The sequence below is a fragment of the Megalops cyprinoides genome, chromosome 12, assembly GCF_013368585.1.
Source record: "Megalops cyprinoides isolate fMegCyp1 chromosome 12, fMegCyp1.pri, whole genome shotgun sequence".
Classification (NCBI taxonomy): Eukaryota; Metazoa; Chordata; class Actinopteri; order Elopiformes; family Megalopidae; genus Megalops; species Megalops cyprinoides.
In genome coordinates this window covers 36,374,257-36,662,614 of record NC_050594.1, presented here as the reverse complement: position 1 = coordinate 36,662,614, position 288,358 = coordinate 36,374,257, and the positions used below count along the sequence as shown (strand labels likewise).

At 42.8% G+C, this 288,358-nt stretch overlaps 11 protein-coding genes and 1 long non-coding RNA gene across 30 annotated transcripts; 8 read left to right on the top strand and 4 right to left on the bottom strand.

Moving 5' to 3' along the window:
- The first annotated feature begins 50,423 nt into the window (after positions 1 to 50,423).
- haus2 (HAUS augmin like complex subunit 2) lies at positions 50,424 to 56,434 on the top strand. 3 transcript variants are annotated; one of them, XM_036541560.1, is made up of 7 exons: positions 50,424 to 50,495; positions 50,788 to 50,895; positions 51,023 to 51,118; positions 51,291 to 51,360; positions 51,657 to 51,789; positions 54,261 to 54,369; positions 54,620 to 56,434. In XM_036541560.1, exons 2-7 carry the CDS (start codon positions 50,809 to 50,811, stop codon positions 54,740 to 54,742), a joined length of 618 nt encoding a protein of 205 aa, XP_036397453.1. In that variant the 5' UTR covers positions 50,424 to 50,495; positions 50,788 to 50,808; the 3' UTR covers positions 54,743 to 56,434. The 3 variants fall into 3 exon arrangements, with proteins under 3 accessions (XP_036397453.1, XP_036397451.1, XP_036397450.1); XM_036541558.1 differs by having other exon boundaries at positions 50,446 to 50,486; XM_036541557.1 differs by lacking the exon at positions 50,424 to 50,495 and adding an exon at positions 50,502 to 50,636.
- Positions 56,435 to 58,931: 2,497 nt separating this feature from the next.
- On the bottom strand, positions 58,932 to 63,960 carry LOC118787505. The gene is made up of 4 exons (XR_005005373.1): positions 63,632 to 63,960; positions 59,863 to 60,099; positions 59,581 to 59,762; positions 58,932 to 59,421 (listed from the first exon to the last, which is right to left on the bottom strand). It is a non-coding gene; the product is annotated as an uncharacterized LOC118787505 (long non-coding RNA).
- Positions 63,961 to 66,815: 2,855 nt separating this feature from the next.
- Positions 66,816 to 77,142, top strand: lrrc57 (leucine rich repeat containing 57). 3 transcript variants are annotated; one of them, XM_036542763.1, is made up of 6 exons: positions 66,816 to 66,941; positions 67,731 to 67,910; positions 68,253 to 68,388; positions 69,777 to 70,045; positions 72,774 to 72,959; positions 75,536 to 77,142. In XM_036542763.1, exons 2-6 carry the CDS (start codon positions 67,827 to 67,829, stop codon positions 75,575 to 75,577), a joined length of 717 nt encoding a protein of 238 aa, XP_036398656.1. In that variant the 5' UTR covers positions 66,816 to 66,941; positions 67,731 to 67,826; the 3' UTR covers positions 75,578 to 77,142. The 3 variants fall into 3 exon arrangements, with proteins under 3 accessions (XP_036398656.1, XP_036398657.1, XP_036398655.1); XM_036542764.1 differs by having other exon boundaries at positions 66,816 to 66,968; positions 72,774 to 72,923; XM_036542762.1 differs by having other exon boundaries at positions 66,816 to 66,968.
- Positions 77,143 to 77,252: 110 nt separating this feature from the next.
- Positions 77,253 to 113,387, top strand: tyro3 (TYRO3 protein tyrosine kinase). 2 transcript variants are annotated; one of them, XM_036542978.1, is made up of 19 exons: positions 77,253 to 77,563; positions 80,574 to 80,757; positions 83,462 to 83,562; positions 84,143 to 84,313; positions 88,942 to 89,028; positions 89,160 to 89,275; positions 91,675 to 91,855; positions 92,869 to 93,011; positions 100,181 to 100,319; positions 101,709 to 101,835; positions 102,400 to 102,494; positions 103,924 to 104,019; positions 104,259 to 104,339; positions 104,609 to 104,701; positions 104,849 to 104,970; positions 107,070 to 107,179; positions 107,483 to 107,642; positions 107,855 to 107,991; positions 112,385 to 113,387. In XM_036542978.1, exons 2-19 carry the CDS (start codon positions 80,624 to 80,626, stop codon positions 112,797 to 112,799), a joined length of 2,508 nt encoding a protein of 835 aa, XP_036398871.1. In that variant the 5' UTR covers positions 77,253 to 77,563; positions 80,574 to 80,623; the 3' UTR covers positions 112,800 to 113,387. The 2 variants fall into 2 exon arrangements, with proteins under 2 accessions (XP_036398871.1, XP_036398870.1); XM_036542977.1 differs by lacking the exon at positions 77,253 to 77,563 and adding an exon at positions 77,570 to 77,853.
- Positions 113,388 to 117,445: 4,058 nt separating this feature from the next.
- mgaa (MAX dimerization protein MGA a) lies at positions 117,446 to 158,962 on the top strand. Of its 6 annotated transcripts, none has more exons than XM_036541675.1 (24): positions 117,446 to 117,521; positions 123,393 to 124,559; positions 135,113 to 136,061; positions 136,693 to 136,789; positions 137,438 to 137,542; positions 137,718 to 137,852; positions 138,664 to 138,777; positions 139,149 to 139,807; positions 141,281 to 141,584; positions 146,249 to 146,433; positions 147,105 to 147,239; positions 147,349 to 147,846; positions 148,124 to 148,403; positions 148,953 to 149,357; positions 149,923 to 150,243; positions 150,632 to 151,701; positions 152,264 to 152,382; positions 152,612 to 152,654; positions 153,104 to 153,274; positions 154,020 to 154,131; positions 154,222 to 154,437; positions 154,708 to 154,881; positions 154,993 to 155,121; positions 155,304 to 158,962. In XM_036541675.1, exons 2-24 carry the CDS (start codon positions 123,466 to 123,468, stop codon positions 156,176 to 156,178), a joined length of 8,190 nt encoding a protein of 2,729 aa, XP_036397568.1. In that variant the 5' UTR covers positions 117,446 to 117,521; positions 123,393 to 123,465; the 3' UTR covers positions 156,179 to 158,962. The 6 variants fall into 6 exon arrangements, with proteins under 6 accessions (XP_036397568.1, XP_036397569.1, XP_036397571.1 ...); XM_036541676.1 differs by lacking the exon at positions 117,446 to 117,521 and adding an exon at positions 119,824 to 119,957; XM_036541678.1 differs by lacking the exon at positions 117,446 to 117,521 and adding an exon at positions 119,824 to 119,993 and having other exon boundaries at positions 149,262 to 149,357.
- A 1,350-nt stretch (positions 158,963 to 160,312) lies between these two features.
- Positions 160,313 to 161,465, top strand: LOC118786458 (type-1B angiotensin II receptor). Its single transcript, XM_036541516.1, has one exon. It carries the CDS (start codon positions 160,335 to 160,337, stop codon positions 161,463 to 161,465), a length of 1,131 nt encoding a protein of 376 aa, XP_036397409.1. The 5' UTR covers positions 160,313 to 160,334.
- A 1,726-nt stretch (positions 161,466 to 163,191) lies between these two features.
- Positions 163,192 to 229,299, top strand: mapkbp1 (mitogen-activated protein kinase binding protein 1). Of its 2 annotated transcripts, XM_036541732.1 has the most exons (31): positions 163,192 to 163,701; positions 173,431 to 173,522; positions 189,413 to 189,475; positions 190,771 to 190,828; positions 193,291 to 193,461; positions 193,784 to 193,921; positions 194,154 to 194,336; positions 195,006 to 195,023; positions 196,465 to 196,625; positions 201,079 to 201,268; positions 201,592 to 201,729; positions 204,006 to 204,190; positions 204,395 to 204,486; positions 207,309 to 207,434; positions 208,331 to 208,401; positions 214,968 to 215,089; positions 216,069 to 216,144; positions 216,649 to 216,760; positions 217,100 to 217,163; positions 217,639 to 217,761; positions 218,360 to 218,472; positions 218,738 to 218,781; positions 219,045 to 219,293; positions 219,989 to 220,125; positions 220,416 to 220,561; positions 221,796 to 221,984; positions 222,581 to 222,659; positions 223,026 to 223,330; positions 224,054 to 224,950; positions 225,624 to 225,709; positions 226,215 to 229,299. In XM_036541732.1, the coding sequence occupies exons 1-31, from the start codon at positions 163,588 to 163,590 to the stop codon at positions 226,467 to 226,469; spliced, it is 4,797 nt and encodes a 1,598-aa protein (XP_036397625.1). In that variant the 5' UTR covers positions 163,192 to 163,587; the 3' UTR covers positions 226,470 to 229,299. The 2 variants fall into 2 exon arrangements, with proteins under 2 accessions (XP_036397625.1, XP_036397626.1); XM_036541733.1 differs by lacking the exon at positions 195,006 to 195,023.
- A 95-nt stretch (positions 229,300 to 229,394) lies between these two features.
- Positions 229,395 to 238,236, bottom strand: jmjd7 (jumonji domain containing 7). Of its 4 annotated transcripts, none has more exons than XM_036542954.1 (8): positions 238,096 to 238,236; positions 237,523 to 237,676; positions 236,930 to 237,183; positions 236,278 to 236,334; positions 233,738 to 233,833; positions 233,508 to 233,584; positions 231,826 to 231,985; positions 229,395 to 229,746 (listed from the first exon to the last, which is right to left on the bottom strand). In XM_036542954.1, the coding sequence occupies exons 1-8, from the start codon at positions 238,154 to 238,156 to the stop codon at positions 229,658 to 229,660; spliced, it is 948 nt and encodes a 315-aa protein (XP_036398847.1). In that variant the 5' UTR covers positions 238,157 to 238,236; the 3' UTR covers positions 229,395 to 229,657. The 4 variants fall into 4 exon arrangements, with proteins under 4 accessions (XP_036398847.1, XP_036398849.1, XP_036398850.1 ...); XM_036542956.1 differs by having other exon boundaries at positions 236,972 to 237,183; XM_036542957.1 differs by having other exon boundaries at positions 237,032 to 237,183.
- Positions 238,237 to 238,576: 340 nt separating this feature from the next.
- Positions 238,577 to 243,727, top strand: tbpl2 (TATA box binding protein like 2). The gene is made up of 7 exons (XM_036542880.1): positions 238,577 to 238,627; positions 239,151 to 239,506; positions 239,654 to 239,741; positions 241,352 to 241,443; positions 242,453 to 242,620; positions 243,154 to 243,248; positions 243,651 to 243,727. Exons 1-7 carry the CDS (start codon positions 238,577 to 238,579, stop codon positions 243,725 to 243,727), a joined length of 927 nt encoding a protein of 308 aa, XP_036398773.1.
- Positions 243,728 to 244,230: 503 nt separating this feature from the next.
- atg14 (autophagy related 14) lies at positions 244,231 to 256,459 on the top strand. 4 transcript variants are annotated; one of them, XM_036542939.1, is made up of 11 exons: positions 244,231 to 244,698; positions 245,467 to 245,529; positions 245,763 to 245,805; positions 246,500 to 246,581; positions 247,560 to 247,797; positions 248,751 to 248,980; positions 249,222 to 249,339; positions 249,904 to 249,994; positions 251,291 to 251,376; positions 252,136 to 252,264; positions 254,719 to 254,763. In XM_036542939.1, the coding sequence occupies exons 1-10, from the start codon at positions 244,403 to 244,405 to the stop codon at positions 252,218 to 252,220; spliced, it is 1,332 nt and encodes a 443-aa protein (XP_036398832.1). In that variant the 5' UTR covers positions 244,231 to 244,402; the 3' UTR covers positions 252,221 to 252,264; positions 254,719 to 254,763. The 4 variants fall into 4 exon arrangements, with proteins under 4 accessions (XP_036398832.1, XP_036398830.1, XP_036398829.1 ...); XM_036542937.1 differs by lacking the exon at positions 254,719 to 254,763 and adding an exon at positions 252,506 to 252,573; XM_036542936.1 differs by lacking the exon at positions 252,136 to 252,264 and having other exon boundaries at positions 254,719 to 256,459.
- A 1,443-nt stretch (positions 256,460 to 257,902) lies between these two features.
- fbxo34 (F-box protein 34) lies at positions 257,903 to 278,582 on the bottom strand. The gene is made up of 4 exons (XM_036541515.1): positions 278,317 to 278,582; positions 269,358 to 269,523; positions 259,817 to 261,362; positions 257,903 to 259,746 (listed from the first exon to the last, which is right to left on the bottom strand). The coding sequence occupies exons 2-4, from the start codon at positions 269,450 to 269,452 to the stop codon at positions 259,213 to 259,215; spliced, it is 2,175 nt and encodes a 724-aa protein (XP_036397408.1). The 5' UTR covers positions 269,453 to 269,523; positions 278,317 to 278,582; the 3' UTR covers positions 257,903 to 259,212.
- Positions 278,583 to 280,925: 2,343 nt separating this feature from the next.
- Positions 280,926 to 286,124, bottom strand: lgals3b (lectin, galactoside binding soluble 3b). Of its 2 annotated transcripts, none has more exons than XM_036542635.1 (6): positions 286,002 to 286,124; positions 285,228 to 285,238; positions 284,633 to 284,890; positions 283,867 to 283,955; positions 283,487 to 283,655; positions 280,926 to 282,882 (listed from the first exon to the last, which is right to left on the bottom strand). In XM_036542635.1, the coding sequence occupies exons 2-6, from the start codon at positions 285,231 to 285,233 to the stop codon at positions 282,724 to 282,726; spliced, it is 681 nt and encodes a 226-aa protein (XP_036398528.1). In that variant the 5' UTR covers positions 285,234 to 285,238; positions 286,002 to 286,124; the 3' UTR covers positions 280,926 to 282,723. The 2 variants fall into 2 exon arrangements, with proteins under 2 accessions (XP_036398528.1, XP_036398527.1); XM_036542634.1 differs by having other exon boundaries at positions 282,182 to 282,882; positions 284,633 to 284,932; positions 286,002 to 286,120.
- Between the last annotated feature and the right edge of the window lie 2,234 nt (positions 286,125 to 288,358).

The following is a 288,358-nucleotide window of genomic DNA, read 5'->3' as shown; positions in this document are numbered from 1 at the left end:
AACCACTTAGCAACACCTTAGCAACCACCTTGCAACAACTTAGCAACACCCTGGCAACCACCCAACAACGCCCTAGCAACCGCATAGCAACTGCCTAGCAACAACCTAGCAAACACCTAGCAACCACTTAGCAACACTTTGGCAACCACCCAGCAATGCCCTAGCAACACCCAGCAACAATTTTGTTTACCCTGGCAACCACCCAGCAACGCCCTAGCAATGAGCCAACGACCATATTGCTTACCCTAGCAACCACCTAGCAAAACCCTAGCAACAACTTAGTAACACCCTAGCAAGCAGCTAGCAACCACTTAGCAAAACCCTGGCAACCACCCAACAATGACCTAGCAACCACCTACCAACCACCTAGCAACACCCCAGCAACTACCTTATATACCTTAGCAACCACCTAGCAACCACTTAGCAACACTTTGGCAACCACCCAGCAAAGCCCTAGCAATGCCCAGCAACCATATTGTTTACCCTAGCAACCACTTACCAACACCCTAGCAACCACTTAGCAACACCCTGGCAACCAGCCAACAACGCCCTAGCAACCAACTCATATACCTTAGTAACCATCTAGCAATGCCCTAGCAACCACTTAACACTTTAGCAGCCACCTAGAAACACCGTAGCAACCACCTATCAACACCCTAGCAACTACTTAGCCACATCCTAGCAGTGGCGGCGGGTGCGCTGGAAACAAGGGAAAGCCCGAACATTACCTTTAGATCTATCATTACTTCCAGCCTGTTCCCCTCTATCCTCCTTAATTAACAATAAAACAAATAATTCACAGAATAATTAACACTAATCGCGTGAAAAGAATAAATGATTATGCTCGCGAAACAGTGTAGATTGTCTGTAGTTTGTGTGCTTGCGAAAGCTACAACATGAGATTGTTTAGTTAACAAGGATGGCATTTATTGATTTAAATTATGTTAAATGCTCATGACACATCACAGCTTTTTAAATTTAGCTCCGTTTTGTCATTTGAATTTTGTAACACAAGAAAGGTATAATGTGAAACATTTAAGAGAAAGCTTTGGGATTACTTGCCACTTAATTTAAATTGCCATCCTTGTTAATTAAACAATCTCATGCTGTAGCTTTCGCAATAGCACACAAATTTCAGACAATCTGCGGTGTTTCGCGAGCATAACAATGCATTCTAATTACGTGATTGGTGATTATTCTGTGAATTATTTGTTTTATTGTTAATCAAGGAGGATAAAGGGTAACAGGTTGAAAGTAATGATAGATTTAAAGGTAATGTTCAGGCATCCCCTGTTTCCAGCTCACCCGCCACTGCATCCTAGCGATTGTCTCATATACGTTAGCGCGTTTTTGCTGCCGGGTTGTAATCACACTGCAATTTCTTCAGGAAATGCACTTATTATTAGTAGTAGTAGTAGTAGTGGTGGTAGTATTAGTAGTGGTGGGAATAGTAGTAGTCATACCTTGGTCAAGGACACACCAGAGTTGCCCCACCTGAGAGTCACGTTACATGCTCAGTCATTGGTGATGGTAGAGAGGCTTTGTGAGCCATGAAATGGGTGGGGGAGCCATGTGCTGTTAATAATCAATCAATCACATAGTATTCATTATGAAGCCCACAGATGGGTCACAGTTAAATTATTTACTTATCCATTTATTCTCATTACTTACCATTCTTGTATTTTTCCTCACACACTATTTTACACAGTATATTAACTTCTAAAATGTTTTCATTTTATACAATAAACTATATGTAAATAGCTTTGGCTGTCCAAACTATTCATTGTTTTTAATGGATACATCCTGCATGCACTTGGGGGAGCTACCCCAGGGAATTGTGACATTAGAGTGTGGATGATCTTGTCAGTACTCCAGCCTGCAGCCCACCACCTTTCCGTCTGACAGAGCCAAGATAGTCTACGTCATCACACAATTGTCCGGTTGGGCAAGAGAATAGGGCTCCACTATCTGGGACACCGACTCGCCGTGAATGGTCAGAGACTCGCCAGGATCACCTGCATCACTTCTTCACAGTCTTCTTCTGTCCAGCAACCACCGTGAGGAGATTGCTTTTTACGTCACAGACTCGCCACGTGGACCAAATGTTCTGGGTCATCTCTGACTCGTAAAACACAATCCTCATGTTAATTGGGCAGAGAACACTGTGTTAGACTGGAGTCCTTACTGTTGTTCCCACTGCCTCCTCATTGACCATGTTCCTACACCTCCTGCCTCAGATGCTCCTGATGAGTTCCCTGACCTGTCGTCAGTACCTGCGGAATATCTGGACCTAGTAAATCCCGAGCCACTTCCCTGCTGCCACATTGTCCCTACGTGTTACGCCAGCGATCGGGACACAAACGCGGACCACAGGATACTCCGGTTCCAGGCATTTTATTAAAATGGACAGGCAGTTCGTAATACCAGAGACAGGCAGGGGGCAAATCCGGGGGCAAATCCAGAATCGGGAGTCGGGGCGGACAGGGTCAGGAACCAGGCAGGTGAGTGGTGGCGATCAGATCCAAACAGCAGGCAGAAATCGTGGTTGGAAAACAGGCAGGATCAGCAATGCAGCAAATAATCAGGCAAACTAAACACAGGGACGAGACAGGTGGAAAAACACTGAAACGAACTAGCAACAAGACAGAGACACGCAGGGAAGATATAGGGCTGGGGTGACGAGGAGATGGGATGCAGGTGAGCAGGCAGGCAGGTGCAGGCAATGAGGAAATCAGGTGGGCGGGGACCAGGTGAGGAGTGGGGCGGGGCTGGAACACAAGGAAAACAAAAGCACAAGGACAGGGAAAAACAAAAACACCGCGGCTTAAGGGAGTGGAGCCCTGACACTACGATTGTGTAATCAATCTGCTGCCAGGAACCTCACCCCCTCGAGGGCCGCCGGAGAGGGAGGCCATGGAGAGATACATCAGTGAGTCCCTGACTGCCAGGATCGACTGTCGTGGCCTCAATGACATAACTGTAAAGAAACGTTACCCCTTACACCTCATGTCTTCGGGTTTCGAGTTTCTGCAGGGAGCAACAATATTTACCAAGCTGGATCTCTGCAATGCGTATCATTTGGTACGCATTCAAGAGGGAGGCGAATGGCTTTTAATACCCCTACAGGACAGTATGAATAGCCATTAGACTTAATAAACACACCTGCAGTGTTCCAGACCCTGGTTAATGATGTGCTGCCGGACATTGTCAATCAGTTTTTATTTGTTTACCTTGACAACATTCTTATATTCTCCAGATCAGCCTCTGACCACATTCAACATGTCAGACAAGTCCTGCGGTGCCTGCTGGAGAACCAGCTCTTCATCAAGGCAGAGAAGTGCACCTTGCATCAGAGGTCGGTCTCTGTAGTCTGTGATGAAGTTAGTTGGGCCCTCCTTCATCACCTCCTCACCCCATTTTGTCTGCCTCTCTGGATGTTGGACATTTTAAGGAGAATACTCACGCAGGCTTATTTTCTACTTCTAACATTCCATACAGTTTGCAATAATATCATGCACATTTGTCCATTCACCATCATCTGTTTTACCGTGTTAATTAATTCGCGAGGAAAATGGCTTGCAGTAAAAAGCAGAGCAGAGTTTTGATATACATCCAAACAGTGGTATGTAAATGTGAAAGTTGTTTATTTAGTTGTGTGTATTGTATTCGAAAATGTATTATGGTTGTGTGTGTGAGTGTTTCTGTGCAGAGTTAAAATATGCTTAGTGTGTGCGCTGTGTAATTGTTTGTTAGTTTAAATTTTACCATCAGTCTGCATCTCTGATCTCCTGGGGAATGGCACGCGCAAAGGGCGCACGGCTGCTGCTTAGTGCTTCATAAAGCGCACCGGAGTGCTGGTATTCATGATAAAGGGGAGATGCAGAGTTAATAAAGTTTTGTGTATGGCTTAAATTTGACAGACTGGTTTGCTTATATTTTGAATTCCGTTGTTACTTACTTATGTACTGTTTCAATTTGTTTATTTGTGTATTTGAATAATTGATTATTGTTTTGTTCCCTCTTTTTCTGTGCCCTTTGGTTTAGGCTATGAGGAGGAGGTAGCCCTTACCTGTGTATATAAAGGGAGGATAGTTTCATTTCAGTGGGGGTCTCTCACAGGGGCTAGGTTTGTCTCCGGTGACTGTGAGAGGAAGAAAAGTTTTGGTCTGGTCATCTTGCAATAGCAGTATTTGGGCCAGTAGGGTCATAGGCTTGAGTTTGCCTTAGTTTGTTTTTGCTCTTGCAAGTGTTTTGTTTTTTGTCGCGTATGCTAATAAATTTCAGCACTTGCTTTTGAAATATCTTCTGTGGCTGGTTTACCGCCCCCCTACCACCGCGACACCACATTACCCTGGTGAAAAATAAATATACTAAATATGTTGAATCTTGGCATACTTCAGTATACTTGCAGCTCCACTAATGGTCAGTATACTTCAAGTATGTTATTTTCGCTATACTTAAATTGTACTAAGTCCACTTAAATTGAACTTAAGTTGTAATACGGCACAATTTTAGGAAAATTTGATGCTAAAAATGTGTTAAAGTGGAACAACTTCAAGTATATTTTCAACACACACAAATATATTTGATTTCATGGTATTGCATCCATGCTTGATGTGACATTACAGTACACTTTAAATATGTTACCAGTAGATATAAAATGTATTATCAGTGCCACAAAAAATATACAAGAAATATACCAAAGTTATATTCCAATACTATTATATGCTAATTTATATAGTATACTAGATATATACTTTACATTACTTATTTCATAACATTCACACAGTGTAATACTGCAAATATGTTACAAGTATGCTGAAGGTTGAAGGTCTACTTCAATTCTTCCCAATTTTGAGTGCACTTCTTTAAAGCCACAATGTAACTTCAATTTACTTTTGACATTCTGTCATACTGTTGAAGCACTACATTAAATAATAATACCACAGCTAAGGCATTCAAACCAAGTGTTATTTTATTTCAACAAAATGCCATTGAACAATATACTGTCTCTGTTTGCATAAACCCATGAAGTATTCTATGTTAACATTACACTTCAGTACACAACATTACACTGCAGCTGCAACACCCCCCCCCCCCCCCCAACAAAATGGTCAAACCACCAAAAGCAAGTTCAAGTGCTAAAGACACACATTAAACGGTCATTTTTGTTTTGTTGAATTGTTCGTTATTGCATTTTCTTCTTATTGCAACACACACATCTGATACACTGGAATTGGGAAATTCCAGGAGGACTGTATCTGTCAACAGATTAGCCAAAGGATAAGTTTATTCACAGATTTACAGCACACAGTTCCAGTAAATATATAACATGCATTATAATACAATAGCAATTACTGGTGGTTTGTTTCTCATCATATGGCCATACAGTCACCAGCCACTTGACTAGGGACACTTGTTTGACTGAATGGTAACACAAATATCTAGTCAGGCATGACAGCAGCTAAATGCATTTAGGTATGTGGACACAGTCAGGACGATCTGTTGGAGCAGAATCAAACTGAATCAGAGTGGGCAGAAAGGTGACTTAAGCCACTTTGAAAAGGTTGTGGTTGTTGGTGCCAGGTGGGCTCGTCTGATTATTTCCAGAACCTGCTGATTTACTAGGGTTTTCACACACAACCACCTCTAGGGTCTACAGAAAATGGCCCAAAAAAGAAAAATATATCCAGTGGGGTGAAAATGCATTGTTGATGCCAGAGGTCAGAGGAGAATGGCCTGACTGGTTCAGGCACGCAGACAGACAAAAGTAACTGACATAACCAATCGTTAAAACTGAGGTATGCACAAGGGCATCTCTGAACGCACCACTCATCAAACCTTCAGGCAAATGGGCTACAGCGCAGAAGACACCACTGGGTGCCACTTCAATCAGCTAAGAACAGGAGACTGAGGCTAAAATTCCATGGGCTCACCAAAAACAAACAATAGAAGATTGCAAAAGTGTTGCCAGGTCTGATTAGTGTCAATTTGTGCTGTGACATTCTTATGATGATTCTTATGAGTCAGAATCATAAAACTGATTTCTTGAAAATGACAAGTTCACTCTACTCAAATGACCTCTACAGTGACCAGATCTCAACACAATATTAGAGCACCTTTAGGATGTGATGGAATGAAAGATTTGCATTATCGATGTGCAGGCAACAAAAATGCAGCAACTGGGTGATACTATCAAGTTAATATGCACCAAAATGCTTCCAGTCCCCAATCTATTCTATGAAGATTTAAAGCAGTTCTGATGGCCAAAGGGTGTCTCAGTACTAGCAAGGTATTCCTAAGAAAGTGCCCAGTGAGTGTAAGTCTCACCAAAGCTTTGTAGAGGAATATAACTCAGCACAATTGCTTACCAATTATGGCCTGGACCTTTGACTCGTCCAGCTGGCTTTTGGGGGGCCCTCCTTTTCCAGACTTGCCAGTCAGGGTTGACGTTGCTAGAACCTCCTTGCTAAAAACTAGCACACAGAGCTCCTGGGTAAAAATGGCCATTCGTGTTCGGTTGAGTTGTTTAAATGCCCTCTTGGCATTGTTGACTGAACTACCAGCCAAGGCATGCTGTATACAAAGACAAGGCAGACAGAGAGAATCAGCACTCTTTAAAACATCATATTAATTAAATGCATACATTTAAGTATTAAATAAAGTCCATTCATGCATGGATTGTAACATACCATTTCAATTGCTGAGTCCCTGGAAAAAGAAGAGGAGGGGGTTGCAGATGGGTTCCCCCTCATAGGGGGCAACAGAGTCTGTATTGTCTCCACACATTTATTTACTGAATCTATCAGTTCCGGGAGGTCTGAGTAAATGCAAAAAAATGAGAAAAACAAAGTTGTATTTGTTTGGTTAGTCTGGCCTACACAACAGTGGAAAAGAACAAATAGATGTGTTTGTGGTAATTGTGATTAAAATATGAACATTAAATGTGACGGCTTTAATATTACAGTAATATTAAAATAATATTAAAAATGTGAAAGCATTCTTTTAGTGGAGGGATAATGGTAATTATATGTGGTAGTGATAGTGCCTGATGTGGAAACACTCCAAATGAGAGTTTACGAAACCTACTGTGTTCTGAAATATCAAACCCTCGAATCTGAATACTTACAACGAAGAGAATTCAAAATATCTGCCATTGGGGGCGCCATACATTCATCGTTGCTGGCCATCAGCTGCCAAAACAAACAACAGAAAAATCACATTAAACATCAGTTAGTTGTCTGTTATTACCGGAGCCTGACAATAACACCTGTACCAGATATAGGTACTGAATGACTAGTGACTTGGAACCATGACTACATGAACACAGATCTCACCCATCCTGTTTTTTTAAGGAAATTTTAATATTTTGCTTTTATTTATTTTACTTTTTTAAAAAAATATTTAGACTTAGTACATACTTATGGTTCTTACTATAACTTGTCCCTCCTATTGTCCCTTACCCTTATATTTCCTAATTATTTATTGGCTGTCTGCTGTACATATGCATGTATGGGAGCCATAAATTAATTGCCCCCAGGGGAAAAAATAAAGCTGTCTGAGTCTAGTCCAAATGAATGGGTTTCCAACAGTCATGAAGGAGCTGCTGTTACGTCAACATGCAACATGTAATAAGGTTTTCCACAAAGTTGGGTGTATTATGGAACCAGAGCAAAGCTCTATTAGAAGTGTACTTACGATTGGCTGGCTAGGGGCATCTTCATGCCTGTCAGTATCCTGATTAAAAAAAAAAATAGAAAAAAGAGAACAGAGCCATGTAAAGCAATAAATCAAGAAAAACATGTTAGGGAAGACTGGGCATCTGTTAGGCAAGAACGGGTAAAAAAAGAGTTACGCTTTCAGAAGGACGTGGACTCCCTATGTTGGTCTCATCTGAGGACTCAGCAGCTTGCTCTGGTGTGGATGTGAGAGGGAACACGACTTGGTTAGCTCTCCTCTTCAAGGGAGGGAATCCTCATCAGAGCTGTCCTGTGCTGGCCCCGTCTTTTGTGAAAGGAGGATTGTCTTCAAATTGGTCAAAACTTGTTCCTTGGCAGCTGATGTTGCTTTGTGCTTTACCTAGAAATGTGTGTGAAGTCAAAAACATAATAGATTTATGTCCCGCCTTCCTATGTTACTGTTGCTGGGTGAGACAAGCAATTGCTGCTGCGGATCCATTCTCATAGAAAAGCATTGGAAACCTGTAAACTTTGTGTTCAAAATCCCAGTCATATTCCCTCTGCAACACAGCAAGACACGCCACTTCTACTTCACCTGCAGTCAATTAGCCAATCAATGAGTCTCTAGTCTTAGTAGCACTCATAGTTTGTGGTGGATGGTTGCCTCTTTGTCTAACAGAGTGTAATTGTTGCGTTTGTGACCTTTGTAAGTTTATGTATGCTTATTTATTCGATGTTTAAATGTATTTCTTCAGTATTACAGCAACTTTGTGGATGTTGCCTATGGTACAAGCTGAATGTTTATAGCCTAACATTAAAATGATTGCAGTGTCTACTGTTTGATACTCACATAGTTCTCTTGTAGTTTTACTGCTCACATCTATACTCACAGGAGCTTTATCTCTGTATTTAATTTTGTCTTGATGTGATTGAGAGATGGTTTATGTGCCAGCTTTCATTCGTATTTGTTTAAGAATTTGTATTGTGAATATTGAACATAAATGTGTTTCTCATGTATTGATCACTAAAACTGGTTTATTCATTATTGTTGATTTCATTCATTATTGTAGATACCAACAATTACAGTAATGTCAGGCAATAAAGAAGCTTAGCTGGGAAACTGGATTCGAGTGTTTTAATGGACACAGGTGTATGTGGGGTAGCCTACATGTAACAGTGATTCACGAGATCCACAACGCAATCCTGGAGTAGCCTAGATTTTATTCCTTTCCCCAAACCTAAAATAAACTTGGTGGCTTGATGTGCAAATATCAGAACTTACCAGCTTTTTCTTAGACTCAGTTGTATTGCTGTCAAGTTTTTGCTTCATCATCGCTGCCTTGCTCTCCTCCTCCACCCAGATATCCTTGCCCAGAAAGAACATGTTTTTTTTTTTTTTTTGTAACAAGTTCCTTAAAAGAATCTGACATAACAAGGATAGTAAAAATATTGCACATAGCTGAATATAAAACAACAGAATGAAACGACAGTTTCAAATATGGACACTATTAACATTTGAGCTAACCTCCGAAAAGCAAGACTTCCGCTGCGACAGTCTTATCCTTTTTCTTTGAAAAGGGGCATGTTATTTCTATCCAGCTCTCCTCATCATCTAAATCCGGTGGAGTTATTTGGCACATTTCTAGGGTAGGGTCGACAATCAGTGACGTGCTGTCGACTCTCACACGTTTATCAGGAAAATAATAAATAGCGAACAAAAAACTGGACATGGTCGTTATAGCAGGAACACGGAATTAAAGTAAGTTTCAAGATAAGCTAACGAACAATCTACAGCAGCTCTGATTAGTTTGAAGGAAACAATTCTGCTACACATGATTGGTCAGAGATTTGGGCGCCGATCCATTCAAATTTAAAGATCACAATAAAAGTAGCCACTAAGCCCAGCAATGTAAAGAATCTTCTCATCATGGACACATCAAAGCGTAAATTAAAACGACATTTACAATACAATGAAATGCAATTGGAGACCCCAAGAACAACGAAATATAGAAGACTTCAACAAAAACAGGTAAGGCATATGCTATATGGTTAGGCTAGCCATTCATATATTCATTTATTTAGGCCTATCTAAAACCTTTTTTTCTTCATGCTCTCTGGCGTTTATGTGAGGAAATACTGAACATGCAGAATTAACTTTACATGCCTGATTTTATAGGCTACAAATCACACCGTATAGCAACTATTATCATTATCATTTTAAGACATAATTTAACCTTAATTATGGTTGCAACATGATTTATTTCTGTTGTAAAATTAAACAGATTTTAGATCATAATAGTTTGCCCAGCATATTTAAGCTGCTGGCTTTACATATGCGCTGTGCTTGCTGGTGGGTCCAGGGCAAAATAGTAGGCCTATGCCACCGTTAACCAAAGTCAAAGTTCAACAATGTTTAGCACCAAAGGTCAACATATCGTGACCAGTATGTGCAAGGACTCACTGAGAGTGCACTGCTACTTGTATTATGCTTTGCACAGGGTGCCAGGGGGCGACTAGGCCTGTTGTTTTTTCACTAAATCAAGCAGCCAGAGTAGCTTGTACAAGACAGTCTGTAATTAATTACACACTACTAGTAGTATTACATAGAGTAAAGCATTGGCTGTTCCTTTTTCATCTACTTCTATATGTTTATTTTACCTTACATTTTCATTTTATTTTCATGTATAAAATCTATATTTAAAGTGTACTCATTTTAGTATGTGCTGTATCCACAGAAACAGAGAGTGTGCTACAAAAGATTTCTGTACACATCTCCGGTTTGTAGAATTTATAGAAGAATCATCTCTAAAAAGGTATGTACATAGAAACTGTCACATATCACTCTATCACTGTATAGTGTTTACTTAGAATTAGAAATGGCTATTTCAAAGACTCATACCATAGGCATATTACTTGTCTGTAGCTGTGTAACTGTGCAGGACTTGTATGGGTTAAAGCCCTGCATGCAGTTGTACAGTAGCCTTAATTAGGCGTATATGTTCACACAGCTCAGCACTCCTGTTTGGGTTTGTAGCCTGTCCTGCCAATGATTTTATTCTTATTTTCTAATGATTTTTATTTTTTCAAGTGCTTTTATATTATACTACATTTTGAATGCATCCCCCTGCTGCTTTCTATTGTATTTGTCTGTAATTGCTGTTTATATCTCAGATACCTGTGGCATGTCATAAAACAGATATTCGCCAAGATGATGGGCATGGATTACAGGACAAAGAGGGAGATGACAGACAGGACAGGGAGGAAGATGATGGAGAGGACAGGGAGGAAGAAGATGGAGAGGAAGATGATGGAGAGGGCAGGGAGGAAGAAGATGGAGAGAACAGGGAGGAAGAAGATGGAGAGGAAGATCATGGAGAGGACAAGGAGGAAAATTGTGGACGTGGACCAGAGGAGAGACAACAAAGAGAGGAAGAGGAGAGCCAAGATGGAAATCAGCATTCAAACCTGGTAAAGGTAGAATATTGTAATACATTACTTGTGCAAACTGTTTATTGTAAGCCTTGTTGTTTAGATCGACATCATTGAGGTTAAGTATGGTTGTTTCATAATGTTGCAGGTGTAAATCTAAATCTTAATTTTGTCTTTTGTTATAGAAACAAACTGATCATGATCCTTTATACCCTGGTGCTCCGCTCACAAAAAGACAAAGTCTTCTTCTACTTATGTCATATGTGCTGAGACACAATTTGACAGGAGTAGCCCTTCAGAACCCCCTTACCTTGTTCAATGAATATTTCCCTGGTCTGGTCCCAGCAACCTCTTATCTTTTTCACAAAGCTTATGGACAGTTCGGTGAATATGTGCCCCATTTCTACTGTACTGAATGTGAAAGCTACATGGGACCCAGTGAGACAGCACCCAAAAGTTGTTCTTTTTGCCATGCTGAATTCAATGTTGAGTGTAACCTGAGGGTTGGCTCTTACTTCCTTGTACTTAGTCTGTCCAATCAATTAATGGACATATTGGAAAAAACAGAGATACATTTCAAAAAGAGCGTTCCAGGCATTGTTTCAGACATACAGTGTTGGGCTGAATATCAGAAACGCAAGCAGAGTGGACAATTACGGGATGATAACCTGTCACTTATATGGAATTGTGATGGGATTCCAGTTTTCAAGAGCAATAACTTTCAGATATGGCCAATTCAGTGTCAAATCATAGAGCTGCCACCGAAAGACCGTCACAGAAACATAGGCATACCATGCTTATGCTTTCGTAACAGCAAGCCAAATATGACTACTTTTTAAACCGCCTTTGTGGCGCAGCTCAAAGAACTGGAACAGGTTGGAATTAAATGGACGGACTCTGAAAATATAGAGCACACAAGGAAAATGCATTCACTTCTTTGCCCAGCAGATTCAGTCGCCCGCCCTCTACTGAGAAATACAAAACAGTTCAATGGCAAATACGGATGTGACTTATGCCTCCACCCTGGTGGTTGCCCATATGCCTGGAAAGCACCAGAACCACATTTAAGGACAGAGATGGACCACTTTTGTCATGCTATGATGGCAACACCAGATGAACCTGTAATGGGCGTGAAAGGCCCATCCCCTTTGATGGAACTTAAAAGCTTTAAAATGATCACTGGATTTGTTCCTGAGTATCAGCATAGTGTCTGTCTAGGTGTGACAAAACAGATTACATTCCTGTGGCTAGACAGCAAGCACCATAATGAAGATTGGTACCTGGGCTCTAAGGTCAGTGACATTGATCAGGAATTGTTGGCCATCAACCCACCTGTGGAGGTAACAAGGGTACCAAGATCACTGAAGGACAGAAAATTCTGGAAAGCATCTGAATGGAGATCATTTTTGTTGTTTTATGCATTACCAGTTTTGAGTGGTGTTTTGAAAGTACTGGAATCATCTTTTTCTATTAGTTTTTGCAATGCATACTCTTCTCCAGGATGCCATCAACGTGAGCCATGTGGACATGGCAGAAAAAGCACTTCGGAAGTTTGTGCTCCGCTTCGAGAAACTGTATGGTGCTCCTAATGTTTCTTTCAATGTACATTTGTTAATGCACTTGGCAGCAAGTGTCCGCAGTTGGGGACCACTGTGGGCAACATCCACATTCCCATTTGAATCATTCAATGGGGCCTTGCTGAAATTTTTCAATGGAACAACACATGTGCCAGCCCAAACACTGAAGACCTCAGGTGGAGAGGTCTCACTACAAAAGCAGAGACTACAATGACAAATGCTAATGAAAACATAAGAAATTTATTTGACAAACTCCAAAGTAACTCACAATTAACAAAAAAGGCAAAGGAGTTTCAAAATAATGTCAGACCGTTTCATTTCTAGCAATGTAGTGTATCATTCATATAAAAGCTCAACTCTTAAGAAGAGAAATAATTCAGTTGCACTGTTGAGTGATGGAACAATCTGTGAGATTATGTCCCTGGTGGCCTTTACATTTGAGGATGGGGCCTCCTCTGCTTCCACAACAAACAGCCTTTGTGTTTTAGTAAAAGAGCTGGCAAAGTGTGGTCAAAAGGTTTGTAGAGATGTTCAGAATGAGGTGTATCAGACAAACAATGTGTTTGCCCTGCATCCTCAATCACTCGAGCGTAAATGTGTAATGGTTAGGTCAAAGGGCAAAATGTATGTCATACCACTTCCAAACACTGTTGAGAGAGACTAAATGCTCTCAAAGAGGCTCTCAAATTCAGTTTCAGTCTCAAACTAATTGTACAACTTGTTAATGAAGCGTGACAGATCTTCACAATTTTTCATGCAGTGTTGCCAATATTTACTTTTGTTGTGTAGGTGACTATTAGCAAAATTACAACCTGTTGCCAGTGAAGGCTTACAGTTTAGAACACTCATATTCGCTTTGTACCAAGGAATTTTTGAGGTGTGTTTTCACTGTATATCTGAAGTGTGTTTTTGCTGACTTGTTTTTTTATCTGCTGGTTTGGATTTGTATAATATGAAATAAATACTGCAAGATACAGTATTAAACACTTTTTATTTCAAAACTGAGCTCCAGCACATTATAGGAATAATACACTCTAAATGGGCCCAAAGAAATGAAGAAGAAATGCATAACATGAATGCTACTATTTGCATTTAAATAAAGCCAATAGATTAAACTCCATTGAAATAGGCTACTTAAAACATGAACTTTAAGTGCAGTTTGAGAGTAGCCTATTGATGACTCGACTAATTGTACTAAAGGCTATAAAGGACTTGAAAATGAATGACCTTGATAAGCCCACCTCAGCAAACTAAATTATCAAAATCAGTATTGACAACTGTCCTATTTTTGAAAAAAGTATGCTCAAATGCTACTGATTAAGTGGACTTTTAGTAAGTACACTTGCAGACAATTCTATTTAAGTAACATAAAACACACTTTAATAAAGTACACTTACAGTGTATTTAAAAAGGCATTGAACATAAATATACTATTATCAAGTAAACTAAATTACTATTGTAAGTACGTGTGAGTAAATACACATAAAATTACACTCGTGTACTATTAAAAATGCACTTCCAAAAAAATACATTTTTTTTCAAATACACTTAAAATCAACTTTAAGTTTTAAAGAGTTAGTATATTTATTTTAAGCATATTTAAGTTATACTTAATAGCATTTCTGTAGAAATATACTTTTCAAAAGTATATGTTAAACATACTTTAAATTGATCATACTTAAGGAGAAGTATACTTTCAATTAATTTTTTGTTATTAAAATGTACTTGTAATATACTTAAATATATATTTTTTTCACCTGGGTACCTCTTGACAATTTTCTTGGCAGCAACATGGGAACCAGTGGCCACAGGGGGTGCTAGAAACGTGCCACCTATGCATCCATGCATCACCAGTTCAACCAGCTTCAGCTGGAAGTACAGCAGGAGAGGGCGGAGTGGACACAGGCAGTGGCAGCCGCATCACCAGCAGAGCTCGGCAGAGACTCGCTGACAAGGCCGTTGTCGTCAGCCTCTACGGAGCCCTTCTACAGCCAATGGAAAGGCCCAAAGATGCAGCCTTTTGTACAAGGTGAGGACATTGAACATTTTTTGACAACCTTTGAACGCATTGCTGTTGCATGCGCGTGGCCTGACAGAGAGTGGGCGCTCTTAGCAAGGCGTGGGCGCAAAACTCCCCACTTTGGAAGGGAAAGGGAACCAACTCCACCAGCTGTCATGGGTAAGCCAATTCGGGGTGGTCTTGGGCGTGGACAACCTCAGTCATTTTCCAAGCAGTCTAAACAGCCTGATAGGCCTAAACAGTGTTTCTGTTATGAATGTGGCCAAGCTGGACATGTTAAGCCAGACTGTCCTTTGCTGAAACACAGAATTCCAAGTTTGACACCTTCAAGGGGGAAAAGCATGGGAGATGTAGTGACTGTAACAGTGGGTTTAGCGGGGCAGAAAGTAGAGGCCTTAGTTGACACAGGTTACACTCAGACTTTACCTAATGACAGCAGGGGTGGTGCAGACATTACCTTACCCAGTTGTACTAGGCCTAGATTTTCCTGTGCTTACAATGTCGCCACCTGCAGCCAGGCTAAAAGATCTGAGGAAATCAGTGATCAAAGTTGGAATGAGTTGCCTTTTTCTGAACCTCTAGCCACTAAGGCGCGCATTTCTAAAAGGGAGAGGCACAGAGCAAAAGTTAAGGTTATTCCTTCATCGGATCCCCTTCCAGCTCCAGTGATAGACTCTGATTACCAACTTCCTGACAATTTTAGTGAATTACAGAGTAAGGATTTTTCCTTACAGCCATATTTTGAAAAGGCTAGGTCCAATGGACCAGGGGGCGGACTGGGTGTGGGCAAAACCGAAGGTTTCAAATTGGTAGAAGGGTTGCTGTATAGGTTTGATGAAGGGGGTGAGCAGTTGGTTGTCCCTAAAAGTCAGTGTCAGATGGTGATGGAGATAGGGCATTCGGTGCCATGGGCAGGGCATTTAGGGCAACAAAAGACGTATGGACGTATTGCTCGATGTTTTTATTGGCCAGGGATGTATCGGGATGTCATTCAATTCTGTAAGTCCTGTAATGAATGTCAACGGTCTGGTAGAAAGGTTCAACCAGACATTGAAAACAATTGCTGCGGAAGTTTGTCTCCGCATCAGGGGCAGACTGGGACCAGTGGCTGCCATACCTCATGTTTGCTTACAGGGAAGTCCTGCAAGCATCCACAGGGTATTCACCTTTTGAACTGCTCTATGGGCGTCAAATTCAGGGCCCTTTGGATGTCCTGAGAGACAGCTGGGAGTGCAGACAAGGAGGCCAGCAGGCTAACATAGTCTCCTATGTCCTGAAAATGTGGGATAAACTGGAAGAACTGTCTGAGCTGGTGCATGTTAACATGCAGGAAGCCCAGCAAAAGCAATCGAATCCTGTGGTGGCAGCCCTGTGGTTTAGGCTATGGGGAGGAGGTAGCCCTTATCTGTGTATATAAAGGGAGGATAGTTTCGTTTCAGGGGGGGTCTCTCACAGGGGCTAGGTTTGGCTCGGGTGACTGTGAGAGGAAGAAATGTTTTGGTCTGGTCATCTTGCAATGCCAGTATTTGGGCCAGTCTGGCCATATGCTTGAGCCAAATGTTAAGTGACATGCAAGCATAGCTACTAATTTCTCACATCAATGTTACATTCAATATTCATATCATTGATGTGAGAAATTAGTAGCTATGCTTGCTTGGCTAATGTTAGCTGACCAACAGCTAGCTAGCCAGCTACCGTAACCTTGGTAACAGTAGCTAACGTTAGCATGCTACTTTCTAATATTGCCATTGACTCACCTACCAATGTCACTTAACATTTGGCTTCACAAAAGGCTAACATTGTATAAAGTGTGGTGGACAAGTTTGTTTTTAAAGCACTGTTCTCTTGTTTTTATTGTTGTTGTTTGTTCCTGCTAGCTTGCAGTGGCAGCTGCAAGCTAGCAAAACACTGCAGATTGTCTGAAATTTGTGTGCTATTGCAAAAGCTACAGCGTGAGATTGTTTAATTAACAAGGATGGCAATTTGAATAATTAAGTGGCAACTAATCCCAAAGCTTTCTCTTAAATGTGTCACATTATACCTTTCTTGTGTTACAAAATTCAAATTACAGAATGGAGCAGAAATTTAGTTAAATCAATTTAAATTACTGAGAATAAACTTTTAGGTTAGGTTGAGTGTAATGAACAATAACGTTTAGAACACAGACCTCACAAAAGGTGTGATGTGTCATAAGCATTTAACATAATTTAAATCGATAAATGCCATCCTTGTTAATTAATTTAACGTTGTAGCTTTCGCAAGCACACAAACTACAGACAATCAGCGCTGTATCACGAGCATAATCATTTACTCTATTCACGCGATTGGTGTCAATTATTCTGTGAATTATTTGTTTTGTTGTTAATCAAGGAGGATAAAGTGGAACAGTTTGAAAGCAATGATAGATTTAAAGGTGATGTTTGGGTTTCCCCTGTTTCCAGCTCACCAGCCACCACTGCTAGCTTGGCGCTAATGGGAAAGCAGAGAACTATACAGATGTATACAGTGACGTAATGACGTGGCTCTATGGTGGCTCTCTAGCCCGGGGAAAAGCAAACCTGTCCTTAAAAGGTTTGCAAGTTGAAGCAACTCCGAACTGGCACTAGCACCAGCCCAGAACTAGCACGTAGTTTGCATTAGTGGAAAAGGGGTATGAGTGACCTCCTCCCAGTTCCTGGAGGGACCTGAAGAGGTTGCTAGGCTTTCCAATTTCTATCAGCGGTTCATTCGGGATTACAGCAGGGTCGCAGTTCCCCTCACTGCTCTCACCTTCTCTACCAATGAGCTCTGCTGTTCTGTTGATGCTGAGGCGGCCTTTAAGGCACTCAAGGAGCGTTTTACCATGGCCCCTATCCTGATTGTCCCTGATCCCTCACTCCACTTTGTGGTGGAGGTTGATGCCTCAGACATAGGGGTTGGGGCAGTATTATCCCAGTGGTGCTTGGCCAAGGACAATAAATTGCATCCTTGTGCATTCTTCTCATGTCGCTTAACCCCGTTGAGCGCAATTACAACATTGGTAACCGCAAGTTGCTGGCAGTTAAACTTGCCATAGAAGAGTGGCATCACTGGCTGGAAGGCACAAGGATCCTGTTTCTTGTGCATGCGTATGTGACTTGCCGCGGAGATTCTCCTCGAAGAATTGGTGAAAAGTCTGCTGTTTATCTATTTATTCTATCATATTATTTATTTATTTATCTATTGATTGCTTGATTGCAAGTTTTGCTAAGGACATCATCTACTGTGTTCGGATGCTCTACGATTGCAAATGGGATTGTTTGATGTCTGATCAGCGAAAGTGTAGCTAGCAAGAAAACGCTGAATCCCAAACAGTACCCGCTATCGAAAAGCAATCTACAGTCGCTTTCTAGCTGGTTACCAATGCCGCAATTACTGGAGTCTGAGGAGAATACGCCTTTATTAAAAGGCAATGTTGGCAGGGCAAATCACCAAGTTTCACCAAGATTTCAGGAAAAATCACCAAGATGCAAGGAAAAATCACCAAGAGACATAGAGAGCAGCGGTGAGGTGGACACTGAAACTGAACTCAAGAACATCAAAGCAGAGCTGAGGACTATGGAGGGGGAGATCCACAAGTTACTGGAGCGACAGATGCAGCTAAACACAAGAATGGCCATACTGGAGGCGGCAGGGGCCGGTGATGCTACCCGCATGGCTAGGGTGGCCGTCCACTCCAGTCCCAACGCTGGGTCCGATGAGGATGAGCTGCAAGGCAGTGGTGGCACAGGTGCCCGTACAGCTGAGGCGGCCATCCAGTCCGGTCCCAAAGCTGGGGCCGATGAGGATGAGCTGCAAGGCTGCAGCAGTGCAGGTGCCCTGGCTACATCTACACTGCAAAATTCAAATTTTTTTCCCGCCAGTCCCTCGGCCCCTCAGGCCGGGCGCAGTGTTTTTCACCCCTGCACCCATGGACGGAGTTTGGGTACACCAGAGCTGCAGAGGCAGAAAAGGCCGCCCGAGATCCCCTCCACCACCAGCTCCGGATTCTACCACCACAAACCGGTTTGAAGTTCTCAGCTCCCCTGCATCTGTGTCATACCCACCACTGTCAACATCGGACAAGATGGATAATGTCGTCGTCATCGGAGACTCCATTTTGCACAATCTGGACACCATGATTGACCACAAACTCTTTATTGATTTTAAAGTACAGTTTCCCCGGGGTGAGAGTTTCTGATCTTGCGCATTTAGTCCCGACAGTCAACACAAACCACTCTTCTATTGTTATTATTCACGCTGGCACAAACGACATCAAGCTACCGAGATCAGAAAGCCTTAAGAAAGATTTTATTTCACTGCACAGCAAGATAAAATCCTCTGCTCGCAAAATTATAATATCTGGCCCACTTCCTGTCTACAACCATGGCATTGAAGCTTTCAGTCGTCTATTTTCGCGAAATGACTGGCTTAAAACCTGGTGTTACGCGAACAATTTGGATTTTATTGACAACTGGGATTGTTTCTGGGGTAGGCCTACATTATTCAGAAGGGATGGTCTTCACCCGAGTCGCAACGGAACGTCAGTGCTGGCCGACAACTTCATGGACCATCTATTGTTATGACAAGAGGACTTTTCAATGAAAAAACAAGGTACTCCTATACATAGACATGAAAGAAATTCATTGCCTGAAAATCTTGTATATAGTCATACACATTGTGATGTCTACACTATTGAAACTGTTATTTCTAATAGAAAAATCAAAGCACAGAAACAGTCGAAGAGAAGGTCTAGTCTGATTACTGTACCCCTGAAAGGTCGTAGCCCAGTAAAAAAGTTTGGCCATGAACAAAAGGTGAACATGGCTTTGTTAAACATCCGGTCACTTACTAATAAGACATTTGTTGTAAATGATCTTATCAGTGAACGGAAGCTAGATTTTATTTTTCTGACTGAAACAGGACTCGGTTCAGATGGAGCCTCTCTCTTAACTGAAGCCTCCCCTCCAAATTAGTTTTATCCACTCGATACGTGAAGGTAAGAGTGGAGGAGGACTGGCAGCTATTTTTTCCAGACACTTTTAAATGCAAGCGTTTGCATTTTGGTAGTTTTTCATCTTTCGAATATCAGGCTATTTTATTGGAAAGTCAAATATCAGTGCTGTTGATTACTGTTTATCGACCACCAAAGCATACAGCTTCATTTTTACCTGAAATGTCTGACCTACTGTCAATCTGTTTTACTAACCATGATAGGATTCTTATAACTGGTGATTTTAATTTGCATGTTGATAACGTCTCGGACTGCAGGGCTATGGAATTTATGCAACTCTTACATTCTTTTGATTTTACTCAACATATTGCTGGGTCAACCCACAACTGTGGCCATATTAAAAGACACTTTTTAAGTCCGTCTTCAGCCGCCAAGTTCTCGTATCACATGCATAGTCTACCTCTCTCAGATGAAATCTCATCGATACATGAAAAAGTAAATCACTTCAATTCTAAATTAAGATCTGCTCTCGACATAGTGGCACCTCTGAAAATTAAAAAGAAATCACAGACTAAAGTAATGCCTTGGAAAAATGAGCGAATACGTCTGCTCAAGAGGGAGTGCCGTAGAGCCGAGCGAATGTAGAGAAAAAACAAACTAACAATCTACCGTGAGATCTTTACAAAATCCCTATATGTTTATAACAAAGCCTTACACTGTGAGAGGCAGGCATACTTCTCTAAGATTATCAACGAAAGCGGGAACAACCCTAGAAACCTATTCTCTACCATCGATCGCCTTTTAAATCCCTCCCAGCTTTGTGAGCAAATATTATGTCGTGCCTCACAGCCAAAATGAGAGAAGTTTGCATCATATTTTGATAATAAGATCATAAATGTCCGAGCTAGTATTGCGAAAAATGTTGACAATCAAAACAATCTGACCGTTAGTGGCTCTTGGGGAAATCTGAATTCTTTTTGTAAAATTAGTATAGAGTAAAATTATTTTGCAGTTGAACTCATCCACTTGCTCCCTGGATGCAATTCCTTCTACTTTCTTTAAGGAGGTCTTAGATAGTCTGATTGGTGAGGTACTGGATATTGTAAATTGCTCTCTAGAAACAGGCATCTTTCCAGATGCATTCAAAGCAGCCCTAGTCAAGCCCTTACTCAAGAAGCATAATCTTGATTCTTCTGTTTTGAGCAATTTTAGGCCTATTTCCAACCTGCCTTGGAAAAATTATTTGCGATCATGGAGTGAATTTTCATTGTTATGCCGATGACACTCAGTTATATTTTTCTGTCTATCTTTCTATGTTTTTATATTTATCTGTAGCACCAGATGATACTGATGTCCTAAATCCCTTGATAAATTGCCTGTCCAGCATTGTACAGTGGATGACTAAAAATTTCCTCAAACTAAATGAAGATAAAACAGAAATTCTTATAATTGGTACAATTGCACAGAGAGAAAAGATATTAAGCAAACTTGGAAATCTGGCTCTACAGAATAGGCTTGAAGTAAAAAACCTGGGTGTTATTCTTGACTCTGAGCTGGACTTTAAATCACATGTCAGCATTGTTACAAAGATTGCTTTGTATTGCTTTGTACAAATTGCATTGACCCATGCCTTTGTATTCTCTCACCTAGATTATTGCAGTGCACTCTTTACTGGATTACCTAAAAAAACAATTGATAGGCTGCAACTTGTACAAAATGCAGCAGCCAGAATTTTAACAAAAACCAGGAAAAGACAACATATTACACCAGTCCTAGCCTCATTGCACTGGCTCCCTGTAACGTTGAGGATAGATTTTAAAATTCTTTTACTTGTTTATAAGGCCCTAAGTGGTTTAGCACCTTGATACCTCTGCGATTGCTTATCTAAGTATGTTCCAAACCGTTCCCTTAGGTCGTCTAGTGCTGGCTTGCTCAATGTCCCAAAATGAATTATAAAAAGTATGGTGAAGCAGCTTTCTGTTTTTATGCACCAAAGGTTTGGAACAATCTCCCATTACAAATAAGACAAGCAACATCTGTTGATAGTTTTAAGAAACAGCTCAAAACCCATTTTTATGATCTTGCTTTCAATTAATTCCACTTCTATTATTTTACACCAATATCATTATTTCATGTTTCTTTTATATTTCTTGTACTTGTTTTATGCTCTTTATATCTTAGGATTGTTTTTATTATTATCAATTTGTTTTATTACTATTATTGTCTTATTTTAAATATTTTTAGGATTTTATTGTTTTAGTGTTTGTTTTATTTTATTTTTTTCTTTGTACATTGTGATTTTTATTGTTTCTCTTGTAAAGCACTTTGAGCTGAATTCCATGATATGAAAGGTGCTATATAAATAGTTTATTATTATTATTATTATTATTATCATTATTATTATTATTATTGTATTGACGCACCATAGGAATCTTGAATATATTAGGTCCGCTAAACGCCTCAACTCCCACCTAGCCCACTGGACTTTATTCTTTTCTTGGTTTAACTTTGTTCTATCCTATCACCCTGGTTCTAAAAATGCCAAGCCTGATGCCCTATCTCATCTGTTTGGCATGTCAGGAGACTCCCCTGAACTTGCTGCCATCCTGCTGGACCAGCTCTGTGCGTTCACAGCTTCTGCAGTGGGGTCACGCCTCCCGGTTGACCTGTCATCCTGGCTCCCAAAGAACCCTGGCCTTCCTCTGTCAATGCTTAGGGTTTGCAGGGAAAGGACCCAGGTGCAGACAAAACAGGCAGTACAAGGAGATACTTTAATTACGGGTCCAAATGCACAGGCAAAAATCGTACTAAAAAGAACAGTCCAAGATCGGTAACCAGAAAATCCACAGGAAAAAACAGCTTCAAAACAGCAGGTGAAAGAGTAAATCAGGGACAGGCAGAGTCAAAAAACCAAACAGACCAGAACAAGTACTTATCAAAAGGCGACAACACAGGAACAAAACTGAGACAATCTGGCAAAGAACAAAGGAAACAGCAGAGTATATATACATGGGCTAGTGATGAGTAAACAGGGAACAGGTGTGCAGGATGGGCTTCAGGTGGTGGGCATGGCAGCAGGGCAGATAGGCAGGACAGGAGGGGGGGAGAAACAAGCAGCTCAGGCTGGAGTGCTGACACATCCACGGTTGACGATGTCAACCACTTTGTCTTTGCCTTTCTGGTCTGCTCCTAGTTTTCCCCCCTCGAACGGCAACACCTGCATACTCACTGTGGTAGATCACTTCTCCAAGTCAGTATATTTCATTCCACCAGTGAAATTGCCCTTTGCCAAAGAGACTGCCCTTGTAGTGATAAACCATGTTTTCAGGATACACGGTCTTCCTGAGGACGTTTTGTCCAACAGGGGGCCTCAGTTTATTTGTAAGTTGTCTGTAAGTTGCTTGGTTCTTCTGTCAGCCTCTCCTCAGGGTTCCATGCCCAGTCAAAGGGACAGACGGAACAGGCAAACTAGGACCTGGAGAGGATGTTGAGGTGCCTGGCTTCCCAGAATCCTTTCTCGTGGAGCCAGCACCTGGTGTGGGCCGAGTACGCCCACAAATGTCCCCCTATTTCATCCATGGGTCTGTCTCCCTTCCAACATTGTCTGGGCTACCAGCCCCCCCCCTCCATTTCCTGCACAGAAAAAGGACGTAAGTGTCCCCTCAGTCCAGGCTTTCATTCGCCATTGTGGCGTATCTAGAAACGTGCATGGGCTGCCCTCCTTCACTCCAATGATCAACAGAGTCTGGCTGCAGGCTCCACTGGTTGGACATGTCCTACTAGTGGAGGTGGCAGTCAGTAGAGGTGTAAATGACATAACGTGACGTCTTTTTTTTTTCATGTTTTTCCATTGGTCAGTCGTGTTCTGAGGCTTGAGACTCTCAGTTTGCCTCGTAATAGCCAATATTTTCAATGTTTTTAATCAGAGATGAAGAGTAATTGTGCTTAATTTCTATTGATAGCCTGACTAGCCATGTCATGTCTCATGTAGTTGCTGGCTAGACATGGAGGATAGCATTGGCGATTTTAGATTCTTTTTAGGGGTGCTCAAGCACACCTAAATTTCAGCTCAGCACCCCTAAATAATAATAATAATTAATTATTTTCTGAAACAATTTTTAGCCCTCTAACGTTAGATTTTGCTAACTTGTCTGTTAGAGACAGGACACACAATTACAGGTTCAAATGGCTTTATTTAAATAGGTTTATACCACGGCTTGGTTAAATATTCGTTTCTGATTGGCTGGAGGGGTGTGCAATTATTTCCCAGTAAATGCACGGCAATAATGCACGGCTATGAAGTAGTTCCAGTGAGTGTGGCATTATTACCGTTCGAAATTAATACGCAAGCTCGTTCAACTTTACTGAGGATTCCATTTACAACCGAACATAACGGAAATATTGGGATAACATTAGATAACGTTACAGTTAACAGCAACAGCATAGCTAGAGCATCAACAAAGTGACATCGCCAACACGCCGTGACATTTGCCACTTAAAATGGAGAATTTCTCAGAAATAACATTTAAACTTTTTGGCAAGAATGGAGACTTTGAGACTTTTACAATGAATGTAAACTTTAATTTCAATAAATGTGTACGATGTAGCTTGTCACTGTTTCCACATACGTACGTTTAAGTAGACGGACACGAATGTAACATTATCCACTTCACCAGCTAAGCGGCCACTCTGTAGCTGGCTAAAGAGAATGCGAAGTTGACGTCATGCCGTGTTGAATTTTGTTTATGCGCCATCTTGTGAGGATTGATCAAACCCACTGTCTATGACTAGGGCTGTGACGATAACCGCATCACCGCAATACCGCAGTCATGAGACGCTTACCGCGGGGTTGAGCTCATTACCGCATCACCGCAATTATTTATTTATTTTAGGGCTGTCAACGTTAACGCGTTAGCGCTCGTTCGCGATTAATCTGGAAACTCTAACGCGTTAATGTTTGAACATTAATGTTTGAACATATTATCAAGTCTGACCGCAACTTCCTTCCGTAATTCCAGCACGGATATTTACCTGGCTGAATTACTGAAAGGCGTGGCAAACGCAGAAGTGCTGAACGGCGAATTTCGTTTTAACCCTTCCGCATGCAACTTATTTGTTATGGTATGTAGCGCGCGTGTTACCTTATATGGTTCGTTATGTTTTCATTTGCGTTATTAAGTTTTATATATTTCAGTTAGCATTTGCTATATTTTAGAGTTAAATCGCTGTTTCCTCAAAGCTAAAATTAGGCAGAATTTCTCCAATCTAGTGTTCTAATCGTTAATCACACCGGTGTGACCTTATGCGCGAAAGGGTTAAAACGAAATCTGCCGTTCAGCACATTTGCGTTTGCCACGTAAAATAAAAAGACCGTTCGATTTTTTTGCAGCACTTTATACAAGCAGTGACTGTAGTAGATAGCCTACGGACATCATGAATGTTCAATTATGTTGCATGTTTAAAAACCATTAGCCTAATGTTCCCTTACCATCTCCTTATTTGTCATTTGATTTGAAAAATTATTAAAACTGTATTAATGTGGCTACATATAGCCTACCTGCTCATGCTGCTTCAGACACCATTATTGTATAGCTTACAGAATTATGTGAATTAAAATATAAAATATTAAAATGTTAAATGTAAAAATGTTACAATGTAAAATATTTGTAAGTTTGCAATCACTTTCTAAGTTGTAATCAGCCTTCCCGAGAATTTTGCATCTTTTTAGCCAGTCCCAAACTGGTCCCAGTCCCAAACCCACTGCACAGTTAAAAAGAAAAGAGAGCAAAAAACAAATGAAAAATATAGGCCCCAAGCCCCAACCAGATACACAGTTGGTTTGTCAATCGGGAAGCATATACAATGTCATGGCGAGCACGCCCGTTATCAAGTAAGTGCAGTTCCGTACAGAGATACAACCGAATTAGCCGGTGCTAGCTACCGGCAAACTATGTGGAAACGGCACTACTTGAGCGAGTTTGTATGCGTTTCGCGGTCAGCGTTAAAAGAACTAGTGTGGTAATACAATTGTAATCAGGCAAAACAGCAGCCAGTACTATCCTGTAAGAAAAATAGGAAACAGTTAAAACAATAGCACTGTAATGCCATACTCCCTTTGAACATTATCACATGATACACTTTCTTTCATAACGCGATCAAGAGCAGAATTACCTTTACAATATATACAAAGCCAAAACAATCCAAATGTCCTTGTTGTAATATATTAGATACATTCTAAATTCTAACATTTGAATTGTTGCTTTACCTCAGCGCTCTGGATGACAGGAGGTTCAAGCGCCACTAGTCCGTCTATGGAACCCTGGCATAGACAACGCTCATCAGTTTTGCCGGAATCAATTCAAGACAGCATGAACCCAAATGGAAACACCAGCCTACCTTCGCACGACAGGAACTCAGAATGCCCAGGGGAAAACCGGAACCACAACAGGTAAGGCGTTTTCTCTACCTGGTTACTGCCGCCTATTTATAGGTCACCATGCTAATCACGTTTCTTGCCCGCCAACCGGGTAGCCCCATCACACAGGTAACCACCGTAGCAGGCACAGTTAAACACAGCGCGTTCCTCACAAGGTGGCGCCCCCGTCCCAACATGCGACACGGCGTGACGTATCTTCACATTATCTCTTCAGAAATGTGTAGTTAGTGGGCTACCGTAGTTTCAGTAGTCAAAACCTAGATGTGTATAGTATTTTTAATGTAGGCTAATATAGTAGTTACATTTTAAAATATTTTTTTTAAGTTTGGATGTGTCGAGCTAGCTATATTAATGGACTACATTCTGCGGATGTGCACATATTGTAATATATATTTTGTTCAAAAATAATAAAATAGTAGTCTAATTTAATATCAGCGCTGAATTATTTCTTTGGTAAGTAGGCTAGCCGTGGTATAAGGGTATATATTGGCTTCGCCGTGGGGCCGCATCACACCACCCTGTCCTGGTTTAGAACTGCACCGCCAGTGGTGGTTTATTCCTTACTTAAAAAGTGTCTGGTTATAGCTCCATGGTGTGAATACTATCAAGGAACGTTAGCTGACGTAGGTCGCTAGGGGTTATCGGCTAATGTTAGCTTTCTGAGCTAGTCTGATCACACAGTTGCCAGCTAAGGAGCTAACTGATGCACTTTATTATTTTAGTTAAAGTAGTCACAATGTTTCTTATTCTGATAGAATTGTGCTATATGGTATATTTATAGTACATCTGAATCATTATTAGCTATTATACACTACAATAGACCACCCAACTAATTAGGCTGCTTCTGAAGGTAACATTGTGTACCTAATTGAATTGAGGTTTGCCAAAGTGAAAGGGGTTGAATACTTTTCTAAACATCTTATTTATTCTGTCCTCGCTTGATGTTTTGATGTCAAACTAGACAGATAGCTAACATGTGAGGCGGTCCAATGAAAACTGAAGCTTGGAAATTTAAGGCGTTAACTGATTTCCTTGTATTTCCATCTTGAACAGTGTGATTGAAACCATTCTCAAACTTTTTTGTAAAACTGTAATAAAACATACAAACGAAATATAATCACTATCAGCTGTTTACAGTATTTCCATATAATTCAAATGTCAATTAAACATACTGTAGCCATCATTCAAACACTCAAAAAACACAGCTAGGCTATATCAGTTCAACTAGAAGCACTTTTGTAGTTAGCTAACCAGTGTACAAAATCCCACATGACAGTTAGCAAGCTAGCTACTTAGCAAATTATGACAAGCACTGTAAAAGCAATCGAATCTTTACAAAACATGAACATATGCACTCTGTTATCATTCTGACATTCTTAGACAACAAACAAGCGTGTCAGTATATACTCACAGACATACAGTCTCCAAACATTGCCATAAACAAGATGCTGAACTGCACACACGATCTCCAGTCTGTCGCAACTAATACGATGTAGAGTCCAACAGGGCAGATAACACAAATGACCACAAGGTGGCGCCAAAGGCCAGGATAATATCTACACATGAATACTCATCAGGGAGTGCTAAAAATGAAATGAAATTAGACTATTTAAATAAAACAAAGTATAGTTCCAGCACAATATTCCATTTTCCATTTTCTTAAAAAATATTTTGTGGTGTAAAACTCATGTTACTTCGGCTACTAGTAATTCATTAAAAGTATTATTGTTGTAAATTAAAATTTCATATATAGAAAAATATTAATGTATTGCTATCCAGTGAAATGAGTGATTTAGCAGGGGGGTTGAACACTTTTGCAAGGCACTGTATGCATGTCACATTCTCATTGGGGGCTGAGCCCCCCTAAAGGTCTAATCCTAGAATTGGCCCTGGAGGATAGTCTCCAATATTTTTATCGGTTAGCTTAGGGAAAAGGAGCATAGTCACTAGCCTAGCAATGGCTGTCGGTAGCCTAGCAATGTTGCTTGCCTTATGCATTTGTAAGGTCGTGTTGTTGCATTATTAGTGTGAAGCACAACTATTGTTATCCGATAGTTTTATTCTTCTTCTTATTCCACCACATTTTGTCCCGCTTCTCCTCCCACAGTTTTTGAGATTTCGACCCCAGACCAACTGTAACCCATCGGGTCTGACCCTGATCGGTGTGCTTGTATACAGCTAAGCCGTACCCGCATTTGTGAAATCCATACTGACTTGCACTCGTCTTATACTCTTTTATTCATCCCTCCATCCTCCCATTCACCTAAGTTCATTTTTCACATTCTTACCTCTCAGTTACCATTTGACCAATAACCACAACACCTGAAATGGTGCTTTGGGTCATGTGACTCAACACTCACCAAAGGTGGGTGTGTCCGTAGAAAGCATATTGTTTTCCCTAGCAACCGCCTAGCAACCACTTACCAATACCCTAGCAGCCACCCAACAATGCCCTAGCAACCACCTAGCAACACCCTAGCAACCACCTAGCAACAACTTAGCAACACTTTGGCAACCACCCAGCAACGCCCTAGCAACCACCCATGGCTAGCCTACTTAGCCCTAGCAACCACCCAGCAACAATTTTGTTTACCCTGGCACCAACCCAGCAACACCGTGGCAACCACCCAGCAACGCCCTAGCAATGAGCCGACAACCATATTGCTTGCCGTAGCAACCACCTAGCAACACCCTAGCAACAACTTAGTAGCACCCTAGCAACCAGCTAGCAACCACTTAGCAACACAATGGCAACCACCCAACAACGCCCTAGCAACCACCTAGCAACACCCCAGCAACTACCTTATATACCTTAGCAACCACCTAGCAACCGCCTGCAACCACTTAGCAACACCATGGCAACCGCCGACCAACACCCTAGCAACCACTTAGCCACACCTTAGCATCCACCTAGCAACCACTTAGCAACACCCTGGCAACCACCCACCAACTGTTACGACCATGGTCGTTTGTGTTTGTGCAGTCATTCGTTTTCCTGATGTATGTGTTTTTGCTCCAGCTGTGTGTGTTGCGTCGTTTTATGTTTTCCCCAGGTCCGTGTCATCCCTTCCCTGAGGTGTGTCCTTCGTTGGGTCTCTCCTCCCCTCGCCCGTGATTGGAGCCTTTCATTATTTCCTGGCCGGCCCGCTCCCTTCAAAGAGGCTCAGTCCGCGCAAGGGAAGAGACCACTTGTCGCTCCCCGACGTTTGCTGTCCGATTCGTTTATGTATTTGTGATTGCTAGTTGTACATCATCGTGCGTATGTAGCGGAGCTGAAGTTCTTAGCTCGTGTGAGTCCTGCGTAAAGCCTTAGGTAGCGGGTAGCAGGTAGCCGAGTGGTTGCAGCGGCTACGTCACTCCCCCTGAGACCTGGTTAAGTAGCGTTGTCGCCGACAGGCTAACGGCAATTTGCCTTTAGCTCAACTGGCAACGACGCTGGCTTTAAGGGGTTGGCAGCGAGCAGTAAGAACCTCGGTTCGAAACTCGCTCGCTCGCCGACCCACGTAACATCATATTAAAGAACAACGCAAGAGACCACCCGTTACACGTATGCTTAGGTCCTCGTCCATGTGTATTTGTGAGTATTGCTTTTGGTTTTCGTGACACTAAGATTGGGTGTGGGAAGTAGGGAATCGATGCCATTTTTCTTTTCCATCTCTTTTTTCACATTTGTTTCGTTAGGAAGGGAGAAAGGGAAGTTTTACTGTATCTTTTTGTTTTGAGATTTATTTTGTGTTAGGTCAGTTAGTTTCCGTCTCTCGTTAGTTTAGAGTGTGTTTTGTTTGTAATTTGGGCTTTGTCTACTCCTGAGTTTGTGTTCCCTGTCACCCACTTTATTTATGTTATATGTTTTTTTGTCTTTAATGTTTATGTAATAAATTTTGTTACACTTTTCCCAATGTTCGCGACTTTGGTCTTCCCTTTTATCCCTGTTACGGTCTGACCATAGACAGGGCCATAACACAACACCCTAGCAACCACCTAGCAACACCCCAGCAAATACCTTATATACCTTAGCAACCACCTAGCAACTGCCTAAGCAACCACTTAGCAACACCATAACAACTGCCAACCAACACCCTAGCAACCACTTAGCAACACTTTGGCAACCACTCAGCAAAGTCCTAGCAACACCCAGCGACCATATTGTTTACCCTAACAACCACTTACCAACACCCAAGCAACCACCTAGCAACCACTTAGCAACACCCTGGCAACCACCCAACAACGCCTTAGCAACCAACTCATATACCTTAGTAACCTTCTAGCAACACCCTGGCAACCACTTAGCAACACTTTAGCAACCACCTAGCAACACTGTAGCAACCACTTATCAACACCCTAGCAACCACTTAGCCACATCCTTGCAATCGTCTCATATACGTCAGCACGTTTTCGCTGCCGGGTTGCAATCACACTCTGCATTTTCTTCAGGAAATGCACTTTTCTAATTATTGTCATCACTATTGTGCTTACAACCCCTTTCATTTTAAAACATCATCAGCTAACAGGGGAACTGCATGCTTTTGTTAAAGTGACGCTTTGTATATGGTGCCCCCCCCCCAAACCCTCCCCACCAACATTGTTGATGCTATTGAAATGTTGGTCTGTACTGGAATTGTAGTCACATAAACCAGCGTTTTCAAAAACCATGAGCAGAAATCGGTTTTATTAAATTGCAGCGGCACTGTCTGGGAAATGCAACTTTGCAATGTCATTGCTATTGCTGTGTTTTCCCAAATGTTTCACTAACAAGCTAATTATCTGCATGCTTGTGTTCAAGTGACAGATTACTGACATGTTTTCCCCAGTTGTCCATGCTAATAAAATATCAGTCATTAGTAAAAATAATCTTGATTGATTAAAATTAGGTTTTAAAGATTTAAATGTTACCCCCTTTTCTGTGTAAACACTACTCTGTTCTGTGACGTTTACATTGTGAAATGTGTTACATTTACATTTACATTTATTTATTTAGCAGACACTTTTATCCAAAGCGACTTACAAAAGTGCATACAGCAAGTATAGCAACAGTACGGGGACAGGATGTGTACAGTTCCACAATGAGACAGTTCTCAGCTGAGAGCGAGGTCTGTTTGAGGACACAGTACTATTAGATTTGTACAATTACAGCCTATAGGGCAACTAATACGATACACTTTCAAACGGCGGACTTCGACAACTTCAAACGGCGCAATGAGCGTCAGGGTAAAGGCGGCAACAAGAAACAATTTAAAAAGCACAATTTAAAAAGCACAGCAATTTACGACAGCACTGATGGGCGGGGGGGCAGCAATTGTGTGCTGGGTCAGTCCAGGTAGAGTCTGAAGAGGTGCGTCTTCAGGCCCCGTCTGAAGGAATGGGGTGAAGAAGCTGTCCGTAGCGAGACAGGGAGTTCGTTCCACTACTGGGGAGCGATGTAGGTGAAACGCCGATGTCTGGCAGAACGAGCACCTCCTGCCTTGACCATGCAGGGAGCGAGGCGTCCAGTTGCTGCTGAGCGCAGGGGTCGGGCTGGTGTGTAGGGCTGGATGAGTTCTTGGAGGTAGGCAGGGGCTGTCCTGTTGATTGCAGAGAAGGCGAGGGTCAGGGTCTTGAATCTGATCCTGGCAGCGACAGGAAGCCAGTGGAGGGATTTCAGCAGGGGAGTAACATGGGAGAATTTGGGGAGGTTGAAGATCAGTCAGGCAGCTGCATTCTGGATGAGCTGAAGAGGCTGGGTGGTGCATGCTGGGAGACCTGCGAGGAGAGCGTTGCAGTAGTCCAGTCAAGGGAGAACTGTGGCCTGGATAAGGAGCTGCGTCGGGTATGTTGTCAGGAACGGACGAATCCTCCTGATGTTGTGGAGGAGGAATCGGCAGGCCCGTGATGTGCGAGCAATGTACTCCTTGAAGTCCAGGTTACTGTCGAGGATGATGCCCAAGCTCTTTGCTGACTGAGAGGATGGTATTGTGGTGCCATCGACGGTGATGGAGAGGTCATGCAGGGGGGAAGGGCCGGCTGGGATGAAGAGCAGTTCCGTTTTACTGAGGTTCAGCTTCAGGTGGTGGGATGTCATCCATTTGGAGATGTCAGCCGGGCATGCAGAGATTCTTTCATTGACCTGGGGGGTAGAGGGAGGGAAAGAGAAAAGAGTTGGATGTCGTCAGCATAGCAGTGATAGGAGAAGCCATGTGATTTGATAACTGAGCCAAGAGAGTTGATATAAATTGAGAAGAGTAGGGGTCCCAGTACTGAACCCTGTGGAACTCCTGTGGTGAGGGGGGTGGGTGCAGAGGTGGAGCCTTTCCAGTAGATCTGGGAGGATCTACCAGTCAGGTAGGACGTGAACCAGGAGAGGGCAGTTCCAGAGATGCCAATCTCAGACAGCTTTGATAATAGTGTCTGGTGGTTGACTGTGTCGAAAGCAGCAGAGAGGTCGAGGAGGATGAGGACAGATGACAAGCCGGAGGCTTTAGCAGTGTGGAGAGCCTCTGTCACGGCCAGGAGTGCGTTTTCTGTTGAGTGTCCAGCTCTGAAACCTAACTTATGGGGGTCCAAGAGGTTGTTCCTGAGAAGAAAAGGGGAGAGTTGGTTAAGTACTGCACGTTCCAAGGTTTTAGATAGAAATGAGAGAAGAGATACCGGTCGGTAGTTTGTAACATCGGATGGGTCGGTGGATGGTTTCTTGAGGAGTGGTGTGACCAGAGCTTTCTTGAAGTCTGTGGGGACAGTGCCAGAGGTTAGTGAGGAGTTGATAAATGAGGAAAGAAATGGGGCGATCTCACCAGATATGGATTGGAGCAGGGTAGAGGGGATGGGGTCCAGAGGGCAGGTTGTGGCATGGTGGTCTGCGATGAGTTGGAGCACTTCCAAGTCTTTGAGCAGCATGAAGGAAGATAACTGGTTGATGCAGTTGCCCGTGGTGGTCAAGAGTGTTGTTGAAGGAGTGAAGGAGTCCCGGATGCTGGTCACCTTTTCGTCAAAGTAAACTCTGAAATCATTGGCAGAGAGGAGAGAGGGGGAGGGAGGAGGAGGGGGGGTGAGGAGGGTGGAGAAGGTGGAGAAAAGTTTTCATGGGTTAGTTATATTGGCATTAATTTTGGATTGGAAGAAAGAGGACTTAGCTGATGTTGTTGCGGTTGTAAATGCTGTTAGCAGAGAGTGATAGGCAGCCAGGTCCACGGAGGATCTGGATTTCCTCCACTTCCTCTCAGCAGCTCGCAGCGCAGTCCTGTCGGAGCGGAGGGAGTCAGTCAGCCATGGGCATGAGGGTGATGGTCGCGATGGCCTGGAGACAGTAGGGCAGAGAGCATCTAAAGATTGAGACAGATATGTGTTGAGGACAGATGTAGCAGATTCAGCAGGCATGATGGAGAAGGAGGGAAGGGGAGGGAGGGAAGAGAGAACAGTAGAGGAGAATGCAGAGTGGGAGAGAGTGTGGAAGTTTCTTCTGAAAGTGAAGGTGGGGGGATCAGTAGGGGGGTTGAGGGTGGAGGGGATAGTGAGGGAGAATGATATGAAGTAGTGGTCTGATACGTGGAGGGGAGTCACCGTGAGGTGGGTTGTGGTGCAGCTCCTGGTGAACACGAGGTCGAGCTGGTTGCCGGCCTTGTGGGTCGCAGGTGATGGTGAGAGGTTGAGGGCGAAGGACTGGAGGAGGGAGATTATGCTGGCCATCGCAGAGGTTGCAGATGGAATATTGAAGTCTCCCAGTAGAGTCAGTGGGGTGTCATCAGGGAGGGAGCTCAGAAGAGTGTCGAGCTCGTGTTGAATGACAAATGTATGATACAGCTTATACAGTGCACAAATGCTGTTACATTATTTGTTGATTTGTAGTAATCAACTCAACAATTAGACTCAAGATTCACATTAATAGAAAGTGTTCCTCCATGCAGTTTCCTCTTCACCGCAGACCAATTACCCTTTCAACGTCTGTCACATGGCGTTTTGTGAAAGTTGTTGTAATGCAGCATTGGTAATACCACTTCTATTAATAACACAAATAACGAGAATAGATGGTATTATGACATTTTGACAACACAAGGCATTTTTGTCATAGTATTTATTAAACACGAAACACTGTTAAACAAATATATTGAAACAAAAAAAAACTTAAAACAAACAAGCAAACAAAATAACTAGTCATCTCCAAGTTGACAAAAAATAAGTTTATGGTTGTCAATAATTTCCTCAATGAAAGTGTTGAGGTCGGTCCTATTTTCTATATCTATGGTAGCTCATGTCACTCTTAGCCCTCTGACCTATCAATGCAAGATGTCCCTTTGATCCTAAACCAATGGGAACAGAGTCAACCTACGATACGATATGATACGATATACTTTATTGTCCCCTTAGGGAAATTTGTCTTGGACTCAATGCTGTGCACATAAAATGCCTTCACAGTTACCATAAAATAAACTACATATAAATAGAACAGCACCAGTTGTGCCAATCACAACAGTAAAATGCACATAACAAAATATTGCACACACCCCATGATAAAATACATTGCATATTATGTGTAACACATGTTGCACACACCCATAATAGAACACCAAGACTGTTGCACAATCCTTACAGCCTCAAGCAGCATTGTTTAAAAATTTGATAGAGACAGGAACAAATGAGTTTTAAAAACGGTTGCGTTTACAATTGGGGACTCTGTATCATCGGCCAGAGGGCAAGAGCTCATATTCTGTGTGGAGGATATGTGATGGGTCGGTCAGGATCCTCTGAGCTTGCATAAGAACAGACTGCTCATATATGGACTGAAGGGGTTGGTATTCACTCCTCCCCATCACCTTCATAGCGGTGTGAACCATACAAGCTAGCTTGGTTTTTAATTGCACAGTGAGGTTGCCATACCATGCTGACATCCCATACCTGACTAAGCTCTCTAATACAGCCTGGTAAAATAAAAACTAGATGATTTGTTATTCTGTTTGTTTGTTTTAAGTTTTTTGACTTCTCTGCCTGTATTTTTGGATTTGTCCTTGCCTCATGATTTTGGTTATTCTTTCTGTTTTTTGTGGATCTTCTGGTGTTGACTCAGACTGTTTTTGACTACTGTTTGTGGCTTGCCATCTAATAAGATAAGATAAGATAAGATAATCCTTTATTTGTCCCACAGCAGGAACATTTGCAGTGTTAACAGCAACATAGGGGATAGCGCAACAGTAGAAAAAAGAACAACAAGTAATAACAATACTACTACTACTAACTAACAATACTAATAACTATAATAATAATATAACAAATAATAAATACCTAAGTTCAGCATTTTGGTCTGCACCTGCGTCCTTCCACCTGTAAGCCTGACAGATCTTCTCTTTTAATTAAACACTGGATGAGGAGAGGGAGCCAACCAGCTCCCAGCCAACCAAGTTTTCTCTCAGTACTTTTCATTCGGTTTATGCAGATTATGCTGGTAGCATTGCAGCATACCACAACATGTTAACTGTCAATAGGTCCTATGATCAGTGGGGCCTGGAACAGGCCTCACTCACCCAGCACTTACAATCATAATATGTGTCAGGATTAGGCATATACATTATCATGCAAAAATGACATTGCTAATACTTTGTGATGTCTGACATAAGTCATTTGTGTTGACTCTTGTTTGTGCAGAAAGGTCTTTTCATTTTTTCAGTTTTAGTTAAAACTTCATCCTCCTTGTGTTCTCAGACTGTGGTGTGCTCCCTGTTGACTGAGCAGCTGAATTGTGCCAATTAGAGACACAGAGTTCTGGCCTGTAATACCATCTCTCAGCTCAAGGGGCCCATCAATAAAGTAACCTTATGTTCTCAAAACTCAATGATTACTTTAGCTGTGCTCCCAGACTTAAAGCCTTTAGTGTAAACCAATGTTAATTAATTTGTTCCATTTCTCCAAGCAAAAGCTCCAATTTAAATGATATGGTTATGGTGTGGGCAGCGCTTTTGGAACATACAGCCCAGAAGAAATCCTCTCCTGCAGGACCTTGTGAACAAGCTGATACACCTGATATAGAAGGACTGGCATAGTGAGCCATGGCAGGCCACTGCCCACTCCCTGGGGAAGCTGGAGAGGGGCAGAGAGGTGTATGACATGCTAAGGTACAGGACTTAAGAAAAGATCTGTGGGGAGATGTATAGAAATGGGGGGGGGGGGGGGGGGGGGGTATTGTGGGACAGCCCTAATGTAGCCAGTGAAGAGACAAGAGAATGTCAGTATAACCAGAGGGATGGAGAAATTCTGTGAAAATGGCTTCAAGCAGAGGCATTTTGACTCAGTGATAGGGAAATCTTAAAGCAGAGACCTGAGAACCCTTGAGAGAATGTGATACTGTTGGCATTCTCAGGGCAAAGATGGAGGAGGGTCCTTCCCCCTGTCAGGTACAGGCTCTGGTCTTCTTGGCACACCTGCAGATCATGACCGCTAAGCTACTGCCCAGCTTCCTGTGCTGTCTCCACAACAGTTGTGCACCTGTGAGGAAACAGGTCTGCATGACCGCTGCTGCTCTGCTCATGAAGGATGAAGCGGTGAGGGGCTGGCCTTCAATGACCAGAGAACCTTCCCTATCCCATTACAGAATAGGCTGCTTTAGCTTTTTATCTTACTTTACCTCCTAAGCTTTGATTTCTGGATATTCTCATTTGTAAACCATCAGGATGAACCTTTGTTGTGGAATTTGTTCTGTTTCAGGTTATGAATCTACTCATTGAGTTAACATAGGATGACCCCGTCCGGGACGTTAAGGTTGCTGCAATTTCTGGTGAGCCATAGTGAATTATATGAAAAACATCTGGGGACATCTCATACAAAAACAATTTAGGCACAGATTCTGTCTAACTACAATGTGCAAAATCAACTAATTTAAGCAGGATTTACAGTACATTGTTATGATACAGTACATACACAGCATTTCACAATGAGGAGGAACCTAGCATCTGCATTGCTGCCTGCAAAGCCCTCAGTATCCCACAAGTGAATGGATTAGAGCTGCAGCAACGCCTTCAGCAGCACCTCCGGCTGGAGACCCACCCACAGGTCTACAGGTGAGACCTGCAGGTTTAGTCCAAGCAGATAGAATGTATGCCCTTGGACCTGCTCAAGCTGCTCTCACCAACACAAACTAAGGCCTGATGCAAGTAGTGAAGACCACAGCAACACAGCTGTCTATCCTGATTAGGGCTGTGACGGTGATGATTTTTTCTTCCCGTGGTAATAAAGCAACAAATTACCGCGTTTTAATGGTTTACCCCCCCCCCCGCCGACCGCCGCCCAACAAAAAATTTTTCTGCAAAATTCTTCAAAATTGCGAATAGAGATTAGAAAGAACTTAGAACTTAGAAAGTGATTGCAAACTTACAAATATTTTACATTGTAACATTTTTACATTTAACATTTTAATATTTTATATTTTAATTCACATAATTCTGTAAGATATACAATAATGGCGTCTGAAGCCGCATGAACAGGTAGGCTATATGTAGCCGCATTAAAACAGTTTTAATTATTTTTCAAATCAAATGACAAATAAGAAGATGGTAAGGGAACATTAGGCTAATGGTTTTTAAACATGCAACATAATTGAACATTCATGACGTCCATAGGCTATCTACTACAGTCACTGCTTGTATAAAGTGCTGCAAAAAAATCGAACGGTCTTTTTATTTTACGTGGCAAACGCAAATGTGCTGAACGGCAAATTTCGTTTTAAAAATGTGGAAGGCACCTATAAAATGTGTTGTAATTCCTACACCGTTCAACTGATTTGGATGTAAATACCCTTAAATTAAAGGCCAAAGTCTGCACTTAAAGCACATCTTGATTGTTTCATTTCAAATCCATTGTGGTATTGTACAGAGCTGGAATGCTGAAAATCGTGTCAATGTCCAAATATTTATGGACCTGACTGTATGTTTCTGTTGTAAATATTGTAAATAGTCAAGAGACCGGTTCGGGTAGTTGTAGGGGTGAGAAGCCTTTTCTTTTTTGAACTCTTTTTTTCCTGTTTTTGCGCTAGGAAGCTAGGTAAGCCACAGGTATTTTCTTTTGTTTTCTTTTCTGATTAGGTTATTTAGTGGTCCATAATAAATCGTTTGGTTTATTGTTTCTGTTATGCTCAGCTTCCCCTAGGCTGGGGTGTAACAATCATACTTTCAGTAATATAGCAAAACAGTTAGGTGGATAAAATTAACATTTGATGGCACGGAATGATGATAGTATAGCGCATTCTGCATTTTGTGCCACATAAGCATAAATGCTGGCCTAGACCATCTATTAGGTGGACAGAATGACTTTTGTCCACAAAATGAAAAGCACAATGGTCAATTCAGTGCACGACAGGAATCATCTGTTTTTTTTTCTGTGCACGAAAATATGCGCTCTCTTCAATATTTTGTGGACACAAGGCTAACGCGTTTGTTTTTCGTGGACAAAACGTGTTACGGTGTTACATGGTTTCGTAATGAATTTATGCATTTCGTAACACAGAAGGCATTCTGTCTACGAAAAAAAGGTCTGTTACACTTGGCGCCCCACAGTTTATTGGCAAAATTAAGTAGGACACTTTAACATCTAAATTTTTGTATTACAGTAGTAATAACCTTATAACTGCAACTGAGCACCCATCCTAATAATCGAATGCTTAATTTCACAATTGAATGCCAATTCAATGAACGAAGCTTCGAATCTTTCAGTACAGCCCTAGATCTCACCATGGTGGTGAAAACCTGCTTGTGGCTTTATTCATGCATCTAGTTCAAAGACATGAACACAGAAGTTTCATAACAGGAGAATCAGTTCACAATCAGAGAATTGAACGTATTTGGCGTGATGTATTTTTGCATGTGTTGCAGCACTTTCACCTTACATTCTACTCCTTAGAGGATTCAGAGGTTCTAAACCCAGATAATGATGTCTATAGCCTTTCACTGCATATTGTTTATCTTCCTATCTTCCTGAGATTCAAAACAGGCTGGAGCACTTTAGACAGGCCTGAAACCACCATGTGTTGTGAACAGAAAATAATTGCACACCAACTCAACTCTGGACAGAGGGCATGCTCACAAATATTGCAACAGACAACAGAGCTGTCAACAATGTGTTTGGGGAAAATCCCTGCAGTGACCAAAACATTCATGCCATCTGTTACGTCCTAGGACGTATGGGCGGGGAGATTTGAAAAGCGGCATCTAGGCAGGACCTGGACCCCTCTCTCTCCCTTTTCCTTCACTACACTTTGGCGAGGAAAAAACGGTCTTGTGTGTCAGAATAAACTCGTCGGGAACCACCAAATTGGCTAGCGACATCACCTTCTGTTCGTTCAAGTATACCACAATACTGTCGGGCAAACACCGTTTAAAGTCCTCCAGCAGGATCAATTCCCGGAGCTGGTCAAAATCAGTGACTTTACTGGCAGCACACCATTTGTCGAAAAGAACCCCCTTTTTGCGAGCAAACTCAACAAATGTTTGGTTGGCAGTTTTCAAATGGGACCTGAACTCTTGCCTATAAGCCTCGGGAACCAGTTTGTACACTTGCAGGACAGTGCTCTTCACAATATCATAATTTAGACTCTGCTCAATGGACAAGGCTGCACACACCTCCTGGGCTTTCCCCACCAATTTGCATTGCAACAACAAGGACCACACATCCTTGGGCCAGCACAGGGTAGCTGCGTTCAAAGGCAGAGAAATAGGAGTCTACCTCCGACTCACGAAACGGAGGTACCAGGTTAACGTGTCTACTAATGTCAAAAACAGGAGATGCAGAAGGCATTTCTTTGGATACTATGGAAGATGGGCAAATGGGAAATGCAGCTGCAGAGCGGACAGGAGACGGGACCGGAGAGGCAGGGGAGCTGGCCACTGGCCCAGCCCTACGAGGTGCGGGCACAGGCGTAACCCCCTTATCAGATTTCAGCTCAAGTCTGCGAGTTGTATGCCCCGGTCCGCCTCTATCTCCAGCGCTCTTATGCGTAGCAGCTGAGTCTGGTACTACTGTCTTTTGAGCTCTAGATCTAATCTCTTCAGCTCAATGGCCAACCGGGGATCAACCAACACCATCAAAGGATCCATGGCCGGTGGTAGCTCTGCCTCGGCATCGGCCTCCGCCTCAGCCACAGCCCCAGGCCCCACCGGACCAACACCAGCAACGTCAGCCACGTCACCCTTAGGCTTATCTGTGCACAATGCAGTCCAACACACTTCTGATCTAAAGATAAAATATCAGGCTTGCTGTACTGCAATTGTCGGTATTTTACAAATTCAGGTATGAGCTCGTCAAATTCAAAGCCCAGGAACTAAATCTGATCCGTTGCATATTATCCAGGACATCACTGCATTAAGTCAGTAATAATAATTAGACATTTTGAGGCAATATGTATATATGTAAGTTGTTTGCATTGTAGTTTGAAAGAGACATGCCTCTGTTTTTGAATTTGAATCCTAAAATGCACCAGCTTAATGTGACTATTATGGTTTATGTTAATCATTTGGTATAATATCAGATTATTACTTTGTGTTAGACTTGATTCTAGATGTATGAATAAAAACAAGACATGGTGGTTTTTCTTGAGCAAGATATCCAAATAACTGTGAAGATCAATAAAAATGCTTGTATTTATTTTTTTTTTATTTTTATTTCTGCATTTATTTATTCTTTTATTTGGCACTTTGAATGTTGCATACATTAACAATGACATACTGGAAGAAATGATAAGACACAAAGTACTGCAGATCTTTTTTTAATTCATGTACTTTTTTTATTCATGTTGTCAGTGTAATACGTATTGCTGACTGGAATCTCTGGAAGACTGATAAAACCTCATGAACTAAAGGTAGGCATGAATATAACAATATATAACATCTTATTTGCTGTTGATGTATCTAACTTGAGTTCAAACAGCAAAAATTTACTTTGAAGTTCTTTGAAAAACTCAATATAAAGTCACTCTGACACTGACCTTCCCTCTAACAGGGTTTGTTCAGAGTCAACTGTGAAGTTACTTGGTGCAGCCTTGAATCTATGAAAAGCGAATCGAACTACTGCATATCTCCAATTGTGGACACAAGATGTAATTTTCAATACTTTGTAAAAACCACATTACTGCATAAGATTCTAGACAAACTGCAGGTATCGGTTACCTATAAATTTTCCATCTGAACCGACTCTGTTAGAAAAATACCATTAACAAAGCACATGAATGTGTGCAAAAATGTTAGTTTTTTACATTACAGTGACATTCATGACAAATTATGCAACTGCAAAGGTTGGAGCTTGCAAAATTCCCTCTGTCATGTATTTCTTGAAGGTTTCATAGGAAGAGTGCATCGGTACAAGAAAACAAGTATTTGCCTCTGGGAAGATTTTGCTGCCCTCATGGAGAAAATTGATTTGTGGCTGGTGGGGAAATCCAAGGCTCCAGAGGCAAACTCCAAGACAGTCTCAAGAGTGATAGGGCCAGCTTCCTCTTGGACACCAGGTTTTCTTCACAGACAAACATCTCATGGAAGAGGGCAGGGTATTTCTGGAGCTGTTCAAGTAATCCAAGAGTCTTGAAGCCCTCTGCAAACCTGCAAGACAGGAATATCCCTATTAGGAGCCATGAATAAATTTAGAAAGTGAAAGTGAGTGAATTTCATAGTAATATTAATAATACGTTTCGTGATGGTTTATATGGATATTGTGCAATCACGGTGATTATTGAGAGTTTGGTCACATCGATATGGGCAGTGATATTCATAGCTAATATTAGCACCTGTTCACCTGCATGCTGTTGGTAGAGAGCGTGAGTGGGTCGGTGTATTTTTTGTTGACCGCCACTTTCTTTTAATTGCTGTGATTATTTTGATTATATTTTTGTTAGGGCTGTGCAAAAAATCGATATTTAGATATATATCGATATTTTTACAAACGGTACAATATCAATATTCCAGCCCCTAATATCGATACTACATCCAGCCGTTAGGGGGCGCTGCTTAGCTTCCCCGGCCATTGCGGTAGATGGGGGCAGTGCTTCTTGTACAGCGCGCGTCTTTTGTCTTTCCAAATCGGAAGCAATGCGAGAGAATTGGAGAGAAAGATGGAAAGATTTGGGGAAATGTCAGAAAAGATTTTACCTGCACCTTCATCGTTAAAAGGAGATGTTTGGATACATTTTGGATTTAAAGCCAACTTGCGCGTTCACCTATAAAGACACCACGCTGAAAAAGTAGCAGCGCCGCTGCCACAGAAACCTGTGGACCCGAGGCAAACTACTCTGGAAAACGCCACCTACAAGCTTCCATCTACCTCAGCTCGTGCACAGAAGATTACATATTCGGTGGTGCATTTTATTTGCCAAGACTTGCGCCCTTATAGTGTCGTCGAAAACCCAGGCTTCAGGCTAATGGTGAATACGATGGAACCGCGTTATGTTATCCCAACTCGCAGATACATAACGGACGTAGCGCCCAGGATGTACGAAGAAGTGAAGATGTTAAAACGTCTCTTAGCTCGGCACAGAGTGGCCCTGACGTGCGACGGATGGACATCGAGAGCCACCGCATCATACGTCACAATTACATCTCACCACATTTGCGAGGACTGGGAGCTGGTATCGCATGTTTTGCAAACACGAGCCCTGCACGAGAGCCATACTGGGAGCAACATCGCGGAATTATTGAAAACGGCGCTGGAGGAGTGGGATATAGCAGCCAAGGACCCAGCCATTGTTACCGACAACGCCTCGAATATGAGCATCGCAGCGGAGCTTGCTGGTATGTTGCATTTCAAGTGCTTTGTGCACACCCTCAATTTAGCTTCACAGCGTGCATTGAAGCTCCCTACAGTCGCACGCTTGTTAGGAAGAGTGAGACGCATAACCAGCTTTTTCAGACGCAGCACTATAGCAAGCCATGTACTGCGACAAAAACAAAAGCTACTACAGCTGCCTGAACACAAACTGTTGACTGATGTTGTAACTAGATGGAATAGCGCGCACGATATGCTCCAGCGCTTTCTTGAGCAGCAACCGGCTATCTCTGCTTCCCTCCTCTCATGTGAGGTGAGGAAGACTGAGAAGGAGGTCTGCACCCTCAGCGAGTCAGACATAACATTTGCTGAGGAAATTGTGGACGCCATGAAGCCCTTGAAGGTAGCTACACTTGTTATGTCACAGGAAAGCAGCCCAGCACATCTGTTGTGGCACCACTCCATGCTCAGCTGATCCATGATCTACAAGAGAGCCCCACTGATTCCACCTTGATGAGAGAAATCAAATCAGCCATATATGAGGATCTTAGCAAGGGGTACATGGATGAGCAGAAGGAGACTATATGTATGCTCAGCCATGGATCCAAGGTTCAAGGCTTTGCCCTTCCTGTCTGATGATGAACGCCAGGACATATATATTAGAGTCATCACAGAGGCATCAAGGATCCAGGGACCATTTCAGGTAAGCTGTTTGACTGCTTTAATACTTATATACAAATTTTAAAAAATATTCATTCACATCTCATGTACAAATATAAAGTGAAGTAACAATACCAGATTTGAGTAAACTTTTAAAATGCATAGAATAATCATGGAGTTTAAAAAGCATAAATAAACATGTAAACAAACAGGAGGACAAAAAAATTAGAACACCACCTCTCAAACACTCAATATAATGTAGTCCAATATTACACCACTGCAAACTAGGCCTACAACCTTAATGATAAACAGATAATTTAGTTCCCATATTCTTGTCAATGTTGAGAAAAAATGAACTTATTTTAAACTTGGTAAAAGGTAGAATTAATGTCAGAGGTGCTACATTGGATGGTATTATATTTTACAGGGGTACCTAATTTTCTGGCTGGTGAGTGTATTAACATAATTCATTATAGTAAAACATAACACAAAATCATAATATTGGGTCATTTTGTCAATTATTGTCACTTACATTTGGCCATATAATACTAACTGATTCACTAATTCATAGAAAATCTATTTCTGCTTTACATCAACAGGAAGAGGCTGGAGAGGAGACAGCAGAGACTGATGTGAACGTGGTGCCAAAGAAGGAGGACAATCAAGGTCAGGTGGAAGTTAGGGAGGAAGAGGACATCTCTGCAGGTCCATCCTCCAAGAGAGCAAGGGACTCATGCACTCTGGCTGACCTACTTGGCCAAACATATGGTGCAAGTACTGCAAAGAAACACAGAACCACACAGGACCAGGCAGAGGAGGAGATGACAAGCTACAAGGAGGCAGCTCCCATGTCACTTGCCAGAGGCAATCCACTGAACTGGTGGAAGGATCACCAGAGCGAGTATACACTCTTGTCACGCTTTGCAAAACGATACCTATGTATCCCAGGGACAAGTGTCTCCTCAGAATGAGTTTTTTCTACCGCGGGAGATGTAATCACTGCACAGAGGAGTGCACTTAGCTCAGACCATGTAGACCAACTTCTGTTCCTTTTGCATTTTGTTGCAACCTGTTATTCATTGTTTTTTAGTTTGCTTTGAATTAATCATTTGAATTATCATGTGATTTGAATTAAGAAGTTACAATTACAATTTAATTCATACATCACTTCTGGAATTTTTTAAAAGAATATTAATGGAATATTTTGGAGTGCTTATAATTCTTTTGGTGATGTGCTCCTCTAATTGAAGGTATTTAATGCAAAATTATCTTCCATTTTTGTCACATGTCTGAGGGAACCTTTAATGCTCAGGCTGTCTGCTGCTTTTCCAATGGCCATATTGTGTGAATACCAAAATTAATACCCCATTAATGTTTATACTCACTTTCATCAGCTGTTCCTGGAGTGCGTGATCACTAACATCTTCAACTCTGACAGGGGTTGTTGGTAGCCCACAAATCTGTAGGTATAGCCTGTCTGAGAAGAAATGTGGGCCCACTCCTCCTTGGACTACACAAGCAGAAATCATTTTGGCCACCCACATATACATCTTTGTGTCCAAGGCTGCAGTAAGCAAAGAGACACAGTAAACAATTACAGTTAGTGAACCCATCCACCACTTACCAAAGTCCACTACTTACCAAAAAAGACATTTGTGGTAGGAGTGTCACCATCATGCAGATTAAACTTAATTTCACATCCACTAAAAATCTGTAGAAAACCTGACATACAAACTGACAAGGCAAACATTAATAACTTTCTAACTCTCTTGTGGGCCCAGCTTCAAATCACCAACCCCTCTGCATTCATGTCTTCGTCAACAGAGACAAAGTCAAGTTTTGCTTCTGGGTTAAAGCTTTGACACTGAAATGCTTGCAGGCTGCATTGTAAAATGTTGCTCCTGGAAACATTTATTTGGTTGCTGGTCTGACACAAACTGAAGTCCACCCCATTGACCAATTTGGTCAAGATGGTCTTTAGATTAACTCTGGAAATAGCAAAAAGATAAAAGTTTAAACTTTTTTATTAAGAGCAATTAGGTTTGAGCTCAAGTTAGAGTTCATGTAATTGTTATTAGTTTTTTTTGTAGTTTTGATGGAAGGATAAGACTGGATGCCGTAATATCTGTCAGCAGTTGTTGATACTCCAAATAGTCTTCATCCACATGTGAGAAATTTGTAAGGTACACCCAACGAGCTACTTTGACACATACTCATTCAGAGCTTCCTCTGGTGGAAGGGGGGACTAAGGAGTCTTGGGAGTCTGGAGGACAGGAGAGACAGGGACTTCACTGTCATCATCATCAACAAATATAATTGGTGTGTGGGCCAATGGAGAAGGTTGAGCTGGGTCTACAGTAAAGTATGGTGATGGGCTGGAAGTACAGTAGGAGGAACATGTGGAATTGAGAGTAGCTCAGCAGAGGGCAGAGTGAGCTGCTGTTGGTCAACATCCATCTGATGGGAAATCCATTCGTAACAGGCCAAAAATATGAACTAAAATGACAAATGAGCAATGTTTGTGAGTTTAGAAATGTTTAAGTTAATTTAACATTAAGTTTAATTAATACAATCAATTATGCCTACCTCAACATCCACACTAGACATCCAAAGGACATAAAGTGTAGAGTTTGTTTGGATCCCCTGGTCTAAAATCAAACCACCTGAAGTGCTCTCGATGGCTATACTACAACCAGCCTCCTGCACCTTAAAATCTTCACTGGCTGCCTCATCTCGACCATCATAGTGAAACAGAACCTGAAAATAACATTAAAATAACAATATAAATGTTCTAAATGTTCTATTTTTTATGTCTTAATTTTTGCATGTTATTAATAACATAAAAAGACATAAGAGTAAGCCATTACCTGGATTGGCTCTGATTCAGTGAATTTGCCAATCTTCACAGAACCATTAGGATACTTGAACTTGAACAGGGCATCCCATCTGACGGTTCCTCACAATCAGCCATTCGCTGACATTGTTTCTTAATTGCCTTACATGTACACAAAGATGTCACTGTTAATAACAGAGTACAAAAAATGAAACAAAACAAGCCGTGTCCAGCCAAGTCATTGGTTAGCTGACTAAAGATCAGTTTATTGTGTGAAGCTTGAAAAATACACTATATGGACAAAAGTATTTGGCCACACCTGTTTTTCAGGGTTTGGGCTAGGCCCCTTATCTCCAGTGAAGGGCAATCTTAATGCTTCAGCATACCAAGACATTTTGGACAGTGCTATGCTTCCAACTTTGTGGCAACAATTTGAGGAAGGCCCTTTTCTATTCCAACATGACTGTGCCCCAGTGCACAAAGCAAGGACTATAAAGACATGGTTTGATGAGTTGGATGTGGAAGAACTTGACTGGCCCGCACAGAGCCCTAACCTCAACCCCATCGAGCACCTTTGGGATGAACTGGAACGGAGATTGTGAGCCAGGCCTTCTCGTCCACCATCAGTGCCTGACCTCATAAATGCTCTACAGAATGAATGGGCACAAATTCCCACAGAAACACTCCAAAATCTTGTGGACAACCTTCCAAGAAGAGTGGAAGCTGTTATAGTTGCAAAAGGGGTCCAACACCATACATACATACATAAAGTATATGTATTTGAATACAATGTTATTACAATGTAATGGTCAGGTGTCTGAATACTTTTGTCCATATAGTGTATAAGCAACTTGTAAAGCTTTCTTTTAGCACACTGTGGCTAACATATTTTACCTTAACTGCATTCTTCTCAACAACTGTCCAAAATTTTCCATGAAGCCCCCCACGCGAAATAGGACATCGCCGTTGGTTTCATGAGTGTCCACTTCATTCACTTGTAAATGTAAGCCAAAGTGGGTAGTCAAGAGTCAAGTCAAGAGTAATTGAGCATACTCTTGAGTCTATGATAAACTAGTGGCATGTAAAACCATTACTCAGTACTGTAATATCGAAGGCAAAAATACATAAATAAATGTAGAAATTAATTTTTTTACAAAATTATTTATTCAAATAGAAAACTTCATTTCCTGAAGAAAATGAGTGTGATTGTGACCTGGCGGCGAAAATGTGCTAACGTATGAGCTGATTGCTAGGATGTGGCTAAGTGGTTGCTAGGATGTTGCTAGATGGTTACTAAGGTATACCATGTGGTTGCTAGGGCATTGTTGGGTAGTTGCCAGGGTGTTGCTAAGTGGTTGCTAGCTGGTTGCTAGGGTGTTGCTAGGTGGTTGCTAGGGTAAACAATATGGTCGCTGGGGCATTGCTAGGGGGTTGCTGGGTGGTTGCTAGGGTGTTGCTAAGTGGTTACTATGGTAAACAATATGGTCACTGGGCATTGCTAGGGCGTTGCTGGGTGGTTGCCAAAGTATTGCTAAGTGGTTGCTAGGTGGTTGCTAGAGTGTTGTTAGGCGGTTGCTAGGGTGTTCAGTATGGTTGCTGGGGACACACCCACCTTTGGTGAGTGTTGGGTCACATGACCCAAAGCAGCATATGAGGTCCCGTGGCTATTGGTCAAATGGTCAAATGGTGACTGAGCGGTAAAACTTTGAAAAATGAATTGAAGTCAATAGGAGGATGGAAGGATGAATAAATGAGTAAAAGACGAGTGCGGGGTCAGTATGGGTATCAGTGAGTGTTGGGTGGCAGGACCTGAGCCAGCATATGAGGTACTATGACCGTAGGCCGAAAGGTGACCGAGTGGTAAGACTTTGAAAAATGAATTGAAGTCAATGAGAGGATGGAGGGATGAGTAAACGACAAAAAGACGAGAGAGGGTCAAGACGGTCTTGGATGAGTGTTGGGTGATTTGTCCGGAGGCAACATGTGTGGTATGGTGGCTATGGGGTATAAAGTGCCCGAGTGGGAAGGCCATGAAGAGTGAGGGGGGTTATTTTGAAAATGAATGGGAGTCTATGGGAAAAAAAGGGATGAAAAAATGACACAAACCGAAGAACAAGTGCGGGTACGGCTTAGCTGTATACAAACAACCCAATCAGGGTCAGACCGGACGGGTTACAGTTGGTTTGGGGTGTGAAGTGTGGAGACCACATTCTGTAGAGTTATGTATGACACAAATGTGTGTACTCTTCCTGGAAAGGTAGCTGCAAATCAAATACAAATACAATGTTTGTATCTTTAATGCAGTTTTCATCATAAAGCATAATGTTTTTCCACATTCCACACAGAACCCCTTTTCCTTGTCTTCCAGGAAACTAGTCATTATTCCTTGAGTATAACTAAATTAATTAATGGTTTATTTTTGTTTTTACTATCACGTTAAAATTTTATTCCCACTATTCAAAACTGTAGCCAGTGTTGTGCATGAACGCGTTAAAAGAGCGCATTCATTGAGGGTGCTCATTTTTTCGGTGAACAGTGAACTTGAATGTATCCATTTGCAACTAAAGAATGTGAACTTGAGCTAGATCAGGTTTGCGCGAGATTGGGAATCCTTGGGTGTGTTAAAATTACTGCTTGATGAATAAATACAGGCTGTGTTATATCAAACTTGAGACATTTTTATTAGTTAAACTCATCAGATAGACAGCCCGACAGGTCGCAACCAACTCCACATATCCCGCGTAACAATCACTGTGTATGTAGACGTATGCATAAAATAGTCCCTGGAGCAGCTCATTTAAAAATGGAAGAAATGAACTGGGACTGTGGACTTGTTCAAAATTCAAAATTGTGAACTATGAACGTGAACTTGTTCATTTTAATCTGTGTGAACTGAACTTTGAGCTAGCGCTTGTGAAATGTGAACTTGCACAACACTGATTGTAGCATACCAGAACTAAATTGCCACATGTGCAATCTGAACTCTTGATCTCAGCCACTGTGTAGTTGATTTTTGATAATTAGTAGGCCTATCATCACAGAATGTAGATCAATTCATCAGTCCTGGTCCTGGGGCCCCCCTGCTCTGCACGTTTTCCATCTTTCCCTGCTCTACCTACCTGACTGAACTCATCAGTGGCACTTTTGATTAGCTGAGCACACCTGATTTAATCAAGAGCATGTTAGTCATTTCAATCGTGTATTTGGAGCAAAGACAGATAGAAGATATGCAGGACAGGGGGGCTCCAGGAGTAGGACTGAGAAACACTGCTTGACTGATGAACGGCTGTAATTCTAAGTAAGAATTAAATTGTTGGTACCAAGTGTACGGAAAATGCAAAACCTGCTTCAGTGTTCTTGGAGGGTCACCTAATACAAATCTCAATTTAAAGGGGGGGTGGGGTGGGGGATTGGGGTTAGAGACAAAGGGAGTTGATTGGCATGTCTTGATGTTGGCAATGACCATTTGGTTGGCTTCCACACCACACCCTTTGTTCAAAGGTGCAATACCCCTGTCCCTTCCCGTGAGCAGGATGAAGGAGAAGACTCTGTGTGGAGCCTTGAAAACCTTACACATGTAAATGTCCATTTGTTTCTCTGCCATCCAATCAGGGACAGGAACCTGCATTTTATTTCAGGTTTTGGGTATAAAACCTTGTACCCATACAACATCATTTTGTAATTGATCTGCCTTGCTTTTATCCGGTATGTTTCATACTGTAATTAAATACTAGTTTTTGCTTTGTTATTAAATTGCTATTAACCTAAACTTTGGAACTACGAGTAGCACTTTACAAGAGGGAAAAACCCCTACACCAAGAATTTCAGATGTGGCTAAAAAGATTACAATTTAAGAATTTATAGATAAGTTATAGAAATCGTGAGTTCTAACAGGTTAATGTTGGCTAAATATCTACTTATTGATTTCAACCAGTGATAATTGCATTTAAGATATAAAGAAGTATTGCTAGCAGTATACGATATAAATGAAATAGCATTTAATTGTTCTGGAAGAAGATTTTTGACTCGCGGTCATGCACGGGGCTACAGGACTTTGTCGTTCCGGATTTTATGGTCCACACTCCAGCACAGTAGGGGGCGGTATGTGGGTTTTGTTTCACCACTGTGACAATTCACCGAAGAAGACTACTGCGCAATATGTTCACGTAGGCGGGCAATTTCTGTTTGCTGCAGATCGGTGTACGTTAGGTAGAGAGGAATATTTACCTAACGACATATCTATCTATCATTTATGGAAACTGTAAAGATAGCTAACTTCTAAAATGCGTTTTCTACCGTGACAAGTTGCGAATTATCTAGCCAGCTACTGATGATGGGAATGAAAATACAGTAAAGTTCATGTTCGTTGTAATACATGAAAATGTATAGATACCAATTTAGCTTGCTAGTTCGATACAAGTATTTATTCTTGCATTAGACTGTGCCCTTCGCACGTTTGCTAACTAGCGACCAAAGTTAATTATATTTTGTTTACTTGAAGGCTAGAGGTGTCTTCTTCAAGATGAATCCTTGGGACCCAGTGCCTTACTCCGCGACACCCGCTGCCCAGGTTCTTGCAAGATGTGTCGCCTCGGGTGTTTTGTCTCAGGTTGAACGCACAAGCCGTGCATATATTCGCTTTCATACGAATGTTATTTATGTCTTTGCACCGGATAGCTAGTGGAACGTAATACTTGGAAAAAACAGAACGTCCTGAATTCCTCCTTGTTTTACAGGCAGATCTTGATGCTGTCCCAAGGGGAACCCAAGTATTCTCTTCGCAGCTCCTTGAAGCTGAACAAGTGGCGGACATGAAATATCAAATTGACCAAGTGAGTACTATCAAATATTGCTTTTAGCCCCAGTATTAATCGACTTTGGGGACGCTATATTCAATCAATTGACTTTACTGAACGAATGAGTGAGCGAATAAATGGGTTACATTTATATAGCTAGCGTTTTTCGTGGATGCCTGACCGCTGAAAGCATTTGTGTTTGTCGTAGAAAAACTTCGAGTTGGAGCTGTTGATGCTGGAAAAGGAGAGCGCAGACGTCACTCACACCTTCTATCTGAGTAAGTTTATGTACTTGAATTGTCCACACGAGTGCATTGGTACTGGAAACAGATCTACTTCTTGACATAATGCCAGCGATCAGTGATGAGATAAAATTGGTTAACCCCAAGCTCAGTATCTCAATACAAGGATTCGTTTTCAACGTATATGAACATTCATATTTTGAATGTTCATGCATTCATACTACTCTTTGTATGAAAATTTCCAGCCATCACGGAAACGACAGACGTTTCCGTTCATTTTCAAATATGAAAGCCAGACAAGTGACCAAGCCCTACTTCCACTGTGTGTGCAGGTAAGAAGTTTGCGGCCCTGCAGCAGTTCACTTTCCACCTGCAGGATGTGCTTCGGGAGCAGGCAAGCCTGCGTCAGAGACTGATGAAGCCACTGTGTCAGCAGAACCTGACTATTGAGGCAGATCTGCAGAGGTAAGAGCACATAAAAAGCACCGGCACAGCTGTGCTTTTTCCAGCTTAGCATTTAAAAACTGGGTTAAGAAGTTTGAAGTAGTTTTCAACATAGCATAGAGGATGGTCGATACATTTAACACAGATTATTTAAATAGCTAATTTACAGCGTGGTGAAAGATGAAAGTATGATAAAATATTAACTTTAAATTAGCAAGTGCAAGTATATAGCAAGTGCATAGCCACTGGTTATTCTTTAATGTTCCAGTGCTTGCTCTGTGTCTGTTTCGGGGGAGGTTTGAAACCTGTGTTGTATGCAGGTCTTTTAATGCTTATCTAAGGCCGGGGCCACACCGGTTGCGTCGCGTGTGTGTAACGGCTACGTCGCTGAACTGCGGCTCGCGTGCGTGTGTTTGTCCCCACCAGCCTTGCTGCTGCGGCGCTACTACTGCCGGCCCTATCTTTCTACATTGAGTTTGCCGTTGATAATGGCCATCAATAACAGAATGTTTGATTTAATTTCATTATAAATTTAATTTGTATTTAGTTTAGACAGACAAAGGTTAAGAAGCGTGTGCTCAATTGTAAAAAAATAAATAAATAAATAAATATACAGTAATCCCTCCTCACTTGGCCAGGCTCAGTTTAAAAGCCATTTCCATGGGGGGTTCGGAGTTCTGTTCTACCGGTTTCCAGGGGTGGGCTTATCGAGAAGTATCGTGGGACCTTAATTTACATTACAGGCGCCAAACCAAATCTAAAACTGTTAAAAACTGTAAGCAATGTTCTGGGTTCAGTCTGTTGAATCAGAAGTGCTGTGTTTGTCTTGATACTATATCTTGCTTTGACATTTTTCCCCTTACAAATGGGAAAGTAGGCTCCTGTTATTTGTTTAACTGAAAAATATTTTGTAAAACAGCATGTTGATCATGAAGAAAATAGACTGCCTAGGACAACTTATTATCTATTTATTTACTACATTTTATATGTAGTGTTTCTTTAGTTTTTTTATTAGACTACCTCTCTATTCGCATTTCCTAAATAATATTAACGTGGTTAATTCATTTTTTCGTTGGTTTTTAGTGCGAGTTATAGACAGAAGGAAAGCCATCGCACTTTATCTTTTGCTCCGAATGCTCCGGAGGAGAAACTGTGGAAAGAATGTGGGTTCACCCTATAAACCAGAGAAGGAGGCAACTTAGAACTTTTCACCATCTTGCTGCTGAACTGCATGATAAGGACAAACACCTGAATTATTTCAGAATGAGTGCTGAGCAAATGGATCATCATTTTTTCCTTGACTATTTTACATTTACATTTATTTATTAAGCAGACGCTTTTATCCAAAGCGACTTACAGAAGTGCATACAGCAAGTATAAGCAGCAAGTATACAGACTATATAGTACACATGTAGCCTCCACTTTCCCCTTTAATAACATGCAGTAGGCGATTTGAGGGGGGATGCTATCCCCCTTGTTAGCAAAATGACCCCCTTGCTAACCTGCCACCCCCCCCCCCCCCTCCATCCCCTATTTAGTAGCAGAGAGAATGATGAGTGTGCATCTGCCTGTTAAAAATTAACAAATGACCTACTCATAACATGCGACTGCTAAAATGGTTACAAAAAATATATATATTTTATTAATCATGTCTGTGACATAGCCTAGACATTGAAACTACAGTGAAAGGTGTCAGTTATATAATATTGCTGGTATAATGTCAATATGACTATCAACAGATCGTTTTCATTGTCTATTTTTGCTCAGAACCGCGCACGTCACGCGGAAAAAATAGGCTCCATGCCAAAAGTCTAGATGACTCGCAGCTGCAGCAAGGCTTGAGCCGCACCTGAGACGCACGTCTCACGCAGGCTGTGTGGCTGCTCTAACCCGTTAACATGGGCGCTGAGATGAAGATCAAGACGTTCCGTGACCTTCACGCATACATGACGAAACTGGTGTGGCCCCGGCCTAAGGAATATACCGTTGTCACATTTTCGTAGCAAAGTCTACAACAACTGTCTCTACCCTAGTCCAAGTAACTGTTACACAAGAAGTTGTTAGTAGAACAGAGTCTGTTCAAAGGCAGTAAGAATGTTCCCCTGTTCATCTTAAATGGATATAAATTGATTTCAGAAAATGGGTAAATTGTAATAATGTATTGTGTACAATGTAAAATAAAGATTTTGTGAGTTCAGGGCCAGTCCTAGCATCTGTCCTTTTGTCATCTAGGCAAGATTTCCGGTGGACCAGAATGGATATGTGATGCCCCTGGTAATTTGTGGTGCTTTAAGCATCTGCCTGTATGGCTTACAGTTAGAGCTGACCCTGTTTAAGATGAATCCACACAAAGACTGAAATGTGATATATGGTGATCTTCATTTAAATCCAGAATGACTTACTTTCTTTGAGCTTGTGATAACAAATTAGTTTATTTGGCTAAGTGGGTGTAATTATTTTAAAGAAATGTACTGTTTTGACACACCCTGTAGATACGTGGTAGAGCTCATGGGTATGGTGTTGGACCTTATTGAAAACTTTGAGGACAAAGTGAAAATCACACAATCATTTCCAACCCTTGGGCAATCCATGGCCAGTCTGGTAAGCATTGAAAAGCCATCTTAATAAAGGGAATGGGTTGTGAGTTGCTTTTTGCTACTATTGGTTGCTTTTGAGTGTACAATAGAAGTATAGTAGAGCATTGTTAAACACACCAGAACATCTGAATTGGGCAAGTGAATGTCAGTGATAGAAATATATATGTTCATCAAACATATAACAGGTACTGTAAACCGCCTTTGCGTCTGTCAAGTAAATCGATCCCTATGGGTTTCCCCTCTGTCTTCCCCAGAACAATGCTTTGGCCCAGCTCCTGACCCAGGTGACAGAGGTGGAGGGGCTCTCCTGGCAGGTCCTGCACTGGAAAGACAGGAAGCACAGCATGATCATCAATAATAATGACACTTCTGCTTGAATCCAAGGGCAGCCTTCAGAATTCACACATATTCTGAGACCACAAGCTTTGCTTAGCAGCCATGACTCATGACTGTGCTATAAATTGAGATAATGTACGCACAAAGGCAGGGCAGGGAATGAGCACCACTGCTTTCTGCTGTTAGGGGAGGTCTTTCAGCTGAGAACAGTGGAGAAGTAAGGCTGTGTGACCAATAGATTCATTCATTCCTGCTGTTAAGGGAAGTTTTTCAGCTAAGCACAGTGGGGAGGTGAGGCCATGTGACCAGTAGACCAATAGTAACCAATAATATGTTAATATATCATGTTGTGTACATTTGGGTGGGAGCTATTGCCCTTTTTCTGAACCCCATTTGTTAGTTTTCTAAAAACGGCACACTAGCTAGTATTTTTATTGTAAAGCAGATTTATATAATTTTGATGCAGTGGGCAACATTGTTGGCCCAGAAATAGCTTTACATTTACTTTGTTGAATGGCAACCTGATTTTCTTTATTTTAATATTTTAAAGATCACATTTGAATTAGGTTAAGTTGTGGAAGCACTTGCTGTTTTGGGAGGGTTCTCATCCTTTTCCTCCAGTATTGTATGAACTTAGTGTTCCTTACCCCTGGGGTGGGGATGACGATCTACCAGAGGACAAAAAGAGAAAGACAAAAGGAAAGCAGCATGCCATGGTTCCCATCCTCACATAGCTGTTATTGTAAATGTCTTCTCTTTATTAAATAAAACTACATTTTCCAATGAGAAATATGACAATACATTTTGGTTTGAGAGTTACATGTTTAAAGTCTGACCAGTGGAAGTCCACATTAGCAACAGGCTTGGTTAGGAACATGGAGCAAAAACACATCCAGGGATGGAACAGTGTTGTACCATGGGATACCCAAATGCCTCTGTTCTGGAAAGGGGAGGAGTTCCCATGAGGATTTTCACAAGGTGAATGGCCCGTTTTAAACCCCACAAAGATATTAAACCCTGTCCTAATGTCATTTGTATGTTTGTAGCATCACTACACTGCTGTAGGTGTGTTTTACAGCTTTTTGCACATACAGGGCAGCAGTCTTGTTAACCTGAGTGGCAGTCTTGTAGCAATTTGGTCATGGCTGGAACAGAGGTATCAGGATGATCTCTGCTACATAGAAAGTGCCTCTGCTGCTGCAATGAGTCATCCAGCAGCAGCACCTTCCTTGTGATGATGTGTTTTGTGTACAGCTTTTGCACCTGTGGAGTACAGGGGTGTTACCTGGACATGCTTATTAAGCCATTTGTGCAGCTGCAGGCACCAAAAACTTGCATAAGTTTTACCTCATCTTTGATTTTGTGTCATGCCCATGTCCACTTCAAAGTTGTACCCATACCTTTTCACAATGTCCTCAATGTGTCTTTGAAGGAAGACTGAAGAATATTAGCAAGGTTAATTTCACTTTATGACTGGTGATGGAATGAAGAGATTGGCAAGTACATTGTCTGCTATAAGATGCAGTCCTGTCGCATACCTTTCACAGGCCTCTTACAGTTTTCTTTCCAGGTCTGTTATTCTAGTACTTCTTCCTTTAAATCGATTATTTAATTACACACCAATACAAGTTGTGTAAATCCTCTGTTACTTCAATGGGGATCATCCCTCATATTTTTAAAATCAAGTGAACATGACTTGCTTTCTGTTGAACTCTAACAATCCAACTGAAGGAAAATAAATATAATACAGCTTAATTGATTTGACTAATTAAATGATTGATAAAATGATTTATGGACTGATTAAATGACTTATTGATTCAAAGTCATCATATGCAATCTCGAGCACACAAGACCACACCTATTGTATCAGGATTAGGGCTGTGACGATAACCGCATCACCGCAATACCGCGGTCATGAGACGCTTACCGCGGGGTTGAGCTCATTACCGCATCACCGCAATTATTTATTTACTTTAGGGCTGTCAACGTTAACGCGTTAACGCTTGTTCGTGATTAATCTGGAAACTCTAACGCGTTAATATGATTAATTTGCGTTCAAACGTTATCAAGTCTGACCGCAACTTCCTTCCGTAATTCCAGCACGGATATTTACCTGGCTGAATTACTGAAAGGCGTGGCAAACGCAGAAGTGCTGAACGGCAAATTTCGTTTTAACCCTTTCGCATGCAACTTATTTGTTATGGTATGTAGCGTGCGTGTTACCTTATATGGTTCGTTATGTTTTCATTTGCGTTATTAAGTTTCTTATATATTTCAGTTAGCATTTGCTATATTTTAGAGTTAAATCGCTGTTTCCTCAAAGCTAAAATTAGGCAGAATTTCTCCAATCTAGTGTTCTAATCGCACCAGTTTAATCACACCGGTGTGACCTTATGCGCGAAAGGGTTAAGGGACCAAAAGTAATTGGACAATTGGCTACTCAGCTGTTCAATGGCCAGGTGTGTGTAATTCCCTCGTTATTTCATTTGCAAGAAGCAGATAAAAGGCCTAGAGTCCATTTCAAGTGTGGTATATTCATTTGGAATCTGGTGAGGTCATTGAGAATATGAAGTCCAAAGAGCTGTCACTATCAGTGAAGCAAGCCATCATTAGGCTGAAAAATCAAAACAAACCCATCAGAGAGATAGCAAAAACATTAGGTGTGGCCAAGTCATCGGTTTGGTACATTCTTAAAAAGAGAGAACACACTGGTGAGCTCAGCAACGCCAAAAGACCTGGAAGACCACGGAAAACAAGTGTGGTGGATGACAGACGAATCCTTTCCCTCGTCAAGAAAAACCCCTTCACAACAGTTGGCCAGATCAAGAAAACTCTCCAGGAGGTAGGTGTATCTGTGTCCAAGTCAACAATTAAGAGAAGACTTCACCAGAGGAATTACAGAGGTTTCACCACAAGGTGTAAACCATTGGCGAGTCTCAAAAACAGGAAGGCCAGATTAGAGTTTGCCAAGAAACATCTAAAAGCCTGTGCAGTTCTGGAACAACATTTTATGAACAGATGAGACAAAGATCAACTTGTAACAGAATGATGGAAAGAGAAGAGTATGGAGAAGGGAAGGAACTGCTCAAGATCCAAAGCATACCACCTCATCGGTGAAGCATGGTGGTGGTAGTGTAATGGCGTGGGCATGTATGGCTGCCAGTGGAACTGGATCTCTTATATTCATTGATGATGTGACTTCTGCCAAGAGCAGCAGAATGAATTCTGAAGTGTTTCGGACAATATTATCTGCTCATATTCAACCAAATGCTTCAAAACTCATTGGACGGCGCTTCACAATGCAGATGGACAATGACCCAAAGCATACTGCGAAAGCAACCAAAGAGTTTTTAAAGGCAAAAAAGTGGAATGTTCTGCAATGGCCAAGTCAATCACCTGACCTGAATCCGATTGAGCATGCATTTCACTTGCTTAAGACAAAACTGAAGGGAAAATTCCCAAAGAACAAGCAGGAACTGAAGACAGCTGCAGCAGAGGCCTGGCAGAGCATCACCAGGGACGAAGCCCAGCGTCTGGTGATGTCCATGGGTTTGAGACTTCAGGCTATCATTGACTGCAAAGGATTTGCAACAAAGTATTAAAAAGTGACAATTTAATTTATGATTATGTTAGTTTGTCCAATTACTTTTGGTCCCCTAAAAAAGTGGAAGGCACATATAAAATGTGTTGTAATTCCTTCACCGTTCAACTGGTTTGGATGTAAATACCCTTAAATTAAAGGTCAAAGTCTGCACTTAAAGCACATCTTGATTGTTTCATTTCAAATCCATTGTGGTATTGTACAGAGCTGGAATACTGAAAATTGTGTCAATGTCCAAATATTTATGGACTTGACTGTACAACAATATATACAACGAAATCACAGAACGATATATGCTAGGACACAGAGAAGTATATCACACCACAACATGCACGGTCGGGTTGGGAGCCAGGGGAAGCAACCGCCGGCATCGGATAAGGGTAGCTTTAAAACGGCGCCAACAATCCCCAGACCAAACTCCAGCCGCCACCTGAAACTCGACAGACAGACAGACAGGACGGACAGCCCCACCCCCAAACTGGGGGGAGAGAAAAACAGAAGCACACAGGAAAAAACACACAACAAAACACTTATGACTTAGGGTCATAACAATGATGTGCACGAAAGGGATTTAGCACAATATATTCCGTGACTCCACAGTTACAGAAGGCATTCCGTCCATGAAAGCAAAGGCTGCTTGAACTTTCATAGACATCAGCGTTTTGCTTAAGTACAAAATTAATTATGTTTATAGGCTATATTACTGAAGGTATGATGCGCACGAAAGGGCTTTGGTCCGTGAGTCAGTTTACGGAATGAATTATGTGTCATGAAATCGCACAGGAATAATTCCATACACTAAAGCAAATGCTGGTTGAACTTTTGTCGACAGAACTGTTTGTTACATTCATTTGGTCACTTACGAAATGCCGAAACGACAGGCCAAAATGATGACATCACGTCACCGACATTCGAAGCTTCGTTCGAAAAAGGTTGGCTAAAATTCAATGGCAAAAAATGGCATTTGATTCAGATCTGACTCTCAAGAGTAGTCCATAGAGGCACGTTTCTTTCAAAAACTGAGAAAGCACCGTTATGGCACGATTGTCTGTGCTGCAGTTGAGGTAAGTAATCAGACGGGAGTGTCCATCAATGGCACCATGAATCGCAAAGCCCCATCTAGAAAGGTTGGATAACAAATAAGAAAATTATTACTTGAAAATGATGAAAATATAGTATGGACAGTAGTCTGGAAACAATATAGCTGTAAACTTCAGTTTTTAACTTGCAGTAGTTCTTTTCAAAATATTCAAAAGTATGACAAGTCTGGTAATTAACCTTATAAGGCGCATGTTCCCATCAATGTGCTACAAACTGTTGGGGTATGGTGCATGATAAACCCATCTTGTAACTGTCTGCCTCCATTTCCTTGCAGCAGTAGGATTTATTCTCGTAAACATCTCACACACCCTGGACCGTGTAACAATCACACCCTGTGCATGCAACAGGGCTCTCATCATCTGAAATAGATTTTTGAAAAGATAAAAATTACCATGATACTCACAAAACAATGACACACAAATCTGAATTACTATACAAGAGATAAAGACCACCAATTACCTCATTCCCAGAATTAGGATATTGGCCCTGAAGTCACCTCACATGCTGTTCCAGTGCGCCATCATCTATTGCAGACAGCCTACTTCTCACAGGTATACCCATCAACTTTGACTTCTTGTACAGAAATGATTAGGAGCATCCCAGTATTTTAGCAATTTTTTTAAATTGTATGACCTTGCTTCAGCAGAAATTCAATATGTTCTCTGGTAACATCAAGGGCTGGTCTGCCTCTTCTTCCTACAAAAAAAGGAAAAGCAGAACAATAACTGTTTGCATGTGATTCTCCAGTTAAGCAGCAATGGACACATTTTTAAGGGACTGTCATTTATTTGTTATTTACAGTATTTATGAGCATACAAATTCTTATTTTTAATTTGCATTTGAATAATGAATAATGTTAGCATGGGCCAATAAGCTAAGGTGACAATTTACAATTTGGCATTTTGTAGACACATTTAAACCAAAGTGACTTACAATTAGTGCATCAATCAGGTTTAGCTGACCTCCTTCATAGGCAAAAGACTGCAGTGGGAATGCAAATTCTAATGCTAATTATTTACAGTACCATGCTCCTGTATATCCTGTAACCTGTCCTGCAACAATGAAACAGAAATCTGCAAAGATGAGTGAGTGTCTATATTCTGCTTTTATGTATATATTAAAAAAATTTAGAACCTTTATGAAAGGGCAAAGTAGACAGATATATATATATATATTTGTGGTGTCTGATATATATATATATATATATATATCGGTATATTGATGGTTTTAGTTGATTACTTACTTTGTGACTGTATGTTTGAAAGACACACTGCTACCACACAGGCTGCACAGATAGCCAGATGGGAAATAAGTCACAGGCGTGATGGAGAGGAATTGCTAAAATATTTATTGCCGTGACCAATGGACAGAACAGCAGTGTAATACCAATACAGTTACAGTTACAGTTGGGGCTGGCCCAAGCCTTTATGGGGCCCTAAGCAGAATTTGATTTGGAGGCCCCCCACCGCCTCACTGACTATTGTCAATGCTTGATCATTCGCACGGACTGTAATCTAATATTAGTCTGACTTACTGTGCTTGCATAATGGGCCGTAGCCAGGGAAAATTTTTAACTGAGGTCCAGAAGCATAAGTAGAGCAGGTTTATTTTATAGTTGTACATTTGTACTAACTCTTTTCCCAGGAAAATGTGTAATTCTATAGGATATTGTGTACCAAAATGTTACCTAAACAAACATCCCTTCTTTTTTACTACCAACTCACTTTTAAGGCATTTTGAACCATTCCTGTAAAATCAGTAGTCTAGTCCCTTTTTGTGAGCAAAGATGTTTCTGTTATGGACATGAATGGGTTAAAAAAGACAGCGGCCCGAGGTGACTGACGTTAGCTAGCCAATCTTAGCTAGCTAACCTTGACTACTGTAAGTTAGTTGATATAGCAACATATAGTAACTCTGTTGGACCACACTGCAGAGGTCATGTTAAAAGCTGTCAAATTATGAGGCTAGCCAGTGCTATAAGATGAAATCACATCGACAAGAAGCAGAGTACCGGCCAACGCTGCACTTGTGATTACTGATGAGGTTGTTATAGTTTGGTTAACGTTACAAGCTAGCTAACTGTTACAAAGACGTGTGACAGTTGCCTCACTGCTGCTTGGCTACAGAGAATTTGCTCAGATTTGTTGACTGTTCTGCCTAGGCATATGCTCTAACATTATCCTAATAGATGTGTCGGCAGGGGGATTTGTAACAATGTCAAAACACTTTTGTTCACGAAATAAAATCATGTTCATTCACACACACACACACACACACACACACAATGCAAAACGTCAGCCTGAGAGGGAAAAAATTACCAAGGTCCAGACCTCGGCGACCTCATAACTGGCTACACGCCACGGGTGCTTGCATCAAAATGCAGTTAATGTCTGGTACAGTGCGCATGCGCATGAACGTGACACCAGCTCTGACAGAGGCAGCGGGAATTGACTAAACCAGTAGTAAACCTAGTATCAGCTAGCCAGCCCCTTATTATAATATTGTGCTTCTGTATGATTACCACTGACATAATATATCACAAAAAATAAATAAATAAAAAACATTTCAAACTCTCTTGTGGGACATTTAAAGCACTCTCGGGGGCCCTAAGCAGGCACTTAGTTCGCTTATGTGTCGGGCTGGCCCAGACTGATTGTTTAAATAAGTGAATGAATACACAAAATTTAAACAAATATTGCTAAGCACAATATAGTTCATTTCTGTCGGGATACTACAATTTTGTTTTACAGCAAAGACCATACGACTTTAACGTTACTGGCAAGATCTAGAAGCATAACAAAAGGCAACTGGGACATAGTACATGGTACATTGTACACAGACTGTACAAGTAAAAGTACTGTTACTATGGTGAAATTGTACTAAAGTAAAAGTAAAATTACTTGTGTAAAAATCCACTCAAATAAAAGTAAAAAGTAACTTATTTAAAATTTACTTTCAGTAAAAGTTACTTAGTTACTTTTTTTTAACTGTGTGGTTGGCGAGGTGCAGATAGATTGTCCTATAGGACCTTTCCCAGGGAATGCAGACAGGGCAAGAGCATGTATATAACATGTTATTTTTAATTTCAGATCACCTTTATAAAATAAAGTGCAGTAACAAATTAAATTAAAACATAAAATAAACATTGCATAAATATTTTTAAATGGAATAAAAAATAAAAATGATATAAAATAAAGTGCATTAATAAAAAGTTAAATGAAACAAACAAACATGAAATAAATACAATTAAAAACTGAAATAAAAAATAAACATGATATAAAATAAAGTATACTAACAAATCAAAATCAATTGCCTCCTCAAGGACATTAATTCTTGTCATTGGATTTAAAACACATGTGGCGACAGACTTAATGAGACCAGTCATTGAAGTTTCTAAAAGCCTGAGCGGGTCTCCTTGCTCAGCTTCGAAAGCCTTCACAGCTGCTTGGACCTCTGATAGAACTGACCTTAAAAATGTTAGGTATAGTATATTCTGAAGGTCACTGTACATTACATAAAGTGTCTCTGCCATGTAGCAATGCTCAGAAGACTTTGTAAGGCCAAAGTGCAGCTTCAACTCATCCCACTGGTTCAGGATGCGGTCAACTGCGGGCTCAATGGACAGCCACCGTGTTGCACACACCTGAGTGATTTGCAGGGGCTTTTCTCCAATGTTTATTGTCTCATAGACTGCCCTGTAAGCATCCCTCCATTTAAAAGACACAGAAAACCAATTATATGTCTCCCTCACAAGGTACTCCACACTTCTTGGTATGGTGTCATGTGATGCATGGCTGACAGCTAGCTGGAGAGAAGGGCATACACATCACTAATGAGCACAAGACTGGACAGGCCTCACTCATCCCGAAGGACTTTGTAAACACCATTATTTATGCTAGTCATTACAGAGGCATTGTCTGTCCCAATGCCAATCAGATGTTCCAATTTTAAACCACATTTGACCAGAAAATCCATTAGTGCGGTCGGAATAGCCCTAGCATCACCACCTGTTAGCTCAACCAAACCAAGATATGTGGAGTTGACCTGATTTTTATTCTCACTTAAGTCACTAAATGCTGCTTTGCAGGCTAAATGATCTACGGTTAGCAACGAGCAGGGGCACCTGCAGGATTTCTTCTTAGGGTACGCACGCACACACACACCGAAAGAGAGAGCTGGGAGAGAGAAACACCATTAACTGATTAATGAATAATGAAATCTGGCCTACCTATTTGAAGTTTACCCTCCTTCTCCCGGTTTGCGCACTTCCTCACTGTCTATTTTCATTTCAGAATGAATGTTCATAAGGGCAAGTCCAGTGAGTCTGCCGTCTGTCATTGTGGTAGCAGTGACAACAAACATTGATCACATAGCCTAATTGAAGAGCGTTTAGCCGGAGGAGAATATATGAAGTGGACTTGCACATGATATGTGAATATCAGTAAACACTCAGAGGTGGTCACCATGTCATGCCCGGTTCTTAATAAAGTCGGTGTATCACAGTTTGTTGTTTTATAGCTACTTTCCTCAGTGTGCCGAGAGCTAGCTGCAGGTGGCTAGCAAGCTAACTTTAGCTTGCAGGCTAGCTTGCTAATTGATACACCTAGTTAGCAAGCTAATTTCTGCTTCGATAGAAATTGAAAAAAGCACAATAAATGCCAAATGTTAATAAATGTTCATGCTATTACGATCACACAATCCAAAAATGGTCTACACTTTAATTCTGTCGGACTGTTACGTCCTGTGATGTTGACGTAGACTACCGTTCGTGTGTCTGCTTTCGCTCTCGCGCTGTTCCGCCCTCCGTTTTCTTTTTTTTTCTGCAGATTGGCGCCCCGCTGCGATTGGGTGAGGAACGAGCGGGAAGATTTAAAAGGAGGAAACCTCGGGATGGAGAGAGGGCTTCCCCTCGGATAGATGATGCGCGTTTGTGTGCGTGCGCTCTGTTTTTGTATATATTTGTAATATAATGTAAATACTCTGTGTTACCGTTTTGTGGTTTAGCCAGCGGGTAGTAGGGGGTGGGTGCCGTTTTCTGTTGTTGATTTTTTTGTTGTTGTTTTTTCCTTTTCTCCTGTTTTCGGATAGTTAGGGAGTCAGGGAAGAGATTGTATTTTGTTTTCTTATTTTCTTTGGTTAGGTCATTTATTCCCTTTCTCCTCAGCAAGTTGTGTTATGTTTGTTATATTTTGGCCTTGCCCACCCCCGAGGTTTTGAGTTAATAAAAGAACCCTGGCTTTATTTGCGGTGTCTGTGTTCTGGACTGGAGACAAGAAAGCGGGTGTCCACACGTTTTATTTTATGTTGCACCTCACCCTAGACGGGGTCGTCACACAGACACAATTGTGTCTTTTACATGTAATATTTAGCGTAAAAGCTGGCGCAATAATGCGCCGATCTCCATCAAAGACATTTATAGGACGTTATTTTCTGTCTTGGTGTAGGAGATCACGTCATTTCCTGGCGCGCAGTTCATGAAGACTTTACTCTGTAACGGAGGCAATTTAAATTGTAGCGAAGTAAAATACCTCAACATAAACATACTTAAGTAAAAGTAAAACTACAGTTTTTAAAAAATACTCAAAAAAAAATATAAATACACAAAAAAAAATCAACTTTGTTACAATTGTAATTCGTTACTTCCATCCCTGATTGTACATAGCCTATCTTCTAGTTTGGTAAATGAGAATTTTATCCGACACTGATAATATGACTTTAGCCAGTAGATTGTATTAATTGGTACTCTTTGAACAGAAAACAGAAAAAATATCCGCAAGTTTAGACGTTTAGGGAAAAAATGTAGGCCTACATGCATGTAAAGTATATGATATGAATGCCGTGATAAACGGACTCACCTGAACTGATGCGACAGAGAAACTTCGATCTTCGTCTGCCTGGAAGTTAGCGGTTATTAGCATTCTCAGTCCAGCCAAACTGCTTCTCAGTTCATTGTTTGTGTCTGGAGATAGTAAATGTTCGATTCTCTCAAGATTTCTACCACAGCTGTCAACGGAACGACGTTATGTCTCCACAAACTCCCTGATTGAGGGCTCGTTCAATTTTGTGGCATTTTCTCGTGATTTTCTCAATTGCCGCCAAAGCCATGACTGCTTTTTTGTTTTGCACTGAGGGAAACGACGTAATTTTGGATATCTGAAATGGCGACGACAGGGAAACGTACTGGAGAAAGAGACGCCTTTTTTACTAGTAAGAATCCAATTCTGGATATCCAAAAAGATAATAAATGCAAAAAGGCTCACTTCAGTTATGACTAGTAACAATTGGATTGTAGATATATGAAATGGAAGTTATTCCTAGTAAGAATTCTATTGCAGATATCCAGAATATTCATTCTGGATAGGAAGAATGACGTTGCGTGGACATCTGAAACTGAAAGCCCAATACACCTGAATGGCAAAAGTGTCCTAGGAATTGTCCTAGGAAGAATGTCATTATGGCTAGCCGAAATGTTCATTTTGACTAGGAAGAATTGAATTACAGATATCTGCAGTACATATCCAGTCTAGCTATTAAATGTTAAAACTCACTCAGGCCTATACTTTTTAAGGATTTTTAGATACCTTAAATTTAGTTTTGACTAGTACAATCAAAGTTGTAGATATCTTGAAATACAATTTCTGCTAGTAAGAATGTTATTATGGATATCTTTAATTACCGACTAATTTAATTAACCGACTTTAATTACTAATGAGAAGACAATTTTGACCAGGAGAAATGCTATTATGGATATCTAAAATGTAATTACAGATAGGAGTGTGGTTTGATTAAATGTTAAAACGGCTTGCCATACTAGCTTAACTTGTGGACCGCAGTGCGAAAAGAAGCAGTGGCTGACATCACGTGTCTTGGAGGAGGGCACGTGCCTATAAACAACTGATGACCTTTCCATTGTGAATAATATTTTTATACTTGACTTTGCTGTCATGTTCGCTTGACAAGAAAATCAATCCATTTCACTATGCTATAGAAAATACATAAAAGCATTATAAGTGTAATACTCAACATCGTAAATTAGATTCACAAAACACTACTCAACTTGTGTTTTAAAATGTTCTCCAAAGTCACCCATTTTCATTTTTAAGGGCTCTTCGTTCTGCTCCATCATTTTCTGACGCGGGACCTCACCGTTACAAGTAGCTAAAGGTTTAGTCTACCAGTCTACTCACGCCCTTTGAAGTCATATGATCATTCAAATCACCTTCGTGAATTCAGTTAGCGGGTTAACTTTATTTGACTAACTCAAGAAAAGATCAATTTAATTCGGCTGATTTTGCTTGGTGAAAGGGTGGCCAGGATCTACTTAATGTTTATGTTAAGCGCCAGACGAGCTTGACCAATGAGGAAATAGTGGCGTCACAATGTTATCTTTGAACTTCCGTCATATGAGTGCATTAGTCAGCGTTAACTTCCGGGAGATTATAACGTTAGCGAAAGTATATTTTTCTGTTGACCTGTCAGCAGAACCCGAATTCCACACTGAAAAAGAGAAACTCTCAAAGGGACTGGCGTACTGACAGGTTTGAGTCGTCGCTGGAACTACGGTGGTTCGCATCGCAATCTTGGTAGTTTAGCTCAGTGTTTCTCAATCCTACTCTTGGAGGCCCACTGTCCTGCATATCTTCTATCTATCCTTGCTCTACCTACCTGACTGTACTAATCAGTGGCACTTTTGATTAGCTGAGCACACCTGATTTAATCAAGCGCATGCACAGTAATTTCAATCAGGTGTGTGTGGAGCAAGGATAGATGGAAGATATGCAGGACAGGGGGCCGCCAGAAGTAGGATTGAGAAACACTGTTTTAGCTAACGTTAGCGTGATAGTTTATGGATAGCTAGATTGCCATGGAGATATCAGCAGCGACCCTGCTATGTAGCTAATGCACCTACTAGTAGCTAAGATGGCTAGTTGAATATGTTTGATGCACTTCTTTGGCTCAGTTATCTTAGATAGCTAAACATCAATGACGCTAGTTAGCTAGTTAATGAAAAACAATTACGAATACAACCATTTACTGTCACATTGCCAAAATCAGTTAATTTATGTTACGTATGCTAGCTCGCTTAGGTGACTTTCAGATGTACCTACCTATCTAGCTAATGCACTGCTATCATCTGAACTTGGAACGAATGAGAAAAAAAACTAAAACGCCGTGAACAACTTGTAATTTTTCAGCTTGTTATCCAAGCCATTAATGCTGCTTTGATTCTGACCCTACTTTGTGTAATTAATTCACGCCGACTCGACATATTAAGCTAACGTAGTAAGCTAGCCAGCTACATTTGATGACGCGAAGTTTGTGTGTAGGATCACCAGCTAACTACCAAGGAGGCGCTGGTTACCGGCTCCCACAGAGGAGGATCTCAGGAGAGTGGAGGTGATTCCTAAACGGCGCAGTTTGCAATGGGAAACAGCGCTCTGAAAGCTCACCTGGAGACCTCGCAGAAGACGGGGGTTTTCCAGTTCACCGGGAAGGGCCTGCCTGAGGTCTTCACGTCTCAGCGTTATATTCATTCTTTCTTTGCATGTTTCTCAACTGTCTATCTGTAGCATCATACGTCTGAAGAATTAATGGCTATGTTATTTTAAAAAATAATAATTTCAGGGTTGTATTGTCCTGTTATTCACAGGAAATATGTTTACGTATTTCGATTTTCTAGGTTTTATGGAATGCTCCGACTTTATTACAGTGCAGCTGCTCTGTGTGTTTGCATGGTGACTATTAGTGTCTCTGAGGGCCATTGTTAGTGTTTTTATTCTAGACCTGCAAAGCTGATAAAAGACGATCCTGGTCAGTAGGCATTCTGACACTGCAGTGATGTATTCCAGTTCCCTGAGGAGCTCCAGAGGCTGACTGGCAATCTTCGGACAGTAGACCTGTCCAACAACAAGATTGAAGTGTTGCCCGCCTTCATCGGCAACTTTCTCCAACTCAAGAGTCTCACCTTAAACTGTAACAAACTTGGTAGGTCTCTTTGTCTTACTTCTGTCCAGTCACTGCAGGGCCCTCTGTGTTGTGGCGTTTATGGATGTGATAAAGGTGTGTGTGTGTGTGTGCTTTTTTTTTTTTTTCTTCTTTCAGTCAGCGGGGTGTGATGGTAGAGACAGTTTGTAGGTCGTGGGGCGGGGGTGCTGCTGCAGGACTAACTGTTAGTGAGATGTGGGGTTTAGGTCCTATGGGGAGGTGATTTGGAGCCCAGAGTGTATAATGGATTATTGTAAGGATTATTTTTTTGCTGGTATTAATGTGTTTCACAGTGGTAATGAGTATAATGTTGGGAGGAAGTGAGGACACTCTGAGATATAATAGTACACTGTTAATAAGTAGTATGAAGCGTAAATAGTGGTAGTCATGTTCTGTGATGCTTGTATTTGTAATTGTTAATTGTATGGAATTGTTAAATGTAGAAGACACAAAGGTAAGAGGGGTACCCGGAAATCAGTCATTTATCACACCATTTGCAAGAGCCAGCTGTTAGCCATACCATTACAGTGGTAAATGGCAGTATCATCCTGTTCTGTTAACCTGTGCCATATCGAGTCATCTGAGTGTGTTTGTGTTTGTCTGTCATTGGTTATCTAATGTCCTTGTCTCTGTGGGAGAAGGTGTTTTTTTGCCCAACAGGGTGTGGCTGAGGCTGCAAGGGCCACCTGTCTGTCTCTTTGTCTCTTCATCTGTACATTTTCATGCATCTGCATCTTCAGTTTTTTTTTTAGTTTTGTGTAAGCACTCTACCAAAGATCATTGATGATGATGTCAATGATCATGTGTGCCTGTGGCCAATTCAGTCACAGACATCCAGGAAAGTTGGCTGGCCTGTAACACAGGGTTTTATCTTATTTCTCTAAATCCTTAATGCCCCCCTCCCCCTTCCAGGATATTATACTATATGATTTGTTGACTTTAAAATGTACTTCAACCAGTGATCATTAACTTTGTATTGCACTGAGTTTGCTTATGTTGATTATTCCTGGGATGCTTTAGTGGTTTATAGCTGTATAGCTGTAGTTGCAAATGGAAATATGCCATTGTGTAGGGAGAATTATATAAGGTAATTGGAAAGCATAATAGGTACTCCTCTGCTGATTGACAATGTCCTGCCAAAACCAGGACAATGATTTTGGCTATTGATTTTTGGCCATGCACTGCTCAGGACCTCCTCCACAACTGATTACAATGCATGGCTGGTGCAGCAGAGAGAGACATTGACAACAGGAATCCTCAGTTTTGATTCGTTGAACAATCCCTCTCCATTTCTGTGAGGACATTAAGTTTATCTTGGAGATCCAGCCAAGGTACTTGCATTACTGTGGCTTGATGGCAGACTTCTGCATCTATGTGTGTTTCTTCAGCAAGTCTCCCAGATGAAATTGGCAAGTTGAAGAAACTTGAAACCCTAAACCTGAATGGGAACCAGTTGCAGAAGCTGCCTGCATCGATAGGACAGCTGAGTGGGTTGCGCACCCTGGGCCTCTCAGGAAACCGCCTGCGGGAGTTTCCGACAGGCCTAGGCACTCTGCGCCACCTGGATGTCCTGGACTTGTCCAAGAATCGCATCCAGGCTGTACCTGCAGAAGTAGCTGCCCTTCAGGCCATCGAGATCAACCTCAACCAGAACCAGGTCAGTCTTTCAGCTTAAGGGAATGATATATGACATGAAACTGATGCAGGAGGGCATTTAATTATCATTCTACATAGTGCAGGGTAAACTTCCCTGACAGGTTGAGGGGAGAGTGTTGTAATGGAATGTCACAAGTTTAGCTAGCACTGATTAATGAGCTTATTGTAACTGCCAAAAAGGTGTGCACATTCATTAAGATCACAGTAGTCAGCAATGTGTACCTTTACAGAGGAAGGTCAAAGTGTAACTATTATTCACTTGTGACTTCAGGGTGGCAGGATAGCTGGTGGAGTCAGCTGCCTAAAGTACAACCAACTGGCGATGTATTAGTGCTGTTACTGGCTTGCTTTGGCAGCTGTTGTTGTTCTGGTTGTGTCACTGGCTTTTCTATCAGCAGTTTTGGTGTCAAGCTTTTGGTATAAGTAAGAGTTATTTTAGAATAACTCTAAGGAAGCTGAGTGTTTATCATGCATTCAAATATCTGCACAGTGGTCTCAGTTGTGTTAAATGTATTTAAACATATTACCCAGCTACAAAAGTAGAAAACTGCTTTGATAGCATCTTGTTAGCTTCATTCATGAAGGAGCCAGTCAAGACTTGAAATTTGTACCGGTAGAGTTGCTTAACTCTACCACTAAGTGAATTCAGACAGGGGCTACTTAGGCTTCTGTGTTGGAGATGTGCATTTGTACAGGCCTACTTGAAAATAGCGTCTCCTTTTATGTGGTTTTTTGTAAGAACAAATCACCACGTGTTTCGCATTCTTATACTCTTGAGGGAAGTGAATCGGTGGTAGGATGTCAGGCTTTCTCTGAAAACTATAACCAGCTGACTATCGAATACAACAGGAAATAATTTTATTGGAATACACTGAAAAGGCAGCTCGGCATGATGATTAAGTTGTCTATTTGACCGTATATTAAAACGTCACTTTGGCTTGCACAGTTACAGTATTAGCTTGGAAGGCAGGATTTAGCCTACTGTGAATACAGCTAATCAGTTCTATCTGAAAATGCATTAGCTTGCTAGCTAGCAAATACAAAATGTATTTATTTTATTATAGTCTATATGCAAACTTCCATGTTGCCTGTTTTTGCTGTATTAATTGTCTACCTAAACTTTGAACCAACTATGCCATGGTTTTTTCCTTTTAAAGTAAAAATGTCAGTATGGACAATTTTTAACTTTTACCCTGCAATGCATAAGAATTCAATAGGTTCAGCTAGGGCTGGGCGATATAGCCATCGCGATTTATCGAATAGCTATTGTTAGCGCAATAACAGCTATCCCCATTATGTGGTGTTAGGTTTCTTCCCATATTTTTTTCCCTTTAGTCATACCTGATGCGGGAGCACACCTCCAAAGTTCAGTGAAATGCTTCCGGCAGAAAAATATCACTTGTTGTATCTATATGTTGGTTGACTTACCTATTAGCTTTGAAAAACACATAGCATATGTTTTCACTCTTTATCTTTGTAGCCATGTGTTTCTGTCAACCACATTGAAGCAGCATAGTGTGATATCAACATTGAATAGATATGAGTGGCGTTTTTTCCCCCGGAAGCATTTCACATGGCCTCAGAAAACTGGAGGTGTGCTCCCGCATCAGGTATGACCAAAGGGAAAAAACATACGGGAAGAAACCTAATGCCACATTCTGGGGATAGCTGTTATTGCACTAAAATAGCTATTCGGTAAATCGTGGTGGCTGTATCGCCCAGCCCTAGGTTCAGCTCGAATTCAGAACTACTGTATTTTTTTGCAAGTATCTACTTAGACACTCATTTTAAGTATGAAAACTGTCAACTGCATTCTGCAGTGAGGCTTAATACCTCAGAAAGAAAATCTATTGGCCAACCAATAAGAGAGATGTGGTGGTGTAAGTTAAGGCTGAATCCTAAAAATTTTAAAGCATGGAACTGAGGGTGTTGTTTGTCGATCATTCAGTCCCCTAGTTCGCTAAATTGCAAAAAGTTGTCAAGTGATGATATTGTGGTTGATCATGTTCATCGGACTTGAGTAAAAAAAAATACCATAATATTAAATAGTAAATGCAGTCTAATACTGTAACAGGAGTACAGTATGGCAATAAAACTGTTGAAAATGTTCTCTTCACTGTAAGACACATAAGCAAGGTTGAAATACCGTTCATTGTTCTGCTGCATGATGATGCCTTTGGATAATACTGGAGTAGTATTAAAATCACACCCATTTAGCACTGATATTAATACTTGTTGTGTATAGCAGAGAAGATATTAGGCAGATTACACTTCACCTGTAAGATATGCTAGCGTGCAGCTATTCTGGAATCTAACGCCTGTGTGATGGTATGATCTAAATTTGTCAAATAGGCAACTCCAACACTGGTGTTTTACTGTATTGGATATTGTAGTTAGGTGTGTTCACTCTTTGTGAATGGCACGACTGTTACTCGGGTACAAATCAAGTCAGTTTTCACACACAAATGCATATTGCTGTGGGAGGATGGTGTTTGGGGTAGTGGGTTGACATCATCATATTGTTCAGCGGTTGTCTAAGTTCACACTCGGGAAGGCGTTTCACATCACCCCAGAACTTCATGTGCTTTCCCAAGCAAGTCACTGAACAGATCCATGCATTCCAGGTACTGGTGTTTGAAAGAGCAGCAACAGTTTTGTGTGTGTGTGTGTGTGTGTGTGTGTGTGTGTGTGTGTGTGTGTGTGTGTGTGTGTGTGTGTGTGTGTGTCAGGTCTCGACCCTGGCTCCGGAGGTGTCGCGCTGCCCCAGGCTTAAGGTGCTGAGGCTGCAGGAGAATTGCCTTGAGCTCTCCTCTATCCCCGTCTCCATCCTCACGGAATCCCAGGTTTCCCTGCTGTCACTGGAGGGCAACCTATTTGAGGTAAAGAAGGCACGTGATTTGGAGGGATACGACAAGGTGAGCTGCCAGCCCAGGGCTCTGCCCAGCCCTCATTAATGAGGTATAATATGTGGTGGTGTGTTGTTCTACCAATGAATATGGAGGGTCATCAAACTGCATTTAAACCCAAGCAAGAAACACCAAGCAGGCTCATTCAGAATGGATGGTCATAATCTCACTGACCACTGGTCATAATGCAGGTACCAGGTATTCAGACATGTAAGAGTCTTAGAAAAAAACTTAGAGTACCATGCCAATAAAATGACATATTGCAAAAGTGAGTTTTTTGCATTTACATAGATAACATAGTTAATGCACAAAAGAGGTTTCGCACTTAAGTTATTACATTGCAAAGGATTACATGGTGATCTCCCCTTGACAGAAGGGGGGAGTTAAACAGTTCCATCACTGCAGAATAGAAAGGATCTCCTGTGATGTTCTGTGGAGCACCACAGAGCGTCACAGGAGATCCTATATGCTTATATTGCTGCTGCGATACGGCCTGTGGGACTGGGATTATAGCCTATTAGTAGCTGTCCTGTATATGGAAGTGCAGCAGTTCTAGTTCTACAGCTAATTGGATTTCACCGTTATGGAATTGTCACAAAAAATAAGAATGATGTGGGCATGGGTGGGAAGGCATTCGCTTTGAGTCAGGTTGAGCTGTATAGCTGGAGTGGCGGTGTTATTTTACAACAATGATTGTCATTGTCATGTTTTTGGTACCACCCAGAGTTGAGGCTTAACTACAACAGGATTTCAAAAATAGGATGAGGGTTAAGATGCGAAGCTTCAGGATCAGTTATTTCTTTTCCAGTTTTAATCCTGACATAGCCATTAAAGCTGTTTTCACCTATGAACTCTGGACAAAGAGCAGAGAATCAGGTCTGCAACTTGGCCGGAATTGCCCTTTCACACATGTAGCACGCGACAGGAGATTGTCCGTGAGAGACGTGTTCTCACCTACAGGAAATACTCCGCTTTGGTTTAGGTGAGGGGCGGCGCCTGGGCAGAGCATGCAGGAGGCAGGACATGACACAAAAAGTACGCTGCAGAAATCGCAGTGGCTGTATTCGAAACCGCCTACTGCATACTGTGTGCTACACAAGTATATACTGTATACTGCATGCTATTTTTCAGTGTAGTACCCAGTATGCGACCATTAATGATTACATTTACAAATGTAATCATTAATGGTCGCATACTGGGTACTACACTGAAAAATACACTGAAAAATAGTATGTTACATTGTCGCTTGAAATCATTGCGAGTTTAGAAACGTCCAGATTTCCTTGTGGTATTTTCCAGTTAGCCGCCACTTGCATTCTGACGAGTGAAAAGTATTGACGAGATCACCTAAAGTATTCGCGAGTTTTAAGTATTTTCCGTTTTTTTCTTTTCAATGTCTTACCTTTCGGTGGTACGGGTACATAATGTGGCACGAACATAGCTATTATACTTTTGGGTAGCCTATAAAAAAAAATCACACATAGCCATCCAAATGGTGCTGCTGGTACACATAATTTATTATTAATTATACAATTATTATAACAATAAGGTAAGTTTTTGTTGTTTGCTATGTAATGTTAGGTCACCAGTTCACCTATCTCACTATACCTATCACTGTTACTTAGCTACAGCTTAGCTAGCTACTAACCAGATAATAAACTACTAACCAGCGTTATTAATCATTGTAAGAGACAAGTTTTGGCAGTATAGCTATAGCTAACTATCTCTTTAATGATCATTGGACTCAAAATAGCATGTATTTGGACATCCGCAATGTGAATGAAACAGTGGAAAGCTATGTACAGGCGTGCGGAAAAGAGTACGAGGCAGATGTTTGTATTCTTCCGGTTTCGCACCAGTCGCATGACAGAAACATCATCAACACGCCCACTCGCTCGCGGTGGGTTCTCCGGAACGTTGCCTGCTCTGTTCACACATGGGCTCACTCCGACATGAGGCGGACTTTTTACTAGGGAGCTGGCAGAACGAAGTCCATCACATGTCCGGTACGACTTATTTGGACATTTGCTTTCACACATGCAGCTGCTCCGGCTAAGGGCCGGATACGTTCCGCATGTGTGAAAGGGGCTTAAGTGACTTACATTGACTTACTCCATTCCACTGCCAGGTATACTATTCAGGACTAGGACTAAATTGCCTTTCTGTTGTGCATGAAATGGGTTGTGAAGGGGGTGAGTCTGGCTTGAAGTCTGTGTAGTCACTTGTAATTACAGGAGAATGGAATGTGGTCACTGTTTAGACAATTAAATACATAATTGACCTACTAAATTAAAATAAGGTGATGTGATTGCCCATTGGATTATCTGTCCTGCATGTTTTGGGCAGCAGATGCTTAAAAAGCAGTGAAGTGTAAGCAAATTGGGTTTGTTTTGATATTTGGATCCATTCAGATTTAAGGACAGCAGACCCCTGGATTTGCACGTAAATATGTCAGCTAAGCTGATCACATTTCCCTTGGGAATGCTCTTTCCCACATTTGAAATATTGTTCGTGGTGCAATCCAGCTTGCCTTTCTTGTGCTTTATTCACATTTCATATTAAAATACTCCTTGTTTGTCCCACAGTATATGGAGCGCTTCACTGCCACCAAAAAGAAGTTTGCCTGAGGTACAGCAGACCCCCGCCCCCCCCCCCCACTCCTCAGCGATGATGCTGCACCCCACTGGGAGAGTGGCTGAAACCCAGGGTTTCAGTATGGCTTCTGAACCTGCGGGCAGTGAGGGAGGACGTGTGAAAGCACACCACTACTACTGGAGCTCAGCGCACTTCTGCTGCAGAGACCTCTAGGATACAGCAGAGCATAGCCTGCCAACACAGTTGTGTTCTAGAAATTGCATCGCCTTCTGCAGCAAACTGCAGTGAACAAAAACATGGTGGTTCAGTGACGCCAACAATAAGGGAGGAAATATGCTAAAGATTTTGTTGGTTGACCTTGCTTGTAAATGCTGATATAAAAAGGGGAGGAGGCATAGTGGCTGGTTCAGTGAAAGGGCAACACTGACTAAGATTTCATTCCACACATGACAGTAAATACATGTGTTGTACCTCATAAAGACGGTAACTGGACTGCATTAGTAGGTGCTACATTTTCAGTATTGATTTGTGAATAGCTACTCATGGAAGGAAGGGGGTGTCAGGTCTAAAGTGGGGAAATGAAAATGTTTGGTAATATCTAAAGATCTATCCAACATAGGGGCAACAGTCAAGGGATTTTAATTGGCGTAATGGCTGTTTTCTGCTGTGATGACGTAAGAGACCAGCAGAGCTGTAGAAATCAGTAATCTCTTTTTCATATGCAGGTGAAATTATTGTTCATGGAAGTTGCCAGTATGCACGGGGAAGAAGAGGAAGTATTGCTATGGAAAAGAGTATGAATGTATTGCACTCCATTGTAGAAATGCTTTTTTCTTCCATGTTTCATTTTTAGGTAATTGCATCTGATTTTCTGTGATAAATTAAAATAGAGTGTTATGTACAATGTATTAAAAACAGTGTGTAAACTGTTTACATAAACTATTAATATGCACAAAAAGATGACCAGTGTGATGCAGTTTCTATGAACAATAACTGATGAATGGACATGTCTGTAGATAAATCCTCTGTCTGCAGCTGTATATGTAATCTAATAGCACTACTGATTACTTGCTGTGTGAAGCCTTTTGACGTTTTAATGGTTCATGTTGAAGCAATTCCTCATTCTGCCACAGCTCCTTGCATTAAGTGTTGTTCTGTATGTAAAGGATGCAAAATCAGTCCTTAAAAGAAAAATACTGTGGGAGGAGATTTAAAAATAGCATTATAATGTGAATTTCAACTCAGTTGTATAACCATGGTTTTGTTTAGAATTGTTGAAGTTCTCAAGGAGTGGGAAGGAAGTGATGCCATTCCATTAAGAATCTCCCATGTGCTGCTCCACGTAGGGAATGTATAGCTTTCTCATGACTTATACAAATGGTGTGTCCAGTGGTCTATGGGACTGTAATAAGGCCTGCTCTGCCGTACCAGATAACGCTGTGGTTCACGTATATTGTGGCACGCTAGAATTTTTCCGTTGTACTATCAGCACCAGTTTGATTTTCTTTTTGCAATATTACTGTATACCTTTGCCATTGTGTATATAGGTAACGTGCACCTGGGAAGCTTTCTTTATGTATCCAAAAATAAAAAGATTAGAAAGGACACTGTAAAGACTCACTTATTAAGTCATTAGAATGCCTTTAGGATCGCTGACGTGATATACGATAAGAAAGCTTTACTGACAAGAGTGAGTCACTGCTTGGAGTTCACCTTTGATCTGTTTCAGCAGTGTTGAAATGTTGACAAGAAAAGTGCCGTAAAATAAGCAAATATGTATAGTATCTCAAGCTCACATGTGCATTATTAGTAGGAAATATACGTAGAGATTGAGCAAGTGTTAAATTTAATAAATTTGAGAAGGGGAGAAAATACTGTATGTTCGCTGCTTGCCACTGAATATCGCTAGGCGGCGTTTTTTGTATTTATCTTGCAAGGAGCACGGAGTTCAGCTTTAAAAACAACACGGGCGTATGAACTGGAGTTATTTTGACAAAAGCATCTCTTTCTCCCGTAGAGTAAGTGGTAAAGTCTGTGTATCACTCACATTCTTCTTCAGCTGGAAGAGAGAGATTTTACGTGGATAATATACTACACAGTTTGAAAAAGTCGTTGTGCTTTGGTGTTGCCATGCTGGTGGAATAGCATGTAGCAGAAGCGTACGCGGCTGCTGAGTTTAGCTGCGCTCCTGCGGTCTCAAGTAGAATTGCAAAGGCAGCCTTAAAAGTTTTAGTTTAGATGGTGAAAATGACGTTTTCTTCACTTTGGATAATAATCCTGTTTGTACTGGACGAAGAAGGAATTCATGGTAAGATGGCAGAGTTTCTCAAACTAATGTGCCCTGTACACGTTCGGGATTTAGACGTGTGAGATGTTAATGTTTTACCGTAACTTTAAAGCAGGCATTGTTTTTTTTCTCCAAAGCTCAATTAATTAACGTACAGCAACGAGTGTTACCACGTTTTATTTGTGTAACTGTCATAGAACCAGTAACGTTACCTATGCTTATTAACGTTTGTTTCGGTCTTGTTTAGTTAGCCACCTATTAGCTCAAATGGTTAGCTGTAAACGAGTCGTGAGAATGCAATGGATATGATCGATATTATCAATGGACAGTGTAACCTGCCTGTCTCACCAACTGGAGAAGCATTTTCATGATGGAGTCATCACGAGATGGCCAGTCCAGCATCTTAGAGTGCTTTGGAAAAAATGCAAAATTACAAGCTTCTTATATGGTCCAGTCTATGTGCTTGGTAATAATCTCAGCATTGATTACTGGTGTTGTACATTATGTTATAGACTTTCTCTGGTTATGATATTAAACCGTTAATAATGTTTCTCTCATAATAAACTTTAGTGTAGGTGATAGAGATTCCGAGTTGGTTGTTGGTTAAAAAACATACACACGCACACGCACACAATATTTATATAATCTATCGTGTGCACACTCGCTCTATGTCTCGGGCAAATAACTGGTGTCATGGTCACGGAGACATTACTTAGCGTGTTCTTCTAGCTTTTGATCTATCAGTGTGTCTGATTTTTTTTTTTAGAACAGTGTAATGGGGAAAGGCAAGTAGTTATTAGGTCACAAAAACATGTACCACAGTATGTGTTAAGTGTTTTACTATCCCACTGCCATTCATGTGTATTTTCCCCCTGATGTCAAATGAATTATTCATTTGTTTTCCAGATCAAAGTAAAAAAAAACAGTTAACTACACTGAAACTGTATTTATTTCTAAATAGAGTATGAAATTTAAGTGATTTACTTTGTACAGGATCAAAAGGCCATGAGTATTCCAGTCTGTATGCAATCTCATCTATGTTGATTCAGTACCTCATAAACAGTTTTTTTTTTAATTTGTGCATGTATCACATTTTACTCATGTGTTGTTGATGGACGCAAACTGGAGACTAACCACTGCATTGTAGTTTGAGTGCAATGGCATGCTTTGCTGTACAGATAGGAATAGCAAATGCCACCACTGCAGATTCCACTTCAGTTCATTCATCTGTGCTGTAGGAAAGTGTGCAGATTGTAAAAGTAAAAGTGGGTTCTCTGAGCGTGGAAATGAATACACGCCCAAGTCTTTGTTTCATTGTTTCTAAATGGAGATTTTAATAGAGTAGAGGCACTAGAGGGTCTTCTCCCAAAGTACTGAGGAAAAAAAGCCACAGACAATTAGAAAACATTGCTTTTTTAAGCACACCCATTCGCACCCACACCCACATTCAGGGTACACCTCTAGGCTATTGTCCTGCTGAGAGCAGACAGTTTGTCTCAACGTCACCCCAGGAAGGAGTTGCTTACATACACAGTTACCCTAGGAAGGATCCATTTACATTTTAAACAGTCAGCTGGAGCAACACTTTTCCTCAGTCTCCCAGGATCAGGTTGACCTTACTAATGGCCAGCTGCAATGTCTTTCCATACAGTATTCCAACACAATTTGCTACACCCGAGAAAGGCAAGCATTCTGTCTTCAGGCAGAATGTAACATGTAACATGTCCGTTCAGTCACAGGTGCCTAGATTTTGTGTGTTTAGTCTTTTAAAAGAGCCACATACTGGAGTGAGTGTGCTAGATTAATGTTTAGGAGTTGGAAAAACAGTCACTCGCCACCTCCCTGTAGAAGAAGGCGGCCATTGATAGAGTTGTGCAGGGCTCTGGTACAGTATGGCCCAGCTGTAGCCAGCTGCCTCAGGACAGAGCCTCCAGTCATTTGCAGCCTGCATTACGTCTGCGGCCCCAAACCAGAACATGCAGATCAGTAGAAATGCATGCTATCCCTGGTGTACAAAGGAACCAAAGCACTCTGCATGAAAGCCTTCCTCACTAAAGGTGCACGCTTTGTCTTTTCTGTAAAGTTTGCAATGTGAGAGATCCCTTGTATTTTGGTAAGACTGAGGCTGTGCACTGAATGATGCATGCAGATTCCTACAAGCTAGACATCTGCTGATCAGATGATTTGTGCTAGTTATACTTTGATGATTTATGGTGTTGGGTCACATAGTCAGGGAGACACACACAGTATATTTTACATAAATGTGGGTAGTCATTAAAAAAAGCTCAGAAAATTTCAGCAATAAAAGCCAAATTAAAGATGGTGACTATATTCAGCAGTTGAAAGAGTAAATCATCTGATTTGTAAAAGCACTGGATACCTCATCTGGCATTTGGTGTCAGTTGTGGCACCTGTAACTGTTATGTTTTGGTAAAAGCACCCCTTCTGTTCATGCTGTAAAAGCATCTCTTGTGTGCAAGTTGTCAGCTCTGCTAATCTTTGCAACTCACAAATGTAACCTAATTCACCGATATATGTGTCTTGGCTTTTGCTCTTTTGCTGTGCAATGTGCCATTGTGGTATATCAATGCATGCTCAAGGCCACATAACACGTAAACCCACTGGCATGGGGTGTGTGTGTGGGGGGTGGGGGTGTGAAACCTCTCGTAAACATTGAAACCATTGAAAACACCAGCAAAGGAGCGCACCTCTGACTGATTGGGATGTTTGATGTCTCCAAGGGTTTCATTTCACCAAAAGCCCAGCCAACCTGACAGTGACCCAGGGCAACATGGCCCGCCTTGGCTGCGCCGTAGAGGGGCTGAACGAGCCAGATATTGTGTGGATGAAGGATGGGGAGAAGCTGTACAGCACTGACCAGATGTACATCACTCTAGAGCAAAACCACTGGGAGACCTTCCACAGGTGAGTGGTGCTGAATATGCACAGACAGAATGCTGTTGGCTGCCTGCTGCTAAACACTATGTAATTAAGAAAGATATGGTTTTTACTGTGGTCTTTGTGTATTTTATCTGGGATTTGGTAAGGAATGTTCCAAGATGTAGTTCAGTACAATGTTTTGGGTCTTGTTAGGATATTTTGCCCTTCTCCGTGGAGCTCAATGCAGGACGATGAAGAACACGCTGACAACTTCTCTTAAAAGAACTGATGTTTATTTCAATGCGCAAAGGAGAGACAAACTTAGGACATTTGGGCTGTCTGTACCGAGAGAGTCTCCAAAGAATGAAGTTGTGTGGTGTGTTGATATACAGTCCATGGTCATACATATCAAAGGATTGAGTTAAGTGGCGGGCCAGAGACAAATGGTCTTGTGCCATGGGAACCCTGGTAGAGCCATTCAGCAAGGATGTGTGACATCCCCGCTGCAGACACCACAGAGGTGCCACACAGAGACACAGTAATAGTAGAAAGGAGACATAACACACCACATACAACACCTATACGTGGTACTGAATAAAACTGGGAACCTATCACACTGAATGAGATACTTTCTTGTCAGATAAAGATAGCAAACATTGTGTCCACATTTGTATCCAGATAACCTTGTGGAAACCTTGTAGTGCCCTTTTCACTGTCTTTGTTCTCTTGACTTGAAGTGCTGACTGACTATATGATACTGGCTTGCCAGGAACTGCAGTTTCGTTCCTGGTAATTTGACCACCCTTCTCAGAGTGACAGCCCACCCCACTGCAAATTGTTGCTCCAGCCTGTACCCCAGACACTCCAGCCGTGGCCAATTGTGTACATGTTTCATGCATCACCATTGGGAAAAGCATGAAACAAGGCCGTAGTCATCATTAAGACTAGAAAACACTAAATATTGCATGTGCCGAGATGTTTGTAGATGCAACTGCAGAGGTTGATACCATGGCAGTCTGTGCTTTGGCGCATGTTCCATGCATGTTATGGAGACACAGAAAGGATAGCACTGTAAATAGGGGCAATGTGTTATTCCTGTCTACTGAAGAGCACTCACTGTGTGCACCTCCTCCTCAGCATGGCGGTTTTACAGGAATTGGTAAAAGGGGGTAGGGGAGTAGATGCTTATCCTCAGTTCTTAATCAGCTTGGTGCGCCTTTGTTGCATTGGCAGTAAATAAGACAGCCTGGAGCAGGGGCCCACCCAGCAGGTACAGCAGGCCCTGAGGAATGGCAGCGGAATGCAGTCAGCTACCTATGAGTCATGGCACTGTTGGTCATGTGACTGCATGTCAGTTGAACCCTGCATCATAGTTAATCCTCAGCACATGGATAGACCTCAGTGCTCTGAGGGCAGTTGTTTACCTCCAGAGCTAAACAACCCCTTTTTATGTATGCCACCAGACTGTTCACAATGTAGCCCTGTATGTAATGACCACAGGCGGTGTTGTGGTATGCGTGCTGCATTTTTCTGCTCTCTAAGGAACAGCCATTTGCCTTTTTTCTTATTGTGCCTCTTTCATCAGATGTAAAGTGAAGATGAAGATGTTTATATTTTTACTTCAGATCATTTTTTTCAAAACATGATTGTATTGATGCAAGAAATCTGCGTTTTTATCAGCTGGCTCCCCAGCAGCTCAGACAGTGATAGGGTTCCCAGTTTCCCAGGTTCAGAGCTGTCATTTCCCAACAATGACCAGGGGGCCACATTGGTAGAGTAAGCTGGCTCTGTTCCGCCATGGATGGGGATAGGTAGGTCGCCCAGAGTTTGAGTGTCACTCCTCTCTTGGCACCTTCGGACTCGCATTGGTGCCTGTGAATTGAGAGAGAATCAGAAGGGTGCACCTATCCACCAACAGCGTGTGACTCCTGGTGCACTATGGGACTTGCAGGCAGTTTACATGTGTACCAAAGGATTGCATGCTCCTTGAACATGCATAATTGCTGTCAACCAGTGTTTGGTGAAAAAGGACTTGAATGCTGTTGCTGCTCATATTGTTCAGCACCCTTGACATGAATACCATAAAATTGAGCTCTGCTGGAAGCTTGTGCACAGAGACACAGTAATCAGTGGCTAATGAAGTGAAAGCTCATGTAGCCGTGCACTGAGACCAGGACAAGGGGAAGCAAGGTGTGAAAGTGTGTGTGTGCTGAGAGAATGTGAAAGGTAAGAAGTGGGGTTAATGTCTGTGTGTTCAGGGTTACTAGGGTGTCATCAGTGGGCATTATGTTATGAGGTGGCTATGAAATCTCTCAGTAACTTCAGTGGGGCTCTGCCTATCCTCCCATTGGTGTAAGCACCCCTGGTGTGTGCTGTGTTGTTTTCAGTATGAAAAATAGCTGCTGAACTTATTAAGAGAATTCCACTCACCTGGCTTTGGTGCTCCTACACAAATGTGAGGGGTGAGAGATTAGCTTCATACAGTACAGCTGGCAGTTCTACACTAGTGAAAAAGGGGGAAAAGCAGAAGAGCAGTGTGTCAGTAGATTTGTTTGGCATGGATAGTCGTGAGAGTGGGATTCATGTACAACACTGGGATTAGAATGGGATGTGTGAGAGGATTTTTGGGGCGTGGATAGTGGTGGGAGTGGGATTCATTTACAATTATGGTGTTAGAATGGGATGTGTGAATTGTGTGGGAGCCACTTCTTCATTTTGGTGATGCTGATGTCTCTGTCTGTGTTGCCAGTGTCAAATCGGTCCAGCAGCAAGATGCAGGGAAGTACTGGTGTGAGGCAGAGTCACGAGGCATCACCATCTCCTCTGACCCTGCATGGATCACAGTGGAAGGTAAAGCATCCCCATGAGCATGGCAGCACCTGCATTACACTAGTGCTTCTTATCCAGCCATTAATCCTATTCTTCTAATTGTGTGTACTGAACCTACCACAGAGAGACCAACTGAATGGATCTGAAAGCTGATAAAAAAGTGTGAAACCAGCATAACTTACCTTTTGAGGTATCTTTTAACACGACAGATTTCCTCAGGAAAACAGTCATTTATTTTTACCTGAAAGTGCTGTTCAAATTAAAACATTATGAGAAACTCATTAAGTCTTTGAGAGTGAACCTTCCAAGCACTCACTACCCTGATGACTTCTGCGAGGTCTGTATACATGTATGGATGGCTGTGCCAGCATGACCTGCTGTTGTCTTTCACATTGTGTTCAGTTGATAACGTGGGTCCCTGGAAGGCAGAAGGTGTCAGCTTTTCTCTCCACCTTCATCCCACAGTACATGACCTTGAATTCCACAGATTGCTGAATAGGATGTGTTGAATGTTTCTATTCGCTTTTTGAGGCACTGGAGATGTAAAGGACCCTATTGACCCTGGGATATGTATGGTCCCATAACTCATCCCACCCTGTAGGTGTCCCTCACTTTGTGGTAGAGCCCCAGGATGTGGCCATCTTCCCTGGGATGCCCTTTAACCTCAGCTGTGCTGCCGTTGGCCCCCCTGAGCCGGTGGAGGTGGTGTGGTGGTTGGGTGGAGTACAGGAAGGAGATGCCGCGCCCTCTCCTTCTGTCATCTCTGTCCCTGGTAAGCCACTGCTTCACTTCCTCCTCCTCCTAGACCTTCCACCCCAGCTGGACACAACTGTTCTTCTTATTGAAAAATTAAATGCTTGATGCTTTAAGTGTACATTAACAGGAATGTACCATGTTGATACAACTACGAGGGATGGAGTATGTGATTTTGCAGGTACTGGGAGGCCAGGGAGTTTGTGTCCTAACAGAAGACTACACCTCTTTTAATAATGGTCTCAGATGAAGCTGTTTCAGGAGTCCTCCCAGTCCTGTGTGAGTCTGTTTGTGAGGAGCTGGAAGCACCACTGGACTTTGGCACCAGTGTTCAGCAATGTTGTAATCAAGGCTCTTCATAAGACATCACTAAATGGTTTTTGTCTTTACAGTTTTACTCGTCAACTTTTGTATTTTGTCTAGAGACTGTGTTTTATTTAAAAACCTCACCAAAGCACTCAGGAATCGCAATCACATTACACATTCTGTTATATCAGACATCTAAATAGCTAGCAGAAAGAGAACTGGTCCTTGTACATATCTCTATGTGCAGCTGGCAGCATTGTGCACTCTGAGCTGAAGGTTTGAGCGTGTGTTGGAACTCATAGGCTTTTAGGTCAAACTTGCGAACAATGCTAGTGGATGGGCTTGGGCAGAGTCTGACCGATCAGGGCAGATTATGACTCAAGGATTATATAGAAAAGGGCCATTATTACCTCCTCCTTGAGATTTGCTCAGTAGTGCAGTAGCTTGGATTACTGAACTGCATCAAAGGTCAGTCTTTTTTTTTCCTTTCATTTATTGGAAGGAGACTGGAGGGCATTCCAGCACTGCCATAAGGGATTACTCTAGTCATGTTTTGTCTATACTGATGTTTACTTATACAATACAGTGACATTTGGGTACAGGGGTAGAGCAAGAACTGTTTGTGTATGTAATTAGTTTGGATGTCTTTGGACTTGCACTTCAGGTTGCAAGGATGATGTCAGGGAGATGAATATGTTCTCCATAAGGTGTTCACTCTGTTGGTGCACTGTGGGGCTTGCGGTGTACCTGTAGTTACTGATGCATGAGCGTTCTGTGCCCCGGCACATATGTGGGAGAGCAAAGAATGTCAACAAGGAGATCAGCCTAAAATTCAAAGTGATTTAAAAGTTGGAATTCATGAGAAAGTTCTTATTAAAATGTATTTTGCTTAATTATTGCATTGGATTATTGGATAAGCATACTCTTATCCAATCAGAGTATTGTTTATGTGTTGCTGAAAGCCCAAGACATTCAGCACAGGAGGAAGACAGCAAGATATTGTAATGATTAAACAAAAGGGTTGTTGAGGTAGTACAACAGCACAACACAATATCAAAAGATCAAATATTCAAAGGCTTAAATTAGTATAAAGGTGCTCTATTTATGACTGTCAGTGTAGTTATGTGTGACAGGTGCTAAGATAACCTGCCTTAGTAGGGGTTCTGTGCAGCATCCTGTAGTTCTGGAAGGTTGTAGAAGCAAAAGGATCTTGGTCCCTGCCCCCCAACTCAATTCACCTCTCTCCCTGTAATAAGGGGTAAAACCTATGCTGTGGTTGGGTGTGTGTGTGTGTGTGTGTATGTGTGTGTGTGTGGTTGTATGCTACTTAGCTTACAACACAAACCTAAAGATAGTGGGCCCCAGAAATAGCAGGCACAGTGGTGACCTGGGGAGTTTACAGTAGGAAACCTAAAATGCTCTGGAACCTCCCCTGTGTTATCCCCACCTCACTAGATTACTAGTGAGACGCCCCTACTCCAGAACTACTGCTCAGACTTGAATAACTCGTAACAAGCAGACGAGTGGATTTATTTACCAAAATAAGAAAAAAAATGTTAAATAAGAAAGGTAACAAAAATCATATTAGCTTCCAGTTCCCTTAAAATACACAAAAGCTCTTGTCTCTGTAACTTTCAGTCATCACATAACACAGTGTTTCATTATCACCCGTAACGTCAATCCTATTTCAATTAACATCACTTCTCAAAGGTCAACCCACCTTTGCACCAGTTTTCAATATAAATCATAAACATATGATCCATGCGCTTCAGTACAGAACATAACAGATAGCATATGCACACAAAAAAACAAATATTTATTCAAACTTAAACAGAGCAATACACAGCTAAAGTCCTGTTGTTAGGTAATAAATTCAGTGTCTCTGGTCAAAATCCAATTTAATAAAAAAATATACCAGCACAGGACCAAGTACCGCGCTGCTTGTGTCCCTGTTATTCCGTAATAAATTCAAGTGTTTATAGCCAAAACTCAATGTAAAATATGTCAGTAGTGTCTCTTATCATAACCAACTCAAAAATACATACATTCCTACTTCACCTCTTGTCCAATGGTCACTTGTCTGATGTCACTGGGTCAGGAACCAGACACTGGAGAATGTTACTGCATGGCAGGGCAGGGCAAAACCTGGCAAAACACCGCTATCGCGAGATGGCTTCCACTCCCCAAACCGCTGGTGCCAACCCCGGCGCCTTTTCCCACCCAGGTAGCTTCCCGTTAGCTAGCCGCTCCCACGATCTCCAATAACAGCGAGGTAAAGCTTCTTCTACCAGAGTGAAGGATCCGTTTCTCCACATAGGGCAAAAACAATATACACATAAGCACAATACGAGCCTTTAGTTTATCGCCAACATCGTCCTGCTTGACTGACGGAAACAAACACATATTCTCTTATCACTTCCAACACGTCGCCATTACTGATTTTCATTCATCTTGTTTCTTTTTTGTCACTCTTATGCCCTGCCCTTCTTCTCCCCGTTACTATCACCTAATTCGCTGATTCACCCACTCTACATTTAATTCTGAAAGTCTACAATCACTCAAAAGTTCTTAAAGTGACAGCTTAATTGCAATACCCTCTGTATCCCTTACATATGTACCAGTTAAAGATAAACGCCTGCACTAAGTATTCATGATCCTGATGTAATAACTGTTTGTTACATTGCTGTCATATGGTGTTCCCTGAGAACACTCTAGTTATTTATCCTTCATGTAAGCTGGGATGTGCCAGCACTTGCATTTTAAGGCCATTTCCAGTGCATTTTCCAGTGAAGGGGTTGCTGTGATTTCACAATCAGAGGATCCGCCTTTGTTCATGTCCAGCAGGTTCATCTGGTTCAATTTCTCCTCCAGACTTGTAACAGGATACTGCCGTACACTGGAGCTGCTTTCCGTAAACCGACTCAGTCAGACCCATCACTGACGGATCAATAATGTGCTGGCTCGGGTGTTGGAGGGCCCGAGGCTAGGGGCCTGCATCTAATTGGGGGAACAGCTGTTGTACCCTGCTGGAACATGCACCTAACTTGACTTGCATTCATAAATATACACCTGTACATGTGGATATTGTGTAAACGGTGAGCTGTATAGGAAACTGACAAGCCCATTGCACTTTGCACACACAAATGGAGATGTTGGCCCAGGTGAGAGAGGAGTCTACCTGAAGGGGTGTAAGAACCTATAGTAGCTGTATACTCAATGAGTTCTTTAAATATAGCCATAGGGGCATGGAAATGCCTCTCAGTGATGGTCTGTGTGGAGGCTGGTATCTTGAAGAATTCAAATCCTGGAGTATTTCAGTGAATGGGCATCAGCACATCTTGGTGCTTAAAGGTTATTATTTAACAAAATGCTTGTATTAGATAGAGGAAATAATTCTATACCTGAGTGATGAATGGGTGTATTTGTCTCAGGAGGGCTCTTGACCAGGTTTTATTTGCAACATGCTGAAATTACGGTTGGTGGACCAGATTTATAAATTGCCTTCAAGCTGTCATGCATAGGAGGCAAACCAGAATGTAAGACTGCTCTCTGAGGAACAGAGCTGTTAGTAGCTGTGTCTGCCTAGATGTCTCTTAGGAAGAATATGGGTGTCGCATAATGGTGTCTGGAGTTGAAGTCTGTCATAGCATTTGTGATGAGGCCTCCAAGTGCAAGCTGGACAGACAGCTAAGGGGAGCTCCTATGGAGCCATTCATTTCTGCCTTATCTCCAATGTGTATCTGTGAAATTCGAGCTTCCTCATTAAAAAAGGTGAAACTGGGACCAGCTCCTCAACTGACTCAACCATTTGAGAGCCTGGGTTCCTTCCTCCTTACTGACAGACAGCCTCATAGTGGCCTACCTGAGTTGCTTATGTGTCAGTGTTTTACACATTCGCTGTACTGGAGTTTTTACTGCAGCAATACTCTGGAAAGCTGAATAATTTAGCAGTCTAACAAAAGTCCTGTAAAATGGCCATACCAGAGTTAAAAGAAAACAAAATAATTCTCTCAATGCATTAGAATGGGTAGTCTGCCTAATTAAACATTAATTACAGTGGTCAATATAATTCAGATATCTTGTGTATTGTAAACATATTACAAAGATTAGAATAAATTAAAATTTATTGGAGGTATTTGACAAAACCATTTTAAGGATTTCATCTACATAAATAAATTGGCCCAAATATAAGACATTTTTTCCCAGAATGCCTAAGCAAAATCAAGAAAAGGCAGAGACTCTTTGGAGAGCAGGAAGCAGCAATGTTCCAGTCCGGCTTCAAATTCAGATTGGTCTGCTTTTGATGAGTGGCCACTCAATGACCGGTTTTTGATCCCGCAGGTGTCACTGGCAGTATGAAGTTCTACTGCGAGGCCAAGAATGCGAGGGGCATCTCTGTGTCTCGCACTGGCACCGTGCACATCAAAGGTGAGACTCACCCTGCAATCCTCGCCAAGGTGTTCCCAGCATTCCCAATGCTGCGCTTCTCCACTATGTGAAACGACACTTAGCGATGGTCAGTGCTGCACAACACCCTTGTGTCTCTGGCTTCTCTGCAGTTCTTCCAGAAGCTCCCAGCACAGTACAGGTGATGCAGGTACGAGAAAACAACGTCACCCTGGCCTGGACCCCTGGATTCACAGGACACTCCACCTTGCAGGCCTGCACCATCCAGGTATCCTCCCAGCAACTTGCTGTTTCACATGTCTGTTCATGGGGTTACACTGTGAAGAAGTGCTTAGTATAAAATAGAATGCTGGTTTAAATGCTGTGTACTCTGCTGTTTTACTATTTAGCAAGGTACTTAATCTGAATTGCTTCAGTAAAGATGTCCAGCAGTATAAATGGGTATTATGTAAATGTAAGATATACTGTAAGATGTAATATAAAATATAATGTAAGATATAATATAAGTTGCCCTGGGGAAGGGTGCCTGCTAAGAGATTCATCTGCTAGTATAACATGGAGCAGCATGGTCCATTCACCTTTGTCTTCCTATTTCTGTCTCTCATCTACTCAATCTTCCGGATTCTTCCTTTCTCTCCTTCTCTCTGCCTTTATCCTTTTCCCCCTTTTCTTCTCCTTTTCTTCAGCTGTCTATTTCCCTTCCCTCTACCCTCTGTTAAGGCTCCACACATACTGAACCATTACACTGCCTTTAACCTTTCATCTTGCTTTTATACTGAGGGCTTAAAAGTTGGATAAAGCCATTATTTTTATTTAACAGGGCAGGATCACATTGTCTGCTTTAAACTGTGCAGCTTGAAAAATAAGTCCTGAGCTTCCAAGCAGAAATATGACAGTGATGGTTAGACAGATCTGAGGCCCTCCTTGGTTATCTAGAGAGTCTATACTTCTCTTGTTTTCTTTGTTTGTATGGGAGGTGATGTGGCCAGCCTTGGACCAGAGCCAGGGAGTGACTTGCTGCCTCCCTTCCCTTTGCTGCATACTGTAATCAGACAGTCAGTCCCACTGTGGCCCCAGGCTTCAACCTCACCCACACACAGCAGACCAGTGCTGACAACAGAGCTTTTAACATGACACACACGCTCATGTATGCTGATTAAACAATTATTTAACTATTAATCTCCCTGGTGTCACACCCCAATGCCCTGCTAACAACAAGATGAGAATATTAGGGATGTAAATGACTCATATTTCTGACCATGAATGAACTGATGGCTGAGAAAGGCGATTATCAATTAATCATTATTAATGCTATTAACTTTTAACGATTAATGCTAAAACAGTGCATCCCTAGTTTTTTTCATTCAGAATGTAGTAGTCGCATGCACAATTCTGTGTAAAACATATGGAAATTGGGTGGATACTAAGGACAGTTTAGTCAGGTAAACATGCAATAAAATGTCTTGAATGTTTTATCCTTTTGGAATTACCTGATTTGCTTCATCAAGTTCATCACAAACAACTGTGATTATGTAGCTGCGTGCAGCCTATTTTACACATAGATAGCTTGTAACATTGAAGGATTAGTGGCAGTAACATTTGTACACAAACAGCTCATTCATGATATTTATTCGGAATTTGCATGTTGGGAGTTCTTACGTGATAGTGGTTGTTGTTACAAAAATACTGAACAAAGAAAAATCTAGGCTGGGCAGATGCACATGTGTCAGCCTGTGGCTTTCATTTCTGATGACTTTGATTGGAGGAATGAGGGTTGTGGCCTTCTGGTCATCCATATGATTGTGTATTGTGGAGTTGGAGAGTACGAAGGTGTGAGCTCAGTTATGCAAGTTCCCTTATGTGATCTGAATGATATAGCAAACACTAGGATCTGCTCCAGGAGCAACACCTCTGTAAACGGCCAAACAGTGTGTCAGTTTTGGCATGTGTGTCATGATGCCAGTGCCATGGTAAATACAGTCCACATTCATTTAGCAGATGCTCTTATCCAGAGCTTATCCAGAAAGAAAATAACATGTTTAAATGGGGTATATCCATGGCTTTTTTAAATGATACCACATTTGCTGAAATGAACCTTTTTGTATTGCAGTGTGTGTTGTTGTGAAAGGGACATTTAGCTGCCACACACATTTAGAGCCCACATTTTGGATAATAGGCACAGATAATTATGTTAGCACACCCATATGATATAAAGATTTGTGGATCTGTGCAGCACTCACTCACACACACTATACGTGAACAAGCAGAGTGATTCGCACTCAGATTATTAAGGTGCTATTGATCAGACGGGTACAGTAAAGGGGAGCTCTTTGGGTCCACTATTTGCTGAATCCGCAAAGAATTGCCGCTTGTGATAACATTGATCCCAGTTGAGCAACTAGATCAATTTGCTGTTGTGTGCAGTTTTACAGCATGATTTAAGATAAGCCATAAATACATGAAAAAATTCAGATATGCATAATCAAGGGAGAAAGAAACTAAACACTTAGGTTCTCCTGGGACAAATTATGATGAACGAGTCACTGAATCTATTGTTCTGTCAATCTCCTGCCAATATGGGTTTCATTTTTGTGGCTTTTTACCAATGTTAATGTAATTAGTAACAGTAGCAGTGACATAACTTTGTAATGATTGTTGTTTTCCCAGATGCTGGAGAATTCCAGGAAAAGGGTTGAGCTTCCTGAGCGCCATGTGATGGTGCCACCATTCCAGCATATCATTGGTGGGCTGAAGTGCTACTCAAACTATAGTGTGCGAATTTGCTGCAACAATGAAGTGGGACCCTCCCCTTTTTCCAGCTGGGTTGACTTCCAGACCCCTGAAGCAGGTGCATTGCTCAGTAGAAGGCTTTCCCCTCCCCTCTAATTTTCACAGCTCATTTAATTATTAATACTTTTTCATTCATTATTGTTGCATAGTTTGTAAATCTGAAAAATAATGCTATGATGGTATTCAGAATGCTAATGAAACTGTAATAATGTTGAGAATGTTGGCGTGATTGCTGTAAAACCTGATCTGACCGAACAAAAGCCTGTATGAGCGTAAGGTGCCTCCGCAGCAGAGTGGGCACCATAATCTGCTCCATATTTCACTTCAGCAACAGAACAGTGGCAGCACATTAGCATTAAGGAATTCATCTATCTGTATCTGTATCTGTGAGATGGTGGAAGTGCTTTGTGTCGGACAGGAGCCATAGCAGTGGCTGGTAAATGAGGGTGGTCTGAGGGACATTTTCTGGCCTAAACAGCTGAGAAACAGGCCAAGAGGGGGGCGAGGCCCCACTCCCCAAGCACGCTGGTTTAGGGGAGGCAGGGAGAGGGAATGGGGTGAGGGGAGCAGTTTGCAGATGGGCAGCAGGAAGGGGAGCTCGGGGGTGTGGTCTTGTTAGCATGTTTGTAAACTGGTAGGTCTGGCCCTGCTCCAGTTGAGGCCATCCTCAGTGCCACAATGAGGCATTGTGTGAGTCTCCAGTCTATTCCAGCACCCTGTCGGCCGTACAGCCCTCCTGCTGCCACCTATTGGTCAGGAAGGGCATCGCAGCTTTCGTGTATTGACTGCATTTGCTTCTGATCCACACCCCCAGTGACTGCTTGAATGGAATTTTACTCGACCTGAATTAGGCCTGCCCTGCTTTTGCTTAATCAAAGATGGCGCCAGTGAGAATTTGTTAGAACAATCTAGTTTGACTGTGGCAAACAAAGCAAACAGGGGCCAAGGCTTGAGTGCAGACCATCAAGTGGGCATGTACGGGAATGCCACAGGGTCATTGTCAATAGCATTGATTCTGGGTGTCACAATCCACGGTCACTGCAGTGACCACTGCTGCGTCACTTCCTGCAGTGCCCTCAGCCGCTCCACGGAACCTCACCTTTGAGCTGACAGAGCAGCAACTGTCCCTGAGCTGGGCCCCCGTGGAGGAGAGCGAGCTGCAAGGAAGGCTGCAGGCCTACAAGGTGCAGTGGAACCTGGGAGGAGAGAGCCAGGTATGCGTTCTGCCAAGAGCTCACTGCTCAGCGAGGGGGGGCTGCTTTGTGTCACTGGGTTCAGTCGCTCATCAGTTTTATTATATGTGAATATCTGAATAAATCCATCTCAAAAATGCCCATGCCATCAGTTGTAAAGAGTCTTCTGATGGTTAGGGATTGTACTGACTTGGCCTACACTTGAGGATGAGCTTGAGTGTGAAGTGATGAGGCTGTGCCTTAGTGGGCTACTGTAGCAAGTTTTAGTTAAACCCCTTCCCGTATAGACCAGTGCTCTAGGTTCGAAGGGAGGTGGTAATGATTGGATTGACACAAGTTGAAGGAAGATTAGCTGGCTTTACTATGAATGTAAAATGATATTATTAAATTGTCACATACAAACACTGAACTACAATATGCATACATTCACATATAACAATATGTTGTTACTATGTACAATGCAACAATGCTTTTTTTCCAATATCTTTTCTTTGGTTTGGGTGTACCTGTAAAATAAAAGAGATAAGTAATGAATTTTAAAAAAGTCCCCACACAAACAAAGTCCCCCCCCCCCCCCCCAAAAAAAGGAAATAAATGAATGAAGGCCTTCTCAGTCCTACCGCGGTTTGCAATAGTATAAAGGAAACAATTTCCCAGCCGTCGTCCGGGCCTTGGCTGTTTTCTTCTGCATGCAATTTATATTCTTCCAGGGTGACTCGCCATCTCATGGCGGAAATATCTTCACAATCAAACCTCCAAATCTCATGCATGAACCAAAAAAAAAAAAGACCTGACCTGTGCATATAAAACAGGCAGTGATTTGTTTGTTACATTAAAACATACTTAACTATCATGTATATTATCCTTAATAAAATTCTATTTATGTAATTTGTTTCAAGTTGTTTCCAATGCAAGATAGGGTTCAAAAGTTATAACATTCTCACATTTATTAAGTTTAACACTCAATAAAATACTATTCTTTTTCTTTTACGGTAATCCAATTCACTGTATGTTACCATTGTTGTCTACTGCAAACGCAGGTAAGTATGAAATACTCTCACAACATTACATTAATTAAATAACTAATAAAATGTCTCTCTCTTTCCATATATTACAGGTCACTGTACTAAACTGCACAGCTTTAGAATGAAATATATATGCGCTGCTTCAGAACTAAATGCGCATGCGCCAGTTTTTAATACGAAACGAATATCACGTGAAATAAACACATTTGATTGAAAATAATTGTAATGTCAATTGATAAAAATTCTAATGACAAATGTATAAACATTCACCACGTTTCATAACTTAACCATCATACTTTACTTTAGCCTGTAGCTGCGTCAGGGCAATGGTCTCTGATTCAGTGCCACTACTACTAGCAACGTAGCTTCCACTCGACGTTTAAACAGTACTGAAAAACTCAGCAAATAAAATAAAACACAGTTTAATTTATTTCAAGTCAGTTTGATGAAATAAAGTGTCTGTCAAATAACTAAACGTAAAGCATTGTCTAATTTTAATTTATATTAGCTAAACCAATGTAGCAGTATCTAATAGCACGTAGCATCCTAGCCTTAATATGCGAATTATACAGTAATGAAAACTTACCGAATAAAATCTTTTTACATTTCAGTTTAACTTAAAGTCAGTCAAATTGGTGAAGTGGGGTGGGTTCCTGAGGTAAACTGAGGCTATTTTTTGTTAACTGGTGGTTAAATTTAATATCAGCTTTCTCTGGGTTCAAAATCATAAGTGTCACTCTCTCTTTACACAAAAGCAGTCTGAGCAGTTCACACCGCGCTCTGACTCAGCTGATAATTGAGGCAGGACATCCTGCCCAAGCTCCGGTTTCATTGGCAAGCAAGAGACTGGTATAACTCCCACTTTTAACCCTTTAGGGGGTTACGCTCTACCCCCTTAAATATGGGCATGTCTCGTTGCACATTTCCTGAAGATTTGCCTAAACTGCCTTAGCAAATTCAGGGGACAGGCTTGGAACCAGTTCTGTACCTTCATATCCAGCCAGGGAATTAGCTGTTGCTGCATTCAGACCTTGAAATAAGGAGTTCACTACTGATATAAGGGGGTTTCCTAACTGAGGGTAATGAAATCGATGGGGTATCTCACAATGTCTGTCAGATCTCCTTACAGGTGGTTCTCTTTCCTCAGTTACTTCATCCTCTGTATCTGGGGTTATCCTTTCAGGCACAGGGTGATCATTGGCAGATATAATTTCTCCTTCTTCAGGGTCAATATTTGGATTGAGAGCAGGTAAGGTACTTGTATCATTGGCTTCATCCGTTGATACTTGTTCTATACTAGAAAGATTTTTGGCTCAGTCATTCAGTGGAACGGGTTCAGGTAAGTTGGTAGCTTCAGCCCTAGTTATTTCGGGTAAGTCTGTGGTTTCAGCATCAACAGGAGCTATTTCAGGTAAGTTTGACCCTTCAGAGTCAGCTTGAGCTACTTCAGGTTCAGGTACTTCAAGTTGTAGCACTCGATAGGTCATGAAGGGGCAGAGTGACAACTATGCCAGTAGACAGAGGTTCTTCAGGGGGGTTCGAGGTAGACTGCAATCCAGAGACATCACACACTTCTCCACTGTGTTTGGTCCAGTGTCACCATCTTCCATGTTATTGACATCATGGACATGAGTGAATCTGGTGGTTCTCTGAAGTGGAGGCCCACAACACCAGTATGAATGGGAATCATCATCTTCAGATTTTGAAAGTGTTGCCCCAACACCAGGGTTTTGACGTGTTCTTGGCTGCCTAGCCTTTTTGTTTGAAGAGGGCTTTTCTTCTGTTGGTGGCAGGAATCCAAAGGGCAGCAGAAGGTCCCTATGCAAGGTACAGGAAGGCCCTTCTCCATGCTCAAGCCTGACAATATAAACTGGGAGATCACCAGCCCGTCCTACTATAATGTGAATGGCAGGTTCCCACTTATCTGCTAGTTTGTGCTTCCCTCATACCCAAACATTCCTGACAAGTACATGATCTCTAATTTCTAAGGCCGACTATGTGACAAACTCGTCAAATCTTTTTTTGTTCCTCAGAGCTGTTTTCTGAGCATTTTCAGCATCTATTCTATAATTTTCCTGAAGACGAGATTTTAAACTTTTCACATATTGTGAATGAGAATGAGTTCTCTGAGTGGTAAGCCAAAGGCAATGTCAATGGGTAGCCTGGGTTTTCTGCCAAACATTAACTTGTAAGGGGTGAATCCAGTGACTTCACTTTTTGTATAATTGTATGCGTGGACTAGTGGTTTGACATAGTTTCGCCAATGTGTTTTCACTTGATCTTGCAGTGTTCCGAGCATGTTAAGAAGCGTCCTATTGAAACATTCCACAGGGTTTCCCCTTGGATGATATGGACTTGTTGATCTTTTGATTCCAGCTAAAGCACACAGTTCTTTTATAGTATGTGACTTGAAATCAGGGTCTTGATCACTGTGTAAGCGTTCAGGGAATCCGTAGTGAACAATGAAATTTTCCCACAAATACTTTGTTACTGTGTGAGCTTTCTGGTTTGGAGTGGGAATGGCAACCGCATACTTGGTGAAGTGATCAGTGATAATGAGAATGTCCTTGGTGTTGCTTCTATCTGGTTCAAGGGAGAGAAAGTCCATACAAACCAGCTTGAGAGGTCTTGTAGCTGTGATGTTGACAAGGGGTGCTGCTTTGTCAGGTAAGGCTTTTCTTTGTACACACCTATTGCAGGTCTTAACTCTCCTCTCTACTTCATCAGCCATTCTTGGCCAATAAAACCTTGATCTGACCAGGTCAAGAGTACTTTCTATACCCATGTCCATATGCCCCATGTTGTCATGTAAACTTTGGAAAATGACTAAACGTAAACTAGGTACTACCAACTGGAAACTAGTTTGATTGTCTTCCTTTCGTTTTCAGTACAGGACTCCATTTTTCAGAACCGGTTCCATTCTCTTAAAAGAAAAGGTATTTCAGGTAATTCTTGCCTCACTGTGGGTGGAGGTTTCTCGCCTGTCTCAAGTTGAAAGATTACTTCTCTGAGGCTGGGGTCAGCTCTTTGCTGCTCTTTAAGATCTGCTTCCGCTAGAGGAGGGACAGTTGGGTAGCCAATATCAGCCAGCTCTTCGTATCTAAAGCTAGATGGTATGGCTTCTGGATAAAGCGCTAGAGACTCCACCAAAGTGATTTTGAATTCTTCCTCAACATCACTTCCAGTGCTATGATTAACAAGGTGCTTCTCACAAACAGCACAAATCACTTCTTGGTTGAGAGTATTAAGATGCTCTGACTGCCTTGAATGACGATGTGTGAACTGTTCAATCAGCTCCTGTTCTTTCTGTGAAAGGAGATTGTTTGTTTGTCCTCTATGTGGTCTCCTGGAGAGGCCATCTGCATCAGAGTTTTGGCTCCCTGCTCTGTACTATAAATTGAAAGAGAAGGTTGAGAGAGCCACTAGCCAACGGTAGCTGGTGGAATCCAGCTTTGCAGATGTTAAGATGTAGGTAAGGGATTGCTGTCAGTTACAACAGTGAAGGAGTTACCATAAAGGTAATCGTGGAATTTTTCAGTTACAGCCCATTTTAGGGCTAAGAATTCCAATTTATGGGCAGGGTACCTAGCTTCACTTCAAGACCATTCTCTACTAGCGTAAGCGATGACCTGCTTTTGTCCTTCCTGTTCCTGGTACAGTGCTGCGCCCAAGCCGGTGGTGCTTGCATCTGTATGCAGTATATATGGAAGCTTGGGGTCAGTTAAACCCAGAACAGGAGCTGTGGTAAGTTTCTCAATGACCGTGTCAAATGCATGTTGACAACTGGGTGTCCATGGACCTGCAAATGGCTCTTTCGGGTTTAGATATGTGGCATCTGTCTCCAGCTTCTTAGATCTTTTTCTTAGCGGAGGGTATCCAGCTGTCAAGTCATTTAAAGGCTTGACAATCTAAGAGTAGTCCTTCACAAACCTACAATAGTACCCGGAGAATCCCAGGAATGACCTAAGTTCCTTAAGGGTCTGGGGCTTTGGCTAGGTCTTTAATGCGCTTATCTTTTCTGGGTCTGTCTCTACTCCTCTCTGGGACACAATGTGACCTAAGTAGCGGATAGATGTTTGGAAGACTCTACATTAGCTTCAACCCATATTCTTTAAGATGATTCAGAACCTGTAATAGGAGGACTTCCTTCAAATTCATACTCCCCATGCATTTTTCCATCAATCGCTGGAAAGTACTTGGTGCATTTGTTATGCCTTGGGGCATTCTGTTGAATTCCCAGAACCCCAATGGACAGACGAATGCAGTCTTGGCCTTATCGCATTCTTCAATGTCAATCCGGTAATATCCAGATTTCAGGTCTAGCACTGAAAACTATTTGGATCCAATCAAGACTGAGAATGCTTCTTCCAGGTTGGGTAATGCATAGGCGTCTTTCACTGTTTGCAGGTTCAACTTACAATAGTCGATGCAGAGTCTTACTTGGCCATTCTTTTTCCGCACGGCCACTATCGGCGAAGGAAAGGGGGACTGTGGGGGACAGATTACTCCTGCATCAACAAGCTCGTTGAGATGTCGGCGAACAGTTTCGAGGTCTGGGGGGTGGATCGGCCTGGAGCTGTGGTTGAAAGGCGTCTCATCATGGAGTTTGATGTGATGTTTCACCTTATCTGTATGACCAAAGTCAAGGTCATGGTGTGCAAAAACTTCTGGGATACCATTCAACTTTTGAGTGACTTGGTTCTTCCATTCTGTGGGTAAGGGGGAATCGCCAAAGTCAAAGACGAGACTGGACTTCTTGTCTGGTTCCTGCTCACTGGATGCATTGTTCTCAGGGTCTTGTGAGCACGCTGAAGGTATTACCCTTTGAATGGTATTCAGTTCTGCAACAACACAGTTGGCTGGGATGGTCACACCATGATCAGTTTCATTCTTCAGCGCCACGGGCAGCCGATATGGAGATTTTGATGGAAAGGTAATGAGGCAATTAGTTAGAAGAATGCCACCTGGCAAAGAGGAGATGGATGGCAGTTCCATAATTGCCCATCTCTCTGTGTTAATGTGGCTAACACTGACGGACCCTTCCAGGAGGGCACTTTGTCCAGCAGGGACAACTTGTCCACAACGGTGTCCGGCGTTGTAGTCTCACCAGCCTCAGGTGACCAGTGGCACTCTGCTTTTCTCTGAGCTCAAGTGTTTTTAACACTGCTCTGTAGCCATACAGAGCAGATCCATGCTCAGCAGTTTTCAACTTACTGCACTCTGCATACAAGACATCAGGGATGTTTGTCCCAATCAGCACCTGAGATTGACTGTTCCGAAAATCAGGAACAACAAGGGATTTCAATGCCTCCTCCGGAAAAATCCTTTGAAAACGTTATGTTAATTTCAATGTATCCTTCATAAGGGACTGACTGTCTGTTTGCACCTTCAACATCAAGGTTACGCAAGGGATGCAATGTAAATGTTGACAGGTAAGTTTGATAAAATGACAAAGGAACTGTGGTCACCTGTGATCCTGTTTCTAATAAGCAACTGCCAGAGTAGACTTCTTGCAGAGCTTTGACATGGTAAGTAACATCTTGAAGAGAAGAAATTGGATGGTCATAAGGCAGTAAAGGTTCAAGGGATTTCAGTGCTGAGCCTGACTGGTACTCAACAAGGATGTGCTGGTCAAACTCAGAGTCAGGGTTCTTAATGGGAACTAACCTGGAAATGGACCCGTATTTCTTCAAGAAATCGAAGACTTCCTCATCTGCTGCAGAATGAGTAAGCCCACTAACGACGAGGGAGTTGGGAACTTTAATGCTCTCTAACTGCACTATCTCCATGTTGACTCAAGTGTAGTGTGTAAGAAGGTAATTTGAAGAAACTAAGACAAGTGAATGAATTTCAATTAGAACTGTATTAAAAATAATACTCAACTTCAACTAATATTTCTCAGGCACAGTCACTTTATCTAAATATTCTAAATAACCACCTCCTGGCTGGCTCACCAATTTTTACTGTAGCAAGTTTTAGTTAAACCCCTCTGAACCTAGAGCACTGGTCTATATGGGTAGGGGTTTGACTAAAACTTGTGACACTACTTGCCAGAGGATGGGTGAGTAATTAGCACAACGGATACAAAAAGGGAATGCTTGTAAGGTATGTGTGTGATGTTTTGAATGCTGCTAGGATCTCAGAGGTTCTCATGTTTGTCTGCAGGAGGCGCTGCTCTTCAAGGAAAACATGGCTCACCTGTCGGGTGGAGGTCGCTTCTTCAACGCCACCTTCCAGGTGTCGGCATGCACAGTGGCAGGCTGCGGGCCCTGGAGCCAGCCCATCCTGGTGATGCCAGCTACAGGTGTGTCCCAGTGTCTCAGAGGAGCCCTACACCTGAGTGAGGGTGGGGGAGGGCTTATCATTTATATGCGGCATGCAGATGGGTCCCATAACAGTTTTTTACCACTGCCATCCAGGTCAAGGGAACCTACACAACAGGCCAGGGATTCAAATGCTAAATGCTCACTGGCAGTAATGCAGTGTCCCAGATTCAGGTCCTAGTGCGGTGATGTGGAATAAGTTTCTGGTGTATATGCAGATGTTTCACTCCACTCCCTCCTTCTTCACTTGGTTTGGCATCCCTTGATAAAATGTTCCAGTTTCAGCTAAGGGATGAATAGGAGCTTGATCCTGGAACAGTACAAGGCAGCACAAAAGTGTCACTATAGTAATATACAGTAATTTACAGCTGAAGACCTAGTTGAGCAACTGAAAGACAGAGAAAAACCTCATACGCGGCAGCCATCCAGCACGGTTTGACAACACCCTCAGTATGAACAGGGCTGTAATGTCTGTGTGTCTCTCCTAGTAGAGGTATGATATGGTATGGGAAAGTTGTAATGTGTGTTTCTCCTAGTAGAGGTGTGATAAAGTATGTGAGGGTTGTAATGTGAGTGTCTCTTAGTAGACACATACAATGGTGTGGGAGGGTTGTAAAGTGTGTGTATGCGAGCATATACACTATATGGACAAAAGTATTCGGATGCCTGACCATTACATTGTAATGACAAGGCTGGAAGGCTGTCCACAAGATTTTGGAGTGTTTCTGTGGGAATTTGTGCCCATTCATTCTGTAGAGCATTTATGAGGTCAGGCACTGATGTTGGACAAGAAGGCCTGGCTCGCAATCTCCAGTTCATCCCAAAGGTGCTCGATGGGGTTGAGGTCAGGGATCTGTGCGGGTCAGTCAAGTTCTTCCACACTGAACTCATCAAACCATGTCTTTATAGTCCTTGCTTTGTGCGCTGGGGCACAGTCATGTTGGAATAGACAAGGGCCTTCCTCAAACTGTTGCCACAAAGTTGGAAGCATAGCATTGTCCAAAATGTCTTGGTATGCTGAAGCATTAAGATTGCCCTTTACTGGAGATAAGGGGCCTAGCCCAAACCCTGAAAAACAGGTGTGGCCAAATACTTTTGTCCATATAGTGTATGTGTGTGTGCGTTTCTCCTAGTAGAGGTATGATATGGTATGGGTGAGTTGTAATGTGTGTGTCTCCTAGTAGAGGTGTGACCTAGTATGGGAGGGTTGTAATGTGTGTGTGTGTGTGTGTGTGTGTGTGTGTTTGTTTCTCCTAGAAGAGGTATGATATGGTATGGGAGGGTTGTAATATGTGTGTGTGTGTTTTTCTCCTTGTAGAGGTATGATATGGTGTGGGAGGGTTGTAATGGGTGTGTGTATCTCCCTACAGCCATGCCACCTCACAGCCAAAGGGGCCATGTGTGGGTGGGGCTATTGTTGGGGCTGCTGGTGGCCACCATGGTGGGCCTCCTCCTGACTGTCCTGGTGCACCGCAGGGGGAAGGAGACCCAGTTCGGGTAGGCTCCTCTTATACTCCACCCTGTGTTCAGCACACTCACATACCTGCTTTAAACTAAAACAAATGCTTTCATATGTGTGCTAACTGGTCCTTGTGCGCAGCAACTGGTATCAGAGTGTGCTATAGCACAGTATACAGCTGTTAGCCTACACATTGCAGTATCAAAACAAGCATGTTTTACCTCCTCAGACCAATTAAACCTCAAAAAGCACCAGACACAGCTACCCTTAAGGGTGGCCCAAGCTCCTTTAGTTTGCCTTGATATTAGGCGCTATCAGTGTTCAGTATAAATTATTACTGAGCCATTTACACTGTGTATATCCATTAATCTAAATATTGATAAGAAATAATAACACATAGCAGATATGTTCATTAGTGACCAAATAAAAGTCAGCAGTGAATATAACTGAAGAAATCACCAGATATCGTCCAAATTGTACCATGAACCGCCAGCTCTCTCCTTAGAATGTTTTGCTGAGGTGTTGCTTGCTTATACAGGAGATGTAAAAATAGTGTTGTTATTACTGCAAACTGTGAATCTGGGTCACCGTTGTTTTTATAGGTCTGCATTTGAGCCATCAGGGGCTGAAACAATGGTCTCCTTCACAGCAGCCAGGTCCTTCAACAGACAGGGCCCAGATCTCCCAGCATCCACTTGTGAGTGTGGTGCATTGGGTGGTCAGGCACCCAAAATAAGCAGGGTTGGGAGGGTTACTTTTAATATGTATTCCACTACAGATTACAGAATTCTTGCCCTAAAATGTAATTTGTAACGTATTCTGTTAGATTACTCAAGGTAAGTAATGTAATCTAAATACTTTGGATTACTTTCTGAAGACTGTGTTTTTAATTTTTAAAAGTATGTAAGTAAAAGTGTGAATGTGGCATACTGGTTGGGTGATTCTCACAAACTATGTCCAAGTGATGTCAAAATCTTAATAGCTAAACTTGAGTGATTTTTTTTACTGCAATACATAAAATACAGTCTTTATTTTTTAATTATGATAACATTTCACATGAAAAAAAAAACATTCAAAGCATTTTATGAAAGTTTTATAAAAACGTGCACCAGTATAATTCATCCGACTAAGGTTCTGAATGGTTATTTTTAGAATGTTCGCTTAGCATTGTTGTGGCTAACATTTTGGCACCCCCATGTTAAGTCTATGGGCACTTCATCGCAGTTTCTTGAGAATTGTAATGTTAATGTTAATTCAAGAACTGTACAGGAAACATGAGTTAGAAAAGGCATGATCCACCCTAAATACATTGTGAGTGAGAAAGGAATAACTTTGCAATTTAATGTATAATATGCGTAGTGTAAAAGTGTTGGAGTAATCGCAGTTTTGAATGTGAAATTTGACTTGTTTTGTCACTGTATCTACTCGTTAGCTAGTTAGCTTTAATACTATATTTACTAGCCTACTAGCTAGCTGAATAACTAATCCAGTGCAGCCAAACTATGTAAGATAGCTAGCTAGCGATCAAATATTAGCTTAAATAATGAAAAAGAGGACTTACTTCAAGATGCTTCGTCAGGTTAGAGGTCGACTCTTTTGAAGCAGATAGCAGTTTGGTTGCTGGCAAACACAGCTTGCATTATACTGTTATGTTGCGACCTTGAAATTTGTAAGTATAGTCCCGGTATTTCCATAACATAAATGCGTTGCACTGGTTGTTTTCTGTCTTACTCTCCATTCTACTGTCTTGTGAGTCAGGCAGGCTGCGTGCTTTCTTCTTCTTCTTTTTTTGTGAGGGGCATATGAAAAATACACCCTGGAGTTGCCTATCATTGAATAGATTTTCCAACTGAATAAACATTAAATGAAAAAAAAAGAAATTAAATGATAAAAATCCAATGTAATCCCTTCAGTAATCTAAATATTTTAAAAACGTAACTAATTTGATTACCATCAATTTAAATGGTAACTGTAACGGAATACAGTTACTCATATTTTGTATTGTAAATAAGTAACGCCATTACATGTATTCTGTTACTCCCCAACCCTGAAAATAAGGGTGGCATGACCATTGCAGCAAGGCTGAGTGGAACTGAGTAATGAGTTTCATCTCTGTCTCTCTCTAGTGGACAGCCTGGGCATCAGTGATGAGTTGAGGACAAAGCTGCAGGATGTCCTGATCTCAGAGAAGCTGCTGACTCTGGGACACATGCTGGGCAAAGGTCAGCACCTCAGCCACTTGTTTAAGCTTTAATGCTTAATATTCACAATATTAACAAAATATTGAGTCAAAACAGATACTCTACTGGATAACTTACTCAGCTCACCTTTTTTCCCCCACATTGCCCATTTAAACATCTGAACATGGTGCTGATGCAATTCAAGCTGTATACCATGCTCAGATGTGCCCCAGGAGTGCTTTACACTGCTAGTCTTGCTAAGTGTCTCTCTGTTTGTCCAGGTGAATTTGGTTCTGTGCGGGAGGCGTTCCTGAAGATGGAGGACAACTCTGTGCAGAAGGTGGCAGTGAAGGTCCTCAAAAGTGAGTCTGTATTTCATTGCAGCATTCATTAGCACCCCCTCCCCATTCTAACCATCCCACCCCCCATACAGCCCCCTTCTTATCCCCCTGACCACCATCCAATCAACCCAGCCCACCAGACAACCACCATTCAACCATCCCAACATCCAGCCACCATCCAACCACCATCCAGTCGCCCTGCCTCACCGTCCAACTGCCATGTAACTACAGTGAAACACCTTTTTCCAGATAACAGCTGTTTAAACTTAAGTGTGGAACTTTCTTCTCAGCTGATATCAACACCTCAGGTGATATTGAGCAGTGTCTGAAGGAGGCAGCCTACATGAAGGACTTCCACCACCCCAATGTCATTCAGCTCATTGGTGAGTGGACAGCTAGAGGAGAAGCAGGAGGGATAGGGACATAGTGGCACTGTGCATGAGCAGGAGGGGCTGATGGGAGAGGGGCACAGCAGCTGTAAAGCAGGGCAGTCTGGGGTGTGATGTGACTGGCTCTCTGTCTCCCTCTAGGGGTGAGCTTGCATCGCCGGCCCCAGCAGCGCCTGCCTGTTCCCATGGTGATTCTGCCCTTCATGAAGCACGGGGATCTGCACACCTTTCTGCTGATGTCACGACTGGGAGAGGAGCCCTTTGTGAGTGTCAACCTCTAGCTCTTATCCCACTGCACGTGTGCACACACACCTGTACGCGCTCTCACAGACATTCACCTGCACATTCTCACACACAACTGCACACTCACACAAAACTGCACACTGACGCATATACCCATGCACTGGCACACACACCTGACCACTCTCACACACACCTGCACACTGACACACACCTGACCACTCTCACACACACCTGCACACTGACACTAGGCCTGCACTAGTGCTGACCGATAAATCTTATTTTCATTGTCATTGCAATATGAACACACGCAATAAACACATCGCAAAAGACTGCCTGAAACACAAGAAAAACAATTTTATTTATACACGCCATGCATTCACACTCAGCATGCAAACATTTGACCTGTCACAGGACCACCCAATTTGGGGCTCGCAGGCCATGTTTGTTTTGGCCCGCCATGAGCTATGCGCTCCCGCCGCCACGTTATTCCAGTAAGATGACGCCCCTTAAAACTGATGTTCCACCAATGAGTGGAAAGGGGCAGGGGTGTAGCGATCACTGGTTGAATAGGAAATAAAATGCACTAAAGAAGCGTGTCTTTGTGATAAACTGCAGTCGGCCTTTTCGACAGGGTTGTCAGTCTGATTGCAAGTGACGTCACATAAAAAGCTGAAATCGTGTTACACGCTATCAAAACCGATTCCCAACAAGGTTTGCTTTGGAAAAAGCACTAAAACACCACTCTGCCAAGTGTTTACTTACAAAAAACTGCTAACCGTGGAAACAAACCATGGCTGTTTCTGCACAGGAACGAGTGTTGAAATTGATGGCTATTTTATTTTGTTAAGTTGAAGCGATCTCAGTAAGGAAACCAAACTATTGACATTTCAGTCACACAAGTCAGTGCGAAATCACTACCAATTAGGCAAAATAATTATGCCAAACCTGGCAGCCCGGGTTAGCGGATTCTGTTGTATTTCCGACCAATAATCTGTTGTTGGTGTTGTTAGTTAGCCAACGTTACTCTAAAACGAAATTACCAAATCGTTCCTAGTGACCCTGTGAATGAGAAGCTAATTTTTGTTTGTACGTTTTGATATTATGGCTCATTAGCTACCATATGGGGGCATTTTGTGATGATGTGTAACTTAAACGTTGCTCAATGTAAACTTAATATCCAATATTGATTTGTTATTCAGTGTTGTCACTATGAAGATTAACTTTATATTCTTGTCAGTTCTTCAAGTTGAAGTCAAATTTCCACTCTTGATTACAAAGGTGGACAATAGAGCTGTTTTCAACTTAATTTTCTAAAGCACCTTGGGTTGCATGCACTTTCTGCCAGAAAGATGTCTTTCCTTTTAAATATGTTTATGCTTCCAAAAAGAAGCATAGGGATGTTTTATGTTTTTGACAATCATCTCTGCAAATTAATAAAATTACTGTTAAACAGATTAAAGAGTAGTGTTTGTATTATTTTGAAATTTTATTTTAGATTTAGAATGTTAATTTTCTATAAAATATAATACATTTTAATGTAATGTAATTTCACATGGCATCAACATTTATTTTTGGCCTGCGGCCCTCCATCCAGATTAATTTTTGACCCTTCATAGGGAAGAATTTGGGCACCTCTGGTTTAGAAGAAAATATTTTAAAGGGAGCAGGGGAAATTAAACTTTAATTTCTTAAATTAATGTTCTGTTTAATTTGTTGGGTATTCATGTGCAATTTGTTCAATAAAAGTATGTTTGAAATAATTTATTTCATTTCTTTATTCAGTGGGCATAGGTTGTTCAATGTTTGGGGTCTATGTTAGCAGTGTACCTATGAAAGCAGAAAGACATAGGAACTGTATAGCTAATATGCACACTTCAATATGTGTATGTATTCAATATTTGTTTATTTGTTGCAAGTCATATCGTCACCACAATATTGAACAAAGTTATTGCATATCGCAGATATTCCTCATGAGGCCACATTCAGCAGAATCCTAGTAATACCCATAGACTGGTCATGTAGGGTATATTTCTGGAGATTCTGGAGTCATTGTTTTTTACTAACTTCCAACCACCATAAATGATGTTATGAATGAAAAAACTGGCTGCTTCCCGAACAGGTGCTGTCCCTGCAGATTTTGGTTCAGTTCATGTTAGACATCGCCAGAGGGATGGAGTATTTGAGCAGCAGGAACATCATCCACCGAGACCTGGCAGCACGTAACTGCATGTGAGTCTGTATACTCACACGTTTGCATGCATGTATGAGTGTGTGTGTGCGTGCATGTGTGCGTGTATGTGTATGTGTGTACACGTTTGTGTGCACAAGTATGTATGGGTGTGTGCGTGTGTGTGGGTGTGTGTAATGGTCCAGTAAAAATAGCCTTTGTGCTGACCATTGCCTCTGAAAATGGGTCAGCATTACATTTTCTGTGTACAAGCTGAATTGTCCCCTTGATTTGGTGGACGTTCTGTACAGTATGGTTCCATGCGCATCTGTTGTGAGCATGTCCCCTCTGGCTGGTGTCCCCAGGCTAAATGAGAATATGACAGTGTGTGTGGCAGACTTTGGCTTATCAAAGAAGATCTACAGTGGGGATTACTACCGCCAGGGCTCCGTCTCCAAGCTACCTGTCAAGTGGATTGCCCTGGAGAGCCTGGCTGACAATGTCTACACCACCCAGAGTGACGTGGTACGTCTCATGCCACCCCACACACACACACACACACACACACACACACACGTGCACACAGTACACACACAAAACACTCCAACCAGAGCAACACAGTGCATCTGAAATACGTACACACCAACCAGAGTGAAGGCGATTTCACCTTCAAACTCACATTGAAGTCTGTTGAGAGACAGGGCCACATTCACTCTAGCCTGCTCCTCCTCTTGCAGTGGGCATTTGGGGTGACCATATGGGAGATCATGACACGTGGGCAGACCCCCTACCCTGGAGTGGAGAACTCTGAGATCTATGAGTACCTCATCAAGGGGGAGCGCCTGAAACAGCCGCTGGACTGCAGGGATGATATGTGAGTACTGCATGCCTCCTCTGCATGCCTAGCCCCAAACTCTAATTTCATGTCCGTGGAAGTCATGATCTGTGCTCTATTACCACCAGCTACCCCTTACTCTAGAAAAAAATGCTGAAAAATGGCTATAAAGAGAATACCTAGCTGAACCTAATTGTGTGTTGTGAGAGTTACATTATTACATTATTGTCATTTAGCAGATGATCTTATCCAGAGCGACTTATGTGGGTTACAGTTTTTACATGCTATGCATTTATACAGCTGAATATTTATTGAGCCAATTCTAGGTTAAGTACCTTGCCCAAAGGTACAGTAGCAGTGCCTGAGGGGGGAATCAAACCAGCAACCTTTAAGCTATGAGCCCTGCTCCTTGTGGACCAACTACTGTGTGGCCCAATGAACAAACAAACAAATGAACAAACCAAAAAGTGGCATGAGGCAGACCTCCCAAACCACCCAGAGTGATGTGGTACATTTCATGCCGATATACACACACACACAAAAGTGGCACGAGACAAACCTCCTAAACTAAGGCAGCCAAGGGTGAATTTACTAACTCACCTGACTCTTGAGATCCCCTCACGGGCCAGCTGTCCCCTGGCCTCCATCCTCAGCGAGGCCACAGAGGTGGAGATTTAGTTTAATATGTATTTAAGATAAGATAAGATAACACCTTATTGATCCCCAAGTGGGGATTTGGGTGTTAACAGCATTAGAAAGACAGGCGAAGAAGTATCAGTAAAAATACAATACAATAAATATAATATACTATAATGTGTAATATAGTAGTAAACAATAAAAAACAACAAATGAGCAAACAACTGTACATGTAGTGCAAAAAGATATGATAGTCAGCAATAAATAAATAAATGATAAAAACAGGTTCAGGTATTTACAGTGACCAAATGTACATGCAGTGCAAAATGGCATGACACAGAGCAGTAAACAAATGACCAATCAGGTTCAGATATTTACAACTAGGGAAAAAGGCATTGGCTGGGGGTCTCAGGCGCTGTTGTATACCTGATGGCTGTCGGCACAAAGGAGCGCCTGAATCATTCCGTCTTGCACTTGAGGAAGATGAGCCTGTGGCTGAAGGTGCTCCCCATCTGCCACAGTTCATTATAGAGGGGATGGGAGGGGTTGCCCAGGATGGTCCTAATTTTATCCCTCATCCTCCTCTCCACCACTGCCTCCAGACTGTCCAGTTTTAGTCCAACAACAGAGCTGGCCTTCCTCACCAGCTTGTTAAGTCTGTTGGTCTCCCCAGCTTTGATCCTGCTTCCCCAGCACACCACAGCAAAGAATTTACCTAAAGTGATGGCAAAAAGGTGATAGCCCGGCTTGGGTTCAGGGAACTGTTGAGTGGGGGGTGGCTCCAAAATGCAGGTTAGTGAGTCCCAATGAAAAAGGATCAGCATAGAACAAAAGTACCCAACGCTAAGGTTGTTGTAGGCCTAAACGAACAATATCTACTGTGAAACACAGAGTATACTCAAAACAACAGGTGCTGGCAGCTGGTCTCACCACCAAAAGAGCTATTTGCATGCTCCTACTCCCATTCCTGCAGCAAAACAGTAGTCACCAAAAACCTCTGTCCAGCTCAGATTCACTGCCACTCTCTACTTCTCTTCGGCAGTTCATCTTTATAAACTTACCTGGAAGGGAGACTGCCTGTAGCTGCATCAGCAGCATGTGTACACAAAAAGTATGTGCGTGTGTGATGTGTTGTGACCTGATCCTAACACATCTGCAGCCCTCAAAAAAAGTTTTTTTTTCTTTTTTCCACCCAAACAAGCACACTGTATAGTTCATGCACCTGTAATGGTGACATACAATTAAGGGGATATGACAAAAAAGATCCGTCATAAAATTAATCCTACCCAGGTACCACAAGCTCAGGACCTAGATAATGAGTCTGCAATGACACTGTCTTCTCCTGCTGAAGGTGGGATACAGGGTGTGAAATATGGGACCCTTGATTGACACTTGAGACCCCCTGAAAGCCTCAACAGCAAAATTTTGGGGGGTCTCTGGAAAAATCTTTAAAAAATTATTTGTCGCTTGTAGTTGTCACTAAAAATGTCTTTTAACCCTTAAAGCCCGACAGATGCAGCCTGCATCCAAATTCACATCCCTTCTTCTCGGTTGAATTGCTTGCGAAGTATTCATCGCTAATGATGCTAGTTGCTTGTCTATGCGACGAAGTGTTGGCAAGAAAAATAATTTTGAATTTACATCAGATTTAATCATAGTTACAATCTGCATACAGCTCTACGTCCATCTCCACACCCATTACTCATGTACTCGTCATTGCATAGATATGGAACACATATCACAAGAAAGAGTGGAACCGGAGCTTTGTAATGATGCTGGTCACATATTTGTACATACCGAAGTAATCACGTTATGAAGACAGATCAAACTTCTGCAAAGTAATATCTTTACTAATTTCTTCACCCATTTTCACACTCCTGCTTCTCGGTTGAATAAGTCACGAAGTCCCTATTGCTTCACAATGTACCGCATATCAAAATAAACAGCAGAACTTACCCTTTCCGATGATACTAGTTGTTTCTCAAAGCGTTGTCGAGTAATCTGGTTTTGAAATCACAGCAAATTTCTGCATTGTCTCCAACATAGGGCTGACATTACAACCCACTTTGTATGAAAAATAAACACAAAATAAGGTATTTGCTTTTCATTGCAATGATTCAAAAGTTGTGGTCAAAAGACATGCACAGGTTTTTATAAAATAAAGCACATTGCATGGCAAACTTTATTATGAATAATCGTCATACACGGATCCATAAGTTTTGTATGTTTGTCTGACATTACCCAAGTTGCCAGATCGTCTACGAAACACAATCTACACACACAATCCACACACTACATACAATTATTTACTTACTTATTTATTTACTATCCACAACCCCCTGAAAAAACCTCCTTTCTTTTGAAACCTAAATGTTGGTGGGATATGCTGTCTTCAGTCTTCTCCTGCTGAAGGTGACAAACTCGCTCAAATTGCTGGTGTTACACGGTATTAGCTAACTAGATCACCAGCTAAAATGCCCACAGAAATGAGCAGTTGGATGCAACATTAATTATAATTAAAAAACAGCAAACCTGGACACATATCCCAGACAAGCCCTCATTTGTTATGGCCTATACCCAGCCTGGCCACCTAACCTGGCCTTACCTATGCTAGATAGAAGTCTAAAGATGCGGGCGGTGGATGTGTCTGTGTGATGAATTCATAAAGGAAATCAATGAAAAGCAAAACAAAATAAAAGTCACTCCACTGAGGTAGATGGCTCACAATCCCCAAGTGACACAACAGGTTAACCAGAGACTCATCTGGGAAGCTGGGCCTGCTCTGTCCCAACACCAACAAAAAAAAAGAAAATCCCCATGCTGAAAAGAAAGAGCAAATACAGATGTATGAAGTTCCTGAAGATATGGCAAAACACACCCAGACAAAACTGAGGATGTATTCCCAACAAAAACTATACCAGTCAATGCTTTGGTTCTCTGAACAATACCAACATTTCGGTCCACAAAGAGTGGCTAGTGCCAGTGTCCAGCACAAACAGGAACTCCAATCTCCTCCTACCCAGGTGAGGTCAGCTTTAACCTGTGCAAAAGAGAAGTGAGACCACTCACTCTAGGTGGGATGGAAAGAAAAAAGGAACCAAAAGGCAATGTAGTGTATGTGTGTGAGGTAAGTTATAACAACTCACTGATCTTTATACAATCTAAATTTGCTCAACAGGTTCTCATTTGTCCTCAAACGCAGAAGAAAACTATTTGTTTTGATGTGGAGACCTACATTTTTACTAGGTTCAGACTCTACAAATCTATAGGTCTATATAAAACCTGTAAAAACAATCTTTGATTAAAAATTGAAATAAAAGTGTCTCGTTCATTCGTAGGTGTTTACATCTAAAACTCAGCTCTTCTTTCTTAGTCTGCTTTGGGTCAGAATTTCAAAGCTGATGTGTACGCTCATGAGCTTTGGAACAAAACAACAAAGGTAACCATGTAAATGCCAGTCTCAACAGCTGTGACACCCAAATACCATGATTACACATGACAATTTGGTATGTAAAAATGGTATTTGTAATAATCTTATTCAAAGCCATTTTCAATGGGTTGGAAGCAAGACCTGACATTGTGTTTTTCCCTGTGCACCTGCAACATTGAATTCCTCTACACAAACACATGAAGTGGGGTTACAATGAAAATGTTTTTGAGTCAGCAGAGAGTGAAATGAAAGATTGCCTGAAGAGTAATGTCAGTTAGCAACTCAGGTCCAGTGTTTTCCTCATGTGCATCATAGAGATGGACCATCGTTCTCAGTCCCACTCTCTACTCTTGGTATCTCCCACAGCTATGAGATCATGCACAGCTGCTGGAGCCCTGTGCCCAAGTGTCGCCCCAGCTTCCAGCAGCTGATAGACCAATTGGAAGGGGTGTGGACGGGGCTGTCCCCAGGGCCTAGTAAGGAGCCACTGCTGTATGTGAATCTGGAGGCGGAGGGCAGTGAGGCAGGGTCCGGGCTGGGCGTGGGCCCGCTGAGCCCAGAGGAGCAGGGTTGGGCAGTGCCATGGCAATGCATGGGCATGGAGGAGGATGAGAAGGACTGGCTTATGGTCTCCTCGGGGGCTGCCATGGCCATCGGTGGGGACTACCGCTACATCATGGACCCCCGGGGAGCTGAGGAGGACAGCGAGCAAATTGGGAGTGGATGGAACCTGAGGGAAGATGCCAGGGAAGACGAGGAGGACGTGGTCATTAATGTGTGATGCCACACCCTCACCACTGGTCAGCTACACAGACAGAGAGACAGACAAAAAGTGGGTGGGTGGGGGTTGGGGCTGAATGCACTGCTACCCCCCACTCCCTCCTCCCACCCCCCAGTTTGCAGGCATAAAGGAGAATACACATTGGACGGAGAGTGGATTCTTTGGGGGACCTGAACCAGTCTGCCTGCAACACCTTCATCTTCAGCAATGTCTGTCTTTGGAGGGGTTCCGGTGATTTCAACAACAGACACAATCAGTTGCACTAATACATTAACAGTGTGGAGTGGGACAGCCTATGCGTGGCCTAGTAGGGCTGCTAGCTGCTCTAGGTTTCATCACAAGGAAAAGTGCTCGAAGTGGGACGGTACTACATTTTACTCTTTGACGTATCGTGACTTTTTTTTTTTGCGTACTGGCACTTCTCACAAGCTGCCGGTACTCTTTTCTGCCCTCTCCATATGAGATTCTGGGCGATTCATAATGATCCTATATAAACTGCATTACCCAGGGGGAACTACGTGACGCTCACCTGTTCTCTCGACAAGTCTAACGTTAATGCTAAGCAGTGGCGGCTGGTGAGCTGGAAACAGGGGAAACCCAAACATTACCTTTAAATCTGTCATTACTTTCAACCTGTTCCCCTTTATCATCCTTGATTAACAATAAAACAGATAATTCACAGAATAATTGACACCAATTGCGTAAACAGAGAAAATGATTATGCCCGCGAAACAGCGCTGAATGTCTGAAATTTGTGTGCTATTGCGAAAGCTACTGCATGAGATTGTTTAATTAACAAAGACGGCCAGCGTTGCCAGATGGGAAATGTTAAAGTATCGTACCAGAGGCTTAAAATGATCGTATTTTGAGGAAAATTATTGTACGCGAGTCATAACTAAGAGAACACAGGCATAAATATGTAATTTCAGAAAACATTGAGACGAACGACTTTTTGACAGCTCATTTAACTTGTAATATTATAACGATAACTGCATTCCACTGGGTAAATATAGTACTGGTCCGTAAGTTACTGCATTCAATATAAAATACCTAAAATTTCTGTTTTGTAAAGAGGATTTGATAAATGGTTAATGACAGCCGTGCTCATGAGTCACGTTCATCATCACAACAAGCATGATTGGCTGGAAAGACATCACGTGAGAAGAGATGCGTAAACACAGACGTAGGATCCATATTTTTTATATTTTAGTATCCTGATCGTGTCGGGAAATTAACTAAAATGAGATAGACTACAACTACTAATACTAAGTGTCACAAAATTATCGTACATTATGGGACTTTTGACATTATCGTACAGTGGGAAAATTTATTGTACAAATACGATAATTATCGTACATCTGGCAACCCTGAGGATGGCATTTATCAATTTAAATTAAGTTAAATGCTCATGACACATCACAGCTTTTGTGAGGTCTGTGTTCTCAACGTTATTGTTCATTGCACTGAATCTAACCTAAAAGTTAATTCTCAGTAGTTTACATCGGTTTAACTAAATTTAGCTCCGTTTTGTAATTTGAATTTTGTAACACAAGAAAGCTATAATGTGAAACATTTAAGAGAAAGCTTTGGGATTACTTGCCACTTAATTATTCAAATTGCCATCCTTGTTAATTAAACAGTCTCATGCTGGAGCTTTCGCAATAGCACACAAATTTCAGACAATCTGCGGTGTTTCTCAAGCATAATCATTTATTCTAATTACGCGATTGGTGTTGATTATTCTGTGAATTATTTGTTTTATTGTTAATCAAGGAAAATAAAGGGGAACAGGTTGACAGTAATGATAGATTTAAAGGTAGTGTTTGGGCTTCCCCTGTTTCCAGCTCACTAGCCACCACTGACACACACACACATACACACACATAACCGTACACACATACATGATGTATATTATCATACAGATATTACATTATTAAATTATTAGATATTATTATTATATATTATAAAATTAATAGTTTGGCAAATGGTTGTCCCTTTGACCAAATAAATTTATGTTGTGAACATCAGCGATATCTCCTAGTATGTTTTATTCACTGTAGAAATTCAGAATGTAATACTTAATGATTTGCTGATACCGGCCAATACACATGCCAACATGTGAATAACATAACATGTGAATTTTCCCCACTTGAAGCACTGACAAGGACTGATTATTTTCATTGTAATAACTCTAAATGGAACAGTCACCAGTAGAGACAGAATTTGAAGTTAAGCATATACTTCATAATGTCCCTCAATGCTTTTAACCAGATCTTCATCTTCATGAGGAGGCCGCACCAAGACGCAGTAGAACGGTTCAGATGGAAGAACAGTGAAAATGCCCTTCCATATCATGGATCCCTAAAGTAATCAGTGTATTTGAAGTTTAAGGAACAGACATGAACAAATGCTTAGACAAATTCGCTAGAAATGGCATGAAACGCACATGAAATCCAGAGCTCAAGGGACATTGTGCCAGATGTTTTGTGTTTTAATGTGTGTTGTTTCTACAATATATCACTGTTTCCCAGTGAGGATTTGAAGTGAAGTGGCCATTTGCAATGTACTTTAACTTGATTGCAGATGCGAGCATTGCTCATTGCTTCAGGTTGTGGTCATCTTTGCCAGCCCAGTTTCAAAAGTGACCAACTGTCCAGTCACCATCAACAGAATTTCAGGTTTTATACTAGCTAAAAGTATGAGCTGAGGTCTTGGCCGTCTCAAAACTGGTTTTATCCTGACCAATTTAACTGTCCCAGTTCTCAAGTTTCCCTTTTAAAGACTACACTTAAGATTAGCTTTGTTTTGTTTAGCAGCTAAACGATTGAGATTTTCTGAACAGAACTATATTGGTTCCTATTTTATCTACCTTTAGTTTGTAGTTTTCGTAGTTTGAATGAATGTAGCATTTTACATAATGTGTTTATGTTAATGTCATGTCTTTTTATTATATTTGCGAATTTGCTGCTCTTTTTGGTGAAGGTTCCCAAGCAGGAGTAAACCAAGGAGGGATAGGTTTATGCACCTTCAGTAACCCCATGACAATGGCACAGTGGCTTGCACACTTTCCAAGCTGTTGGCTACTTGGTGCTTAGTCTCATAGATAGAGAGCCCTTAACTGGATATTCACTTCTGGGATGTACTGAGTAATGAGAGGACGCAGAAGTACCTCACACAAAACTGTCTCCCTGGGTTTGTGATGAAGATCACGGTTGGGAGGTTGAACTTCACCGATTCCTTAATGAAGTGTCTGTAGGTACATGTTTTAATGTGAATGTGGCAGGGATGCATAAGGGCAGATCATGTATCTACAGTTTAGTCAACATTGTAAATAACTTTGACATGGCACAACAGGGTTTTCAAAATATTGGAATTTTAACAGCTATACTTGAATTTTTTTGTCTGTTCTACTTCCAGGAAGAAAAATTATTCAACTACAGTACTGTAGCCTTTAAGCTTGAACCCTAATAATTTCAGATTGCTCCTAACCTTTAAGAATTCTGAGCCATTAGGACAAATTAAGATCGTATAATAATAGTATATAGTATATAATAGTATAATAACTGACCCAAAACTAATGTAACTACTTTTAGAAGTGACTGTGGAACACCAAATTTGATTGGCTTGAGCTGGCTATCTTGAGTTGACCAGAGTTCAGTACTTTGAAGACAACAGTATTTTTCTTTCAAAAGACCAAATTTACTCTGCTGTAGGCCTATAGCATATAACATTGTGACAAGTATGTTCCTCAATGGCTTATGTCAAAGTTAATTCTTTTTTTCACTGTAAATAGTAAATCTAACATTTTGTATGTTGATTTAGTGGAATACTGAGAAATTCAATAAAATGAGTAATTTTCCATTAGAAGAGCATACTGTGATACTTTCTTGTGACAGATAATTTTTTTTTCTATTGACATGAATGGAAAAGCTGTCACTGCATTTTGTTGCACATACAAATTGATGAATATATGAGACATAAATTGACAGTATAAAATACACACACATTATAAAATAAGGTCATCTGGCAGGCACATGTGTGGATGATGGTTAAGGAGCTGACAACCCAAACGATGCTAGTGAAATTCCCAGGTGCGCCACTGCCATTGTGCTCGCAATGTTGCACCTCCTTAGTAAGTATCCAGCTGTATAAATGGGTAACATGTACACATGTAATGTGATAAGCAAGTAAAAAAAAACATATCTAATGGTATTACTGAATGTATAGTTAAATATAATTATCCAACAACCTAATTCAAAACGTAACGCTGATCGGTTTAATTTAATCGTCTTCTTGTTATTAAAATACACCTGAATTCTGGAAAAGCCGTAGTGAAAGTAACTTTATGGGGTTATATTTTCAAAGAATTGTGTTACGTTGTAATGCATAAATTCAAAGTCAAATTTTGTTGTCTAATGGATATAACAACGTTTGTTCGGCTAAAATGCCAAGCAGACGAAGCATATTCATAGACCCAACTCACCGCAGAGCAGATTTTCAGACCAAAATATAGACATGCCTTTCGCTAATAGCCCCTGCGCCTCTCCAGAGTTGCCAATGACCTAACATCTTGGAGTAGCGCCAACAACGCTTAGCATTAGCGCATGCGCAGGGTTGAAGCGTTTCAGTCCCCTTGAGTTTCTTGCCCCGTCTTTAGCCTAGCTATCGGAAGGATTTCGATGAGGGATGACCATATCGTTTTCATAAGGCTTGTTTCCCGAGGTAAACATCTATACATGTTTCAGTTTGCATCCCATTTTGTACACAGCGTTTGTCGCCATCGTGTAATGTAGGACATATGTAATAACTTGAAAGGCGTAAAGCAAGTGGAAGGGACAGGGTATCAACGTGGTCATCTGACGATAGTGGCAGAAAAGGCATGACTTCAACTCTCCTTGACACCATCGACGCGCTGCTGAAAACACAGGAACATTGATTTCGATCGATTTTAAGATGCAATCTGTCGTGGGTTTTGTGGGTACATGGTTTTCAGTGCAAACGTTCTGTTGTATTAAGTATTCACGGAGCTCCTATTTCATCTTCTGTCGTTAGTTCCGAGCTATCCTGGCCTGACCATGGTGGCGCTGCGCTGTTGTGCGAGCACGTGACAGACAAGGGAAAGTTGTAGTCCAGTTTCGCCATATGATGCATACTAAGCCTGTATTTATTAAGTCGTTGTTGAACTGGATGCGCATGGGTGCCACTTCGGCCGGAACCTTTCCTTCACACGAGTTAACAATACAGGACCATCCCCAGCATACGGTTAAACATGAACAAATTTGCTACCAGTGTTATAACAGTTGCCTGAAGAAATGTGTTGAACTGAGTTGATTTGCAGTCATTTTATGCATCTCTCTTAGCAACCACATGCACATTACCCGAGTTTTACTGTGGACAGGTCACTGCAGTTAATTTCTGAGAGCGCTCAAGAAGCGGAATGGGATATTAAAGATTTGAGAGATGCGTTATGGCATTTTAATAGGTAGAAATACCTTGGACATAGGTATGCTGAAACCTGGTAATCTCTGTAGTCATGCGTGAAAAGTCTGTCTCATGCGGCCATAACAACTTTGGAAAGAAGAACCTTGGCGTTCTGTGATTGGTGTGATTGCTGTCCCTATTTTGTTAAATTACATTATACACATTATATTCTACATTAGCCTACATTAAGTTCTGCATGCACCACTGTCAATTCAATGTTCAACATTTTTGTATTAATATAATTATTTTCACTGCAATAGGGTGAAGATTATTACACAACACATTATGTGTTGTAGAAAGTCCGTCATTTAGGCAATCCAACCTCGAATACATGGTTAGCTAAATATGAAGTCAAAGCGCGATTAACATTATTGATTACTGGTCACAAAGCGCAGCTGACCTGGCTTTCCACTCTATTAGCGCTACGAGAAACGTTTATGGGTTTTACCTCTGAATATACAGAATCATTACTATCATTTGAGATGAAGCAGCAAGAATCATGCACTCCGACATGCCACAATCCCCTCACGAATTATTGCGAAAAACTGCCTCTGTATGAACAAAACCAGCGTTTTAATTTGGGACTGACTGGAATCTTTGAAATAAATTTGCTTTAATTCCGAAACGTACTGAACCGTCCTACATCAACAGTAAAAAAAAAAAAAAAATCAAATGTATACACTAAAGTGACTACGAATAAAGACAAGTTTGAGCGCACTTGTGTATTATGTCATCTTGTACCCTAAATAAACTTTGCAATTTTATCTTACGAACTGCAAAGTAAGTTACGCCTACTAAAGGTGTGTCGAGATGTTAAGATTCTCTAGAGTAATTTTCAGTTTTAACCTAGTAATATTTAGAACGAATATAAGTTCACTACGTAGGCTAAGTAGGCTAAATCACATTATAACGTGGTATGATTGGTCTTAACTTGAACAGGTTCATCTAACAAATGTAACATTGCTTTCGGCAGCTGCTGTCTGAACTGTCATTGCACTAGAAACCAGAGTGAAGAAAGTGGAAGGGATTCTTGTTGATAGTTGGTCTCCGTGTGAGAATTGCTTTGTATACTGTCGAAAGTGGCGAGACAGTTATGCTTCGTAAGTTTAGTGACAATTTATTCAGAAATATGGTGATCGTTGTCGATAACAAGGTACGCTACACTGGGGGAAGCCGGGAAAGTCAAAGCGCGCCTCTTGTCTAATCTCTGAAGAGATGAGCACCGCGAGCTGCTGTTAATACGGCGTTGGAACCGCATGTGACAAGCAGTTAAGAGGCTACTCTGTGTCAAACTGGCAGAACCACACAAAACTAATACTTAAGGAAACTGTAACCAGGAACCATCGCTTCTCATATTTTAACTCAATGAACTTCTTAAGTGTACTCGCCGTTGTTTGTCTTAAGTTTATGTCTTGCTGTCCTACCGACTCAAGTCAACGCATCGAACTAGTGGTATGTGTAACCATTGCGATTGCGCATAGTTTTTTAGGTGCCACGTGACATGTCCCGATACAGTGGAGTCTGCGCGGTTGAACTGGACGTGAGCGTGCCATTGGGGACTATGACGTCACTCTCCATCGCACGCAGGTTTTCTCCAGCTGGGTGAGACGCACGGGGTAAATGTTTGGAAGGGGGGAAGGAAGAAAGAGAACAAGGCGAGGAATACGAGAGACGACGGTCAGTTTCATCCCGATCCTTGTAGGACTGTAAAAGGTAATGGCTCCGGTGGGCTACGTATATGATGTTTGTACAAAGAGAAGATGAGAGTTGGCAGTGACCACACGTGAAGTGTCAAGGTGCTAAAAAAAAAACAGACGTTAGTTTCACGCACCCATCGCGTTGAGTTGGGAATCACGCGCCATTGAGGCCGGGTGCGTTGTGCACGCGCTAGGATTGGTAAAGAAGTCTGGCCGAGTTTAGTCGCGGGGCCTGCAGGCACGAGTTGCTCCTATCGTCGAAGAGCACGCGAGGCCTTTGTCCTTCACTTCGAAGGAGAGCAAGAGTTTGTTTTCCACAACTGTCGCAGTCCACGGGAGGTGGAGCTGAGTTGAAAAATTTATCACCATAACAGCGCTTCAACAAACAGGAAAATAGCAACGTCAACAGAACAACTGGTTAATAGCAGGGGAAGTTTTCCTGGTGTTAGCTGGATAGCTAACGTAAGCGTAACAGTGATAGCAACCACTAGTTACCCCAAAAATGGAGTAACGTTCGCTAGCTGGTGGGATTTAGTAGTTTTGACAGTTTTTTGGGCCGTTTTTTATTTCTACCGTCATATGTTCTGTCATAATGGGATAATGGGGCTTAATGGGTGGTTAATTGATGGCAAAGATGGATAGGAACAATATGCTGTTTTGCTGTATTCAGAACTGGCAGACCTATCTGCAGGCGTTGGCTGCTACAAAGCGTTGTTCTTATTGGAGGCTAGAGACATGCCTTTATATTAATTTCACATTAGAATATTATTTAGCTCACATGAAAATATTTGAATATCCTAAGCCTTTTTTTGCTCAAAGATTGTAGGAAATCACTTGTAAAAATGTATAAATTAATGTCCCTATATGTAGCTCTCCATTCATGAGTTTTCAGTTCTGTGTTTGGGCAAGGTGCACTCTTGATAATTGTACATGTTGATATGTTTTTCATCATTCATATTTTACACAGGAATAATATTTCTCACTACTAAATCTCAATTTTATTCTTTAATGCCACACACCTTACAATGCCTGACATACAGCTTTGATTCCCTACCATTTTAATCAGTACCATATAAAATGTAGAACTGCCCATTAGTGATGTAAACCTTCATTAATTGCTTAATTTGAGTAGATCACTAAACTAATCTAGATACAGTGCCTTTTTACATGAAGTTTAAAATACAGTTTGGCGCAACCATAGTACCATTGGAGGTGCTACAGTTGACTAATGATGTCAAATGGTGAGACGAGCACAGTGGAAATGGGTGTAGTTCACATCTAACCTTGTTTGAGTGTTTGCTTCCAAAATTCTATTTGTGGAGAGAACGTACAGTGTGGACATTGGTGAATGTGTACACAATTGCTTGGATGGTACAATGGAAATACAGCCAATGAAATGATTGAATAGACTAATATGTTGAGAAATGTTGAGAAATTCATAATTTCATCCCTTTAAGACCCTTTAAGTTAATTTTCTTGTTCTGATCAATTTATGTTGGCAAATGACACTCTCCAGCATTTGATTGTGACTAAGGTGGTCAGTGAAGTCCAGCTTCAGACTAACAGGTGACACATAAATAGGACACCTCCTGCTGTAGCAAACTTAAAATGGTTAGTGGAAAAACAGATCAATTAAAATCATAGCCTGGTGTACCTGTTGCTGCTCCCGTGTTAGTTTAAGTAATTGTTTTGGATGTTTCAGACTTCAGGAAATGGTGGGCTACTGTTATTCTAGTAGTTTATGAGGTTTGGCTTATTGACTAAATATGATTTGTGTGACTTAAGTGTGACAGATTAATATAGCCTATTTTCTATACTAAAGTATTTTATTGTAGTTAATATCACAAAATATAATTTCTAACAGCTGGGAAAAAACCATAACCCCATACTGTTCCCACTATGTAATGCTGATATTATTGACACAATGATCCCGCTATAATAAAATGGATGCATTGAATAATATTTTGTTTAATTTAAACATTATTAGTAATATGCATTAGTAATATGCATTAGAGGCTGCAGTTTTTAGGTATCAGTTTTTTAGCCTGATATCTATACCAGTGTTTTATACAGTTGCCAGTTCTAAAATAGGGGTGTATAAAGGATGAAACATAGCTAGGTCTTGGAATTCATCTAAATGACTTGACCAAAAGTAGCCTGTCCTTGTTAGTACAGTACACGTACATATAACTTTAAGCACTTAATGACCATGACTGGCATCCCATGTGATTATTGCCTTTGACCTGGCTTTACATTTTCATGAAAACTATATAACATACTTTTAAACCAGACTGTTGGTCAAACTTTAATATGTTTAATGAATAATAGACCTTTTTGAGTAGTGAATTATAAACAGCTAACAAACCATAACTAAAAAGACAACTTATTTTACACAGTAGTATTCTATTTTTATCATTAAATTGTCACCTTACGTGGAATCTTTATGAATTTGAACTGCATGAACTTAGATTTTCTAAACAACCACATTTTGTGCCATGTGCAGAGGAGCTGTAACTGACATGACTTTCACTTAAGTGCTGGCTCTAACCGCACACACACACAAATCTTTTCAACACTTCAGCTATCTAACTAATCTAACATTTCATATTTTTTGAACATTCATGAAGGTTGGCAATTCTAGTGTTGCGTAAAGGTTACAGATGTAATTTATTATCTTGCATGTGTGGAAGGATAATGGTCTATTGCTCTACATAGGTGAAATTCCTCTTCTTTATGGAAAGACAGGATGACAAATCAAAAAATGTTTAACATAGCAGTTAACAAAACTCCAAAACAACATTGGTGAAGTGTTCGGCTCCTGAGTGTATTGTTAGTTGATTCCATGCTTTTCAGATGTATTCAGTTCAGTGGGTTTGTCTGCTGAGGAGCTGAGCAGATTCAGCACCCCCTGGTGTAGAAGCTGTGCACAATGTCACACTTATGAATTCATGAATGCTAAGACAGTGTGTCATGGAAGAATGAGGTTCAACATGAAGGAATTCCATGGGCATCATGAAAGAAAATGATATCAGCCAATATTTGCTACATAATAACTTTAAAATGTTAAAGATTAAATACGCAGGTATTGCACCCACAAGTGGATAAGCATTTCCATAAGTTTCCATCCACACTTATCATAGACAGCCAATCATGTTTCTTCAGCAGTAGTCATAATAAAGTATATTAGTTGATCTATTGACTCTATGACAATTTACTCTGACAGCTTGGTAGGGAATTTACCATGGCACTGTCAAACAAGGTGCCATAGTAAGTATGGTGAGTTGGGTAGAGCACATTTCTGTATCGTTTTAATGTGTAAGTGGTTCTTTTTCATAAATATGGACAGTGTCACCAGCCATGAGCATAACATTCATGAAAACTCCACTTATGTTTCATTTGTTTTTTCTTTTTCAAGAATGTTCACTGAGGAAACAGACGAGTCAAGGTGAGGGAGCCTGAAACCTTCCAAAAAACTCACTTCCACTTTCATGGCCACCACGGAGAAACGGGCCCTAATGGTGCTTCAGGAGGAGGGTGCTGCCGCACCAGCTGCACCCCCAACCAGTGCCACTCCCCCTGCCTTCTTTGTCATCCTGAAGCCTGGCCAGGGTAGCGAGGGTGGGAAGGACCAGGGCATCCTTGTGGCTAATCAAGACGCGAACATGGCGACAACCTCCACTCCGGGGCGACCTCCTACTGCGCCTTGTGTCCCCTCCGTCAAGTTGGCTGCGAAGTCCAGCACCCAGCCAGAGAACCTTCCCCCTGAAAGCACTTGCAAGAGCATAAAGGTTACCCTGGACAACAACAACATGTGGAATGAGTTCTACCGGTGCAAGACGGAGATGATCCTAACCAAGCAGGGCCGCCGAATGTTCCCCTACTGTCGGTTCCGCATCTCTGGCATGGAGCCTTTCCAGCGATACATCCTGGTCATGGACATCACCCCGGTGGACAACCACCGCTACAGATGGACAGGTCAGCAGTGGGAAGTGAACGGCAGGGCGGAGCCCCATGTTCTGGGCCGGGTCTTCATCCACCCAGACTCGCCATCCTCGGGCCACTACTGGATGCAGAACCCTGTGTCGTTCTACAAGCTGAAGCTTACAAACAACACTCTGGACCAGGAGGGTCATGTCATCCTGCACTCCAAGCACCGCTACCTGCCACGGCTGCATGTTGTGCCAGCAGACAAGGCCACTGAGGTCATCCAGCTCAACGGGCCGGACGTCATGACCTTCACGTTCCCCCAGACTGAGTTCATCGCTGTCACAGCCTACCAAAACTTGCGCATCACACAGCTAAAGATCGACTACAACCCCTTTGCTAAAGGCTTCCGGGAGGATGCCCCTGGCCACCAACCCTTCCGACCAAGGCTGGAACCCCCCAATGCTAGTACGGAGCCCCCCAGGTTCATGAGTGACAGTGAGGATGTCGCACCTTTGAAGAAGAGCTTGAAGTCTCTGTTACTGAACAGTGAAGATGTCTTTGTAATGGATCAGGAGCTCTTCAGCGCCACAGACTATGCCATTGGATTCCTGGATAATGGCATATCATCTGCAAAGTCCATTGAGAAGGATCACAGGTAAGCCATAATTAACTTAGCTTTTCTGAACTGGAAATCTAAAATCAGCTCCTACAAGAAAGTGCAAATAGCAGCCATGTGAGCTTACCTTACTCTCTGCTGAATAACTTGGTCATTTCTCCATCTAGTAGTTTCCCCGTTTATTTTAGGGTGTAAAGACAATTGTTGTCTTCAGTGCATTGAATGCATCATTAGTAAATGTAAAATTGGCTATACAATCGTGGTGCAAAATCTGCCTGTATTTTTGCATCATGAGCAGTTATCTTTATTTCAACCAGAACTCCAGTTCATATCCGTTCATTACCTCACTTATTTCAGGACACAGGATTTTCTCTCCTTGCTGTGTACCAGAAGTGTGGCTGTTACAAGGTGTTTAATCAGATGTCGATAAACCACAGGATTGCATACAACAAAGGTGCAGTGTCTGCCTACTGATAGATGCACTATATTGAGATGCATGTCTCTCTCAGTTCATCTGATCACACAAACAAGAGCAAATTTCATGATTATTGAAAGCAGTTTTTCATCGATAATATAACAGAAATGTGAATTAATTTTCATTTTTATTGTAATCATGAAAAATAGCTATTTATATTTCTTGCTGTTTTGTGTTGGTTTTATTCTAATTATGTTCATAGTTATTTTTACCATCTATACTTGAGTTGAATTTGTTACATAACTATTTACAGAAATACTGAAACATTGTTTGCAGTGTGAGTCAATCCATTTCAAAAGACTTAAGTTAGACAGCATATTATTTAATTTGTCTGAATGACAAGTAGTATGGAGCTGCACTCAAATTGTAAAGACTCAACAGATTTTTCTGGGTCCAAAAGTGATGCTACTTTTTCCTGTTGAGAATTGATTTTGTGCACAACATTTACATTTATTCATTTGGCAGGTGCTCTCATCCAAAGTGATTTACAAGTGAGGCAGCGTACAACAGGAGAAAAAACCAAGCAAGGAGTCACAATATTAGAAGTTTGCATGACCATGTTTCAATAGTTGGCCATACAAGGTATAAGCTAGCTAGTAGAAACAGAAGTGCATTAAACCATTATTTTTTAACGGAAAACAGAGTTTAGGACATAAGAAATTGCTTTAGGTGGTAGCAATTCAGGTGAGCACAGAAGAGCCGTGTCTTCAGATGTTTCTTAAAAATATTGAGGGACACGGCAGAACAGATGAAGATTGAAAGGTCATTTCACCATCAAGGGACAATGGCAGAAAAAGTTCTGGATAGTGATTTTGTGCTGCGATGTGATGGGACCACCAAACGCCATTCGGTAGCAGAGCGCAGTGGTCGGGAGGGAACACAGGCTTGCAGTAGAGTGTTCAGGTAGGTAGGTGCAGTTGGTTGGTCTGATCGCAAGCAACAAGGCCTTGAAGTTCATGCAGGCAGCTATTGGGAGCCAGTGGAGTGAGACAAAGAAAAACCAGCCACGCAGCTGCATTGTATATCAACTGCAGAGGCATAATGGTGTATGCAGGTAGGCCAGCCAAGAGAGGATTGCAGTTGTTCAGTCTTGAGATGACAAGGGCCTGGACAAGGAGATGTGTACCATACTCAGATAGGTAGGGCTCATTTTCATGATGTTTTATAGTGCAAATCTGCCTGATCTGGCTGTCATCGTAATGTGGTCCTTAAAGTTTAGCTGGTCATCAGACACTACCCCCAGGTTCCTTGCAGACCTAGATGGAGTCAGTGTTGTTGAGCCAAGCTGTACATTGATGTCGTGCTGAATGGACAGGCTGGCTGAGCTGACGCGAAGCTGTCTTAGACAGATTGAGTTGAGCGTGGTGTTCCTTCGTCTAGGCTGAGAGGCAGGTGGAGATTCGTGCTGAGACCGTGGGGTCATCAGGATGGAATTAGAAGTAGAGCTGGGTGTCATCGGCATAGCAGTGTTAGGAGAAGCTGTGCTCCTGAATGATTAGGCCCAGTGAGGTTGTGTATAGTGAGAAAAGGAGGGGGCCAAACGCCAATCTCTGAGGTACCCCAGTTGTTAGCCAATGTGACTTAGATACCCCACCCCTCCAAGATACCTCGAAGGCTGTGAGGTAGGACTCAAACCAGCAGAGTGCAGTGCTGGTGATACCCAGATCAGTGAGAGTGAACAGGGTTGATTCATCGCGTTGAAGGCGGCAGACATACACTATATGGCCAAAAGTATGTGGACACCTGACCATCACACCTATATGAGCTTATTGGACATCCCATTCCAAACCCATGGGCATTAATATGGAGTTGCCCCCCCCTGCAGCTATAACAGCCTCCACTCTTCTGGGAAGGGTTTCCACAAGATTATGGAGTGTGTCTGTGGGAATTTGTGGCCATTCAGCCAAAAGAGCATTTGTGAGGTCAGGCATTGATGTTGGACGAGACGGTCTGGCTCTCAATCAGTGTTCTAATTCATTCCAAAGGTGTTCAGTGGGGTTGAGGTCAGGGCTCTGTGCAGGCCACTGGAGTTCCTCCACACTAAACTTGTCAAACCATGTCTTTATGGATGTTGCTTTGTGCACAGGGGCACAGTCATGCTGGAACAGGAAAGGGCCTTCCCCTAACTGTTGCCACAAAGTTAGAAACATACAGTTGTCTAAAATGTCTTTGTAAGCTGTAGCATTAATGTTATCCTTCACTGGAACTAAGGGGCCTAGCCCAAACCCTGAAAAACAACCCCAGACCATTATCCCTCCTCCACCAAACTTTACAGTAGGCACTGTGCATTCCGGTAGGTAGCACTCTCCTGGCATCTGCCAAGCCCAGATTCATCCATCAGACTGCCAGATAGTGAAGCGTGATTCATCACTCCAGAGAACGCGTTTTCACTGCTCCAAAGTCCAGTGGCGGCAGGCTTTGCACCACTCCAGTCATTGCTTGGCATTGCGCATAGGGATGTTGGGCTTGTGTGCAGCTGCTCGGCCATGGAAACCCATTTCATGAAGCTCCAATGCACAGTTCTTGTGCTGATGTTGCAGCCAGAGACAGTTTGGAACTCTGTAGTGAATGATTCAACAGAGGATAGGCGGTTTTTATGTGCTATGTGCTTCAGCACTCGGCGGTCCCGCTCTTTAAGTTTGCATGGTGTACTGCTTTGTGGCTGAGCTGTTGTTGCTCCTAGACGCTTCCACTTGACAATAATAGCACTTACAGTTGACTGGGGCAGATCTAGCAGGGCAGAAATTTCGCGAACTGACTTGTGGCAAAGATGGCATCCTATGACAGTGCCACGTTTAAAGTCACTGAGCTCTCCAGTACGACCCATTCTACTTCCAAGGTTTTTCTGTGCAGATTGCATGGCTATGTGCTTGATTTTATGCACCTTTTAACAATCGGTGTGGCTGAAACACCTGAGCTCAATAATTAGGAGGGGTGTCCACATACTTTTGGCCATATAGTGTATCTAGTAGAATGAGGGCCGAGGAGCTGGAGGCAGCTCTTGCCAACCACTAGGTGTCGACAACGGACAGGAGGGCTGTCTCAGTGGAGTGGCCAGTTTTGATGCCAGATTGGTTGGCATCCAAGAGGTCATTCTGGAAGAGGAAAGCAGAAACCTGGGTGAAAACAACTCATTCAGGAGTTTTAGAAAGGGAGAGAGAGACTGGTCTGTAGTTGTCTGCTAGTGTAGGACTGAGTGTAAGGTTTTTGAGCGGTGGGGTTACACTAGCCTGCTTAAATGCAGTGAGGAAAGTACCAGTAGTAAGTGATGTGTTGATGATGTACTTGAGTTCAGGTAAGAGTGTAGGAGATGGGAGGGGATAGGGTCCAGGAAGCAGGTGGTGGGCTGGTTGGAGAGGAGAAGCTTGGAGCCATCAGCATCAGAGAAAGGGGAGAATGTGGACAGTGTTGTGTGTGGGTGGAGACTGGCTGTGAGTGTGTGGAGTAGAGAATTGACTGCTGATTGCTTCCATCTTTTCAGTGAAAAAGGTGGCAAAGTCATCAGCAGTCAGAGAGGTGGTGGGTGAGGCAGTGGAGGGCAGATGAGAGGGGTGGCTGTCATATAAATAGTTACTGGTAATTTGAGTAATTTGACAGTAATTCACACCTAGGTGTGCTACCTCAGAAGGCAGCATAGGTTGCAACTTTGAACAGTATATGAATGTGATCTACCTCTAATGACTTAATTTTCTGTTGCTGAACCTCATTCTTTCTCTGGTATAGCCTGACAGTGGAATGAACTGGCTGACTGCAGTCTTTCCTTTCCTAATGGTTTTAGATTCACCACCTTCCCCTGGTGTCTTAGGGCGTACTGACACTAGGCCCGGTTGCCTTGTACCGTGCCCGAGCACGATTGCCCCCCTCCCCACTCCCCCGCTGGCCTGCGCTCACATTGCGATTAACGTTCCGCGCCCAAGCACGTTTACGTCATCACGATGTGAACTTTGTGTTGAAGAAAAGTGCTCTTGCACAGCACAGTGGAGTTCATGATTGTACTTTGTGGCTTATTTGGAGTCGTTTTGGGCACGGTGACACACGGCCCTTTCACATGCCTTATAGATGGTTATTTATTATGCAACGCAGCGATTTTCAGTTAATCGTGCTGCACGTATAATAAGATTTTTACGGAGACAGCTGACGTTTCAGTCATTATGCTGTGTCAGATTACAGCAGCCTAATCACAATGTTCGCTAATGTTAACCGGTTAGGGCTACTACATTTACATTTACATTTACATTTATTCATTTAGCAGACGCTTTTATCCAAAGCGACTTACATAGGTTACAGTTCTTTACAATGTCATCCATTTATACAGCTGGATATTTACTGAGGCAATTGTGGGTTAAGTACCTTGCCCAAGGGTACAGCTCAGTGTCCCAGCAGGGATCGAACCAGCAACCTTTTGGTTACAAGTCCTGCTCCTTAACCACTATGCTACACTGCCGCCACACTGCCTACTACTTGTGTTTGCGCTACTGTCACCATTACAGCAACAAACATCTTCTATTATGTACTACTTGGATAGTACACTTTTCAATTCATTTGAGAGTATTTGGGTTAATAACAGGTCTGGTTCTCACCTTATTGATGAACGTGAATTGTAGTTGACGAGTAAAGCTCTAAAGTCCTCCCTCAACGTCAGCTGCCTCCGTAAAAATCTTCATATACGTGCAGCACGGTTAACTAAAAATCAATGCGTTGCTTAATCAATGCTAACAGGCTGGGGAGCTAAAGTTAGCTATCTAGCAATAGTTAGCTAACAGGCTACCTATCTGAACCATTGTTGAAAACTAGCTACTTAAACAGGTTGGCTGCTTCATTTGTGATACTCTGACTAATTCCCTGACAACAGCAATGCTTACATTGCCTCGTAAAGTATGGTTAGTTTTATTTCGCTTGCTAGTAATCAAGCTAATGTGGGGATCCACAGAGTTAATATTACGTGTAGATCTACAGAACTAACCAATCAAAGATCATTTTGTAGGTAGCCAGATTGTTATATTTAAGGAGGTCAGCTAGCTAATCAAATGATGATTTAAAGAATTTATTATGATTGAGTGTGTAACTAACAGATATCCAGCTAACTGTTGCTATAACAGATATATTTGTTAAATGGGAGAGTCACGTCATTAACGTCATGTTCGAGTTCCATGCCCGGGCACGGTTAGCGATCACACTGATGCGTACCATGCCCGAATCCAACTGAACCGTGCCCGAGCCCGCCTCTTCAAGCGGGCCTGGGCATGGTTCAGTGTACCGTACTGAATAAGTAATTAGGGTTTCCCCAGTCCTGTGCATTCAAGGATTGCCCCAGAGTTTGTCTGATTGTTGCCCCAGGCTTGAGTTTTTGCTACTGTTTGCTAATTTGTTTTGCACATATACATTGAATTATCTTTCTCACATGCCTCCACAGTTCACATTCATGTTGCTAATGTGTTGTGTGGTTGGCTGTGAGTCAGAATTTCATCATTGTAAAATGCAATTGGTTTGGAAGGGGTTTTTTTAGTATAAAGAAGTCATATAAAGCCAGTGTACAGAATTAAAAGCAGCTGTCCTGTACAATATGTGAGAAGTAGTGCAGGTGTTCCTGTATGTTCTGCATGAGTGTGAACATACTAGAGGATTGCACTCGCCTTGCTTCGGGCACAGGAGTTGAGCACAGGGGCTGCGTAGAGATACAGTAAAATGGGAAATTTGAAATTAGGTGAAACAAAGTAAAAACAAAAAGAAAATACAAGAGTGACACAACACCCCTCCCCACACACGTGCACACACACACACGTACATGCAGACGTGTGCAGACACACACCTTGGTATTTCTTAATGATGGTCTTACAGTTATGATAGTAACAGCTATGTTTTTGGCTAACTGACTTGCAATTTACTATCTTGTAAGGGAGAGCAGTGCCTAGCTGATTCATTCTTTTCTCCACCAGTGTTTGCTGCCTGAGCCTCAGGTGTATTACCTATCTGCCTATCTGGTAGAAAAACTGCCTCAAAGGAAGGTTTTACTACCATGGTTACAACCCCATTAAATGCTGTCATTGTCTGCTGTTTATTCATGTTTCTCAGTCATGTTGATAATCCAAGGATTGCGTTAATTAGGAGCCTTGATATTTAAAAGGTATCCTCAGGTTTAAACATAGAGGAATGGTTATAGACACAAGTGGGAATTTCAAACGCAGAATGCCACCCTGATGATATGAGTGATGTAACTGAACACCTGTTGAAATCCAGATCAAGCTGATTTTCTCCTCTGCCAGCTCATCACTTTTGCTTACACTTGTTACACTTTCAGGTGTGCAAATAGAACATTTGTGCAGTGGTATCCATACAGTAAATTAAGAATACAGATTCAGAATGATGTAACCAGATGTCCACACACAAACATGAACAAAGCAATATACTGACCAGCATTGAAAGCTTTGGAGAATTGTGAGAGAACATTCTCCATTCTGCACAGGTGGTTACAAAACCAGTGATTATTGGAAAGGTGTTTGAGTTGCACTTACACAATGACAGTGAGTTACACAGTGTTGTAATACAAATATCTGTCTACATGTATGGCTGTCCTGTAAGTTAAATTTATATGTGGTTTTCTACAAGTTCTGCAAAATGCCACTTGTAAACTAAACTACACAATTCCATACAAAAAACAGACTAGAATTATGTCTCCAGATTAGATGTCACACCTGTACCAATGTCAAGATTGTACCAAATTGTTGTTATTGAATCAGGCAGCAAGGTTGCTGGCTGACTAGCTTGCTAGCAAGCTGTAACGAACAATTGTTATTAAAATGGCCAAATATCTAGCAAACTATTTTACAGTTGCTGTCACTACAATTGTTAATAGCAGTGATATTTCAATACTGTGCACAGTAGCAGCTAGCAGCTTCCAAGCTCTTCAGAGCACTGTGTTGGTATTTATCTAACATTTACAACAGTTAGCTAGCCAACTAATGTTGCACAAACAACTACTTCTATTAAAATTCATTGTATACATTTTGATTTCTAGTTTATTATTTTATTTGAATATAAAAATGAACTGAAACGTGCCATTGCAAACTAAATGGAACAAACTAGAACAAATTTTGACGAGCAATATTTATAAATCAATATTCAAGTTAGGGCTGGATCCAAAATATTCGACAATTTGGATATTTGTTCATTGGGTAGGTATTCGGTTTTCAATTTTGGGATTCGGATATTCTTTTTTTTTTTTTTGCTAAACGTAAGCTATCAATAAAGGCGAACTGCTAAATACATTTTTTATGCACATTCTTGTACTATATTTATACTTTTTAATTGCACTGCTATATACCATCTCAGCTTGGGCACCTGACATCCCTCTCACTCACAGCAGTGAACGTCACGGTGATGGGAAAAAAAAAAGTAGCCGGCGATCGCCAAGCTCGTGCTGTGGGACTCGAACGGAGAGTCTAATTGTCTTGATCGACCCCTAGCTAGGTTTGTCACCCTGGAAGGATGTTAGCTGCAGCGATGCCATGCTTCTCTTTTCTTCCAGTGGGACGTGAGACCATTTTTAAATACCGCGGCTCTGTAAGTAGTGACGGCAATGAGTGTATAGGATAGGATAAATGCAGAGACAAGTTTCGTTCCAATGTATGCGAGTACTGAGAAATGACAATAAAGAAATTATAATTAAATATAAATCTCAAATCTTAAATTCGTTGGAGCCAGTATGCTTTTTCTGTGCTTCTGTTTCTGTGCTTTGTCAGGCGTTGTCTCTGTTTTGGAGCCTGTTATTATGAGAATTTATGTAGGTCTGTAATGTATCCATGGTAAGAAAAATTGTCACAAGCTGTTATTATGTCACAAAAAGTGCATAGATAGGACCTCCTTCAACCAAACCCCTCAGGATTGCAAACATGCATAAAACATACCAAAGCTTTTGGTAAAATGTTTTTTATTAACTAATAACAATACAGCCATGCATCGCTTAACATCCACGATACATTCTGTGAAACAGGACATTATGTGATTTGGACGTTGTGCGAACACCATACTACGTACAGTATATGGTAGACCTATACTATTTACTGTACCATTATACGCGTGGCAGCGAAATCGCTTCATTTCCATGAGACATGAGATACACATGTTGCATGCGGGAAGCGTTGCCATCACTACATCCGGTTACATCCGCTACTTCCCGTTCTACGATCGGGATTTTTAAACTTTATTATAACCTTATGGGACTACGGACCTATATGCGAATGGGCGTTGTCTGAATGGACGTTAAGCGGCGCATTACTGTACAAACAACAATACTGTAGAATAACAGAATCCTTAAATTAATGCCTTTAATTAAACCGAAAGACACGTGTTGCAGCGTTATTCCGTCCATCTCATAGCGCTGTCTCCAGCGAATGTCTCGCTGGAAATATCAGAACCGCCCCCCCACATTCTTGCATTGTTTTCATTGGTTGAGGAAAATTTTCATTTTTTTTACTTTGCTAGTTATATGATAAATGGCAGCATAGATTTTTAAATGTGTAAGTATATAGTAATGACACGAATCAGTTACATACCTCTTTGAGATTGAGCAAACTACATTTCTCAAACCTCCATGGAGAAATTAATAGGTAAATGTCTTTAGCACCATGTGGCTGTGGCTATTAGTAAAGCACTTTGGTACTCTGTAATTGGTTGAGCTAAGCAACATTGATTAACAAATATTTTCTAGAGTGAGCTACAGGAAATTTTGATGAAGTTAAAAGGTTACAGAAGATTATTGAGATTGCACACTGACACAAGCAGTTGGACTGGGGAGCACTGGTGGTTTTTATTATTATTCTCATCATGTTAATCCAGCCATTGCATGCAAATGGCAAATGACCCTTGCAAAGGTTTTGTATTCAAACTGGTGGGATAACATGTTTATTTAGTGAAACTTCTTTTTTTTTAAAGCCAACAGTATTCTACAACAGTAGAGCGAAGAGCTATGTTTTTTATTTACATCAACAATGTGTCCCCTTCATCAACATACTAATTTTAGCACTGAAAGCTGTTTAGCTGCTTCTGTATGTATGTCTTTATGCTCCACATATATATTTACTTCACAGTGCACCTTTGCTTTGTTGTTCATGCTCTTTGTTCTTGCCTGAGAGCTGCAACCCCATCTTATTTTTGTGTACTTGTCTGAGCATCATTCAGCATTAAAATAAATAGGTAAATAAAATCTGTGATGTTAGGCAAGGGTCATACGTCCTTTTAAGTGGTTTTGGAAAACCCATCTTAGTACTGACTTTCTTCATTCAGTTAGTTGAGACTGATGCATATTTGCCTGTGGTTATTCAGCTTTGTTAGATATTTGAACAACCTCGCCTCCATTGGCTGAAAAAAAATAGGAATTGTGTGAGTTGCTAAAAAAAACCCAAAAACTGTCACAAGGCAGACCCCCTGTTCCAAGGTCGCAAAGGTGAACTCACCTATTTTGGGGATTTCCTCTTTGTCCAGCTGTATCTTCTGGCCTCCAGAGCCATGAGAACCACAGTGGTGGCTTGTTGCATTTAATTTAGGCTCATTAAAAACAATGGCACCAATGTGGCAGTCCAGTATCCAGCTTCATGGAACCAGCAATGAACAGGTGACTCAAAGTGCTGTCTTCAAGTCCCAGTGGACCAAAACAGCATATCAAACAGCCTAGCACTCAGGTCATTCTTAGGCCCCCAACAAACTCTATATATCTGCATTCCAGCAGAAACAAACTGTATTTACAAATGTCTAAAACCGTAAGCCTGCACACAAAAAAAATCTGACCATTAGTCTCCCCAACTAGACTGCAGCAAAACTAATTCTGACGTCTCCGTTAAGTTCAAAGTTTCCACCACACAGAATTTTCCCTTCTCCTCAGCAGTCAGCAGTTCACCTTTTATGTTAACCTGGTAGAGAGGCTGCCTCTAGCTTTGTAGTTACACTGCAGCACATGCTAAATAAAAAAAACTCTAAAGCTTGTTATGTAGCCGTTATCCTAACAATAAACTTTGTTGTTTTTCTTCGTAGGTGCCTCTAGGGAAGTGTCTTCTAAATTATGAAATTTAAATGTATTCTCAAGCCCATATTCTGCTCATTTTTTCCCATCTTTGAATTTCAGCACTAAAAAGCAGCCCCAACCTGCAGCTCCTGTGGAGGTGCTGCCGGAGACCAAGCAAAAAGCATGGAGAGGTATTCCTGAGGGAAGCCACCAAGCAGGTAGCTCTGATCAAACACATGTTGATAGCATTCTCAAAGAGGAGGAGGTGGAGTTAGCTGTGGACAGAGCTGTCTTCCAGGAGCCCTGGCCAGACACTCCAGTTGAGGAGGCCAAAGTGAGAATGCCTGCAAAGCCAGGGGTTGCTATCAAGACTCCCAGTGACCCCACTCCTGTGGCTTCATCTCTGGAGCCCCAGCAGGCAAGCCCAGGGTCTTGGCCTGTCCTCTCTGAGGGTCCAGGGGAGAATGGTCACGACTCTTCCAGGAGCAGACCCCTGGCTCCTCCTGTGGAGACGCCCTTCCAGAAACCTGTCCGGCTAGGGAAGAGGCCGGAGCCTGTGCCTTTACCTCTGCTCGCTCTGTTCCTCAAACAGAGGAGGCTGAAGCCCAGGCCCATTGCACCCAAACCAAGCCCCAGTGCTCCTGAATCACCAATACCTGTCCCTGAGCCTCTGTCACCAGTTCCAGTGTCACTGTCACCGCCACCTGCTGTTGCGCCACTGTCACCTGCCCCTGCACTACAGCTGTCTGCCCCAGCCTTGTCATCTCCCACCCCTATGCTGCTGTCACCGTCCTGTGATAGACCAGAGAACTCAGGATGTCTGGAGGGGGCAGGCCATCAGGTTCCTGTTCCCTGTGGCTCCACCACCTCCAGTACTGCTCCCCCTGCCGCCCTGTCCTCCTCTGCCAAGAGGAAGCGCAAACCTAAGCCCAGATTCAGGAAGCATAGCAGACGTGCGGGGAGGCCGGAGACAGAGAAGGACATGGTGATCGGTGGCCCAAGAGATGTAAACATGCAGCCCAACCTGGAGGATGTAGAAGGCATGCTGTTTGTGTCCTTCACCTCCAAGGTAAGTATGATCTCAGTGCAGCTTACCTACCCCAGAAGGCACCCCAGATGGTGCAACCCTCCTAGAACACAATGGCTAGGATCTGTAAAAGCTGGTTGGGGATACCATGGAAGCTGGATGGGGATGCCATAGAAGCTGGCTGGGGATGCAGTTGAAGCTGGATAGGGATGCCATAGAAGCTGGTTGGGTTGTTAACTGTCTTCTGTAAACATGTATATGATAACAGATTCTACAATGCAGTAAAACATTCCTTTGTATCTACTAGGCTATCCTTTGACTAATAGCTGGTCATATGATGCACATCCTGAACTTTTATTTAGCTACACCATCACAGGTATGGTGTCTAGAGAAAGCGATAGGTTTAGGAGTAGGCACACAGCACTCCAGTTTAATTTGGCTGTGATGTCAGCCAGCTGGCCATGATGCATGGTAACATGAACTACAATATATGCAGTAATATATAAAATATAAAAAAAGTTGTAAAAAAAATAATAATAATATATAAAACAGTTATGCAGTTGTGAATATTGAAGTAGAAGAATGACACAATGGCTGAATTGTCACTGACATTTGTAGTTGAGTATAAACACCTGTACATGACTGAGAGTGTTGTTGTACCTGCTCATCACAGGAGGCACTGGAGTTCCACCTTGGGGACCAGCCACTCAACAGAGAAGTGCTGCCACCACAACCTCAAAAAACGCCAGAACCTCCGCCGAAAGACGATGGTGAATGGAACAACAGATTGGCTGTTTCCTATAAACCATCCTGACTGTGTGTTTGGATCAAACTAACAAAAAATGAAAAAGCTCTAAATACTGTGTGTGTGTGTGTGTGTGTGTGTGTGTGTGTGTTTGAGAAATCATCAAGACTATGAATGGCAAGATGCAAATAAGTCATCAGACCGGTGTTTTCAGAGTGCAGGAGACTGAGCAGTCCCAGAATGGATGAATAAACACTGCCTGTCATTGGTTCAGTAAATGAAAATCCTTCAGTAAATGGGCATGGTGAAAACATCTTTGTCTTTTTTAATTTGGCTGCTTTTGCTGTTTTTTTTTTCTTTATGTTTGTTCTGATTCTTACTGCCCAGCCCTTGCCATCCCCTTCCCATGCTTTCAATGGAGAACAGTCTTAAATGTACAGAGTATAACTGAATATACCATTTTCGTTTATGTGGTAAAAACCCAAATAAAAACATTCTACAGTATGGACACATCAACCTAACCTTACCAACTACTGATCAGAATTTTCTCTCAGTTAAGAAATTGTTAGAATTTTATTGCAGTATATTTCTCTTGTCTAACTATAAACATTGTCATTTTACATCTCTTAATTTGATATTCTGTGTGTCCTTGTTCTTTTTTTCCCAACTGAAGTTCCAGAAACTGAGGAGGAGAAGATTGCTCGGCTGGAGATCGCACTCCTGCAGGATCTAAAGCGCATCAGACACAGACAGGTCATTCACCCAGTCCTCCAGGAAGGTAAGCACGGTGCAGTGTGTTGTTCTTAGGGCTGAACTCCGGCACCATGAAGAGAAGAGAAAGCTGCCATTACTTTATGTCTGTTTCCCCCCAGACCTCATGTAGGTTGGTCCCTGGCAGTTACCCTCATCAACTCATTCCCCTTTTTGTACCCTTTTTTGGCCCCTGTCTACAGTTGGGCTGAAGTTGAACCTGCTGGACCCGACCCTCGCAATTGATCTGAGGTATTTGGGAGTGTGTTTACCTCTGCCCCCGCCTTTTCTCTGTACTGGTGATGAAGGGACCTCTTCTGGCTGGATGTCATCTCCAGGTGAGAGATGGCTGTTATGAAATAACTATGTTTTGTTCACAACAAGCCATTGATGAACAACTGTGAAGGGAAGTAGCTAGCCAAACCTAACTCTGTGTTTATATGAGTAGAAGAAAACAAAACAAGCAAACCCAAAAATGGCACAAGGCAGCTATCCCAATCCAAGACAGCCAAAGTGAACTCACTGACTCTTGGGATGTTCTCTCGGACTTGCCTCTGGGCTCGGGCAGTCGCCGGAGCGACAGCACTGGGTTTGATGTTTAGTTTTGTTTTATTTTTAAAAAGATGATAGCACAGAGCCATTAGTCTAGCTCCCATCTTCAGGGAACCGATCGGGCCTTGCGACTTCAAAATGAAGGCTTGCGAGTCCCAGCGAAACAAAGAGCGTGATACAAAATGATCCACCATTAAGGTTGTCATAGTCCCAACAAACACTGAACTACATTACATTATAGTTGCATACAAAGAGGACATGGCAGAAAGGTCCACCATCAAAACTAATTAGCTCACAGGACCTAAATAATGCATTTGCAGTTAGGGAACTAGGGAAGTATTAATGCCAAAGGAAAATATGCCCGACACATGAAGTAGGACTTTGTCTTGTACAAAAAACATACAGGAACATCATTCATTTCCTTAACAGTGGGGATCAGAGCATTGGGCTTTAACTAAACAAAGTGTGCATATGTGATGTGTATGTGACCCATTCCTACCCATGTTTACTCATGCTCCCCTAATAACCTAATTCTTCTCAAACCATTGAGCATGTGTAAAAGGAAGCTTTTTGTTCATGAGCATGTTTTCTTCTTAGATGGAGCAGTTGCCTTTATCTCTAGGACTGGGAAAACGACTGACTTTACGAAGATTAAAGGTTGGAGGGACAAGTTTAACATCAACCCAGACATCTCATCTGCCAAACAAGAAGGTCCGGGCCTGTTGTCATGAATCAAACCATAGCTATTGAAGATAGTATTTTCATAACCATTTCTGTAAAGCTCTGGTTCGTTCAAGTTAGATTGATAATGTTGGTTTTAGAATACACTACACTGTTAAAGAACTAAAATACAGCCAAAAATTGTGTAGGATAAGAGTGAACTTTTCGCAGATCTAAGAATATCACACTGGATTCAAACTGTGTTCCAACTGTGAGGTTTTATGGGCCAGATCATCACTGTAAATGCTAAATGAAATTACAGTGTGATATGTATGTATGTGATATGTGATTATATGTGTAGAAGAAATTACTTATTTCAATGTGTAAATAAAATTCAGTGTTGCCTTCGATGATTTCCATAGGCAATGCAAGCTTGGATGGAGTGCTAAAGAATCGCTCAGCCTTCTGCAGTGACATGTTGGACGCATACCTGGCGAATGAAGGCAAGCTGATTGACGAGCGGGCTGCCAGCTTTACCCAGAGCACCATCTCTCCCGTGGTCTACCAGCTGCCCACCAAGAGCACCAGCTATGTGCGAACCCTGGACAGCGTGCTGAAGAAGCAGACCCTGTCACCCACCTTCCCCAGCTCCCCCTTCAAACCCTTCTCGCCTTTGAAAAAACACACTGTGCCGCCCCGTCCCAAAGCATTGGCCAGACCCAAGCTGACTCCCAGCAAGTTGAAGCCTACCCCTGCACACGTGGCAGTCACATTGGCCTCTCCTGTCCTCACAAACTACTCGAGCCCAGCCTCCCATGATGGCAAGCCGGCTGCGAAGACCAAGGTAGTACTCAAGGCCCAGAAGGCCCCTGCATCTGGGCCAGCAGCAGCACCAGAGGATCTGCCTGACAAGCTGCACATGAAGCAGGACCAGGCAGGCAGTGGTCGTGGCGTGGGGCTTTCCAAGATGCTAGTGAAGCTGATGGATCTGGAGGATGGGGCCCTGTGGGAAGGCAGAGCTCGTACCTGCATCACCGAAGAGAGGGCTGAGATTGCCTTAGCGTCACTCCTCACTGCTCAGGTAAACTCTACACAACTGTATAACCAAGCTGCACCCTCAGCCTCTATGAATGCAGAACATATAAGAGGTTATGGGAGACGAGAAGGATGGCAGGCAGTACAATCACATGCACCAATCTCGTTGCATTCATTTGTGAGGTCTTGTTTGGTGAGATCATTTGCCAGATGTCCTTGACTTAGGGCAGCTTGCATAGCTCCCTCAGTGGTCTACCTGAGCGACAGCTTTCGGTTTCAAGCCCAGGTCCTTTCTCACTACTCCGCTCCACACTGTAATAAAATTGAAGGTGTCCTCTACAATACTGAGTTCAGTCTCAATTCATTTTTTTAATGAGGATTCTCTTTTTACAGGAGAATTTGTCACAAAGCAGCTTTACAGAGACTCTAGGCCTGAACCTCCAAGGCCAAGTCTACAGCAACAGTGGCAAGGAAAACCACCTTTTAAAACTAAAAGGAGGAAACCTTTGGCAGAACTTGGCTCAAAGGGGGAACTCATCTGCCTCTCGCAGGCACCAGGCAGTTGAATTAGGGGAATGATATGGAGGGAAAAGTCTGAGGAGGATGGGATGGTCAAGTTGGTGGGACTACAAGCTAGCTGGACTGGGTGGCTGGGCAGGGTCAGGCAGGAGAGTAGGGCAGGCATCTGGAGCTGGAGCAGGTGATCAGGGTGGGCTCCTTGTATGTGAAACTCCAGCAGATGCTTTGGAAAGGGAAAGGAGAGACCAGGGAGAGAGAGGCCATTATTAAGGAGAGGTACATGAAGGGAGCGAGGTACGTTTTAAGCCTAAACTTGAAGATTGACACTCAATACATACTTGGATAAATTATTTCTTAGGCACTTCGGACCAACTGCCAAGACCTCAATTTTGTCCGAGTGTAAGAGGAGGACGTTGTGAGCCCTGTTTCTTCATAGCTTTGACAGACCTCCATCTTAGAAAGCTGGACAACTTAATTTCTTGAATAATACATACAATTGAGTGTTAATGCTATATTTATGAATAACATTGCCAAGGGGTGGCATATATAGAGAGAAAAGCAGAGGTCTAAGAACTTGTTCCTCATCTTACCCTTGAGTGTTCAGAAGAGTTATTGTTAAAGTGGACCAATTGGAATTGATCTGATTGGTGGCATCTGAACCATGAGAGAGCCTGTCTGCTGAGACTGACTTTTCAAGGTTTTCAAATCTCTTTTTGAGGATAGTATTATCAATAGTGTCAAAGTCTGCATTTAAGTTTAAGACCACAAGCATAGAGACACAAGCATTGTCAGTGTAAACGAATGGGGATATCTCACCATCCAATTGTTCTGAGACCAGTTTGATTAAACTTATCATGAGCAGTGGGTATCTGAGGCTGTTTGTTGAAGGCCGATGAAACTTAGCTCCAATTTAGTTCTAGTGGTTTGCAAAGCAGTGTCTAGCAGCAGCCTTTACAGGGAGCTATTGTGCGCTAACCCAGAATTCACCTTGTCTTGTCAGGGTGCTTCAAAGACAAGCCCGTCGGTCACAAGGATCATGAAGCGCAGGGCACCTCCCTGTTTTAATGACTTCTGCCGGCTGGGCTGTGTTTGTGCCAGCCTGGCCCTGGAGTGCCGGCAGCCCACGCACTGTGGCAAGACTGAGTGCATGTTCGGCTGCACTTGCCTCAAGCGCAAGGTGGTCCTGCTCAAGGCTCCACCCAAGAAGAAGAAGCAAGAGCAAGAGGACCTCATCTTCTATGGAGCGCTGGGAGAGGATGCTCCTCCAAAGAAGAAAAAGAAGAGGAGGAGGATGATGGCATACAGTGAGTGTTCCTTTGGTCAAGGCAATTTTTTGGAGGCTTTATCTGGCTCATGATACCTGCACCATTTCCTGCATGTATTTCATATGCTCCAATCCAATGTGATGGACAGCATTAAGAATTGTGGTGTTGAACTCAAATGGTAACATTCAGCCATCTTAGAGCCAACAGGAAGCTGTATTACCCAATACTGCAGTGTAAATTGTGGCCATAATGAGAATGATGAAAAAAACTGAACTGGATACCATCTTAGTTCAGGCAGCAGATTATGGCATATCTCAGACAGAAGACTACAGGGTCAGTCTGGAGAGGAGAGTCCTCAGTGGGGCCATGAAATGTTAGGGTTGGGCCGATGGATTCCAGTGTCTCCGCTATAACGTAGAAAAATATATTTATTACTTATTTGCAGGGATTTCCCTGGGGATCAGCTTGAGCCATAGAACTGATCAATATGTATTTCAAGGAGTGTCAGCCAGAGAGTGCAAAAATGAAGGATGGGTTTATTCTAATTATTATATTAGCTCCTTGCGCCTGATTTAAAGCAAAAACAAATTATTTAATTACACTATACCGCTCAGTGAAAGCATGTTTTAATTTAGGTGCAAACATAAAAATTATTTTTAAATCTACCTGGTTTGCACCTACCTCAGTAAATCAGGGGGCGAGTCTATTTGTATCACAAAACTGAGGATTAAAACTTACCTACAGAGCAAGCTCTCCTGTTCTCTGCTATATCTGTCTTAAACAAATAATTCCTAATCGTTATATTGTTATTAACCCTTTTTCACCATATCTCGCCCTGCACATTTAACTGTATTTCATGTTTAGAAAAAATATAATCATTTTAGGGGTCCAAGCACCGAAGGTGCTGGAACTCTCTTGTTTTTATTTGGATTATTAGGGGCCAAGCACCAAAGGTGCTAGGCACCTATTGTTATTGTTAGAATTCACTATTGTTAGAATTTCAGTATTATAATTTCTCATCTGGGAGTCTATGGCAGCCCATAGAACCCCTTGGTGGATTTTTAAGTGAGTGATATCTCAGCAATGCCGTGTTGGAGTGATGCCAAACTTGGTACACTTTGTTGGTATTAGCAACACTGGGTATGCGCCAAGTTTCATGACATTTGGCCACTTGGGGGCGCTATACCATTAACAATCATTAAAATACCCATTACTCTGGCAGAAAAGCAGATACACTATATCTTTAATGACGTTTTGTTCTAATGAACATCACAAGGCACAGACCACACAAAGAAAAGCAGATATTGCGACCAATATTTTGTAGCTCATTACATCATTACATATCAGGTCCTAACTGGAAAATGAACACATAGTTCAGTGTCCAAATGGCATGGCTGCTAAGATACAATCAGTTTGTAGTACTTAAAATAGGCACATCTCCTGCACCTTTTGACCTATTGCCACAACTAATACACTAAATAGTGTTGAAGAAACACTTGGACTTTCCGTATTGGCCTGAATGTTAGATAGCATGTTTTTTTCCTACTTCAGAAATTACATCTGAAAAGTGGGGTTGTCTTACATGGGAGGACTAGACTTTTTAATGTCATTATACATTAAGAGCAGCAGATGGCGCCATTTACTTGAGTGTTGAGTGGTATTAGAAATCCCAGTAGACGAGTTTTTTTTATTTTTATTTAAATGTGGTAATTTCATCTAACAGATGTAGAAAATATATTAGTGTACCGTTTTATTCAGTGTACTTTATTAAATTGATTTCGGATTGAGATTTCCTTTATTGTCATTTTATCATGCACTTGCGTACAATCAAGAATGAAATGCGGTTTCTCCTATATCAACAGTGTATATAAATTACAAAGAGAATTAAAACAACAGATATCCATAAACGATACACTCAGTTTTGTAAACATTTGGAGGGGAATAGCAGCATGACTCTATGGCGGCATGTTTTTATGTTATAGTTGGAGGGGAATAGCAGCATGTACTGGCAATAAATGATCTTTTTTAGTGTGTAGTGCACAATAGTGTCTGTCTGGTCCTATGGGGGGATTAATGGTTCAGTGAGGGGGGGGTCAAGAGTGTTCATGATCTTCACAGCCTGGTGAAGCTATTTAGAAGCCTGGTGGTATCAAATGAAATGATTTCTTTAAATACATAAGATTTGATCTTCAAAAAGTCTTTTGCCAAAAAGTGTTAAAAAAATGAGCGGTCCTTTTCTAATCAGGGACATTTTATTATATTCAGCTAATATGGTATGTTCTCTGCCATTTTTCCCATGGCTTTGGATTTTTTCAAATACCCAAAAATTGCACTCCTCCAACAGCGTTGGCACTTCTCATTGCAATGTCCCAAGAAGGCACACTGCGTTTTATGGCACTGCTTATGTTTAAGCTTGACATATATGTAGTGGGGGGCAGTGCGGTGGTGCAAATGGGTAGCAGTACTGCCTAACATTATGAAGGTGTCAAGTTCGGGGTGTGTCTGCATTCAGTTTGTACCTTGTCCCTGTGTTCATGTGGCTTTCCTCTAGGTATTCTGGTTTTTCGACCACAGTCCAAACACATTCAGGTAATGTCAATTGGACATGCTATATTGCCCATAGGTGTGAGTGTAAGAGTGGGTGTCAATGTGTCTGTTCAGCGTGTGATGGATTGGTGTCTTGGTCAGGGGTTGTTCTCATTAGTTGTCTACCTGGTGGCCCTGAGGTGCTTGGCCCCTTCACTGCTGCTTGCAGTTATATTTAGGGGTCCAAGCACCGAAGGTACTGGAACCCTCTTGTTTTTACTTGGATTATTATTATTAGGGGTCCAAGCACCGAAGGTGCTGGAACCCTCTTGTTTTTACTTGGATTATTATTAGAGGTCCAAGCACCGAAGGTGCTGGAACCCTATTGTTTTTACTTGGATTATTATTATTATTATTATTATTATTATTATTATTATTCCGCCGCTTTTGCAATCTTGGCCATAGAACCAAAACCGTGCATCGAAAAGTCACCAAAATTGGTAGGATGGTAGAGGGTCATCTCCTGAACAGTTGTTTCCAATATGGCGTCCATAGGTCACATGACCTGGCAGCCATCTTGGATTGAAATTGCCATTTTCAAAAGCTCAGCCCACTTGAACCATTTGACGAAAAGTCACGAAACTTGGTATACATGTTCCCCTCATCACAAGGAACAACTTTGCCTCTTGAACCTTTCAAGTCCGCCATATTTTGAGCTAATTTGCATAATTATGATTTCAGCGAAAATGACATCTTCTCCTGAACGGTTGGGCTGATTTGCACAAAACTTGAGAGACGTCATTTTGAACCAAATCCTGACTGAAATTGCAAAAAAGAAGGTGCTACATCATTCTGAAATTTCTTGTGCACAATAACAAGGCCTCACTGACAGGATATTCCAAATTTGAAAGCGATCCTTCAAAAAACACAGACTCCACAAGCACTTGAACATGCCCATTTTTAACCCAATTTTTAATATGTGAAAAATATACTTAAAAATCTTCTTCTCATGAATCATAACTTTGATTGATGCAAAATTTCACTTGTAGGGCCTTTGGTGTATGCTCTATCTAAATTGCGAAGGAATAGTCACTACGTCAAATAACATCAGAGCTATGTGTCAATCAAATTGAGTTTTTGACATTTAATACTCATGTGCTTCTGAACCACTAGCCTGATCAGCATAAAACTTGGTATGTGAAACCCTTACACTGACTTCTGTCAAATTTATGAAGGAAAAGTTGCTGTATCAAAAAACATGGCCACCACAAGCCAATCAAGTTGCTTCATTTACTAATTGATATGCAAATGGCATCAAATTCTTCTTAACACTGGCCTGTGAAAATCTTCATCACAGACTTTTACTGCATGAAATTCAAGACCCCCAGGTCTTGAATTTCCCCCAATTAGCTTATTTGTGCTTGGACCTCGGAATTGCTGCTTGCGGCTATATTTAATATTGTAATGACTAGAGGAAACTCTTGCCGATTTGTTTTTTTCATTAGCACTATTAAGCTTCTCATAGTTTTCAGTTAGCATTTGCTCTATTTCTTAACGTTAAATCGCAGTTTCCTCAAAACTAAAATCAGCTAGAGTTTTTCCAATCCAGCATTCTAATCGCACTGTTTTTAGCATACGCGCTAAACGGCAAATCACAGCGGTGTGACCGTACACGCGAAAGGGTTAAAAAAAACTTGGAAAAACAGTGGATTTTCTTGAACTTTAAATATAATTCAACTGAAAAACAAATAACCCTAACCACACCCCCCCCCCTCCATGTCATCGTCCATCACAATGTTTAGCTGTAGACATCGTCATATGCCAATTCGGTAGACATCACCCAACCCTATGAAATGTAATGAGTTATTCTGCTGGCCTAAATGCGTGGGTATTTCATTCCACCACAAGGGGGGGTGGGGCTGAGAATAAGCTGGCCCCAGAGCGTCATAATGGACAGACAGTGGGATGGACTGAGGAAGAGCACATGACGAATCATTTCAGTTTGCCTCTCAGGTTATAGGTTTAATCCATTAGATTAGTTCAGGCAATTATCTTTGTGTTCACTGGACAAGAGCCAAGATAGCTTGCTTTTATGTGAGCTTAGCCAATCAATATAGGCAGTGTTTGTAGCGCCCCCACTAGGAGGAACTTTTTAATGGCAGTTCTTCTCAAAACAGCCATATCCCAGCCAGAGCCGCATTCAGAACCAGCGACCCGCGTACGGACTCTGTGGAATGGAAAGGATGAGGCCGACCCTGAGCCCCTGTACATCCCAGAACCGGTACTCTTTCCATCTTCAGCAGCACCTGTCCTCCGCCAAGACCCCTCTGGCTGCAACCAGCACCCTCCCAGACCAAAAGTGGTAAGAGAGTGGAGGCTTTCTGCCCAAAGTATGATGATGGTGTGGGAAAAAGCACTGTTGTGCTATTCTGCTGGCACAGATTTTTGAGAAGTATGATAAAATTGTTACCGAGTTAATTCATTGTCATATTGGGACAGTAAATGCTTTTAAACAGTATGTACAATCATCTTCAGTTTCAGTTGAATACCTGACTACACATTTTGATGGCAGTCGTCTTGCTGTATGAAACACCCATGGGGAAAAGTGGTGGACAGTGGAACAAAACATTTTAAGCAAGGATTGTAATGATACATTAGGCTAAACCTGAAAGCACATTGCAAAGTTACCTTACTGTTTAGTGAGTGTCCAAATGAAGTGCACAAAACTACATAATCTCAGCCAGGGAACTCTCTCCCCCTGAGGCTCTCAGGAAACTCTCCCTGTGAGGTCACTCAACCAGGGAGCTCTACCTCTGGAAGCTGAAGAATCGTATTCCATGTCACCTGTGACTACGCATATCACTCATTCACAGCTGTGAATTTTACAACAGGATTAATGGTCCTTTTCCATCCTGATCTGTCGTATGAAGTCTGGTTAAAAGCAAGTGATCTTGTTCCATTTTGAAGGTGTGCTGGTAACAGGTAACAGCCCCATTTCTCTGATTGAATTTGGACTCCATGTGTTTGCTGCAGGAGGATGATAGGAAGGACCCGGTGTACCTGTTCTTCGAGAGCAAGATGACGTGCGCCCGTGTGCGTGCTTACAAGAGCAAAACCCCATCCCGGCAGAACCTCTGCCCATGCAAGTCTGTCCTCTGCAGTGGCAGGGTGAGGCCTTCACGCCCCCCATCTGAAACACCATTTTCACGTCAGCGGGGAACAGCTTCATACAGAGACCAGCTCTGTAAAAAGTAACCAGCATTCGTCTTTATTACAGGAAGATGACCCTTGCCATAACTTCTTTGAGTCAGCCCCGGGTAAGCAGGGCGTGCTGTCCATGCAGAGCACCCTCAAGACACAGCCCTCCAAGCGGCTGGAAATTGTGTCTGAATGCAAGTGGGGAAGGAGGTCAGACAGGAACAATGTCCTGCGTGTGGTGTGCGAGCATATGGCCCAGAACTGCCTGTCCAGCCCCTTTCGGGTCGGGCCCTACCACGTCCGGCCGCTCTCCCAGAAAGCCAGGAACGAGGACCAGGGCCAGTCCGTCACCTACAAGGTGTGCATATCCCAGGCTCCACTCGCTGAGGGAGAAGCAGTGGAGAAGGAGGAGGTGGGCAGCTGGAGTGTGAATGAAGACCAACCCAAAGTGTACAAGGTGGGAGAGTTGGAGCCACCCAGGAGGAAGGTCCTGCCTTTCCTCACAGGTGTGTCCCCAGCTGGCATCCTCACCGCATGCAAGAAACAGTGCGGTGTCCCGGCCCAGGGCCTGATCAAGGTAAAGGAGCTCATCTGGAAGTAGGATACCGGATTGGATATGATTTCACCAGTTAATTTGGACTCATTTTACATTGCTGTGTAGGACGCATTAATGCTCTGCTTTTATAATCATGTATTCTTTTTCCTTCTAGTCTCATATACTTTTCTTAATAGAGGTGCTCTTACTGCAGTATATCCTCATGGTCCTCATTTAAAGAGTGACCTTTTTACCGTTTCCTTCAGCTTTGTCCAAAAATTCTGCCTCTGATTCCCTGGCTCTGTTCCTTCCTCTGCAGGTTAATGGCAGATCCTACCCACAAGCCAAGCTGCAGCTTGGCCAGATGGGGGCCCTGCACCCTGCCAATAGGCTGGCTGCTTATATCACTGGTAGACTGCAGCCCATCGGTCAGGAGGTGTCTGCTGCTTCGACCATCTCCAAACGACCGTCCTTGGATGCTACCACGGTTACTGTCTCCACAATACAGCCACCTCACTGGACAGCTGTACCCATGACCACCAGCATTACCACAGTGACCTCTGTGTCCAGTGGCTCTACCATAGTCATCAAACCACTGGGTGAGTTCTGCTGTGGACCCTAGGCATGACTAAGTCTGTCCCCTACAGGTACTTCATGTGAGGGGAACTCCTGGATGAAGGGCTTTCAACAGAACAAGGAATGAGGGGGAAAAATGAACTAACCCTAACATAATGGGGCATCACTCACTTAAATTTGGGAGTTGAGAAAAGAAATTGGTCTTGTTAGAAAGAGTTTCTCCTCTTTTCAAATGTATGTAAAACTCAATGTGTCTTTGGGTCCAAAGTGACTGATTAGCAAGTCACATATAGAGCATTTTGTATTTCTTTGGTCTCATGAAATGCTCTTGCTGGTAGCAAGGCTAGATTGCACCATGAACTGGAAGACCCAGGCTCCTGGCTTGCAAGATATGGATCATAATGCTCAATCCTGCATGCAAGCACCGCTCAAAAGTAAACTGCAAATCTTCATGTTTAAACAGCATTGCGTTGTACAGAAAGTTAAGAATGCAGTTACCCTTATTTGATCTCCAGAGAAAGTGAGTGTGGCTAGCAGACTCATGGTGCCCCTCCATCTGTTCCTTTGTGCAGTGACCAAGCCCCCAGGGGGAAAGGTCTTCACCCAGTTTGTGGTCAACAAGATCAGCTCTCTGCCCAGCATTAGCAGCCCCCTGTTGGGAGGCAGTGCTCAGAAACTCGCCTTGTCCACCCCGCTAGTAGTGCTTGGCCCCTGCTCTCCTCCTCGCAGTTATGGGACAGAGCAGGGAGCAGGGGGTGGGGCTTCCATCTCCACCATGGTACCCCCAACTGAGCCAGCTCGGGGGAGTGGTTATGTCCCTGTGACCGCCCACTCTTGTAGCAGTAAGACCCTCCCCACTTTGGGCTCTGCCTCCTGCACAGGTACTCCCAGTCCCGCCACCTTTGTAAAAGTGCCAGTAGCTATGCCCCCGGCCTCCCCCATCACCGTCCTGTCTATCTCGCCCAGTCTTCGACAGGGTAAGCCTTGTTCCCCACGTCCTGCTGCACTCACACTCTGTCTGTGGTCCCCACAAGCTCTCCAAACCACACCTCCAACTCCTCCTATCACCAAGAGACCTGTGCTCCATTTGTCCCACTCCCACTGTTGCTGGGTAGTGATCTGATTTGTCCTTCCATGGCTTCTCATATACAGCCTACATCCATGCCCAGCTCCATTCCATCCTGGGTTGCTGTGCCACTTTGTGTCACTTTTGATTGCATTATCAGCATGCGTCTGCTGTTCATTCTCCATTCTCCAGCTTTGTATTCATGTGTATGTGCTGCACACCATTTTGCAGGCCCTGGGCATCTTGCTGTTGCAGTGTCACTGTTCACTGTGGTTGTAACATGTTATACTTGATTTTGTTTGTGTTGACCTGTTTGATTGTAATTAAGATGTTTAGCATAACAATTTGTATTTTGTAAGGATCCAAAGTTGTGGATAATGAATGTTGGAAACAAGGTGGCAGATTTATAGTCTGTAGTAAGCCAGGAGTAGATGGTTACTGCTGTCTTGACTGATGCTTTCCTGGCTTGTTTTAAGAGGGGAGCTCAGACCCCAAAACTACAGTGTCACCCTCTGCTGGTAGCATGGGTCCCGGGCCCCGCATGCTCTTGATTCCTGTGTCGCCGTCTGCCTCGGGGATGCGAGGCCCAGTCCCAGCGACACGCCCCTCCACCCCAGGGGTCCACCTCACTGCGCCTCCCTTCCTGCCCCTTGCCCCGGGCCAAAGGATGGTCCTGCAGCCTGTACGGAGCTCGTCGGGCACCACCCTGTACCGCCACCCCAATGGCCATCTCATCCAGCTCGTGCCCCTCAGCCAGCTGCGTGCTGTCCAGCCTGGCATGGTCATCCGCAGCCCGGGTGAGTGCTCAGCGAGAAGTCATGCATCTTACTATGCATCAGAAGATTCTAGAGTTAACTCTTTGGCTAGCAAAATTTTTAAAATTAGGGTGGCAGTGTACCAAAGTGGTAAGGGGCAGGGTGCAATTCCCAGCGGGGGCACTGCTGCTGTACTCTTGGTTACTTAAGCCAGAATTGCCTCAGTAAAATATTCAGCTGTATAATACCTTTTGTAAAGTTGTAACTTGTGTATGTCAGTCTGGATAAAAGCATCTGCTAAATGGGAGTAATATAATGTAATAATTGCAGTCTTTGTGCTGTCAGACATGCCATTTTCCATATGGCCATTTATAAGGTAAGGTTCTTGTGTTTTCTGAGCCTGTTTCTAATGTCTGTATTTGCTTTGCAGCCTCTATGATTCGCTTCCCTACACCTTCAGCCTCTGCCTCAAGCTCTGCACCCTCCCTGAAGTCCCCTGTCAGCAGCACTGCCACCGTCACAGGGACCACAGCTTCTGTCCAAGTCACCTCTACTGCTGCTATGGCTGGTCGGAGTGCTTCCCCAAGTGGCATCTCTACTGCAGCCACCCTGGTCACTTCTCACGCCTCTGCGCCAAAGCTCACCTCCCTTACTCTGAACAGCTTGTCACCCTCCCTCAAAACACTCCCAGGCTTCCTGGGTCAAACGGGGACCTACACAGTCAGAATCTCCCCTTCCGCTGGCTCCAAGGAAACTAAGCTCATCTCCGTGCACCCCACTGGGTCGCCCCAAGGCTCTGCCGAAGTTCTCTCTGTCCCGGGCACCTTCACGCTGCTCCAGCTCCCGAAATCCCACGTTGCTCTGCAGCCTGCCCCTCCTACAGCTGTGGCCGGCACTTCCACCCCAGGGAAGGGCGACTCTGCTACAGCCTCACTTACAAGGGCGGGAGAGACCCCCCAGGGATTCCAGGGTCTGGAGGTGTCCCAGGAAGTGACCCCAGCTGGGCTGGTATGTGCTGATCACTCCTACACTAGTGGCCGAAGTCCTCCAGAGGGGCTGCAGGATGGTGTGATCGGGTCAGCCCCCCTGCAGGAAAGGCTAACAGTGTCTCCAAATCAGGCCAGTCTCCAGAAAATCACACCTCTTGCCACTGCTCATGCCAGTGCAACACATAGCAGTAGTTCAAAACCCCCACCAAAAACTCCACCCAGAGGTGCTGAGGTGACAGCCCCATCAATACATGGTTCTCACATGGTTTCTGAGGAACAGTGTAATTCTGGGCTGCTCAGTGGAGTCAGGGCTGCCACCAAAGCCAAGGAGACGACTCGGAACGGACCCCCCTGTGGGATGTCGGAGAAGAGACGTCCCTTGGAGGAGGGGGAGGTAGAGGCAGAGGTGGAGGTGGACCTGGATGTGGTTGGGGTGTCAGAGGACATGACGGAGGACTCTGAGGAGGAGTCTGAGGACAACAGCGAGGACGATGCCATCAGTGTTGTCAGTGTAGGTGAAAAGGTCTTTTAAATGAAACTACCCTGAAAGCAAAGTTGTTAAAGCAAATGAAATGACAAAATTGTCACTCAGATGTCAGTCAGTGACTCCGTGTGTGTGTGTGCGCGCGTGTGTGTGTGCATGTGTGCGCGCGCATGCGCTGGGAGGTGAGGACAGAGGTGGACAGGGAGAATAAGCTCATTGGTGATGTTAGTGATGGGCAAGACTGCAGACTGCTAATGCTCAGGCCAGAAACATGAAATAGCAACTTGAAATAACATGCCAAAAATATGTCAAGATTATTTAATATTTTGTTGGAAACAGGGTAGATTTATAGTCTGTAGTAAGCCAGGATGGTGACTGCTGTCTTGACTGCTGCTTTCCTGGCTTGTTTTAAGAGGGGAACGCAGCTCCCAAAACCACAGTGTCGTCCTCTGCTGGTAGCATGGGTATTAACATCATTTTTTCCACCCAAGGGAGTGAATGTGTGTTTTAATTCCCTTTGATTCTTTCCTGGATTGGGTTGGAAATGGAAAAGACTGCGGGCTTGGCTCTTATGGAGTGCTCTCTGCAGGAGTCTGAGGACAGTGAGGAGGGGGAGGCGGTGGACATCGAAACGGTGGAAGAACTGACGGAGAAGATCAACATTGCTCGCATGAAGGCAGCCGCCATGCAGAGGAGGCTGAACAAAGTGTATGTCACCATGTATTTGCCGAGCACTGTCTGTACACTGTATGCCTTCTGCACATGTGACATTGTTCAAGTTTCAGTGATACTTGTGTCATTGTGTGCTTGTGTGTTTGATATGTATTATTTTTATGCTGTTAATTAATTACTGCATTTTCTTGTGATGTCTAGTGAAAGACATTGCTGGTAAGTTGGCAATTACAATTGTACTAATTTGCATGTGCTCCTTCCTCAGACGGAGTGTGCAGGATTCAAAGAGAGCTGAACTGAAAGTCAGAGTGAGTCTGTTTCAGCAGTTCTTTATCCTTACAGTCTTAAGTCAAACGTCATTTCAGGTCTTTCAGAAACTGTATGAAACTTGAAAGTACATTGAATGAAAGTGTTTGTTCAAACACATGCGCATACCTGTCGCTTTTTAAATGCATCAAAATCTTTCCATTCAGAATCTCAGGGGAAGCAGTCCTGTGATGCTGTGTTTACATGGTCTTGAGTTGTAGTTGAAATAATTGGCATTGTTTAAGCCTGTGTTCCTCAGCTTTTAGCATGGTGATCAGCCGTACAGAGGGAAGGATGCATTGTTTATTTGTGTCTGGAGAAGTTTTGTGAACCACTTGTGCTGCAGTGATTACTTGAAAAATAAGAGATCCTGTAAAGAGTTGATTGAAAGCAGGTGGGTTTTGGGCAGTGTAGGTGCAGGGACAGTAATAGCTTGGTGTCGTTGTGGCAGCAGAAGAAGCAGGAGGATGAGGAGGGAGTGAGTGAAGTGGTGGTCCGCATGCAGCACAACGTGATGGAACGGCGGCGGCGGGGCGAGCTCAGGCACCTCTTTGACAAGCTGAGGCAGGCCCTGGGCCTCCAGAATATGCCCAAAGTCTCCAAAGTCTACATCCTCAACCAGGTGACCCCAGCAGGCCTCTGTGGGCCTTCTCACATCAAGTGCAGCCATGTCAAGATTGCCACTGTATGACATCGCATATTGGCACATTCTTCAGCTCTCAGTCACAGGGAGAGAAACGCAATTTACATTCAGATTAAGATGTTCCTGTTGCATCACACAGAATTGTTGGTCATGGCTAATATTTGGGTGAAGTTGGCTAATTAGCTGGGGCTTCTTTTTTAACCTGAGAAGATCTAATTTATAAACAAATAAAATATATCATCACGTTTTAACAAGTTATTTTTTAAGATGGGACCTTTGGCATGGTTTTGTAAATAAGTGAACCCTGACCACTATTGCAAGTACACACTGTAAAGGAACCAATCTGTGTTTGTGAATCCTAAATGTAACTTTCATGCTAAATCCATACTACTACTCCGTAAGAATTTATTTAAAGGCACAATTAACAGCAAAGAACTGGAAATATCCTCTCTTTTCTATATTACACAACTCCAAAAAATATTTATTTTACAGTGGACATCTAGCATTTGTTATCTTTACCACCCTTTAATAAAGAGATATTAAATGTACATCGGTGTTTGGTTAAAAGTGAAATCAAACTAGATCAGCTGCTCAGTTGGGGGTAAAAAACTAACCATGTTCCCCAAGACCAAGAGCAAGACTTGGAATGAGGCTTTTAATCAGAAATACTATTCATAAATGTCATGTCTTTCCATGAGCTAGTTGTTATTGTAATGTATTTCAGGCCATCAGTGAGATCCAGGCCATGGTAGATCAGTGCGACCGCCTGGAGGAGAAGAAGAGGATGCTGAGCCGGCAGCAGGCGGCTTACATCAGGAAGATCTCACAGACATCGGGTGAGTGGAGCGGTGCCTCCTCCCTCCCTCCCTTTCTGCTGAAACTCTCCTCCAGCCCCTGGTACAGTGACCCATTGCTTCCTCCTGCAGGAAAGAGTGAGGACCTCATCATCAGGAAACTTCAGGACATCTGCGCCAAACAGAAGAGTCTGGAGGTACAAAGGAAACGCAAGAGCAGCAAACAGACCATGCCTCAGGCTCCCCAAGAGCCTGCCACACCCGAGGGGCGCCTGGCTGCACCCTGTTCCCCGGGGCGCAGACCCAATATCCTGTCCCGCAGGAAGCCCCCTGCACCTTCAGCCACAGGTCTGTCCTCCTTGTAGATTCCCCACTTAGGCAAACAGAGCTGTTGTGCTGGTGCTGTCTTCTGAAAAAAATGTATTTTGTAATGGAAACGAGAAACAAGCTGACCAAGTAGAAACACTATTAAATATTAGAAACGGGCTAAACTTTGGCAGTGAGATCCCTGTGCTATATTATGTAGATAATTTCCACAGCTGAGGACACCTTTGAGAATGTAGACCTGTACTGAGTTCTTGCACATGTAGGCAACCTTACTCTTTTCTCTGCTCTCAGCTTTGCCTGGGACGCTGCTGTCTTTGGTGAGCAGTGGGACCCTCGTCAGTGGCCTTGGTGTGGGTGTGGCAAACCAGCAGGTCTTAACTATTAAAGGTGCCCTGCAGCCTGTCAGCACTTTCCTACAGCCCAGCAAGACCCCAGATATGGGGGGTCGTCTCTCAGCCATCCCTGGTAAGCTTTTTATAGGGGTTCTGCAAGAATTGTGTCCTATATTCTGGAATATGGCCCTGTTGCCTCCAGTTAATCTTTGAGAGATGTGACCTGTGACTTTGTCTATTTCAGGCGTGGCTTCAGTGACCATTAATGTCCCAGGAATATCATTCCCAATCAGGGTCAAGAGCCCTGCTGCAGAAGTTTCTCCTGCAGGACCTGGCCAGGTCATCAGTTCTGCAGTAAAAACAAGCCCAACAGGTAGTGTTTGTGCAGAGTATGAAGGTGTGTTTTGATATGCCTCATAAGCGCCCTGTGCTTTATGCAGCTGAACAGAATAAATGGTAGTGCCTCAGTAGTTTAATGCCAGTATCATGCAGGTTGCCCTCCACTGATGCATTCATGCATTGTACAATATTCTTATTTTGTGGTGTCATTTGCAGCAAGGAAAACCTGTACTTTGCCCAAGATAGTCAGTGTCAAGTCACTGGTGCCCTTTCCACAAAAAGTAGAGAAGAAGGTGGCCCAACCCCCAGCTTCCATGCAGAACAGTGGCAACACAGAGGATCATGGCACTACTTCCTTGGAGGACGGGGAGGTGCTGGAGGATCAGGTGACCTGTGGCAGACAGGAGGAGCCAGGGCAGGGCTCTGCCAGCAACCTGGAAGAGGAAACGCTGATGTCTTTGCTCAGTGAGATCGCCTTTCTTAACCAGCAAACAAACAGTGAGGATTCAAGGCCACAGGGGGCTACCCACGGCCACTGCAGCCCACAGGAGGCCAGGAACAGACTGACAGAGACGGGGGAGGAGGAGACGGCAGCGCCCAAGTGGGCTGGGCGGGTGGGGGACCTGGAGGGGGATGACGAGCGCTCCCTCAGCCCCCTGTTCCTGCAGCTGGATGAGGATCTGCAGAGGTCCAAGGACACCTGCCCTGAAGAGGTCAAAGTACAGGCGGAGGGAGAACAGTGTGTCAAAATAGTGCTGGAGCAAGGCAAGCAGTTGCAGCAAGGTCCTGACCCCACCAGTGCTGCTGTAGCCAATAGCTTTGGGCGGCAGAGCCCAACCAGCTCCATCAAAGGTGGAGCTCTGACTCCGCCCCCACTACTGCAGATGAAAGTAGGAAGTGCTGCTATGGCGATGGACTCCAAAGCTAAGAGAGGTGAGAAGGGTTGTGAGGTCTCCTGGAGACCCATGCCCAGGCTTGCCCCACTGGGCCTGAAGACAAGTGTTTCAGCTCAGGACAGTGCAATGTCCAGCACTAAAGCCCCTCCAGATGCTCTGAGTCAGATAAAGGACAGCATGCAGGCTGCCTCATAGCCCTCATCCCCATACCTCACACTACAGCAGCCAGGTGTGGGACATGAAGAGCCCCTTCTCTGGGGACTTGTTGATATGTATGTATTTGCAGTCTTTCAGAAAGCACCACCTGGTGTGCCTATCAGAAATCCAAAGGAGTTTTTTTCCTGGTTTTCAGCAGTGGAAAAACAGGGAAGGCATCCCTACCACTCACCACTGATCTCAGAGTTCTTCCACTGTCATTGGTTGCTTTTTTTTCCTCTTCCTCTTAATTTTAAGGGGAAGTTCAATAAATAGAATGTACCCCACAAGACAAGACATTTTAAGGATGTCAAAAATGTAGATCTTTTATAGGGCATGCTACATGAATGCAAGAATGTATGACCACATAAAAACGCGGTTCTGTATTATTACACTATATTACTGTACTCTTGTGGGTATTTTCAGTTCCAGAGATTCAATTCCCATATTGGGTGGGGCAAGTCTTTGGTTAGAGCATTATTATTATTTAATAACATAATGGGCAGAGCTTTCATGTTTCAATAATAATTATTTTTGGTTAGAGCATTGGTATTATTTAGTAACATAATGGACATAATGGAGATTTCATTTGCTTTCAGTGACATGACTAATATCACTGGAATCAATCAGTGGAGCTCTGTAGAGGTGAGCTTTTTGATTGGTTCATATTGGTCTATGAATGACTCCATATAACAACTCAACGCAGTTTGGTGGTCACAAAGCCCCGCTTTTATAATGCTAGTCATGAGAAAATATGATGATGCAAGGCTTGTTGTCAGTGCTGAGGCAGTAGTGCTTTTGGAAGGTCTTGTCGAGGGACAAATTGCTTTTCCCCTGGTGCAGGCTGCCTGACTGCACAGACAGAACTGTTGTTTGGCATTTATTTAAATTACCCTGATGGTGACACCTGAGGTACTGCTGTGTCCTAGGGATTGTCCGATTCCTGGAACCAGGAGGGGTGGCTGAGCAGCTTTGTTTAAATGAGCTACTATTGCAAGGATGACATCTCATCTCACACATGCACAGACTTGTTTGCCTTAGTTTAAATGTTACAAGTTGAGATCCTGCTGTAGGAGCAAAACGCAAAGCACAGACCAACAACAGAACACAGTACCCCTGATAGAGCAAAGAATAATTAAAATCACATTGGATTTCAAATGTATTTTTTTTCCATGAAAAATATTGTTAATGTTAAAAACACACCCTTTACAGACAACCCAGCAGACCCAATGTTTTGTCTTTGACTAATAGAAAGTTAGCTTTCTGAGCTGACACCCACCAGCCTTGAAAAACACATTCTATGAAGGAGGAACATTTCCTTTGGCTCTTCTCTGACTTCGGTATGGTGCAGACAGTACTGAATTCTGTAGCTTCAAGGTAAGGCTGTTTTGATTTTGGGTGATGTCGAGGTTACATGTGATCACCCTGTGTCCTTCAGCTGTGAACATAGGGAAAGCATCAGAGTCATTAAAGATTGAGAGGAGGTCTGGTTCATTGTGCAGCCTGCTTTTGGAATATAGACTTATGGTTTCAGAAGACCAAGCATTACACTCCCAACAGTCAATGAATATCTAAATGTATTTATGCAGTAGCAACTGTTTTGTGCAAAGCATGCCATCAGCAGAGACCTACACTCACTGTGCTGTTGGCAAGGCATTAGTGCAATATGGAGAGAAACTAGGAGGATTTCAGCCGCAGGTCTGCACAGCCTACGATTGCTGGACTTACCAGTATAAGAAGAAATTGATTTGTTAGAGTTGAAGAATCCACTTGGTTGTCAAATTCAAGGTGCTGTACCTGAAGCAGAATTGCAGGCTACCTGTAAATGTGAAATCATTCTTAATACTTTCTGACTGGAATATGTGCAAGGTGTTTTAACCACACAACTTACTCCATGTAATGCACCACTGCAGTGAACATTTTTATTTTGTGTTTTTTTTTTTCTTTTGTGGTCATTTGAGGCCAGAACATCTCTCTAGTGTGCCTGTTGACATACCCATCGCACCTTTTCTCCATGTCTGAAACGGGTCTGGCTGGGATGGTGTCTTTTCAAATGAAAGTGGATTACAGTGGCAAAAGCAGTCCTTAAACCCTGAGTGAAATTAAAGTACTATCCTCTTTTTGAGTACATCATTTTTATGGAGAACACTTGCAGTAGGCTAACAAACTTTTTTTTTCCTGATTTATGTATTTTTGTTTTTTTATGCTCTTTTCCATTGGCCTGTAAAACAGAACTACCCCCCTCTGTGCTTAATGCACTAATCAGAGTACTGTTTTACTACATTATGTAAAGTACAAGATTTCAGATGCACATTTTAGTATAGTTCTTTTAGTCTCTATCCTGTGTGATTGGTCTGAATTTCCAAGCATTTGTATTTGTATGTTATGTTTAGTGTTACCACTGGAATTGCAAGTAAATATGTACAGTTGATATGTAAAGAAATGCGTGTATGTAAAGAATACGTAATTAAACATAAGTAAGGTCTAATACATGTATGCTGAAAGGACTAGCATGATGTAATCACAGAATGGAAAGCCATCTCTTTTGTGTCATAGTCAAGCAAATACATAATTTATCATTGAGTGTAAGTAATCTTTTGTTGAAGACCAATGTAAATGTGTAGCTTGTCAAAAATGGGGAAAAAACTACTGAAAATGAGGCAGTTTTCTTTCTGCCAATTTTTGTAAAGAAATTCACAATATTTTTATAAAATGTCAATCACTCAGATGCCATTATCTTCAGACTGTTGGTGAAAGAGACTGTGGCCTTCAAATAAAACTATACACAGGTATTCATGCTGCGTCCTCTTTCCTTGACTATGAAACACTTTAAAAACCGTGTGTAACTTGTTTCCCACAAGCTTTTCTTAATACTGGCAGTACTTAGTATCTGGAACTGTGTGATGTCATGTGACACTGCTTAGAAAATAGCACTGTGTAACTGGTAGTTTGGAATGCCCAAAACTCACCTATCTGTAATCAGTCCAAGTTTTTTTGGTTTGTATTTTTCAATCTGACATTTCCACTGGCCCTTTCGGTGCTGCATCTTTTTGTCTGACAGTGAATCAGTGACCTGTAAATATAAGGCAGTGATATTTCTTCTAATGCCCCCTGTGAATACCGACTCCCAGCATCAATGATTCCTGAAGAAAAGCTGAACAACACTGGATAAGAAGCTGTTCAGGACCAAGTTTGGGACCAGTTCCAGCCAACCCAGCCCATTTGGCAGTGAGCTGTCCAGCTTGCGTGGCATCCTCTGCTACTCTACTGGTAATAAGGTTTTTCTCCACCTTTGCTGCATGTGTCAAATGTTAGTAATATATGTGTGTCTTCTTCAGTACATCCATTTACATCTGATAGTCTGAATGTGTTTTTAAAATTGCCTTAGTCTGGAAGTAGAATAGGCAATCAACACTTCAAGGTGCAAGAATACTGGGCTTTAAATGTCTTGTTTTCTCATTTGTGTAATAAAACAACAGTTAATTAGGGGTTAGCAGATACAAAGATACCCTTGTTGTCAAGATACTGGTAATGGCATCCCACTGTCTGGCTTTACCTAATTGTTAACTTAAGTTTACTTTTCATGTCTAATTTCCACATTTTAACTGTAGACATGTAATATAGTATGATGTGTCATTGTCTCTGTTTCTTGTATACTAGTACAGTAAATTAAGGTTGTCAACATACAAAAGTAGAAGAACCACATCAACATGCATGTAGTTGAATCAGCATTAAGAATAGTGCTGGGTCTTTATGTGACCTTTTGGAAAAGAGGCTGAAAATGAACTTAAATCTTTATTGTGTCAGTAAAAGAAGATTTGGGGAAAATGAACTGAGTGAAATTTAAATAAGCTTGATGATGGAAGCAAACGCAAGCAAAGTTTTGTAAATGGAACGAGAGCTCAGGTGGAAATTGGTTCACATTAAATTTAACACTAACGCAAAGGGAACATTTCTTTACCACGAGGGCTGTACATACATGGAGTAACCTGTTGCAGATTGTGTCCATGATGTGCAAAGCGAGTGTCCACAGTCTGTTCTTGTCATTCTGATGGCTTGTGTCCTGATGTTCTTATCAGTACCATTTATAAGTGTTTGCTATCTATTTGATTTGATCCTTCTCTCTAGTTTGCACGTGAACTTGTCTGAATCGATCATGCCTGAATACAACATCTCCTGGACAAACTCCAAAAATTGCACCCCAAATTATGACCTGACCCTGCCTCTGGTTCCGTACTTTGACTGTTCTGGCGTCCGCAGCTATGCGTCCACAGTCATCCCTCCCCTCTACTACCTCCTGTCTCTGCTGGGCATGCTGGGTAACTTGTGCAGCCTTTGGGTGTGCTTGAGGCCCTCCCAGCATTGGAGCATTGGCACCATCGGCGTGCTGAACCTGGCGCTGTGTGACCTCACCTTCCTGGCCTCCGTGCCCCCCTGGGCGGTCTATGTGGCTGCTGAGTACAACTGGGAGATAGGCCGCACGCTGTGCATCCTGTGCAACATCCTCTACTTTGCCGGTTTGACCTCAAGCACCATGTTCATCTGCGCCATCAGCACGGACCGCTTTCTGGCCATCATGTTCCCCCTGGAGTCACGCATGATCCGCACTCCTCGGAATGCTGCGCTGATCTCCCTGCTCATGTGGGCCATCACCGTCCTCCTTATCTACCTCAGCTACCCCAACATGCTTTACTGGGTGCGGCGCAATGGTACGAAGTACTGCGGGGCTGTGGTCATGTCCAAGTACAGGTCTGCCGGTGCTGCCTACAACCTCCTGTCCTACTATTCGGTGCAGGTGTGTGTGCCGCTGCTCCTTGTTGTCCCCTCCTACATGAAGATCATGGCCCGAATGAGGCAGTCCCAGAAGCAGCGGAGCACAGGAGGCACACAGGGTCGGGACAAGACCATCTGGCTGATTGCTGTCTTCATCGCCAACTTCCTGATGTGCTGGGTGCCTGGGCAGCTGCTCCACATCATAGCTTGCATCATCTTCTTCACCCTGTATGAGTGCGGTAACACCTGCCTGGTGGCCCAGGTGGTCAACCTGCTGATGGAGGCTTCGCAGCTACTCTACTGTCTCAATGCGTGCCTGGACCCCCTCATCTTCCACCTGCAGCAGGGTTTGGGGCAGCAGTGCTGGAGGGTTCTGGGGCAGCTGACCTACTGGGCGAGGAAGGGGAGAAGGAGGCAGAGGGAACAGGAGGTATGTGATGGACTACCTCCAGCCAAGGACCTCAGTGTGATTCGGCTTTCAGTCAGCGAGCAAGAGAAGGACTTCTCAAAATAAATTCATATTAACACAAGTGTTTGTGGCATGCTTGCTTCACTTCTTGCCTAAGATAAAATATGAATTTTACAAAGTTAAATTTTACACAATATTTATAGCAACAGCTTAGTTGAAAAATGTATGGCATTTTAATTAACGTTTAGCCAACTATTAGAAAAGCTTGGCTATAGTTTATGTATACTGTGTGTTATTGGTGCAAATAAAAGTATGCCTAATGGTTGGCTACGTACTTTATTTTATAACTCGTGTGTCCCTTGGAAACACTCGCTGATCTACAAGTGTTATGAATTTGTGCTTCTTTTCATGTCTCTACTTATATTCTGAGACATTCAGCGCTGAGAAGCGTTTACTATTAAATATTAAGTGTATTCGAAAAAAAACCCTCTCCCTAAATTCTCTCATATCACATTTTTAACAATGTTTTACTAAATTGCTCGTTTTAAAGACATTTAGTCGTATTCCTGTTATTTTAAAGTAATGGCCAGAAATGGTGTTTACTGACCGAATTATTGTGATGAAAAATATAATTGATCAAATGATCTATTGTACATAGAAAGGCGAGCAGTGCAATTACTATCTAGTTTACTCTGCAAACGGGTATATTCTTAACGTCCCATCTGAACCAGTAGATGGCGACAACAACATGTATTTCGCTTCCCCATAATTTTGAACACGTCCCATTTCAAAAATAGAAGAGCACTACCGACAGAGGGAGTGGAACCTCTCCTGCAGCTGGACACAATGTTACTCAAGCAAGCGCCTCAAAAATCAACCTTGGCCAAAGAGAAGTGGGGAAAACTTCGCTGCATTGTTGAACTGGGGCAGCAACTGATTTATCTTTTTTTACTGGCTGGCTAGATCCGTACTTTATAAAGCGTCATAGCTAGCTAGGTTGCGACCTATTAACAAAAAACGAAGCTATACTGGAGCACGGGCATTACGACTCCCTTTGAGATTTACAGTAGGTTGCTACTACAGTAGCGTTTGGCATTTGACCAACTAAACGTTAAGCTAGTTTCTTTGGTAACGTTAACTTAGTTAGACCTAACTATCAGTAGCAAAATGAAGCCGACGTTAACACTGCTGTGTCAATATCTGGGCTAGCTACATGTAACTAAACTAGCCAGTCAACTGACAATTGAAAATGAGAAGGAAATATTTTAAATAGCCTAGGCCTACTGTACATTCTGTACACTAGTTGAGATAAATATACCCACGCCCATACGTCTTATTTGGTTTTATTTGCTAGGGGGGTATAGTTACCTCATAACGTTATCTATTAACTATTGTATAATGCAAGCATCCGTAAAGTTGTTAGTGGCAAAGATTTAACATTGGTTTCCGTTATAACTTATCATTTTTGTTGATAACCCTGGAAAAATATTCCTGTAACGTTAAATATTTCGAATCGGCTCCCAAAGGTAGTGTTAAACGTTATATTGGTAGCCTATTTCGCCATCCTACGAATCGGGGATTTATTGTGTCGGATTAAAGCCCGAGCGTTTGAAAAGCCGGCCCTCTCGCCCATGTTTAAATCTATTGGTAGGCTATATGCTAACAAGAATTACGATCACACAGCTGTGAATTTCCCTGAACCTTAATTAGCATTACAGCTACCAACCGGTTACGTTGCTGTGTAGCAAATCGTGAATCGGTCTCGTCCTACCACCCAACGTAAGCCAACATCGACTTGTAACGTTAACACGAGAAGCTGCACAAGCGCTCTGCGACTCTACTGATGTGGAAGTGCTGACGACTGTGGAAATGCAACATGGACAATTTCATGAAGACGAATCCCGTGGCAACATGCCCTTCCATGGAGCCGGGTCCGTCTCGCACTAATATGTTGCAAGACTAGTGCTTTCAGTGCGGAGAAAGATTACGCGGAGCTAACGCGAATGCTTGACAGAGCCATTATGATGTTTTGTCCGCCTGGGATGTTTTGGGGGAAGAGCTTTTAACGGTATCTTTATTTTAGCTTTTTATTTTGCTTGTGCTCGTCGACATATCCGACTCCTAACTGTTAGTACCAGAACGAGCAAACATTGGTGGTTTTCTGTACAGACAATAGACTATTCATCGCTTCATTTACAAATTGTTTCTGAGGTTCAAGAAATTCAAAATGACTATGGAAGGATCTACAATAAAGAGTCGGATTAAAAATCTCCTCCGCTCTCCATCTATCAAACTGAGGAGGAATAAACCGGGAAACAACAAAGAGAACCTCGCTAATAAGGTAGGCTATGATAAACTGTACGACAATGATACAATCACTTATAATTGGTTAATTGGTTCAAATCCGTAATGAATGCCGGTTAGAGATAAATTGGTCAGTTTGGGGGGCTTGCATCCTACTTGAGCTCCGGCGGATATCTGACAATACATTACCGCTGCCACATGTATCTGACACCTACTTGGTCCATGGCATGACATTATATTCAGCACTAGGTGAGCAGGGACATGTGTTCCTTGTGTTCCATGTTGATTTTTTTTATTATTATTATTTATATTTGTACACCAGTTCAAAGCATTTGGAGTGGCTTTCCTAGTGAACAGAATATCCCTCTGCAGGCATTTTCGGGAACAGTTGCTACAGGGTTTTTTTTTCTTTTTCTCTCTCTACAGCCCGTTAGATTAAAACACGGGTCGATGCAGACCATTTATTTTTCCAAGTTAATAAAGCTGTCGATATCATTATTCAGTAAGAGATATAGTCGCACTGAGTGTGGAAATGATCCATAGGCCTTCCTGACCTCAAGCACATCTCCCATTAAGTAGGCGCAGACATGGCCACCATTGGTCCTTGTCTCTGCCGCAACGACAATGCTCCACTGACAGTAAACTGTCTTTGCGCTCCATTCGCCAGTGCAACGTAACAGGGGTTTTAGTCATTCATTCGTTTTAATGGATGACCATGTCTACGACTTAACTGTGAGATCCGCTGTAAATCACAAAGTCAGCTGTCTCGACCGGGAAGACCGTCGTTGCGTTGCTCTTCGAAGAGATTATTAGACTGTTTTAGAGTGTGAACGTGGCTTGGACGTGCCACTCACAGCTGTGACCATTCCTTGCACCTGGTCCGGACTCCGATATGCAGGCACTAGAAGCTACACGCCAGGCTGCAAGTCACGGGGCCATGCAGGTGTATGTGTACACGCACGCGACGCTCCGTTTTTCAGTGTTTTGTATTCCTCATTATAAATACTCTCAAGCATGCAAATAAATGTGTTTTGCAGCATCAGGGGGAAGCGCTCAGGATGTACTGGGTGATTTTCTGTATCTATTTGCTGTTGTGCAGATGGAATTTGGAACATACGGTGACTTCTGTAATGGATTTAGGTGTGGTGAACACCTGAACACCTTGAGTCCTTTTCACCTCTTTCATCAGTATGTTAATGAAGCCTCACCCACAAAAAGGTTATGATGATTTGTTGCCCCATAGGTGTCTGAGGAGGGGACACTGTGTGTAAATATGGGTAAGCTGCTCCTTATCCCTGTGACTTGATCTCACTCTCAACTGTCTGTAGGATCTTAGGGAGCCCTGCACTCCATTCGCTCCGTACACTATCCAGATTTAACCCAAGAGCAGTAGAGCACAATTTTACAGCTCTTTTCCCTTGGTCTGTCTATCACTGTTGCAGCTGGCAACTAGATGTGGAGCATGAGCCACTCCATGTGGAATGGATCTTAACCCTTTGTTTGTACCATTGTTTCTGCAGAGCTTTGTTTTGTTTTCTTGAAACAAAAAGTAATATCAATATGTAAGTAGCCATAGTTGATACATTTGTGACAGTCCTGAGATGTCTGTCAAAATGGTGGTTTGATGATAATAGGGCAGCAGTGTGGCATAGTGGTAAGGAGCAGGGCTCATAACCAAAAAGTTGTTGTTTCAATCCCCCGCTGTGGCACTGCTGCTGTACCATTGGACCAGGTACTTAACCCAGAATTGCCTCAGTAAATATCCAGCTGGATAAATGAATAATATGTAAAAATTGTAACCTGTGTAAGTCACTCTGGATAAAAGCATCTGCTAAATGCCAATAATGTAATATAGTTTAATATCCTCTCAGGGATTCAAGACTGCTTTCATGAGCACCAGGAAGAAGTCAAACACCACCTATAGCCTCACCAGTCATTACATCTAAATATCATTGAACCTTCATGGGAAAAAGAGTGCAGAGTAGATTTAGTATCATTTCTCAAAGAACTGAAGGCTTTCCTTCTTGAAGAATTGTCCAATATTTCACTAGGTACAGTTGAAAAAATATATAACAGCATACCAAGAAGGACTGAAGCTGTTCTGAATACAAAGGATAGCCCAGATCCTTATTAGTTAATAAACGCTCATATTTTGTTTGGCATTTTTTTAAATTTATTTACTCCTTTATGTGCACTCGTGTCCAGGGGATGCGTGCTGTATGTACACTCATGTCTACAGGACGTATGGTATCATACTTTTCTACTCTAGCTCTCTGCTGGAATCCTCTGTTATTCACTGCTGTTGATACCGAGCCAGGATGCAGTAGCTGGACAAATCCTGGCTTTATAGGCTAAAGTCTATATATGATAAAGCTACATTATGTGGTGTAATGAAATGTCTTTCGTTGAATATTTCTCATTCAATGAGGGTATTAATCCATAACCTTTGCTGATCATTTCTTCTCATGAGGCACTTTCCTGAAAGATGACATTAAAGAGCATCTGCAAACATTAATTCTATATAGCTCAACAGGGTTTAGTGGCAGATAAGAGATGAACTCAGGTTTGTAAGCCTCAATGCATTCACATTTCCTTGGTTACATTACTAACATGTATCCAAACATTATTATATGAGATAGATGTGCAACGAATAATCAGCAACTGCCCTCACTGAATTAGTCCTAGTAACCATTCATTAAAAGACGTATTTTTGTTCTCATCTTTATTGTTAGTTAGCATATACCTAAAACAACCTCAAGCTAAATTTAAAAGCTGATAGGTAAATAAGAGCCATTGAGTAATTGTGCGATTTATAATCCGAGTAGTCAATTATTCGTTTCAATAATCGATAGATTATTCGACTATCAAAATAGTCGTTAGTTGCAGCCCTATTATGAGCCTAAATATTTATAGGCAGTTAAACGTACTTTACATTTTAAGAATACTCCTTCATTAATAGCTTGTTCCAGATCTTGCCTGTTTGTATGTCATGTGCAGTGGTTCCAACACAGCAACATCAGGCAGCCCTAAATCTGAATTAATATTAAAGTAGGATATCTTTTATCTTTCTTGGACGCTGACAAACCATAATGACCTATTTGGGAAGTGGATATCTGGGGATTCAAGAAAATCCCCTTTACAACATCCACACAGTATCTCTGTGTTAATCAAAGTACTGCCTGTTATTCTTTGCTCATTGCATTTGAAGCCTAACTCTCATCTACAATGGATAGCTAACCACAAATTAGATTTGGATTATTAATTATATTTGGATAAATATGTATACATATATATATGGATGTGAAATGTGAAATCATTTTTTATTCCACCAATGTCCTTTAACATTTCAGTGTAAATTTAAGCTTTTCCCGGTTCTTCACCTTCATTAAGTTGGTTCTGTATACTTTAGTTTCATCCTGCTGAATGTTTTTAGTCATTTGTCCAAAGCAGAACTCCATTACTCATTACAGCAGAGGTAACCCAGATGTAAACAGTATTGCTCACGTAACTACAGGAGTGTTATGTAACGCGGGCCGAAAGACGAAGCCCGATTTGGGAGTGAAACCCTGTCTCCGTTTTCAATATTAGGTGACTCATGATGTAAATGACTATATAGAGTCAACAACAACAACCTGAAAGAGGTTGTTTTTGTCGCAGGTCTTTTTTGCTCTTTGCATAAGTGTTATTTTAGATGTAGATTAAATAGCTGTGTTACATGTGTTTGAGGGAGGCCCCCCACCTTTTCAAGGAGAAGATTAGCATTGCAATGTTAGGTGTTGTATTTGAATGCCTCCAATGCAGCAGACCTGCTAGCAAAAATGCATAGTTTTAGTTTGAAGAGAATAGAGCTCCTTAGTTTAAAGATGTTTTTGTTTGCTGACACACATGAAAGACCATTGTGATCTTAAGTTCACGACTCAAGGTTCAAAGTTCAAGGCCTTCCCTGGAGCTCTGAGGGAGACAAAGGGAGCCATGCTTTTGTCTGGTGATAGATGCATGCAGGTTATTTAAGACTACATCCTTGTTATGAGACCCATCACAGCTGTTCTGTGTAAAGAATGTCCCACTCTGCCCCCAGCGCAGGATGAACTTTGACCCTCCGTGATTTCATAATCTGTAGCACCTGTTTGTGCACTGATGGCAAAAGGCTTTCACACTGGGAACAGCCAATATGTCAATAAATGAATGAAAGTTTTAAGTGCATAACCCTTAAGCAAAGTATTTCCCATTCAGTATCTGAATACAGTCGCAGGTGGCCATTTCTTGTAAAATGTGTTGCTCCAGTATTTCATTACTGATTTTATGTCATTTGCATTGTGTCTTTTTTCATGCTTGGCTCTGTGTATTTTCCTATTAAATGGCAATACCTGCCTTACTTGCCTTGCCTGAGTGGTGCATTCAAAGTGCAAAGTTAAAAAAAACAATAATAAATAGAAAAGGTTTGCTTTCTATTAAATCCACAACTTCTGTGGGTCTTGGTCTTTGCTCAACCTTGGAACTCGAATAGAAATGGCTCTTTTCTGTGTTTTCTCTAGAACACATCACCAGGAAAAGGTCTCCAGTGTTTCATGAACAGAAGTACAAATACAGGCTAGAGGTAGAAAGTTTAATGCATTGTGGGAACATTCTGTGGTCTGTGTCAGCTGACAGGACCAGCAGAATGAGCTGATCTGAGGGTAGCGCGGATGCATTGAGAGTGTGTGTCAAATGCCAGGTGTTGTGTATTGGTGGATTCTGCAGAGCTCTGTTCAGTTTGGCTGGGGTGGTGCTGGTTGGACAGGACCTCCTCTTGGAGGAGGGCAGTGGCCTGTGTGCTCTCTGTAATGATCACAGAGCGAAGGGTAGATGAGCAGCTTGCATGGGAGCAGACCACAGAGGGCTGGAGGTGCTACACAAGGGAGAGGATTGAGTGTGTTCTGGGATGGAAGGATGTTGCACAGGCTGAAGCTGGTGAAATCCAGAGCACAGGATGTAAGTGTCCTTCACTAAACAGTGATTCAGACGATGTCAGATCTGCTTTTTTCTGGGATGTTTTTTTTCATGGTAAAAGTTATGTAGATGAGCTTTGATGTTTTAATTATTTTTACTATTTATATATTTCTGATTGGTTGTATTCACGTAAGGAGCAGTTTTCTTGTGTAAGTGTTTTGCTATTTCTCTGTCTGAATGTATTCATGTCATGCATGGTAAGTCACCCTTTGTAGGGGTGTATGCCTAACCATGATTGCTGATATTATGTTTTATATTAAATCAATATCATTATGTTAAGCAATCTGAGCAAGTGTTGTGTTTTTAAATAGTGTTTTTTTGCTTCAGGCCTAGATGGCTTTAGTATGAACTGTAGCTCAGACTGATAACTTTGCCTAAATGGTGGTACACTATAGAGCATGTCAGATCAGCTACAACCTTCCTGATTCCAGGATGTTTCAGTATGGTATTATACCTGTCCTGATATAACTGGTAACTTTCTAAACCATCAAGGCAGCTCATCTACCCTCATGGCCAGTTCAGAGGCAGTAGGTGAGTGGGTTGCTGTAACAATGAAAGTCCTGTCAAAGTGAGCCAAGCCAGCAATTGCAATCTCGGACATCAGTGTTGGACAGGAATAGGAACATGGCGATATGTGACCATGTGCTTTCCACTGAGCTTCTCTCATGGCCCACCTTGTCCTCTAAGGAAGACAGAAGGCCTCTTCCTTCATACTGCTGCAGCTCCGCCTTTTAGAGCATTTTTGTCTGAACAAAAAAGGACCCTTGTCTAGGCCACTGAATCAGATTATGGAGACCTACATCATGCTGTCATCCCTCCTCTATGTCCCTCTGCCAAAGTCAGACAGGAGCCCAGAAGAGACACCCACCACCTAGTCTCCTTTTGAATTTGTTGCCTTTGTAGTCTTGATTGAATTATGTGCACAGCAACCTATGACAGGGCTCCAGACTAACTTCTTCCACTAGTAGCACTGGTGCTCCTTACTTAAAATTCTAGGAGCACCAGCACAAAATTTAGGTGCACCACTTAAATCGACATGCAACGCAACACATTCATATTTTTTTCATCCTAACTGTATTACTGATAAATGTTTTGGTAATAAATAGACAATTTACAGAAACAACACAGCTTTTAAAAGAAAAAGTCACAAAGTGGAGTAGTGCTTTAAGAGAAAAAAATCATTAAGTTGAATGGTGCTTTTTTTAAACAAACACCAAATAATAAATTTACAAATGTAAACACAGGGCTCCAGACTAACTTTTCCACTGGCAGCACTGGTGCTACCTGCTTTCTCAGGTGGTCGCACCAGCACATGATTTGGACACACCCTTTTTTCCTGGTACAGCATGGTATTAATCAGTGACCTTGCATACTGATGAATAGTTGTCTTAATTTGCATACCTTAGTTTTGCATTGATGTAAAGATTGACAGTGACTCGAGACTTGATATTTGCAAAATATTTTCATGTGCACGGGTACTGCGTTAGCCATTGTGGTTGAAAGTAGTACTTTTTCTTCTTCACTGGCTCAGTCAGTCTCTCTCTGCCTGCACCTGCACTCTCATCATCAGTTGTGTCTGAGTCGGGACCTCTCATTGGCTCTCCCTCTCCACCAGCATCCTCCTCTTTCTCCTCATTTTGTTTTTTTTAACCCTTTCGCGTGTAGGGTCATACCGCTGTGATTTTCCGTTTAGCGTGTATGCTAAAACCAGTGCGATTAGAACACGAGATTGGAAAAATTCTAGCTTTGAGGAATCAGTGATTTAACATTAAAGTTATAGCAAATGCGGCGGTGAGAACTATGAAAATCTTAACAACGCTAATGAAAACATAACGAACCATGTAACATAAGGCATGCTACATAGCATAAAATAAGTTACGTGCAAAACGGTTAAAGTAATCAGCTATAGACCGCTTCATCTTTGGAACACGGTAACAGCTAAATGGATTGTTTTGCTCGTTTCATCACCAGTGCGCGTGTGCGGGCAGGGAGAGACCGACTGAGCCAGTGAGTGGTGTTCAAAACGATTCTTTTTAGTGTTTTGGTTACTTTTGTTCAGTACAATAAAATTATTCGAATCTTTGACTCACTGATTCGTTCATTTCCATATCCGGTCGGGCGGCATACACGAATCTGTAAATAGTTTTATTGCATTTTAAAAATCATTCTGCATTGTTCCAAACATCATGTCCAGTATTAGCCTGCTCTGCAGCAAAACAGCACGTGTGAAATCAAATGTCAATGAAATGAATAATAATTAAATCCTAATATTCATTACGTGAAACTGCACCATGCTATTTAAACAATCATGCGGCCGCATAGTATTTCTTCTTTAGGAAGGTAATACACCATATTTTAACGCGTATAATAGGCTACGTACATAAAACAAAAAAGCACTGAGGATAAAAGAGCCACGCTTGTATCCGAAGCGAAAAACTTCGTTTTACAAGTTTTGAACTAACGGAGCCCAAACATTTTAATATACTTGTAGGCCTAGTCAGTGATGTTGTATTTTTTCTTGTTAATGTAGACACAGTACGCTACAAATGTGATGCATAGGCTTATGCATCACATTTCTGTTTTGTTTTGTAGCCTACTATGTTGATATGTCAATAATTATTTATAAGGACTTTATTCACGTTAAAAGGAAATGGGATGTCAACATTAAATAAATCGTAGCCTACGTAAAATTGCAGTTGTGATAAATAAGAACTGCGATACATTGTGCGCACCTAAAATATGCTACTGTTAAAAATGTACATACAAAATAATATTGCAGGTAGATGAGCAAAATAATATTTAATGATATTTTAATTACTATAATAATGTCACGGAAGCACTCCGATTCCTTTTGCATCGTCACAGTCAATGGCGGATGTAGCCCAAGCCTGCTATACTGAGAACTAGCAATTCTGGCAACACGTAGTCAGTGACTCTTTTGAGGGGAACGGAACTGGTGTACTGGGAACTTATAGTCAGTGAATCTTTGGAATCTGGAGGAACTGTTCTGAAAACTTGTCAACAGTTCATCAGGTCATTGGGGGGAGTTTAGAGTCTTCGTAGTCACCGGATCTTTTGCATTGTCCCACATCATCAGCTGTGCCGAGATGGCCAGTGGGAGGCGCTTCGAGTGTTTTAGCATTTCAGCCATTGGCTAGTTGTCGCCATGAACGTACTGCTGATACAGTTTTGTGATAGATTGCTTCATGGACAGAGCGCATAGCTAATATCCACAGGAGGGAGAGCTGCTATGCCAGCTAATCAACGCGCATGTTTGCAAAGAGGAAGGAACAAATCTTTTAGACTAGTGATTCAGTACACTCAGTTCACCTCAAAGATTCGTTCAAAAAGATTTGTTCGTTCATGAACTGCACATCACTAGAGGCTAATGCCATACCTGTGCCGGAGGGGTACAAAAACAGCCTAATGATCATCATGCACTTGCACAAATGTGACCACTTCAAATTTTAACTCGCACACTCTCAAAAAATGGTCGCATATGCAGCCATATTAGCAAGTTGCACTGGTGCGCCTAGTTATAAAATTTAGTCGCAGTGTCTCCAAAAATGGTCGCAAAATGCGACTAAATGGTCACAGTCTGGAGCCCTGCTATGGGGTCATGATAGAAGACTTTGTGGAGGTATGAACAACTTCTAACTCTTTCATGACACAAAGGAAACCAGACATTTCCCCTGGAGCTGGCTGTGGTCTTTGTCACCACTTTCACAGGAAACCTGAATTGTGGAAAGTCTAGTCCAAACACTGACAACTGACAAAAGGCCTAACCAAACTTGATATTCCTCAGAAGAGGGATAAATTCAAAGAACACTTATACCCTTCCACTTTCTGAAGCTGATTTTATTTTTCACTGATTCAAATGAGCAACAGTAACATTAGGAAAGCATGTGCCCTTGTTACTCAGTGAAATGATCAGATGGTCAAATGGTGTTTAGAACAGCTAAAAACATATGATGAACAGGACAGTCTACCTGCCATTTTACACTGGACCTTAGAAAACAAAGAGGGAGAGATTGGCTTCAAAGCCTGGCCATTATGTTTGATCCCATTGTCTTGTCTTTATCACTACTGATGATTGTTTTCTCCTATGTGGCATTAGCAGTTGGGCTTGTGTGTGAAATGTGGTGAAATTATGGCTTTGTCCCTTGTGCACATGAGCTCTCCACTGGTCAATTGCTCTCCCAGTTGTGAAACTTTGAACTGATTTGTCACATTCATGTGTAGCCAGGATAATGGTAGCATCCTGGAAAAGGCATCCTGGCCAGGATAATCTTTACATTACATTCCCTTATTGGTATTTAGCAGATGCTCGTACCCAGAGTGACTTGCATCACTTACAGTGATGTCCATTTATACAGCTGGATAGTTACTGAGGCAATTGGGGGTTAGGTACCTTTCCCAGGGGTATAACAGCAGTGCCCCAGTGGGGAATTGAACTGGCAACCTTTTGGTCACAAGTCCTGCTCCTTAATCACTATACTACACTGCCTCCCCCTTATGGACCAGGACTTATGGAAATTACAGGACTTGTGGAAATTTCCATAAATTTCCATAAGTCCTGTAATCTTTTTCAACAAATGTACAACCTTGCCACCATACCACTGTGCAAACGCCATCTTATATAGGCATGTGTCAGTGAGACTACGATAAATAACCTGACCCACATCAGTGCCTATGCTTGTGAATTTGTAGCCTGCTGTATGTTGGTGAACTTTTTGGTGTTAGTGGGATCTTACCATTGCTCTATGTCTCCAAACAGGTGACTCTAGAGAAGGTGCTAGGGATCACTGCCTCAGGGAACCGGGGTTTGGCCTGTGACCCTCGATCAGGACTGGTGGCATATCCAGCAGGGTGAGTGAGCAGACATCCCACAAGGGAGATTGGTTTTGGGTGGGGTGGTGTTGCTGGGGGATGAATGAAAGATGGTTTTTTGGGGGAGAACTTTGGTCCAGTGTAAAATGGCAGGTAGACTGTCCTGTTCATCATATGTTTTTGGCTGTTCTAATCACTAACCATTTGACCATCTGATCATTTCACTGAGTAACAGGGGCACATGCTTTCCTAATGCTACTGTTGTTCATTTGAATTAGTGAAAAATAAAATCAGCTTCAGAGAGTTGAAGGTGTTAATGTTCCAAGAGTTTATCCTTCTTCTAAGGAATACCAAGTTTGGTTAGGCCTTTTGTCACATAAATACTAAATACAGCATTTGTGTTAACTCTCTCTCCCTTTAAATCACCCTTTTCATAGAGTAATCCTGGCTCAAATGGAAGTTTCTTCTGCCTTTGTAAGAGATCTCTTCTGTAGGACGTCAGGGCTATGAGTAGGCTCTTTGTGAGACCTTGTTAAAGGGAAGCCGGTTGAACAGGGCACCATTGAGCTGTGAACTGAATTCAATTATGACCTATTGGGAAAGCAAAGAGAGGGAGAAAACCAAGAGGGTGTGGCAAAGGCCAGAGAATGGAGGAAAGAAATGGTGCAGATGTGAAAGTCATTTCTGAGCACAGTGATATGAGCTGGCTGTGGTGAGTGTATTCCCGGAGGGCTTTTGAGCATTGCAGGAAAACGAAGTGTGACTGCGCTTAGCTGCAGTCAGAGCAAGGAAGTCTTGAGTCTGGGTCATGTACAGGCTACACCGCAGGATTTTGCATGTGTGCAGCAAGGTCAAAGCGCAGGTGTGTTCGTCTGCACTTTGCAGTCTACATGCATGCAGTCTGCATTCTGAGAGGCCGCCTTTTTGTGGTCTGATGTTATGCAGGTCATTCAGAGCTGTTGTACCAGCCCAGCCAAAGAGGTCAGGCAGTGTGTGCAGGACAGGCAGTGTAGATGTCCAGAAACCAGACACCAGAAACAAACACAGGCTCGCAGTGCAGTGCCTGTGCGCACTCAGACTTTTGAGGGACAGTAAATTAGTTTGCCAAGTGGCATGTCTGCTCAGTTTCTGTTTTCTAAAGACATCAGTTTGCAAGATGCTCTTAAAAGAGCTGCACCCACTGTTCCTGCTCATTCAAATTATGTTAAGTCATGATTCTATGATGATACCACTCAAGTGATGTTTTATTGGGTTGCTAGGCCTTGCATGCATGCTTGCAGGCACAGTCTAAATGCATTTGTGACCACACCTTTTACTCTTAATACTATGGCTGTAAACAAACAGTGTAGTTACAAAGAGCAGTGACAGCATTACTACTTAGTCCTGTTTGTAGCAGGAATTGGGTGTAGTTAATCCAGTTAACATGCACTAACTGTATTTGTTGCCACTGCACTGAAGCAGTTACACTAAGTTTTCAGTGGAATGCAAACTTCTGTCATAAGAGTGCAGAGATCAGGTTCTGCAGTTTGTAAGCCCTGCAGTAATTAAAGCAGTGTTTGTGTGTGTGTGTACACAATCATAGTGAGTGTGCATTTGTAGATACAGTTGTTGAGCCTGATTGTTGTTGACAGATTGGTATGTATGGTAACATTTAGTTGGTTTTCAAAGAGCTCAAAACTAATTGAAGCATTGATAAAGCAAGCAGTTGGTGCATATCAAGCCCTTTGATAAATAATTTGAACAAGCAGTTTGACTCTGAGAACTGCCAATGAGCAAGCCCTAAAGGGAAATGCTATATCATTTCCCCTTCATCAAACACATTGTATCATTGTGGTGGCAACTGCAACATGTTAGAATATACACCTGACATTGCAGTGATCTAGAGGTAGTTTCTACATCATACAGAAATGTGAGTGAAGCATTTAACAGTGAACTTAAACATTTTTGTCCTGATCATTTCATCTGAAGTAATGGCCTAATAAACACTACAGGAGGCTGCTCATGCAGGCATTCTTACAGTGGCTCATGAATATCTCCAGGAACACTTGTTTTGCCTTGAAAATGTGTCAGCAGTAGACTTTTAGCAGCACAGAATTTAAGTTCCCCCAGTTAACGTTGTGTGTATAATTCTGAAGCCACATATTATTTGTACATTAAATACAAACTGAGACAGAAGGGTGGTTTGTACTTCCTTGTATTTGTAGGAATGCTGATTTTTAATGCAGATCAATAGGTTTATTTTGCTGAATGAGAGTGTTTGTGGAACCTCAAGTCAGGCTGATGGAGTCTCATGATCCAGTTAGTATCTCCTCAGCCTTACTTCAGAGTTAGATTTTAACTTCAGCTCAATTTCACACTTGTTCTTCTCCCTGAAAGGCTGCTGAGTTGTTATTTGTCATTATTGTTTAATCGTACTATTTGCTGTTCAATCACTAAAAAACAGGAGTAGTTAAAAACTCACTGCAAAAATTAACTGCCTGGAGGAAAATGCATTATTAGAAGGCTTCAGAGGACATTGAAAGAGCTGGAAATCTGTCCGTAGAGACAGCATGACTGGGGGGGAGTTGTTGGCATTGCATTTTGGCTCCACTGCATGTAAAGCACGGCCAGTGGAGAATGAACAGCCATGGGGTGCGTCTCTGGCAGTACTGCTGGAGACCTGTAGACAGCACCACCAGCCTCCACACTGCCCAGCTTTACAAGAGCCATAGCTGCTGTCACTACTAGAATATGATGAATGTTTGAGTATTGTAAGGCTTCACACAAGCTCTGGAAATCAAAGCCTCAGTGTTTACAGTAACACACTCTGGAAGGAAGGATCAGCCCTCAGTCACATGGTGTACCTAATCTCACTCAGCTGGTGGCTCCAGTGCTCAGTGAAACAAGAAGAGCTGTCCTCATTGTGCAGCCTGGGGGGACAGGTCTGAGGGCTGAAGAGTCCTGAAAAGGAGCCGGTGAGACCATGCTCAGTAGGACATCTGGCAGAAGGAGCTGACACTGCTACACAGAAAGCCACCTGGCCTATAAATGGCATCCCCATCTGGTTGACCTGCCAGTGAAAGTGTTCACACGCAAATGCAAAAGTGAAAATCATCTTGACAGCTTGTGGAATGTAAGGGAGCCAATTCATTTTCAAAATTCATTCATGTTCAAAATTCAAACCAGTGCTGGCAGGTTTCATACTACACTAGGTGAGACACCACATTAAAAGCAGTTCAGCCTTCTCTAGATTAAGATTTGATTATGATAAAAAGTTCACCTGAACAACTGATAAAGATCATTGTAAAAGAATAAAGAAAATAAGGCTTGCTTGAACAGAATTTGATCAGAAATGAATTGAAAATGATGATGCCTTTCAGATGAGGCATTTCCTCCTAGCTAGTTCTGATCTGGAATACATTGGAGAGATAAGCAGGAGAGAAACTGTTTCGGAGACCAGGCTTTGCTTAATTGGCTGTATCTTCCCTTTAGGATTTGACTAATATCTATTTCAGGAGTGGAAGTGGTCTGCATTTTGTGACTATTATGCCTTCCAGGGTTGGGTGGTATCAGATAGCAAGTGTTAACCTCTATGCCATTTTCTGGACTCCAGAGAACTGGAAAATCAGGTTCCATGATACGGAAAGCTTTGGTTATGCCACTCATCAGCATTGCCTTTAGAGGAGGCATATGGTGTCCTTGTCCAGTGAATCTGAGGAACAGGCTTCACTGCAAGGTGTCAGCAGTAGTTTCTGTTAGAGACGCATCTAAAAATGAGCTAGAACATGTGCATCAGTCAAAAAGGAGGGTATCGGACTTCTGTTTTAATGACAGACCCACAGCTTCTTACTTGTGTTAAAAGCTTTACATTATTATCTGTGATTAATTAGTAGGTATCTTTTGCAAGTAACCTGCTACCTAGAAATACTTGAATAGTTACAATATAAGCAATATGTGTGCATTATTATTATTGTTATTATTACTGTTGTTATTATTAGACTAAAATACATCAATGGTTTTAAAGCTGCCAAGTCCAAGCTGTGGGGAAAAGGCCAATTCCCAGCTTTCTGTTGATCTTACAATGTTGATATTGTATTTTCTAGATCATCCTGCAGGATGCAGTCAGAAATAGAAAACAAGTCTTGCCTTTAGCATTTCCATTGTTCAAAAAGAATCAGTATTAAACTGCATCCCTCTGTAGATTAGATTATAAAGAATCGTAAGGCATGGATATCATGTGATGTAATACTGTTATGGTCAGTATTCCTGCTGAGGAGTTATTTCAAATTGGCTTCATTGCAGTTGAAAGTATGGTTATGTAAGTAATAATAATGTGTTTAATGCTTATTGATATGTTTGTGACCTTGTAGCAGCATAACAGCTTGACTTAAAGTGATGGCCAGTGCTGAGGAATGGGTTTGCAGTGACACAAAGGAGCTGAGTACTGAAAGACCCACTGTGCTGTGAATAGGGAGGAAATGGGATCTGTATGTCTACTGAGGCTAGTGCATGCGTGCGTGTGTGTGCACACATGAAAATGTGTCGGTCTGCCTTTTTTTTCCTCACAGTACCGCAGTAAAAGTGGGTCAGGAACACCGAGCGCAATCAGAGACCCTGTCTGTGGGCAGCAGCCAATCGGAGCACTACTGTCCTTCCCATTGCTGCAGTGTGATGTTGGTGTAGCGTCGGTTCACTGCAGCATCCACACCACACACCCTGCCCTTCGCTCAAGTGCTGCTCCATCTCGGGGAGCAAATGGGGAACACAAGAGTGACAATGCAAATAATGTAAAATGCATCAAAATAACACTTCATTGGCATGAAAGATTCTGCCCTCACATTATAAGACCTCTGTAACTAGACGCAAAGCATTGAAAAGTGCAGGGAGAGAATCCGTGAGGAAAATATCTGGCTCAGGAGAAAATTGCAGCACTCTAACCAGAGCTTGTGGTGGGTGTCTGATTAGCTCATCATGGTTACACCCCAGCTGTCCCACTAAGCTGCAGTGCCTCAGAACATGCAGGGAGCCTATTGCACGTGCTCAGATCACACCCTTTTTGTTTGAGAGGACTGATAATGCCATGCACTGGGCTCCTAATGTAATGTGTTGGCAGCGCGTACCAACACCAGTGTAATGCAAACACAAGAGCTCAACAGGTCGCAAAGAGATGCAACCATCTATCAAACTGCCACACTGTAGTGGACTTAAAGTGTCAGTTGAAGTTGGTGAGCTCAGTGAAGACAATGTTTGAGTGAGCGCTGTAAATTTAATGAAGAAGCCTCTTGTTTATTGTATTAAGAGGCTCACACATTGTTTTTATTTGTTTTAGACGGGGGGGGGGGGTCTTGAAGGGTTTAGGCACACAGGTCTCTCTGCAGTATGGAGCTGCATGCAACAGGCAAACAGCTTGCCCCCCTCCTGTTGCAGACTGTCCTTTCTCATAGTACAATGTATAACGGCCAGTTGGTCACATGACTGCCAGGTGGGCATGGAATAGGAAGATGATATCCCCACGCCTCAACCCGCTCACTCCCTCTTTAGGGCCCTTTGTCTGGCCACCTGTCTTTCCAATAGATAGTCTGTTACTGCCATGAGGAATTCTGGAGTCAAGGGAGCATGCTAATCCAAGAGACTTCTGGTGTTTCAGATGTCTAGTTTGAGAAATTATTGAATCTCTGACAATGTTGCAGGAAGAGTTAGATGCTTTGATACAGGCCTCATTTTTACAGGCCAGCTGCAGTTCTTCATATTACATTTTTTGGCTGAAACAGCCCGAGAAACAAGAACAGCGGCCCTCATCTACCACCTCAGAGCAGCTCCCACAGTAACCACTAGGGGTAAAAAGACCTGCTTGTAGTTGGAGCAGGTGTGAAAAGTGTCTGCTTCATTTTTCCTTTTTTCTGATATAAGAGGAAGTGAGGAAGGTGGAGACATATCTGCTTCTTATGCCATTGTCAACAGTGCAGGAATAATCATTCAGGACTTTGTCTTGCTCAGGAGGTAGATGGGCGTACCCCTCAAACAGGAAGCAGATTATCCCCAGGATCATCACCTAGCACCCCCAACACCTTTCCCGACCCCAGATTATGTTCAGATGCTCCAACTTTCCAAATTTTGATGCTTATTTGCTTAATATTTATATTAATAGATTAACAGCGTCTTAACAGGGTCTGAAATTAACACCTTCCAGCTGGCAACCACCTTAGCTGATGGACCAAAAATTTAACTGCGGACCCTAGATTGAAGGAGCATCTACACCAGACAGATAAGAACTGGGCTTTATTGCTACACAGTCAGTGAAGGACGTTAATAACACCATCAATGCCTTAAGTGAGTCAGATTCCATAGTTCTGCAGTTTTCCAAGCTCACCTTGTCCTTCTGTAGATTCCTGATGGTCTGATTGCAGGTTGAATGGGCTTGGTAGAAGGTAACACACTGAGGACACAGAGAGGAGAAGAGGTATATCATGGGGAGAACCATGCAGAACTGTGCCCATTCTTTTGCCTCAAACCTCTGGCCGTGTGTCAGTCAGATAGAGAATCTCTTAGGTTTACTCTTAAGGCCACTAAGACACTGTGTTAATCTGCTTGTTTGCACTCATGGTCCTCATCATCCTGGCCCTTCTCTCTGGTCCAGACCATGGCCATGGTTTCTGCACACAAGAATCGGACCCCCACATCCAAAGTTTTCTGCTGGGATTCCCTCCATCCATCAGTCTTTTTTTCTTTGTTTACTCTATTGATTCATGTCCTTTCCTCTGCAAAATGCAAATCAGCTGTCATACCTGCCTCACTGTGAGCCAAAACCAGTCCAACCACTTTAACCAGATGAGAGGAATGACAGCAAGTAAAAAGAAGTAAAAGAAGTAAAAAGAAGACCTGCAACCAAAGGTGAACCCTGTCGCCAGCCACCAGCCCTTTCAGTCCACTGCAGGCTTTTAGTGATCCGCATGGATAAAACAGTGAATATTTTTCTTCATAAATGCTTAGAGATGTGATTGATTTGATTGTTTCAAATGTCACCTTTGGTTTAGGATAAGATCAGACAGGCTTCCTCCTGCAAATGTAAAACTGCTGACCTTTGTCAGGTCAAAGGTCATGTATGTGTCCTTAATCTGTCCCATTAGCCTCATGTGGAAAAAAATGTCCTGCAGCTAAGTCACCATCTACACACTATCCATACTCCAAGCTGTGTCTCATATCTAGTCACACAAGTGCACTGTCATGCAAATATGTGGCATGTCAGATACACATTCTTTCACACAAGCACATGTGAGGTAGCGCTCACACAGTCACACAGAAATGTGAGCCATGTCTTACGTGTTTATCCTCACACACACACACCTCCTGTGTGACTGCCACATACATACAATTACTAGAAAATTTTGATTTGCAAAAAGATGTGGCCCAATGTGGCATCCTGAATGGTGAAAACACCAAACAGGGCACAGCCACACGGAGGTCCACAGCCAGGATGTGCTTTCATGCAGTAATACTTTTGAATTTGCGCACAGATTCTGATGTTGTTCCTAATATAAACGCATCTAGTATGGGTACCTGCCCAGCCTTTGAATCCATGTAGCTGTTGCTTCTGATTAGCCTAGTCATTGTACCATGTGCCATGTTCTGTGCTGATGGTGCTTATTAGTGATACTAGGATAGATGATAACAGGATGAAGTTGTGGGGGTGGGGTATCCGCTTAACACCTTTTCAGGGCCTTAGTGGAGTCTGAGCAGCCCTAGCCTTCCCCCATCTGCTCTTTGCTGCTCTGGGTCCTGTCTCTGTCAGTGTTAACAGTATTCTGGACCGTTTGCAGTTCACATCTCTGATAAAGAACTGCCAGCCATGAGGAAACGTGCATTTCAAATTCCCCACATATTCTTAAAAAAATCCATTGAATTGTCAAACATTGAAGCACTAACTATAACTATAGCACAGATTATAAATTCAGTCTACCACTGCACCATTGTTCTTTCTGTCACCAAAAATGTGAAATCCAAATAAAATGGATAATTTACAATTTGGCATTTCGCAGACGCCTTTAAACCAAAGCGACTTACAATTCGTGCATCAATCAGGTTTAGCTGACTTCTTCATAGACAAAAGATTGCAGTAGGAATGCAAATTAATTATTTACAGTACCATGCTCCTGTATATCCTGCAACAATAAAACAGAAATCTGCACACAAAACCTGCAACATAGAGACAGGGTTAGTACAGAAGTTTTTTTTTTTTACATTTTATACCATGACACATAGATACATAACATAAAGGTTACACAATAGGGGACAGGTGGATTCTGAAAAGGTGGGTTTTCAGGCTCCTGTGGAAGATGAGTGATTCCGCAGTTCTGATTGGCTGAGGAAGGTCATTCCACCACCGCGGAACAAGGACAGAAAAAAGATGTGGCCGAGTGGAACAGCTGCCAGGTTCCCAAAGTGAGGGGACCACCAGCTGCCCAGAGGAGGTTGAGCGCAGAGATCTGGTTGGAGTGTATGGAGTGATCAGAGACTGAAGGTAGGACGGGGCAGTAAGGCATGGTAAGCCAGTACCAATGTCTTAAACTGGATGCGGGCTGCTACCGGAAGCCAGTGAAGTGCAGTGAGTAGAGGAGTGACACAAGAGTGTTATGGGAAGTTGAATACCAGGCATGCAGCAGCATTCTGAACCAGCTGAAGTGACCTGATAGCACAGGCTGGTAAGCCAGCCAGTAAGGTGTTGCAGTAGTCAAGGCAGGAGATGACTAGTGCTTGTACTAGGAGCTGGGTTGCTTATTGGGTAAGGAAAGGGCAGATCCTCCTGATGTTGTAGAGGGAGAATCTGCAGGACTGGGTGACCGCCACCATGTGGCTTGAGAGGGTTAGCTGGTCGTCCAGGGTCACGCCCAGGTTTTTGGCTGACCTGGAGGGGGTCACCACAGAATCCTTAATGTTGATCAGAGCGTCGATCTTTGGGGAGTTCTTTGCTGGAAAAAAGAGAAGCTCAGTCTTCTCTAGATTGAGCTTGCCCATCCCAGCCAGGGACGAGAGAAGAATCTGGTGGTTCACAGTGTTGAACGCTGCGGAGAGGTAAAGTAGTATGAGGACAGAGCTGAGTGACTTCGCTCTGGCCAAGTGAAGCGCTTCTGTGACTGCGAGGAAGGCAGTCTCAGTGGAGTGGCCGGCTTTGAATCCCAACTGGTTCCGGTCCAGGAGGTTATTCTGGAGGAGATGGGGAGAAAGTTGGTTATAGACTACGCGTTCGAGGGTTTTGGAAAAAAATGGCAGAAGTAGTACTGGAAGGTAGCTTCTGACATCAGCTGGATTTAAAGTGGGTTTCTTTAGCAGTGGCATGACCCGTGCCTGGTAATGAAATTGGGAAGAAATAGATTTCTTTCCAATTGTGCATAAACGTGATATAAAGGAATCTCCTATGGCGGAGGGAGTTCGCATATAAAATAGTTGTTGAGAGATGATTTATTCAAGTAGGAATATTCTGATGTATGAATCTGATGTAAAAGTGAGCTTCCTCCATCCAGATGGACCAGCCTGCTCATTCTCATATCCAGGGAGTGATGTTGTTTTGTGATGTCTCAGGGCCAAGACAGTTTCATAGCAGCAGGAAGGGGGTCATGTGTCAGACACATAGAAGGAGCTATCACATTTGTGCAGTAGGATAACAAAAAACACCAATGAGTTTTACATAATCCTGGAACAATGTGCTGTGAGTAGCCTCTTTTGTTCACAATACTGCTTCATGCTGATTCATGCAACCTCCACTGAAATATGATCTTAAGCACTACAAACACACAGTTTATTGATATTTGAGCTCATATTTGCTCAAATAATACAGTCTACAAAATATTATATTTTGCATGGTTTCTTTTTGCCTAGATTCATACCAATTTCATTGGTTTCTAATGGAATGACTTTATGGAGGCAACACACAGAGAGTCAATTGGCAGGAAGAACTGGTCAGCGTGTCTGTTTTTTGGAGCCTGAACAAAGGCAGCGAGGTCCACAGAATTCCTGCTGAGACCTGAAGGAGTGAGCAAGCTGGCATGACAGGGCTTCCACTTCACCAGGCAATGCCTGTCAGAGACTCCACAAAACCACCTGCCATCCAGGTTTGGGCACATAATGCCAAAATGGCAACTTTCATAGGAATGTCGTATGGCGTATTTGATTTATGCTTCCTCAGACAATATCTATGTCTTCCCATCATGTATTGTTATTTCTTTGCACAGTTGTTGACCATACATTGATTTTCATATAGTATTTTCTTACTTTACAGCTGTAGTCCTTGCTCTGCAGTGTTCAAGGGCTTCCTCATGTACAGTATTTCCAGACAGGAGAGTCTTCTTTCATATTTCATATCTTGGTTTCATTTATTCTGCAGCTTTTTCCTGTTTTTTGCTCTCTTAAACATGCCAGCATGGGACTCTGCTGTGGACTCTGATCAACTCCACTGGGAAATTGCTGGTTTTGAAACTTTGCATTCCTATGTTTTTCTGTCAGATTCAACATGGCTTAATGTCCAAGCTGTATGTCTGTCCACTCAGTATGTCCCCAGCTAAACCCCTCCTGTAGTCTGGAGATTCAGCACTGCCCAGATTCCTCCCAGCACTGCAGAGATTATGTCCTCTGAGCTGGCGGAGAGCAGTCACTCAGATGTGTTTGTCAATGAGGGCTCTTCTTCAAGCATGCCTGTGCATTCAGTTGCTTTCCATATGGGTAGCTGGGTCTGTGTCAGTCATGTATGCAGAATGCATCACAATCGGGACAGTATGAAAAGGCGTTATGCAGTTTGAGTCCTTGTGTGTTCTGCATTTTACCGAGAAGTCCAGTCTGCACTGAAATGACCACACAATGTGACGGTGCAGTATGATATTATTTCCAAGTAAATTGACACACCAGGTTTTAATGGTGATGCCTGATGTAGATGAACACTTACAGAGACAGATTGCATTCAGGATCATGTCTTTCTCTCCTATACCAATTAGACTTAAAGATCTGCATTTTTGTTGAAATTCAAATAAAGGAATTTTATCCATCATGTGACTGCCTCTGACATGACATTGCAGGATGGTTTTGCTCCTCATTTCTGTATGTTTCACCACAAGGGTTTTAGTTTTAATCGTTTGGCTCCCATGTGATCCTGTCTGTAGCGAAGAGCGAGAGCAGTCACCCCACCCGGCCTCGTTCAGTTGACCGAGGCTCGTTGGTATGGCAGTCAGAACGCATACTCAACCGTAGTGACGGCACTCCATCACACTGCTGCTCCCTTCGGGAAGCGCGCCTATGTGCATGACCAAGCATGACCAAGTTTCAATAGTTGGCCAGACAAGGTACAAGCCAGCTGGTAGAGACACAAGTGCATTAAACTGTTAAATTTAGATTTATTTAGATTGCTTTAGGTGGTAGTGATTAAGGTGATCAGGTGAGTGCGGAAGAACTGTGTCTTCAGATGTTTCTTAGAGAGGTACATAGAGAGGTATTTGGCAGAACAGCTGAAGTATGGAAGTTTATTCCACCATCGGGGGACAACAGCAGAGAAAGTTCTGTTCTGGATGTTGATTTTGTGCTGCAGTGTGATGGGACCTGTAGACACCATTCGGTAGCAGAACGTAGTGGTCGGAAGGGAACACAGGCTTGGGAGGGAACATAGGAATGTCATTATAGGGGCACTTATTTTGATTTTTTGTGTGCTGTATCCTAGGGCTGAGCGGTATACTGACTTTTTAAAGTATATTGATATATTTTCAAACGAGAGATGGGATGAGACAATACCGTTTATATCGATATACTATAGTTTGATGTTGCATTACATAACCCGTTTCTTCCATAAAGCTGTGCCAGTGTTTGTATCTCTCCTCTCTCACACTCTCCGCGCAACCCTGCCCCCACTCTACCTCTGCGTCTGCGCACAAACCCGGCATTGCCTGGTGAATTTGTCCTATCGTGGCATAGATTGATAGTCATATCTATCGATCTTTGCTACCCTATCGGGAAATACTACCGCAAGTAGGTTTTGCTACCATAGAAGCCAAAAAAGGTCTTTTTTACCTTATCAGAAAATGGTTCTACGCTAATTAGGGGCCAAGCACTGAAGGTGCTAGGCACCTATTGTAATTGTTAGAATTTTTCACTATTATTATTATTAGGGACCAAGCACCAAAGGTGCTAGGCACCTATTGTAATTAGAATTTTTCACTATTATTATTATACTTTCTCCTCTGGGAGTCTAGGGCAACCCATAGAACCCCTTGGTGGATTTTTATGAAATTTGGCACATTGATAGAGGACAGTCCAAATTATCTAGGCCTCAAATTTGGGGTCAATCTATTCATCTCTGTAGCGCCACCAACAGGCCAAACTTCAAGGTACATTTTTGCTTATAACTTTTGAACTGTTTGTCCTAGAGTTGTGATCCTTATTTCCCCTGAATGCTTGGCCACTTGGGGGCGGGCGCTATACCATTAAAAATCATTGAAATACCCGTTACTCTGGCAGAAAAGCAGATATCTCAACTAAATTTCTTGTGCTTCATCAAAGTTAAGGATCCTATCTGGGAACCTCCACATCAGCCATTTTGTGTTTCATCCATCTTTGATTTTGTCAAAAACACATTTAACCACCTTCTCGTAGAGTTATGGCACAATGAGGTTTTGTGCATTACCTCTTTGGACCATTGTCTTTAACAGTTGTTAAAGTATAGTTGCCAGGTTGAACAATGTGGTCGCAGTGTACCCACAAATTCACCCGTGAAGTCGCCATAAAGGAAGAGTGGCCATATCTCTGCAATGCTTTTGTTCATTGGCATAAAAGTCGATACACATGCTTACAATTAGGCCTGGGTGCCACACAGCAAGTTTAGTGAAATTTGGCCACTTTGGGGTGCTATACTGAAAAACAGGTTTAAACACCCATGTGACTTAGTTTTTAATGACATTTTGTTCTAATGGACATCACAAGGCACAGACCACACAAAGAAAAGCAGATATTGCGACCAATTTTTTGTAGCTCATTACATCATTACATATCCGGTCCTAACTGGAAAATGAACACATAGTTCAGTGTCCAAATGGCATGGCTGCTAAGATACAATCAGTTTGTAATACTTAAAATAGGCACATCTCCTGCACCTTTTGACCTATTGCCACAACTAATACACTAAATAGTGTTGAAGAAACACTTGGACTTTCCGTATTGGCCTGAATGTAAGACAGGGTTTTTTTTTCTTCTTCAGAAATTACATCTGAAAAGTGGGGTTGCATGGGAGGACTAGACTTAAATGCCATTATACATTGACAACAGCAGATGGCAACATTTATCTGAGATTGTTGAGTGGTATTAGAACTCTCAGTAGGCTAGTTTATTTTTATTTTTAATTAAATAACTTATTCATTTGAAAATGTGATTACATTTTATTTTTATTTAAATGTGGCAATTTCATCTAAAATATATAGACAATATATCACCATACCTTGTTTTATTCAGTGTGTTTTATTAAATTGATATCAAATGAGATGATTTCTTTAAAAAGTAAGATTTGATCTGTTACCAAAAACAGGTGTTGAAAAATGGGGGTCATTTTCGAATCAGGGACATGTTATTATATTCTGATAATATGGTATGCTTTCTGCCTTTTTCCCGTGATTTTGGATTTTTTCAATTACCCAAAAATTGCACGCCTCCAACAGCATTGGCACTTCTTATTGCGACGTCCCAAGAAGATACACCTTATTTTATGGCACTGCACTACTGCCTAACAATATGGAGGTTTCAAGTTCGGGGTGCGTCTGTGTTCAGTTTGTACCTTTTCCCTGTGTTCATGTGGCTTTTATACTACAATCCAAACACATTCAGGTAATGTCAATTGGACATGCTATATTGCCTATAGGTGTGAGTGTAAGAGTGGGTGTCAGTGTGTCTGTTCACCTTGTGATGGACTGGTGTCTTATTCAGGGGTTGTTCTGCTTAGTTGTCTACCTTTTGGCCCTGTGGTGCTTGGCTCCTTCATTGCTGCTTGCAGTTATATTTACATTATTGTTTTCATTAATTCATCCAACAACAATTTTGAAAATCTGTCAAGTAAATTTTAATAACAGGCATAGCTTACTTACAATTTATCCATCATCACATAAACTGTATGTATTTCAACAGTCTAGTTTACATGCTGCCATGTAAATTTGTAGCCTAGTTTGTCCATCAGCGCACACTAATCACGTAAAACTTTAAGAAAAGACTACCAGGATATAACTATCAAATGTTCTGATAGTCTGAAATACCTTATCAGAAAGTGCTACCAACGTAAACCTATTTTTTAATTTAATATAGGCTATTTATTTTATATATTTTTTCATTTACATCTTTTGCAGATGTATATTTTCAAACAGGGAAGGAAACCCCCATCTTTGCATTTTATTTTAATCACGGTCTGTTTTAATAAAAGTGCTTGTGACATCTCACATGTGGCTTTGACTTGCAACTGAACATTTAGCCCACTTTGTAGAAAATACAGAGATATATATCGTGTATCGCCATTCAACCTAAAAATACCGAGATGATTTTTGGTCCACATCACCTAGCCCTACTGTATCCTTCTGGTCTTTTTTAGTTAAGTGACACCAAAAATGTTTGTGATCATTATTCTGTGCTGCAGTATGCAGCACGTTTGATGTATGTTGTGAGCGTTTGTGTAATCAGCTACACACTGCGCAAGGCTACACAGTGTGTGTTTAAGCCTCTGCAATCCTGGCAGGCCTGCTGTCTCTCTGAGCTCTGCCAATCCTATCAGGGTCTCTATATTTATCCACATCCAGTAATAGCATTAATAGTCATCAATGGAGGCCCCTCTCGCTCAGTCTATGACTGTGTGTTGGTCCCAGAGAAGCTGTTTGTACAGTAGGCTGCAGTGGGCTGCAGTAGTATGGCTCCACCACTCTGTATGCTAATTTCTCCATCTCTCTGGCCAGGACGTTGCATCCACCCCAGAGGCGGGTTTGTGGTCTCCCACAGTGTTGGCTTCTTCCAGCAATCCAAGAGCAGTAGTCTTCAAATCACAAGTTGGGCTGGCAGGCATCCAGCAGGCTAGTGCCATTTTCCGAGGCTGTGGCCCATGTCCCCGGCATCGGAGCAGTCGCATGCTCCACCTGGCTGAATGGGCCAAAGGCATAGTTGGAAATGATTTGGAAAGTTTGTTGTGGGGTCATATCTCAGATGGCTGGGATATATCCTCCCCCATGGAAATAATGGCCTGGGCTCTCCCTATAGTGCAAGGCAGAGCCCTCCCATTGCACTCTTGCTGCTCCCCTGGGTGCTCCTCTCCTACCTCTGTACTAATCACATCCTTGCAGGCTATGCTGAAGAGCTCCCCCAGTAGGATGGAAAGCGTGCTGTATATTTAGACTGTTAATTATAATTCTGGTTTATACAGGGGTTATAAGGAGGTATTTGTGTTTCAGCTGCTTTGGTTGTGTGCTACATGTTGTATTTTACACAATTACTTTTATCTCATTTGCCTATTTGTATTCCGTTTTTTCTGTTAATAATGCTAAGTATATTCCTTTTCATATCTATGCATATGAGAAGGATGAAATCTAAGGCATACACTGAATGCATGGATGCACTGAAATGTTGACCGGAGTGTTCGTTCTTATCTGGGATGTGCTGGTGCTTTTTAAAGCACCTCTGATAGCATTGGCTTGGTATTGCAGTGCTTCTGTAGCTTAACTACTGTGCCTGTACAGTGGTTCAATAGTTGCAGAGGCACATCTATCAGAATCAATTTCTCCAAGAAATGCTGACTGGAAGACTTAGTAGGGTCTATGACTGGGTACCCCTTTATATGTGTGTTTGACTTTATGGTTTCTACTGTATGTCTGTGTGTGTGTGTCTGTGGGTATGCGTGTGTCTTTGTGTTTCTTTGTGTGTGTTTGTGTAACCACTACTCTCTGTGTGCCCTACAGGTGTGTGGTTGTCCTGCTGAACCCAAAGAAGAACAAACAGCATCATATCCTGAACAGCTCCAGGTGGCGCCTCCCCCTCCCCCTGGATCCCCAATCTGCTGGCACAAAAAAGTTCACCTTTACCTGCACTCTCTATTTATAGGCTCCCACAATTGCCATTTGTCACCTGTTCAGAGGCTCTCACCTCAGGTGCCTGGAAAAAGCTGAGAAACATACAGCATTTTGCTCAAGGCAAAGGCTCCGGCCCAGGGTTCAAGCACTCATTCCATATGCCAGCCCAGGAGCTCTCTGTGTTCCAAGGTTCAGTCTAACTGCAATGCATTCAGTCTTAAACAACCAGTGTAAACCTATGAAGTATCGCTTTTGTTGTTGTTTCTTACTTTTTTTCTTCTCTGTATTAAGGCAAAGCACAGTGGGGTTAGATTGAATCTGCACCCCCCCCCCCCCCCCCTCATACAATATGCTCCATATGGAGGAGGTTATTCTCCCCCAGACTCCAGTGCACACATTCATTCATTGCACTGTGGCAGCCCTTTGTGTGCTACAGCATACAGATGCTGGACTTTGCACAGACAACAGAACACAAATCAGCCCTCAAAGGCCTCACAGCCAGCCATAGAGCTGGTTTTTGTTTCTTCAAAGCCTCTGTATTCATCACCACCCCTCCCAGCACAGATATCAGCACTCCTAGTTCTGTGCCCCCTCTCCAAGATCACAGGCAGAAACAGCAGCCCCACATCTGCATGCATGATGGAGCACAGCCCTTGATTTGGTTTACAGTCTGGCTGCTGTGCAGAGTCAGGCTGCTCATTGTGTAGCTCCTGCTCTGTGCTTTACACCAGATGTCTCACAATCAGCTGTGCGACTACACTGATGGTGTTGAGTGCCATTGCAATGTCCTTTGTTTTTTGCTTGCCATAGTGCTACGCAAATACATTCAAAGCCTTTGGGCAAATTGTATACATTGTGGAGCACTTTTAGGGCATTCTAACAGGTCTAACAGGTCTAACAGGAGCACTGCCCTGCCCAAGGGTTCTGCTGTCCTGTCTCACCTGGAACTTTCCCCTTTAACCTGTGAGACCCAGGTGCAGAATACAGATTGTGACCTCTAGTCCACACTGCCCATTCTATAAATTCAGACATTTCTGTAGCAGCCCAGTGTAATCTGCAGCATCTAAGCATTATTCAAAGGCAAAACAGCCTGTTCAGGGTGCTTCTGAGCAGAATGAAAGCATAGCTGTGATTGCCCGCAGTGACTTGAGTCTTTTGTCATTGTCTGTCGAACAGAAAACTCTTGAGAGCGGGATATTTTCACTCCAAAAATAACTGGAAGTGTTTCCGTTTTGCTCCCTCTTCAGGAAAACAATCACCACTTTGTCTTTCTCTCCTGATGGCAAGTACCTGGTTACTGGAGAGGTGAGTCTTTCTCTCTCTCTGTCTCTCTCTCACATTATTTTTTAAACACCATTCAGTCATCATTAATTAAAATGTCAATACCAGAAGATTTAAATAATTCCCTGTACAAGACATTTGTTAGTGTTTTGATCTGAGGAAACAGCCCTAGAAACTCATTCCCTGCCTGACTCCACATCTCCCTCTGCAGTGAACCACAGTTACAACAGTTCACCACTAGAACATGAAATAGTAACAGCAAAGTAGCAGTAGTAGTTGAACTGTGCCTATTTAGTTCTTGCGAAAAGAAATGATCTTCAGAAGAGATAGAATATGTGCTTATGATCGTGTGGACACCGTCTTCCTCACTGAAGGAAGCGGGACACAGCTCGGGCAGCTGAGTCCTCATGTCTATGTGAGCTTGGCACAAGGCGGGCCTCTTGATCCTGGAGGCATGTTAGCCTAATCTTTCCTGTCCAATAGGAGCTTGTTAAGCTTGAGCGTGTTAGTGAATGTGGGCTCAGCAGTTGCCATGGCAGCAGAGGGCACAGTGCCAGGACATGGATAGAGTCACTGCTGGTTAGAGAGAGAGGCGGGCTACAGCAGATGCATGGCCACCACGTTTCCCCCGTGATGGTCTGCCTGCCCAGCGCACACCACCACTGTGTGATGACCAAACCTCTCCCATTCCCATTAATTACATTCCCAACAGGACTGAGGCATCATTAGCCAGAGCCCTGGGAGACTCCAGCACTGCCATCATTAAGAAACACCTCTCCTTTTCCCTTCACTGCACAGCCATAATGAAAATTCTCCAAACAAGCTCCTATACAATGTGGGTTACTCCAGCCATACTCCAGTTTGGTGCTGACAGAGCTTATGGTTTCTGGAAATGGCTTAAAAGACATGTATGTACTGTCTTTGGCAGTGCTGAACACCACACAACTGTACGAGGTGCTTTTGAGCCAGTTAGTTTTGTATCACAAAAATGAACATTCAGACTTATGTGAATTTATGAATACCTTTCATTCCTTACAGAAGCTATCATGTAGATGTTAGTATGTTAGACATTATGAAATGTCTAACATACCAAATGTTCATTTTTTAATGTATTTGAAATGAAACACCGAAAAGCCCTGCCCAGTGTCTCCTTCACACCCCTCCATTCACTGTTTTTTTTTTTCCTTTTTGGGGGGGAGGTAAATTCAAATGTGTTTGATGAAGGGACTAAAGGAAATGGCAGCCCGGATGATTTCCATATGATATCACTGCAATACATGGGCGGGCAACTCATTGGCTCTCAGCAAACCAAACTTTGTTCCAATGACTTTGTGACTTACCTTTACCTAACCTTTGCCCTTATTCTTCTGTTGAGTGTATCACATAGATATACAAAAAGAGTCAGATATGTATAGATATGTAATCTCAAATTACAGTCATTATCAGATCTGGCCATTGAAAGCCTTTTGTGGAATATCTGCAAGCTGAGTGGTAAATGTAGATGTGAGTAATTCTCTTAAATGCACTTGAAGCAGCTTTGTCTAAAAATGGGGTTATTTTATGCATGCATTTCAGACACTGAATAGGTCAGGCATTTGAAATGCACAGCAGAAAGAGCACTGAGTTTAGTAATTCTGTGCCTCTTAGTGCACCTGTGACCTTTATGACAGAATTGACCAAAGGGACAGGGACCCTCCAATGCACCCAGTCTCATACACTCCCATGATCCCTGCAAACACACATCTTCAGTGAGTACTCTAGCCCTGCTGCAGAAAAGCCTTTCTCTGTGGTTGTAGCTGCTCCTTCGGTTTTGATAAAAGGCTAATGGGAGCTCAGGAAGGCAGGGCAGGCCTCAAGGCAGCAGCTGGCACAATGGAGACAGGAAGCGTATTTTGAGTTCTGTTTGCATAGGCATGGACAGAAATGCTGACATCCCCCTGTGGCAGTGGGGTTCTGCTGTGGCTGACCCCTGTCACTGCAGAGCCTAGCCATGTCTTTAAGGGTCAGCAGGAGCAAGGCACGGGAGCTGCAAAGTGTTGTCAGTGAAGCGTGTGCTGTGGCAGTGCCGTGGCGTGCCATGCTCCCGTGAGCATGCACATACTGCTGCAGGTCTGAGCCACTGCTTCTGGATACTTGAGGGTGTGTTTGTATGGATTTGTGCGGGTGTGGAAATGTCTGTGTCTGAGGGCATGCACACGCCAGTACTTCAGGTGTGGGGCGTAGTAGGGCATGTCCTGTTCTGTCTGCCTGTCTGTCTGTGCGTGTGTTCTTGTGTGTCTGTGAGTGTGTGTCTGTGCGTGTGTGTTTGCATGTGTGTCTGTGAGTGTGTGTCTGTAGGTGTCTGTGCATGTATGTCCGTGCCTGTCTGCATCTGTGTGTGTACGTGTACGCATGTCTGTCTGTATGAGCGTGTATGTGCATGCATGTCTGTCTGTCTGTGTCTGTATGTGTCTATGTCTGTGGTGATTCTCTGTCTTTCTCCTCAGAGTGGGCACATGCCCGCGGTGCGGGTGTGGGAGGTGGCGGAGCGCTCACAGGTGGCAGAGCTCCAGGAGCACAAGTACGGGGTGTCCTGCGTGGCCTTCTCTCCCAACAGCAAGTACATCGTGAGCGTGGGCTACCAGCATGACATGATCGTTAACGTCTGGGCCTGGAAGGTACTGTCTCACTGTTAGAGCTCACCAATGTTACTAGGTTAACGGTTATCTCCAAACAAGACAAGAAACTGAGACCCATGACTGAGCAGGCTCCAGACCACATGTATTGTATTCTGCTTCTCTCCCGGTAATTTCACTTAGATGTCTCATTTTATGGATAGGGTTAGCAGTTTAATGTTTTGTGTGGATGAAGCCGCAGACAGTGATATTAAAGGTATGTGTGGGATTGAGTGAAGGGACAGTAAAATGCTCTTGGCTTCTCTGAATGTCATGTCCCAATACCCATTACTTCACTGTCCTTTTTTTGTTCTTCTCCTCTCAGAAAAACATTGTGGTGGCAGCCAACAAGGTGTCAAGTAAGGTATCTGCTGTGTCTTTCTCTGAGGACAGCTCGTACTTTGTGACAGCTGGGAACAGGCATGTCAAGTTCTGGTATCTGGACCACACCAAGTCCTCCAAGGTACAGCCCCAACAAACCTTCCTACATCATAGTGCACTTTGAAGATGTGGATGCCTGACTTGTCCTGTTTTCCTCCAAACTCAGAGCCCCATGAATGTGTCTACTTTGTAATTACTTTCTGATATAAAGTATATGCACCACCTGCTCTTCTACATGAAATATCTGTCTCCTTAGTAGCTGTGATGTGCTAATCAGCTGTAAGTGTCTTGTCGCAACACTCCTCCCCCTGCAGGTAAACGCCACCGTACCCTTGCTGGGCCGTTCTGGTCTCTTGGGAGAGTTGCGGAACAACTTTTTCAGTGATGTTGCGTGCGGGAAAGGCCGTAAGGCTGAGAGCACCTTCTGCATCACATCTTCCGGCCTGCTGTGTGAATTCAATGAGAAGAGACTGTTGGATAAGTGGGTGGAGCTACGGGTGAGTTTTTGACGGGGTGGAAGTACAGGTCAGTGAGTGATGGGGGTGGGGTGCAGTTACAGGTGAGGGAGTGAGTGGTGGGGGGCGGGAGAAGTTTATGACTGAAAGCTTTTTAGTAGAATGCAGTCAGTGTCTCCATGTAATTTATGCAAAGCACTTTATTAAAATGTGTGAATAGAAATACCTGAAATAGAAAGGCCCAACAGCGATGTATAAATTGCCATGAAAATCACATTAATTATAGTGATACTGGTACTGTCATCTTCTCTGGCGCATGCTGTCTCTACCAGATGTATTTTTATCAGTTCATCAAATTAATACTTTATTTACCCTCAACCCATGTAGTCTTATTTGGTCATTTTAAAATACCAATACACACATACCAAACAGCTAACAAACAAACAACAACTTACATCTCTGACACGCAAACAACATCAACTTACATTTCTAATGATATCAACAGCTTACATCTCTAAAATCAACGGCAGTTTAGACACCATAAGCAATAGCTTTCTCACCACCACCACCAGCTTACACACAAATCCACGTGTGCAGAGATCTCCCTTTCTGACCTACAGCTGTCTCACATGCATGTGCAGGGGTGTTAATTATGTCTTGCTGTCATCTAATCTTAGCTTGTTCTGCCTCCTCTCCCCTTACACTGTACAGCGAAACGACAGCATCCCAGTAAGTCACATCTCCACAGCAGCTCTCACTCCTGTAACACTTCCCACTGCTGACCCCTCCCCCGTCTCATTGATTGGCTGCGCTCTCAGAGCACTGCATTCCCCCACGCCCTCCTCTCTATCCCCAGGGCATGTGAGCCCTCCAGTGATTCTCGTCTCCATGTATGCTGATTGCAGCTTCATCCATCAGCTATGTGCCATCACTCAGAGCCATGTCACCATGGCCACATACTTGCACTGCATCAAAGTACGCATTTGGCTGTGTCTGCGCCCATCACAGGGCTCTGTGCAGGGACCTTTGCATGCAAGGCCTAAGGTGGCTAAAAATACAACAGTGACAGGCAAGATGATGTTGGGGAGATTTTAGGGACTGAGCACTTTTTACCGTGCAATCAACCATCTTTTTTGCCACTAATGTCATCTAATCCCCCTTAATTCTCCTGAGGAGATGCTGGGATGCTAGGAGCTCTAGAATGACTAGAGCTTGAGAATGTAGACAGTGACCCTCAGTTTGGTTCACGGGAACCCAGTCATTCCTTCAGCGTGTACACACATAACGCACATTTATAATTTAGGGTTGTCAAGCTAACTGGACCCATCCAATCCAGCACAAGCTCTATGCTGATGAGGGGTGAGCTGATTCCAGGTCACATTGGCTAGCCCTGCCTCACAGGCTCTGGTGCAGTTGGACATGCGTGAAGATGACAGGGGCTTGCCCTGATAGAGAGCATCCTGCCCTGCTAGAGAGCTGTCTTTCCCTGAGAGAGAGAGAGAATGGCTACTCTGTCAGTAAACTTGTTTCTCAGCAAGATCATAGCATTCAATTCCAGAATTTGATTATCCTCATTCAGGGAGGATGAACCTGTGAACCTCCTGGTTTTTCTGCTTTTTCCACCCTTTCTCTTTTTCAAACTGTTTACAGTCTGTGTCAAAGGCCCTCACTGAAGGCTCTGAGTGTCTATGGTCTTCAGCATGGCCAAGCCAAAGAAGCAATTCCCCAATACGTATCCAGAGTCAGTGGTACAGCCTGAGTAACCTTCCTCTTCACTCAGATCCAGGCCATGAACGTATTCCCATCATACCCATGTGGACACACATAAAAACCTCATGAAGGCCCTGACCTCTTTCCCTGTCTTTCAGTCACCGGAGATCTGCTTTCTGAGTGGTTTCAGTTGAGAAAGAGAACATTCTGAAATGTGTTTTTGCCCTCAGCTGTGTCCTGGCCAGGGCAGGATGAATATTAAGCATGTGTGCCACATTGTCACAGTTGCAGCAGTAGCACTTGGAGTGGTGTTTTCTCAGTAGACATGGCCATCTGAGGAAGCATCTCTCAGCCTTTGTACTGGACTTTGTCATTACTGCCACACATCCATCCCTTCAGTATCATGGTGACCAAACAGCAGTGTTTCCTTCCTTTCTCACCACCCCCCTACTCCCCACAGACCAGCCTGGCCACCTCTCTGTCTGTGAGTGAGGAGCTGATATTCTGTGGGTGTGCGGATGGCACAATCCGAGCCTTCAGTCCCATCAACCTGCACTTTATCTGTACCTTGCCACAGCCACACAGCCTGGGCACTGACATCGCCACCGTCACTGAGGCCAGGTGAGCACAGTGTCCTAGGCAGAGATGGGGGGGAAGTCCAGAACAACTTACATAGGTTACAATAATGTTATCCATTTATACAGCTAGATATTTACTGAGGCAGTTGTGGGTTAAGTACCTTGTCAAAGGTTTCAACAGCAGTACTCCAATGGGGAATCAAGCCAGCAGTCTTTCAGTTACAAGCCCTGCACCTTACCATTACACCACAGTGCTGCCCATATTGTAAATATATGACTATTGTATTATTGTAAACATATAAATATTATATTGTTATTGTTTTTAAGGATCTGCTTTGGTGACACTCTGGACCAGGGTGATGTATTGTACGTAGGATTTTTTTATCGCTGGAAAAGCAGATCTGGTGTCTCCCATTCATTCATCTGCTATAGTAACAGTAGTTTTATCGCTGTAAGCATAAAATGGCAGAACAATTGCCAGCCAAAATGGACAGGAACCGTTTAGTTCCTGTTTACTTAAGCATACATTTATGTAGGTGGATGTTGCCTGAAAGTGTGGTTAAGCACACGGCTCAATGAGGCCATGGTAGCACAACCCTCTGCTCACCAACCACTACTCCCCACAAGACTAGTGCTTGCAGTGAGCCTTAGTGTGTCCTGGGTCAGTAAAGTGTTCATTGAAACATGTTCAATAAACCTGTTAGAGGACTAACAGCAGTCAGCAATGGATCATCAACAGTTACATCACAGAAATAGTGACAGTTAACAGAGCAGCAACATGACACTTAAGCTGAAAAAGCTATAGTTAGGTTTCCTGCTTAAGAAGGTGCGATGGGTGCCCTGAATGCAGCATTGGGAGGTAATGCCTCCTCCAATCGATTCCTGTATCAATCACTCAAGTAAACCTGTTGTTTAGTTGCCTGCTGTCAACAAATTTTACAAAAAATGCTGTTGACCTTTATTTGACCACACCTGGGGGTTGCTTACACATTTGGCATTAGTGCAATATTCTTCATTGTTAATGCATTCATGTGTTGGGCATTGCTATTAGTTGCGCTGCTATTATTTAATGTGAACCAGGTCATAAACTTGGCAGGAATGAATGGTACTGTTAACAGAACATCACAGGATGCCTCTGGGAAACTGGAATGTTTAGAGTCTGGAGAACAATGTGAATGAAATGCTGATGAAGACCTTAGCTCTCTGAGATATGTTGGAGTTAGAATCTCACTTCTTGTGTATTGCTTTGTGAAACATTTTAAAAGGATATGCTAACATAATAAAGCCGTTGTTACAATAACTCTGCTTCCCATCAACAGGAGTGCCTTTGGCTGCGGGTATGTAGGCTCTGTGTTCTCATAACAACAATCTGTTATGCAGAATTCTTGAGCTCTCAGTCTGGCTGGTGTGGGTTGAATGGAATCTGCCTCTCACCCAAATGGATAGCAAAAGCAAAATTCTTCAAATGATCCTAGAATGATTTGCTCTTCTTTTTAAAAAAAAAAAAAAAAAAATTATCCACTGCAGACCTCTGGGCCTGGCACGAATTATTCAGCAATTCCATCTGCTTGGTATCTTGCTGTTTGAAATGGACTGCTGTGTGATTGAAAGTCCTCCTGAGATGGGTCTCTAAGAACTTTCTGAGGGTAAAGGAGTGCATAGCGCCACCCTTGAAAGATGTGCGAGATGGCTGTCCAATGGCCACTGCCACTCTCTGCCTGGTTCTTGGTATATTGTGAAAATCTGGCACAGGAGTCAGCCATTGGTATGATGATTAAAATTTCATAGCTTTTATTACTAGTCTGTGTGTCTGCTATGCCTTTCAGAAATGGATTTTCATCCCTTGTAGATGCATTAACTTTGATTAAATGTGCACAGTTGGCTTACTATGGGGTAATTGTACATCAAAATCATTTGAATTAGATTGGAAAGACATGGTAAAGGTATCAAAGAACAAGTGAGCCAGACTTTGGTTGGAAATGGAGTTGGAATTCAGTGCTGCACTTGGATCATTCATACACTGCAGTAATCCTGGCCAGTTTCTCATTCCAAGATTTACCAGCTTTCAGCTTATTTATCTTGTGACAGATTTATCACTCTTTTGCGAATCTGTGGCTTAATGTCAGAGTTATTTTAGTGCCAGTACTTCTTTGGACCGAAGACACACTGACTCCTTGCAAAAGTATAGAAGAGGGGATGCATTTCAGAGTAACGTGGGAGTGGACCTGCGTGAAGTTGGCACCCCAAGTATTTAAAAATGAAATGGTATTACTGTTCGTTTGTGCTACGTTTGTGCCGTAAAAAATTTCGTTTGTGCTGCTATGGTTTTTTAGATATAACAAATTATATTGTATGTGCTGCGACATCACCCAGCACCCCAAGCTTCTCCGAATTGCTCCAAAATTGTCTCATTAGTTTGTGCTACGTTTGTGCCGGTTTGTACCGTAAAAAGTTTCGTTTGTGCTGCTATGGATTTGTAGATATAAACATTGCATTTTTGGGCGATGACGTCACGCAGCACCCCAGGCTTCTCCGAATTGCTCCCAAATGGTCTCGTACGTTTGTGCTACGTTTGTGCCGGTTTGTGCCATGATCATTTTCGTTCGTGCGTTCATGCTTTGGATAAACACTGTACTTCATGGCAAAAATTCTGTGACAACTTCCAGAACGCTTTCTCCATAACGAAGAAAGTGGCTTCTACTGTGCAACGTTTTGCTGGTTGGTGCCCTAAAAAAACTTTGGCATTACATTTTTTCCTGATAGGCCTACACAGAGCGCTTCAATGCCAAGAGCAATAACATTACAGGGGATCCCAGTAAACTTACGTTGCAGCGCTATTTGGAAATATCCAACACTTAAAAATGACAAGCACTTGTAACTATTTTTTAAGCCAGCTAATTACTTACAAGGCCTGAGTTGCATTTGCTAATTAGCTGGTTAACGTTAGTTACATAGTAGCCGTCAAGGTAATTAACGTTGCTGAATGACGTAGTTTGCATCTGCACTTGGAACTTCTCTTTCGGGGAAGGAAGTTTAGATTGCGTGCGTGACCTGTAGTGCCGTGATCACCGTCTAAAAGGGAAAGGTTGGGGCAATGTCACATTTAATGATATCGACTTAGCCTACAGTTAATATCTGAATCCAACCCAACCCACAGAGGCTATTTTGGATTGTTTCCAATAACGTTTGAATGGCGTCAGCAATGATCACGTTATATCCATCTAAAAAAAAACAGCAGCACGAACAAATATGTTTAGCCTACAGTCGGGGTACTGATGACATCACAGTCCATAAAATATAATGTTTAGCCTATGTCTTTAAAAAAATGAAAACAGCAGCGTAAACAAAACATACGAACGTATAGTTAGTTAGCTAGCTATCTATTTTGGACAATTTGTGAATCATTACACACCTACCCTTACGTCTTACAACACAATTGGCTCCCTCTGATCCGATTAGGCCTACAACTTTGTCCAGGTTCTAGTGCTGCACGAGCTGCGTTTATTCGCGTCAAATCTGTGCTACTGACTAGATGTAAGTAACTTAAAAAGTAGGACAAATATCAGACAGACACCTTTAAGTTATATATAAAGCGCATTTATTTTTGTGTGTTTTATTGCCAGCATTAATGTATTATTTTTACCTAACGTTAATGACACAACGTTAATTACCTTTACGGCTACTATGTAACTAACGTTAACCAGCTAATTAGCAAATGCAACTCAGGCCTTGTAAGTAATTAGCTGGCTTAAAAAATAGCTACAAGTGCTTGTCATTTTTAAGTTTTGGATGTGTTGGATATTTCCAAATGCCCTGAAGTTTTTTCAGGGCACCAACCAGCAAAACGTTGCACAGTAGAAGCCACTTTCTTCGTTATGGAGAAAGCAGCGTTCTGGAAGTTGTCACAGAATTTTTGCCATGAAGTACAGTGTTTATTCAAAGCATGAACGCACGAACGAAAATGATCATGGCACAAACCAGCAGAAACGTAGCAGAAACTAACGTGACCATTTAGGAGCAATTCTGAGAAGGTTGGGGTGCTGGGTGACCTCATCGCCCAAAAACATAATGTTTATATCTACAAATCCATAGCAGCACAAACGAAAATTTTTACGGTACAAACCGGCACAAACGAACGAGACCATTTGGAGCAATTCGGAGAAGCTTGGGGTGCTGGGTGACGTCATCGCCTAAAAATATAATGTTTATATCTAAAAAACCATAGCAGCACAAACGAAAATTTCTACGGCACAAACCGGCACAAACATAGCACAAACGAACAGTAATACCATTTCGAACTTTTTAAATACTGGGGGTGCCAACTTAACGCAGGTTGGGAGTGGACTGTGGTCATGCCTCTCTCCCAGCCAATACAGTAACTTGTTCTTTCTAGAAAGTTTACAGTTACAGCATCAGGGCAGCAGTTGGAGAGTGCAGCTGGGCTTTTCCTACAGTGCCTGAAGTCTGAATGGCGTTCCTCTCCATGTTTCCGGCAGCCAGCTGTTCTCCTACAAACTAGAAGCACGCTTCCCTGACACGGTGGCGGTGAGCTACGATCCAACCAACCGCTGGTTGTCGTGCGTGTACAATGACCACAGCCTGTACGTGTGGGACACACGAGACCTGCGTAAAGTGGGAAAGGTGTACTCAGCCCTCTACCATGCAGCCTGTGTCTGGAGCGTGGAGGTGAGGGAGGAGGGGGTGGCCTTGATCCATTTGGCCCTGGCCACAGAGGCCACTTTCAGGTGTATCGTACTATGTGCATGAGTGTGTTTGTGTGTTTCTGTGCAGGCACGTGTGTGTGTGTGTGTGTGTGTGTGTGTGTGTGTGTGTGTGTGTGTGTGTGTCGGTGCGTGTGCGCATGTACATGTGTTTGTGTGAGGGCATGCGTACATGCATCTGTATATTTATGTGAGTACGTGCGTGTGCACATGCATGCATGTATGTGCATTTGTGTGTTGTGCCACACAGAGGTGGTGCTCACTGATGGCATCCTCTCCATTCTGCAGGTGTACCCAGAGGTGGCCAACGGGGAGCAGGCCTGTCTGTCTCCAGGCTCCTTCCTCAGCTGCTCCTCAGACAACACCATCCGCCTATGGAACACCGACGGCCACAGCTCCACCCTCAGCCACAACGTCATCAGCAATGTGAGCATGACACTCACACAGGCCTGGCCCTAACTCACCACGCAGCACAACATCACTAGAGTGCTTACTGATCCAGCACCACTTGCTGAGTTTATTTTTACACTTAATCCATTCATGCAGCTGCATAGTGACTGAAACTGTGCGGATTAGGCACCTTGCTCAGGGATGCAACAGCAGCATACCTCCTGGCGTCAGACCTGCAGCTCTGGTTACCTGTCCATTTATCTCCCTGTTGCTGTCTTGAGAGCCTAGAGCAAGGCCGCTCTCACTGTCTGGGCCTCTGGTCCTCTCCTCAGCCAGCTGTTTGTTTGGCTGTGGTTTTGTCTTTGGCCTCATACATATGCAGTGTTGCATACACACAATAAGATATAGTGAAGTTCTAAACCCACTCTATCTAAAACAGTCTGGGACCCGGGGTCTTTGATTGACCCTGGTTTTGTGATATAGCTAGGACAGGATTGGCTTGTGTTTAACTGCAGGTGTGGTTAAATGTCCCAGCCCCGACCACAATGTCAATGTGACTCATGGAGGAATGAGGGCAAGATGGTGCACAGACTCACTCTGACTCATGGGACCCATAGGTTCTGAAGAAGTGACTCATCTCTGTAAATGTGACTCCTTGTTCATCTTCAATAGGCACTTTTTATCCAATATACATCGCTGTGGGTCTGCACTGTCAACTGAACTGGAATGTCTTGTTAAAGATCTGAAATTAGTAAAAAAAAGTCTATATAAGGACAGAATTTGTAATTGTTTTCCTTTTCCCACTTTATGCAATCCTAATTTGGAATTAGCAATTGTGTATTGTTCTTGTTTTACAGCAGCAACTGTCATTTTCGCTGAGGAGTGCTGAGGCAAGATGAATGCACTCCTCCAGTACACTCACATTCAGCCCATGGTTTTTGCAATACAAGTTACACTCACTACAGTGGAGTGGGCACTCATTGGAGTACAGGCGCAATTCCACTTGATGTCATCTGAGTAACTCAATTCAGTTCAATTCAATTTTATTTGTATAGCCCTTTTTACAACACAAGTTGTCACAAAGCAGCTTTACATTGTTACCAGGCCTGAGACCCCCTGAGAGCAAGCCTAAGGCAACAGTGGCAAGGAAAAGCTCCCTGATTAACAGGAAAAAGCCTTGAGCAGAACCCAGCTCAAAGGGGGATCCCATCTGCTTCTGGCCGGCACTTGGCAGATAGAATTACAGAGAATACTTAAAGTTGTATAATGTTCTTAAGACATTTGAATTAGATAGACAGTAGTAATTAACAACAGAGTAACTATAAAATGTAATCCTAGAATGTCCGGTTCTTGGCACACTTGCCTTGATAGGCAGGGCAGCGAGGTAGCAGAACTGGAACCCCCAAGGACAAGCCTACAGCAACAGTGGCAAGGAAAACCTCCCTTACTAAAAGGAGGAAACCTTTAGCAGAACCTGACTCAAAGGGGGAACTCATCTGCCTCTGGCAACGATATGGAGGGAAAAGTCTGAGGAGGATGGGATGGTCAGGTTGGTGGGACTACAAGCTAGCTGGACCAGGGGGCTGGGCACGGTCAGGCAGGAGAGCAGGGGAGGCATCTGGAGCTGGACCAGGTGGCCAGGGTGGGCTCCTCCACCATTCCTTGTATCTGAAACTCCAGCAGGTGCTCTGGAAACTCACAGGCACCTGAGAGCAGTGAGACGAGGAACCCCTAGCCGACCTCCCCCCAGTGGAACCAAGCTTATTTGTTCCGCCACTCTGTGTTCCTGGTCACTGTTGGCAAATGCAGCATGGTTGGGATCAAACACGGGCTGTAGGGCCCAGCTGGTGTTCAAAGTGAATGCCTTAACCTCCAAACTACTCGGAAGCCCATGTATAGTATTTTTAGTTTCAGAGTGTGCTGCCTAAGGTTTAATCATCTGTACATGAGGTAGTGTCGTGCAGTGTGTAGTGTTAAGGACCAGGGCTAGCAACTGCAAGGTTGCTGGTTTGATTCCCTGCTGGGGCATTACTGTTGTACCCTTGGGCCAGGTACTTAACGCACAATTGCAGTAAATATCCAGCTGTAAAAATTGATAAAATTGTAACCTATGTTAGTAGCTCTGGATAAAAGTGTCTGCTAAATGACCATAATGTAATGTAAAAATGTAGTAATGTAAACTGTTTGCTGTTGATGAAGGCAGTTTTTTAAGAAACACAAAAAATGGTGGATGTTTGTGATGTATAAAGATTTGTTATGCTCCACTGGGTTGATAATTATTTGTTGGACCTGGGAACGATCTGTTCCCACAGGACCTCATGAAAATCATCTACATGGACAACAACACCGCCACCTTGCTGGATGCGGAATGTGTGGCTACCAGTAACACGGAGAAGGCTGACCCCCAGACCTCTGAGAACAGGAGCGGCATCAGGACTATGTGTGTGAGCCCAGATGGGCAGCACCTGGCATCGGGAGACCGCATTGGCACCCTGAGGTATGCACCCCCCCCCCCCCCCCACAAGCCTCAATTCTCAATTCTCGCACTGCTCATCTGCACAATCAATTAACGGGCCCCTGCAGGGAATTCTAAGAGCCTCAGCTGCCAAGTGCCAAGAGGGGCCAGAGCTGTTGTGTAAAATCTGGGTCATCCATCGGCCCTTGTGTGATATATTGCCTGAGTTCCATCCTGTCACTGCAGGATCCATGATCTCCAGAGCATGGAGGAGTTCTTGAAGGTGGAGGCCCACGATGCAGAGATTCTGTGCCTGGAGTACTCTAAGCCTGAGACTGGTGAGTAGGCCAGGGATTTCCAGAGGGGCTGCTGCCCAAACCCAAGTTCACCTCAGCCTCTGCCTCATTTATAGAGAATGCCCTCCCTAACATTGAAAGAGTCACAGAAGTGAGGCTGGTTTGTCATTGGATCTCATGGTTCATTGGTTGGATCTCATATGACATGCCTGTCCTGTAGGCCCTGTTTTCAAGGTGCCCCCCCTACCTAACACAGGGTTTTGCTGTATCTGCTGTAAGACTGTATCAGAATTTGGCACGTCTAGTACATTATTGATACACATTGATACACATAGAGACCAATTTTGGGATTATAGAACAGGGTTACAAACTGCTATTCACTGTCCTTCCACTTTAGTAAGAGGAATGTCACACCTACAGGCAACATTCTCAGAGTGGCCCAGTTAATATCTTTTAAAGCTCAGCAGTACTTACAGGTATTTCCTCAACTTTATATCACATTAGCTAACTCTGGAAGGCTTCACATTGTTCTAGTTAGCATTATTAAGATTTTGATATAACAAAGCCCTCTAAAATATAATGAAATGTTAAATGACAAATTAGCACTAGATAGCTGTAATGCCTTCACATGTTACCTTTGTGCACATTCTGGTAGATTAGTGTCAGAAGGGAGGGACAATGGCAAAATCAAGTGTGAGATGTGACTTGGAATAGCCTGAAGAAATGCTTTGTGTATTACTTTGGGTATAACAGCAAAATTTTTCAATGCCGTTCCTGCTTGTTGACACATCCCTTCCAGATGCTGACTCACTGCCTCATCACAACTTCCCAAAATAAGCTCATTAAACAGGAGCATTCATGTCAGATCTGAAACTGCTCTCTTGTTCGTCTGCTGTACTTGAACATCAGGAGGGAATTTCCTGGCTGTTTTCAGGCCAAAATAAAAAGGTGGGAGGGACCTATGTACTTGCATGTGTGTGTTTTTCCTGAATTGGTGAGAGACAAGGAGGGAGGTGAGGCTCACAGCACGTACTCTCCTTTGGTAAACTCACTAGTTTAAGAGCAGGGGAACAGTCCCATTATTCAACACATGTCGATCCGAATGTGTGGCCTCAGCTGAGTGTGTTGCAGCCATGTGGGGATTGGCTGGAGGTTGGGGTATTAATGAAGTAGAACTATAAGGTCTAGCAGCTGTGTGACACTGTAGGCCCCCTGTAAAGGATTTCTGTTCTCTCTCTGGGGGTTTTGGCCTACCAGTTAGCCCCCCCCCCCAGCAGAGACAGCACATCCATTTTGACTAACTCGCTGTGTAGGTATTACTGTTGTGTGGATTTTCTCTGTGACTATTTCTGTTAGCCAGTTGACACCATTCATTTGGTAGGGTAGCCAAGAATAAAGCTGACCTCCCAAGTCCTGCAGTGTCTGCTGTCTCCCCTGTCTCACCCCCTGGTGTTTACCTGGGTGTCCTGGAGTTGGCTGGTCTTTCCTCTAGGTTTTATCAAGGTGATGGCAGCCTACTTCACCTTGAGGCAAGCAACCAGCAATCACCTGGATTAGTTACCTGTGATCCATGTGTTCTAAACCTGGACATTTACAGGCAGATGACCTAGAACAGGGCTACTAAGTCCTGGTGCTGGCAGGTTTGAATGTCTACTGTCCTCTGGTCTGCAGTATCCAGAACCACTTGATCCCTCTAATTGTTGTCTTGATTTGGCCATTTGGGGCTCCCTCACCTGCTGGTGGTCATTAGTGAGTTCGACACTGAGACACTGTGCCTGCCTTTCCAGTTTTACCAATAAATGCAGTGGTAACCTACTGTGTACACCAGTTTATGTTCTCCACGTCTACGTCCCCAAGGCATTACTGTGGATTATGGGAACATTGTCTTCATTGGCCAACCCAATTGCAAAAACTGGTAGAGTACATCACAGAATGATCACATCAGTGTATCAGTTGTGACCATAGATGTGGAATAATAAATCAACTACAGCATGCTACGTAGTGTGCATCACACTATGGATGTAATGGATAATGGATGTTCAGAGCAGGGATTCTTGAATCTGAAATTGAATCTGACATCAATTTTTACATATAGAATCACACTGTCAGAAATGCAAATGCTGGTGCATATTTTGAACAACAAATCAGCTTTGGCCCTTTGCAGCATGTCACCAGTAAATCTGTATGTATGAATGCTTGTGTGTCTGCTGCGTCTTCTGCACATTCTTTCTGCGAGGGAAAATTCTACTAATTGTGTTTCTATGGTTATGAGCCTCCAGCAGCAGTGCGCCACAGACCATCTGCTTAGCAATGAAGGGTTACTACCATCTATGTGTCTGTGGGGAGAGACAAGATATTGGAATTATGAAATGGAGATCTGGAGATGGGAGCATGGTCACCCATTTAAACCCTTCCTTTGCCAAGGGAGTCTGAGCCATGAGCAGCTGATGTGCTGGTGAGTCAACATCTGCAGGGAATGTGTCAGTGGGAGAGGCCAGCATGCACACCCAGTTCAGCTGGGCAGGCTGGCATTTGCTTGTTTCACATGAAGAGAGATTTTACTTTTGTTCAATATTTTTTTATTAGCATCCTAGTCCTGTTGAGATCTCCATCTTTTTACTGAGGCGACCCAGTCAGACAGAGCAGTGTTTCATAAATGTGCTACATTCACAGTTTATCCAGAATTTCTCCTCATTCCCCTTCCCCCATTCCTCAAGGCATGACTGTGTTAGTGGAGTCACAGCCAGAGGAGGATTTGGCATGCCCCATCACCAGCTCTTCTGTTGCATCTGAAATTAAGGTCATTCTGGCATTGACAGTCACCTCTGTAGCAGTGCTCTAATGTGTTCCCCATGTTCTCTCAGGGATGAGGCTTCTGGCTACTGCTAGCCGAGACCGACTGATTCATGTGCTGGATGCAGAGCAGGAGTACAGCCTGTTGCAGACACTGGATGACCACTCCTCCTCCATTACCGCTGTCCGCTTCGCCGGTGAGACCTACGGCTGACGTAATCATTACTACTCGCACAGAGTGAGCACTACTTTCACAGAGCGAGCACTAGAGCCAGTAGTGGGCAGGGAGCCTAGTGGAAAGGACACTGTACCGTAGGAAACTCCATCTTTCAAACAAGACATTAAAAGGAGGTCCTGAACCACTGTGGCTCTCCTCACATGGATTGGGCGGTTCCCCAGTGCCCTTTGAGTGGGGCCCTGAAATAATCCCCCAGGTTAATTGACTAAATAATTCCATCCCCCGGGTCATCATTTTAAAAGAGAATTGGTTTTGGTAAAATGAAGATTAAATGAATAAATCACAATCTCACATAAATGCTACTCACATGGAGTTAACACTGCTTACCCAGAACACTACATTCTCACAGTCAACACTCTTTACACTTTACACTGCAGAGCACACAACACTGTGGCTTCCTACACTTTGTGTGCCACGCTGCAACAACATGCGGAGATGAGCCCTACGTGGGTAACTGTGTAGTATTCTCCTTTTGTTTTGTGCAGTAAACCAATTAGAACTTTCATGTTAGTGATGCACTTTAATTACTTATACTTGAAACGTAAATGTTTTATCTGGGGTTTTTACGTTAGAACCTTAAAGTAATGCCATGACTAATTACCACTGCATACAGCAGTTTTTGGAGAGCCAATGTAAGTGTTGTGGTAAAGGAATAACTTCAGTGATTTAATTTTTCACCGTGGTCCTTGACTCCTGGCCAAGTGTGTGCTTCAGAGCTGTTATTTTTGTATTTTGAAGATGAATAAAGCCTTGGTTGGGCTAAAAGTTGGTTGATTTGCTATGCTAGTTTAAAAGCTCTGTTCAGTGTTGTGCACCGGCTCCTGTTTCCATGGTAACACTGCCTTTTCGCCTCAGCCAATGAAGGCAAAGTGAGGATGATCAGCTGCGGAGCTGACAAGAGCATCTATTTCCGCACAGCCAAAAAGGTAGGAGCCACACACCTCCCAACACCCCCCTCCCGTCACCATTACCCCCCCATACACACACCCAACACCCCCTCCCCTAATCATTACCACCACACAAATATAGCACAGGCTCTGGGGCTTGCTGGACCGTTGGTAAGGCAGTGGTGGTGTTCCTTCAAGCCAGGGGCGTAGGAACCGGGGGGGGGGGGGGGGGGGGGCATGCCCCCCCCCAAAATGTGTGTGAGCTATTTTTGTCCCCCACTAGTTCCCCAATAAATTAATTTCTCTAAATCAGTAAAAACATTGTCACAACGACTGGCAAATATAGAATAAAAGTTTAATTTGGAAATGGAATATCATTCTCCCTGATCACGTTTTTTACTGACTGGATCATTATCAAAAAACATGCAAGAACAATCAACTTGAACCTAAGCCTTAAACATGCACCCGCTCCCCGGGGGAAAAAAAAAAAAAAGACACTATTGTTTTTTGGAGTAAAGACTAAGTATGGTAGATGATAGTGATAGGCGTGTGTGGATTTATTTAGTGACCAGTTTCACGTTAGCCATCTTTTGAATAATTTGGCAATAGTGATTGTAGCCTAGGCCAGCATTTCTCAAACCTCTCCTGGCGGCCCACTGTCCTGCGTATCTTCTATCTATCCTTGCTGCTTGATTAAATCAGGTGTGCTCAGCTAATCAAAAGTGCCACTGATGAGTTCAGACAGGTAGAGCAAGGATAGGCAGAAGATATGCAGGACAGCGGGCCGCCAGGAGTAGGATTGAGAAACACTGGCCTAGGCTATTAGCTAGCTAGTTTCTGTACTGTTGAAACTACTGTATGTTAAATAAAATTTGATTTCAGGATACGTTGAATTCATGTTAAACGACAACCGCAAGCACAGTAAACCCTTTAAACAGGTTTTTATTTTCGACACAGCAGATTAACTGGGATGACACAGCTAGCTACAACAGTCGTTTAAAAAGCACTGGGCTAAAAAAAACATTGAGTTCACAAGGTAACCGCCTTTGCAAATCAAGGATGCAGGAAGTATTCTGGGCTACTCGCGACACCCTATTTTCGGTATCAAATTCTCTGTAGCCTACTACTGAACAGTATTCTGTTTGAGTATGTTGTAAATTTTCATATATAACGTTAGCTTGTTACTTATTTCGCTGATCGTTAATGAACAAGCTAACATTAGCTAGCCAGCTGTTTTGTCACTGACATAGGCCTATTGCTAAGGTAAAGTTAGGTACATTAGGTTAGGTTAGTGAGGTATCAACTAGCTAGCCAGTAATACCGGTGGGAGAATTATGTGACCAACTTTGTGAAGAAAACTTCACCACAGTATTCAGTCAACATTTTAAGTCTTAGAAACTGCAGATGAATAAATGTTTTAATTGTTAAACAAAAAACGTACACATAGTAGGCTATGTACTGTACTTCCATGTTTTCCTGTTGTTCAAGGCCACAGATTTTCATCAACGTTGCACCCGTTTTCCCTGGCAGTGAGGGAAAACCTGTCTGCTGTGTGTAGTCCATAATTGGTAGTCTTCTGCTGTGATCAGATGGCATGCCATCATTACGTCAAAGTGTGACATTTGTTTATGTGGATTATTGTCATACACTTTCCATCTCCAGAGGAAAATAACTTATATATAGGCCTAATGAGACGCATCCTAATGTTGGGTGACACACCTTCATGTTGGGCAAACTCTGCCCCAGATGTGCATCTCCTATATGTCAAGATGAGCTTAGTAGTAACAGAGGTGTGCAGCTCTTCTTGAAAGCACTTAAACGGTGTATACACGCGCATACCTTCATATTTCAAGCCATCCTGATATTGTTTTATTCTTCAATCAAGATATATGCTCCTTTTAAGGACTGAGATTACGTATACAGAATTAAAATTCATAGCAAGTTGTGTCCCCCCAATATCAAACTCTCTCCTACGCCCTTGCTTCAAGCACAGCACCGTCCCTGCTTTCCTCCAGCAAGTTGAATGGTATAAATGAACTGCAGCATCTGGAACTTTTGCATTGATTTTAATTGAATAAATAAGTGTTCCCTTGGAGATGTCAGTCACTGCTTTATTAAGGGTAAATTCCTCTGTGGATGTGCATTTGCTCAAACCTGTTGCATGCCCCCCTCCCCATCCTCCTGTTATGTGTTGTGTTCCGGCTGCTCTCAGAGGTTCTGATCCCTGCCCAGGAGCCTGTCATGTGCTCTCATTTAGGTCAGGGCACTATTTGGCAAGGCCACTGCAGCACTCAGACAGAGCAATCCTGGTATTCCCCACTCCCCACTCTGGACCAGCCTGGGGAACTGGCCTGCTGTAAAACTCCCATTGACAAAAACTGCTGCAAATACTGGGCCTGCTCAGTGTTCATTTGAGCATGCTACAGATTTGTATTGTTTTAAGCAATTAAATGGAAATCATCCAGGATGTAAAGGAATACTTTGTATTCAAAGCCAGGGCTCCAGACTGCAACCATTTAGTCACATTTTGCGACCATTTTTGGAGACAGTGCGACTAAATTTTATAACTAGGTGTACCAGTGCGACTTGCAAATATGCCCACATATGCTACCATTTTTTGAGAATGTGCGAGTTAAAATTTCACATGGTCGCATTAGTGCGAATGCATGATGATCATTAGGCTGTTTTGGTGCCCCTCCGGCATGGGTACTGCGTTAGCCTCACTGGCTCAGTTGGTCGCTCCCTGCCTGCACACGCGCACTGATGATGAAACGTGTGAAATAATCCATTTAGTTGTTACCTTGTTCCAAGGATGAAGCGGTCTATAGCTGATTATTTTAACCCTTTCGCATGTAACTTATTTTATGCTATGTAGCGGGCCTTACATTACATGGTTCATTACGTTTTCATTAGCGTTATTAAGATTCTCATAGTTTTCACCATCCGCATTTGCTATAATTTTTTAAATCGCTGTTTCCTCAAAGCTGGAAAAAATCTAGCTAATTCTAATCTCGTGTTCTAATCGCACTGGTTTTAGCATACGCCCTAAACGGATAATCACACCGGTGTGACCGTACAGGCGAAAGGGTTAAAAACAAAATGAGGAGAGAGAGTAGGAGGCTGGTGGAGAGGGAGAGCCAATGAGAGGTCCCGACTCAGACACAACTGATGATGAGAGTGCAGGTGCAGGCAGAGAGAGACTGACTGAGCCAGTGAAGTACTGCTTTCAACCACAATGGCTAACGCAGTACCCGTGGTTGCGGTAGGAGGGAAACTTAATGTGCACATGAAAATATTTTGCAAATATGAAGTCTCAAGTCACTGTCAATCTTTACATCAATGCAAAACTAGGATATGCAAATTAAGACAACTTTTCATAAGCATGCAAGGTCATTGATTAATACCATGCTGTACCAGAAAAAAGGGTGTGATTTGTAAATTTGACATTTGTAAATTTATTATTTGGTATTTATGTTTAAAAAGCACCATTTAACTAAATGTTTTTTTCTCTTAAAACGCTACTTCACTTTGTGACTTTTTCCTTATAAACAGCACATTGTTATTTCTGTAAATTGTCTATTTATTACCAAAGCATTTATCAGTAATACAGTTAAGATGGAAAAAATATGTGTTGCGTTGCATGTCAATTTAAGTGGTGCACCTAAATTTTGTGCTGGTGCTCCTAAAATTTTCAGTAAGGAGCACCAGTGCTACTATCAGTGGGAAAAGTTAGTCTGGAGCCCTGAAAGCACTTCTGAGAAGAGATTAAATGATTATATGAAGCAAATCAAGAATAATATTGGATAAGAAATACAGTGCCATGCAAAAGTTTGGGCACCCCTGGTCAAAATTTCTGTTACTGTGAATAGTTAAGTAAGTAGAAGATGAACTGATCTCCAAAAGGCATAAAGTTAAAGATGAAACATTCTTTTCAACATTTTAAGCAAGATTAGTGTATTATTTTTGTTGTGTACAACTTTAGAACGGAAAAAAGGAAAGGAGCACCATGTAAATGTTTGGGCACCCCAAGAGATTTGAGCTCTCGGATAACTTTTACCAAGGTCTCAGACCTTAATTAGCTTGTTAGGGCTATGGCTTGTTCACAATCATCGCTAGGAAAGGCCAGGTGATGCAAAATTCAAAGCTTTATAAATACTCTGACTCCTCAAACCTTGTCCCAACAATCAGCAGCCATGGGCTCCTCTAAGCAGCTGCCTAGCACTCTGAAAATTAAAATAATTGATGCCCACAAAGCAGGAGATGGCTATGAGAATATAGCAAAGCGTTTTCAGGTAGCCATTTCCTGAGTTTGTAATGTAATTAAGAAATGGCAGTTAACAGGAACGGTGAGGGTCAAGTTGAGGTCTGGAAACTTTCAGAGAGAACTGCTTGTAGGATTGCTAGAAAGGCAAATCAAAACCACGTTTGACTGCAAAAGACCTTCAGGAAGATTTGGCAGACTCTGGAGTGGTTGTGCATTGTTCTACTGTGCAGCAACACCTGCACTAAAATGACCTTCATGGAAGAGTCATCAGAAGAAAACCTTTCCTGCGACCTCACCACAAAATTCAGTGTCAGAAGTTTGCAAAGGAATGTCTAAACAAGCCTGATGCATTTTGGAAACAAGTCCTGTGGACTGATGAAGTTAAAATAGAATTTTTTGGCCGCAGTGAGCTAAGGTATGTTTGGAGGAAAAAGGGTGCAGAATTTCATGAAAAGAACACCTCTCTAACTGTTAAGCACGGGGGTGGATTGATCATGCTTTGGGCTTGTGTTGCAGCCAGTGGCATGGGGAACATTTCACTGGTAGAGGGAAGAATGGATTCAATTAAATACCAGCAAATTCTGGAAGCAAACATCACACCGTCTGTAAAAAAGCTGAAAATGAAAAGAGGATGGCCTCTACAACAGGATAATGATCCTAAACACACCTCAAAATCCACAATGGACTACCTCAAGAGGAGCAAGCTGAAGGTTTTGCCATGGCTCTCACAGTCCCCCGGCCTAAACATCATCGAAAATCTGTGGATAGACCTCAAAAGAGCAGTGCATGCAAGACAGCCCAAGAATCTCACAGAACTAGAAGCCTTTTGCAAGGAAGAATGGGAGAAAATCCCCCAAACAAGAATTGAAAGACTCAAAAGCTACAAAACGTGTTTACAAGCTGTGATACTTGCCAAAGGGGGTGTTACTAAGTACTGACCATGCAGGGTGCCCAAACTTTTGCTTCGGGCCCTTTTCCTTTTTTATTTTGAAACTGTAAAAGATGGAAATAAAAAGTAATCTTGCTTAAAATATTAAAGAAATGTGTCATCTTTAACTTTATGTCTTTTGGAAATCTGGTCATCTTTTACTTGCTTAGCTATTCACAGTAACAGAAATTTTGACCAGGGGTGCCCAAACTTTTGCATGGCACTGTAAGTTAAATGAAAAACAATAACATAATAAAAGCTGTAAATAACAACAAGATAAAATATATAAAAACAAGAATAAATAAACAATGATAAGTAAATAAATAGAACACAGCAGGTTACAAAGAATTACAAGTGATCTTGAGGAGACGTGTCTTTAGAAGTGGTATTATTTGCTAGGAATGGCCTGAGGCAGCAAGAGGCCTGCATTGAGCATACTGCTGTTGCATTCTAAAGTGCTCAGTGTTGATAGGTGTGATTGAGGTCAGGGGTATTGATCCCTGTCGCAGACTGCTGTATAGAGAGTGATGTGTCTTTGCTTGGCACTGGAGAGTTCCATGCACTGGAGAGTGGGTGAACAGCACCTGCTTGTAGTAACCTTTAATAAATGCCAGAATATGCGCTCCCTCTTCAGGGACCATATGAAATACATTTAAAACAAGAAACAGGCTGATCTCAGAATCAGTTTTTTGTCTTTAAACCCCTCATTTCACATTTGTTAATGACTATCCTCCATCTGGGCATCATTGTTACCATCTTTCCATTGTCTCTGAGTATCTCTAAGCCTCAGACCCCTCTTGGAGCTAAGTTGTTGGGTTTGAACAGCTGGCTGGTAATGCATCCCTGGTTGCCTTGGCTGCAAAGTGCCACTAATTTAGATCAGCTTTTTATCCTCCCTGTAGTATTGGCATTCATTCTGGGTTCTGGAAAGAAATGTGATTATTTAGATATATAGGAAGCTTTGGGTGATCTGTGTTGAACAAGGTTTGAGAAAGTGTTTTTTTACTTTTGAATGAATGTCTGTTATGCTCCCGAAGTGCTTTGTTTCAAATTGTTTGCATGACTGTTGTAGGAATGTGGGGATTCAATTTGAACAATGTAGAAATCCTGCAGAGATTTTCCTAGCCACAACCATTACAATAGGCTTGGTTTTTGGCAAGAAATTAGTTGTTTGTCAATAGTAATAAATCATATCTGTGTTTACAGCTCCCCCTGCTGGACAGAAGTTTAGTCTTCCATTTGTAATGTGTTTGCTAATAGAAAATCATGTAAAATGATTATGCAAAAGTAACCGAGAAAAGTGAGCTTTGATGTGTCAGTGCTTCTGTTTGCAGTATTTTGCAAGTTTGCATGTTTTCTACGCCACAGTCCTGTACAGGACCTGAGTTTGTCTCTCTCCTCATCATCCTGCAGACAAGCAACGGGACTGAGTTCACGCGCACCCACCACATTGTGCGCAAAACCACTCTATATGACATGGACGTGGACCCCACTCGCAAGTACGCCGCCATCAGCTGCCAGGACCGCTGCATCAGGTGTGTGAGCATACCTGTGTCCACGTACAAGCAAGCGAGTGTGTGCCTGTGCGCGAGTGTGAATATCTGACATCTGCACAACTGTTTAATGCTCCACAAAAACTGGAATGACCGAAGTCTTTAAAATGGCCTTTCACATCCAAAATGGCCATCTGGGTGATGAAAATCCATCAAGGAATCTGCAAAGTTAGTGAAAGTCTGGCCAGGTCATGGCCAGACTTTCACTAGACATGCAGTCATACTAAATTAGAACTGATATTTTAAAAACCTGCACTGTCTTCCTGATTCAATTAGTGCTTGTCATACAAAGTCTTCAGTTTAAAATGATAATCCTTTTGGGTACACCCCCCCCCCCTTCAGTGGTAAGACGTTTGTAAAAAATGAGGAGGATGGAGGGTTTGTTTGCATAATGTTCTGTGTAAAGCAAGATGGTGTGTCTTTTAGTAAAGGGCGGTCCAGTGTTCCTGCTGAAACACTGCCAGATCATGCCAACAGGGACGGCATTGCCAGTGGATAGGAGCACACTTGAGCTCTGCTCCACTTTTGGGGAGAACAAGCCGTACTGTTGTGTTTATAGCAGCCATTAAAAATGGAGAACTTCCAACAACTAGCCAGCACGGCCTGGCTGGTGGGGCCATTCCTCTTTCCTGGCATCCAGAGAATAACTCCTGCCACTAAGGGGCACCATGACAGGACACAGTGGCTATGTGCTGCTTGGAAGCAGTGCTGCTTGTGTATATGGTTGTTTGATGTGGCCAAGATGACATAGTAAATGAAGCTGAACCATGAATATGGACATGATAGCTACTGCAGCACACATCATCTCAATATGATGGAGATATCACCTTCTCATACAGAATGTCTCATCAATCATGTATTTGAACATTAAATCAAAGTGAAGTACTAAGTTTACCAATCTGATGGCCTTGTGAGGCCTACTAGTATGCTGCTGGTGTCTGACTGTGCCTCTATCCTGCAGGATCTTCAACATTAGCAATGGCAAACAGAAGAAGCTGTACAAGGGGTCCCAGGGGGAGGACGGGACCCTGATCAAGGTGAGTCCCTATGCAGGAGGCAGAGGGACAGGCTGACCCCATTCAGGGTCATGAGGAAGGCCTCCTGGGGCATGCATACTATCCAAAGCATTAGCTATTTCTGCCTTTGTCACTTCATACTGACCTTGAGAGTCGGTTTGTGCCTTTTCAAGGAATCAGTTAAACTTTAATAAACTTCAGGTTAAACTTTAATATTCATGTATAAGGATACTTACCAAAGATATTCAGGCAAAATATGTAATGTAACCGTAAGGATACAGCAACATTGTCCCATCTGTCCCCCATTGTCCCAAACTTATAACATTCCAGTCACAAGTCTTTGTTATCTACTCTCCACTGCTTGGCATTGTCAGTCAAAAACCAGCCACTGTGTGAAAGCACAAAATAAATATGTGAATTTTTTGAGTAACTTTAGGTTATTTAGTTGTAATGGGTGTAGGGTTTTTGGCGAGTGTAGGTGTACTGGAGTCTCTGAGTAGTGCTGACCTCCCTGTTTCACTCCAGGTGCAGATTGACCCCTCGGGGCTGTATGTGGCCACCAGCTGTTCTGATAAGAACCTCAGCATCTTCGATTTCTACTCAGGAGAATGTGTGGCCACCATGTTTGGCCACTCAGGTAACATTCAAGTCTTCAACCAGTGAATACATCACTCCATAATTTAATTTATCACTCAGTAAACTTCCACTGATACTGTGGTCCTTGGAAAAATTAACACAAAGCATTTACAGACAGATGACAAAGGGGTCCAGTATCATGGCAGATACATTAGCTATGAAGAATTCTGTTGGTGTTTGGGCTCATAATGATTTTGGGCCACGAGGCTGAACATTTTAAAGTGAGTTACAGGGTGCAGTAAACAGCATAAGGAGAGCCTTGTGAAAGTTGTGATTAAACATGTTGTGACTGATGTGTGACCTCCTCACTGCTCTTTCTCATCTTGTTTCCTGTGTATAGAGATTGTAACAGGAATGAAGTTCACGAATGACTGCAAACATTTGATCTCCGTCTCTGGAGACAGGTAGGGCATTGGCATGCCTGTGTGTGTGTGTATGTGTGAATTCACCTGTGAGAAGGACTGAGTTTCTCGTCACAATATGTGCAAATGTATGTATAATGGTCACCTTTGAGAGGGACTGAGTGTGCGTGCGTGTGTGCGTGCACAACCATATGTGTAATGTTCATCTTTGAGAGGGAGAATGTGTGTGTGTGTGTGTGTGTGTGTGTGTGTGTGTGTGTGTGCGTGTGCGTGTGTGTGCATGCAAATGTATGTGTAATGTTCATCTTTGAGAGGGAGAATGTGTGTGTGTGTGTGTGTGTGTGTGTGTGTGTGTGTGTGTGTGTGTCTTAGTGAATGTGTATCCTTATGTAGATGTGTGTTTTTGTTTATTGATTGATTTTGAGATACAGTACCTGTAAGAGGTGTGAGTGTAGTCATGACTGTACCTCAGGCTGGACAGCGGAGGCCAGGTTTCTGACTGACTGTCTATGTTTAGCTGTATCTTCGTGTGGCGCCTGAACCCGGAGTTGACCATCAGCATGAGGCAGCGGCTCTCTGAGCTCAGGCAGAAGGGCAGGCCCATACAGAAAACACCTCCCCATAAACCGTCCGTTCTGAGGTATACCCCACACACACACGCACGCACGCACCTGCGCAGGCACAAACACTCAACTAACCAGATCTGGAGGAATTTTTATTTTTATTTTTTCTTCAACAAGAGGCAAAACACATCCATTGATTTTGCTAACACTATAACTAACTCTGTAGCTTGATGTCATTTACTAATACATGTGCTAACAATGTGCTATCAATGTGCTAACATTATTAACATTATTAGTGGCAGGTTTGTACATCAAGCCCAAAAAAAAAATGTTTGGTGGCTGTTATTTGTGCAAGCACATCTGAAACTGAGTGTTGCACTTGAAAATGACATCAATCCTCAGGATATCCCTGAAAATGATGACAGATATTAATGTGATTTAAGGGGCAATGCTTGCTCCAGCTCATGCAGGATGTGCTCTCACTGGCCTAAGAGCAGTTGTGGTCACCTTACATTGAGCCTCCTGAATGGCTCAGAGGTTATGGTACATGCTTTGAGTGAAAAAAAGAGGAAGATAGGGTGTATTAAGGGAGAAAATCTTCAAAAAACTGCTCATCAGCAGTACCAGACAAGAAATGTGCAGCACCCGCACCTTGGTCACCCTGTCCTCTGACAGTGACAAGGAAGCTGAAGAAGATGGCTTTCAGGAAGAGGAAGAAGAAGAAGAGGAAGGTCCTGAGGAGGTCCCCTTGCACATCTCCTCTGGAAGCAGCACTGGTGAAGACATAGGTAGTTCTCACACACACACACACACACACACACACACACACACACACCCCCCCACACGTTACATGTCTTACATATTACTGGAGGAATATTTCAGTTGTCCTTCTTTATCATTGAAACAATCCCTTTTCTGGGAGATATTCATCATATAAACACCTGTTCACTGCTGTCTTTCATGTATTGAACATTACCGAGTTACCTAGATACTCTGATTTATCTCCTGTGAATGTAGCCCTGAGTTCTGAATAGTATACACTGTATTTGCCAGGTACCGGAGACAATGGGCACAACTCCCAAAGGAAAATGAAGCAGGTGAACTCTTCTGCCTGATCTGCTCTCTCCTGTCTTGTTCTTACTCTCTTCTCTTTCTCTGTCTCTCTCCTTTCTTTCTTTTCTCTCATCTCCCCCTCGCTCTCGCACTGTCTCACTGTTTGGAACATACCTTATTTATATATCACTCAGCACTGCCCTTTATGCACAGTGGAGTGCTATTCTGTTACTGTGCATTGTAGAAAGCTGCTCTAGGGCCTCTGCTTCCCGGTGCTGTCCTGACCATGTGCTGTTACCTCCTACAGGACATGATGGCGGGGGGGAGGCGGGTGGAGACCCCTGTCCGGGCCGAGGTGCCCACCTCCCGGCCCCGGCGGCGCTGGTCCCGGCGCATCGGCAATATGGAGCTGATGGTGAAGTCCATGCTGGACCTGCGGCAGCTGGAGTCCTTCACCATGCTGTCCACACTGAGCACAGCCCTTCCCATTACCTCTTCTAGGGAGGAGCTGGCGCAGATCGGCAGTACCACCAGCCTACAGACCACAGGGGTGTCGGTGAGCAGACCCACAGCACCAACACTGCTGCCACCTGGCAACCCCAGCCCCTGTTTTCATTACACTGTCGGTTGTGTGTAGCTGTCAGACTTTTTCCTGTTCATCCAATGTTTGGTTCAGATGAAATCTAACAAGAGAGGGATTACCATGTGTGGTCAGGTCCATTTACCTGCCCCCGGTGTGGGTATTTATTGAATATTTACACTATACTGAGTGCTAAGAGGACCATCCAACTCCACATGGCCTGAGAAACTCTTCTCGGTGCTATTGGGTAATCAGAACTTTATTTCAATTGTGAGAGCTCAGTTGTAAATGATATGCAGATTGCTTTGTTTAGGCCCGCTGTAGCATTAAATGTTAAAACAAACCAGTAGAGTGGGTCTTTATTGGATCAATTGATGGAGAAAAGAAAGCAAGGCTCTGTGTGCCACTTGAAGAATCTCAGGTGATGAATGTGAATCAGTCCCAAGGACAAATCATTTTATTTTTGCTTGGTAAAGGTGTTGTAGTAGGTTTCACCGATTGTGGATTGAGATCTGTGGTCGCAGGAGCAGTTTTTAGTCATAGAAGTTTTGTGAGGGTACGGTTGTTAAATATTGGGCTGCAGCCCCCACAAATATACGTAGATCCCATATTTAGACAGCCTGAAGCAGAGCAGGTCTCCTGCTGTCCTGATTGTTAATCCTATTGTGCAGGTGATGAGGTCAGAGGAAAGAATCCAGAGACTGCCCTCCCGCCCGCACCCCATCTGGTTAACCCCCAAGACCCCTGAGACAGAGGGGGCAGTGTTATACCCTGAAGGATGCGAGGACCAGGACAGCCTCATGTGCAGGTAACTGCTAAGACGCTCTTTCACCTGCTGGAATCTTTATCTCGGGGATTGTGTGGAAAATCCTATTGACTATAAAACCTTTTTAAAGTCCAGCTAATATCACCTGCATGATCACTTTTGTAAAGTTATTTTTCTTATTTGTCTGTTGTTTTCTGTATTAGTTGAACACTTCTTTGTGCAATTATGGTGTTAAATTAGCATTAATTGCAAAAGGAAATAATATAAAATAAAAGTTGAGTCAGTCTATAACCTGTGGTGCCCCTCTTTTCTTCCCCTTCTCTCTGTGTCAGTGAGTATCAAGTGAGAGAGCGGCCCCATGGCCCCTTGATTAGGTGTTACCATAGGAACGAGTGCCATGACAAGCACAGCCCAGACAGTGCCTGCTCCGTTGATTATTCCAGCAGTCGACTGTCGAGCCCAGACCAGCCCAGGGAAGGTGAGCTACAGCACATAGATACGCACATATACACGCCTACACTAAAATAAATTAACATTTACATGCACACACATACATACAAATACATGCATATATGCACAAATACACGCACATACAGGCATTTCCATGCAAATGCATGCATATATGCACAAATACACGCACATACAGGCATTTCCGTGCAAATGCATGCATAATACACACACTCTCACACACACTCACTCACACTCTCATAAATAAATGCATGTGCATGCATATTTACACGTTCTCTTTCTCTGACATACACAGTTCTCACACACAGGCAGTAACCCACCTGATCATCAGTATGTTGGGGACCCACAACAGTACCACCCTGGTGTCTTCCCATTCTTCCCATGTGATCTGGTGGTGTGAGGTTGTGTGAGTGCCCACACCCATTCCGCACATGAGAGAAAGAGCACATTACCTGAAGTGGGCATACAGTATTCAGGAGATTGTCATGGCACCATAAAATCTCAGTCTTCCTTCAAAAGATGTGCACCTCTCTAAGGGAGTGGTATTCTCAGTCTCATTACTTCATCTGGAAGCCATCTGATATGTTCATTCAGGACAGTATTTTGAATGTAGCATTGTGCATAAAACCAAATGTTGGAACCAATGTAGTAATTAACATGGTGTTCAAGTATATGTTTATGTCATAGTTGGGTAATTTTCTGCTATAGTGCCTACATCATTCCTTGCAGTGTAATATAGTTTGTCAGACTTAATTAGACCACATGACCATGTGATGAAGACTCCGGTACATCAGCATAATTGTTACTCCGGGAATATTGGCTGCTTACCTCTGGACTCCAGGGGTGCTGTGATTGGTCAGAAGTATGGAAATGGTGGTATGCCCTCACCATTTTCATACTGAAGCCTCTTCTGTTTGCCCCGCCCTCCATGTGGTGCCCTTCCTCTCTATGTGTCAGCCTGCATGTCACCCCCAAACCATTGTAGTTTCATATGTACATGTGCAGCCACACCTGTGTGCGTATACAAGCAGACAGACACGCACACCCATGCATGCACTGCATACATTCCATGCAGTGGGACAGAAAACATATTAATGTGTTCTGAGCTGGCTCCTGCCAATGTTGCCATGGTTATGCAGAGTGCTGTGCAGTAGTTGTGGCGCTTGGAGGGCAGAGTAGCAGAGTGGGTGTGGCATGGCATGATGGGTGGCACACGTGTGCCTGTGCATGTGCCACTGTTTCAGACTCCGAAGCCACAGAGCCTCTCAGCATGGATGGGAACTCCTCTGAACTGGAGGGGGAAGAACTAGAGGAAGAGCTGGAAGAAGAGGGTGTTGAGAGAGGTGTGGTCACTGGGGCGGTGCCCCAGACACCAGACCAGGAGACCTTCCTGAAACAGCACTTCGAGACTCTGGCTGACCTCAACAGCACAGGTAGGACCCCACCTGTGCAGGAGTGCCTAAAGGAGAAGATGCTGGCAGCTCATACATCTAAACACACTGGTCCTCTAAGTATCACTTACTGATGGTTCAACATCCTTTCACAAACCACTCTCTGTACAGTGCTTATAAATCCGCTTCAGAGTATCCTCAGACATGCTTCACGCTGCACTGTGCTCATGCCAGCTGTGTGTAAACTGTGACTCCCCTGTCCTCCCCTCCTCTGCCTTGTGGCCATGTTCTGCTCTCCTTGACTTTCAGACTCTCTCACACTGCGTACTTTACCTCTGTATTGTCTGCACACTGCTGTGGCTCATGCAACCCTATCCTGTACAAAGTCTGTCAGAATGATAGAGCAATCTGACACAAGACCAAACCTGTAGGGACCTAAACAGTTAAGTTATGGCCCCTGGGAATAAGGGCATGCACTTTTGATATGTGCCATAACTTTTGTTAACATGCACTTTTGTTAACATGCACCTGTTAAATGTAAATTTAAATGTGATGTCATATGCAGTGAAAAAATGGGCTCTGGCTTCCAACTTGCTCTTGTAACAGAGTCTTCTTCCTTTTTCTCCTCTAATGGCCAGCAAGCCCAACCCGAACCCAGAGCAGCACTGAGAGTGTCAGCATCTCAGCTTGGTTCCTGTCTCAGAGCTCCACCAGCAGGTAGGAGTCAGGGGTACTGCTCACCTGTTTGTTCAGAAAACCTTATTAGAGAGGACCAAGAAGGTGCTCTCAGAAAATGTCCATCCTCTTTAGAAGCATGGGGTTGCATGTATGGAAGTATATAATCAAATTCATTAATAATATTAAAATACATTTTTGTATTGCTTGCTTTTTGGTAGTTGACTGTCTTGACATTTGAAATTCTGTAACACAAATAAGTGATAATGTGGAACTCTGTTCAGAGTCATTCATAATGCTATATTCATGATATGGTTCTGGATTATTTCTGGTGTATTGATTGTGGAGTAGGATTCAGGAATTGGTGTCCATCCAGGATTTTGAAGAAGGATTTTCCCCTGTTTGTAGCCGGAATCCCTTCCTTTTCCCCTCTAAACTGGCTGGGGAGGCAAGGGCTGCTGGAGGTGTAGTGCGGCCCCTGGTCTCAGAGGTACGGCCCCTCATGGAGCAGGGCCAGAGGAAGTGCTCTGAGGACAAGACGGAACTGGAGCCCCCTGAGAAAGGGCCCCTTCTGCGCTCCACCCCCCAAAAGAAGAGGACCCCTGGGGTGGACCCCCATCGGGTGGCCAACCCCACCGCCAAAGCAGCCACCCCCAGTGTTGGCACAGAAGGGCTGAGGAAGTCCCAGTCTGTCCAGAACCTGGACACCATCGGTGAGCACTACCTCATATGTGGTTTCCAGTATGATTGGCTCTCCACCCTCCATGTTTAAGTCTTGTAGAGTTGTGTAATTCACCCAGGATGAGGAGGAGGGCATCTGCCTTGTAAGGAAAAATAAGTGTGAACGCATGACTGTATCCGAGCCTTACAGGAAGCAGTCCTACAGCTGCCTGCTGCGGCTCACATGACAACCGGAACATCAAGACTGATCTGTTCATGGTGCTTTATGTCATAAACAGCCTTTGATATTTAATATTCCAGATGAATTTAAGGTTGAAAAAGAAAAGGACTTTTAAAATCAACTCCAAACAGGCAGCCAGTGCAGAAATGTTGGGGTAATCCGCTTGGTTAATATGGGCTCTCTTCCTTGTTTTGTTCAGTAGTCTTGCAGCAGCATTTTGAGCTAACTGTAATATTTCAATTCTTTGCTTTGGAAGTCCAGAAAAAGTGCATTATCGTGGTCTAATCTGCTTGAAACAAATATGTATTTATTTCTCAGCATAGGACTGTGAAAGAAAGGGTCTACGTGTAGCTATGTTCCTTATCTGAAAAAGGCCACTGAGGTGATGTTTCTTATATGGGGCTGTATGGGGTCATTTTTGACCACTGTGCCTTCATTGGGTGCTTCCATGACCTCTCAATGCTGCTGTAAGCCTGTGGACACACACAGCCTTAAGCCACACCTTGCCTGTGTTCCTTCTTCACTGTTCAATCAGCTGATGGCCCCAGGACTCCGTACCGACCCTTCAGGGAGGTGTCCCCCCTGCCCAGTGAACGGGACCACCGTACCATGCCCCGCCGGTCCCTCTCTGCTGCGCCCACGTCCCCCCAGCACCGAGACAGCAGCCTGCCCCTTCCCAAGGCCCTGAAGGCCCGCTCCTACATGAGCCCCACAACCAGCTCCATGGCCAAGATGTCTCGCTCCATTTCCATGGGCGACAGCCTCAACCTGGGGGAGCCCAGCGAAGCCCTGCTCAGTCTGAGCAGCAGCATAGAGTCCGGCTCCCGTAGGGGGTCAGGGTGTGACACACCCACATTCAAGGGCAGCTCCAGCGACAAGAGCAAGGCAGCCTGTTTGCCCATGGCCATTGTCTCCACCACCACTGCCCCCCCCTCGGGGCCCTCCACACCCCGTGCTGCGGTTGCGCCCACCCTTAGCACTGTCAGCAGCAGCACCCCCTCCTCCAAAGTTCTCCAGACCAAGCTGACCAATAGCCCCCGCTCCCACCTCACCCTGGAGATCCCCAAACCCCTCCCAGACAGGCCCGCTGTGGCTGGCTTATCCCCCAGCAGCAAATCCTCCAAGGGCCCCAGAGATGACCTCTCCCCCAGGTCTCCCACAAGTGCCTTCCTCAGCCGGTCAGCCCTGCAACGGCAGATCCAGAGGCCAATGAGCTCCAGCAATGTCCAGCTGGTCACCGCCCTCCCTGCCAACCCATGCAGGATCTCCACGGAGAGCGCAGGATTGGACAACGCAGGGACCCCCCTGCGGCCAGTGGGCGAGAGGGAGGAGGAGGAGGTGGAGGAGGAGGAGGCACCTCGAGCTGAATTGGAGATCCCCCTACTGGCTGGCCCTGTCCCCTTGCTGGCCCCGCCCAGCCCCCGAGACCCAGGTTTGCTCCGATGCTGTTCTCCCCTCATGCTGTGGTTTCTGCTGCTGCGTCCAGGCCTCTCCAGCCACGTCCCTACCACTGCTCTCTGGCCTGCATCCATCCTCTCCTCACCCTGTCTGTCCATTAACCATTACCACCTGAAGGGTGAGGCTTGCCCCTTCTCTCTGTCTCTCTCTGCTGAAATGCTGCTCCTGTCACTGCACTCGGGCTCCTCTGTGTGTCTGCATGCATCCTCCTAGCATCTCGCTGCTATGTGTTCTCATAACATACCATGAACCAGTCACTGAAAGCATATGAAACAGTAACACTTCTAAAATAATAAACCAGGCCTGGAACCCAGGAATTTGTTTGGCCTGAATTCTAGTTAGCAATGTAACTGTTTCTTGAAGGATAACAGCAAATGTGGTATTTAACTGCATTTTTCAGTGTAGTTATAAAATACTGATCAATCTTAATTTGAAGGGTAATGTTAATATTCCCTGGTCCTATGAAGATTAATTTTTGTGTAATTTTGTGATTGAAAATACCATGAGAACAAATCAAAAGAGCTGATAAGTTTGTGGAGTCACTGAGAATGGTGGGCAGTGTGGTTGACAGGACAGTAACACTGTTAGCAACGATACTGTGGTCAGTGGTTAGCATGGGCTGACACTATGGGACTCTTCCCACTTAGACACCTCTCTCAGTATGGAAGCCTGTCACCTTGTGGCCAGGGAGCTGCAGAGCAGTATGAAAAAGGCTGCTCATCTATACAGGATGGTAAGTAGGTTTGCCAGATTTTTCTTCAAATGTAACAGGTTTTTGTGGCTGTGGCTGGAAATATTAGAAGTGACCTGTAATAAATACTAATATACGTGAAATATGTAGGTATGCTGTACTGGAGTGTGTGTGTAACGGGTGGTCTCTTGCTGCGTTGTGTTTTAATTTGTTACGTGGGTCGGCGAGCGAGTGAGTTTCAAACTGAGGTTCTCACTGCTCGCTGCCAACCCCTTACAGCCAGTGCCGTTACCAGTTGAGCTAAAGGCAAATTGCCGTTAGCCTGTCGGCAACAATGCTACTTAACCAGGTCTCGAGGAGTGACGTAGCCGCTGAAAACGGCTCGGCTACCTGCTACCCGCTACCTAAGGCTCAGGACTCACAACAGCTAATCACTTCAGCTCTGCTACATGTGTGTCCCCTCAGGTTATGTGGGCATGCTGTACTGGAGTGTGTGTGTGTCCTCAGGTTATGTAGGCATGCTGTACTGGAGTGTGTGTGTCCTCAGGTTAATACTGCTGAAGAGGAGCCCAGTGTGGAGCTGCGGGAGATGGCCCAGGTCCTGTTGGAGGCTTTCAGGGCTGTTCAAGCAGAGCTGGACTTGTTGCCACCCTTTGTGCCCACGGGAGGAACAGAGAGTACCCTATGTGCATTTGGGAGCCAAGACGGGGGCCCCAGTGAGGAGAAGACCCTAGCTCTGCTGGAGCAGTACTCTGAGCTTCTCCTGAAGGCAGTAGAGAAGAGGCTAGACAACAAACTATGACCCCTTCCCTGAACACACACCCACCATTTAAGACTCTGCTTCTAATCCACAGCCATTTTTCAACAGGCCCTGCATCCTGGCTGAGACTTATTGGCACATTCAGGATTGAGAGCCATGGTTCAAGGATGTCTGCACCACACACACCATTTTTGTCCAGCTATTCAAAAGCTGTTTACAGGACTGTGTTGTTGAGCAACAGCTTCACCTGGTGGCCTAACTGAACAGAAAGTATAATTTGGCACCACACCACCTTTCAATGTGGACCATTGACACTCTTCCTCTCATAACCACTTGTTTGGCCTGGTTGTCAAATACTGCCCCACCCTTTTATTGTGACTTCAAAGAACGGTTTTAAAATGCAGTTCTCATTCAGGCAAATTTGTCAAACAACCTGCAGGTCTTTTCAGGATGCAGAGGCCTGCTGTATCTCTGATGGTAACTTTCTGCTTGAAAAGAAAACCTGCTCTGAATAAAGCAAATGCCTGGTTCCCAGCACAAGAGAGGCAGTAGAGCAGGAACAGTCAGCCAGCAAATTGCTGCTGTTGAATGGACCCATCTGAAAGACAGCCATCTGGCTGCCTGCATTTTTACACTATCTTAATCTTTTTAATGTGAATTACCTGTGAGGTGGCTGCTGACTCTAAGCAAATGAATACCCAGAAACACTAAAGCAGTCGGCCTGCACAGACTTATGCCCTGCAATATATAGGGGCAACCCTTTCTAAGATTCAACCTCTGGATCCTCTCTGACTTTTTATTGAATAAATGTTACATATTGTGTTTGAATTGCTTTTAGGTTTATTTAGGGTGTGTGACTTGTATTTATTTTGTTGTGGAAAATCAGTGTGAGAAAATTGTACAGTGCATGTGTTTTTATATTGGATGTTAATCGTATTACTAGAGTCTGTGCCAGAACTAAGGGCAGTGTCACCAGACAAAGCAAAGGTCAAAGGTTACTTTAATTCAATGTCTATGAAGATTTTGAACATACTGAAGGATTGGTGTGTTTCCAAGAGCATATATTTCAGGTGAATTTTATAAAAGCTCAACATCTTTATTATTGGTAATTTTTTATTCCAAATTCATATTCCAGAGACTTGTCATTTCTCAATGAACTTGGTGCCTTTATTGAAAATGACCAGCATTTTTTACATAATCAGTTCTAATTGCTTAAAAGTTTTTAAGTGAAGGAATCTGTATTAGGGAACTGAAAAGGACACTACTACCTCTCCATAAATCTGAGGTTGATAAAAAGTGCTTCTTCATGATGAAACAATGTGATTATAAATGATTAAAGAAATGGCCTTCCTCCAGTGGCACTGAGACACTATGCTCCTGGGTGGAGCTGAACCGAGGGGAGGAGAGGATTGGACAGAAGTTAGAGGAATGTCATGAGGAACATCATGCCATGGCCATAATCGGTGATCAGGCAAGTTGTTTTTCAGTGAGGAATACTCCACACATGGCTTTGTGATTGGCCCCCAGGCACAGCTCTTTAACTATAGTCAGTCCAACCCAAACAGTACAGTGAACATACCTCTAGGTGGCCTCCAGTCCAGATCTCCATTCCTCAATGCCCTGCAGGTTGTGGTGTCTTCACCCTGGTTTCTGGCACACTGTTTCTTACTTTGCAAATGACATTATAAAGCACTTTTATTCCTCTTTACTACAGTGAGTAGGTCAAACTTTGGCGTTGCCAGACTTCTAGGTCAGCTCTGACTTGGAGGGTCAGTTTCTCTCTCTCTGTCTCTATCTCATAAATCATGCCATTCTTTACCATGCTGCCATAGCAACAGTGGCATCCCTCTGCCAGACAGGCACAGTACTGCCTGCCACTCCTGTGCATCTATCTTGACTTTTGTCCAGCTAATGACATACACCCCTGCTCCCCCTATGCAGTCACTCATGTTGGATGACCCTCAAAAGACCTGCTGCGATTCTATAGGGTATAGTCCATATTGAACAATAACTATAAGGACATCGTATATATATATATATATATAGTATGGAATGATACTGTCTCTAAGGCACTGTAAAGAAGTCCAGCTACAATGAGTGGCAACTAATGGCCCTGACACAACGCTCTTCAGTTAGTCTGGACTATATTATAGCATTCCTATCAGTAAACCATTGGTGCAGTCAAGCTGAATTTGCTTTTGTTGCAGAATCACATACTGTAAAGCACAGACTGGTGTGGTTCTGCCTCTCACCTCCACATGTAGTGGGACCAATCTGGATCTGATAAAACCAGGCCAAACCTGCTCCTTCTGGTTCAAATTCATTTGAAGGCAAGAGTGTGTGGACCACAAAAACTTTGTTTCCTTTACTTGTACAGAGGAAACCATGCTACCCCTGAGTAACTGTGGGGGGAAAAAGGCTTTGAAATAACTAGTATGTAGTGTGTCTCCACCCAACACTGTCGACATTCTCATGTCAAATTCAGAATCTGTCCCTGTAATACCCCATCTGTCCTTAAGAGATCATTGTCTCCCTCTGAAGGTCAAATGAATGCGACATGTACATGAATTTTGCACATTAGTGATGAGCGGCTCTGGGCTGTACCTTACCAATTTAATACGTGGGGTGTATGCATGGCGGGCTGTGGGGTGTGGGGCTGGTGCTCCCCTAAACAACATTGCATGCTTCTACATATCAGACCCAGCCATTGTATTGAGGGTCTCAGCATTATTCCTGAAGTAGCTCTTAGTTTGGATGGCAGATTCCCATTAAGATTCTGACCCTGTCTTAATGCTTCAGCTTAGATGGACCAAAACAAGCTGTCTGTTAGAAAGAGTTATCTCTGACTTTGGCAAGTTCAGTTCTGTGTGTTTTTAGCCTCATAGTGTTTGTAATATCTGTCCTTTGAGATTCCTTTTGAGAATGGACAAAAACAAATAAAAACTTATTACACTCTTGTATCTGCTGTTTCTTGCATTTTAATGTCACAAATACATAAAAAGACCTTTAACAAGCTGTATTCAGTGTGATCTATGCCCAGAATAGGCCTGGGACACAGAGACACTTCACCTGTACAAAAAAGATGAATTACCCCTTCATAGCAGACACTCCTTTCCATAGCAATTTATCTGGTGGATAAAGCCATCCCATCCACTGCGCTGACAGATCTGCCTCAGCCTAATGAAGGTGCTGGGTACCCATGACCCAGTGACTTCCAGCTGCCTGTGACATCACAGCCCTCCCACAGTTCCTGACAGAGACTCCAGCAGTTGGAAGTAGCTGTATTTGATGTCAAACTCCATGTCATACCAGAAATTCACTGTAGAAAGGATTCAATCAAAAAATTAAGTCAGTCCTTAATCTCAGGACAATGCTAAAAATGACTTCTGTAGCTTGTTATTGCATTAAACTGTGAATTCCTGCTGTGCTAAGCAACACACTGTTAAACTCCAACACAAAGTATTGCATAGCAATCCCATGATTGTTACTGTTTTTGCCATCGGTTAAGTATTGCGAGTGCATTTTAACTATCTAGTCTAACTATCTAGTCTAATTAGTAAGTAGTTAGGCTTTCCCCTCTCAACTGGCTGCTCATTAGCTTATTAACTGTGCAGGGTGTTTATTGGGTGTGTCTACTGAAGCAGCATCCTTGCTGTATGAAAATTCGGTCATACAAAGACAAAGACGTTTATCTACAAGGCTCTGTCACATCATTGCATTAAATTACATTACCTTAAATGCATTTAACAGACACTCTTACCCAGAGCCACTTCTAGTGCATCACTATCCAATATTGTGATTGTTATGTAAATACGTGCATCTAATCCCTTTATATGTGGAGCTTTTACTTCAGGGTATGTATTAGTATTTTATACACTCTATCAGATTTATTATGTTGCACTTGCGTGTTGGGCCAGGTGCACACTTGTGGTCTCAGCCCTGCGTTTGGCAATGGCTCTTGCTTGTGTGTGGATTTTGTTGGATGCCCTTTGTGCTCAACTTCTGGAATCACTTTGTAAAAGAGCGTCTGCTGGCAGTCAAAAATGTAAATATAACGCAGATGTACTCATATCTTGTGTGTTGCTGTGGATAAGAGCTAGAGATGCACCAATCCACTTTTTTTCAGTTCCGATCCAATTCAGATACCTGAATTTGGATATCTGCCGATACCAATACCAATAAGCATACCATTCTTGAATATTATTATCATTATTGTTATTGTTGTTGTTGGTATTATGTGTAAGGTTACATGAGGCTGTAGTAAACCACACAGCAATTCTTATTAAAAGAGCAAAAAATATACAAAAATGCATAAAATTCAAATGCATTCCAAAGCAATTTATCTGAACTGTAGTTTAAGTAGGCTTCACATACAGGTGTAGGAGTGCTAATTGCTATGACAACCCCTTTAATGTCTTGAAAAACTTGAACAAATCAAGTGCACAACAATGCATTATCAACTACTAGTAAGTAGATTTCTATACATGAGTTCAAAAGTAATAAGAGAATTTCAAAGAGAGTGGGGCACAAACTAACGCGGGACACATTGTAACATTGCTTGTTTCTAAGGTTACAAACACAGTAGTATGACAATACTTATTTTGTATTGTACTTCTATAGTAATGCTGTGTTACAATTTACCCGCTTTGAAGAAACATGAAGCGAAATACAAATCCGTGCAGCGCGGTATATTTTACACAGTTCCTTTTTATGAATATTATTTATTACAGCATGAGGAACAGGCCACGAACAACAGAGGAGGATATGTTGCAATGTGCCCCTCCTACGCCTTCTTTGCGTGGAAAAAAACAAAAAAGTATATGTAGCATCTGTGAAACAAGAGCACATTACAGTAGCAGACACACGTACCATCGCTGTGAAAAAAGAAATGTAATTTCAACCATAAGTGTATTTACAAAAACACAAGAAAAACAAAACGTGTGTTAGTTTGTGCCCTGTTCTCTCCATCTAACTCATAGAATTCTGGGAGACAAAAAAATATGCGGACTACTGGATATCTTACTAGCCTAATTAATTAATTAATTAATTAATTAATTAATTAATTAATTAATTAGTGCTACAACATGTTGACTATGGGCTTAAAATTGCATTATTACATTCATAAAAACATCAGACTATGGTACGTGGATCGGTAACATCAGTCCGATATCCGACGAGTGAATTACGTCGGTATTGGCATCCGATACCAATATTGGATTGGATCGGTCCTAACTCTAATAAGAGCAACTGCAGAGCGACTAAATGTAGTGTAATGTAAAAAGCTTTTATTTTGTCATAATCATCAGATTTCCCCATCCCCACCCTATCCTACTCTACCTGTAGTATTTTCCACATGAGGTAAGGTTCTGTATGCTAGTGCTGCTGCTGGGGGGATTACCTGCGATGCAGCCATGGGACTGGCGGACGTGGTGGAACCACAGCGACGGGAGGTACAGCATCTCTCCTGCCCTCACTGTGCAGTGAAGTGGCTGGGCCAGCTGGTACTGAGGGTAGCGCTCCACATCTGGCCTCAAGGGGTCCACGGGGATCCAGGGCACCTGGAGAGAGGGGGCACCCTCTGTTACACCATCCCACTCCAGCTCTTACTGACCTGTGCTGGCAGTGCGTGTCCTTCCACTGCCACCCTGAGACCATCTAAGTCTCTACTGCACAGGGGATGGTGACCTCAGAGTTACATTAATTTACACCATGCTGCTGTCTTATGATGGTGGCAGAAATCTTGCTTTTTGAAGACTAACTGCAAAAATATTGTGGCATGTATGAATGCTCCATGCCAAATTTAAGCAGAAACACTAACAGGAGTTTATTTAATTAACTTTTATCTAGAATTCTCATTCTCATCCTACATCCATTTAGGAGGCTATGCTGAGTAGAATAGTTTCACAAGAATCATGTATGTCCTTCAATGTAATGGACATAGTTACTGTGGCTCTCAGACTGTGCCACTGTGACGGTCCCGAGGACCGCACAGGAGCAGTGCCTCTTTCATCTGTTTGCACCCATACGCACACACGCTACACACAATTATGGTCTGACATTTTTACTGATATTGCGTGATGCACAGAAGATCTCCTGAAGACCCGACACACTTTTACTGACGTTACATTTTACTGATTTTGCACACACGCACGGTCTTGTGCCAGCGTGAAGACGCACAAGCTACTGGCCAGAGCTAGGCGGCTAACGCCGTAACAACCTGCACTTTACTTTGCGAGTTTGCACAAACGTCAATGGACATTTTAAACCTTTTGTAAAGAACGACAAAACCATGAATTACTTGCATTTTGCACATTTATTTTGTTATCATAAGTAGAGCGCTATGCTTAGGGTAACAGAATGGAAATGTTTGCTGAATACAAATGTTTACCGTCTCTCTCGTTCGGATCCTGCGTCTCGTCTGGCAAAGGATGCCGATAGGGAATTGTAACGTTAATATCGGTTCCGGCCGTAATTGGGGCTGGACCAATGTAGTATATGGGATGGGGGTTTCTATGGCAGTGGGCCTTGATCAAGCCGTCTGTTTAGAAATATCCTGTCATAATGAAAAGTGTATGAATGTGGAATGGTTGTTTATGGTGTTTGTAAGAGCAGTGGCAATATGTATGTTTAATCTCAGAGTGTTGTCTGTGGTGATGTTCTAATTGGTTGTTGTATGTTTCCCTGTCTATTGTTAATGGTGCTGGTCGCCGTGTATATGTCTCCCCTGTTTTGTGCTGTCTGGGAGAGAAGGGTCCGGCGAGTTACGTGTCACGTGTGTAACTCTGAGTGGAGCATTTGAACTGCTGTGAGTTCTTTGCAATTAGTTGATATTTTTTTGTGCCTATTTTTTCTTGTATTTCTTTAATTGCAATTTTTTTCTAATTTTGTATTTTGATACTTTTGGACCTGAATTGCTTGATTGCCATTTGTCAAGCCTTATTTATTAAATCCAGTCCAAACTGATTACTGCCTCTCTGCGTCTTTGGTCAAACCCGGTATTTTTGTGTACGGTTACCCCGCTCGGTTCTGTTACAGCCACAACAAGGCTGTAGCTCACATTAGAGTGCAGGGCTCCCTCACCTTCTCTGCATAAACCTCGTCCACCATCTCAAACGTTCCATCCTCTCTCTGGTGGTAGGTGGCTGGCTGGAACAGCTCTGAAAGAAGAGAAAGGCTTTGAGCTTTTGTGTAGTAGTACTGTGTCTGCCTACAAGAGGGGAGTATTTTTTACTGGTCAGCTGTATAAGTTCCTGTTGTCTGCCACACAAGTTCATCATGCAGGGTGCAGGGTGCAGGGTGCCATACTGTACCATATGGGATGAATGGCCGGTCTGAGGGAGGGATGAGGATGAACTGCTTCTCTCCAGAGATCACACAGTACAGGTTCTCATAGTGGTCCTTGTGCACTGCAGACACACAAACACATACAAAATTTAACCATCCCTGAAATTCTTTTGTCTTCACTTTGGCTGTGCTTTTGTGTGTTGACCAACTAAAAACTGTGGTCAATAGAAAGTGATGTGAGAATTATCACAAGTAGACAATGTTATGATATCACCTGTTATGGCATTTTTGGGATTTTATGTGATGCTGTTACCGTAGGTCATCACCATTAAAACTTTGTTTACGTGTACATTGGTTTAAAAATAAGCCTAATTGTAGAGATGCGTCCCCTCTATAGTGCACCTGTAATATCTGTTCAGCTAAAGACATCTGAGTGGAACATAGCAGAACCAGTTACCGACCTGTAGTTTCCTTGTGCACTTGGATTTCTGTCCTGAAGTGGTGCCCTTTCAACTTACAGGAAAATTCTTAACAGAAATATTTAGAGGCCCTGAATGAACACATGCCCTGAGACAAACACCTTTTCTTTTCAGTTAAACTGGCTGATGTGGCTGCTCTATATCCACCCATTCACACGTTATGCATGCAACTTTTTAATGTCTGGCACTTTTAAACCTGAAGATACCAGTGTGTTTAGGAGATTGCCCACCTGTTGCCTTTGATTTGACTTGGTCAACACAAGAACCACTGGTCTCTTAGCCCATGGTGACAAGATAAACACACATCCTTTCCCTGGTAGGACAGTACTGGTGGCAACCCTACTTGTCCTGATATTGGACCTTCTTCTCATGCTCTCCTCTGTGTGGTGCTTTGTTACCACAGGGAAACACAAAGCTTTTGGGTGTCTGTATAGCTCCAGCTTACACTCAACCTTCAATACGCAAGGTGTGAGTAAATATGAGCTTTATGTTTTCTTAAAGTTATTTATATTTGAACACTCCAAATTTGCACAATGTAATGAAGATTAAGCAGAAATTGATATGTACAAGGGGTAGACCAAACTCTCCCCCTATATAATATATATATATATATATATATATATATATATATATATACACATATAAAATAAACTAATAAGGAGTTGTGCCACACCCTTTGCCTTAAGAGCGGCTTCAGTTCTTCTAATGCTGTTATACTGGTTTTTCACTGTTTTAGTGAAATATTAGACCATTCTTCAAGACTAGTTCTTTGACAGGTGGAAACCTACTCTGGAGTCTACGTTCTAAAACTCCCCATAAAAGTTTAGATCTGGTGATCAGGGAGGCCATGGAACATATTTGACCTTATCCTTACCCTTATGAAACCATTCTTAATGCCATTTAGCAGTGTGTATGGGGGTGCTATCCTCTTGAAATATGAGAACATCTTGAGGAAGCAATGTCTGTACCACAAGATGGACCTGGTTACCTAAAATTGCTTTGTATTCCTTCCTTAGTAATTCTACCATGCCAAGTAATAATCAGACCCAATGACTCCCATGACATGGCTGCCAATACCATGACAGATCTTCCATGTTGAACAGCTGGGAACAAGCAATGTGGGTTGAAGGCTTCCGTTGGTTTTCTCCAAACATAAACCCATCCACACTTAGGAAAAGAGTAAAAGACAACTCATTACACCACATTACTTTCTTCCACTGGTCCAGGTTTTGTGCTCATTGTACAAGGTTGTGAATTGTTGTGCATTGCCCCTGATTACAAGCAGTTTCCAAAAGACAGCCCTACTATAAATATCAGCTTTCTAAAGCTCACAACACACAGTTTTTGTTGAGAGTGAGTCACAGAGGTGTAGATTCAATTCAGTGGTAATTTTAAAGGCCCTTATTTTTTAGTTTTTAGAAACTCTCCTGTTAAGTGCTCATCTAGCCCTGTTGGTGAATTTTGACTTATGACCACAGTTTCTCTTTCCTGATAGTTTTTCCTTGTTTGGCGTATGTCGTCATGATTTTTGATGCTTTGCCCCTTGAGACATTAAGTAATTTTGCCATTTCTGTGACTGATGTACCTGCAATTCGCGCATCAACTATTTGTTCTCTCTCAAAATCTATAAGATCTCTCATGTTGCTTTAGAAACTCACATATTAAAAGTGTTGGCCCTAAAATGTCTTTTATAAAATCCTTTTTCATCTGGTGTTCATATTATTTTGTCTAGTCCGTTTTTTCAGACTTATAATTTAGATCAGGGATACAGCACTGTCCATATTACATGAGGAGAAATGGCTTGAGTGTGGATCATTGTACATATTGTTTTCAGAAGCAGTAAGAACACAAGTGCCCCTTACACATCGCTCAGGCAGCACATGTAAAGCTCACTCCACAGTAACTGTGAAAATAGCTGCTTAAAAATTTTTAAAGTCTTCATGGAATCATAAAAATGGCAAGCACAGAATTAGTTCATGGTTCTTTCCTCCATTCCACTTGGAAACTGCATACATTAAAAAATGCCTACAGCAGCCACAGGAGACACCATACAGCTCCTCAGCATTCAGACCACCACTACCACCTACTGGAAGTGACAGCACTCGCTTCCCCCAGCCAGAAATTCACTGCATCAGGCAGCTTCCCTGCAACAAAAACAAAAAGGAACATTTTCTCCATGAACTAATAATTATTAATGCCGTCTCAGAACCTATTGAGCAAATGCACTGTTTAAATTCCCTGATCTTATGATCAGCTCTTCCTCTGACCCAAATTAGCTCTTCACCTTGCTCATGGAAACTGACAGTGCCTTTTGTCAAATGTTGATGTGGAATACTACCACTTCAGTTATACAAGTGAGATTCTTGTATTTATCGGTTCAAATGCTACTGAAAAGCCAGATATGTCTGACAACACAGTTTAGCCTTATTCAGGTACATACAGTGGCTTTAGAAAGTACTCAGACTCCATTATTTTTTGCACACTTTTTTGTGTTTTAGACCTAATCTAAAATGGTTTAAATGTATTCTTCTGGCCAACAATCTACACACAATAACCTGTAATGACAAAGCAAAAACATTATTTAGAAATGTATGCAAATTTATTAATCAAAAACGGAATTTTCATTTACATAGCAACAAAGTGCGCAAAAGTGAAGGTTACTTCACAAAGCCGCTGTAACTAACTACAGGGCCAGCCTGTGGGTTTATAGCAGTCTGCGTGTGAGGCATGTGCCCCCACCCAAAGCTTCACTCATCCAGGGAATATGGGTCTCCAGGTCACCGGTCAGTTCAGGAAGCTCCTCCATCAGGTTGGAGCACTGCTTCTGCAGGTAGAACACACCCTGGCCCTCCTCTTTCTGCTCCATGATGTCCAGCAGGGATGAGAACGTCATGTGCCGCTCCTCAGGCATGATGAATCGATCCCCGAGCACAGCATCTGCATAGCCGTTCGGCGTGACTGCCACACTAATCATCTTGGAACCCACCACTTGCCTGCAAGAGACACGCAGTGCCTCACCACAACAGAACTTAAAACTCCTAGCAAGGGGTGTGTTCAAAGCCTAGGTTGACTGTTACTCTAACAACACTGAGAAAAATTTGCCAGATGCTCCAGTTAAAATTCCTGCAATAGAAATGGAGTGTATAAGTCAGAAAGCATGCTTTTATATGAGTAACTGTTTGGCTTCTGAGAAATTTAAGCACTGCATTATTATCTAATTTCACATACTAATACGACCATGGCATACACGGTACCCTTCTGTAGGTTTCATTATTATTATTTGTTCCATGTCTAATACAATGTTGTCCGTTTCATGTGGTCATTGAGCCTACCTGAAGTAAGGCGGGCTCCACTTGTGAAGTGCAGGCCAGTGACTGAAGGCATTGCGGATGATGCAGGGCTTGTTTGGACCAATCCATTCCCGATAGAATTCCAATGGGGACGGGGGCTGATCTAAGTATGGCACAGTCTCATTGAGATACAGCTCTGAAAGCGGAAGTCAGAGAGATCTCATGCAGTGCAGTGACTTCATAGTAATGGCACAAAGCTAGAACCATGTTGGACACTCAGTGCATGCTGTTCAAGGATTGTGGGCTCAGTTTAATCAGCTGTACCATAGGGCAAAGGCACAATATGAAGCAACACAATTCATACATAAATAACAAAATCAAATAAATTAAACAACAATCAACAGCAGTGCAGCAGCAGTATGGCTACGTAGCTAGTTACTGTTATACAGTTAACCTAAATGGCCATTGTTAGCTTGCCGGCTAGAAAATGATTGATACGTCTATTTGGTAACACCTGACATGGCCATCTTCTCTAAATTCACCTACCTAGCTAGCTTGCTAGCAAAATAACCTTAACTTACTGTTTGCCAAAATGTAGCAACCATGTTAACTCACCGCGAGCTTCTTTTGGGAAGTCTCTTAAACATTTCCTCACCGCATCCAAACTGTCCGCCATGAGGACGATATCATCTTATAGAAGCGCTGCAGTGCACATGCGATTACTTCGGCAAACGGTTGCAGTACATCTTCTACACGTGATCGCTTGGGTGTAATAGAATTACCCTATAGTACCCAACCTAGATTGTCTACTGCAGTTTGTTCTACTTCCTTTGCTATGACTTGTCTCCCTCTTCTGGCTGGAGACCATAACCACAAAAATACGTTAGAGGAAAATGCACCTGAAGCCAATTATTAGTTGGATTTTATTGCCAATACAGGTATTGGCCTCTTCGCTAACGGTATGAAAGAGTGCGCAGATGAGAGTGCAGTTAGCTTGTTGATCGACGTCAGGAGGCTACGCGATAAAAGCTTTTCATTAAGAATGCAGCTGCAGCTGAAAGTGAAGGTTTGATTTCACGATATTTAATGCATTAGTATGGATGAAGAGACTGCGCTGGAGAGTTATTTTGATCAGTCAATTGATAATGTAAGTATTTCTGCAGTGATTCCCTTTTGGATAGCTTGCCTTATTGGCAAATCATTTTTAGTTTGGTTCCAAAGTATGAAGACAATGTGCAGTACATTACCCCTGGTGTAGATAAACAAGTTATTTCTCATATTTCAATGTTTTGACTTTGTCGTTTTTCTGGAGATTATTTTTACATTGTCATGCTCCTAAGTCATGCTGCTGAAATATTGAGTAAGCACACTTGAATTCAGTGGTCTTCCTCTCCCTACCTTGGCATGACCTCACTTACAGCACTTCCCCAACCCATGTAGGACTATATAGCATGTTAGGCAACTCCATGGTAACAAAATATTCTCTTCACATTGCTATTATGCAGTCACAGTACCATTTTTACTGCATGAATGAGAAGCTGTGAGAGTCTGTTTTAGCTACTGTCTCTGTTAAATGCATAGAGCAGTGCACACACATATATTGGCAGCATTTACATTCTCAGGTCACAATGCTGTGAGGATTGTCTCCAGCTATGTGGGTGTCCCTTCAGGTCGCAGCTGACTACATGGGTTTGGATGGGGACCTGGGCCTCCAGGGATCCCCACAGCTCCAGGACCCCTCATTCCTGTCCTCTGTGAGCAAGCAGGAGAAGGACCTGTCAGAGGACTTGGACCTCAGTTTCTTACCTGATGAACTCAGCACACAAGATGAGCCAGCAGGAGGCACTGATGAGATGCAGGACAGTGGTGTCTGTGAGGACCACACAACTGGACAGTCTTATGTGCCTGATGCTGACAATGCCCTGCCAGTGGCTTCCCCATTTTGCCCCCTGCGTATGACCCCCATGACCCCCATGACCCCTATGACCCCAGTCTCTGAGCAGTCAGGAATCATTCCACAGTTACAGTGAGTGAATTTAACCCAAGTCTTGAACTGAATAGATGAATTGACTGGTATTGATTTTTCAGGTACCTAAATGTAATTCTATGGGCTTCAACAGTGTGAGCTCTTGATCTGTCCGCTGATGTAATCCCCCTACTTGTATGTGTACAGGAATATTGTGTCCACAGTAAACCTTGCATGTCCTCTGGACCTGAAGTCTATTGCCCTCCAGGCCCGTAATGCTGAGTACAACCCTAAGGTAAATCTTTGGTTGTATGTGGGTGGGTAGTGGTCAGAGCAGGGTTCTCTGACCCTGTGGGTCAGTGGTTACAGTCCTTAATGGGGCACTGCTGGTTTACAATGTGTTTACCACATTCAAACATAATGATTAATACTTCAGCTCTTAAGGCTGCTTAAGGATTATGTAAATATGTATTCCATTGTTAACCTTCCAAGATTACACGTGTTTCTTGAAGCGTAAAAGGGCAAACTTGGCCAAAGTCCAAAGGCGGTGTTGTGCAAGTTCACACTTCACAAGAGCTAGGTCAAAGTTCAGTTCACATATAGTTCACAATTTTGAATTCTGAACAACTTCACAGTCCCAGTTCATTTCTTCCATTTTTTAAATGAGCTGCTCCAGGGACTATTTTATACGTAGGTCTACATGCGCAGTGATTGTTAAGCGGGATATGGGCAATCGGTTGCGAGCTGTCGAGCTGTCTATCTGATGAACAGTAATAAAAATGTCTCAAGTATGGAGTAACGCCGTGCGTGTTTATTCATCAAGCAGTAACTTTAACACACCCAAGGATTCCGAAGCTCGCGCCAACCTGAACAAGGTCAAGTTCACGTTCTTTAACTGCAAACGGAAAGGTTCAAGTTCACCGTTCACCGAAAAAATGAGCATGTTCAATGAGCGCTCTGTTAATGCATTTATGCACAACAATTATATTAGAACAATAGTAATAGAAAGATCAGGGCCTTGAACAAGTTCATCTTACATTAAGGTGTCTGCAGTTCTGTCCAGGGCTTCGAGCTGGTTTGAGGAACAAAAAGGAAAACCGAAAACAAAAGAGTACAGTAGTTAGTAGCAGAGGATATATCAGCCACCTCATTACGTGTCACTGTGTGTGAAAACAACGTTGGACTAGACAACAGATGACAATATCATAGTGAACTATTTAGCTATTTCCGTAATCATAACATCAATAACAGTAATAGTAGAGTCGATATAGGACATTTTATGGTAGCATCCATCTATAAGTATAACAGAACAATCCATGAGTATGCCCTCAATAGGTCACTTAACCCTCGCACGTACGGTCACACCGGTGTGATTAGCCCTTTAGCACGTGCAGTCAAACTGGTGTGATTAGAACACTAGATTGGAAAATTTCTAGCTAACGGTAGCTTTGAGGAAACCACGATTTAACGTTACAAAGTACAGCAAATGCGGCAGTGAAAACCATGAGAAGCCTACTAATGCTAATGAACACATAACGAACCATGTAACGTAACAGGCGCGCTACATAACATGAAATAAGTCACGTATGAAAGGGTTTTAAATGATCATAAGAGTACACAGCATACATTTATGTAAAAATAACGTTATTAACCGTTTTTTATGTTTGGGGAGGTACGCAATAACGGAAACATTAAAGTACTGTTTCCGCTCCAAACGGAATGTGTTGAAAAAAATTGGATTCGAAGCCCTGGTTCTATCACCCCTAATTCCACACAGGCATGCAAATTTTAAAAGAAGCCAGATCGAATCTCATAAAAACTCTGTGGTCTGGAGGATTGGAACCGCCTGTCCCCTTTCTATCCAGGGTCAGTAAATGAGGTGTGTGTGCTTGTCTTTCACTGCAGCGCTTCGCTGCTGTCATTATGAGGATCAGAGAACCCAGGACCACTGCTTTGATCTTCAGCTCTGGGAAGATGGTTTGCACTGGTGCCAAGAGGTGAGAACCATACACCCTCAGACCCTCACACCCTGGCACTGGCCTCCTGCATCGCCCTCATTCAGGCTGCAGGCGAAACTATCCTCAGTTAATCAAACTATCAAGCTGAATTTGATATAGCACTCTTTAATGATGGAATTCTTAAAGTGCTTTGCAGAGTGTACAGACCTGTTAAACTTACATCCACCATGGATCGTATAGTTTATGATGAGCACACTGTGATGATAAGCCCTAATAAATAGCAACAGAATAAATCAGATGTGATCAACTGCTTGATCGAAAACAGAGAGTTTACAGTTACATGTAACAAGGTTTTGTATGATTTGCTCTGGACAGGATGAAAGACCACAGATCTCAGATATAGGTGAGGAAAATCTCACGAGTCTCCTGTTGGAAACTGAAAATAAACTAAGGAGTTATTCTAGTCTAGTGAACCAGAATAATTGAATTATTGTGATTATATCAAATTTCTTTTAGAAAGGTACAACAGCAAAATATGTTTGTCAAAATAGCTTTGTTTGAGCTTGTTAGAGAATGCTGTGCAAAGCTGCACAGTTTGAAAACTGCTAAACAAAAGATAATTTCAATTATTTACTGATTAAATGATTGATGTTTTGAGCAAATGACTGATTGGATGATTGATTGACTTAGGATGTGTGCAAATTCTAGCAGTAAACGGTATAAGAATACTAATAGTAGAACATACTTACACCTCAGTCACATCTACTACACCAGAGATGATTGTGCTTTGGATCATGGAGTGAACTTAACTCCTCAGTCGATACTTAAGTCAGTATTAGTAATGACAGATTTAGAGGCTGTGAGGGTGAACATTACACCAGTTTGGTACACTCCACCTCTGGTTCCTTGGGTCAGAAGCCATATTAAGCAGCAACCTTCTGGTGTCTTTATGGGTAATCCTGGTAAATGAATTTTAGACACAGTGCCTCATTAGTTCTTATTGTGCGGTGGGAGTCTGTCCCTCTGTGTGTCTGTCTGTCTGGAATAGCGAGGAACAGTCTCGCCTGGCCGCCCGGAAGTACGCCCGTGTGGTACAGAAGCTGGGCTTCCCTGCCAAGTTCCTGGACTTTAAAATCCAGAACATGGTGGGCAGCTGTGATGTCTGCTTCCCTATCCGGCTGGAGGGTCTGGTCCTGACACACCAACAGTTCAGCAGGTATGCTAGAGTAGGGCTCCACTCTGCTGTTAATGCCCTAGAAGGATTAGCTGTCCAATCTGCATTATGACTTTAAATCAAAATAATCTTCTTGTAATATCTGAAATATTTACTTAAAAGTACCACTGTAAGAGTTAAGTACATTGAATTTACTTTGGTTTCCAACAGATTTTGAAAAATGTATTCCTATATACTGTATGTATGTGAGTGTGAGAGCTGATCAGGCTGTGAGGCATAGAATCTCAATTTGAGGCTCTGCTGCTGTATCCCTGTATAAATTTCTACTGTATGAATGTGAATTTTGGCAATTGGTCCTCTGCCTGCATAAGTTATGTCGTAGAATGCCATTTTACATTTATGACATGACTTCCACAACATAGTTCACGTACATTGATGAGGACAATGTTTCCATTGCTTCACTGAGTGCAGTTGAAAGGTTTCCCACTGCTCTGAGAAATATGCAGTACCTCTAGCTCTTGTGCCCTCAGGGTTTGTTGCTTAACGCCTTCTCCATACACTGTTTTCCACTGCAGCTATGAGCCAGAGCTGTTTCCTGGGCTCATCTACCGTATGGTGAAGCCACGCATCGTCCTGCTTATTTTTGTTTCAGGGAAAGTGGTGCTGACTGGTATGTTGGGAGAAGCATCTATGGCCCCTATAACCAACACAGACAGACACAGACAGACAGAGTACTCATATACAGAGACATACACACACACACGCAGATGTGTACACATATACAGAGACACACACACACGCACACATACAGCTGCATACACACATTTTCCTACTGCTGGTAAATGATGGGATTGGATTACAGAGCCAAATCACGACCCAGAAAACAGAACTAGCTTTTGAATGGTGCTCAATGCCATAAGAAAATGGACATATTCTAGAGCAGCGTTTCCCAAACCTCTCCTGGAGGACTCGTTGTCCTGCATGTTTTAGAGCATAGCTGTCAATCTCAAACATTTGTCCTTAAATGATTTTAACTTTATTGTGACTTACAACTTGTATCATTTCATTATAGGGGCTAAAGAACGTTCAGAGATCTACGAAGCTTTTGAAAATATCTACCCCATTCTGAAGGGCTTCAGAAAACAATAGAAGTACTTCATACACAGCACATGAAACTATCTGATTCTCAAACATGTATTCTCATTTAATTTTCATGATTACATGTTTCTCAAAAAAGCTTGGTTTGCATGCAGTGCCACTGTATTTTTTCTGTATTTACAGATCAAGAATGTTACATTGTGTTGAGATTTCTGTGACCTTTTTTCACACCCATGGTCTCTGAAATTCATATTTCATATTCATGTTTAGTTTCATTTCCATATTTCATGAATTCACAAATAAAAACAAGGGCATCTAACATTGCTGGTCCTGTGTGACACCCTAATCTTTGGAAAAGCATACAGAATCTGACTTGAATAGTTAATAATATCCCAGATAAATTACATTAGGAGTAGTGTTTTAAACTGTGGTCATCCAAGTTGTGTAAATATCTTGTAACATAAATGGCTGGACGGCAAACCCCTGTAACAGACATTGCAGCTTCCTGCGCTCCCACGTGACCACGCACAAAAACACAGAGGGGTCACGTGACGCGGGAGAAAAGGGCGAACCGAAACGACGGTTCAGAACCGCCCGTCCATATAAACAGAATTTACAGTACCGTAACTGATCATAGCATCTGAAACCTTAATCGCCAACGATGAGGAAAGGCAGTGCTAATCCCATCATAAGAGCGGCAGTTTACGGATAAACGCAGGCGGTTCGATGGCCTCCGTTGCGGGGAGCGAAGCTCGTGCGAGCGGCCCTGGTGAGGGGGCAGCGGGGTTACAGCCTGGGGCACGGAATCTGTTCCGCTCGCATACGCATTCCCTGGCCGCCGCAGCCGTAGCTGCTGCTGCTTCTCCGGGCTCTATGATGGTGGAGTCGGTGGATGATGCGGAGGGGCTTTACGTCGCGGTGGAGCGCTGCCCCCTCTGTAATACGGCTCGTCGCAGGCTAACTTGCGCCCGCTGCATTCAGGCTGGCGATTTCGTGTATTTTGATGGTAGAAACCCTGAACGGTGAGTGACAGCAATCTACACAAAAGTCACAATTTTAGTTAGCTGCACATCTAGTTAGCCAGCTAACAAGCTAAGCTTTAACAGAAACAAATTAAAGATCTGCGGCCCCTCCAAGTAAAAACCGCTCGCCATGTGTAAACAGGTCGGAGCTACTATCTAGCTAGTACTAGCAGGTTTGTCGTAAAGGTTGCCTTTGCGTCGTTTTTAACATATCAGCATGTACAAAACAATACGAATAGCGTGGAAATATGAATGGCAATATATAACGGTTTATGAACGGGTCCTGTAACTTATTTTGAAGACGAAACGATCTGGGTCAGTTGCTGTTTTTCGGTCCAGCTGATGAACGTTGGCTATCGCTGTCACATATTAACTTGAGGGTGGCTGATTCGACTAACATACCCATAGTTGGGGAAAAAAAATTACAAAACAGTGGGCCGTTATTTTACGTAGAAAGAGTAGCTAAGAAAAAACAACTTGAAAGTAGGCTCCTGTTGCCCAATATGTGCGTAGAGCATGTTGGAGTGACTAAGCATGTTTAACAGCTGTACAGGCATTAGACGCGTTTGTACTGCGCAGTGTAAGGAGAAACAGTCATTTTAACTGCCTACAACGTTTTAAATTCATTATACACAGTTAAAATGTTACGTCGTACTGTGGGCTACACAAATAGCTTGCTACTTGCAGTTAAAAGAATATCTTAACATGGAAAACAGAAATATGAAATAAAACCTTTTGAAGTTGAGCCCATTCGTGTTTTTTTCTCAGGTACACTGAAAAATTCGAAAGACTGAAGAAGCTCAAGGATGAAAAGCAAGGCCTACAGCAAAGGTACTACAGTAAAACTCCTGCCTAAACACTTGTGCTTTAGAACTCTTGACGTAAGCAAAACTTCCGCCATGGTACTGTAAAAACACTCCCTAATAACGGTAACAAATGACATTAGTGACAGATTCATTATTTATACATGCATATCTTAAATCCATTTCCCAAACAAAGTATGTACAGTACGCTACTTTGAAACTTCTTCCAACAGTCTCATGCATGTTGTTATCTTTTCTCAGAGTTATCAAAGCCATGGATAAGAAGATTCAGGCTGATCATCTTGTAAGTTCTGCAGTAATGCTGATAATGGATGTGCATTTCCACTGACTGGTATTTAGCTGTTCTATGGCTTCCAACATTGAATACCATGCTAATGGAAGCCAGTTATCTCTGTGATACCATTCCTTTCTGTTTGAATGATTGGCTGCAAATAGTTCCTTACTCAGTAACACTTAAAGGCAGACACGTTACTAACATCAGTGAGTTCTGTTTTATGTGTAGTTCTTCAGCGTCCCTTTCATTAATATTAATGAGAGGATAGAAATATGGATTTTTTTCCCCTTTTTTCACAAGCGGGTTCCAGTACTGATCAAAGTAATCAACTAATGATCGCACAGTGGGATAATATACTATGTGGTGTCTTTCTTAAAGCAGATCATGCATATAAATGCATCTGAATGTTAACGCACACATATACAGACACATGCATGTTGGACTACAGTGTCCACTGAGCCCACCAAACCACATCCACCATATGTAGCCCATATGTCACCAGTCATCGAGCTTTGGGATGCTCTGACAGTCTCTTTGGCTGGAGATTCTGCAGGGCACTCTAAGTGCCCAGAGAGTAGAGTGCTCTTTGAAATCAGACTGCAGTCTGGATCGTGCTCACAGGTGAAGGAATGGAGCGTGCTCTCACCTGCTTTGAGAAGGGGCTGGAGAGTGAACCTTTAGTGTCCTGGTTGGTGTCTTGCAGAAGTGGAAGATTATGTCATGCAAGATGAAGATTGAGCAGCTGAAGGAGGCTATCCACAGTGGAAATGAAGAAGTGAAGAGCGGTGAGTACTGCCCTTTCTCTCCTCTGGCAGACTGGGGAACCCTCAGCAAAACCTGACCAGCTGCAGGGGGTCCCCTATGAAACCTGACCAGCCACAGGGGGTCCTCAGTAAAGCCTGACTAGCCCCAAGGGGTCCCCAGTAAAACCTTGTAAAGAGTGCGAGGGGTGTCATTCTCCCTACCTGCAGGAAATATTATATTTAAAATTTAATGTCCCTTCAAGCATCTGTAAAATGGGAAATTATTACAAAAGTAATCTACTTCATTAGCTTGATGAAGAAGCTTTTATATTACATGACTTTAGATAACAAATTAGATTATTAGATTACCTGGTTGTAGGTCCAGTTTTCTCTGATTTTTCAGGTTGATTATCAACTACGCTTTTTTCCCCCAGCCGTTCCACTGATTTCATGGGTCTGTCACTCATTTAACTGTATTCATTTACACAAGTGCATTTTCAAAAAGTGCAGTGAAATAGTTTTCAGCCTTTATGTGCTGTTTGTTACTAAGTGAAAGACTGAGCTGTTTAAGAGTAAGATCATAGTAAAACAATGTGTACCTCAATCATTACAGGAATTCCTTTTGACTTACCTGATCCACTATATCTTTTTTGGATCCAAGCACGCTATGAACATTTCTGTCATATTAAAACAAAGATTCAACTGACTCATTTCAAATCTTACTAGTTGTTGCTCATCCACATTAATGCTTTTACCCTGATGAGAGTACTGAACCTTGACCTCGACCGTGACATGTAGCAGCTTTAAAATGTTATGTGGTGGATCTCATAGACAGGTTTTTTATTTTGGGATTGTCAAGCTGGTGTTTTGCTCCACTTGCCAAAAAAAATGCATGCGCCTGATTACACATTAGACTGCTGCTTTGATCGCTCGGTCGTGAGCCCAGAAAGATTTAATCCTGCACCCCTCTTTAATGTTCGCCCTTCGTTTTCCCTCACCCAAATCCTGCGCCTGGCCCAGGTAAGGACCTGCTGCTGCGCTCCCAAGAGGAGAGCCAGCGCCTTTACCGCCGGGCCAGCCGGCACCAGGACAAAAAGGAAAAGATCGCACGGCACAACCGGCGGCTGGGCGAGCTGCTGGAGAGGAGGGGCAGGGAGCTGCAGGGCCGACTGGAGCAGCTGGCAGAGCTCCGCCGGGGCCACATCCTGGAGCTCACCACCCACATCTTCCCCATGCAGGAGGAGAAGTTGGGCACCAGGTCAGTGGCCCCGTGCATTCACACATACTGTAGTACATGCATGTGCATACCATACACTGCTCCGCTCAATCACTGAACACATGTCACACTGGGCTTCTGAAAGAGAGGCCCCATCGAAAGGCCATTGCTGGCTCACCCTCCTGATGGTGTGTTTTGAGGCCAGTGAAGGGTGGCATGGGACTTGGTGAGTTGTTTCCCTTTTATAATGCAGATTCACAACGGGAATGTTTACCTTTTCAGTGTTGTGCCTTTTGATAGCATGGTTGTTCACAGCTTTGTGGTTTATGGTTTATTACAAAGTTCAGACCCCATGGTCAAAAAGTCACAGCAGAATCAGGTTTACTGTGAAGCTAAAAACCATCTGTGAAAAAGGTACCGTGATTGAAGTTGGCTTCATCTGTGACTTGTCATCGGGTCATGTGTTTGATTCCAGATCTGTCATCATTATGACTCTGTCTCTGCTTTATTTTGCAAGCTCAATGAGGAATTCACAAACACCCAGACTCTGCAGTATGCTTTGAATTTTTTCTGTTCCACCTTTGATGTTTTATCTAAAGGAAAGATGCAAATGTGCTGCCTGGACAGGTGCTAGCAGTTTTTCACTGGTTACCCTGTCTCATGTGCAGCTCCTGTCTGTTACAGACAAGTATAATAATGAGGAACGGAAAACATCAGATGGCATAATAAGCATGTTTTCTTCCATAGCCATCAGTAGTACAGGCCATTAGTTGGAGGCATATAAATGGTACATTTGCTTTGATTTTCATGAGGTTAATGTTTCCACAGCTGATCCTTGTATTTGAATTATATTATTTGAAGATTATAACTAAGTTAGCAGTCAGGGTTGGGTGAGGTCAGAGTACACACCCAGCACTTCTTGTTTGAGAGCAGTTTAGGGTATCTGCTGACAGGGCGCGTGACCCCCCCCCCCCCCCCCCCCCCACACCCTCCAGGGACCCAGCAGACGTGGTTGCGGAGTGTGACCCTGCCCTGACCTCAAGCACGGTCAGTGAGCTTGCTGAGGCGCGGCGGACCACTTACCTGTCAGGGCGCTGGATCTGGGACGACCAGAACGGCGAGACCAGCATTAGCATTACGGGCCCTCGCGTCACGCTGCCTACCAACGGGGACTGCTCGGCCTACTACAGCTGGGTGGAGGAGAAACGGAGCAGCCAGGGCCCAGGTATGACACCAGGCTATCATGTATATGAGCCCAAAGTCTAAATGTGGGACATGCTGCAGAGGGTACACTACTGTAAAACCACAGAAATGTGTTTGTATTTTATGACACATTCATGTGAGGAAAGAAGCGAGTTTCAATGTGTATCAGAATGAGTGTAACTGTCTGTTGTCGTTCATGTTGGTAATAGGGGTTATACATGTTAGACTGTATCTATTGAGAGGTGTCATTTGCCTGTGTGTAGACTTGGACCATGTTAATCCCGCCCACACCATCAGCACTGCATTGTGTTATGCAACCCAGCTGGTCAACATCCTGTCCCACATCCTGGACGTCAGCCTTCCCAAGAAGCTTTGCAACAGGTAAAGGTCCACCATGTCTGTTTTTCTTTGAGTTTTTCATGTGAAAATTCAGTCAGCACGTGTGGAGTTTGAGTCAGCCGGTGCCATCAACGTCAGATGCCAGCACCTGAGCCTGAGATATAGAGTATTCATCAGGCCTCTTGGCCTTTGAATTGGGTGGAGGCTCTGAGGTTGATTTGCCAACTGCCTCTGGGAATGAGAGGCAGAAGAGACATGTGGACAGAGTAGAGGCCACGTGATTGCTGCAGGCTTTCTGGGAGAATTGTCTTCCATTTCACAGCCAGAATCTGAAGAGATGTTAGGAACACTGAAAGAGGAACAAATATTTTTTCAATCTCTTGGACTGAAATGTGGTGCATCATTAATTTATATCATCTGCCCATGGTTCCATCTGTAATCATCATTCAGGTGTAACTGTATCCGTACGCAAGATACTTAACCTGAGTTACTTTACAAAATATCAGCGGATAATATGTGGATTATCGTATAGTACACTCTGTGTGTGGCCCTGGGTGGGTGTCTATACAAGGTAGATATTGTGAATGGTATTTTGTGTTTCAACAGCGAGTTCTGTGGGGAGAACCTGAACCGATACAGATTCACCCGGGCCATCAACAAGCTCAACACCAACATCCTTCACCTCTGCTTCTCCCAGGTACCCGGGGGCTGCCATCCAGTAGAGCACATTCTCATCTACTGTCTGCTCTGACATGCTCATTTCATAGAGCATGTGGAACGAATAAGAGAGCTTAATCCTGTTTTCACACTTAGTCCATTTTGCTGGTCTGAACACAAGTGTGATTATTCCCCCCTCCCCCTGCCTCCGCTGGTCTCCTTTCACATTACACTTTTTGGTTCAACACGTAAGGAACGTGCAGCTTTTATTTACCAATGTCACTAGGCAACGACGCAAAAGGGAGGCAAAATGGAAAGCCACACTTTTTTTCTTATTCATCTTTTTGTTAATATGGTGTCAGCACCAAAATAACCGTGTTCAGCATTTTCACCATGCCATAAATGTGTCCCGCTGTTTGAGAGTGATGAGAGCTGCTCGGATAAGGAGGTTTTTGCGGCGACAGGTGGCAATGCGAAATGAATTTGCAGCTTTGCTTGGAGAGCATACACACATACCCTCAAGGTGAGCGAACAGTGTGCCTACCTGCAATTATTTCCAGAATAGTTTTTGATGCGACAAGCAAATGACAAATTATACGTCATCAATAGCATTTAGTTTCTAGTTTTAGATCGGATAGTTTTCATACCAAATGCGAACTGCACTGGAGTTCAGGTGAACTGTACCCCAGGCCCCTGTTTTCTGGAGGACTCTGGTACGGTCCCTGGTTTGTGCCCAAGTTCAGAAAACAGTGTTCACATCAACAAAACGAACTGAACTAACGGTTCAAGGGGACTCGGGTCCGCACCAAAAGCTCTAGTGTGAAAGCACCCTATGATGCATTAATGCAGGAACCCTAAGATGCAGGAACACGATGCATTATTTGCTTCAACACTATATAACAATGCAACAGAAGTGACAGAATAACAGTGGTTTCCGTCCCTCTCTTGGACTTGCATTATTTGCTTAGCAGATGCAGATAACCGAATGGATCGCGGTGCTCACAGTTTTAAATGATAGCAATTTATCCAGTTCGATTTTTACCAGAGCAGTTCAGATGAAGCATTTTGTGAAAGGGTACAAAATCTGTGTCTAACTTTCTGACAGCTGACAGCACTAGTCTTTTTTCAGAATCGATACCCTGAAGGAAGGTGTTGGTGCCATTACTGTTGTCTCATTCATTCTCTGGCTATACTCACACTGATACACCAACAGTGATGTTGTACTTGAAAGGTGGTCTTCAAACTGAAAATTAGTGGAAATTTCCATTAAATAAAGGAGATGTGGTGTTGTAGGGATGGTGTCAAGACATTGCATTGCTCTGTGTTCCTCTTCCAGCACGTGGAGAGTGAGCTGCTGCACCCCCACCACACCCTCAGGAACATCATGTTTCTGGTCGACCCTCACAACAAGAACCTGGGCAGGTGAGAGGAACTGCCTTATCCACCTGCACCTGGGTCACAAAAGGCTGTGTTGCTTTTCAGTCACATGATGGCTCTGAGGTTTTATTGGTCCAGTCAGTTCTTCCTCTGGTTGCAGCCTGTCCAGATATAAAAATATTTGATGTTAAATGTAGCTTGGGTTAGCTTCTGAAAGGAATCAGCCAGGTGAATGAAGAGGGGCTTTGGATGTATGTGTGAGCTTTCCAAGCAGCCAAGCTTCATGTTAGGTTTACTGCAAGCCTTTCCTGGGTTTGTCCTTCCTCAAATACTGTTAGATGTATACGTGTATGCATTTATGAGATGCAGGTAAGTGCTTCAATCATTAGTAGTGCAAGAGGAGATTGTGCAGGGGTTTTTGCAGCTGAATATGCCTGTGCTCTATGAGTGGCTGTGCCCAGACTGAATGTGAGACCCTGAGTGTGTGGTGTGAGAGGCAGTTTGAGTAGCGATGATTTTTGCACACCACACTCTTCCTCATGGACATGAGTGGAAAACTTAAACCACTTTTTCTGACAGAGTTGTAAATATGTCCATTGTAGTACTATAGACCAAGATAATGTTTAAAACAATGACATTTTTACAAATCTACGCTAGAGGAAATCAAACATCTTGCTTTTAAATGCCAAACAATTCTACATGGATTTCTTAGGGAAGATTTTTTTCCCCAATTTCCTGAGGTTATCTGTTTTTTTTTTTTTTTGTTGTTTGTTTGTTTTTTGTTTCGTTTTTTTTTTTTTTTAGAAAGTCCACAGTGCTACACGTACAGTGCTTCGTGACAATTGTAAAAACGCTATTACAAACCCTGTCACTACTTCTGTGTGAGTGAAAGCTGAAACCAATGGAACAGTGGCCAAAGCAGAATACACACACGTAAGACACCTGCCTCTCATTAGTGCTTTAAATCACAGGAGTATGTACTTGCATAGCTGTTCAAGAACAAAACATGATATTTTTCCCTCAAGAATGAAATGTGAATACAAAAGACTAGGCAGTATATAATCCTGTGGTATCCTCTTTCTCAGAAAATTGCTATTGAACTGCTATTGCATTTGAGAATTGAAAATAGTGTTTACTTGTTATTTCCATAACCTTCATGGGGGATTGTTTTTAGGGGGCTTGGTGTTAACGAGGGAGCAAGCCACACGCAGAAAACATGAAATGAAGAGCTCTGTCTTTGGTGTAACAGGCCTGGATTTTCACCCTCACCACATTTCCCCTCCCGAGGAAGCCATGATAGAAAGACAAAAAATGCAGTTATCCTGCTATAAGCTTTGCCACTGCCGTTTTTTTTTTTTTTTTTTATAAATAAAACTACTCTACAAATGGAATCACTTGTCTGACTTGACAAAGAAAGTGAGATGAAAATGTCGGTCTTACAAAAAAAGGGTCTCCTTTATGTGCATGATTAAGAAGGCTCCCCTTTTGATGTAACAGTTATACATATTTCATGCTCCATAGATTAAACGATTGGTTGGATTTAGGGACGCACCAATATATCGGCCAAACATCGGTACCGGCTGGTATTCACCTTGTTGACTGCCATCGGCCTATCGCAAATAAGATGACATTCACCGGTGGCAGTGGCTCATGTTTATCTTTTGTGTTACGTCAATTTTGCACGGGGTAAATGTTGTGTTATTTGCGGTCTGACTCAGACAACAGTAGCCTGCCCAGCTGCAGATTGGGAGAGGATCCAGTAGGTGGTACTATAATTAGCCTTAGTCACATGGCAGCCATTTTGCTCTTACATCACACTCAGGGTGGGAGCAGGGTAACTCTTCAGTCAGCATCTATGGCAAAGTGGACCAAAAGTTTGACGTGTATCTGTACCTACCTTTTGAAGAAATAAAACAAAACAGTACTTGGTTTTAAGGTTATATCCACTAAGTTTAAAGAAAGACCTGGCGCACTTACTAACTAGCTAGCTAAAACACTCACTACAGACTACCTAGCTAGCTAGCTAACTATAATGTTAATTTGGTAGCTAGCTAGTGTTGGATTTTGTTCTAATTTTAAAAGTAAACGAACCGGACCAAAAGCGCGCTTGGAGAAAAAGCTTTATTCGGCGATGGAATCCGGCAGCATCTCTGCCTGCGAAGCTTTAACTCAGAGAACTGTTACCGTGATCGGCCTTTTATACCATGAAACAAATGGCAACAAACAATAGGTTTTACACTGTTGCAGCATCAACCTATGTTCCCAATGCAAAGCGGGATCCTTTGATGCTGACCGCGTCTTTGTGTGGTGATGGTTGCCAATTGCCCACTCCCGGTTGTATGCTAGACTTGATGGCTGCTGCCTGCCTTAATCAATTGCTCTTGGCTCCAACTGTAGCGTGGCACCAAGGTGTGGAGCTTCCTTTGTAACTATGATAATAAGGCCATCAGGTTAACAGTTCTCTGATTCTGATTCTGAACCACATCTGGTCAGAAGTTAGAAGCACTATAATCTTACACTAGCTAACAGTACTAAAGTTGTCAGAACAGGTTGCTTGCAGTGTCTGTGGTAAAATTAACTATTTGGTCAGAAGAGACGTGATGAGGCTTTATTAGTTTGATAGCTAGCTAGCTGTTAGTAATATGATAGCTGAGCACATAAAGTACGTAAAAGCCAAATTAGCTAGCAAGCTACATAGCTTTCTATGTTGTTTTTATCGTAGCTAGCTAGCTATGTGTTTGTGTGCAATGTGATATTTGTATTTGTCAGTGGAATGTGATGGTAACTAACTAGTTACGTTTATTGTTTTGTTTGTATTGTAGCTAGCTAGCTAGCTAGATTTGTCTTTGTAAGGTGGTATTTGTACTTTTCAGCTGAATGTGCAAGTAGCTAGCTAGCTAGCTAATTTGGCTTTCACACACTTTGCTAGCTATCAAACCAATACAGCTTCATCATGTGTCTTATGAACAAATAGTTAATTTTAACATTTGTACTGCAAGGTATTGACTTCTGATATTAAGTACCATTTGCTAGCTAGCTAGCAACCTAAAGTTAGTTAGCTAACTAGCTAGTGTCCCTGGCACAAAAGGGGGAATAAATAACAACAAAAACAAAATAAAAATAAAAGAACATTGGTATCGGCATCAACCCAGAAGTTCACAATCACTGCATCCCTAGTTGGATTGCATAGTTTAACCATAAACTTGTCAGACAGTGGATGTCAATTATCTGTATACATGGATGACCCCATTGTTTGATTCCTGCTCTCTCTGTGGAAATTCCAGGAGACTTTTTCCCCAATATTAGTGGATTATATAACAACTTTAGCTTTGAACATTAAAGCCTCATATTCTGACCTGTGTCTGTTTCTCTGTGCTGTCTCTTCAGGACAGGTCCCTTCGAGGTCAGCGCCGACCTGGAGGAGTCCATGGAGTTTGTGGAGCCAGAGGCGGTGGGGTCGGCTGAGGAGAGCGGGGACGAGGCGGTGTCAGATGAGGAGACGGACCTGGGCACCGACTGGGAGACAGTGCCCAGCCCCCGCTTCTGCGACATCCCCTCCCAGCCCATGGAGCTATCACAGAGTGCCGTCCTGCAGGCCTCCCAGCCCAGCAGCAACGCGGGGGGCATGATCTCCTCTGCCGCTGCCTCAGTCACCTCATGGTTCCGGGCCTACACTGGCCAGCGCTGATGCCCAGGGGAAGGGAGCGACATTAGGCAACGTGCATGTCTGTATGTGTGTGGATGAGGGGGAGGGGTTTTTTTAATCACCTTTTTTTAAAGACTGTTCTTACTTTTAAAATAGCTCTGATTTTTGAGGATGGTTAATATGTACTTGAAGTTTTCCTGGATGCTCGGTCACAGAGTGGTGTGAACCAAGGGATTTGCTTTGATTGTTTGCCTGTATGACATTGCAGGAGAGAGGCCAGGTGCCAAGTGGCACACTGCTGCTGTGAGCTGCATTAGAGCTGATCATACTTTTCGAAATCCTCACAATCTATGTTGCTGTACATGCTTGTGAAAATTCCCAGTCATTTCCAAACACCATAAGAACTCCATGATGTCAGCCGTGTTTACCGTTTCACCTGTGTCTTCAGTGCAGGATTAACAGAATGGTTACTGCAGAACACCCACTGTCATGTGGGGTGCCTGCTGTAGGACTGGCTCCTGTGTATGTGGGTACACGCTTGTACTGCAAGCATTTGGCATGACAGTCACACACCCCAGACCTAGACTGCATGGTGATGTTATTAGTACTTTCAGAAGGCGTTGAATGCCATTTGCTCCAAAGATGTGGAGACATGGATAGCTTATGGCATTTTAGCACACTTTCTCATTTCTTTTTGTTTTATTATTAGAATCCACTTCATTTACTGTGTTTATATATCATGAATAACTACTACTGACTGCTGGGTTATTGGAACTGTGGGTTAGTGTGTGTTTTTTTTTAAAGATTTCAAGATTTCTTGGTTGTTAGAAGTGCTAATCTCAATGCTGAACACTGACACGGGGTTTGACAGTTTGACATCTAGATCACAGCCTGTAAGAACCCTGCCATATGTCAAGGTTTGTATGCATTTTTCTTTGTGTCTTTTACTGCTGAGAAATTTTTAAATCTAGGTGTTTGAACTGTGAAATTATGCAGATTTTCATGGACTCATTCTGTTTCACAAGCAATACTTTGGATGGGAGATAAAATTTGAAATTGCTACTTGCATATTAATATGCAGGGCAAAAATGTATGTCAAAGGTAACTGCAAAATTAAACTTGTAAAGTAATGGTGGTATATTATGAGCCTGTTGAACTGGTACAGGATAGTTAACCGTATTCTCACCTGATGGATGTTTATACATATGGACGTCAGGAAATGTTACCCGAAATGATTTCAGAAAACACAATAGGTGATTTAGACATTATATAGTTCTTATGCAATTTCTTTGTTGCCATAAAAAATTCTGATTGAATGTTTGTCCTGTGCCACTTATTAACCAGTTATTGTGCTGAAGACGTCAAATGCATAAATACCTCAGTTTTCTACTGTATTTGAAATTCAAAGAATTTTTTTCACCTTGCTGCTTTGGCAAGGGGGCAAAACACAAATCCTTACACTTGGCAATGTGACCTCTCACAGACACTCCCCTCATCTCTTTGCACATCCCATACCAACAAATTACAAATTAAATTAACTAATGTGAAATGCATGAATGCATAGATACATTAGATGCAGAATACCACTGACTTTGATCAATGAGCTTGTTTATATATGTATATATGCGTATTTATATACATATATACACACACATTCTGGGGTAGCCAAATAATTGAAACACCAAATGAAAAATGACTCCTCTACTTTGAAGTAATATCACAAAATGGAGTCTACACATTTCATGTTAATGCCAATACTAATTATCAATGTGACTGCTGTAAAAGATGTTTTAAAACATTTTCATGTGTTGATTGTAGAAAGTTTGAACATTTATTATATATTATAGAACTATAAATCTACACACTGAACTTTCAAATATGAAGCTTCTCATTTCTTCAAGGCCAACCACAAAATTTGATCTAGCACTGCCCTTGTCCTCAAAGGACTTCACTCCAGCCAGGAGGTTATCCATGTGATTCAAGTGACCATTGTCATTATTAGTTATCCTGTTTCCTCAGTTCGGAAGGGGTGGAATGCTGAAACAAGCCTACAGCCCTTCACGGTTGGAATGAAGTAGGTCTACCCTAAAAGACAAAATGGACCAGAACAGTATGGTGTAAACATAAATTCGTAAACCACAAGATTGCTTTCTACAGTGCATATTTATTGCCCATTCATAATGTTAACTTTCCACTCACTTCTGTTGTAGATTTTAAAGGCCACACATGAAAAACCAGAAAAATAAAGTATTTTGTGAACACGGCAAAAGAAAAAAATACAAGAAAAATCCAAGGCCATCGTGTATTCAACTACACCACCCCCAGTGCAGCCAGGTCCAGATCACAACATCCATCCAATAGCATCCCTCAGCCCTGGCCAGGCTGGTGACCTCAGCTCTCAGCTGTAGGGACAGGTGATTCTTCCACTGTGGCAGAAAAGGATTTATGACAGCCTTGATTGGATCGGTAGTGTTGAATCCTTCATTGCCTTCAGTCGTCCATTTCCAAGCATCAAATAAACGCAGGAAGTGAGGTGAACATTGTACTGTGGATTACCAATCTGACACTGCAACAATCAGATGAAAAACTCCCCTTAGAACCTCATTCCCAGTAATGGCAATACCTAACGCAGACAAGCCTGACTTCCTCAGACATTTGAACCATGAATAACACCAGAAGGAAGTCTGTTTAAATGTTCTTTATTTAAAGGACATCTGTGTCTTTTGGGGCTTGAATCATTCCCTTTTTTTGGAGTTTGATGGGAGCTCCAGGCTGATCCTCCCTGTAATGTTCCTTGTGATGGGAACACTTGACATCACAGGGAAAAGACAGCAAGGAGAATGTAGAGCAACAACTGAGAAAACCTCCAAGAATGCACAATTCATTGTAAAACACTCACACAGGCAAAGAAAACTCACTGCAGGATCAGTATAGAAGGCTTTTTTATTTTTTTTTTAATAAATTGTGTAGTTAAAACCATTATAGAGAGCAGAAATTGAGACTTAACTGCAAACCTTCCATATTATAAATGTTTCCCTTTCAGAATAGGATCATTGTATGAGGTATATTTGCATAAAAAACTGAAAACCATGTAGCTGTATTGCAGGGGCTAGGGAGCAGGGCCTGCGCTAGCACTATGTATGGGATGCATTTCAAAAAGAAAAAAAAATACACAACCAGCCTTTAAATCAAAAAACAAAAAAAACTTCCAGCTACTTAAGGTAGAAGGTATTCACAGGCTGCTCCGCATTTCTGCTCACTTTCCCTAAGCACTTACCCTCAAAATAGCGCTGAGTCACATGATCAAGGGCATCCTGATCTGCAAAATGAACTTTCACCTGTCCTCAGTTTCTCCGTTTTAATGTGTACAATCTCGTACCCTTCATGTATGCTATCCCAAGCACTTTTAACGAAGATGTCACCTCTTCTGCCGTTTCCATAGCTTGGTGTAATTTTTGGAGTCGTTCTTGTTTCATAACGAGCCATGGCACTGGAATAATGACAGAGTATGTCTCAATTTCACTCTCAAACACCCTTCCCTTTCTTGTTCAAGCATATGTCATCAGGTGAAGCATGGGTTCACTTGTTCATTTGTGACTGGGACACAGCCACTTTCTCAAGTACTGTGCATGCCATCATTCCTTACCCTGTACTGATACAACTTCGCTTTATATACACTGTAAATGCAACAGGGCTCAGAAGTAGCTCCAATCACTGCAGAAAGAAAATCTCAGACTGTGTCACTAACTATCCATCACTGGTGTGTTCATGAAAATGACCATATGGGGATGGAGAAGGTAAATTCACATTGTTGTCAAAAAGCCCTTTAACTCTAACTCCTCATGAACATTGACAACATCATCCACAAATTCACATATAGGTATTACAACTTTATTTGATTTATTTGCTTAGCAGATAAACATTCACCTTGAAAATATTGTTGAACCACATCATTATAGCAACTACATGATTAATGCTTGTTGAAAAACAAAGCACAGCAAGAGGTACCCAGAATTCTCTGAGAAACTCCATCTTGCAAGGCTAAAGTGCTGAAAACAATGTTCTTAGTGGGGGGTCCAGTGATTCCTCATTAGCAACAACAATCTAGTCAGTCTCACATTCTCACACACACACACACACACACACACACACACACACACACACACACACACACACACACACAAGCCCTCACAACAGTAAAAAAAAGGCACACCATGCCCACTGCTGCCCAACCACTACGAGTCCTCCTCGCTCTCTCTGGCTTTTTTGTAAATTGGCATATTTTTGCTGTGGAAGGCGGGGACCCAGCGGTTATCGTGGAGACCCACGTTGCAGCCAGGCGTGTCCTTGTGTGAGCCATGGCAGCACATCCAGTAGCCCGGGCCATAAGGCAGGGCCTGGCAGTAGGGCTTGTGGTGCCAGCGGCACAGGGACACATCTCCTCGCCCGTACCGCTTCTTGCACTGCTTGCAGGGGTCATCCTTGTAGCGGGGGTCGCAGACCCAGCGCGAGTCTGCCGGCCGCACGCCGTAGCTCTCGATTATGAATTTGAAGTAGTGGCATGTGCACTTGAGGGCGGCCAGAGCCTGGGTGGGCAGGAAGCTGAAGATCTTCACCATGATGTGGTGAGGCAACAGGGCCATGTACTGCTGGGGCTCCAGCAACAGCTGGATCTTGAAGCGCGTCTCCAGAAACTCATGGGAGACCAGCCGGCGGAGGGGAAACTGAGCCCTCTCCTGGCCCAGTGCCTCTGTCTCCCCTTCCCCGTCCCCTTCCCCTTCCCCTCCCCCCCCCCCCTTCCTCCTCCTCCTCCTCCTCCACTTCCTCTTCACCCCTCACCACATCCGCCTCCTCCTTCACGTTCTGTCCCTCTCTCCTGAAAAGAGGATAAGGGGAGAGACTGTCCTGAGGGAGCGTGGGGGTGGTGTCAGCGTTTGGGGCGGGATGCTGCTCCTGCAGCAGGGAGAAGAACAGCATGCCGGGTGGTGGCTCCTCGCGGTGCTTGGCGCAAGTTTCACCCCCTGCTTTTGCCTCCTCTCCCTGCATCTGCATGCCTCCGCCTTCCTCCCCATCTCCCCTTCTCTCCTGCTGGCCGGGGGTGCGTGGCACAGCACTCTGGATCCCACAGGGAGAGACCACAGGCTCACAGGGACAAAGGGAAGCTAGGCTCCCCATCTCCGTCTCACTGATGGCACCGGCCATGCCCGAGGGGGCCATCCCGCAGTGCGCCAGAGGGCTGCTGGGGCCGTCCGTGTGAGGAACAAGGATTGAGTAGGACACATCCCGTGTCAGGGACGGGGGACGGGAGCAGGCCTCTGGCCCCGCCCTGGCCAGCAGCACCCGACCCACACTCCGACGCAGGCTGTTGCTACGTGACAGGGCCCCACTCGCCTCCCTCTCACACTGGCGCTTCAGACACTCCGACTCCAGCCTGGCCACCATCTCGAGGACCCGCACACTCTCACCCTCCTCCTCACGGACCTCCAAGGCCTCTGGGACTCCTGCCTGGTCCACAGGAAACATGGGCCCCGCCTTGGCTGGGGTGACGCTGCTGGAGCTCCGAAGGGGAGGGTATTTGGCGCAGTCCAGCTGCTGGTCGCTGGCCCTCTGCTCCAGGTAGGCCACCATCTCCACAACAGATAGGCTTTTCTCTTCCTTGAACTCCACCTCTCCCTCCCCCCTACAGGCCTGCTGCACGGCCTCATCATGTGGCTTCTCCCCCCTGACCTCCTGCTCCCCTCCACTGCCCCCCTGTGGTGGCCACTGCCCTAGTCCGCCCGGTTTGTCTGGGTCTGAGGAGCATTTCCTGCGCTTGGCCAAAGACCCCTCCACCTCCCAGCAGCCTTTTATTTTCATGGAGAGTGTCCGGCTGGCGGGGCCATCACCACCCCCCGTGCCCACGCCGTTATGGCCACACTGCTGGGCGGCAAAAATGGCGATCTTCTCCTTGGTGTTCCCAGGTTTGATAACAGCCCAAATGTCCAAGTGAGCATCCCCACTGTCCCCCTGGTAAAGGGTCAGTGGGTCACCCTTGTCAGGCATGGAGGACAGCAGCAGTAGAGAGCTAGTAAGTGCACTGACAGGAGGCGCCTTCCCCTTGCGGTCCCATGGGCCATTGGGTGGACACTCACACACTTTGGGGGTGGGGTTGCTGTTGCTGCTGTTGTTGCCGCAGAGCATGTTGGTGAATATGACCCCAAGGGGGCGGCGGCTGCTTGGGACACTGCCTGGCACTGCCCTCACAGGACAGGACTGGTGCACGGCCCGTTCGATCCTGAGCACCCGCTGCTGACCAGCGTGAACACCTCTTGCACTGTCCTGGATTGACTCCAGATGAAGCTCTTTCTGGAATTTGGGGTACGGCTTGAGGTGCATGGTTGCACACCTGAAAAACAAAAACAAAAAACGGTAACTGCATGGAGCACTGGGACCCTGGAATAGTACAGCAGTATAGAGCAACTGCACAACAGTAGATAACAGCTATGCATGCCGCTACAAGCAGACATGAAATAGACCAAACAGAATCTTGCACAATAGTTTGAATTCCCCACAAATGAAAATGCAGATTATCCTAACCCTTCCATGGTGGAGACACATGCTTTCCTCAACATGTATTTGAGACAAAACCACACACTCCAAGTGCAGCAAACTGGTCATGTGCAAATGGCTGACGCGCATGAGGGATGTAGGATCCTGCAAAACGAGCTTCCCTTGAGACTCCTGCTTGCCCCTGTCCAGGGCAGCACAGTGGGGGAAGTGTGCAGCCTTCCAGAATCTCCCCTCACTATGTGCTTGGCCTACAGGACCCCAGAGTCACCACTCAGACAACACTTTATGGTAACAGTCACTGTGCCTCCCATCTGTGGCACCGTCCCTCACAGGACAGCAGGGCCAGCCCTTGTTTCTTCTGGAAGACCTGACGTAACTCTCTTCATTTATACATCTGAACACTTGTGACACGAGTGCAATATACAATTCATAACACATTCTGTAAAAGCCATTTCTTCAAGTATATTCAGTATTTTAGACTTTACACCACCACAAACAAGGTAAAGAAGCTACATTTAGAGCTATAAGTGACATTCAGCATAGTAACTATTTCGTTACAGTATAATCTTCAGAACCCCTCGAAAACTCTCCCATGTTGAGGGAATTGAGAATATAATTACCATGCTGTGACAATGCGTGGTGGAGCCAATCGGGGGCAGAACACAATGTACAAAATCTTGCCTGCTCTGGGACAGAGGCAGTGCAGATGTCTCTGTCAGGCACCGCGGATGAATACACTGAATGCATGTCACACTAAACATGGTGACAGCAAACACAAGGGCAGCTGTGTCCGAGCCAGAGGGGAAGCCAGGTCACTCAGGCTCAGAACGGGAGCCCTGCTCCCAGCGCACAGGGCTGCCACAGTGGCATGCAGAGCTCTCGCAGTGAGAAGTGCATATAAGGCATCCCTCCGCAGCACCAGCCCAGACCTGCTGAGGATTGGGAGGGGGTGCAAGTAACCAAATCAGGGAAGGCATTCTGGGAGTGGGGGTGTACAGAGGTGGGCAAGAGGAAAGAGTGTCTCCTAAATGAAATGACAATGGAGAAACGCACACGCACGCACGCGCACACGCACACATACCTCTCTGGGTGCCCTTCATGTCTTGGAGCAGCTGTCCCCTATGCTCACACATGTCTCCTGCCTTCTGTTTACAGCTAGGTTTGACATGCCTCTATGGAAATGAGCAATATCACAGATTAATCATAATACTGACTATGATCATACTATCAAATTATGTCTGCAGAAACCCCGACCCCCCAGACATGAATTTCATGAGGGGTTAGCCACCAGGCCACCAGCTGCCATCACCACATAGAAAACCAGGGAGTCCATTGCCACTGTTCGCTGCCAACAGCCTCAAGGCCTCCATTTTACTCCATTTATGATACATTTGTCCCCCTCTATTGACAGCTTGGGCTTCTGTTACATAAGCCTGAACACCTACATTCAGATTTGTTTTAGAAAGTATCAAAACCCCAGTCAAAGTGTAACACACACCTTAGGATTTCCTTAACCAGGCTGAAAACTGCTAAACTGATATGAGGCACAGAAGCCACAATCAAGACCTCAGAATGAGAAACAATCTGTCGAAAATACGGCTAGGGAGCTACAGTAGACATAAATATATATAATTTTTTTAAAAAAGCACAGCCAGTGCCAAATTCTCTAAGGACCTCATCTGACAACCCCAAGCCATCTCTCTACAGGTTCAGAAGAATCTGTTATCGCTAGGGAAGAGGGCTATGTACCCCAACATATAGACTACCTGAGCTACTTCAGATCACTCAAGGGGAAAGAATTGAATTGAAAGACAGCCCGTTGGTGGCAGGAACTTAAGAGGGGACATTCTTCAGGGAGTAATTTCTGCATTCACTTTTTCAAATCACTCACTTGAAGCCCATAGTGCTTCACAGAAAAAAAAAGATTTTTACCCAGTTTACGAGAAAAACAAAGAAGAAAAATAAAACAAAGTATTGTGTCCTTTATCCTAAGACTTACAAGTCAACATATCTTACTTTAATACCAACAAAACAAGACTGCACCACCTCCTGTTTCCCTGCTCCACAGAGGACTATCCCTAAACTGATGTGCCATGCTGTCACCCACCAGCATATTAATTGCATTCCCATTAGTGACTCAGAATAACACTGTGCATTTTACAAATACAAAGGGTGTGCCAATCAAAACATAGTAATAACGAAAAATAAAATAGCAATTGGGGGGAGGGTGGTTAATGTCTCACAGGAAATGAGACATGGGGTTGCATGCATGTTTCCTGACCACAGTCCTCTCCTGCCCAAACATCGTACTGCATACAATGATCTGGTAGTTATAACAGTAAGTAGGACTACCCTACAGCCTTACCAGTAGGGGGTGGACGGTATAAACGGTATAGAAAGTACACCGGTCTGAATTTGACCTACGGTATGGATTTTGACTATATCGTGTTGACTGGTCGAGCCCTCAAAAGAATATGATGCTATGCAATTCAAAATGGAACAGATAGTTTGATTTTATTTCTTTGGTTAGTCGTGCTGCCTGTGTACTTTATAGCGGCAAGGCATATTTTGCAAATTGCATGTGTCTCGTGAAAATGTCTCTCTTGAAAAATCCGAGGTTTCGCCAAACATTTGATTTGTAGCAATTCGGTGGAACGTGTAGCTCTTCCCCCTCCATGATAATCTGTGACTCACCCGGACACGCCTCCAACCCATCACCAGACAGCTGGGGAAAAAGGCCTTAGGGGTGGGTGTGGGGGAAAAGCATGAATGACAACGCTTAAATAAAGACGCTTAAAGATCTGCTGCCTTACCTCTCTGTGATCTTGGAACTTCTTTAAAATGTTTTCATATGTGCATCAGTTCAGAGAATTTCAAGCAAAACACATCTAGGATGGGTCTGTGCCTGGTGCCCGGTACAAAACATTGCAAATGCACTTAGGGAAAACATTAATCACAATAGCAACACCTCAATTTAAAATGTCAGAAAGTTAGTGTTATGAATAAGTTATGATTAAGTCTGAGCAGCTAAATAAAAATGCCACTTGCCATTTAATAAATTCATTTGTATCTACACCATAGCAAGAGCAAGATTATGTAATGGGGGGAGGTGCAAAGTAAGTGCAAACAGAGACTGAACCTGGCAATAGTGCTACCATCACCATTTCAGTGAGCCAAAGTGCATTTCCAGCAAGGGCAGCCAGGAGGTGCTGGTCTCTCCAGAGAGGTACTTTTGTCTTCATTCTCACAAAGCATTTTCTGAAAGGTTCAGTCTCAGGAAAGTCACCTTTCTTATGTGAATCTGGTCACATGAACACACTTGCAGGTTTCTCTGCTCTCCTCTTCAGAATGCAAAGGAAAGCACAGATTGAATTGCTGGCATGCCAACACATTTAACATTCCAGCTGTTAGAAGAACCCTTTATCCCACACAAAGATGAGGCTAGGCTGAAACCCTGGCTCACTGCAGTTGTTAAAGATCCCATGAAGCTTATCAAAGCGATAAGGGTGAATCCCACGTGGTGGCCAAATTTCAACACTGGCCATCTAAACACCAGTTTTACTGCATAAACCACTCCATACTCTTTCACCTTAACCAATGTGTGCTGAGCATCTGCTACAAAACGGCCACACAAGTCGGGGTGCAGCCCCCATCCTGCTGAGCTTAAAGAGCTTGGCTGAAGCTCCTCTGCAGATGAGGGCCATGCTGGTAAGCGCAGTGTGGGGGGAAGCAGACAGCCCTGCAGCAGGGGGAACCCAGTACACACTGACTGCCCAGCCTGGACCACCCCCATTACACACACTGACCCCCCCCCCCCCCCCCCCAAAAAAAAAAACACTTCCTCAAGCTCAAGAATCACATTTTCCTCAGCACCCCACACAAAAGGCGCACGTCACTAGCAATATCAGCTTCAGGGAAGAAGTACAGTGGGATTACATAAAACAGAACACGCACAGTAACAAGGAGAGTCAGGGCTGAGTCACTTGGACCTGGTGGGCTGAGCTCAGGGCCAGCTCTGTGCTGCTGCAGTTAGCCACCTTTCCCACCCCTTCTACCCAACTCTCCACTGGTCTCCTTCTGAAAAGGTGTGATTGTGCCAAGATGACACAGGGAGGCAGAGCAAAAGCAAAATCCCAGCAGGGTCAGCCACAAAATGACCTTTGCTACCATCGCTGCTGTGTACATGTTGCTGCATTGCTGCATGACCCCCCAACAATGCGCAGAGACAGCCCCCCCCCCCCCCCCCCCCAAACCTGGCCAAGCTCAGAACCACTCAGCATCACACAGTGAACACTCCACTTGGGGAGCAATAGGGAGCGTGTTGGGACTTACTGGTAAAGAGCTCTCAGTGTCACGCTGAAAGTTCAGTGAGCCTCTTAAACTGAGGTTGTTCCTGGAAACAATCCCAGGTTCCATCCCCACCCTTTAAAGCAAACACAACAAAGCTGGAATTAATTATGATTTGAGTAATCACACCATCCATGTGATTTTGAGACACGGATATGCGGAATTCACTCCAGAGGGCAGATTTCTGCAGTTTTTTTCCCCAAGCGGTTTTAATGGTGTAAGGAAGCATAATGCAATCCCCACAGCAAGCCCAGAGCGACTGGGAGTGCGGAGGCCGGGGACTACAGTGAGGGGCAAGAGCTTCTTCCCCCCTCCAACCTCTCCACTCCCCTCTTCAGGGACAACGAGGCACCAGTATAATGCAACATATCAGAATATCAATCATCCATTGCCCAGCTTGAAGAGGCTACTGTGAGGACATGGACAAGGCTACAGTCTCCTGGTCCTGGGGCAATCAACCAGCAAGTGCCATACAGCTGGAACATGTGAGTGGAGTTCCTGTCCAAGCGATGACTTCAATTAAACTGAGGCAGATCCTGCATGTGCATGGTCTGATGGTGCTGGACAGCATGTTCCAGAGCAAGCACACGGCTTACATTGCAGAAAGAAAGACTTCACTTCCATTTACCAATCCAAAATCAAAACCAGAAAAAATATAAAAGAAAGGCACAGCTATAATTATTTTAAACTGCATAAAAAAGTATTAGGTAGGGCTGCCCGATATAGCCTGTGCGATATATCGAATAGCTATTTTTAGCGCAATAACAGCTATCCCGGTATGTGGCATTAGGTTTCTTCCCGTATTTTTTTCCCTTTAATCATACCTGATGCGGGAGCACACCTCCAAAGTTCAGTAAAATGCTTCCGGGGCAGAAAAATATCACTTGTATCTATATGTTGGTTAACTTGCCAATTAGCAGGGCTGCTCGATTATGGCAAAAAATCATAATCACAATTATTTTGGTCAATATTGAGATCACAATTATTTAACATGATTACTCATTGACTTTGGAAACATCCTGCATTTACTTAATTTTTAAAAAACTTCTCTTTTTAACAGTGGATTTTCTTGAACTTAAACCCTTTCGCACGTAACTTATGTAGCATGTGTGTTACGTTACATGGTTTGTTATGTTCTCATTAGCATTATTAAACTTCAGTTTTCAGTTAGCATTTCCTATATTTTTAATGTTAAATCACTGTCTCCTCAAAGCTAAAAATAGCTAGAAATTTTCCAATCTAGTGTTCTAATCGCACCGGTTTTAGCATACGCGCTAAATGCCAAATCACACCGGTGTGACCGTATGCGTGAAAGGGTTAAATATAATGCAGCAGAGAGAGAGAAAAAAAAGAGATAATATATACATAAAATATAATTTACTTTAAATATATATGGCGTTAAGTTTCTTATATATATTTTATATATATATATATATATATATATATATATATATATATATATATATATATATATCAGTGGCGGCTGGTGAGCTGGAAACAGGGGAGGCTGAAACATTATTAAATCGATCATTACTTTCAACCTGTTCCCCTTTATCCTCCTTGATTAACAATAAAACAAATAATTCACAGAATAATTGACACCAATGCGAGTAAATGATTATGCTTGCGAAACAGCACAGATTGTCCGTAGTTTGTGCGCTATTGCGAAAACTACATGACGTTGTTTAATTAACAAGAATGGCAATTTGAACAATTAAGTGGCAAGTTATCCCAAAGCTTTCTCTTAAATGTTCCACATTATAGCTTTTTTGTGTTACAAAATTCAAATTACAAAATTTCGTTCGATTTTTTTAGATCGATTTAAATTATTGAGAATAAACTTTTATGTTAGGTTGAGTGCAATGAATAATAACGTTTAGAACACAGACCTCACAAAAGCTGTGATGAGCATTTAACGTAATTTAAATCGATAAATGCCATCCTTGTTAATTAAACAATCTCGTGTTGTAGCTTTCGCAAGCACACAAACTACAGATAGACAATCTGCTCTGTTTCGCGAGCATAAGCATTTACTCCATTTACGCGATTGGTGTCAATTATTCTGTGAGTTATTTGTTTTATGGTTTAGGAAGATATATATATATATATATATATTTTTTTTTTAGGGATGTAACGGTACATGGCGTTTTGTCGAACCGTTCAGTACGCCGCCTACGGTTCAATACGACATGCCTGTCATTTTCCTATAATTTCCAAAACTTGCTTATTGCGCTGCAGACTACACGCACGTTGTACATTCAAATCCACAGAACATCTCTGGAGCCTGTCAGAATTTCCCTGGAGCCTATCAGCGCTCTGTATGCAAATACGAGCTGGAGAAAAGAGGGGAAACTAAAAACAAACATTCTCGCGTACGGTCACACCTTTGCTGTTTAGTGCGTATGCTAAAACCGGTGCAATTCAGGGATGAAACGGTTGCCGGTAAAATTCCCGACGGTTAGCATTACCGTTTCAAAAAAAATAAATAAAGAGTTCATTGTTTAAGAGGTGATGTGTTTTTATTTTTTTCTTAAATATAAAGATACCGAAACCGCACCGATACTGTGACGGTATTATATATATATATATATATATATATATATATATATATATATGGGAAGAAACCTAATGCCACATACCGGGGATAGCTGTTATTGCGCTAAAAATAGCTATTGATATCACGATGGCTATATCGCCCAGCCCTAGATTAGGTAAATAAAAATACAAGTTTACCTTTAATACTCACTGACCAAACTGCGACTTCACAGCATGTGTGTTTTACCTTGTATATCGTCAAAAGGCAAAGCGCAACAAAACCCTTCACAGACAGCATCATGCCAGATGAAGTTCCAGAGTAACTGGCTTGGAACTGTTAGGAGACAGTTCTGTGGAACGGCACAGCGTTTGATCCGGAGACAAGCGATGTGTATTAGAATACAAATGCCGGAGACAAGCGATGTGTATTACAATGTAAAGCGATGTCGCTACATCCGACCGGAGGCAAAAGGCACCTCTTGATGGTAACGGTCTGCGGAACACGGGGTTCCCCATGACCATATATGGTCCTCCAAAGTTTGAACCCTATGGAGCCAATTAGGTTACGAGGTTCAGGAGAGACCCAATTGGAGAGGGAGCCGTTTAGCAATGCACAGCTCCACAAAACCTATCAAAAACAGCAGCCCCTCTGGTCATTGTAACTCATATGTAAATGTACCTACTGTAACTGTATAAAAAAACTAAATCCTATACTTGTTGAACTTCTGCTCCATGCTGATGTTCCCACGGCCGGCTGTGCAAATAAACCTTCCTGTCTTTCACTACGTACATCGGATCTGCTTCTTTGTTGAAACAGAACTTATTTCGATCCTCTGGGAGTTAACTAACAGAACTTCACCTCCCATCGTCCCCTTTGCATAATGTTTTGTGGCTATTTGAATGCAGCCTAGCAGTAGCAGTGATGAGGATGAAGAGCAGCGGGGCTTACCTCCAGGCAGGGTGGAGTGTGGAGGGGAGTTTCCGTGGTTCCTTGTAGGAGACAGATCTGAAGGAACTCATTACATTTTCACATCTCCCTGGCATCCGTCACTTCCCTACATGACTCTTCTTCAAACCAGGATCCAATGACCTCACGCCTCGGGGTCCCACCCAGACTGCAGGAATTACCAAAAAAAAAAAAAAAAAAAAAAAAAAAGCCTTACTTCAGCCCTCTCATGATGCCCAGAATGTGAAAAATACATTTTCAGAAACAGACTAAACTGCAGTTGCCAGCTGTGTGTTTGTGTGAGACAGTGTGCGTTTCTTGCCAAATGAGGTATCGCAATGAGCACCATTTATACATTTTTTCTCTTTTTTCTCCTTTCCATTCCTTCTCTCAAAACATGCAAAAGTCCACCTCCCTGTCAATGTGATCGATTGACTCAGAGACAGCCAATTGACAGTTGACTTGGCTTTGGTTGTAAATTTTTATGTAGCTAAGTAACGCCCACAGAGGACAAATCCCTCAGATCACAACAGGAGGTAATAAAAATGTGTTTCGAATGAAATTGAATGAGTTTACACAATAAACAGGTGGCAGTTTCCCAAGTCCAGCACCAGTGGTATGGGGATATCGCATCAGGAAATGAAATGATTAAACAGTGGCATAAAAGAATCTAATAATGTTTACACCCCAGTTAAATTTCTCCACCAAGCCATTTCACAACCCTTCAAGGCCTCGAAAGACAACACTCTTGCTACATATGCTCACCATAAAACATCAGCTTATGTCAAGACCATTGATGAAATACACTGGGCTGAGGGGATGTGATTACACTGTGTAGTCTTCTTTGGGATACAACCTGCTCCCGTGGCTCTCCCCCTCCCCCAGGAGAAGCAGTCTGCTTTCTGCTTTTACAGGAGAGCCCCCGTCATACACCACCCACATCTCTCATGCACAAATCTGCTGCACCTCCTGCTGCTCCTCCCAGAGAATCCATGGCGAAGCCTCTTACAGGTGCAGGGTCAAGAGTCACAGCTCCCAGGTCACAGGGTATGAATGCATCCCCACAGCAAGCCCAGAGCAACTGGGGGTCTGGACATCAGGGACTACAGTGAGGGGCAAGAGCTTCTTCCCCCCTCCCACCTCTCCACTCCCCTCCCCTCCACTTCGGGAACAACGAGGCACCAGTTTGTTTTCAAAGCAGCACATCAGCCATGAGACAAAATAAGCCTGAACAAAAACAGCTTTGGGGGACTGCCAACGGGCTGGGGGAAAAGGCTATCCCCCCCACCCCAACACACATTCACGCTGGCCACTGCAATGCAAAGACACTCAGACAGAACACCCACCAAACCCAAAAGGGACATCTCTGCCAGGATGAAAGTGAGGGAGTATGGACAGAGGAGATGAAGACATTCTCTAATTGCTTGGCACTGATGAAGTGTCTCCTCTGCATGTGTGAGAACACCGTTGTGTGCATTTCAGACTGCAGAACTTTAGGTAAGCGCTTTCCTCACCTCATTGTTGGGGTATATTATGTATGAAAGTTTCTGCTCCAGTTGAGTCATCCATTAATTCAGTTTCATTAAGCCGTTAATTGCATAGTAAGCTTTGTTAGACATGTCCACTCTTAACCTGCTATAAATTATTTGGTTGGTAAATGTGCTGTAATTCACCCTCTCACCACCAACACAACGCAGCAAACTCGTATAAACATGTATGAGCCTCTTCCACATTCCAGCGCAGAAGTGTGCCTCGCTCTGACTCGTCAACACTCGTCACCCCACTGCAGCACGCGCTAGCCTGCAGCACTCAGGTGAGTGCGTGCATGTGTATGCGCATTGTGTGTATGTGTACATGCGTGCATGTACATGCACATGAACATTTCTAACTCTGTCCCACTGCTCATGTGTGGCCAAACCAGTCAGACGGACACCTTTGAAGCGTCACATAAACAGTTGGTGCTGGCAACCAAACAGGCCCTGCTGTCTCTGGTTACAGACAGGCGTGTCTGCTGGTAGGGGAGCAGAAATAAAAGGAAGGTCTAACAGACAGCCAATGGGACATTGGGGTCCTCACATGCCTATATATGGCAGAGATAATCAATAGTTTTGGAATGTCGGCAGGGCGGCTGGGACTCCACATGGATTGGCAGCTCCTCCTGCTTGCTCGCTCAGTCATTCAGCACTCACAAACACAAAGGCCGGGGCGGTGTGAACCAAAGCAGAGCCACTCCTCGCCCCTGCTCTGCTCCAGGACAGCATGGGATACCCTTGAGGAGGGCCACATCAGCCCACCCTTGCATGCAAACCTGTGCTGTTGCCCCTGCTTTTCAGTGCTTGTACGTCCCCCTTGCACGAACCACTTCCACTCTACCTGAACTCACTCAAGTTTCTAAATATAATAAGCACTTTTACAGAGTGTGTGTGGGGGGGGGGGGGGGGTCAAAGCAGGCTTGCATAACACCAGGGGACAAACTCCCTCATGGGTGCTCCAAGGTACACTAGCTTCCACTGCAAGTCAGGCTTTTCCCTGTCCGAGCCTCGAAACAACACTCTCAAATGGCACTCCCATTGCAGTCTTTGGCCCTCCTTCACGCAGACCTCACCCCAGACCTCTGCATGCCCACCAGCATCAGTGCCGCTCCAAACTGGACGACACTGTCCTTCCTGGCCCTTTTGAGACAGTGAACTGCAGAAATGGAGATCAATGTATAATGTAGATTTACTGTGGAGAGTGAAACACCACTCAGAGATATTCGGGGGTTTAGACAGCTTACTGACAAGCTTGCATCAAAACCATTCAGTAGAAATGCAACCCGAGGCTGCACTGAAGTGGCAGTAGTATTAATTACCCCTGTAGTAGTATTCTTTTGCATTTTCATTTCCATCATGATTTGCACACACAAACACTTCCCCAGTTAATCCAATCAAGAGCAGGCCATCCAGCAGACAGAGTTTTCAGTATGTGCCTTACTGCCAATCCATAACACGACATGGCACTGTCTACAGCCAGTAGTAGTCAGTAACCTGACACTCACCACAGCAGGAAAGACTGTCAGCCGCCCAGAATGCTTCATCAATAACAGGAGATGGGAGCTCCTCGTGACAAAGCTCAAGCTTCAAGCAAACAGGGTTCCCGTTTGCCATACAGCCTTCAAAGGTGAGACGTGGACCAGGCTTCTAGTTCCCCAGCCTAACGCAAGAGAAGGGCCACCACTCAGCAAGGTGCTCACCCACACACAAACACACCCTCAGGCAGTACCAGTCAGAGTGTGACCTGCCATTCCTCAGAGGCCGGGAGGGGAAGTTCCCCTTGAAGGAGAACTGGAAGTGGCAGGAGTTAATGACAAACCATGGCTAAACCCTACAAGCAGACATTGCACTAGCTTTCTCTCACTGAGAGTCACATACATGATTTTGCTGGCTCAGCACTATCTAACCAGGCTAAAAAGACAGGAGTCATGGCATGCATATTCTTATTTTACTGTGTTCCAGTAGTACCAGTAATCTTACGTGGTGATGCTACCATTTGTTTTGGTAATTCAAAGCAAACAGCAATTACTTTTCACAAATCCCATTGAGTTCCAAGACAACGAACCAACCGGTGGAAGCATACATATATGAACCTCTGATACCAATACAGCAGAGATCAACACCCGTCCAGGCGAGGGGAGGGGTGGATATCGCAAATATCAGGTGTGCCTGGCCTCAGGCCCTGACAATTCTGTGCATTGTGATTATTTTTCAACAATATTAGTACTGTTTGACACCTGTACTGATCTTTTTAAAATAAAATGCTCAATGTGCATGATTGTCTTATCAAGCCAGGTCAATAAAACCATTTCCATTGTTACCAAGCTAATCAACACATGTTACATGTTACATTTGTAGTTTCCATTGCCTAGATCACCGATTCTCAATCCTGCTCCTGGGGGCCCCCTGCTCTGCACATTTTCCATCTTTCCCTGCTCTACCTACCTGACTGAACTCATCAGTGGCACTGATTAGCTGAGCACACCTGATTTAATCAAGAGCATGTTAATTGCACTAATCAGGTGTGTTAGGAGCAAGGATAGATAGAAGATATGCAGGACAGTAGGCCTCCAGGAGTAAGGTTGAGAAACACTGGCCTAGATGTAAACTTCATGGTCTACTGAACAAGGAGCAAGCAGAGATGCATTCCTCTGACTGTTCTGGTATAGGATCCCACCAGTGTGTCCTGAGCAACAAACACACCACTACCTATGAGAGACTGCAGCTATTTTTCTCAAACCGTCTCTTGGTGTGAAAGTTAAATATCCAGCTACAAAACTTGCATGTGACTATTCACTTATGACAATTAGCATAATTCTACAATTGTTCCACATTGTTCCTTTAGTGCCAAAGTGGCACTAGCCGCACAATTTCAGGACAGGTCCATGGGTTTGTCTAAGAAGGATATTATGATATGCATAATGTTCCTACACTCCTTACTTTGTGTTGTGGTACAATGGAGCTGCAGACACCAGAATGTTGTGGTGGGAGTACATTTGTGCTTGGCTCTGGGGCACAAAAGCAATCCTTTATTAAGTATTCAAATTATCACTGATATTGGGTAAGAGGAATGTTTTTCCTTTAAAATAATGATTACAACAGTAGTTCAACCTTACAGCCACAAAAAAAATATTTGAAAGGGAAAAAACAGGACAAGCCAGAGACTTTTACAAAATATTAAAATTCTAATCGAAAACAAAGAAAGTAGATCAGTACCAATGTTAATGCTAAAAAGATATATATATTTGGAAGAAATGTACCTCAAACAGTGTTCTAGCGTTCTAAAAGGTATTGTAAACAGCAAACAAGGTTGCTCTGAAAAGAGTGTGATGTTACTGAGACGAAGTAAAGGGACAACCACATTCTTGTCATTGTTGTCCTCTACTTGGAGCTATGCCAGTGGACATCACCAAAACATCCAAATCCATATATTTGATGATCAGTATTCCTTAGGTCACTTTAGGTGAGGAAGTTGACAGATCAAACTTAACACTTGTATATGGAACTCCTGACTGTATTACAGTCTTTACTCTTGTGCAACAAAGATTTGACAATAAAAACAACACCTACGTCTGACAGCAACAATGACATCCATACTTTAACCACAACCCTGCAGCAGGAAATGACATTACATTACATTCATTTAGCATATGCTGTTATCCAGAGCAACTTCCAGCATGAGAGAACAGTATAAGAACAGTAGAAGCATATCCATCAGGTTAACCACACTTTTTCCAGAATGTGAGCACACCATTGTTTAAGCACTACTACAAGTTAGCTTGTGCCAGACAGTCTAGAAAACAAAGGGAAGTCAATTACGTACACTACCATTTATCTCACTGTCTGTAGATCACAATATCCATAATGCACAGGGGACACAAGATGAGGTCAGCGGGAGCACATTTAACCAATGAGAGCCAATTCTCCGTTTTCCCCATCCAGAGACTGGGTTAGAACTGGGGAGGCAGTCGAGCCCCCAGCTGGAAGGGCCCTGGATTTCACACCTCTGATAAGACGTTCACACCAAGTCAGCAACTGCCTCTCTCAGAAACAGCCTGCTGCTTCTGGCCCTCCACCTATAGAATGGCTGCCCTGACACCAGCCCAAAAATAGCAGGGGCAAATCAAAGATGCCACTGCCTGTCCCACCCTAGGGGAGAGGTGGAGGGAGAGCCGTGACACATGCCTGTGGGGGGAGCCTTTTATAATGGTTAACCTGTTGACATATGTCAGGCCAAGACAGCTTTCCCTTTCTCTGTAACAACCACTCAGCACACCTTGTACAAATGGTCTGAGCAGTCTCTTTTTCAGAGAGCTTTTTTCAGCTGCAGTCTCTCACTCACACAACTATCTTCCAGTGCTCCTTTTCCCCTTGTTATTCAGAGGGCACTGTAAACAGTTGGCCATGGAGAGCACTGTCCTCAAATAAAGGCACTTATTGTCCCTTTGTGAGGCTGCAGTTTGACGTGAATGGTCCAATTTAGTGGAGTCTGAAAATATATCCATGCCAGGCCCAGGGTTTCTCTCTCCCTCTCTCCTCGCTGGAACACAGTGGAGCTGTGAGGAACACACCCTGGGACAAAGTGCAAGAACTCTGCTAGAGGCAGCGTCTGCAGGTTACCCGCAGACAAGCAAAGGCACCCGTTTGCCAATCAATCGGATGGGAAGAGATTGGGTCAAAAGGATACTAAAGACACACCGAAAGTACCCAGCCCAGCAGAAAACGCACAAGGGCTTTCTGATCCTGGGCCTCCAAAAGTCTGAGGCTGTCATTACTGACCTGACTGACAACTGAACTCTCCCAATCCACTCCCCGTTGATGACCCCTGCTCCTACTGCAGCTGAACTTCAAAGACACAATGTGCAGCACTGAACTGAGCTGCAACTGGAAACGAACCCATCAGTGAACCGTGTGTGAACACTGCCACCAAACGCACTGAAAAACTGACTCAAAAGTGAGGCAGCAAAGCATTCTCCAATTTTACAATACAACCACCACTTTGTCAACAATGAATCCCTCCAAGTCCAACATCATGAACAACTTCGACCACTGAACTGATGCCCGATGCGGTAAAAAAAGTAAACCCAGGCAGCATCAGCTTTCCAATGAAATGCATGGGGCCTCAAGGAGAGCAGACAGCAAGCTGAGGCACTGCTGAACTAAACAGAACAGAACAGAACAGAACAGAACTAAACCGAACTAATACAGACCTGCTAAAACCTGCCACACTTTACTCACCCCACCCAAAGCAATTTCCTACAAATGCTCACATCACCCTGTCTGCCAGGAAGAAAACATTTTTTGCATGACTTGTGCTCTGTACAACTTCTAACTCTCAATGGGCAGGCAGAACATTTGAGCCTCTGTTGTGCAGTAGTCATCCCTTTTCCAGGAAGCAGATGAACTTAAAACAGGTGCTAGGGTGTCCAACAACTGAATCTCTGAGTAGAACAAAAAGCCACCTGTGCAGAGCGCAATGATATCCACAATATACAGACCGTTTAAAAAAAATAAATAATAATCTTGGCAAAAATGAGTGTTCCATAAGTTCATCCCGTGCGCAAACAATACCCTCCGCAAAGCGAGTCCAAGAGAGTCCAACACAATAAAACTAAAAAGCACTTCTTTAATGAACTTCCCATTGTTCATGTAAGAGTGTAAAAGCAAACCCCAGAAACTGCTGACCTCTGAAAGGATGGACTTGTTAAACAAAACCAGGGCTTCACTTAAAAGTTTGGTACAAACCCTATTTACTAGACAAATGGCCTTCAATCCCATGTGCATTTACTATTACCAATACCTAAGACCACAGCAAACAGAAGGGTTACATTTTCAAAATAACTGCTGTCTTAAATAACCCACCAATCATTAGATCAGTTAACCGAGAGGATAGCAGGACTCGCCTCCCCCCACAGCTCACTGGTTGGATTTATCTTTACTCTCCCACGATAAACAGGGCCTGTGTTCTGTCTTTAAAAGATGGAAATCGTGACCATTACTTCGTGTTCTCAAACCAGTCACGTATTCAACTGATTCGAGATAATCGGGAGCAGACGATTTAATTAACACACATTGAGAAATACCGCCGTCAGAGAACGAGTACCAAACCAAATCTCACATACCTTTAAACTGACATGCATCCATATGGTCCTGGAAACTTTGCAGATGGGCTCGTTAGCTTATTTGGTCTAGTCATACCATGCCAATTACATACCATGCATATCGATAGCAGTTCAATGGGTAAAAACAGGATTAAAACTGCTAGCTGACTCCAAGCGTTGACTAGTTTGTCAGCCATGTTTTTAAAGGCAAATTAAAACTACGAAGAAAAGAATGAGCGAGTCGTTCGCTGTGACATTAAAACTTGACGATCCAAGCATCACGAATGGTTAGCTTATCAACCAGGTAGTCTAAATATTTCAAATTTGTCCTCAATCAGAGAACAACCAGCTAGCTAAAAACATCTGCACAATTGTGGGTGGTGTTAGCCATTTCACTAAACCAGGTTTGATCCCCGAGCCATCTTTTCCCAAGAATAGTCACAGTTGTGATTTCTGCATGGTGTATCCTCTAAATAAATGACAATCTCAAATTGCGAATTTCAATTAGTTAGTTAACCAACACTACGTAGTTACTACGATACCCTCTGGTAGCTAACTAATCGACACCAGCCATTTCATTAAATGGTTACACTTTCTTTGAGCTGAGTACTTGACAGACAACAGACGCTTCAAATGCAAAGGAAAGATAAGTAACATACCCGATCTCCGCCTGGGGTAACGTTAGTGGGGCTAACATGTAGCTGGCTTTCTGCTTGCTGTCTGATCAGGGTGCCGCTGAAACTACAGCACGACTGTGTCCCCATTTTGCTGAAAGCGATGGCCAACTCAAGTCTTAACTGAGGTTTAGTTAGCAAACCATCGCTAGTTCTCTCCACTCAGTCAAAGGCAAAAAAATACAATATTTGAAGTTTAACGCTGGACTACACATACAGCTGGAAACATCTCCGTGCAGAATTGCAATACTCCTCGGCTGTCGTTGACTTAACTTCACTAGTTGTCCATCAAGCCCATGATTTTAGTAATTAAATTAAAACACTAGCTAGCTAAAGCTTTGTTAATGGAAGGCGGTAACACTGCGCACTTATGGTATGTAGCTAGCTTGCTGCCTAGCTAGCAGCTTTTCTTGTGTTCGAGGTCTGCATCGCTAGCCAGCTAGCTACCAACGCACGATTTGCTACAAGCTAGTAAACCAACATCCCTGGGTGTATGAGGTTTTTAAAGACTGCTAGCATGCTACCTACTAACAGTACAGCCATTGACAGTGGTCTACTCAACGTTTTCCAGCACATATACAGCGAATAAAAAGAGATTAACTACAAGGATCGCATTTGTGTAGAAAAGCACACCACAAACCCAGATCAAGCTGACCTCCGCAAAAACTCGGAAATAGATTTTTGGGTAACACTCGCAGAAATCTCCCAGTCCAAAACCAACACAGTTCTTCACCATCTGGGCCCGTTCTCCCCGCGTTGTGCCATCCTCTATTTTCGACGACTGACTAATACATTAAGAGTTGATTTTCTGCGCGGCTGTGTGCACAAATTTGGTCTTCCTCAACTGAGCTGAGCTCCACTCTTTCACTATTCCCTAAGATCGCAGAGGGTGAGGCGCACCGCTGCCTGATATAGCGCGTAGCGTCCTGACGCACTTTGCGATGAACGCGCCCGTAAGAGAGTTACACGGACGCGCATATAAAGGCAGGGACATACTGTACTTCATGCATAAATGAGCAAATTGTTACAGGGACACAACGGTGTATGCCAATGCCAGACCAAGTTTGACCAGCGATATCTAATTTATACACAATTCAGGCACTGAATGCAAATTAAAAATGGAACTGTTGTACTTTCAGTCTAGTTTCTGAAGTTAAGTGAGGTGATTACTATAACCATAATTATTTCTATTAACAAGACCCAGGCAGTAGTATAGTGCAGTGCACAGAGAGCTAGATTTATCACCCAATGGTTGTGGAATTGATATCCAGGGGAGCACTATCATTGTACGCTAGTGCAAGGGGTTTAGCATAAATTGCCTCAGTAAAGATAGCTGTATGAATGGATGATCTGTAAATTGACCTGGATTACACTGTTTACAAAGCAAATAAACTATTATTAATAGTTACAATTAGACTGTGATTGCAGTCATAGCAGTATTTCGTTTTACTGCTATAGAGATGTAATCAACAGACATTTAGTCAATGAATGTATATCATTTTTATTTGCTACCTGTCCATATAGCTCATTCATCTGCTGCAGCAAATAAAAATAACTCTACTATCACAAAACAAAACATGCAGCGACATTTTTGGTGTCCCAGAGACACGCAACAGGTGTTGAAATCCTATCACTTTGCACAATAAATGATTTGAGAGCACTGGCCATCCTTTATGGACTTCACAGGCTCTGCATGTACTCTGCACAATTACACTTCAATAATTCATGTTGGCCATCTCGAGTTTCCCTCAAGAATATCATCCACACTTTCCATCATTAAAAATACATGGTTGACCTGCCATCTACATACATTGCAGGGCATTCTCCTCACTGAAAAGTGATTTGATTGCAATAATAAAGTATACCTGCCACCCATAGTGCACAGGAATGTGATCCCAATGATTTGTATTGTTTTCTCAGTTTTGATCTTCATTTACTGTCTTTCATGGGATCAAATGCTAGAACTGAACATCTGTAATCTCACCAACAAGGGGTCTTTGAACTATTTAAGACCTGTTTCCTGTGTTGTTAATAGCATGCATTTAAGTGAACTCCACAGATTTTCTGTGTAAAGTTTTACCTTTTCTGGCTTTCCTGACTACAATTAAGAAGACCCAGCCAGCTCAACACCCCTCTGCTCTGCTCTGAAAGAGGTGAAAGGACTAATACTATGCTACTCACTAACTCTTTATAAGACACCTCTGACATAGCCTGGGACTTGACTGTGGTGGCTTACAGGTCTGGTAGGTGGTCCTGCATGGGGAGGAAGCGGTGAGGATCAGGGAGGCTCAAGGTTGGCAGGATGCTTATTTAGCCAACAGCCCAAGGCAAGCAGGAAGCTGGGGGCATCTCTCCCTGGTGGAGCATCTGCATGGTGTGTGCCAACATGCCCACCCCCCAGTCTGGTAAAGGGGAATACGGCTGTGTGAGGAGCACATGGAGGGAACACTCTGCAGGAGAGAGGTGAACTTTTCTGCTCTCAACAATGCAGGACATAAACCCAGGTTTGCTAAAGTGGGTCAGCCTGGCCCTTATTTGTACATTGCATACCTAGTCAACACTGTGTAGGTGGATTTTTGCATTCTTAAGTCAGTGATTGGTCTCCATGTTGGGGGTGGATGGAGCAATACTTGAGTCATAGAACAGTTTTGGGGTATTTAAGACAATTTTTCATTCATTCAATAAATGTTTTCAAATGCTCTCAATGTCTCTTGAGGGCCCATTGTGCATGATGTTTTTCCCCAAATAAGCGCTTAGTAAAATAATTTTCATTGTGAAAAAGTAAAAAGTACTTCTTAATACTTAAAAAGTAATATAGTTTAGTACTGTGCTTTATTAAACTATAGAATGTTAGCTGAACAACTGGTTTAAATCAACAACTGATTAAAAACTCTGTACTCTGTACAAGAAGTATACTTCATTTAGTGTAACTCCCCATCTGAGTGATCTTTATCACCAGGTTAAGTAAGTCACCAACTTAATTAAATCTGGCACTAATTACATCACTCTCAAGGAACTCTATAAAGGGATTACTGACCACTCAACACAGACATGACTCTCCACCAGCCTTCTTATTTTGTTGAATGTGAAACATTTACTTAGTTACAATAATCCATCAACGCTTAACATTTTCGCTTTGATCTACTTCTGTCATCTAGTGGAGACAATGAAAATGACCACATGATATCAGTTTTCAGGAATACATCGAATAGAACTCAAAAGCTACGACAAATCCATCAGATTATTGACAGTTTTATTGTTAATTTATATTTATTTCCAGCTGTATAAATGGGTAATATGTAAAAATTGTATCCTATGTGTGTCACTAACAGTAATGCAGTCAGCATACTTTGGAATGATATTCAACACTATTTTCCTCCTTGTCAAGCACACACACACTCTTCAGCTCTTGTCACTTAATATTTTCTTGGTTCATGAGTACTATTCCGAGAGGTTCCAAACACAGAGAGGTTGTAGTTTTCACAAGAGTTTCACAGGAGCTCTGCAGGTGTACTGATCTTTCTATAAACTGACATGGATCCCCTCATTCTCTGTGTTCACTGTTAATCCATTCAGATATAGATAAACAAAACAAAGTAAAATTATGAGGTCAGGCCTTGCAACTCATTTAGTTTATTACGCGATAATTTTAGCAATGACTGTTTAATGCTAATGAAAGCTTAGAAGACACTCGGTATTAGGTCTACATACTGAAATCAAGTAGGCTACACAAAAGACATTTCCTGCCCTCCGCATGTATATTGTACTAACCCTTATCCATTTTAAAAATAACACGGGTTTGGTCAGGGACATTCGCTACCCTGACATGAATCGAGAGGGGTCCGTATTCATCAAACTTCCCAAGGTAGGAAATACGTCCCAAGTGCTTGACAGAGTGGAATTGATTAGACCTAAACACCAGAGTTTAGAAGTCCTCGTGGACTGTCCAAAACCTTTGGGACTTGCGTGACTGCATTGAGACAGCCAGCATGCATTTTTATTTCGGAAGAGAAAATTAGCTACGTTTTGCATTCATTTGACGACGCGGAGCAGTCAAAAATATATTGGTGAGATTAGGAGGGTATTCTGTTCCGTAGGCCTACGTCAGCGACCTTGTTAGAGACATTGTCACTCCTCCTGTGAGAAAAAAGTCGGCACATACCTCTTTAATAAAAGCAATGCATACTTACTTGCGTTACTTCGGCGTCCCGCCAGGATGTCACCTACTTGGTGATAAGGGATGGGCAAAAAAAACCATTGTTAATGCCTCCGTTCCCATGCCCGTTTGCAGATGCAAAGCTGAAGTACAACAGCTTGCTACGCGTCATACGTTTCTGTTGCATCACTATTTACACAAATATAGTGTATGAACTACATAAATGACTCAACCAATATTTCACATATCAATTATTTCATAGGATTCATAAGGTAATATGGAAATTCCGTAGTTGGAAAAGGTGATAATACGTCTTCCACGAATAAATCCGGCAACAGCCCAGAAACAAACCACATAAATAAAATTTTGCGCAATTCAGGCACGATATCTGCAAGTTGCGGAACAGGGTTGATGTACATGCAATTTCTAGCCCAGTATTCTCCGGGGAAATTTAGGCTTTATTACCCGTAATGAAAAAGAAAACAATATAATTTTGACACACTGTATTATCGTGATTATTAACAAAACTATTTCAAATAATTACGTGTGGCATTTATTAACATTCATGAGATTTTTCATCATGTTGACAAATTGCAGCGCTATGACCACAAAACTGCTTTCAACGATTTCATTTATTGTCCATTTTCTCAACATACGGGACTGTGAAAAATGTCATCGCTACCGTTCGTTTGTAGCACTTCTCATGTCGTAAAAATCACCTGAGATCATAGGAAACGATGTTATTCCCAGGTGAGCGTAAACGTAGGAAGCTTCATAGATAACTCCCACTACCTGCTTTGCGATAGTACATTTTTATTGAGTGAAAATCTGAGGAGTAACTTCGGTGACGCTGAATGAATACGGTCCCTGATCTGAGGAGCAGAGGGCCAGTGAAGATGAGGCTGTTCAGGGCAGTGTCTCCACGGTCACAGAGCTGAGGGTGATGTCATCGTAGATCCCCAGATGGGTAATCATATTGAGCTCTGTAACCCTGTGCTTGAACGCCAGCAGGTGAGACTTGTTTACCGCCACCATGAACTCGTTGTCAGTGCAGAGGATCTTCATCTGTGTCCCCGTCATACACAAGCAAACATAATGTCTTGTGTAAGCCATCTTAAAACTTCATCAGTGACTATATCATGCTCTAAAATTAAACCTTACCCTTTCTTTCCTGACTTCATTCAAATGTAACCATAAGACAATCTGAAAACACACCACAGTATTGACACTCAAACCAAACAGGTGTGAACCTAACAAGGCTGAGTGATAAAAATATATTTGCTTCTCACAATCAGCCCATTTTCAATAACACTGAACAGTTTCTTTTGGCTTAACCTTTAATTACACATTAATTGCACTCCACAGTGAAGAATAATATATCTGATATTCACTGACTAAGGAAGACAAAGATACTGGGAGTGTGCTTTCAATTAAAAATGAAGTTAACTTTCAATATCATATTAATAACACTTTGCTGAGTTCAGCATTACTTTTAAAATATGAACTTGTTGAAATAACCCTGAGCTAAAACTAAAATGTATAGCTAATTGCCCAACAGTTAATGCTACCTTTAATTTGTTATTAAAGTTGTTAAAGTTTTTTGGTTTTGATGGAGCTATACCCTACATGTTCTGGTGTGTAACTGCTGACTATTTCCTCACACACTCACCTCAAAAGACTTTCCCTGGACAAATGGGAAGTTGCTGAGCTCTCGTTCCTCCTTGCCCCACTTTCCTCCGACCAGGGAGTTCCGTACAATTGTCTTCTTTCCGCAATCATCGAAGCGGGTGTTGAAATGTAGGGCAATGTCATTGCCTCGAGTCAAGTTGACAGCGAACCTGCAGAAGAAGACATCAATGGTCACGGTGATAAAAACAACAGTCTGGTCTGTGCCCGTCTATGAATGATAAATCAGCACTCATGACAGCCACAGTGACAAAACCAACAGCGTGGTGTGCTGTATCAATGGTGCTGACCTTCATCTGTAACACTGCAGTAATTACCCCCTGTGCCATGATGACAAAACACTTAAGTTCAGAAACTACTGACTTTTTGCTGTTGGGCTTGATCTCGCCGTTGATTGTGATCAGCATTTTGTTGTAGACTCCATCTGGCAGCTTCAAGTCATATGGCACTGTCTGTGAGGGAGAATGCAAGTTATACCCCATTGACTAAGATACATATTGCAGGTCTGCTAGCATGCAATGCATACATGCTGTATAGTTGCATTTTCAGGGCTTTTCAGGGCCAGAGGGGGGCAGCATTACCCTGATCTAACTGTCAAGCTGTGGAAACCTTTTTCAGAGTTTTATCATTCTTTTACAGCATCATATTAAACATAAGAACATTATGGGTCCATTGACATATTTTTACAAAAATATGCAACAATTTGAGGAATATTGCAGTGAATAACAGGTTAAAGTAAAAAAACAAATCTGGCACAAACTGGTACTCTGCTGCAGGTAGATATTTAAAGTGCCACCTGAGCCATGTGCCTGTTTAGACACCTATTATTTATAGTGTACATTAATTGGTACATTAAAACGAATGGAAATGACTCTTGACAAAGATCATAAGATATGATAATTCAACATTGGATCTATTTCATGGCTCATGTGGTCTTATTTGCCCTATTGTACCTGACTTTGTAGGTTGGTCTTGCTCGGTGCATCAACCAAAAGAAAAAACAAATATAAAGTGTGTTTTGAGTGATATAGTGAAAATCAGCATCTTTCAGTTGCTGTGCTACATGTAATATAAGAACCAATTGGAAAAGCAGGGAAGAGAGAACATGATTGCTAGGGTCTTCTCTCACCAGTGGTACAGAGGGGACTTGCTGAGGTGCAGAAGGGGGGTTCTGACCAGGCCAACCTGGGGCTGTGGGTCGGTTAGGCTGTGCTGGCCAGGCAGGCTGACTCGGTTGTTGACCCGGCCACATGGGCTGCATTGGTTGTTGACCCGGCCACATGGGCTGAGGTGGTTGTTGACCCGGCCAGAGGGGCTGGTTTGGTTGACCTGGCCACACTGCTCCATCTGAGTTCTCTCCTTTCTGTGCTGGCCAGAGGTTGTTAACCTGCTGACCAGAAGTGGCGGAATCCCCCAGAGCATCAGAGAGCTGAGAAAGAAAAAGAGATCATCTCACACACACACACACACACACACACTCACTCAGATGCATTTACACACACAAGTGCAGGTACGTAACTACAATCCCTTAAAACTGTAAACATTCCTCAAAAATTATACTACAATCAGTACTTTACATAAAACAGAAAATGCTATGACATGCAGCAGATTCATCAATACTCCCACATTTATTACTACTCCCACATTCATTACTACTGGCACATACACGATTTTTGCTATGGGAATGTTTTGCTTGGCATTGGACAAAAAAAGCAGTTACTCACATCCATTTTTTCTGCAAAACAAAAAAGAAAATGACTTTTTAAACATGGTATCATTGTCCATTAGGGTGTACTTACACTGAACAAATGAACATTTGTGATACCTTAAATCAATATACACCCTTAAGACAACTGTAACACATAGAGGGGACTCGATACAGTGCTAAATAACATTCATTCAAAATATTGACCTGTATCTCCAAGAATACGGATTGCAACACTGTACCTAGACACCAGGGGACATCATCTTCCTGGGGTGTATGAATAAGTGCAGCATGGTTCTGCATGACATGTAATGACATGCGGAACTGGTACAGAACATGGTGCATAACTCACCTGTCTATTGTCTTGGCAGAAAGCATAAAGGAACATATCTGGAACCCTCCCTGGGTTATGGCCAAGGTAGGAATCATACAGCTGCCACACCCACACTAACTGGATGAAAAGTGGAGTGGCTTTACGTGTTTTGGAGTGAGGCCAAATATCACTATGAATTCAAAATATTGTCTAGATATTCAATCCATCTGATATCACTTCTTCCCGGTGATATTTTTTCAATAAAAAGAGGCTTTCATTGGTTTTTCTCTGCCATTCCTGACTTGAAGATAAACCAAATTGTCTGATATTCATCTCCAGATTTCACAAGAGGAAAACTAGAAACAGAGCATCAATTCAACACGAACAGTCTGTTCAAAATACATACATTAAGTAAACTGTTAGTTATAAAAAGAGATGTTTGTAACCAAGGAGCAGGACAGAGTTAAATGGTAGGCTTACCTGCTGGTTCCAGATCTTCCACTCAGAGACAGGCAGAGAGGAAAACAGAGAGCCTCATTTATATGCTGTTGCCACACTTGGCCACTCCTTGTTTCCAACCGTGGGAGACCACACCCATGGGTGACTAAAAAAAAAAAAAAAAAAAAAGTCTCGTGTGCTAAAACGCATGACTAAATAAATTGATAACAAAGGACACAAAAATAGGTTTTATTAACATTTGCCTGACATTTTGAAACACTATGCATGCCAACACATGCAGCTAGTTTAATGTTTAACAGTTATAAGAACTATGGCAAGCTCTCAATTTGAGTTATGTTAATTGAGTTAATTGTTTTGTACATTCCTCTCCTGAAGAGAGGTCCCTTGCTGCAACATGCTACAACAGAGAGCCAAATGTACAACAGCTCCAAGCCAGATCTGGTGGGAGTGAAGTACAGAGAGGTCTCTGGTCTCTGCTGCCTCTGTTTGGGGAATATGTGGCTGTGGGTGTGGCTGTGGCTGAGAGTATTGGAATGCTGCAGAGCAGACCTGTGGAGCCCTTGGCTGTATTCAATAAACAACACAACTGCTGGAAAACAGTGCACCCTGTCAGTTACCACAGAAACCAGGGTGGGGTTTTTTTCTTTACGGAGAGCTGTATCACTGGAAATTATGCTCCACAATATCTGAAAGAAGGATGTGGGTGACAGGTGGAAAGCAGGGCGGACAATTGTGCTGTCCCTGTGTGTGTTTTTTTGCAGCATATAAACATGTACAGACAGCACCAAGATCTTAAAGGGCACCCATGGTGGTTTCTAACTATTGCCATGTGCGTAACCTGTGATCATGAGATCAGCAGCAAGTGTCAAATTCATCCTAAGGAATGCAAACCCTGAATGCTTCACAGTGTTTTTACATAGCAGACACAGATTTAATTTTACAAAAAACCCCGTCCAAAAATATTTACTGGAATAACTGAGGTGAAAAGACTTGCGGGAGGGGTCAGACATCCCACCTGACACTCAACCCTACATGTCTCCGGTTACCGGTGAGGCTCCAGCCACTTTCATGCACACCTCTGGAATACCTGTTAGGAAAACCAGTTCTAGTCATTCCTCATGAACTAATACCATTTTCAGGTGACCCACAACAACCCTTATTAACCAAGCTAACAAATGTGCTAAGATGTTACAGCTAGATTTGTAGATCTGTTAAGAACAACCAAGCCAAACAGGGCCACAGAGTGTACAAGACCTCAGCTATGATTTTTTAAAAAATATCTGTATAAACCAAAGAGTAAAAAAACATCTCTAAGACAGTACAAAATATGTGCAGTTGTGATGAGTAGCCCCCAATGGCTTATTTAGGACCCAACACTGCAAATTAAAAACATTAAACCCATATTCATAATGCTACAACGTGTAGACTGACGTTAAGATTGAAGAGATGCAAACATAAAACACCAGATGTATTCTTGAATGAATGTTAACATGGTTCCACTGATGTGAAAAAGAATGCTATTTTGGGAAATGGCTGGTTTAACAGGACTTTCAGAGAACTAGTAGCAGAAGGGCAATTCTGTGAGATGTGACTAAGACTTTTCAACAGAAAAGATTCTTTGTGCTCAAGGAGTTTCAGAAAGCATGTCTGACACTGTACAAGAATTAATCCATGAGTTGAACTGAAAAAAAATCCTGAAAACTTTAGCAATGATTAATGAAGAATAATCACTTCATAAAAGCCATTCAATTGAGGCTTGTTGATGCCAAAAAGCGACAATATTGTTTGTTGCCTAGAGTATGGAATAAGGCTGTATATGGTTGTTCAGGACAAGAGAATGTGGCTGTTTTTTAAAATCTCTTGAAAAAGTGGGTTTAGAGACCGTCTGAATGTGCACAAAAATAATGTTTTAAGGTCTAAGAATGTAAAATATATATATATATATATATATATATATATACACACACATATACATACATACAGCAGAACATCTAAATCTGATCATGTAATAATAAAAATTTGATTCACTGTGTCAATCACTTCCTCATGGCTGCATATTTACACCTTCACTGAATGTCTGAATAAACAATGTCACACAATGTCTGAATAAAAGACATTATGGGCCCATGAGAATGACCGACTCCTTCAGCCATGCATACTAACTGAAATACTGAAATACTACTGAGGGGAAAAAGGGACACTTCCAGAGGGGTGCTGTCGCACCTGATTGGTTTATGCAATAGGGAGCTGAGATCAGGTGGCAAAGACAGCTACTGAAGCTGGAGGGAGAAAGGTTTTGCCACAGTGTACAGGGACAGTGATCCTGTCTTTCACTGGATCCAGGGGTGGCTGCAGGTGAGTAAATGCAGGGATCGGGG

Excerpts from the sequence above, each read along its gene's own strand:
- haus2 (XM_036541560.1), top strand. The coding sequence starts at position 50,809 with ATGAATCCTTGGGACCCAGTGCCTTACTCCGCGACACCCGCTGCCCAG. Across the intron at positions 51,361-51,656 it reads CACTCACACCTTCTATCTGA|GTAAGAAGTTTGCGGCCCTG; the intron begins GTAAGTTTATGT and ends CTGTGTGTGCAG. Across the intron at positions 51,790-54,260 it reads ATTGAGGCAGATCTGCAGAG|ATACGTGGTAGAGCTCATGG; the intron begins GTAAGAGCACAT and ends CACACCCTGTAG.
- lrrc57 (XM_036542763.1), top strand. The coding sequence starts at position 67,827 with ATGGGAAACAGCGCTCTGAAAGCTCACCTGGAGACCTCGCAGAAGACG. Across the intron at positions 67,911-68,252 it reads CCGGGAAGGGCCTGCCTGAG|TTCCCTGAGGAGCTCCAGAG; the intron begins GTCTTCACGTCT and ends GATGTATTCCAG. Across the intron at positions 70,046-72,773 it reads TCAACCTCAACCAGAACCAG|GTCTCGACCCTGGCTCCGGA; the intron begins GTCAGTCTTTCA and ends TGTGTGTGTCAG.
- tyro3 (XM_036542977.1), top strand. The coding sequence starts at position 77,784 with ATGGTGAAAATGACGTTTTCTTCACTTTGGATAATAATCCTGTTTGTA. Across the intron at positions 89,276-91,674 it reads TGCAGGCCTGCACCATCCAG|ATGCTGGAGAATTCCAGGAA; the intron begins GTATCCTCCCAG and ends TTGTTTTCCCAG. Across the intron at positions 100,320-101,708 it reads CCTGGTGATGCCAGCTACAG|CCATGCCACCTCACAGCCAA; the intron begins GTGTGTCCCAGT and ends ATCTCCCTACAG.
- mgaa (XM_036541675.1), top strand. The coding sequence starts at position 123,466 with ATGGCCACCACGGAGAAACGGGCCCTAATGGTGCTTCAGGAGGAGGGT. Across the intron at positions 153,275-154,019 it reads AAGTCTACATCCTCAACCAG|GCCATCAGTGAGATCCAGGC; the intron begins GTGACCCCAGCA and ends AATGTATTTCAG. Across the intron at positions 154,438-154,707 it reads CCCTGCACCTTCAGCCACAG|CTTTGCCTGGGACGCTGCTG; the intron begins GTCTGTCCTCCT and ends CTCTGCTCTCAG.
- LOC118786458 (XM_036541516.1), top strand. The coding sequence starts at position 160,335 with ATGCCTGAATACAACATCTCCTGGACAAACTCCAAAAATTGCACCCCA.
- mapkbp1 (XM_036541732.1), top strand. The coding sequence starts at position 163,588 with ATGACTATGGAAGGATCTACAATAAAGAGTCGGATTAAAAATCTCCTC. Across the intron at positions 193,922-194,153 it reads ACCACACCAAGTCCTCCAAG|GTAAACGCCACCGTACCCTT; the intron begins GTACAGCCCCAA and ends CTCCCCCTGCAG. Across the intron at positions 220,126-220,415 it reads CAGGACAGCCTCATGTGCAG|TGAGTATCAAGTGAGAGAGC; the intron begins GTAACTGCTAAG and ends TCTCTGTGTCAG.
- jmjd7 (XM_036542954.1), bottom strand. The coding sequence starts at position 238,156 with ATGGCGGACAGTTTGGATGCGGTGAGGAAATGTTTAAGAGACTTCCCA. Across the intron at positions 237,184-237,522 it reads TGGAGCCCGCCTTACTTCAG|GCAAGTGGTGGGTTCCAAGA; the intron begins GTAGGCTCAATG and ends TGTCTCTTGCAG. Across the intron at positions 229,747-231,825 it reads GTCCCATGGCTGCATCGCAG|TGAATTTCTGGTATGACATG; the intron begins GTAATCCCCCCA and ends TCCTTTCTACAG.
- tbpl2 (XM_036542880.1), top strand. The coding sequence starts at position 238,577 with ATGGATGAAGAGACTGCGCTGGAGAGTTATTTTGATCAGTCAATTGAT. Across the intron at positions 242,621-243,153 it reads ACACACCAACAGTTCAGCAG|CTATGAGCCAGAGCTGTTTC; the intron begins GTATGCTAGAGT and ends TTTCCACTGCAG. Across the intron at positions 243,249-243,650 it reads AGGGAAAGTGGTGCTGACTG|GGGCTAAAGAACGTTCAGAG; the intron begins GTATGTTGGGAG and ends ATTTCATTATAG.
- atg14 (XM_036542936.1), top strand. The coding sequence starts at position 244,403 with ATGGCCTCCGTTGCGGGGAGCGAAGCTCGTGCGAGCGGCCCTGGTGAG. Across the intron at positions 245,530-245,762 it reads AAGCAAGGCCTACAGCAAAG|AGTTATCAAAGCCATGGATA; the intron begins GTACTACAGTAA and ends ATCTTTTCTCAG. Across the intron at positions 249,995-251,290 it reads TTCACCTCTGCTTCTCCCAG|CACGTGGAGAGTGAGCTGCT; the intron begins GTACCCGGGGGC and ends TTCCTCTTCCAG.
- fbxo34 (XM_036541515.1), bottom strand. The coding sequence starts at position 269,452 with ATGCCAGGGAGATGTGAAAATGTAATGAGTTCCTTCAGATCTGTCTCC. Across the intron at positions 261,363-269,357 it reads ACACTCCACCCTGCCTGGAG|GTGTGCAACCATGCACCTCA; the intron begins GTAAGCCCCGCT and ends TTTGTTTTTCAG. Across the intron at positions 259,747-259,816 it reads TGAAGGAGGAGGCGGATGTG|GACGGGGAAGGGGAGACAGA; the intron begins GTGAGGGGTGAA and ends GAAGGGGAAGGG.
- lgals3b (XM_036542634.1), bottom strand. Across the intron at positions 283,956-284,632 it reads AAGTCCCCTCTGTACCACTG|ACAGTGCCATATGACTTGAA; the intron begins GTGAGAGAAGAC and ends TCTCCCTCACAG. Across the intron at positions 283,656-283,866 it reads ATCAAGCCCAACAGCAAAAA|GTTCGCTGTCAACTTGACTC; the intron begins GTCAGTAGTTTC and ends CTTCTTCTGCAG.